At 43.5% G+C, this 238901-nt stretch overlaps 4 protein-coding genes, 1 long non-coding RNA gene, 1 other non-coding gene and 2 pseudogenes across 12 annotated transcripts; 3 read left to right on the top strand and 5 right to left on the bottom strand.

The window, feature by feature from the left end:
- Positions 1-13616: 13616 nt before the first annotated feature.
- LOC112427316 (uncharacterized) lies at positions 13617-16032 on the bottom strand. The gene is made up of 2 exons (XR_003018821.2): positions 15848-16032; positions 13617-13919 (listed from the first exon to the last, which is right to left on the bottom strand). It is a non-coding gene; the product is annotated as an uncharacterized lncRNA (long non-coding RNA).
- A 61-nt stretch (positions 16033-16093) lies between these two features.
- On the top strand, positions 16094-23466 carry LOC105485198 (transcription elongation factor, mitochondrial). Its single transcript, XM_011747418.3, has 4 exons — positions 16094-16208; positions 17741-18204; positions 21264-21416; positions 22197-23466. Exons 1-4 carry the CDS (start codon positions 16178-16180, stop codon positions 22632-22634), a joined length of 1086 nt encoding a protein of 361 aa, XP_011745720.2. The 5' UTR covers positions 16094-16177; the 3' UTR covers positions 22635-23466.
- A 1966-nt stretch (positions 23467-25432) lies between these two features.
- Positions 25433-93830, bottom strand: LOC105485220 (ATPase family AAA domain containing 5). 4 transcript variants are annotated; one of them, XM_071082670.1, is made up of 23 exons: positions 93353-93826; positions 89736-91630; positions 88435-88543; positions 83460-83624; positions 79265-79391; positions 78710-78791; positions 67020-67204; positions 65179-65336; positions 63711-63873; positions 60993-61175; positions 55192-55288; positions 52615-52694; positions 51942-52081; positions 51695-51845; positions 45105-45281; positions 43780-43913; positions 43239-43332; positions 41537-41601; positions 34628-34808; positions 28957-29138; positions 27625-28460; positions 27048-27206; positions 25433-26935 (listed from the first exon to the last, which is right to left on the bottom strand). In XM_071082670.1, exons 1-23 carry the CDS (start codon positions 93416-93418, stop codon positions 26857-26859), a joined length of 5508 nt encoding a protein of 1835 aa, XP_070938771.1. In that variant the 5' UTR covers positions 93419-93826; the 3' UTR covers positions 25433-26856. The 4 variants fall into 4 exon arrangements, with proteins under 4 accessions (XP_070938771.1, XP_070938772.1, XP_070938773.1 ...); XM_071082671.1 differs by having other exon boundaries at positions 60993-61172; XM_071082672.1 differs by lacking the exons at positions 25433-26935; positions 27048-27206; positions 27625-28460; ... (2 more) ...; positions 41537-41601; positions 43239-43332 and having other exon boundaries at positions 43780-43890; positions 93353-93828.
- LOC139359699 (U6 spliceosomal RNA) lies at positions 59345-59448 on the bottom strand. Its single transcript, XR_011616057.1, has one exon. It is a non-coding gene; the product is annotated as a U6 spliceosomal RNA (small nuclear RNA).
- A 637-nt stretch (positions 93831-94467) lies between the features above and the next one.
- LOC139359548 (small ribosomal subunit protein eS17-like) lies at positions 94468-94884 on the bottom strand (annotated as a pseudogene).
- Positions 94885-98513: 3629 nt separating this feature from the next.
- On the top strand, positions 98514-155102 carry LOC105485199 (cytokine receptor like factor 3). 2 transcript variants are annotated; one of them, XM_071082668.1, is made up of 8 exons: positions 98514-98702; positions 120955-121162; positions 128725-128812; positions 129941-130118; positions 133048-133270; positions 134578-134710; positions 150453-150565; positions 153325-155102. In XM_071082668.1, the coding sequence occupies exons 1-8, from the start codon at positions 98574-98576 to the stop codon at positions 153579-153581; spliced, it is 1329 nt and encodes a 442-aa protein (XP_070938769.1). In that variant the 5' UTR covers positions 98514-98573; the 3' UTR covers positions 153582-155102. The 2 variants fall into 2 exon arrangements, with proteins under 2 accessions (XP_070938769.1, XP_070938770.1); XM_071082669.1 differs by lacking the exon at positions 98514-98702 and adding an exon at positions 101261-101287.
- Positions 155103-160317: 5215 nt separating this feature from the next.
- LOC112425654 (U1 spliceosomal RNA) lies at positions 160318-160470 on the top strand (annotated as a pseudogene).
- An 11721-nt stretch (positions 160471-172191) lies between these two features.
- On the bottom strand, positions 172192-238317 carry LOC105485200 (SUZ12 polycomb repressive complex 2 subunit). Of its 3 annotated transcripts, none has more exons than XM_011747420.3 (16): positions 237803-238317; positions 234349-234395; positions 234195-234259; positions 226378-226446; positions 207315-207364; positions 201758-201843; positions 198623-198854; positions 197723-197816; positions 191133-191238; positions 186285-186462; positions 181789-181880; positions 181118-181261; positions 180433-180590; positions 179396-179594; positions 177606-177685; positions 172192-174584 (listed from the first exon to the last, which is right to left on the bottom strand). In XM_011747420.3, exons 1-16 carry the CDS (start codon positions 238074-238076, stop codon positions 174239-174241), a joined length of 2220 nt encoding a protein of 739 aa, XP_011745722.1. In that variant the 5' UTR covers positions 238077-238317; the 3' UTR covers positions 172192-174238. The 3 variants fall into 3 exon arrangements, with proteins under 3 accessions (XP_011745722.1, XP_070938768.1, XP_011745723.1); XM_071082667.1 differs by lacking the exon at positions 237803-238317 and adding an exon at positions 227971-228061 and having other exon boundaries at positions 234349-234401; XM_011747421.3 differs by lacking the exon at positions 226378-226446.
- Positions 238318-238901: the final 584 nt, after the last annotated feature.

Genomic DNA, 238901 nt, shown 5'->3' with positions numbered 1-238901 from the left:
AGCTCCTATAAATGATACCTGCACATTTTTAGAAGTCCAACTAATAGTCGCATGATTTTGTTCACCAAAAAAGTGTGGTTTCACCAAGGTGGACACAGCCAGGCACTTTAACCTGTGAAGTTCCATCACGGTGAGGCTAAGGCAGGGTATAGGTGGTCTTAAATTCCAGCATTTCATTAATCCTCTTTCCCTCTCCCCCATCTTTGTTAATCCTTGACATCATCTTCAGTGACTCATGGGCCTCCTGGTGAAATACATACTGCACATACTTGCCATCTCCTCTGTAGGTTAATACCTGTCTATCATAGGCATATGGCTTAATGCATCTGTGTATTATGCATCTGATAGACAGGTGTTAATCTTCAGCATAAAATCAGGTTTCCATCCTGGTGAATTGCAGCTGATGTTCTAGCTGACCTGCCCACACTCCCATTCAACATACATGCGGGCACAAGCACACACATGCACACACACGCACAGCAGTATGGTGTAATGGAATGAATTCAGGAATCCAGAAATTCAGGCTTTAAACGTCGACTCCTTCATTTCCACATTTCCCAACTGTTCGTCTCTGGGCAAGTTCCTTCACTTCTCTGAGCCTCCGAACCCTCAACTGTAAAATGAAGACTGTAAGATCCACTAATAGGGTCATTGAGATGGCACAAAGAAACCCTCCAAACATGGTGGCCTCCTTGCTTCCCCTGCCCCTATGGGCAGCTCGTGCAGTTGTCACTTGGAATGCTGTGTGTGATTCCCGTCATCCCTGGGGTGGAGGAGGTCAAGCTGCCAGGACTGAGTGGGAAGGGAGGGTGGAGAACATTACCAAGAATAGCCAGCCATGAGGGGGCCTTGCCTGTGAGGGGGTGAGGCCTAGCCCAGGAGCAGCCACAGAGGAACCAGTGAGAGAGTCAGCTGGGGTCAGGGGGCATGGAGCTGTTTATTAAACAGGCTGAAAGATGATTCATTTCCGTTGCTTTAGATGAAAAAAGGGACAGAAATAAAACTCCCAGGAGAAAGATGGGAAAGGCAACTTAAGGTATGAAGGCAGAGGAAAGAGGGAGAGAGGGGGAAGAGGAGACAAGCTAAGGACATTTCTCCTCTGCCCAACAGTGGGGCAAAATTGTGATGTTGGGGGTGCTTCCTCGGCACCCCAGCCTTCCCCAGTCTGTGCTCCTCTGACACCTTAAGTCTCACTGCCATCTCCCTGCAGGTCCCACAAAAGCCAACCCAGTTCTAAGTAGGCTCTGGTTGAATTTTAGAAATTTAAAAAAAAAAAGAAAAAAATAGCTAATCCAAGAGAAAATATAATATCTCATTCATGGTGAGGAGCCAGAGATTGAGAGATTCCTTTAGTTTCTCCTCTTCCTTTCCTTATTTCTGGAGGTTCCCATCGAACAGCCTTAATGTGGCATTTCAGGCATCCTCAGAGCAACACAATGTACTCTGGTAGTTTGTTTATAAAGCTTTCTTTTCTTTTCCTTTCTTTTATTTCTTTTCTTTTTTTTTCCTTTTTTTCATTTTTTTCCCCCTTTTTTTTTTTTTTCTCTTTGATGGTGGTGGTAGGACAATGCTAATGACCAATTACTGAGTTTTTTTTTTTTTTTACAAAAGAGTTTCACACATTTTGATCATATTTGAGCTTCATGACACCCTCAGAGGGCAGCATCATATCAGGCCACTTTGCAGAAGAGAAAGCTGAGCCTCAGAAGAGTTAAGTTACCCAAGGTCATGGAGCCAAATAAGAAGCGGAACAGGGCCTAAATCCAGATCTCCTACTGTGGCTCAGTCAGCCCCAGGTGATTTCATGAAACCTTCTCCTTTTAGTGCATTCTGGACTTTTTTTTTCTTCTTTTTTTACTTAAATTGTGGTTCAGTTAATAAGATTGCTAAAAAAAAAAAAAAAAAGAAAGAAAAAAAAGAAAGAAAAATATAAATTAAAACATTGTGAAAAAATCTTAACACAAAAGTTGCCATTTTAACCATTTTTTTCTTTAGGGACAAGGGTGTCACTTTGTCACTCAGACTTGAGTGCAGTGGTGCAATCAGAGCTCACTGCAGCCTTGAATGCCTGGGCTCAAGTGATCCTCCTGCTTCAGCCTCCTGAGTAGCTGGGACTATGGGAGCGTACCACCAAACCCGGCTAATTTTTATTTTTCTATTTTCACAGAGATAGAGGCTTGCTTTGTTGCCCAAGCTGGATTCCAACTTCTGGCTTCAAACAATCCTCCAACCTCAGTCTCCCGAAGCTTTGGGATTACAGGCATGAGCCACCATGCCCCACCCATCTTCATCATTTCTAAGTATACATACTATGTCATCGATTGCATTCAATTACATTCACAATGTTGTGCAATTATCCCCACTATTTTAACAGATATTTAATTGACAAAGAAAAGATTGTATATATTCAATGTGTACATGATTTGACATATGTGCACATTGTGCAATGATTCCCACAATCGCATTAATGAACACATCCGTCACCATCCGTACTGCACCTTAGATCCCCAGAATTCTTTTTTTTTTTTTTTTTTGAGACGGAGTCTTGCTCTGTCGCCCGGGCTGGAGTACAGTGGCCGGATCTCAGCTCACTGCAAGCTCCGCCTCACGGGTTTAGGCCATTCTCCTGCCTCAGCCTCCCGAGTAGCTGGGACTACAGGCGCCCGCCACCACGCCCGGCTAGTTTTTTTGTACTTTTAGTAGAGACGGGGTTTCACCCGGTTAGCCAGGATGGTCTCGATCTCCTGACCTCGTGATCCGCCCGTCCTGGCCTCCCAAAGTGCTGGGATTACAGGCTTGAGCCACCGTGCCCGGCCGATCCCCAGAATTCTTACAACTGAAAGTTTGTACCCTATATTTCCTCCACTATTTATTTCCAAAACTTTTGCATCATCCTAAACAGAAACTGTAGTCCCAGTCTGGGCAACACGGTGAAACCCTGTCTCTACAAAAATTACCAAAATTAGCTGGCTGTGGTGGCGCATGCCTGTAGTCACAGCTACTCAGAAGGCTGAGGTGGAACGATCGCTTGAGTCCAGGAGGCAGAGGTTGCAGTGAGCCACAATCGCACCATTGCACTCCAGCCTGCGCGACAAAGCAAGACTGTCGCAAAAACAAAACAAAACTCTGTAGCTCACTCCTGGGTACTGGACATTATGAAAATTGAGCTCAGCTTCTGTGCTCAGGACCCAGAAGCTGCTTCTAAGTAAAGAGGACCATGCCAAAGGCTGTCATGACCAAGGCGGACACTGAGCACTGTGACCCAGGGTTTGAGGGACAGGATGGGTCAAAGCAGCCTCTCTGAAGGGTTCAATCAATACAGCAGATGCTGGAGTGAGGGAGCAGTTTGGGCCGCGGGACAGAGTGTCCTTTGTAAATAAACCTCCCAGGGTCCCACCAAGCAGAAACTTCTAGCCCTGTTCTCAGGTCACTGTCTTTGTCCAGCCAAGCCAAGCCACAGCAGGGCTGGAAAAAAGCCCTCAACCACATTCCCAGGAACAGCCTCAAGATCCCCACTCAAGATCTTCAGGGAATAGAGCACAATTCCTTTGAAAATTAAATAATTGCCTGGGCATGGTGGTTCACGCCTGTAATCCCAGCACTTTGGGGAAGCTGAGGTGGGCAAATCACCTGAGGTTAGGAGTTCAAGACCAGCATGGCCAACATAGTGAAACTCCATCTCTACTAAAAATACAAATATCAGCCAGGCATGGTGGTGGGTGCCTGTAATCCTAGCTACTTCGGAGGCTGAGGCAGGAGAATTGCTTGAACCCAGGAGGTAGAGGTGGCAGTGAACCGAGATTGTGCCACTGCACTCCAACCTAGGTGACAGAGCAAGACTCCATCTCAAAAAACAAAAACAAACAAAAAAATTAAATAATTATGTTTATTAGCTTTAGAATAAAAAAAAAAACTATATTATAGGAAATTTGAAAAATACAGTAAAGAAAGAAAAAACCACCACCCACAATTATGGCCACCATTTATTCTGGGATTGCAGTGTGCCAGACCCCTTACTTGCATTATTCCATTTAATTTTAGCCATAACGCTGAGTTACAGACTATGTTTATGCCCATTTTACAGATGAGACTACTGTGGCTCAGAGAGAGGGTAAGTACATTTGTCCAGGGTTACACAACTGAGATGTTGTATACTGAATCATGCATACTGAAGCTGGGATTTGAATCCAAGTTTGCCTCGGACTCTTTTCACCAATATATTAGGTTGAACCATATGAAATTAACTTACAAAAATGGCGATAGAAATGTCATAAAGTTCAACCTAACATTATGTTTCTTTTTTTTTTTTTTTTTTTGAGAGAGAGAGAGAGAGAGAGAGAGTCTCTGTCTGTCTCCCAGACTGGAGTGCAGTGGTATGATCTTGGTTCACTGCAGCCTCCGCTTCCCAGGTTCAAGCAATTCTCGTGCCTCAGCCTCCCAAATAGCTGGGATTACAGGCATGTGCCACCACACCCAGCTAATTTTTGTATTTTTAGTAGAGATGAGGTTTTACCATGTTGGTCAGGCTGGTCTCAAATTCTTGGCCTCAAGTGATCTGCCGGCCTCAGCCTCCCAAAGCGCTGGGATTATAGGCGTAAGACACCATGCCTGGCCCTAACATTATACTTTTTAATAATACTGCTGCTGATCATCATGAACATTTTTGTGAATATCCTTCAGATCTTTTATGCATATTTAAATATGATTGGAACCACATTTTTCATACAACTCTTTATACCCAATTTTTGCTTTCCTTTTTTTTTTTTGAGACTGAGTCTTGCTGTGTCGCCCAGGCTATAGTGCAGTGGCATGATCTTGGCTCACTGCAACCTCTGCCTCCCTGGTTCAAGTGATTCTCTTGCCTCCGCCTCCCAAGTAGCTGGGACTACAGGCGCACGCCACCACACCCGGCTAATTTTTGTGTTTTTAGTAGAGATGGGGGTCTCAAAAACAAAAACAAACAAACAAACAAAAAACAAGCCAGGCATGGTGGCTTATGCCTGTAATCCCAGAAATTTGGGAGTTTGAGGCAGGCAGATCACCTGAGGCTAGGAGTTCGAGATCAGCCTGGCCAACATGGTGAAACCTGGTCTCCACTGAAAAAAAAAAAATACAAAGAAAATTAGCTGGGCATGGTGGCGTGTGCCTGTAATCCCAGCTACTTGGGAGGCTGAGGCAGGAGAATCGCTTGAACCTGGGAGGCAGAGGTTGCAGTGAGCCAAGGTCATGCCACTGCACTCCAGCCTAGGCAAAAGAGTGAGACTCTGTCTCAAAAACCAAAACAAACTAAAACAAAAAAACTGTATTTTCAAGCATTATACTCTACTACTCTACTGTAATTGCTTGCTGGTTTACTGGTCTGTCACACTTCTACACTTCATGAGGACAGGGCTTGGGTCAGTTGTGTTCTCTGTTATATCCCTGCATGCCACATAGCAGGGATTCAACAAGTGTTTGCTAAATAAATAAAGGAGGATCGGTAAAAATATAATAATCAATAAAGTGAGAGGACTTGGGATCACAAAGTATTTTCCTTTTTGGAGGAAAGCAATAATTCCTTTTGAAGGCAAGTGAAACAGCTGACAAGCAGCCATGCAGAGTAAATAAGGTGATTGAGTTGACCTGTGTTTAATATCACCTTGTCTTCAGCAACTGGAACCACTCAGATCTCAAAGGGACTCCCCACTGCAGTACTGCCTCAGGGTTTGCTCATTCATTCATTATTTGTGGGGCACCTACTATGTGCCAGATACCGTTATGGGTGCTGAGATATGGCCACATAGCTGGGGAAATAGCTGCCTTTGTGGAGCTTACCTTCAAGTTAGGGAGACAGGAAATGAACAGAGAAACAAATATACATATATACAATATAGTGCAAGAGTGATACGTGCTATAAAGAAAAAGGAACAGAGTGAGGGGATAGAGAGGAATGAAAGTTGCTATTTTGATAGAGAGATCAAGGAAGTCCTCTCTGAGCGGGTAACATTTAAGCAAAGATCTGCAGGAAGGGGTCAAGCCAACCAGCAGCGATCTGAGAGAGGAGTGTCCTAGGGGAAGGGAACAACCAGGGCAAAGGCCCTGCCATGTGCTTGGTGTGTGCTCTGTCCACATCCTTTGAACACAGAGCTATCCAACTCCATGCCATTGTATCTCGCTCATGCTGCCCCCCCTCCTACCCCAGCTCTCTCCTCTACACCATCCTCCAGCCCAGCCTCCATTGGTTGGTGGAACAAACTCCTGCCTCCATGCCTAAATTCAAGTCTTACTTTTGACCAGGTGCAGTGGCTCACGCCTGTAATCCCAACACTTTGGGAGGTCAAAGTGGACTGCTCACCTGAGGTCAGAAGTTCGAGACCAGCCTGGCCAACACTGCGAGACCCTGTCTCTACTAAAAATAGAAAAATTAGCTGGGCATGGTGGCGGTTGCCTGTAGTCCCAGCTACTTGAGAGGTTGAGGCATGAGAATCACTTGAACACGGGAGGTGGAGGTTGCAGTGGGCTGAGATTACTTCACTGCATTCCAGCCCGGGCGACAGAGTGAGACTCCTCAAAAAAATCTTACTTCTTCCAGCTTGCCCTCGTCCCCCTGAGCTATGTTCCCAAAATGTTCATATTTCCATTACAATAATCATCACCTTGGACTATGGTTTTTTTTTTTTAACTTGTTTTATCCCAGTCAGCAGTGATTTGGTTAATAGCAGATTGTCATATTCATCCTTGTATCCTTGGTGCCTAGCAAATGCTGGGCCTGAAAATTTTTGGTTGATCCAGTTTTATGAAATGTCCAGAACAGACAAATCTGTAGAGACAGAAAGCAGAGTAGTGGTTGCCAGGGGCTGGAGGGAGTGGGGTTGGGGGCAGAGGGACTAGAGAGAGACTGTAATGGGTGAGGTTTCCTTTTAGGGTATTAAAAATGTTCTGGAACTGGGGCTGGGCGTGGTGGCTCATACCTGTAATCCCAACACTTTAGGAGGCCGAGGCAGGCAGATCACTTGAGCTCAGGAGTTTGAGACCAGCCTGGCCAACGTGGTGAAACCCCATCTCTACTAAAAACACAAAAATTAGCAAGGCATGGTAGCACATGCCTATAATCCCAGCTACTCGGGTGGCTGAAGCAGGAGAATCACTTGTACCCAGGAGGTGGATCGTGCCACTGTACTCCAGCTTAGGCGACTGAGTGAGACCCTGTCTCAAAAAAAAAAAAAAAAAAAAAAAAAAAAAAAAAAAGATCTGGAACTAGATAATGGTGATAGTTGCACAACATTGTGAATGTACTAAATGTCACTGAATTGAATCCTAAAATTATGAATTTTTTGTTATGCGGATTTTGTAACAATGTTTTCAATGGTGGTGAACTGAGTGGAGTTGAGACCCCATTACACAGGCAGTCCAGGAGTTTATAGGAGTTTGCATTCTGAAGAAAATGCAATGACCCAATAGAGATCCAGAGAGATGAAGTATCCATTTGTGAAACCTGAAGAGCCAGAAAAGAGGTCCTAAATAGACCCAAGATAATTGTTTGCATCTTACATCATTACCTGCAACACTAAATGAGAAGTTAGTTATAGAGGTTTAGGCACAACTATAATTGAAGGGGTTAGAGTGACACCTGTTGGAAATTGGATTTGAACACTGGGGTGCTCCTTTATGGAACTAGAATTTTAAAACTGGGTTTAAAAATACAAAAGTTTGGCCGGGCGTGGTGGCTCAAGCCTGTAATCCCAGCACTTTGGGAGGCCGAGATGGGCGAATCACGAGGTCAGAAGATCGAGACCATCCTGGTTAACACGGTGAAACCTCGTCTCTACTAAAAAAAATACAAAAAACTAGCCGGGCAAGGTGGCGGGCGCCTGTAGTCCCAGCTACTCGGGAGGCTGAGGCAGGAGAATGGCGTAAACCCGGGAGGCGGAGCTTGCAGTGAGCTGAGATCCGGCCACTGCACTCCAGCCTGGGCGACAGAGCGAGACTCCGTCTCAAAAAAAAAAAAAAAAAATACAAAAGTTTGACTGCGCATGGTGGCTCATACCTGTGATCTCAGCACTTTGGGAGACCAGGGAGGGAGGATCTCTTGATCCCAGGAGTTCCAGACCAGCCTGGGCAACATGGCAAAACTCTGTTTCTATTAAAAATAAATAAATAAGTAAATAAAAATAAAAACACAAAATCCAAAAGTTCTTTAGTTATACCTAAAAGTAATCATCTAAGGGATTGTCTTATCAAGCATCTGGGTATTTTCCTCTTAGACAATCACTTTTTTTTTTTTTTTTTTGAGACGGAGTGTCGCTCTGTCGCCCAGGCTGGAGTGCAGTGGCCAGATCTCAGCTCACTGCAAGCTCCGCCTCCCGGGTTCACGCCATTCTCCGGCCTCAGCCTCCCAAGTAGCTGGGACTACAGGCGCCCGCCACCTCGCCCGGCTAGTTTTTTGTATTTCTTAATAGAGACGGGGTTTCACCGTGTTAGCCAGGATGGTCTCGATCTCCTGACCTCGTGATCCGCCCGTCTCGGCCTCCCAAAGTGCTGGGATTACAGGCTTGAGCCACCGCGCCCGGCCTTTTTTTTTTTTTTTTAAGACAAAGTCTTGCTCTGGGGTCCAGGCTGTAGTGCAACGGCATGATCTCAGCTCACTGCAATCTCCGCCTCCTGGGTTCAAGCAATTCTCTTGCCTGAACCTCCGGGAGTAGCTGGAATTGCAGGCATGCGCCACCATGCCTGGCTTATTTTTGTATTTTTATTTTATTTTATTTTATTTTATTTTTTTTTTTTTTTGAGACAGAGTCTCGCTCTGTCGCCCAGGCTGGAGTGCAGTGGCGCAATCTCGGCTCACTGCAAGCTCCGCCTCCCGGGTTCACGCCATTCTCCGGCCTCAGCCTCCCAAGTAGCTGGGACTACAGGCGCCCGCCACCGCGCCCGGCTAATTTTTTGTATTTTTAGTAGAAACGGGGTTTCACCGTGGTCTCGATCTCCTGACCTTGTGATCCGCCCGCCTCGGCCTCCCAAAGTGCTGGGATTTTTGTATTTTTAGTAGAGACATGTTTAGTCACGATGTTGGCCAGGCTGATCTCGAACTCCTGACCTCAGGTGATGCACCCACCTCGGCCTTCCAAAGTACTGGGATTACAGGCGTAAGCCACCGCACCTGGCCAATCACACCTCATTTTAATATATAGAATCAATTTCCAATTAACAATATCTCTTGCCCAGGAACCGTGGGTCATGCCTGTAATCCCAGCACTTTGGGAGGCCAAGGCGGGCGGATCACAAGGTCAGGAGTTCAAGACCAGCCTGGCCAATATGGTAAAATCCTGTCTCTACTAAAAATACAAAAATTAGCCGGGGCATTGTGGCAGGCTCCTGTAGTCCCAGCTACTTGGGAGGCTGAGGCAGGAGAATCGCTTGAACCTGGGAGGCAGAGGTTGCAATAAGCTGATATGATGTCACTGCACTCCAGCCTGGGTGACAGAGTGAGACTCTGTGTCAAAGTGAGACTCTCATTGTATAAGAGTTTTTATTTTACATCATTTTATTTCCACAACAACCTGGTAAGAGTGGTACTTTGAATTTTGTCTTGCAAAAGAGAAAACTATTCTTATGGAAATAAACTGAGATACATAGGAAATATGTAGCAACATTGGAGCATGAGCCAAGTTTTCTGATTCTGGGTCTCAAATTGTGAGAGAGGTCTTTTATTTTGATCATTTGCCTAATAATTTTAATTGTGTATAATACGGAAAAAGTAATTTAAAAATGTAACATAAAAGCAGGAAAAAAATCCAAAACTTTTCCCAGACGAAGATTAGTAGGACAATTATCTTTCCTTTACAAAATATCCCTGAGATTTGCGGGTGGAGCAGTCAGAGAAATACATCACGTGCTCCCTACTCCAAATTATCCATTCAAGAATCAGCAGCCCTTTTCTCGAGAGTCTGTATATAAGGTGATTAATGACTTTGAGGACTAAATAGACTATGTCACTAAATAAACATTCAAACCTTATCTGATGCATATCTAATTCAAAATAATTTGAAGACAACTTTTTAATTTTATTTAATTTTTATTTTTTTGAGATAGGGTCTTGCTCCATTACCCAAGCTGGAGTGCAGTAGCGCAGTCTCGGTTCACTACAGCCTCCATCTCCTGGGCTCAAGCAATCCTCCCACCTCAGCCTCCTGAGTAGCTGGGACTACAGGCGAACACCATCATGCCTGGGTAATTTTTGTATTTTTAGTAGAGACGGTGTTTCACCATGTTGGCCAGGTTGGTCTCAAACCCTGGCCTCAAATGATCCGCCCACCTTGGCCTCCCAAAGTGCTGGGATTACAGGCGTGACCCACTGTACCAAGCCCCAGACAACTTTTTTACTTTTTATTTTTGGAAACAGGGTCTCACTCTGTCACCCAGGCTAGAGTGCAGTGGCATAGTCATGGCTCACTATAACCTCAAATCCTGGGTTTAGGTATCCTCTCACCTCAGCCTCCCAAGTAGGTAGGACTACAGGCATGTGCTACCACACCTGTTTTTTTTTTGTTTTTTTTTTAGACGGAGTATCGCTCTTATCACCAAAGCTGGAATGCAGCGATGCAATCTTGGCTCACTGCAAGCTCCACCTCCCGGGTTCACGCCATTCTCCTGCCTCAGACTCCTGAGTAGCTGGGACTACAGGCGCCTGCCACCACGTCTGACTAATTTTTTGTATTTTTAATAGAGATGGGGTTTCACCATGTCAGCCAGGATGGTCTTGATCTCCTGACCTCGTGATCTGCCCGCCTTGGTCTCCCAAAGTGCTGGGATTACAGGTATGAGCCACCATGCCCAGCCCACACCTGGCTATTTTTAAATTTTTCTGTAGAGACGGTGTCTCACTATGTTGCCCAGGCTGGTCTCGAACTCCTGGTCTCAAGCAATTTTCCCACCTTAGCCTCCCAAAGTGCAAGGATTAGAGGCGTGAGCCACCATGCTCATCCAAGAATTAAACTTTTAAGTAATCTTTTACTGAAGTATAACAAATACAGAAAAGTGCACAAATCACAAGCATGCAGCTTAATGAATTTTACAAAGTGCACACACGTGTTTAACTAGCATACAGAGCTTTTAAAAAAAGAGGATAACCAGTATCCCAAAACATTCCCATTCTCTCTTCAGTGACTAGTCCCAAAGGTAATCTCATGTTTATCATGATAGATTCGTTTAGTCTGTTTTTTTTTTCCCCTGGAGACGGAGTCTCACTTTGTCGCCCAGGCTGGAGTGCAGTGGCACAATCTCAATCTCGGCTCACTGCAACCCCCACCTCCTGGGTTCAAGCAATTCTTCTGCCTCAGCCTCCCGAGTAGCTGGGACTACCACCATACCTGGCTAATTTTTTTGTATTTTTAGTAGAGTCCAGGTTTCACCATGTTGCCCAGGCTGATCTTGAACTCCTGAGCTCAGGCAACCTGCCTGCCTTGGCCTCTCAAAGTGCTAGGATTACAGGCGTGGGCCACCGCACCTGGCTTGTTTTTGTGCTTTATATATAGCTGTGTGGCTTCTTTCACTCAACACTATGTTTGTGAGATCTACCCATGTTACTGGGTGAAACATTTATTCAATATATACACAATAATCTGCCATTGAGATACTCCAGGTTTTGGCTAATACAAATAGTGCTGCTATGAACATTCTTGTAATCAGGTTTAACCATGTGAAATTGCCATTTTTGCAAACAGACAACTGGCAAATACTGGCAATTTTATACATATACCTCCACCAGTTGCATGTCCTTTAGTGCACATCTGTTTGCATTTTGTTGGATATACACCCAGGGGTTGGACTGCAGGGCCATAGGATATACAAATCTTCAGCTTTAGTAGATATTGCCAAACAGTTTTTCAAAGTGATTCAACTAACCCACACTTCCATCAGCAATGTATGAGATTTCCAGTAGCTATTCTCATGGGTGTGTAGTGGTATTGCAATGTGGTGGTGTTTTTTGGTTTTCTTTGAGACAGAGTCTCGCTCTTATCACCCAGGCTGGAATGCAGTGGTGCAATCTCGGCTCACTGCAACCTCTGGCTCTGGGTTCAGGCCATTCTCCTGCCTCAGCCTCTCAAGTAGCTGCGATTACAGGCGCCCACCGCCATGCCCGGCTAATTTTTGTATTTTTAGTAGAGATGGGGTTTCACCATGTTGGCCAGGCTGGTCTCAAACTTCTGACCCCAGGTGATCTGCCTGCCTTGGCCTCCCAAAGTGCTGGGATTACAGGTGTGTGCCACGGGGCCCGGCCTCCTGTTTCCTTTTAAATCTGAACATTGTTTCTCAATCTTCTTAGGAGTCCGAATCCTCTAACCACATCTAATGCTGGTGCTCCCAAGGAGTTCTCTCCTTATTTCACTGTGCTTTTCTCACACCTACCCCCTCTCCCTGGCTCATTGCATCTGTTCTCACGAGTAAAGTACCATCTCTACAGGCTGACGGCCTCCAAACCTAGACCCCAGCTCAGTGCTCATCCTTAGCTTCAGACATGCATCTCTATCTATTGGACATCTCTCCCTAATGTCCTACAGGCTTCAAAACAGATTTGTGTTTGTTTTTTTTTTTCAATAAACCTTTTGCACTCCCAAATTAAAAAAAAATAAAGAAGGAAATAGAAAATATCAGGGTGTATCACATGCAAAAATACAAAGGTTGTTTTTGTTTTTCGTTGAGTCAGGGTCTCGCTCTGCCACCCAGGCTGGAGTGCACTGGTGCAATCTCTGCTCACTAGGATCTCCACCTCCTGGGCTCAAGGAATTCTCCCACCTCAGCCTCCCAAGTAGCTGGAACTACAGGCGCATACCACCATGCCCAGCTAACTTTTTTGTAATTTCTGGTAAAGATGGGGTCTTGCTATGTTTCCCAGTCTGGTCCTGGGCTCAATCAATCTGCCCACCTTGCCCTCCCAAAGTGCTGGTATTACAAGAGGTGAGCCACCACGCCTGGCCTTTTTTTTTTTTTTTTTTTAAATGAAACTTTTGTTTCATATGTGTATCCTGGATCACAGTCAAAAGTTTTAACACAGAAACTAGATTACAGGCTAGACATAATGGTGGAAGGAGTAGGAGGAGCCAGAGACACCTGCATCTGTTTGACAAAAACAGGGAAGCGAGAAGGAGCCAGTTTCTGGGGGAAGACAGTGACTTTCATTTTGGAGACATCAGTTCTGGTTTACAGTAAATCAGGCAATAGTTGTCTCTTTCCTTTGTATTTCTGGCACTAGTCAAAGCATATTTCTGAATAAATGCTTTCAGGAAGGAGGGTGATTCCCCTATAGGTCATTCATAATTATTTCTCAAGAAGAGGGGGGATGCTTTACTGGGGAAAACCACATTGATTGAACTCTTATCTTGTGCTGGGTTCTTTGCATCCAGTTTCTCATTCATCCTCCAAGCAGCCCTGTGCAGTAGGTACCATTAACTCTGTTTTACAAATGAGGAAGGTGAGGTTCAGAGAGGATAAGAAACTGCCTAAGGTGATGCAGTTAGTAAGTGATAAAGTGTGTCTTGCTAGCGAATCAGACTGTCTTTGAAAGCATCACCAGGACTTCTTATGGCCTCATGTATTAGCTTATTAGGGCTGCTGTAACAAATGACCACAAACTGGGTGGCTTAAAGCAACAGACATTTATTCTCTCCAGTTCAGGAGGCTGGAAGCCCAAAATCAAGGTGTTATCTGGGCTGGTTCCTTCAAAGGGCTCTGAGGGGACTCTGGCCCATGCCTCTCTCCTAGTTTCTAGTGACTGCTGGCAACACTTGGTCTTCCTGGGCTTGTAGATGCATCATTCCAATCTCCACTTCCATCTTCACATGGCATTCACAGGGCCATCTTCTCATAAGAACAGCAGTCATGTTGGATTAGTCCCTGCCCCAGTCCAGCGTGTCCTCATTTTAATTAGTTACATCTACAATGGCCTTATTTGGAAAAATAAGGTACTGGGGATTAGGACTTCAACAAATTTGTTTTGAGGGATGCAATTCAATCATAACATCTCAGTAAGGTGAATAAGCCCTACAGTTGAGGAAATTATTTCCTCCTGATTTTGCAGAAAAAGTTGATGTAATTTCTTGTTAGATTCGTAAGTTGATGTAATTTGTTGTTAGATTCGTAAGTTCCCCAGAAACTGCCAAGGTACCTAGACTTCCTATGAGAAAATTTCTTTTCTTTTCTTTTCTTTTTTTTTTTTTTTTTTTTGAGACAAGGTCTGGCTCTGTCCCCCAGGCCGGAGTGTGGTGACACGATCTCCACTCACTGCAACCTCTACCTCGCGGGCTCAGGTGATTCTCCCACCTCAGCCTCCTCAGTAGTTGGGATAACAGGCATGCTCCACCACACCCGGCTAATTTTTTAGTAGAGAGGGGGTTTCGCCATGTTGCCCAGGATGGTCTGGAACTCGAGAGCTCAAGGGATCAGCCCGTCTCGGCCTCCCAAAGTGCTGGAATTACAGACTCGAGCCACTGCTCCCAACCAGCACATTTTATTAATACTTATGATTCCCCCACATTCCCACTGCCTTCCAGACACAAAACAATCAATCCATTGCTGCCTCATAAAAACACAAACTCATCACCTTTCCCTCCCTCCTGAATTCCCCGTTTTTCACAAAACTGGCTCCCCATCTTCCAGAAAGAATCCGTTTCTTTCCACTCTCCTTACATCTCCCAGGTTCAATTCCCTACGGTTGGCCGGGCGCAGTGGCTCACGCCTGTAATCCCAGCACTTTGGGAGGCCGACGTGGGCGGATCACCTGAGGTCAGGAGGTCAAGACCAAACTGGCCAACATGGTGAAACCCGTCTCTACCAAAAATACAAAAATTAGCCGGGCGTGGTGGCGCGCGCCTGTAATCCCAGCTACTCGGGAGGCTGAGGCACGAGAATCGCTTGAAATCGGGAGGCGGGCCGGGCACGGTGGCTCAAGCCTGTAATCCCAGCACTTTGGGAGGCCGAGACGGGTGGATCACGAGGTCAGGAGATCGAGACCATCCTGGCTAACACGGTGAAACCCCGTCTCTACTAAGAAATACAAAAAACTAGCCGGGCGAGGTGGTGGGCGCCTGTAGTCCCAGCTACTTGGGAGGCTGAGGCCGGAGAATGGCGTGAACCCGGGAGGCGGAGCTTGCAGTGAGCTGAGATCCGGCCACTGCACTCCAGCCTGGGCTACAGAGTGAGACTCCGTCTCAAAAAAAAAAAAAAAAAAAAAAGAAATCGGGAGGCGGAGGTTGCAGCGAGATCGCACCATTGCACTCCAGCCTGGGCGACAGAGCAAGACTGTCCAAAAAAAAAAAAAAAGAAAAAAATCCTTACGGTTGCCTCTCCCCTGGGAAGAGGAGAGGCAACTTCTCTTTGCTGCCAGGCTCTTCACCTCCAATCCAGCCTCACATTCGGTATACAGTATACGGCCAATTTTCTAGAAACACATCTCCAGTCTGACTCTGCAAATCATAAACCTCGGGGACTTCAGGCTTCTTCCTCCCTGGTGGAGTATTCAACTGCTCCACCCAGCATTCAAGGACAAACTCAATTCGGCGCCACATTCATCTCCCTTTATCCCTTCTAAGTGGAATACCGCTCCAGCGCCAACGCAATCTCCTCCTCCCTCGCCCTTCCCTAATCCCTTGCCTGCCCTGTTTCCCTGTTGAGCTCCTGAAACACTTCGCATCTCTCCCCGTTATTCCAGTCTATCTGGTGAAAAGGTTATTTGAGGACCTTGTCTACGCTGCCCCCACCAGATCCCGCTCCCGGCGCCACAGGCTGGGCCCCAACAGGAGCTCCTCAATCTAAGTGTCTACGAGAAACCCAGGGAGTCTCCACGAAGGAGGGACTTTGCCCACTAGAGACTAACACTGGCCTCCGAATTGCCTTCCTGGAGATTCGGCCTAGCGGCTCTCAGGAGTCGGGAGGGGCAAGAACGTCTCCCCGGTGCAGTGGAAGAAGACTGCCGGCCAGCCCGGGACTCGGAATCCCGGGACAGGGCCTCGGCAGGCGCCCGCTCGGAAGCCGGCAGCGCAGACGCGGACAACCCACTGCTCAGCGGGACCCATCTCCGGCCTTGCGCCGGAACGCCGCTTGGACAACAACCTTTCCGCCGAGTGCAGGCCGAGCGCTTTTGGGCGCAGCACGCAGGAACCGGAAGTCAATGGAGGAAGACCGGACCTACTGACTCAATTTGGAGATGAGCGGCCCTACCCTCTTCATGGCGGGAGGTAGGGTGCTTGGCACACTGGGGTAGTTTCCTGTCTGTCACTAGCCTCTGACCCTAGAGGCTAATGGAATAGGGCTGGAGGTATTCTGGAGGAACCTGGAGTGTTTCCTTCCTCATGTCCCTCATGTCCCTTGTTCAGGCCCCTCTCTTGGAGCCCCAGCCTAGTTGACGGGGCGGTTTTCGGAACATTTGTGCTTCCCTGGCCTCAGGTTCCACAGGTGTCTCCTCAGACTGGGCGGATGGTTCAGATTCTCACAGCCGCTTGCTTACCTCTGGCCGCATTACTTTCCTGTGGCTGCGATGTTAGAGTGACTTCCCACTGGTTTTACAATGTTATGCATTGTATGGTGTTTCTCATACTTGCAAAAACGTCATGGTAGAAATCTTGAAAAGTGTACGGAAGAAAATAAAACTGCCCTTAAATCTACCACTTAGCTGAAACATTTCTTTTTTTTTTTTTTTTTTTTTTTTTTGAGACGGAGTCTCACGCTGTTGCCCAGGCTGGAGTGCAGTGGCGCGATCTCGGCTCACTGCAAGCTCCGCCTCCTGGGTTCACGCCATTCTCCTGCCTCAGCCTCCTGAGTAGCTAGGACTACAGGCGCCCACCACCGCGCCCGGCTAATTTTTTGTATTTTTAGTAGAGACGGGGTTTCACTGTGGTCTCGATCTCCTGACCTTGTGATCCGCCCGCCTGGGCCTCCCAAAGTGCTGGGATTACAGGCTTGAGCCACCGCGCCCGGCGAAACATTTCTTATAAACGTATAAAATTTAATTTTATTCAGTTCCACCAGATGAGATACTAAAATGTGAAAATGGAAGTGAAGAGAAACCTTTTTTTTTTTTTTTTTTTTGAAACAAGTTACACTCATGTTGCCCAAACTGGAATGCAATGGTGTGATCTGGGCTCACCGCAACCTCCGCCTTCCGGGTTAAAGCGATTCTCCTGCCTCAGCCTCCTGAGTAGCTGGGATTACAGGCATACGCCACCACGCCTGGCTAATTTTGTATGTTTAGTAGAGTCAGGGTTTCTCCATGTTGGTCAGGCTGGTCTCGAACTCCCGACTTCAGGTGATCCTCCCACCTCGGCTCCAAAAGTGCCGGGATTATAGGCGTGAGCCACTACGCCCGGCCTAAGACAAACCTTAACAGGAAATATTAGTTACAAAAAGATTCCTCTAAATTAAAAATATCAAAAACGTTAAGCAGTTGGAATAATTATTTCAACTACCTTCTTCCTAATGGGTGTAAAATACAGTTTTCTAGGTAGTAAAACTTTGGACTGATCCATAAAAATCGGAAGACATCTCTCGTGACTTGAAAACAACAAAAGCTGTATTTAAAACTCTATGTAATATAGTTTAAAAACTAATCCTCTTTTAAAGATGATTCTCCAGGACAATTTAATATTGTCCTCTACTAGTTCTTAAATTCCGGGAAAGTATTTGTGACTTTGCAAAGGATCTAGTCAAGCTTGCAACTAACACTAAAGGAAGTAGGACATCCAACTTACATTTTGCTACATTTTCCTTTTAGAGAGGTGGAGATGCTTTCTGGCCCCGTCGAGGTCATCCCTGTTCCGGGTCTTACATAATTCCTGCTGTCGGAAAAAATCCACTACACCTAAGAAAATTACTCCCAATGTTACTTTTTGTGATGAAAATGCAAAGGAGCCTGAAAATGCACTTGACAAGCTCTTCTCTTCAGAACAGCAGGCTTCCATCTTGCATGTGTTGAATACAGCATCTACTAAAGAACTTGAAGCTTTCAGATTGCTTCGTGGAAGAAGGTCCATCAATATCGTAAAGCACAGAGAAAAGTTTGGGGCATTTCAGAATTTAGAGAGTTTAATGAATGTGCCCTTGTTTAAGTATAAAAGTACAGTTCAAGTTTGTAACTCCATACTTTGTCCAAAGACTGGAGGGGAAAAAAGAAAGTTACTGGAAAACCGGTTCCTGAGAAAGCTCCTCAAACCAGACATAGAAAGAGAAAGACTTAAGGTATATTCTTCATGTCTGCTATACTGCCTAATATTTGAGAACCTACTCTGGAAAGCAGTCTTCTGGGCATTGGGTTGGGAAGTGGCTAAGACAAGGTTCTTCAGGTTTAGTTGGCAAGTATATGGTCACTACCAAATAATGAGATGTACAGATAGTAAATTGGCAGTTGAGAGGAGAGAAAACAATGGGCTGTGACTGTTGTGGAAAGTTTACTGGAAAAACTCAATTTAGATCTTAAAGGAGAGATCCTTTGGCTGGGAGAGGAGGGGATTCTAGGTAGAAAGAACAGTTAGTGTTGAGAAGCAGGTCTAGGCAAGGCTTATTTAAGAGGAGCGTCATTGGAGATACTAGGCTGTGTCTAAGGGTGATGTTGGGATTAATGAGAAATTAAGGAGCAAAGATGGGTTATGGCCTTTCTAAAAGCACTTCTTTTTCCATTATCTTAAAAAAATAAGTACTACAAATATTTGACACAGCTTTTTTTTTTTTTTTTTTTTTTTTTTTTTTGAGACGGAGTCTTGCGCTGTCACCAGGCTGGAGTACAGTGGCACGATCTTGGCTCACAACAACCTCCACCTCCCAGGAACAAGCGATTCTCCTGCCTCAGCCTCCTGAGTAGCTGGGACTACAGGCACACGCCCCCACACCCAGCTAATTTTTGTATTTTTAGTAGAGACGGGGTTTCACCACGTTGGCCAGGATGGTCTCGATCTGTTGACCTCGTGATTCACCCACCTCGGGCTCCCAAAGTGCTGGGATTACAGGTGTGAGCCACTGCGCCTGGACACAGCATTCAAATATTAAACTTTAGAGGAACTCATGTCCTGTGTAACATTGCTTGATAATCATTATCTCATAAAAATCATAAGCACCATTTTTTTCTAGACCAGTGGCTCCCAGGTTTTTGAGGAATATGGGTACTTTTGAAAACCTGATGAAAGCTGTGGACCCTTTTCCTGTAGAAAAAGATATAGCACATATACACAGAATACTGCAGTTTCAGAGGACTGGCAGATTCTGTTAAGTCCGCTCATGGACTCCAGGTAGAACTGCTGCAATTGATCTGGAACATATTTCAACCAAACTTTTCAGGGAGGATTCTCATCCAAATTCATGGCCAAAACTATTTATATCCAGATTATAGTGCAGTTGCATCTTATTTAGGGGGCTGGATTCTAAAGTCAGTTTTTATGGAGACATAAGTCATGCAGTAAAATCCTTTAAGAGAAAATCGATTGCCCACAAAGTATTGTGTGTAGTCTGGTTTAGTAATGCTTACGCACACTAAAGCTTGAGAGTCACTGAGCTAAAGAAAAGAACCAATAGGAGGTCTGTATTTTGGGCATCTATACTATTTTGTCTTTAAGACATTTATCCAGTTCTTAGCAATGAAAGGGAGATGGGAATAGAACTAATTGTTCCTGTTTATTTGCCTCTGTATCTATAGAACATATTAGTTTGTTAATATAACTAAGTGAGCCATGTTGGGGAAAGGTAATAGCATTGTACTTCATTGTCAGCCCATACTTGATAGGAAGCAAAATCTAGATATTCAATTACTTATATATCTCCTTGTAGAAGCCCTATAGGCAACCCAAACTTAATACATTAAAAACAAACCAAAACAAAACAAAAAAAATTTCTTCCCACCTTCCCTAGGGTCATCTTCATCATTAATGATGCCATTCAGTCACTGATATAAAACTGGAATTCTTAGACTCCTCATTAAACCTATGTATTAATTCTGTTCCCACTATCTCTGTTTCTTTTCCTTCTGTCATTGTCTTCAATTCTTAATACTTTCTCATGTTATAACAGGTACCTAACACAGATCCCTACCTTTAGTGCCCTCCAGCCCATCTTTTACACCATGAGTGATTTTTCTGAAATGTAAATCTTATGTTATTCCTTAACATTCTGTTTTTTTTAGTGGCCCCTGTAGCACTCAGGATAAAGCAGGTTACTTACGTTTACAGACACCTGCCTAGTCCTCTGCCCTTTTCCTATTCAGTCTTTATTGTACTGCCAGAGTTTGAGATGTCAAACAGCCTATCTTTCCTGATACCTGGGTGAAATAACTTCCCGTGCACCATCTCATTCTCCTAGTTCTCCAACAAACCTTCCCTGATCACTTCTCTCTACAATAGTTTTATGGTGGCATTTCTTATAATGTACAGTTACGTTTGTTTCCTAGTATCTAGTGCAGACCCTGGCTACACTTGAGTTTGAATGCCTACTTTGGGCTAGGTGTTGAGATGAGTATAGGTTCTTTATCTATAAACTGCTGTTCATTACCTTTTAATAATAATTACTCCTCAGTGGCTCACCCCCATAATCCCAGCACTTTGGGAGGCAGAGGCGGATGGATCACTTGAGTTCAGGAGTTCAAGACCAGCCTGGCCAACATGGTGAAACCCCGTCTCTACTAAACATACAAAAATTAGCTGGGTGTGGTGGCAGGTGCCTGTAATCCCAGCTACTCAGGAGGCTGAGACAGGAGGATTGCTTGAATCTGGGAGGTCGATGTTGCGGTGAGCCGATTGTGCCACTGCACTCCAGCCTGGGTGATAGAGTGAGACTCCATCTCAAAATAATAATAATTACTCCTGCATTTCTTTGATAATTCTCAGTTCATAAACTATAAGTTGATATTACATAAACTAGTTAGGCATTCTGAATTTGTAGATTATGTTTGCATTTGTAAAATGTTTACACTTCTGGCCAGGCACAGTGGCCAATCCCTGTAATCCTAGCACTTTGGGAGGCGAGACAGGTGGATCATGAGGTCAGGAGATCGAGACCATCCTGGCTAACACGGTGAAACCCCGTCTCTACTAAAAAAATATATAAAAAATCAGCCGGGCATGGTGGCGGGTGCCTGTAGTCCCAGCTACTCGGGAGGCTGAGGCAGGAGAATGGCATGAACTTAGGAGGCGGAGCTTGCAGTGAGCCAAGATCACACCACTGCACTCCAGCCTGGGCAAGAGTGAGACTCCATCTCAAAAAAAGAAAAAAAAAAAAATGTTTACACTTCTAATTAAACCAGTTTTTTCTTTTAGGCAGTTAATAGTATCATATCTATTGTTTTTGGTACTCGAAGAATTGCCTGGGCTCACCTCGATCGTAAATTGACAGTGCTGGACTGGCAGTATAGTGACCGTTGGAGTTTAACGAAGGGAACATCATACGCATCATCAGTCTACTTAGAAGAGGTAAGGCAGTTGCAGCACCTCCAGATTCCTACCTGCTAGAGTGTAGTTTAATCTTCTGGTCCCAAAAGGAATGTAATAAAATAGTAAAGATGGGTTTTCTTCTGGTACTTGTTACTCACTTGTTCCTATTATGTTTTCCATCACCTTTGATTTTTAAAAATTCAACCTTTAGTTAGTTCAAGAAATGCCTTATGCTTTTAAAGGCAGATACTGAGAAAATCAATGGTATTTCATTCTAAATGTTATAGAACATTATCACTGTCTTTTATTTATAAAGCTTATTTTTCAAAATGCCATCACATTGTGTCATTTGAGTTTTCAAAACCTTGTGAAATGGGCAGGAATTATCACCTTGATTATACATATGAAATCTGTGGTTCAGTCAAGCATCTGATGTGATTAGTCAGTTGCAGACGTGATTGATTCTTGCTAGTTATTCTAACCCTATGCTCTCCCAGAAAATGTTTGAAGGTTAATAAAACAGTTTTAAGTTGTCTAATCTTAAAGCCAATACAGATTTTAGAAATTATGAAGTCCATTGTACAGATCAAGAAACTGGTACTTAGGAGGACTAAATAGCTTAGCTGTTGTTGTGACACAACCATGACCAGAACCAGACTGCTCATAAAATGGCTTTTTCAGTTATTTCAAAATTGTCAAAAGTGATATAGTATAAGTTAACTAATTATAATATTTTAAAATAGAAGTGGGACAGAGAGGGGACCAAACATAAAATGTAATGAATTATTTCTGCTCCTTTATTTTGCCTTCTTTTAAAAGATTTCCTCGATCATTTCAAAGATGCCTAAAGCAGATTTCTATGTTCTGGAAAAAACAGGACTTTCCATTCAAAACTCATCTCTGTTTCCAATACTGCTACATTTTCATATCACGGAAGCCATGCTGTATGCCTTATTGAATAAAACTTTTGCCCAGGAAGGGCAGCATCAGGTGCTGAGCATAAATCGAAACGCAGTGGGGAAGCATTTTGAACTGATGATTGGTGACTCCCGGACTAGTGGAAAAGAGCTCGTGAAGCAGTTTCTCTTTGATTCTGTACTGAAGGCGAATCCTCGGGTGTTCTTCCCATCAGATAAAATAGTCCGCTACAGACAGATGTTTTTATCTACTGAACTACAAAGAGTAGAAGAGCTTTATGATTCATTATTACAAGCTGTTGCCTTCTATGAATTAGCAGTGTTTGACTCTGAGCCCTAGAATTCTGAGGTTAATGTGCTACAGTTATATTAACGTATAATTATTAGCTCTAACGTAACACCAACTGTTGTGAACATCCATGTTATTGGAAAAGAACACATTTTGAGTGTATTTTAGATGTTTAAATTCTGACTTTTGGCTATTAAATGGCTTACACAATAAGCCAAGACCAAATCAATAAACATTTTATGAGATTCTGTGCCTTTCAGGTTAATGTGTTAAACAGTAAGATGGGGCTTGGTGCAGTGGCTTATGCCGATAATCCCAGCACTGTGGGAGGCTGAGGCAGGAGGACTGCTTGTGCCCAGGGAGCTCAAGAGCAGCTTGGGTAACATAGCAAGACCACAAATTTTTAAAAATTTTTCATTAAAAAAAGAAACAGATGCCAACTTCACAAAAACAAGAAACAAAGTTATCTCCTTTTAAAAGCAAATACTATCTACACTAAGCATTTGCATTATCATCATATTGTTAAAATAGGGAATAATGGTTTTCCTAGGTGGTACTTACTATAATAAAGCTGGCCTGGCGCAGTGGCTCACACCCGTAATCCCAGCACTTCGGGAAGCCGAGGCGGGTGGATCACCTGAAGTCAGGAGTTTGAGACTGGCCTGACCAAAGTGGAGAAACCCTGTCTCTACCAAACAAAAAAATACAGAATTAGCTGGGCATGGCGGTACATGCCTGTATCCCCAGCTACTCGCAAGGCTGAGACAGGAGAATCGCTTGAACCTGGAAGGTGGAGGTGGCAGTGAGCTGAGATAGTGCCATTGTACTCCAGCCTGGGCAACAAGAGTGAAACTCCATCTCAAAAAAAAAAAAAAAGAATAAAGCTAAAGATAACCAATAACACAGCTTATAGAATCGTCCTCTTATTCTCTAAGTAGAATGTGGTTTGCCACACTGCCTCCAAAAGCTGGTTTTCTTTTTTTGAGATAGGGTCTCACTTTATCACCCAGGCTAGAGTGCAGGGGCATAATCACAGTTCACTGCAGCACCTCCTAGCCTCAAGCAGTCCTCCTGCCTCTCTTGAATAGCTAGGACTACAGGCACATGCCACCATACCCAGCTAATTTATTTTGTGTAGAGACGGGTCTCACCCTGTTGCCCAGGCTGGGCTCAAATTCCTGGCCTCAAGCAGTCCTCCTGCCTCAGCCTCCCAAAGTGCTGGGATTACTGGTGTGAGCCACCATACCCGGCCCCAAAAGATGACTTTCATCAGCTCAAATATATTAGCCAAAAACAAACAAGCTTTGTCTAATAGGCTTTTGTTTTGAGACCTAGTCTGGCTCTGTTGCCCAGGCTGGAGTGCAGTGGCGTGATCTTGGCTCACTGCAACCTCTGCCTCCTGGGTTCAAGCAATTCTCCTGCCTCAGCCTCCCAAGTAGCTGGGACTATAGGCACACACCACCATGCCCAGCTAATTTTTGTATTTTTAATAAAGATGGGATTTCGCTATATTGGCCAGGCTGGTCTCCAACTCCTGACCTTGTGATCCTCCTGCCTCGGCCTCCCAAAGTGTTGAGATTACAGGAATGAGCCACCGTGCCCAGCAGGCTCATTTTTTAACTTTGCAATATTTTAACTTGACAGACCATCTTTTGATGTCCATTTTACCATTGTCTATCTTAGTTGAGGTCCTCAATATATCTTCTTTATGAACCTAAGTCTCTTTGATGTCAAAGTATTAAGTATCAGTGGTGCATGCCTGCCAGCTACTTGGAAGGCTGAGGTAGGAGGATAACTTGCGCCCAGGAGTTTGAAGCCAGCCTCGGCAACATAGCAAGGCCCCATCTCTTAAAAAAAAAAAAAAAAGTATTAAATATTTTCTGTAACATAAACATTTTCTATAATCTAAAAGTGAAATATACTTGTTTAAAAAAATTTCAAATAATCTGAAACAAAGCAAGAAATGGAAGCCCTCCCTTCTCTAGCACCTCCAACTCCCTAGGGTTGGTATACACTCTTGACCTGTTGCCACGCACAAATACAGTTTCTACATTTACATATGTTATTGTGTACCTAAACATCTCCACTTTGGAAATGTAGATACCTCAATCTATGCATGTCTAAAAAGGAAATCATTCTCTTTCCATCCAAACCATCTCCTTTGCCATTGTTTTCTATTTTGATAGTTTCTCCAACTACCTAGTTGTTCATAACAGAAACATGGCATTATCACAAAAGTGAATCTGAATCTTCCAGGAATTTACTGTCTTTAAAAACGAAAGGCTGGGCGCAGTGGCTCATGCGTGTCATCTCAGCACTTTGGGAGGCTGAGGCGGGCGGATCACGTGAGGTCAGAAGTTCAAGACCAACCTGGCCAACATGGAGAAACCCTGTCTCTACTAAAAATGCAAAATTAGCTGGGCATGGTGGGGCGTGGTGGCACATGTCTGTAATCCCAGCTACTCGGGAGGCTGAGGCAGGAGAATCACTTAAACCCGGGAGGTAGAAGTTGCAGTGAGCCAAGATCACACCATTGCACTCCTGCCTGGACAACAAGAGCGAAACTCCATCTCAAACAAACAAAAAAAATGAAAAGGCTGGGTGCAGTGGCCGCATCCATAATCCCAATACTTTGGGAGGCCAAGGAAGCAGGATCACTTGAGCTCAAGAGTTGGAGGCTGTGGTGAACTATGATTGTGCCACTGTACTCCAGCCTGGGCAACTAGAGTGAGATCAAGAGTGAGACCTCTTAAAAAAAAAAAGATAAAGATTTTTTTCCCTGAATTATTATAAACCTAAAAATAAATAAAATATTAAATGTGTCCCTATTAGGGAGGAAAATACTCCTATTATTTTCTTTTTTTTTTTTAAGAGGAGAAAAAACAGTTTTTTAAAGATATTTTTAAAAATACTTCAGGCCAGGCACAGTGGCTCACGCCTGTAATCCCAGCACTTTGGGAGGCCAGGGCAGGCAGATCACCTGAGGTCAGGAGTTTGAGACCAGCCTATCCAACATGGAGAAACCCTGTCTCTACTAAAAATACAAAATTAGCCAGGTATGGTGGTAGGTTCCCGTAATCTCAGCTACTCGGGAGGCTGAGGCAGGAGAATCGCTTGAACCTGGGAGGTGGAGGTTGCAATGAGCCAAGATCCTGCCATTGCACTCCAGCCTGGACAACCAGAGCAAAACTCCGTCTCAAAAAACAAAACAAAACAAAACAAAACTTCAGAAGATCTTATTCTCTCTTCTGTACAGGGATGAAATCTTTAAGTTATATCCTATATTCAAACCCATACAATATACATATTTACCAACGTGATTACATCTGAACTCTTTTTTAAACATTTCATAAAGCCTTTAGCTTTAACCTTTAATTAGATCAATATACTAATTAATGCAAGAAAAAGTAAATTGAACAAATAAGAGGTAAAAATATCTATCTTCATACACATTTATAAACATATACTGTTCAAAATTGTACAATATAGACCGAGCACGGTGGTTCACGCCTGTAATCCCAGCACTTTGGGAGGCCAAGGCGGATGGATCACTTGAGGTCAGGAGTTAGAGACCAGCCTGACCAACATGGTAAAACCCTGTCTCTACTAAAAATACAAAAATTAGCTGAGCAAGGTGGTGGGCTCCTGTAATCCCAGCTACTCGGGAGGTTGAGGCAGGATAATCGCTTGAACCTGGGAGGCAAAGGTTGCAGTGAGCTGATACCAAGCCACTGCACTCCAGCCTGGGTGACAGAGCGAGATTCCATCTCAAAAAACAATAACAACAACAAAAAAAACTGTACAATATGAGGATCCTTAACTTTTGGGTTAAAAATATAATTCATCAGATAATGTTTTTGTTTTACTGTTTTTTTTTTTTTGTAAAGCCAATCAAATTTAGCAGTGGGAGATTGTATACCAACTTTAGTGACACTAATGTATCTGAATATTAAGCTAATATATAATATAAACACTTGAAATAGGGAGTTCATCTTAATGAACTCTACCTTCCAGAAACAGTTCACTCACATAGAAAAAATACTCCAACAAAGCTAAATCAGATAATACAAAAAATTCAGAAAAAAAATTACAATCATATATACAATTTGTAACTCAAATATTTTAAATATTTGCCCACCAATAAAAAAATATACAAATTGTTTGTTTAAAATGTACATTGAGAAATATACTTTTCCACGAAGATCCACATAATATAAAAATGTATCTTAAGGACCACATGATAATCTATACAAAGCATGGTTAGTATGAAACATTAAGGGAAGGTAGCTGCCAAAGTATTCACAGTCTCTTTTGGAATGTCAAGATGAATTCCTTCAAAATAGTGCAGGAATCTGTCAAAATTACAAAGAAAAATACAATTTAATATTAACATTTTCATCTTATGAAAATATGTATTAATCTTGAAAAAACTATCTAAAATGTTGTTTTTAATAAAGCCTTTACCTTCTTTTACTTTTTCCTTGTTCTTTTAGCTTCTCAGTCTTACAGATGTTTCGAAGGGTTGGCAGGTACTCAATTATACTAGCTTGTCTATTACCCACATAGAGAAGAGATCGACTCGAAAATACACTTTTAATGACTGCTATCCTCTTCCAAGCATTCCTGTAAAAGTAATGCATTGTTTTTAATTTTTAATGCCCAAGAAAAATGCAGTAATCCCAATCACAACCAGTTTAGTTTCCTTGCCTCTGGTCTAGACCAGATGACATTTCCAGATTAATTTCCTGTCAACATATCAATCACTCCCATACTGAAAAATCTCAGTAACTATCTGCTATCTATCACAGCAAGACCAAACTCCCTCCTGGGTCATTCAAGCGTTACCTAAACCCACCCCAATCCTCATTATTTCTCTTCCCAGCAATCAGGCTGGTCTCCTTAACTGTCTCATTAGAAGCTGCATTATTAATGTTAAGGGCTTACAATGATCAACAGTACAGCACTTTTAAATTAAGAAAAAACTAATGATTTCCCCTTTACTATTTATTACTAAAAAATAAGTAAAGGAAGTAAGACTTACTCTAAATTAGCTGCTGACTGACTAAAGTATACATTATTGCGCTTTTGTGAAATATAAAAAGTAAGATCATTGGTTGGATCTCTTCCTAATTTCTTGCAAGAATTCAAGTTTTCCAGTGCTTTTGAAATAGTAGAAGAACATTTAGTAAAGCTGAGAGCTTCTGCAGCTGCTTTTAATTCTCCAGAGCTTTGAGAAGTCCATCCATCATTACTCTCAAGACTAAACTCATCACAAAGTCCACTTTTAACCTTTCCATTTGTCCAACTAAAGTCATTTCTACCGTATTCGTTTTGTTCCCTTACATCAGTTAAAAGGGCATCTAAGAAGGACATGTTATCCATGAACTCAGAGAGAGAATTTAAACAATGAGAAACAAGGGCAGAACATTTTTTTTCTGCAGTTGTTTTGGGAGGACGAGGAATAGATTTCTTTGTCTCTGAATTGCTTCCTTTGTCTCTGGCTTTGCTTTCTTCTGAATTTGAGGAAGACAACACAGGGGACAGCCTAACAGATTCATCAGGGAAGTCCAAGTCAGTGTCGAATAAGTCACTATCATCTAATATTACCAATGTTTTCTTTTGTTTCTTTTTCTGGGACTTTTTCAATGGCTGTTCTCTTTCAGAATGTTTCCTAGCAAGACAGTTCACACTTTTTGTTGCTGCACTGGCATCCACAGTTACTGATGAGCCACAAAAGTTTTTAGTTTCTGGAATGGTATCAACTGGTAATGGTAGAATAAACTCAAGATTACTATATAAAAAGTCTACATTCCGCATTTGGAATTCTGTAAGAAGCTGGATGAGTTTATGCCATTCTTCCTTTGTTGTGATTTTGTGCTGAAAAACAATGTTGAATAAATGTTATAGCAGTACATAGTCTGAACACTTCTTGTATGAATACAGTGTTATCCCTATTCTAACTTCAAAGTATTGAGTCACTACCCCTCATAATTTTATTTATCTATATTTAATATATCAAAATAGTACTATAAGTCTAAAAATTAAATTTAGACTTAATTTGGAGAATTAAATTCTCTATATATGTAGTATATACTCCAATATTATTAGAAGCACATTTATTTAAAACCACTTCTCTGAAATAGTCTATCTGAAAAATATTCTAAATTCTATTCTAAATCCTATAATATGCATTCAGAGCAATGCCTATGCACCATTTGTTAAAGTGATAGAATGTGTTAAAATCAGAGACCTAAGGCTTATACAAATTATAGGCATAGTTAAGTTAAACTTAAGATTCAAAAGACAGGAGTCTAGTGTTGGGAATATGAAAAGGAATATAAATTCAACATTGCAAAACAGACATTGAAAATACCTTTAAAAATGAAAATAAGTCTTCAGATGGGGAAAAAATGTTCTTAAGACCAAACAAGGTCTCAGCACAGCCACTGTCACATTTCGGAAGGTCTATACATTTCTTTTTAGTATTTTTAGGGTAAATTTTGTTATCAAGGCCATGTTCAGAGCAAACTAGTTGTACATTTTTGCTATTTCCACCTACAAAACAAAAGAAAATCTTAGCTCTCTCTATATATGTATTAAACAAATTGTATCAAACAATTATTTAAAGCCTGAGATCCTTTGACATCTTCTGGACAAATATCCCCATTTTGTTGTTTAATTCATTAAGAGTACAATATAAGCATTATTCTTTTTTTTTTTTTTTTTAAAAGACAAAGTATCACTCTGTCACCCAGGCTGAAGTGCAGTGGTTCAATTTCAGCTCACTGAAACCTCCACCTCCTGGGTTCAAGTGATTTTTCTGCCTCAGCCTCCAGAGTAGTTGGGATTACAGCCACGCGTCACCACACCTGGCTAATTTTTGCATTTTTAGTAGAGACGGGGTTTCACCATGTTGGCCAGGCCGATCTCGAACTCCTGACCTCAAGTGATCTGCCCCCTCGACTTCCCAAAGTGCTGGGATTACATACGTGAGCCACTGTGCCCAGTCATAAGCATTATTTCTACCAAGAGATAAACTAAGTGAGGTGATGGTGGGGGACTTTCAAAGCCATCCAACAGAAAAAGTGCAAGGACTATGAGCAGGCAAATCACAGAAGAAAAATAAATGCCTAATATTAATTTCAGGCTGGGTGAGGTGGCTCACGCCTGTAATCCCAGCACTTTGGGAGGCTGAGGCAGGTGGATCACTTGAGCTCAGGAGTTCGAGACCATCCTGGGCAACATGGTGAAACCTCGTCTCTACTCAAAGTACAAAAATTAGCCAGGCATGGTGACGCATGCCTGTAGTCCCCGCTACTAGGGAGGCTGAGGCAGGAGAATAGCTTGAACCTGCGAGGCGGAAGTTGCAGTGAGCTGAGATCACGCCACTGCACTCCAGTCTGGGCAACAGAGTGAGACTCCAATTCAAAGGAAAAAAAAAAAAAAACTAATTTCAGCGGGGCACAGTGGCTCACACCTGTAATCCCAGCACTTTGGGAGGCCAAGGCAGGTGGATCACCTGAGGTCAGGAGTTTGAGACCAGCCTGGCCAACATGGCGAAACCCCATCTCTACTAAAAATACAAAAAATTAGCTTGGTGTAGTGGTGCGTGCCTATAATCCCAACTACTTGGGAGGCTGAGGCAGGAGAATCACTTGAACCTGGGAGGCAGAGGCTGCAGTGAGCTGAGATCACGCCATTGTACTCTGGCCTAGGCGACTGAGCGAAGCTCCACCTCAGATAATAATAATGATAATAATAATAATAATTTCATTTTTTTTTTTTTTTTTTTTTTTGAGACGGAGTCTGGCTCTGTCGCCCGGGCTGGAGTGCAGTGGCCGGATCTCAGCTCACTGCAAGCTCCGCCCCCCGGGTTTATGCCATTCTCCTGCCTCAGCCTCCCGAGTAGCTGGGACTACAGGCGCCCGCCGCCTCGCCCGGCTAGTTTTTTGTATTTTTTAGTAGAGACGGGGTTTCACCGTGTTCGCCAGGATGGTCTCGATCTCCTGACCTAGTGATCCGCCCGTCTCGGCCTCCCAAAGTGCTGGGATTACAGGCTTGAGCCACCGCGCCCGGCCAATAATAATAATTTCAAAGACCTAATAAGAAGATATGCAATTTCACCAATAAGCATGGAAATGTAATTTTAAAATAACATACTGTACGTGTTTCACTTTTTAAATTGGCAAAATTAAAAGAATTATAATGTAGTTCTGTCAGCAGTACACATGAAAAAACCATCATATACTATTCATGGGAGCATAAGTTGGTACAATTGTCATCAGAGGGCAGTCTGACAACTATCAAAATGTAAAGTGTATACACCCTTTGTGACCCAGCAGTCATACTTCTAGAATTCTCTCTATCAGTATTACAGACATGTTCAAGGATATATGTATAAAGATATTCACCGTATTTTAATGTCAAATTGAAGATAGTTTAAGTGTCTATAAGTAATGGTTAAATTACGGTACATCCATTCTATTCTATAGAAAAGCATGCAGCTGTGAAAAACAGTGGGATAATAGGACCATATGTGCTGACAATAAACTTAAAAATAACTAACAACATATATAATAATAGGTTAATTTTCCTAAATAAGTATTTTTATGTTATATGCATAAAGGTCTAACTGTGGCTACTTTCAAGAAGTAGGGGAATATTGTTTTATGTATGTGTTTTTTTTTAAAGGCAGGAATGAAATGTATATTAAAAAAAGGACCTTTAAGAAGAGAAATTGGCCAGGTGAGGTGGCTCATGCCTGTAATCCTAGCACTTTGGGAGGCTGAGGTGGGCAGATCATGAGGTCAGAAGATCGGGACCATCCTGGCTAACACAGTGAAATCCTGTCTCTACTAAAAATGCAAAAAATTAACTGGGCATGGTGGTACATGCCTGTAATCCCAGCTACTTGGGAGGCTGAGGCAGGAGAATCGCTTGAACCTGGGAGGTTGCAGCGAACTGAGACTGCGCCACTGCACTCCAGCCTGGACGACAGAGCCAGACTCTGTCTCAAAAAAAAAAAAGAAAAAGAAAAAGAAAAAAAAGAAGAGAAACTATGCTATACTTATTTTCTGTCTTCTAAAGTTCTTGCTGTAACAATTTATATCCAGTGATATATCAAAAAGTTATTAACTAATTTGTTACACCAGGGTATTTTCCATGTGTTATATATTATATTTACTTTTGAGATATGGTTAAAGCTATGGGCTTACACTGAATAGAATATATAGGCATATCTACTTTGAAAAACAATAATATGAAGCCGGGTGAGGTGGCTCATTCCTGTAATCCCAGCACTTTGGGAGGCCAAGGAAGGTGGATCACTTGAGCCCAGGAGTTCAAAACCAGGCTGGGCAACATAGTGAGACCCCGTCTCTACAAAAAATACAAAAGTTAGGTGTGGTGGTGCACGCCTATGGTCCCATCCACTCAGGAGGCTCAGGTGGGAAGACGGCTCGAGTCCAGGAGATTGAGGCTCCAGTGAGCCATGACTGCGCCACCACTGCACTCCAGCCTGGGCAACAGAGTGAGACACTGTCTCAAAATAAAAAAAAATAAAAAAAAGAAGAAGAAAAAGAATATGTTAAAATGTTAAACTAATTAAAAGAAAAAACTGATAAGGAATTAATATTACATAATTTCACTTTGGTTTCCTTGAAATATTTGTGTATTTACCAGAGTAGGATCTGTAACTAGAGAACCGTGACTATGGAGCATGGAAACCACAAACTAAAACCTCTTCAGGCAAGGAGCCATGTCTTAACCATGTAAACACAAGACCCGACATGGAGAAGGTACTCACTTGAATTAGGTAACAATGATGACTGAAAAAAAAAAAAAAAGAAATAAAAGCATTTCTGAAATAATAAAGTACTTAGGAAAGATAGAATTTAAAGACTCCTGAAGTTAAAAGTGATTGTACATTATAGTTACATAAAAAGAATACTATATATCTATATATCTACTCATGTAGAAAAACCAATGTTTTTAGTAAGTGAAAAAGTTGTTAAATAATAATTTTAGTATCATTTGTTTATAAGGAACCATATGTTAATAAATGTATGCGTAACAGTTTGAAAATTTAAGAGTCAAATTTCTGGGGAGGAAGCTGGACACAGTGGCCTACTTAGGAGGCTAGGACAGGAGGATCGCTTGAGCCCAGGAGTTCAGGGCTATCCTGCATTATGATCCTGCCCATGAATAGTCAGTCACTATACTCTAGCCTGGGCAATATAGCGAGACCCTATCTCAAAAAAAAAAAAAAGAAAGAAAAACTTTTGAAGAGGAAAGGGGAACAGGGTGGGAGGTTTTTTCTGTGTTTGTCTTTTAATTTTTTTTTTTTTTTTTTGAGACAGAGTCTCGCTCTGTCGTCCAGGTTGGAGTGCAGTGGCGCGATCTTGGCTCACTGCAGCCTCTGCCTCCCGGGTTCAAGCAATTTTCCCGCCTCAGCCTCCCAAGTAGCTGGGATTACAGGCACGTGCTGCCACGCCTGGCTAATTTTTGTATTTTTAGTAGAGACGGGGTTTCACCATATTGGCCAGAATGGTCTTGATCTCCTGACCTCAAGATCTAACCTCCTCAGCCTCCCAAAGTGCTGGGATTACAGGCGTGAGCCACCGTGCCCAGCCTGTGTGTGTGTTTTTTTAATTAAACAATGAGATCATCTTAAAAGCGCAACTACAAAAGAGTAAGTAACTTACAGATTAGTTCAAATCTCTCATTTTTGAGGTGAAAAAACAGGCTCAAAAAGGCAAAGTGAATTTTGGAGCTTATATATTAATTGTAAAGAGCAGCATACCCAGGAGAAAAATCCAACTTTCTAGGTCCAGTTTAATTCTGTTTACTCACGTTGACTGCAAAATTTTTTCTTTTAGTCAGAGTCTCACTCTGTTACCCAGGCTGGAGTGCAGTAGCATGATCTTGGCTCACTGCAACGTCGATCTCCCAGGTTCTAGCAATCCTCCCATCTCTACCCCCCAAGTAGCTAGGACCAGAGGCATGCACCACCATGCCTAGCCAAATTTTTGTAGAGATGGGGTTTCACCATGTTGCCCAGGCTGGTCTCAAACTCCTGAGCTCAAGGAATCCACCCCACTTGGCCTCCCAAAGTGCTGGGATTACAGTTGTGAGACACTGTGCCAGGCCAAAATGTTTTATGAACAAAGTTGACATATGCATATTTATTTTGAAGATTAACATAACAAGTTGCTTAAAATTTTTATAATCTTTCAACTATTCTAGTATAGCACAGAGTTTTTTTAAGTAAAAAAAAAAAAAATTTTTTTTAGGGCCAGATGTGGTAGCTCACGCCTGTAATTCCAGCACTTTGGGAGACCAAGGCAGGTGGATCACAAGGTCAGGAGTTCAAGACCAACCTAGCCAACACAGTAAACCCCGTCTCTACTAAAAGACAAAAAAAATTAGCTGGGCGTGGTGGCAGGGGCCTGTAATCCCAGCTACTCGGGAGGCTGAGGCAGGAGAATTGCTTGAACCTGGGAGGCAGAGGTTGCAGAGAGCCGAGATCGCACCACTGCACTCCAGCCCAGGCAACAGTGCCAGACTCCATCTGGAAAAAGAAAAAAAAATTTTTTTTTTTTTTTTTTTTTTTTAAGATATGGGATATTGCTGTATTGTCCAGGTCAGAGTGCAGTGGCATAATCATAGCTCACTGCAGCCTCAAACTCCTGGGATCATGTGATCCTCCTACTTCAGCCTCCTGAGTAGCCAGTACACGCCACCCTGACCAGCTTATTTAAAAAAATTTTTTTGTAGAGACAGGGGTCTCGCTTTCTTGCACACGCTGGTTTTGAACTCCTGGCTTCAAGTGATCCTCCCGCCTTGGCCTCCCAAAAATTTTCTTGTAGAGACATGGGTCTCACTATGTTGAGCAGACTGATCTGGACCTCCTGGCCTCAAGAGATCCTCCACCTTACTCTCCCAAAGTGCTGGGATTACAGGCATGAGCCACTGCACCCAGCCATAGCACAGATTTTTAAATAGGGTCCCATAATAGAAATGTCTTTAATAACAAATCAACTTACCATGAAGGGTTAATGGTCGTTCTTCTAAAACTCCACCTCCACTTCTAATCCAGAATTGTAAGTAAAGGATACTTTTTCTGATATCGCAAGTATTTGCAGTTAACAAGGTTACAAAGTCTTTTATATCAGTTCTAAAATTCTCAGTTAAGCAAATCATTTGTAGGTAGCTGGCAACATTTAGCTTCAAAACAGAGAGAAATGTGGTTAACTGCTGAGTTAAAATAGATACAGCAATAATACATACAAATAATATCTAAAAGTGAGACAAATTTTGCTAAAATTCACATTATCCTAAATGCTCTTCTTGAGGATGAAACTGCTTTAAAAATATAAGGGAATATACTACTAAATTAAAAGCATTTATATGTATTTCTTTTATTAACTGTATATTGTGCAAGACAGCAAGGAAACTTTTATAGGAGATTCTCCAACCTGAACACTGGCAGTTTTACAAACCTTGACAAAACCCCTTAGGATTAAGTAATAGTATAGCTTGATAGAATATCTTACAACAAAATTATAAATATGATACTGTAACACTGAAAAATACACAATTTTTTAAAAACAGGTTAGAAATTGCACTAATGAGTGCATAAAGCTAATTAATTATTTTTTTTGTAGAGATGGGGGTCTCACTGTATTGCCCAGGCTGGTCTCAAACTCCTGGCATCAAGCAATCTTCCTGACTTAGCCTTCCAAAGTGCTGGGATTATAGGCATGAGCCACTGTGCCCAGCCAAGAAATTGAGAGAGGCTGAGGCAAGAAGATCACCTGAGGTCAGGAGTTTGAGACCAGCCTGCCCAGCATGGTGATACCCTATCTCTAACTCCAGCTACTCAGGAGGCTGAAGCAGGAAAATCACTTGAACCTGGGAGGTGGAGGTTACAGTGAGCCAAGATCACACCATTGCACTCCAGCCTGAGCGACAGAGCGAGACTCTGTCTCAAAATAAATAAATTAAATAATTCAATTTATCAAAGAGTTTTCCACAAAGAAAACTCGTAAATTCACTGATGAAGTATATAAAATACCAAAAAATAAAGAATATCAAACCTGTACAAACTCTTAAAAAAAGAGAAGGAAACATTTCTCAACTCTTTTTGGGGGCAGCTTAACCTTAATATTTTAAAGTTAACAAAGACAATTCTTAAAAAAAAAAAAGAAAAGAAAAGAGGCCGGGCGCGGTGGCTCAAGCCTGTAATCCCAGCACTTTGGGAGGCCGAGACGGGCGGATCATGAGGTCAGGAGATCAAGACCATCCTGGCTAACATGGTGAAACCCCGTCTCTACTAAAAAATACAAAAATCTAGCCGGCGTGGCGGGCGTCTGTAGTCCAGCTACTCGGGAGGCTGAGGCAGGAGAATGGCGTGAACCTGGGAGGCGGAGCTTGCAGTGAGCCGAGATCCGGCCACTGCACTCCAGCCTGGGCGACAGAGCAAGACTCCGTCTCAAAAAAGAAAAAAAAAAAAAAAGAAAAAAAAAGAAGGTTACAAAGTAGTATTCCTCAAGAAAATAAACATATGAATCCTTAATAAATTAATCACAAATCTAATCAATCAATAAAGTGGATAATACATCCTGACCAAGTGGTTTATCATTAGAAAATCAGTCAGTGTAATTCACCATAGAGATAGATAGAAGTAGAAAAATATGATTTCAACACATGCAAAAGAAGCTTTTGATAAAATCCAATACCCACTCTCGATAAAAAGTCTAAGAAAACTGGAATAGGCTGGGGGCCGTGGCTCACGCCTGTAATCCCAGCACTTTGGGAGGCCGAGGCGGGCGGATCATGAGGTCAGGAGATCGAGACCATCCTGGCTAACATGGTGAAACCCTGTCTCTACTAAAAAATACAAAAAATTAGCCGGGCGAGATGGCGGGCGCCTGTAGTCCCAGCTACTCGGGAGGCTGAGGCAGGAGAATGGCGTGAACCTGGGAGGTGGAGCTTGCAGTGAGCCGAGATCCGGCCACTGCACTCCAGCCTGGGCAACAGAGCGAGACTCCGTCTCAAAAAAAGAAAGAAAGGAAGAAAGGAAGAAAGGAAGGAAGGAAGGAAGGAAGGAAGGAAGGAAGGAAGGAAGGAAGGAAGGAAGAAAGGAAGAAAGGAAGAAAGAAATATAAGGCAAGGGGCAGGTGCGGTGGCTCACATCTGTAATCCCAGCATTTTGGGAGGCTGAGGCAGGCGGATCACTTGAGGTCAGGAGTTCAAGACCAGCCTGGCCAACATGGTGAGACACTATATCTATTAAAAATACAAAAATTAGCCGGGCGTGGTGGCACGTGCCTGTAGTCCCAGCTACTCGGGAGGCTGAGGCAAGAGAATTGCTTGAACCCGGGAGGGAGGCAGAGGTTGCAGTGAGCGGAGATCGCGCCACTGCACTCCAGTCCAGGTGACAAAGCGAAGACTACATCTTAAAAAAAAAAAGAAAGAAAAGAAATGTAATGCAAGTAAAACACTGTAAGCTATATATATACTATGACTTAGGTGAACCTTCAGGATGTTATGCTAAGTGAAATAAGCCAGTCACAGCTGGGCGCAATGGCTCAGGCCTGTAATCCCAGTACTTTGGGAGGCTGAGGCAGGAGAATCGCTTGAAACCGAGAGGCAGAGGTTGCAGTGACCGAGATTGCGCCACTGCACTCCAGCCTGGCAACACAGCAAAACTCCATCTCAAAAAAAAAAAAAAAAAAAAATCGGTCCCAAAAAGCCAAATCAGTATGATTCCATTTATATCTAGAGTAGTCAAATTCACATAAACAAAGTAAAATGGTAGTTGCCAGCAACTACTGGACAGGAGGAAACAGGGAGTTTGATTTAACGAGCATAGAATTTCAGTTTTGCAAGAACAGTGTGAATATACTTAACACTACTCAACTGTACACTGTTACGTGTTCTTTACCAAAAGCAAATTTTTTAATACAAAAATTTTAAACACCAAGCTATATAATTTAAAATTTCCAGGAGCCACATTAAAAAATTAAAGAAACAAGTAAAATTAATTTTAGGGCCAGGTGCGGTGGCTCACGCCTCTAATTCCAGCACTTTGGGAGGCCACAGCTGGTGGATCACGAGGTCAGGAGATCGAAACCATTCTGGCTAACACGGTGAAACCCCATCTCTATTAAAAAATACAAAAAAAATTAGCCAGGCATGGTAGAGGGCGCCTGTAGCCCCAGCTACTTGGGAGGCTAAGACAGGAGAATCACAGGAACCCGGGAGGTGGAGCTTGTAGTAAGCCAGTGATTGCGCCAGTGCACTCTAGCCTGGGCGACATAGTGAGACTCCGTCTCAAAAAATTATAATAATAATTAATTTTACTACATTCTCTTACAACAATATATCCAAATATTATTGCAAAAAGTAATCAATACAAAAATTAGTGAGATGTGTTACATTCCTATTTTTTGCACTTAGTCCTCAAAATCTGGTGTTAGCCAGGCACTGTGGCTCACGCATATAATACCAGCACTTTGGGAGGCTGAGGCAGGAGTATTACTTGAGCTCAGGAATTCAGGATCAGTCTGGGCAATATAGTGAGACCTCATCTCTACAAAAAAATATTTTTAATTAGCTGAGTGTGGTGGCACACGCCTATGGTCCCAGCTACTCGGGAGGCTGAGGTGGGAGTATTGCTTGAGCCCAGGAGGTAGAGGTTGCAGTGAGCTGAGATTGAGCCACTACACTCCAGCCTAGGAAATAGAGTGAGACCCTGTCTCAAAAAAAAAAAAAAAAAAAAAAAAAGTGTTTATATTACACTTTTAGCACAAACTAATTCAGACTAGCCACATTTTAAAAATACATAATAAGCCATATTTAGATATAATTCATATACTATACAATTCACCCACTTAACATGTAAAATTCAATGGTTTTAGTATATCTAGAGTTTTGCACCCATTACCACTATCTAATTACAGAGCATTTTCATCATCCCCAAAAGAAACCCCAGACTAATCAGCAGTCACTCCCTATTTCTACCTAGCTCCTCTAGCCTTAGGCAGCTATGAATCCACTTTCTGTCTCTATAAATTTGCCTATTCTGAACATTTCATACAATTATTATCACACAAAATATGATCTTTTATTAACTGTAGACTAACCACATTTTAAAAGCTCAATAGCCTAATCTGGCTAGTGGAGGCCATATGAGCATATAGCTGAAAGTCAACAGTGAAGGTAAAATGAAATAATACACTTGGTTAATCCAAAAGACTGCAGAGTCTAGACAAATTTTTTTTTTCTTTTTTTTTCCCCAGAGTCTCGCTCTGGAAAGCTGGGGTGCTCTGGTGCGATCTTGGCTTCCTGCAACCTCTACCTCCCAAGTTCAGGCAATCCTCCTGCCTCAGCCTCCCAAGTAGCTGGGACTACAGGCACATGCCACTATACCCAGTTAATTTTCTTTCTTTTTTTCTTTCTTTTTACATCCAGCTAATTTTTGTGCTTTTTGTAGAGACAGGATTTTGCCAAGGTTGCCCAGGCTGGTCTTGAACTCCTAGGCTCAAGGGATCCACCCACTTTGGCCTCCTAAAGTTCTAGCATTATAGGCATGAGCATAGCGCCCAGCCTGTTTAGACAAATTTTTAAAAATATTCAATTATATGTTAAGAGAAACAATTTTTTTTTTTTTTTGAGACAGGGTCTTGTGCTGTCACCCAGGCTGGAGTGTGGTGGCATGATCTTGGCTCACTGCAACCTCTGCCTCCCATGCTCAAGTGATCCTCCCACCTCAATCTCCCAAGTAGCTGGGACTACAGGTGTGCGCTACCACGTCCAGCTAATTTTTTAAATTTTTTGTAGAGACAGGGTTTCACCATGTTTCCCAAGTCGGTCACAAACTCCTCCTGGACTCAAGCGGTCTCAAACTCCTGGACTCTGCCTCCCAAAGTGCTGGGATTACAGGCGTGAGCCACTGCCTCCAGCTAAGAAACACAATTTAAAAGAAAGAACAGGGTCAGGAGTGGTGGCTCACGCCTGTAATCCTAACACTTTAGGAGGCCAAGGTGGGTGGATTATTTCAGGTCAGGAGTTCAAAGCCAGTCTGGCGAACATGGTGAAATCCCATCTCTACTAAAAATACAAAAAAAATTAGCCAGGTGCGGTGGTATGCATCTCCATTCCCAGTTACTAGGGAGGCTGAGGTGGGAGAATTGCTTGAACCCAGGAGTTGGAGGTTGCAGTGAGCCAAGATCGTGCCACCACACTCCAGCCTGGGCAACAGGGCAATTGTGCCACTACACTCCAGCTTGGGTGAAGAGTGACACCTCACCTAAAAAAATAAAGAACCCATACAATAAAATTGACCTGACTACAATCATAGCTCACTGCAGCCTGGAACTGCTGGCCTCAAGCAATCCTCTAACCTCAACCTCCCAAAGTGCTGGGATTACAAGTATAAGCCACCATGCCCAGCAACTTAATGTTAATTTTTAAAACTTTTTTTTTAGAAGAATGAAAAACAAAAAAGAAAAAGGAAAAAGTAAGAAAAAAAAGACACGCACACAAAAACTTTCTTTTTAAAGGTTAAAAAAGTGCCTTGTTCATCATTGTAAGAAAGAAAAAAAAAAAAGGTGGTGACTTCTGGTGGAAAAGGGGATTCTTACTAGAAAGGGTCCATGAGAACTTCAGGAGGTAATGGAAATGCTCTATATTCTGATCTGCATAATGATGACACGGATTTTTACATATGTTACATGTACAAAATACATTCATTAGGTTATTCATGCAAGGGAATTTTAACTCCATTTAAATTTTACCTCAGAAAAGCACTGTTACTAGGCAAAAAACCTAGTGAACATTGGAGCCTCATAAAAAATTTTTTTTAATTTAAGAAAAAACATTTTTAAAGCAAAAAAAAAAAAAGAGAAATATCAGAAGTCCTAAAACTTAAAAATTTTAACATATTCCTTAGAAACCACATTTATGGGAGGCTGAGGCAGGAGAATGGCGTGAACCCGGGAGGCGGAGCTTGCAGTGAGCTGAGATCCGGCCACTGCACTCCAGCCTGGGCGACAGAGCAAGACTCCGTCTCAAAGAAAAAAAAAAAAAAGGAAACCACATTTAAATCATAGCTTTTTTTTCTTTTTCTTTCTTTTTTTTTTTTGGAGACGTAGTTTCACTCTTGTTGCCCAGGCTGGAGTGCAATAGCACGATCTTGGCTCACCGCAACCTCCTGAATTCCGGCGATTCTCCTGCCACAGCCTCCCGAGTAGCTGGGATTACAGGCATGCGCCACCACGTCCGGCTAATTTTGTATTTTTAATAGAGACGGGGTTTCACCATGTTGGTCAGACTGGTCTCGAACTCCCGACCTCAGGTGATCCACCCTCCTCGGCCTCCCAAAGTGCTGGGATTACAGGCATGAGCCACCACACCCAGCCAGGTATTTATTTTTTTGAGACAGAGTCTTGCTCTGTCACCCAGGCTGGAATGCAGCAGTACAATCACAGCTCACTGCAGCCACAGCCTTGACCTCCTGGGCTCAAGCAATTGTCCCACCTCAGCCTCCTGAGTAGGTAGGACTACAGGCACGTGCCACCATGCCTGGCTAATTTTTTGTATTTTTATGTAGAGACAGGGTTTTGCCATGTTGCCCAAGCTGGTCTCGAACTCCACAGCTCAAGCAATCCGCCCTCCTCAGCCTCCCAAAGTGCTGGGATTACAGGCATGAGCAACTGTACCTAGCCTGATTGATTGATTGATTGACCAGGCTAGAGTACAGTGGCACAATTCCAGCTCACTGTAACCTCCACCTCCTGGGCTCAAGTGATCTTCCTGCCTCAGCCTCCCAAGTAGCTGGGAGTATAGGCATGATACCACACCTGGCTAAATTATAGCTGTATTTAATAATAAATTACTTTTACATGATTGTGATATGTAATTTATGGTTATCAAAATTTAAAACTTACCAGGGAAGGAGTACTGAACTTGATTTCTTCAAAGCAGCCATCAAACATTAAACTAAATGTTGGATCTACACACACACACACACACACAAAAACATTCTTAAACATTAAGACCACTAAGTAACTTTTTCCAGTTATACTTTTCTATGAAAATATTCAGCACCCTCCTCCCCACCACCGCCTAGTGCTGTGGTACAGTCATAGCTCACTGCAGCCTCAAACTCCTGGGCTCAAGTGATCCTCTGCTTCAGCTTCCCAAGCAGCTAGGATTATAAGCTCAAGCTGCCACACCCAGATAATTTTTAAGTTTTTTTGTAGTGATGGGGGTCTCACTATGGTGCCCAGGCTGATCTCAAAACTCCTAGGTTCAAGTGCCCACCTTAGCTTCCCAAAGTGGTGGGATTAAAGGCATAAGCCACCACACCTGGCCAACTATGATCTTCTAATAAAACTACCAGCTGGGCATGGTGCCTCATGCCTGTAATCCCAGCACTTTGGGAGGCCAAGGCAGGTGGATCACTTGAGGTCAGCAGTTCGAAACCAGCCTGACCAATATGGTGAAACCCTGTCTCTACTAAAAATACAAAAATTAGCTGGGGCCGGGCGCGGTGGCTCAAGCCTGTAATCCCAGCACTTTGGGAGGCCGAGGTGGGCGGATCACAAGGTCAGGAGATCGAGACCACAGTGAAACCCCATCTCTACTAAAAAAAAAATACAAAAAATTAGCCGGGCGCGGTGGCGGGCGCCTGTAGTCCCAGCTACTCAGGAGGCTGAGGCAGGAGAATGGCGTGAACCCAGGAGGCGGAGCTTGCAGTGAGCCGAGATCGCGCCACTGCACTCCAGCCTGGGCGACAGCGTGAGACTCCGTCTCAAAAAAAAAAAAAAAAAAAAAAAAAATTAGCTGGGCATGGTGGTGTGTGCCTGTAGTCCCATCTACTCAGGAGGCTGAGACAGGAGAATCGCCTGAACTCAGGAGGCAGAGGTTGGAGGTTGCAGTGAGCCGAGATGGCACCATTGCACTCCAGCCTGGGCAATAGAGCGAGACTCTGTCTCAAACAAACAAACAAACAAACAAAACAAACAAAAAACCCACCTAACTTGTGATTAATAAGATTTTTCTCAATATTTTTAGAGTACAATCACTACCAAATGGGCATTAATTTGTAAGTAGAGTCTAGTCTCATGAATATTTATAACTGGAAAAATATTAGAATATTATTATAGTATTTCCAATTTTTTTAAAAAGAAATTGAATTAGTTTTTTAAATGAAACATTCTGTGATAATTCTTTAGAAGATGGCCATTCTGTTAGGCTGATGATAGCTAAATATACAATAATCCATAAGAAAGTGTTATCAGGGGCAAAAGAGTGGCTAAGTTCAGTATTAAGGAACAACGGAAAGGTTGGGTTCCATAAAAAATTTGACCACTAAATAAGATTTAGTGATCTAATCATAGGTATGATAAGGACGCCAGGAGAAGAATCTAGTACTTTCCCTACTAAAATACCTTTACTAGATCTCTTATTTGCATTCTAGAGATTGTTCTCCACTTTCTAAATATCTAACACCCAATATAGTAATCCAAAGTAGTATCCATTTTTAAAAGTAATTGTTATTTGTGAGTTAATTATAATTACTCCACTCTGCAGATGAACTACAGATTTGAGTAACTGTTTAACTGAAGTAAAATCATTGTTACCTACCACTTGTAGTAAGGATTACAGGTCGTTTAGTTGTTGCCATGAATGTTTTGATTGCATTCAAAAACCCAGCATCTTCATCAAAAATTACATCAACCTACCAACAGTTTATTAGAATATTAATGTAATAACAATACACTAATATCAGTTATGTATACATAGTAAATATTCTATATGTCTGTTAGAGACAAAATTTATGAATTTATGAAGTATGAATTCAGCCCATGTTGAAAGTTTATGTCATACACTATAATGAATTTTAAAATTATCAACTATCAAATGTTAAAAACAAATGCAGCCACCTATTAACTAGATAGATATGAATCAGAATTTATACAATCATTTAACAATAATTAGCAGCCGTGAATTAATCATCTTCCTGAAAAATTATTCTAGAGTGGACAGTTTCATTTGCTTTAATTTCAGATACACGTATTCCCGACCTCTTTAGCTATTTTGCAATTCTTTATAAGAAAACATATTGTATTCTTTAAAGTAAGTCTTAATCATGAGCTCTCACAAATGTATACTTCTATAAGCCTACCTCCTCAAAAAGAATAAGAGATGTTGCATTTTTTCTGCTGGGTTCTTCAGCTCCAACGTCTTTGACATTTGAATTAGTTGCATTTGTAGATTTAGTCTGAGTAATTTGTTTCTGTTCAAAAGAATTTTTTATTCCTGCATAAATACAATATTGATATTTTAGGTAAAATCAACTTTTGCTAAGACACTGGATATATCCACAGAATAAGCTCAAACTGAAATCCATTATCAAAACTGAAATAGGACGGGCGTGGTGGCTCATGCCTGTAATCCCAGCACTTTGGGAGGCAGGTGGATCACCTGAGGTCAGGGGTTCGAGACCAACATGGTGAAATCCCTACTCTATTAAAAATTAAAAAATTAGTCGGTATTGGTGGCACACACCTGTAATCTCAGCTACACAGGAGGCTGAGGCAGGAGAATCACTTGAACCCAGGAGACAGAGGTTGCAGTGACCCAAGATCACGCCACTGCACTCCAGCCTGGATGAAAGAGTGAGACTCCATCTCAAACAAACAAACAAAAACTGAAACAAGCTGGGCATGGTGGCTCATGTCTGTAATCCCAGTACTTTGGGATGCTAAGGTGGGTGGATCACTTGAGGTCAGGAGTTCAAAACCAGTCTGGCCAATATGGCAAAACCCCATCTTTTTTTTTTTTTTTTTTTTTGAGACAGAGTCTCGCTCTGTCGCCCAGGCTGGAGTGCAGTGGCCGGATCTCGGCTCACTGCAAGCTCCGCCTCCTGGGTTCACGCCATTCTCCTGCCTCAGCCTCCCGAGTAGCTGGGACTACAGGCGCCCGCCACCTCGCCCGGCTAGTTTTTTGTATTTTTTAGTAGAGATGGGGTTTCACCGTGTTAGCCAGGATGGTCTCGATCTCCTGACCTCGTGATCCACCCGTCTCGGCCTCCCAAAGTGCTGGGATTACAGGCTTGAGCCACCACGCCTGGCCCTTTTTTTTTTTTTTTTTTTTTTGCAAAACCCCATCTTTACTAAAAATACAAAAATTAGCTGGGTGTGGTGGTGTGTGCCAGTAATCCCAGCTACTCAGGAGGCTGCAGCAGAAGAATTGCTTGAACCCAGGAGGAGGAGGTTGCAGTGAGCCAAAATCGTGCCACTGCACTCCAGCCTGGCCTGGCAATACAGCAAGACTCTGTCTCCAAAATAAACTAAAACAAAATATTAACACTTCTATATGTAGAATCTTCAGTGTAGCTGAGATTTAATAAATAGCAACAGGAACTCGTAAAATGTGTTCATATTTTTATGTATAAGGGTCATTATTATTAAAAAATATATAATTTAATTTGTCAATTTAATGTCTTACCTTTATTATTTTCCAGAAGCATTCCTAGTTCTTCATTATTTTTAGGTTTGGGAGATACTTTAAAATAATTTGCCAAGGTTTTGGGAGGAAGTGCTCGCTTTGGCCCACTACTTTTTGGTGATGGTGGAGGAACTTTTCTTGGTGATGTAACAACTTTCTTAGGGGAGCTTATTTTTTCTGCCCAAAACAAATTGCATTTAAAGATAAATATTCTAAAAATCATACAGGTAGCCAGATAGTTAGCCACATTCTGTATTTCTACTCTTAACAGTTAAAAAATTCAAGACAGAAATTTTCTTTCATTCTTACAAATACTTTGTACATTCAAATATTACTATATTTATTTATTCTACCAGTACAGAAGGTTAAGCCAGTCATTTAGAAAAGACACTACTCCTCAAGAAATACACATTCTTTGTTTTTGTTTTGTTTTTTTGTTTTGAGACAGGGTCTCACTTTGTCAACCAGGCTGGAGTGAAGTGGTATGATCTCAGCTCACTGCAGTCTCCACCTCTCAGGCTCAAGCAATCCTCCCGCCCAACCCCCAAGTAGCTGGGACTACAGGAGCACACCACAATGCCTGGCTAATCGTTTGTATTTTTAGTAGAGATGGGGTTTTGCCATGTTGTCCAGGCTGGTCTCAAACTCCTGAGCTCAAGCAATCCGCCTGCCTCAGCCTCCTAAAGTGCTAGGATTACAAGCGTGGGCCACTGTACCCAGCCAGAAATACACATTCTTACAACAAATACTGTTCACAATCCCTCAGTTCATTTTTTTCTACACCTGCTTAAAGTCAGAAGAGGATGGAGGGAAAATAACAGTATACACTGAGCACATTACAAAACTTTGTTGTTCAACTTTAATTTAGACCTGCAGTAAATTGCAAGCCAATAATATGTATTTCTAGAGATGCTTTGGAAGATAGATAAAAAGTTAAAAAATAAATAGTTCACCTCTATTCTCCAGAAGCTCCGTGGCATTTTTCCACAGAATACATCCTCTCTTCCCCTCTAGGTACCTGGATTTAGTCCTTACAAATCCTAATTACTGTATGGCCTCAGAACAGGATGGTCCTCACATACCATCTCATGTTCACAGTTCCATATCTGTGTCTTATTCTTTTTTGGTACCCTCTGTCTCCATAGATCTTATCATAGCCCTTGTATATTAGAGGTGTTCAATAAGTTTACTGAAAATCTCGAGGTTAAAAAAGCTGTCACAGGCCAGGCGTGGTGGCTCACGCCTGTAATCCCAGCACTTTCGGAGGCCGAGGCAGGCAGATCACAAGGTCAGGAGATCGAGACCATCCTGGCTAACACGGTGAAACCCCGTCTCTACTAAAAATACAAAAAATTAGCCGGAGGTGATGGCAGGCGCCTGGAGTCCCAGCTACTGGGGAGGCTGAGGCAGGAGAATGGCGTGAAACTGGGAGGCGGAGCTTGCAGTAAGCCGAGATAGTGCCACTGCACTGCAGCCTGGGCGACAGAGCAAGACTCTGTCTCAAAAAAAAAAAAAAAAAAAAATATATATATATATATATATATATATACACACACATATATATATATGTTGAATAGATATCAATTTATAAAAAACACCATTTTGTCCTTTTTTTGGTTGTTGTTTCTTTTGAGACGGAGTCTCGCTCTGTCACCAGGCTGGAGTGCAGTGGCACGATCTCAGCTCACTGCAATGTCTGCCTTCTGAGTTCAAGTGATTCTCCTACCTCAGCCTCCCAAGTAGCTGGGATTACAAGCACGTGCCACCATGCCCAGCTAATTTCTGTATTTTTAGTAGAGACGGGATTTCACCATGTTGGCCAGGATGGTCTCAATCTCCTGACTTCATGATCCGCCTGCCTCGGCCTCCCAAAGTGCTGGGATTACAGGCATGAGCCACCGTGCCCAGCCTTTGTCCTTATTTTTCTTATTTTGATATAGACCAAGGACTGCTTGATCATGTATGAATACCAGTCCAAGGACTGGTTTTATTTATTTAATTTTTCTGAGACGGAGTCTCACACTGTTGCCCGGGCTGGAGTACAGTAGCACAATCTCAGCTCACTGTAATTACACTCCACCTCTCAAGTTCAAGCAATTCTCCTGCCTCAGTCTGCCAATTAGCTGGGATTACAGGTATGCACCACCACGCCTGGCTAATTTTTCTATTTTTAGTAGAGACAGCATTTCACCATGTTGGCCAGCCTGGTATCAAACTCCTGACCTTGTGATCCACCTGCCTGGGCCTCCCAAAGTGCTGGGATTACAGGTATGATCTACTGCACCTAGCCCAAAGACTGGTTTTAAAAATACATGCTTAGCCAGGTGCAGTGGTTCATACCCGCAATCCCAGCACTCTGGGAGGCTAAAGCAGGAGGATTATCTGAGCCCAGGAGTTCAAGTTTGCAATGAGCCATTATTGCATCACTGCAATCCAACCTGGGCAACAGAGGAAGACCTTGTCTTTTCAAAAAATAATTTAAAAAAAGGCAATTTTGGCCGGGCGCGGTGGCTCAAGCCTGTAATCCCAGCACTTTGGGAGGCCGAGACGGGCGGATCACGAGGTCAGGAGATCGAGACCATCCTGGCTGACACGGTGACACCCCGTCTCTACTAAAAAATACAAAAAACTAGCTGGGCGAGGTGGCGGGCGCCTGTAGTCCCAGCTACTCAGGAGGCTGAGGCAGGAGAATGGCGTGAACCCGGGAGGCAGAGCTTGCAGTGAGCCGAGATCTGGCCACTGCACTCCAGCCTGGGCGGCAGAGCGAGACTCCGTCTCAAAAAAAAAAAAAAAAAAAAAAAAAAAAGGCAATTTTTATTTTAAGATACTCAGTGAGTAGTTGGCTAAACTATATCAATATATTCTTTCTAAAAAATTTGGCCAGGCACAGTGGTTCACACCTGTAATCCCAGCACTTCAAGAGTCCAAGGCAGATGGATCACCTGAGGTTAGGAGTTCGAGACCAGCCTGGCCAACATGGTGAAACCCTGTCTCTACTAAAAACACAAATATTAGCCGAGCATGGTGGTGCACACCTGTAGTCTCAGCTGCTTGGGAGGCTGAGGCATGAGAATCACTTGAACCCGGGAGACAGAGGTTGCAGTGAGCCAATATCACGCCACTACACTCCAACCTGGCGACAGAGCAAGATTCCGTCTCAAAAAAAAAAAAAAAAAAGAAAAGAAATTTCACACCAAAAGAACCACCTTCTTGCAGAAACAGCTAACTATATAGGTCTGGGACATCCTAACATGCCAGAAAGCAAGGAAAATATCAACTATTGCTGGGTAATGTCAAAAGGACACAAACCAATTAAAATAGTTCCCCGCTAGCCAAAGATGGAAAAATATGAGCACCAAAAGAAAGTAAGATGGGATTCTGCTTCCAGCCAAGGTATAGAACTGGCACTGGATTTATCCTCCCATCAGAAATAAGAACAACAAGAAAACTGGACATAATATATGAAATAACACTTTTCAAGACTTTTGTCATCAAGCAACACTGGATAGTAATCTCTGAGATACAAATAACAAATAAGGTGAACACTAGAATTGCCCAGCCTATTGCCCTGAGAAAATTTCCATAGTGAGGGGAAAGTCAATCCATGTTTTCTGAGTTGAGACTGCACTAGAAACCTAAGGAGGTTGGCCAGGTGCAGTAGTTCATGCCTGTAATCCCAGCACTCTGGGAGGCTGAGGTGGGCGGATTACAAGGTCAGGAATTTGAGACCAGCCTGGCCAACATAGTGAAACGCCATCTCTACTAAAAATACAAAAAAATTAGCTGGCCATGATGGCGGGCGCCTGTAATCCCAGCTACTTGGGAGGCTGAGGCAGGAGAATCACTTGAACCTGGGAGGCGGAGGTTGCAGTGAGCCAAGATCGCACCACCACACTCTAGCATGGGCGACAGTGTGAGACTCCATCTCAAAAAAAAAAAAAAAAAAGAAAAGAAAAAGAAAAAAAAGAAAGAGAAACTTGAGGAGGCCAAGGCAGGTGGATCACCTGAGGTCAGGAGTTCGAGACCAGCCTGGCCACCATGGTCAAACCCTGTCTCTACTAAAAATACAAAAAAAATTAGCTGGACGTGGTGGCGGGTGCCTATAATCCAAGCTACTCGGGGAGGCTGAGGCAGGAGAATTGCTTGAACCCAGGAGGCGGAGCTTGCAGCAAGCCAAGATTGTGCCACTGCACTCCAGCCTGGGTGACAAGAGCCAGACTCCGTCTCAAAAAAAAAAAAAAAAAAAATTACATGGATGATAGAATTAGTAACCAAGACCATTAAAACAGTTGTTATAAGTGATATGTTCAAACACCTAGAGGAAAGACTGGATACATGGTAAGTAGAAACACAGAAGATACAAAAAGGACCCAAATCAAACTTCTAAAAATGAAAACTACACTTATAGCAGTGACAGCATACTAGATACTACAGAAGAAAAGATGTATAAACTTGAATAAACAGTGATAATAACTAACCAAACTGAAACAAAAAAAGGAAAAAGACTAAAAAATTGAACAAAGCATCAGTGTGCCAGGAGACAATTTCAAGTAGTCTAAAATACCTATAATAATAACTGGAGTTGCCAAAGGAAATGGGGAGGACAGAAAAAATATTTCAAGAAATACTGGTTGAAATTTTATCAACTCTGATCTTCCCAACTATAAACTCATATATGCAAGAAACTCAACAGGCCGGGCGCGGTGGCTCAAGCCTGTAATCCCAGCACTTTGGGAGGCCGAGACGGGCGGATCACGAGGTCAGGAGATCGAGACCATCCTGGCTAACACGGTGAAACCCCGTCTCTACTAAAAAATACAAAAAACTAGCCGGGCGCGGTGGCGGGCGCCTGTAGTCCCAGCTACTCGAGAGGCTGAGGCAGGAGAATGGCGTGAACCCGGGAGGCGGAGCTTGCAGCGAGCTGAGATCCGGCCACTGCACTCCAGCCTGGGCGGCAGAGCGAGACTCCGTCTCAAAAAAAAAAAAAAAAAAAAAAGAAACTCAACAAATCCCAAGCACAAGAAACATGAAGAGAAGTACACCAAGGCACGTCATAATCAAATTACTTAAAACCAGTGAGAAAATCTTCAAAGCAACAAAGAAATAATAAACACAAAGAGGTGAAACATATTATATATAAAAATCCATGAGTTCATAATAACACTTAAAAAATTAAACTGCACAAAAACTCACTGGTCAACTGTCAAGGTTGCTAGGACACCATCACTCTAAGTACTAATAAATAAAGGAAAGAATGAAGCATTTCTGGTGCCTACAAACTGTATTTCAAAGCATCCAAAGAGTTGATGAGGAATAGTGCTTCCTTTTAAAATTCTAATAAATGCAAAAGAGATAATTATAAAATTATCATTTTGTAATCTACAATGGATAATCTGCTATGATGTCATAGGAAGTACGCAGGCCACCTATACATGTATGCCAGACCCAGAACAGAACCTGAGTCTAATCAAGCCCATAGATCTAACTGCCAGTTTACAAGAAATACAGGGAAGAGGACTATGTTAACTGATACCATGAGGATATAATCAGCAGACAAATCCAGAATGTGAAAAATTTCATGACAAATGACTCAAATTCTTCAACAAATAAATGACATGAAAAGAAAGGTGAGTGAATTGTTAGCGAGCGTAAAAGAAAGTTAAGAGACTTGGCCGGGCGCGGTGGCTCAAGCCTGTAATCCCAGCACTTTGGGAGGCTGAGACGGGCGGATCACGAGGTCAGGAGATCGAGACCATCCTGGCTAACACGGTGAAAGCCTGTCTCTACTAAAAAATACAAAAAAACTAGCCGGGCGAGATGGCAGGCGCCTGTAGTCCCAGCTACTCGGGAGGCTGAGGCAGGAGAATGGCCTAAACCCGGGAGGCGGAGCTTGCAGTGAGCTGAGATCCGGCCACTGCACTCCAGCCTGGGCGGCAGAGCGAGACTCCGTCTCAAAAAAAAAAAAAAAAAAAAAAAAGAAAGGTAAAAGACCTGAATCAAATGTAAGATATGAACCTTGTTTGGATCTAGATTTGAACAAATCATTTGAAACAATAGAAAACTGACATTAGACTGTGTATGAGATGATATGAAGGAATACAGTTAAATAGATCTTTTTTTTGGAGATAGGGACTCACACTGTCACCAAGGCTGGAGTGCAGTGGCCCAATCACAGCTCACTGCAGCCTCAACATTCTAGGCTCAAGTGATCCTCCCACATCAACTTCCAGAGTAGCTGGGACTACAGGCATACACCACCACACCTAGCTAATTTATTTTTTATTATTTGTAGAGACAAGGTCTCGCTATGCTGCTTAGGCTGGTTGTTAACTCTGTTGGGTCTGATTATGATATTATAGTTATGCTTTTTTAGAAGTCCTTATCAGATAGAGATAAATATTGAAGAATGTAGGGGTGAAATGATATGATGGTCTTCAGATTTATTTTAAAATAATCTGGCAGGGGTGGACAGGGAATATGTGTACATGTAGAAGATTAAAAATAAATGGCAAAATGTTGATAATTGACATTATTTTCTTGGGTTTTGTTTTTTTCGAAACATTATGGCTTAAGGAAAATAATTTACTTACTTGGTGACTTGCCTATGTTGTAGCTATTAAAAAAATAGGGTTTTTGTGAGTTTACACCTTGTTTATCTACTTGATGGGACTGAGTAGCTTCCTTCAACTGAGATAGAATTTGTCTACCACTGCGCTGGGAAGAGGCATTCACTTCAAATATCTAAAAGAAGAAAAACGAAGGGAGAATGGTTTATGTCTCTTTTTAATCCAAGGGTAATTATTACACTGACATTCTCTCATCATAGCTGTTACTAACCTTAAATCCAAGCTCCTGGGCACAAGCATACACAGCAGCAGTTTTTCCCACTCCTGTTGGCCCTGTTATAAGGACAGTATTGCAAAGACGACTCTCTTCATCATCTGAACTGCCTTTAAAGTCTATGCCACCCGAGAAATCTGAAAAATTATTCAAATGCATATAAAATGATAATTGCTGAGGAAGCAGTTCTACCTTATGAAATCCAATGATTAAATCCCACAAACTTCTTGCAATAAATGCTGAAATATTACTTTATAAAAAGTAGAAAATCAGGCCGGGTATGGTGGTACATGCCTGTAATTCCAGCATTTTGGGAAGCCGAGGCGGGCAGATCACAAGGTCAGGAGTTCAAGACCAGCCTGGCCAACATGGTGAAACCCCATCTCTACTAAAAATACAAAAATTAGCCAGGTGTGGTGACACATGCCTGTAGTCCCAGGTACTCAAGTAGGCTGAGGTGAGAGAATCACTTGAACCCAGGAGGCGGAGGTTGCAATGAGCCGAGATCACACCATTGCACTCCAGCCTGGGTGACAGAGTGAGACTCTGTCTCAAAAAAAAAAAAAGCAGAAAATCAAATATAAAATACCAATTAAGAAATTTTATACAAAGTTTTAGTTAATGTAACTAAAAATGTTCAGTGAAACGGTAAAAAAAAGACACAAGATACCTTCCTGTTTCTCATCTCTTTTTCCCTTCAGATTCTGCCTTTCTTCCAATTCAGCTCTTCTTTTCCAGTCTTTCAACCAACTGCCACAAGAAAATGTAATAAAAATAATTCACAGAATATAGCTATGCCTTAGACTTTATGTTAAAATGATTACTGGGGGAAGTTATGGCATATTGTTAGTTTCTCTGGCATTGGCCATTGAACTGATGAAGGGCCTTCTTGTTATTTTTACTAGTACAGCTTTATATGGCATATTGTTAGTTTCTAAACACTCCATAGTGCTTGTGAATCAATTAAAGAGTAAAATAGTTTTACATGGACATGAACATTTAGTAGTTTCTGCCAAAATATATAAGACTGTATGTGCAAGAATATTCACTGTAGCATTGTTCATATTAGCCTCTAACAGGAAAAACATAAAAATACACCAGTGGGGAAAAAATACGTTATAGTACCGTCACTTAGAAACCAGTATACAGCAATTAAAAAGAACTGAGGTGGCAGGGCAGGCACAGTGGCTCAGGCCTGTAATCCCAGCACTTTGGGAGGCGGAGGCAGATGAATTGCTTGAGCTCAGGAATTTGAAACCAGCCTGGGCAACACAGCGAAACCTGTCTCTACAAAAAACATTAGCCAGGAATGGTGGGGCACCATGCCTGGCTTGGGAGGCTCAGGTGGGAGGATGGCTTGAGCTTGAGAGGCGAAGCTTGCAGTGAGCCAAGATTCCACCACTGTACTCCAGCCTGGGCAACAGAGCAAGACCCTGTCTCAAAATTTAAAAAAAGAACTGCGGTATATTGTGTAATCACATGAAAGGTGCCTAATATACAATGTACAACAGAAAGATTAAGTTCTAGTCTGGAGCTAGAATGCCTGAGTTTAAATCCCAGTTCCATCACTTTCTAGCTGTGTGACTTTGGACAAATAACTCAGCCTCTCTAGGCCTTGGTTTCTTCATCTGTGAGGTGAGGACAACAGTATTTATGCTCATAGTATTTTTTTTTTTGACAGTCTTGCTTTGTCACTGGAGTGTAGGGGTGTGATCATAGCTCACCGCAGCCTCGAATTCTTGGACTCATGTGACCCTCCCACCTCAGGCTCCTGAGTGGCTCAGAATCCAAGTGGGCGCCATCATGCCTAACATTTTTTTTTATTTTTTGTAGAGATGGGGTCAACCTATTTTGCCCAGGCTGCTCTCAAACTCCTGGCCACAAACAATCCTCCTGCCTCAGCCTACGAAAGCACTGGGATTACAGGCTTGAGCCACTGTACCCAACTGCTCACAGTACTGTTCTAAGGATAAAATGAATGAAGAACAGTACAAAAAAAAAAAAAAAAAGAACAATACAAGTACTTAAGAACAGTAGTACCAAGTTCACACTATTAACTATAATTATGGGTCCATAAATCCTTATATGAAATCCTTTGGGCCAGATTGTTTTAGAATTAATTTTTCAGATACTTAAAAGGTTATTTAGTACATATACTGCATATTACATAATACCCCTAATGGGGTCTAGGCAGTACACCCATAATCACTTAAGTTGGTTTGGTTTGTTTTTTTGTTTTGTTTTGAGACAGACTCTTACTCTGTCGCCTAGGCTGCAGCACACGGGCACAATCTCGGCTCACTGCAATCTTCGCCTCCCGGGTTCAAGCAATTCTCATGCCTCAGCCTCTCCAGTAGCTAGGATTACAGGCATGCATCACCACACCCAGCTAATTTTTGTATTTTTAGTAGAGATGGGGTTTCACCATGTTGGCCAGGCTGGTCTCAAACTCCTAGCCTCAAGTGATCCACCCGCCTTGGCCTCCCAAAGTGCTGGGATTACAGGTATGAGTCACCGCGCTGGGCCATCACTTAATATTTTTATTAAAAAATATGTGAATTCTGGCCGGGCACAGTGGCTGACACCTGTAATCCCAGCACAGCACTTTGGGAGGCCAAGGTGAGTGGATCACCTGAGGTCAGGAGTTCGAGACCAGCCTGGTCAACATGGCGAAACTGTCTCTACCAAAAATACAAAAATTACCCTGGCATGGTGGTGCACCTCTATAGTCCCAGCTACTCAGGACGCTGAGGCAGGAGAATCTATTGAACTTGGGAGGCAGCGGCTGTAGTGAGCCAAGATCATGCTATTACACTCCAGCCTGGGTGACCGAGTGAGACTCTGTCTCAAAAAAAAACCACAAAAATTTTGTAAATTCTAAGTGTAAAGGTACAACAAATTTCATGTAATCAATTCAATAAACTTTCATTATTCAGAATTTTTTGGATGTGAGAATTGAAGATGAAGGACTGGGGACCTGAATTAGTAGTAATGTGATCCCATTTGTTAGAAAGGAAGGAACTAACATATGCATAAAATATTTTTCTGGAAGCTTTTACAAAACATTTTCAATGATTATCTCTGAGAAGTAGAAATATAAGAAAAGAGGGCTACTTGTCACTTAAACTTCTACCATTTTTTGAAGATTTTATCAGGAAATATATTATTTATAACTACAATTTCTAAACAAAAATAGTAAAACTAAGATTGTAAACTATTTCTCAATTCCTTTACACATTTTACCAACCTATGTAACTTTTTTATAGCTAACTCATTTCCTATAAGTTCACTGGCAGTCTGAGGTTGATACTTTTCTGTCCAAAGCATGTCTTCAGTTCCAGAATCTAAAGCAAAAAAAAAAAAAAAATTAAGGTATTCATTCCTTGACATAAACATATATGAATTATTACTCATTTACATTATTATTACAATGTCACAGTAGGTATTTGCGGAAATATTTATATTTACAAAATGCCAGAGGTAATTTTAAAACAACATTACATTTAAAATTCTTCACACCAAACCCTTCCCCCTAAAAAACAATAACCACCATAATCTTATTAAAATATTAAAGTGCACACTTAAACATTGTTGGTTTTTTTTTTTTCTTTTAGGGTTACCATCTGGCCCAGCAATCCCATTACTGGGCATATACCCAAAGGAAAATAAACTGTTCTATCAAAAAGATACATGTACTCACATGTTTATCAGCACTATTTAGAATAGCAAAGACACTGAACCTGGGAGACGGAGGTTGCAGTGAGCCAGGATTGCGCCACTGCACTCCAGCCTGAGCACTTGAGCAACAGAGTGAGAGTCCATCTCAAAAAAAAAAAAAAAAAAAAAGCAAAAACATGGAATCAACCTAAGTGCCCAAAAATGGTGGATTGGATAAAGAATTTGTAGGACATATATACACCATGGGATAGTATGCAGCCATAAAAAAGAAATAACTCATATCCTTTGCAGCAACATGGTTGCAGCTGGAGGCCATTATCTATCTATGCAGAAACAGAAAACCAAATACTTCATGTTCTCGTTTATAAGCAGAACCTAAACACTGGGTACACATGGACATAAAGATGGGAACAAAAGACAATGGAGGCTACGTGTGATGGCTCACACCTATAATCCCAGCACTTTGGGAGGCCAAGGCAGGTAGACCACTTGAACCCAGGAGATCGGGATTGGCCTGGGCAACATAGTGTTACCCTGTCTCTTAACAACAAAAAGACACTGGGGACTACAAAAGGGAGGAGGGAAGAAGTGAGGACAAGGGTTGAAAAACTATCTATTGGGCACTATGCTCACTATTTGGGTGACAGGTTCAATTGAAGTCCAAATCTCAGCGACATGGAATTTATCCATGTGACAAACCTGCACATGTGCAGGTCGAAAATTAAAAATAGTTTTTTCTTTTTTTAAGAGATGAGGTCTTGCTATGCTGTCCAGGCTGGACTGCAGTGGCTATTCACAAGTATGAACACATCTCCCTGCATTCCTGAACTTTGGACCTCAAGCTCCCACCCCAGCCTCCTGAGTAGGTGGGACTACAGATGTGAGTCACCACAACCAGCAATATTTAAATTTTTAATAACCACTGAAGAAACATGAACGATAAGAAATAATCTGTGACATAAAACCAATAATCAGGCTGGGTGCAGTGGCTCATGCCTATAATCCCAGCACTTTGGGAGGCCGAGGAGGGCGGATCACTTGAGGTCAGGAGTTCGAGATCAGCCTGGCCAACATGGTGAAACCCCATCTCTACTAAAAATACAGAAAGTAGGCTGGGCTCGGTGGTTCACATCTGTAATCCCAGCAGTTTGGGAGGTCGAGGTGGGCAGATCACTTGAGGTCAGGAGTTCGAGACCAGCCTGGCCAACATGGTGAAACCCCGTCTCTACTAAAAATATAAAAATTAGCCGGGCATGGTGGCGCATGCCTGTAGTCACAGCTACTAAAGAGGGTGAGGCAGGAGAATAGCTTGAACCTGGGAGGTGGAGGTTGCAGTGAGCCGAGATCGTGCCACTGCACCCCAACCTGGGCGACAGAGCGAGACTTCGTCTCAAAAAAAAAAAAGCTGGGCGCGGTGGCTCACAGCTGTAATCCCAGCACTTTGGGAGGCTGAGGCAGGTGGATCACAGGTCAGGAGATGGAGACCATCCTGGCTAACACGGTGAAACCCCATCTCTACCAAAAATACAAAAAATTAGCCAGGCATGGTGGCGTGAGCCTGTAGTCCCAGCTACTTGGAAGACTGAGGCAGAAGGATGGCGTGAACCCGGGAGGCGGAGCTTTCAGTGAGCCAAGATCATGCCACTGCACTCCAGCCTGGGTGACAGAGCAAGACTCTGTCTCAAAAAAAAAAAAAAAAAAATGCATCAAGTAGCTGAGCATGGTAGTGGGCGCTCACTCGGGAGGCTGACGCAGAAGAATCACTTGAACTCAGGAGGTGGAGGCTGCAGTGAGTCCAGATCATGCTAGCACAGTCCAGCCTGGGCAACAGAGTGAATCCATCTCAAAAAATTAAATAAATAAATAAAGAACAAAACAATAATCTACAGAACAACAGTGGCATAGTCTTATTGGACCCTCTTTTAACCCTGAAAAGAAACATTAAAACATCCTATAAAGTCAACCTGGGAAAATGGAGAAAGATGCCATATTCCCAGTTGAGAAGACTACTGTAAAGATGCCACTTCTCTCCATTAAGCTATAGATAATTGTAAAATTAAAATCTCAACAGGATTTATGGGGTAAGGTAAACTGTAGTCCATTGAATAAAGCAAATACATAAAAATTATTTTAAAAATAATGATAAGAGACTTGCCATATCAAATACTAAAACATGCTATAGGTTGAGTATCCCTTATCTGAAATGCTTGGGACCAGAAATTTTCCAACTGAATTTAATGAGATATCCCTAGGATGAGGCTGAAGTCTAAACATGGAGTTCACTTATGTTTCATATACACCTGTACACACAGCCTGAAAGTAATTTTATACAATATTTTAAATAATTTTGTGCAAGAAAAAAAGTTTTGTCCCCATTTTGACTGTCACCTGTCCAGAAGAGGTTAGGTGTGGAATTTTCTTTTTTCTTGAAACAGGGTCTTGCTCTGTCACCCAGCCTGGAGTAGTGGTGAATCATGGCTCACTATAGCCTTAACCTCAAGTGATCCTCTCACATCAGCCTCCCATGGAGCTGAGACTACAGGCATGTGCCACCATGCCTAGCCAATTTTTTTTTTTTTTTTTTTTTTTGTAAAGGTGTGGTCTCCCTATCTTGCCCAGCCTGGCCTCAAACTCCTGGGCTCAAGCAATGCTCCTACCTCGGCCTCTCAAAGCGCTGGGATTATAGGGATGAGCCATGGTGCCCAGGCCCAGATATGGAATTTTCCACTTATGGCACCATGTCAGCACTCAAAACGTTTTGGATTTTGGAGCATTTCAAATTTCAGATTTTTGGATTAGGGATACTCATCCTGTATAAAGCTATATAAATGAATTAAATCAATAGCATACTTTGGAAAAGCTATATAAACTGAATGGGGCTGGGCACAGTGGCTCACGCCTGTAATCCCAGTACTTTGGGAGGCCGAGGCGGGCGGATAACCTGAGGTCAGGAGTTCAAAACCAGCCTGACCAACATGGAGAAACCTGGTCTCTACTAAAAATACAGAATTAGCCAGGCATGGTGGACCATGCCTGTAATCCCAGCTACTCGGGAGGCTGAGGCAGGAGAATCGCTTAAATCCAGGAGGCAGAGGTTGCAGTGAGCCAAGATCACGCCATGGCACTGCAGCCTGGGCAAAAAGAGCAAAACTCTGTCTCAAAAATAGTAAATAAATAAAATAAACTGAATGGGAACATGTCAGAGATATGTGAAACATGCACACACATATAAAATATTTTACATGTACACACATGTAAAATAATATGTATGGGATAATACCAGATTTTCTTTTTACTTTGTTACGTTTTCTTTTTTTCCCCCCCTAGACGGAGTCTTGCTCTGTCGCCTGGGCTGCAGTGCAGTGGCAAGATCTTGGCTCACTGCAGCCTCTGCCTCCTGGATTCAAGCAATTCTCCTGCCTCAGCCTCCCAAGTAGCTGGGATGGCACGCGCCACCACACCTGGTTAATTTTTGTATGTTTAGTAGAGACAGGGTTTTGCCACGTTGGCCAGGCTGGTCTCAAACTCCTGACCTCAGGTGATCCGCCCACCTCGGCCTCCCAAAGTGCTGGGATTACAGGTATGAGCCACTGCACCCGGCCACTGTGTTACTTTTTTTTTTTAACTTTTTAGTTTTAAAATTGTCATCCCTTCACTTGAGGTCAGGAGCTTGAGACCAGCCTGGCCAACATGGCGAAACCCCATCTCTACTAAAAATACCAAAAAAAAAAAAAAAAAAAAAAAAAAAGTCATCTTTGCACAAGGGGCCATGCTAATTTTCTCTGTATCATTCCAATTTTAGTATACGTGCTGCTGAAGCGAGCACAATACCAGATTTTTTTAAAAGCACATATATTGGCCATGTGCAGTGGCTCATGCCTGTATTCCCAGCACTTTGGGAGGCCAAAGCGGGCAGATCAATTGAGGTCAGGAGTTCGAGACCTGCCCGGGCAACACAGTGAAACCCTGTCTCTATTGAAAATACAAAAATTGGGCCGGGCGTGGTGGCTCAAGCCTGTAATCCCAGCACTTTGGGAGGCCGAGACGGGCGGATCACGAGGTCAGGAGATCAAGACCATCCTGGCTAAGACGGTGAAACCCCGTCTCTACTAAAAAATACGAAAAACTAGCCGGGCGAGGTGGCGGGCGCCTGTCGTCCCAGCTACTCGGGAGGCTGAGGCAGGAGAATGGCGTGAACCCGGGAGGCGGAGCTTGCAGTGAGCCGAGATCCGGCCACTGCACTCCAGCCTGGGCGACAGAGCGAGACTCCGTCTCAAAAAAAAAAAAAAAAAAAAAAAAAGAAAATACAAAAATTAGCCGGGCGTGGTGGCGCGCACCTCTCATCCCAGCTACTTAGAAGGCTGAGGCAGGAGAATCACTCGAATCCGGGAGGCAGAGGTTGTAGTGAGCTGAGATCAGGCGAGTGACGGAGAGAGATGCTGTCTCAAAAAATAAAAAAAAAAAGCACATATATTTATAGAAGCACAGAAAAATCAAAGACTGAACACTTATCTGTTAATATGGCCATTTGTAAGCCCATAATCCATGAGGTTCTATTTATTTCAAAGACATAATTATTTTTTGAAAGTTGCAATAAGAAAAAAAAAAGAGAGAGACAGAGAAGGAAAGAATGAAAAGTTAAAAAACAAAAGAGTTCTAGGACTAGAAGGAAAAACTCGAATTTACCAGGAATGGAAGATATTAATATTTCTGGTGCAGACTGTCATCATCTAATTATTAGAATATCAAAATCTGCACTTTGGGAGGCCAAGGTGGGTGGATCACCTGAGGTCAGGAGTTTGAGACCAGCCTGGCCAACATGGTAAAATCCTGTCTCTACTAAAAATATAAAAATTACCTGGGCGTGGCCAGGCACGGTGGCTCACACCTGTAATCTCAGCACTTTGGGAGGCTGAGGTGGGTGAATCATGAGGTCGGGAGTTCGAGACCAGCCTGGCCAATCCCGTCTCTACTAAAAATACAAAAAATTAGCTGGCGTGGTGGCGGGCTCCAGCCCGGACAGCTGTGCAAGACTCCATCTCAAACAAACAAACAAAAAATTATCTGGGTGTAGAGGTGGGCGCCTGTAATCCCAGCTACCCAGGAGGCTGAAGCAAGAGAATCGCCTGAACCCAGGAAGTGGAGGAAGGTTGCAGTGAGCCAAGATCGTGCCATTGCACTCCAGCCTGGGCGACAAGAGTGAAACTGTGCCTCAAAAAAAGAAAAAAAAAAGAAAAAGAAAATCTAAAATTAAAATACAACTGAATTAAAATTTTTAAAAAAGAATATCAAAATCTTCTACTGCTTTGGTTTCCACTTTACATGTACTCAAAGCAATCTGTTTCTTTTGGGATGTTTTAGAAAATATACCTTTGGAAGAATCTAGCTTTATCCCAGAAGAGTTGTTTATTTTGCCAAGTTCTTCTGACTTCCTATTGGTCTTCTCCAGATTTTTTGAATACTCATTTGGTTTCTTTCTTTTTGACTTAGAATTTTCTGCTTCCACGCGTTTCCTTTTGGTTTCTTTATGACTGACATCAGCCTCTAGTTCTACTTTGGGAATTAAAGAAATGCATGTACTTCTTACTAATCAACAAAAACCAGTAACATTAATATCACTTCCAAGTATCCAATAGTCTTGTAACTTTAAAATGAAAAAGCAAGCCAGGTGCAGTGGCTCAGGCCTCTAATCCCAGAACTTTGGGAGGTTGAGGTGGGTGGACTGCTTGAGTCTATACGTTTGAGACCAGCCTGGATAACATGGGGAAACCCCAGCTTTACTAAAGATAGAAAAATCAGCCAGGGGTGGTGGCGTGCACCTGTAGTCCCAGCTACTTGGGAGGCTGTGGTGGGAGGATCACATGAACCCAGGAGATCGAGGCTGCAGGGAGCCATGATCACACCACTGTACTCTAGGCTGGGTGACAAAGTGAGACTCTGTCTCTTAAAAAACAAATAAATAGGCTGGGCATGGTGGCTCACACCTATAATCCCAGCACTTTGGGAGGCCAAGGCGGGTGGATCACACCGCTGCACTCCAGCCTGGATGACAGAGCAAGACTCCGTCTCAAAAAATAAAAATAAAAATAAATAAATAAACAAACAAATAAATAAGCCAGGCATGGTGGCTCACGTCTGTAACCCCAGCACTTTGGGAGGCTGAGGCGAGTGAATCACTTGAGGTCAGGAATTCGAAACCAGCCTGACTGACATGGTGAAACCCCATCTCTACTGAAAAATACAAAAATTAGGCATGGTGGCAGGCGCCTGTAATCCCAGCTACTAGGCAGGCTGAGACACCAGAATCACTCAAATCCAGGAGGCAGAGGTTGCAGTGAACTGAGATTGTGCCACTACATTTCAGCGTGGGTGACAGAGCAAGACTCTGTCTCAAAAAATAAATAAAATAAAATAAAATAAAATAAAATAAAAAGGCAAGAATCGCCGGGCGCGGTGGCTCAAGCCTGTAATCCCAGCACTTTGGGAGGCCGAGACGGGCGGATCACGGGGTCAGGAGATCGAGACCACCCTGGCTAACACGGTGAAACCCCGTCTCTACTAAAAAATACAAAAAACTAGCCGGGCGAGGTGGCAGGCACCTGTAGTCCCAGCTACTCGGGAGGCTGAGGCGGGAGAATGGCGTAAACCCGGGAGGCGGAGCTTGCAGTGAGCTGAGATCCGGCCACTGCACTCCAGCCTGGGGGACAGAGCGAGACTCCGTCTCAAAAAAAAAAAAAAAAAAAAAAAAAAGGCAAGAATCAAATATACTGAACGCAAGCTGGAGATTTTAATACTTAGACTGTCTTTTATACAAGCTATATAAGCTAAAATTATCTAAGGCATTCCTTAAATGAATAATATTTCAACATAATTAAAGCTATCTTTGGGTTGGCATTTTTGGAAACTGGCAGGGATTAATGTTGCATATTGCATTGTACAAGATACTCTTACTTCAGCTGAACAACTCTCCCTGCCAACTGTAAGCAATGTTGTCTGCAGTGAACACTTCCAAGTGTCAATGGTTAAGTCTTAGTGTTTTCAAAACTGACATGTTAGGCAAGGCATGGTGGCTCATGCCTGTAATCCCAGCACTTTGGGAAGCTAAGGCGGAAGGATCACTTGAGCCCAGGAGTTCAAGACCAGCCTGGGCAACATGGCAAGACCTGGTCTCTACAAAAAATACAGAAACTAGCCAGTCTCATAACCCAGTCTCAAAAAAATAAATAAAAATTTAAAAATAAAATAAGCTAGGTGCAGAGGCGCAAGCCTGTGGTCCCAGCTACTCGGGAGGCTGAGACACAGGAATCACTTGAGGTCAGGAGGCAAAGATTGCAGTGAGCCAAAGTTGCACCACTGCATTCCAGCCTGGGTGACGAGCAACACTCTGTCTCAAAAAAAAAAAAAAAAAAAAAAAAAAAAATTGGCCAAGCACAGTGGCTTACGCCTGTAATCCCAGCATTTTGGGGGCCTGAGGTGGGTGGATCACCTGAGATCAAGAGTTCAAGACCAGTCTGGCCAACATGGTGAAACCCCATCTCTACTAAAAATACAAAAATCAGGCCGGGCGCGGTGGCTCAAGCCTGTAATCCCAGCACTTTGGGAGGCCGAGGTGGGCGGATCACAAGGTCAGGAGATCGAGACCACAGTGAAACCCCGTCTCTACTAAAAAAATACAAAAAAAAATTAGCCGGGCGCGGTGGCGGGCGCCTGTAGTCCCAGCTACTCAGGAGGCTGAGGCAGGAGAATGGCGTGAACCCAGGAGGCGGAGCTTGCAGTGAGCCGAGATCGCGCCACTGCACTCCAGCCTGGGCAACAGCGTGAGACTCCGTCTCAAAAAAAAAAAAAAAATCAGCAGGGTGTCGTGGTGGGCTCCTGTAATCCCAGCTACTTAGGAGGCTGAGGCAGGAGAATCACTTGAACCCAGGAGGCGGAGGTTGCAGTGAGCCAGGTTTGTGCCACTGCACTCCAGCCTGGGCGACAGAGCAAAACTCCATCTCAGAAATAAAAATAAAAATAAAAATAAAATAATAAATAATATAAAAACTCAAAACTGGTATCTCAACATAAATGATAATAATTATCACTAACCTTGTTTACTATGACACTCAGAAGAAAGTACTTGGTGCTCAATTCGTTTTTTTAGGAGTAAGGGAAAATATTTTTTCAATGAAAATTCAGGATTTGACCACCTAATTTCCTCAAGCAAAAGATTTCTTACTTCTTCAGTAAATTCCTTCCTTGTCCTTACGAACTGCAATAAAGAATAAAATGCACAATAACAGACCATCATCTATTCATGTTAATTACAATACTACCAACCACTTTCTGTCCATCATAAATCAGTATCAACGTAAGATTAGCTTTAAGCCGGGCACAGTGGCTCACGCCTATACTCCCAGCACTTTGGGAGGCCGAGGCAGGTGGATCATCTGAGGTTAGGAGTTTTAGACCAGCCTAGCCAACATGGTGAAATCCCATGTCTACTAAAAATACAAAAATTAGCCAGGCATGGTGGCACATGCCTGTAATCCCAACTACTAGGGGGGCTGAGGCAGGAGGATCACTTGGACCTGGGAAGCAGAGGTTGCAGTGAGCTGAGATCATGCCACTGCACTCCAGCCTGGGCAACAGGTCGAGACTCCATCTCAAAAAAAAAAAAAAATTAGCTTTAGTCACTAAATATAAAACTTACGAAGGATTAATTTATTTCTCCCTTTGAACAAATTATATCTATTAGATTATACGACCGACTTATAAAGTATCTAAATGTGCTATGTTTTTAAAGCTCTATGGGTATTTAAAAGAAATGTGTGCTACAATTAGGATTTATTTTTAAATATTAGGCTGGGTGCAGTGGCTTACGGCTGTAATCCCAGCACTTTGGGAGGCCGAGGCAGGAGGATCACCTGAGGTAGGGAGTTCAAGACCAGCCTGACCAACATGGAGAAACCCCGTCTCCACTGAAAATACAAAAAACTAGCCAGGCCTGGTGGCGCATGCCTATAATCCCAGCTAGTAGGGAGGCTGAGGCAGGAGAATTGCTTGAACCTGGGAGGTGGAGGTTGTGGTGAGTCAAGATTGTACCATGGCACTCCAGCCTGGGCAACAAGAGTGAAACTCCATCTCAAAAAAAAAAATTAGACTCAGTTGGGCGCGGTGGCTTAGGTCTGTAATCCCAGCATTTTGGGAGGCCGAGACAGGCATATCCACAAGGTTAGGAGTTCAAGACCAGCCCGGCCAAAATGGTGAAACTTCATCTCTACTAAAAATACAAAAATTGGCTGGGCGTGGTGGTGTGTGCCCGTAGTCCTAGCCACTCGGGAGGCTGAAGCAGGAGAACTGCTTGAACTTAGCAGGCAGAGGTTGCAGTGAGCCAAGATTGCACCACTGCACTCCAGTCTGGGCAACAGCGAGACTCTGTCTCAAAAAAAAAAAAAAAAAATTAAACTCTAGGACAACACTTGAGGCTATAAGAGTAGATATCCAAAATTTTTTTTCCTCTGCAAGATGTAAGGGAAACGCTCTACAATGGATGAGCTATTTATTTAGTACTTACCACAGCAGCAGAGTTACTGCTTTTCAACTTTGAATTCAATGTTGAAAATTCACCAAGAGCAAGAACACATTTTGAGAGATCTATCACTTTAGTGTTCAGTTCTTTAAATTTAGTTAAGAGAGGACAAGAGGGTGGTTTCAAATGCCACAAACAACACCCTAAAGAAAAATAGAAAAATATCTTAATAAACCTTATTTATATACTATCCATTTACTGAATGTCAAATATGTAAACACGAAAAGACTTGACAACTACATAATTAACACAAACGTACCAAAAACCCACTGACTATAAAGGGAACAAAATCCTACCCTCCAACAAATAGAATTAATAAAAATCACCTAGACTTCCCTCTCAGTTGTTAAAAACAAACAAATATTAACAAACTTTCCTTTCTTTTCAAATCAACCTTGATACTCAGGTTAAAACTTTTAAGAGGGCCAGGCACAGTGGCTCACGCCTGTCATTCCAGCACTTTGGGAAGCCAAGGCAGGTGGATCACTTGAGATCAGGAGTTCGAGACCAGCCTGGCCAACATGGTGAAACCCTTTCTCTACTAAAAATACAAAAATTAGCCAGGCATGGTGGTGCACACCTGTAATCCCAGCTACTCAGGAGGCTGAGGCAAGAGAATTGCTTGAACCCAGGAGACAAGGTTGCAGTGAGCTGAGATCTCGTCACTGCACTCCAGCCTGGGCGATAGAGCAAGACTCTGTCTAAAAAAAAAAAGAAAAAGAAAAACCATTTAGGAGGCAGTTAGCATTCTGGTCTAAAGCTAAACTTTGAAGTTAGACCAGGATTCAAACCCAACCTCTGCCACTTACTAACCTTGTGAGCACTGGCAAGATCCTATATCTTAAGTTTCTTCACCCTCACATTCAAAGTGAGGGTGATAATTATAATACTCAACCTCTTAAAGAGTTGTTATTAGGATTAAACTAGATATGTATATGAATTGCTCAGCAAAATTCCAGACAATAGTAAGTGTTCAATAACTCTGAAGGGTGTAAGAGAGGTTCCCTCTGTGCTTGCCTCTCTGCTCATCTACAAATAGATATGCTAAGTTTTATAGCAGCACTCCTGTGAAAATGAGTTTATCAAAATGAGGCAAGAAAAGCATAACTAATTCCTACAGTTGAAGATACTATTCGAAAATGCTATATGAAGCTGTACTAGTAAAAAAAAAACAAGAAAGTCTTCATCAATTGAATGGCCAGTGGCAGAGATGGAAAATAAGAAAAAGTAGAATTACTGAAAAGACTAGCTGGGAAATTCCCACGTACAGAAGAGAGGCTAAACTTTTTTTTTTTTTTTTTTGAGACAGGGTCTCGCTCTGTCACCTAGGCTGGAATGCAGTGGCATGATCATGGCTCACTGTAGCCTTGACCTCCTAGGCTCAAGTGATCCTCCCACCTCAGCCTCCCAAGTAGCTGGGACTACAGACACGCACCATCATGTCTAGCAAATTTTAATTAATTAATTTAGTTAGTTAGTTTAGAGACAGGATCTTGCTGTGTTGCCCAGGCTGGTCTCAAACTCCTGGGCTCAAGCTCTTCTCCTGCATTGGCCTCTCAAAGTTCTGGGATTACAGGCATGAGACACCGCACCCAGCCTATACCATTTTACACAAGAAACTGGAGCATCCATGAGTGCTGGTATCCACAAGGTGGTCCTGGAAACAAACCCCATGGATAGTGAGAGAAATTGTCCTTAAAATTCCCACTAAAGTTACCATAAGAATGATAATTAAACCACAGCCTCATCTTTAAGAAAGATGACATAGTTTAATGTTACTGCTAACAGTTGAAGAGTAAATATTCAATAATAAAAAACAAACTTACCATCATCCTTTTGTTGTACGTGAATGACTCGCTGGAAACTGGTACTCACTGCATTGTACACATCCAATGCAGCAGCTTTCTTCGCAATTTGCCGTTTCAACAAATCTGGCAAACCACTCATTAGGAAGTCACGCTTTGCTTTGCATTGAACATCATAATCCTGAGATTTTTCAGATATATCTTGACTTTTAAGAAAATGATGTGAAAATGAAAAGCTAAGGTTATAAACATTTAAAGGAATAAACTATCTAGAAAATAAACATTTTTAGGGCTGGGCATGGTGGCTCATGCCTGTAATATAAGTACTTTGAGAGGCCAACGTGGGCGGATCACTTAAGGCAAGGAGTTCAAGACCATCCTGGCCAACATGGTGAAACCCCATCTCTACTAAAAATACAAAAATTAGCCAGGTGTGGTGGCGCGTGCCTGTAATCCCAGCTACTTGGGTGGCTGAGGCACGAGAATCACTTGAGCCTGGAAAGCAGAGGTTGCAGTAAGCCAAGATTGCGCCACTGTATTCTAGCCTTCCAGCCTGGGCGACAGAGTGAAACTGTCTCAAAAAAACAAAAACAAAAACAAAACAAAAACCAGAAAAGAGAAGAAACACTTTGAAATTTAATTTTTAAAAATTAAATAAATTGGCAGGGCGTGGTGGCTCACGCCTATAATACTAGCACTTTGGGAGGCCAAGGAAGGTGGATCACCTGAGGTCAGGAGTTCGAGACTAGCCTGGCCAACATGACAAAACCCCGTCTCTACAAAAAATACAAAAATTAGCTGGGCATGGTGGTGGGTGCCTGTAATCCCACCTACTCAGGATGCTGAGGCAGGAGAATGGCTTAAACCCGGGGGCAGAGGTTGCAGGGAGCCAAGATCATACCACTTCACTCCAGCCTGGGTGAAAGAGGGAGACTCCATTTCAAAAAAAAAAAAATTAAATTAAATTAAATTAATAAGATGTATTAAATTCAATAAATTAATATTTTAGGTAATACATTTACCTAAATATAAAATATATATTAGGTAACTTTATATAAAATATTTAAATGTTAGCTTTATGTATAAAATATAATTATATAAATAATTCATATAATTTATATATAATTATATTAAAATTTTACGTTTTAGAATTTATATAAAATATTGACAAATATTAATTTTATTAAATTTAATTAATACATTTAGGTAATAAAATTACCTAAAATATTAGCTGGCCAAATTCTTTTTTGCTTATCACAAAAATGAAAGTCTACCCATGTTACGAAATTAAGGCCGAGGCCGGGCGAGGTGGCTCAAGCCTGTAATCCCAGCACTTTGGGAGGCCGAGACAGGCAGATCACGAGGTCAGGAGATCGAGACCATCCTGGCTAACCCGGTGAAACCCCGTCTCTACTAAAAAATACAAAAAACTAGCTGGGCGAGGTGGCGGGCGCCTGTAGTCCCAGCTACACGGGAGGCTGAGGCAGGAGAATGGCGTAAACCTGGGAGGTGGAGCTTGCAGTGAGCTGAGATCCGGCCACTGCACTCCAGCCCGGGTGACAGAGCAAGACTCCGTCTCAAAAAAAAAAAAGAAATTAAGGCCGGGCACGGTGGCTCAAGTCTGTAATCCCAGAACTTTGGGAGGCCGAGACGGGCGGATCACAAGGTCAGGAGATCGAGACCATCTTGTCTAACACGGTGAAACCCCGTCTCTACTAAAAAATACAAAAAAAATAGCCGGGCGAGGTGGCGGGCGCCTGTAGTCCCAGCTACTCGGAAGGCTGAGGCAGGAGAATGGTGTAAACCCGGGAGGTGGAGCTTGCAGTGAGCTGACATCCGGCCACTACACTCCAGCCTGGGCGACAGAGCAAGACTCCGTCTCAAAAAAAAAAAAAAAAAGAAATTAAATAAAAATAAGTATGTATAGAAAAAAGTGACTTAAAGGACATCCACCAAAATGTTAATGGGGGCTATCTTTGGGTGGTAGGTGAGTTTTCTCCCTCTTGTCTTTTGTTTTCTTGCTAAACAATCAGAAAAAAAAAATCACTGTCATATAACAAAAAGTTAATACAAGAACTTCTGATGCAATATTGTTACCAATGTAACAGCAGGAAAAGTAGGGTCATTATTATTGTCTCAGTTTTGCCCAGTTTATCTTCAGATTGCAAATCATAGGAAGGCTGACTACAGTGGTAGAAGACGGACAAAGACAAAAGGGTGGGGAGAATGGGAGGTTGGAGTGGTTGAAGATGGCGTGTCACAGCTTATATGTCCCTCCTAGCCTGCCCGTAGAAAGAACAAGACTCGGCCGGGCGCGGTGGCTCAAGCCTGTAATCCCAGCACTTTGGGAGGCCGAGACGGGTGGATCACAAGGTCAGGAGATCGAGACCATCCTGGCTAACCCGGTGAAACCCCGTCTCTACTAAAAAATACAAAAAACTAGCCGGGTGAGGTGGCAGGCGCCTGTAATCCCAGCTACTCGGGAGGCTGAGGCAGGAGAATGGTGTAAACCCGGGAGGCGGAGCTTGCAGTGAGCTGAGATCCGGCCACTGCACTCTAGCCTGGGCGACAGAGCGAGACTCCGCCTAAAAAAAAAAAAAAAAAAAAAAAAAGAAAGAAAGAACAAGACTCGCAATACTCTGTGCAATTAGATGTTTGGGCTGGTAATTCAAAAGAGGCTACAAAAACTTTTTCTGTATTTGTTTTCCTTTCCTCTTTGAGTGAAATGAAGGGAAAATAAGCTATGAAGCCAGACAGATATTGAATGAGATATCTCTTTTCTTTTTTACTGTTTTGTTTTTGTTTTTTTGTTTTTTTTTTTTTTTGAGACGGAGTCTCGCTCTGTTGCCCAGGCTGGAGTGCAGTGGCCGGATCTCAGCTCACTGCAAGCTCCGCCTCCCAGGTTCACGCCATTCTCCTGCCTCAGCCTCCCGAGTAGCTGGGACTACAGGTGCCCGCCACCTCGCCCGGCTAGTTTTTTTTTTTTGTATTTTTTTAGTAGAGACGGGGTTTCACTGGGTTAGCCAGGATGGTCTCGATCTCCTGAACTCATGATCCGCCCGCCTCGGCCTCCCAAAGTGCTGGGATTACAGGCTTGAGCCACTGCGCCCGGCCTTCTTTTTTACTGTTAATTGGAGGGAAGGAGGAAAAGATGGGTATACTTGTAGTTAAATTAGTATGTCCCTATAGCAGAAGGTAGGTGTTAAGGAGAGGGGTACAAGGTACTAATATAAAATATATATGTTATATATGATGTATCATATGTTACATATATATTACATGCATATACATATGTTACACACATAGAAATAGTTTTAAATGTTTGTGTGTGTGTACACATATACATACGTATATATCTGGTATGGTTTGGATGTGTGTCCCCTCCAAATCTCATACTGAAATACAAACCAGGTGCAGTGGCTCACGCCTGTAATCCCAGAACTTTGGGAGGCTGAGGTGGACAGATCACCTGAGGTCAGGAGTTCAAGACCAGCCTGGCCAACATGGCGAAACCCCATCTCTACTAAAAATACAAAAATAAGTTGGCTGTGGTGGCAGGTGCCTGTAATCCCAGCTACTCGGGAGGCTGAGGCAGGGAGAATCGCTTTAACCCAGGAGGCGGAGGTTGCAGTGAGTCGAGATGGCATTCCAGCCTGGGTGAGAGAGGGAGATTCCATCTCAAAAAAACAAAAACAAAAACAAAACAAAAAAAAACAACCTCCAATGTTGGAGGCAGGCCTAGGTGTTTGGGGTCACAGGGACAGATCCCTCATGAATGGCTTGGTGCTGTCCTCACAGTAATGAGTAAGTTCTCAATCTATTAGCTCACCCGAGAGATGGTTGTTTAAAAAAGGCTGGCACCTCCTCCTCTCTCTTGCTACTTCTCTGGCCATGTGACAGGCCTGCTCTCCCTTCACCTTCTGCCATGAGTTAAAGATTCCTGAGGCCTCACCAACAGCCGAGCCGATGCTGGTGCCATGCTTGCACAACCTATAGAGCTGTGAGCCAAATAAACCTCTTTTCTCTATAAATTACCCAGTCTTAGGTATTCGTTTATGGGAATGCAAAACAGACAAACACAATATCCTAACTTTATCTACTGAAAAGGCCTAGAAGCACTGCCACATAAGGAGCAATGAATTTAATGAACACCTAGACCTTCATCTCTAATTACCATCCTCCACAAAAAGGAACCAGGGGTCGGTAGAGAAATGGCTTACTGCAGAGCTGAGACAGGGCAAGTAAAACAGAAGCCTAGAATATCTTCCTGTTCGAGAAATTAAGAAATGCTCCATAAATTATGAGGACTTATCAAAGGGACATAGAAACCAAGCTGAAGAGCTCACACTGGCCAAATTAAAAACAATTTGAGCATCAAAATAAGTAATATGAATGGGTTATAATCCACTAAATAAAATAAAAATGAAGAGATAAGTAAATAAACTGAGGAGATAAAAAAGCTCTTCCTTATAGCGGCCAATTAACAAATAAAGAAAGAATGACTGCAGTGGAGAATCACCATTTGGAAACCATCATCATGTGGTTAATTCCATTGGAATTCGTCAACATTAAGGCCCATAATTGAAGGTTTGATGAGAAACAAGATTTTGGCATTTGGCCAGGTACAGTGGCTCACATTTGTAACCCCAGCCAGGAGTTCAAGACCAGCCTGGGCAAAATAGTAAGATCTAGTCTCTATTTTTAAAAAAGCAAAAGAGGCCAGGCAAGGTGGCTCACGCCTGTAATCCCAGCACTTTAGGAGGCTGAGGTGAGCAGATAACTTGAGACCAGGAGTTTGAGACAGCCTGGCCAACATGGCAAAACCCTGTCTCTACTAAAAATACAAAAATTAGCCAGGTATGGTGGAGGATACCTGTAATCCCAGCTACTTGGGAGGCTAAGGCACAAAAATCGCTTGAACCTGGGAAGTAGAGGTTGCAGTGAGCCAAGATGGTGCCATTGCACTCCAAAGCAGTCCTCCTGTCTTGACCCTTGACCTCCTGGTCTCAAGCAATCTGCCCACTTCCGCCTCCCAGAGTGTTGGGATTATAGGCGTGAGCCACTCTGCCTGGCCTACGCTTAGGAATTTTTTTTTTTTTTTTTTTTTGAGACAGAGTCTCGCTCTGTCGCCCAGGCTGCAGTGCAGTGGTGTGATCTCGGCTCACTGCAAGCTCCGCCTCCCGGGTCCACGCCATTCTCCTGCCTCAGCCTCCCAAGTAGCCAGGACTACAGGCGCCTGCCACCACGCCCAGATAATTTTTTGTATTTTTAGTAGAGACGGGGTTTCACTGTGTTAGCCGGGATAGTCTCAATCTCCTGACCTTGTGATCCACCCACCTCGGCCTCCCAAAGTGCTGGGATTATAGGCATGAGCCACCACGCCCAGCCCAGAATTTTTTAATATATATTTTTTAAATAATGATTTTTTAATACATCATTTGCAAATAAGGATAGTTTTACTTCTCCCTTTCCAAACCTTTATGTCCTTTAATATATTCTTCTTTCCAAATTGAACTATCCAGGACCTCTAGTAAGAGATGTCTTAGAGCATGGAGGATGTTATGATAAGTGAAATAAGCTGAACACAGAAAGATAAATACCCCATATTCTCACTCCTATGTGGAAGCTAAAAAAGTTAACCTTAGCCTGGGTAACACAGCAACAACTTGTGTCTACCAAAAAAACAATTAGCTGGACACGGTGGTGCACATCTGTGGTTCCAGCTATTTGGGAGGCTGAGATGGAAGGATCACTTGAACCCAGGAGGTTGAGGCTGCAGTGAACTGTGAGCGCACCACTGCACTCCAGCCTGGGCAACAGAGCAAGTCGCTGTCTCAAAAAAAAAAAAAAAAAAAGAAAGAAAAGAAAAAGAAATCTCATAGAAGTAGAAAGTAGAATAGTGGTTAATAGAGGTAGCAGAGGTGAGGGGAGAGGGAGACGTAGCCAGAGGTTGGTTAACAGATATAAAAGTATAGCTAGATAGGAAGAATAACTTCAAGTGTTCTACAGGGCTAATAAAACAAAAATTTATTATATATTTTCAAATTTTGAAGAGCAAAAAAAAAATTTTTTTTTTAACGACCGGGTCTAGCTCTGTTACCCAAGCTGGAGTACAGTGGCGTGATAACAGCTCACTGCAGCCATGACCTCCCAGGCTCATGTGCACCTCCTGTCTCAGTCTCCCAAGTAGCTGCGCCTATAGGCATACACCACCATGCCTGGCTAGTTTTTTATTTTTTTTTATAGAGATGGAGTCCCACAATGCTGCTCAGGCTGGTATTTTTCTGTTTTTATACCAATACAACACACTTCTATTACTGTAGGTTTGTTCAATGTCTTGAAATCAGGTAGTGTAAAGGCCTTCAAATTTTTCTTCTTTTTCAAGATTATCTTATCTATTCTAGGTTCTTTATGGGATATCCATACAATGAATACTACTGAGCAAAAATATAGCCAGGCACGGCGGTTCACACCTGTAATCCCAGCACTTTGGGAGGCCGAGGCAGGCAGATCACTGGAGGTCAGGAATTTGAGACCAGTCTGGTCAACATGGTGAAACCCCGTCTCCACTAAAATTACAAAAGTTAGCCAAGCATGGTGCCAGGCACCTGTAATCCCAGCTAGTCAGGAGGCTGATGCACAAGAATCACTTGAACCCGGAAGGCGGAGATTGCAGTGAGCAAAGATCATGCCACTGTACTCCAGCCTGGGCGACAGAGTGAGACTTGGTATCAAAAAAAAAAAAAAAAAGAAAGAAAGAAAAGAAAAGAAAAGGAAAACTAATGATATATTTGATAACGTGAATAAATCTCAAAATCATCATGCCAACTACAAGAAGCCAGACACAAAAGAGCATATGCTATATGATTTCACTAATATAAAATTCTAGAAAATATAGATTAGTATAAAGAAAAGAGACTGGCGTTTGCCTGGGTTGGGTCCACTTAGAGAATGGACTACAAAAAGAGCATGACAAGTCTGAGGCAAGTAACGGAAATAACTTGGTATCTTGATTATGGTGGTTTCACCGTGTGAACAACTGACAAAGCTCACCGAAATATACACTTTGAATTGATAGAATTGACTGTGCATTGTGGCTTATGCCTGTAATCCCAATACTTTGGGAGGCCAAGGTGGGTGGATCACCTGAATCCAAGAGTTTGAGACCAGCCTGGGCAACATGGCAAAATCCTGTCTCTACCAAAGAAAAAAAAATACAAAAAATTAGCTGGGTTGCCAGGCGCAGTGGCTCACGCCTGTAATCCCAGCACTTTGGGAGGCCGAGATGGGCAGATCATGAGGTCAGGAGATCGAGACCATCCTGGCTAACACAGTGAAATCCCATCTCTACTAAAAAAAGTACAAAAAAATTAGCGAGGTGTGGTGGTGGGCGCCTATAGTCCCAGCTACCCGGGAGGCTGAGGCAGGAGAATGGCATGAACCCGGGAGGCAGAGCTTGCAGTGAGCCGAGATCGCGCCACTGCACTCCAGCTTGGGCGACAAAGCGAGACTCTGTCTCAAAAACCAAACAAACAAAAAGATTAGCTGGGCATGGTGGCACATGCCTGTAGTCCCAGCTACTTGGGAGGCTGAGGTGGGAGGAAGGATCACCTGACCCTGAGAGGTCACGGCTGCAGTAAGCTGTAATTGCACCACTACACTCCAGTCTGGGGATGAGAATGAGACTCTGTCTCAAAAAAAAAAAAAAAAAAGTCAGATAATGCCCAGTGTTGGCAAAGATGGGCAGCTACTAGAACGCTTATACATTGCTGGTGGGACTGTAAAACCGAACAACCAGTTGGGACAACAGTTTGCCAGGCTCTCATAATGTTAAACATGGACCTCCCTAATGACAGAGCAATTCCACTTGTAGGTATTGACCCAAGAGAAATGAGAACACTTGTCCATACATGTGGATAAGAATATTCATAGCAGTCTATTTAATAATAGTCAAATACTGGAAATAACCCAAATGCCCATTAATAAAGAATAAATTAAAAATATTGCAGTAGGCCGGGTACAGTGGCTCACACTTGTAATCTCAGCACTTTGGGAGGCCGAGGCAGGCGGATCACGAGGTCAGGAGTTCAAGACCAGCCGGGCCAACACAGTGAAACCCTGTTTCTACTAAAAATACAAAAAATTGGCCGGGCGCGGTGGCTCAAGCCTGTAATCCCAGCACTTTGGGAGGCCGAGACGGGCGGATCACGAGGTCAGGAGATCGAGCCCATCCTGGCTAACACGGTGAAACCCCGTCTCTACTAAAAAATACAAAAAAAATTAGCCGGGCGTGGTGGCGGGCGCCTGTAGTCCCAGCTACTCGGGAGGCTGAGGCAGGAGAATGGCGTAAACCCGGGAGGCGGAGCTTGCAGTGAGCTGAGATCCGGCCAGTGCACTCCAGCCTGGGCAACAGAGCGAGACTCCGTCTCAAAAAAAAAAAAAAAAATACAAAAAATTAGCTGGGCGTGGTGGCAGATGCCTGTAATCCCAGCTACTTGGGAGGCTGAGGCAGGAGAATCACTTGAACCCAGGAAGCAGAGGTTACAGTGAGTGAAGATCGCACCACTGCACTCCAGCATGGGCAACAGTGCAAGACTCCATCTCTGTCTCTCTCTCTCTCTCTCTTTGTCTCTCTCTCTCTATATATATATTATATATATATGGTAGCATATTCATATAATGAGTACTATTGAACAATAAAAAAGAACAGACAACCAATATGCTACCTTGCCGGAAAGAAGGTAGAGACAAAAGTATACCTACTGCAGGATTTCATTTATACGAGAGTCTAGAGAAGGCAAACTAGTCTATATCAACAGAAAGCAGATAAGAGATTACATGGGATTGGGCAGAAATTAACTGCCATGAGGCACAAGAAGATTTTTTTGAGAGTGATGAAAATGTTCTATATTTGTATTGCGGTGGTAATTACAGATATGCACATTTGTTAAAACTCAAACTGTGGGCTGGGCACAGTGGCTCATGCCTGTAATTCCAGCACTTTGGGAGGCCGAGGCAGGCGGATCACCCGAGGTCGAGAGTTCAAGACCAGCCTGACCAACATGGAGAAACACCATCTCTACTAAAAATACAAAATTAGCCAGGAATGGTGGCGCATGCCTGTAATCCCAGTTACTCAGGAGGCTGAGGCAGAAGAATCACTTGAACTTGGGAGGTGGAGGTTGGGGTGAGCCGAGATTATACCATTGCACTCTAGCCTGGGTGATAAGAGCAAAACTCCGTCTAAAAAAAAAAAAAAAATAGAAAATAAAACTCGAACTGTTGGCCGGGCGCAGTGGCTCACGCCTATAATTCCAGCACTTTGGGAGGCCGAGGCAGGCAGATCACAAGGTCAAGAGATCAAGACCATCCTGGCCAACATGGTGAAACCCCATCTCTACTAAAAATACAAAAATTAGCTTGGCGTGGTGGTGTGCGCCTATAGTCCCAGCTACTCGGGAGGCTAAGGCAGGAGAATTGCTTGAACCCAGGAGGCAGAGGCTGCAGTGAGCCGAGATTGCGCCACTGCACTCCAGCCCGGCAACAGAGTGAGACTCCGTCTCAAAAAAACAAACAAAACAAAACAAAAAACTCAAACTGTTTACTTAAAATGGGCACATATTATTATATGGACAATATATCTGAATGAAGTTGATTTAAAAACATGTATGTGTGCACGTGTTTGTGGGTGTGTATACTATGCAAAAGCAGCCAGACACAAAAGAATATACACATGAAGTTTATCTGATGTTCTAGAATAGACAAAATTAATCTATGGTAATAGAAATCAAACTAATTGATGAAAATAGAAATCAGAAAATTTTGGTAATCTTGTGGTGATGGTGGTGGTGGAGATAATAGGAAAAAGGACACAAAATATTTCTGAGTTAAAAGGAAGATTGTTATTTCTTGATGAGATGGACTTGTCAAAACTGCATACTTAAGATGCGTGTGCTGGGCGTGGTGGCTCATGCCTGTAATCCCAGCACTTTGGGAGGCCGAGGCAGGCAGATCACGGGGTCAGGAGATTGAGACCATCCTGGCGAACATGGTGAAGCTCCATCTCTACTAAAAATACAAAAAAATTAGCCGGGCGTGGTGGCGGGCGCCTGTAGTCCCAGCTTCTAGGGAGGCTGAGGCAGGAGAATGACGTGAACCTGGGAGGCGGCAGAGCTTGCAGTGAGCGGAGATCGCGCCACTGCACTCCAGCCTGGGCAACAGAGCGAGACTCCGTCTCCAAAAAAAAAAAAAAAAAGATGCATGTTCTTAACAACATATAATTATACCTCAGTAAAACTGAAACAGAAAACAAAGATAATCTGAACTCACATTGCTCCTAGACCTGATCTTCCATCATGCCACCCAGGCACATAAACTAGAACTTACATGTCATCCTATATACCTTCCTCTCCCATACCCTCACCCCCACAAATCTCATTAATCATCAAGAGATTTTTTTTTTTTTTTTTTTTTTTTTTTTTAGACGGAGTCTCGCTCTGTCGCCCAGGCTGAAGTGCAGTGGCCGGATCTCAGCTCACTGCAAGCTCCGCCTCCCGGGTTCACGCCATTCTCCTGCCTCAGCCTCCCGAGTAGCTAGGACTATAGGCGTCCGCCACCTCGCCCGGCTAGTTTTTTTTTTTTGTATTTTTTTAGTAGAGACGGGGTTTCACCGTGTTAGCCAGGATGGTCTCGATCTCCTGACCTCGTGATCCACCCGTCTCGGCCTCCCAAAGTGCTGGGATTACAGGCTTGAGCCACCGCGCCCGGCCCATCAAGAGATTTTTAATTCATCTCCGAAAATCTTTTTGCATGTCATCCCCAACAACCTAGTCCTATCTCCATCATCTCACAATACCTGGACTCCTACATGCACTCTAACCCCTCTTCCATTCTATTCTTTATCCAGCAGGCCGATTAAACTTCCAAAATCCAAATCTGTTTACGTCCATATTTAAGTTTAAAACCCTTTGGCTGCTTCTTATTTGCTCTTAACATAATGATAAAATCCCTTAGCAAGGTCTCCAAGGTCCTATGTTGGCTAGCACCCACCTCTCACCCTTGCTCTCTGTGCTCCAGTCACACTAGCATTCTATCAGTTTTTGGTTATTTAGCAAGCGCCTTCCAGCTACAGGGGCTTTACACGGACAATTCTCTCTGGCTGAAACACAGTTCCTCCTCCTGATGAACTCCTGCTCATCCTTCAGATTTCAGTTCAGACGTCATTTCCTCAGTGAAGCCTTCTTTAACCAGACCAAACCTCCTCAATACGAATTATACCTCTCCTTAGCACAACTGCAATTTTTCATTTGTTGGCCCAATGAATGTTTAATCATAGACTATCTTCCATCTCCACTTAAGTCACATGAGGACAGGGAATATGTCCTGTCTTACCCCCATAATATCTCTGATACCAAAAACAGTGCCTGGTACATACTAGTAGGTATTTAAATATTTACTGAATAAAATTTATTATCAACTTTTTGTATTTTTGGTTTGCTTATTATTCTGTTTTGCCTAGCGATGGCCAAAGTATTTGCAAAAAAACAAGACATTCAAATAGCAGTGGCAGCATTGTCAATATTTTCAGCTTTGAAACTGGACTTACTAGAGCTTCAAATGATAATTCACATGCTTTCTCATCAAAGTAAACGAATCAATACAAATACATTCCATAAAATATTTTGGCATTTAAAAATCTGTATTGGACTGACCTGTTTTCATCAAAACCAGGGACAGGATCAGCTGCTTTTTGTGCTTTTCTGGCAAGAAATAAAGGAGCGACTTTCATTTTTCCTTAGAAAAACAAATACTTAGGTTAGTATCAATGTTTACCATCTCATCTTTAGCTACTTTCTTTCTTTTTTTTTTTTTTGAGAAGGAGTCTCACTCTGTAACCCAAGCTGGAGTGCAGTGCCACGATCTTGGCTCTCTGCAACCTCCGCCTCCAGGGCTCAAGCAATTCTCGTGCCTCAGCCTCCTGAGTAGCTGGAACTACAAGTACACACCACCACACCCGGCTAATTTTTTGCCTTTTAGTAGAGCAAGACTCTGTCACCAAAAAAAAAAAGAAAAAAGAAAAACTCTTCACTATATCATAACTTTACTTACTAAATAGAAATATAATACAGGTAAAATTTTATGTAAGATACTAAATTTCAATCATCAGCACATTCAGAATAATACCCCAAAACACAAAAACAAAACAAAAACCCCAAAACGTTCTAATATACATCATAAACATCATAAATGTTATTAAATCTGATTACCAGGTACATTTTTAGTGGATGTGTTGAGTTTCTTTCCTAGCACATCATTCAAACACTGAAGTTTCTTCTGATTTTTCTCTGGATGCTTTAAAGCAGTAGGACTTGAATCTATTATTATAACAGAATCCTAAGACAAAATAGGAGAAAAAATGTAATTAAATCATTTAATATCATTGAAATTTCAAAAGAATCACAGTGATAGAAATCATACAAAATATAATTAGCAGTTCCATACACCTCCCATCAGATATTATCTGATTGAAACAGAAAACACATGATAGAATAGCAGGAGTCCATGCTTACATCATACAAGTTTATATGATATCAGGGTGCGTTTATTATGACCATAGGCTTTCTTTTTTATTTTTATTCTTTTTCTTTTGAGTTGGAGTCTCTGTTGCCCAGGCTGGAGTGCAGTGGCACAATCTTGGCTCACTGCAACCTCTGCCTCCCAGGTTCAAGAGATTCTCCTGCCTCAGCCTCCTGAGTAGCTGGCATGAGAGGTGCACGCCACCACACCCGGCTAATTTTTGTATTTTTAGTAGAGATGGGGTTTCGCCATGTTGGCCAGGCTGGACTCAAACTCCTCACCTCAGGTGATCCGTCCACCTTGGCCTCCCAAAGTGCTAGGATTACAGGAGTGAGCCACTGCGCCTGGCCTCATGTTTGTTTTTTGTTTTCTTTTTGAGATAGAGTCTCGCTCTGTTGCCCAGGCTGGAGTGCAGTGGCGAGATCTCAGCTCACTGCAAGCTCTGCCTCCCGGGTTCACGCCATTCTCCTGCCTCAGCCTCCCGAGCAGCTGGGATGACAGGCACTCACCACCACGCCTCGCTAATTTTTTGTATTTTTAGTAGAGATGGGGTTTCACCGTGTTAGCCAAGATGGTCTCTATCTCCTCATCTCATGATCTGCCAGCCTCAGCCTCCCAAAGCGCTGGGATTACAGGTGTGACTCATGTTTTTTTTTTAATTGAGACAGGGTCTCACTCTGCCACCCAGGGTAGAGTGCAATAACATGATCATGGCTCACTGCAGCCTCAACCTCCCGACCTCAAGCCATTCTCCCACCTCATCCACCCAAGAAGCCAGGACTACAGGCGCACACCACTAGCCTGGCTAATTTTTGTATATTTTGTAAAGCCAGGGTCTCCCTATGTTGACCAGGCTGATCTCGAACTCCTGGACTCTGGCAATCCTCCCACCTTGGCCTCCCAAAGTGCTGGGATTACAGGCGTGAGCCGCCAGGCCCAACAAGGCTTTCTTTTTTGAAAAAGCAACTAAGGTTGGGCATGGTGGCACATGCCTGCAATTCCAGCACTTTGGGAGGCTGAGGCGGGCAGATCATCTGAGGTCGGGAGTTCAAGACCAGCCTGAGAAACATGGAGAAACTTCGTCTCTACTAAAAATAGAAAATTAGCCGGGCATGACAGCACATGCCTGTAATCCCAGCTACTCGGGAGGCTGAGGCAGGAGAATCACTTGAACCCAGGAGGCAGAGGTTGCAGTGAGCCGAGATCGCGCCATTAACTCTAGCCTGAGCAACAAGAGCAAAACTCCACCTTAAAAAAAAAAAAAAAAAAAAAAGGGCAACTAACATATGACCTGGTATTCATATGCAGAAATTTTTAAAAAAGCAACTAATAGACTGTATTCCAAATAAAACAGTTAATATGACCAAGCTATAAAAAGTCTGGTTATAGCCCTGTTGGAACTGTACATCCTAGAAATACATTAGAATGAAGTCTATTATTTTCCTGTCATCAGCATAGATTTACCGGGCACTTACCATGTGTGAGGCAACATAGAAGAAATTAGGAATACACAGACAAAACTCAAGAATTGGCATGAAATGTTACATCTGAATGCAGGGAAGAGAGGGAGAGCTAGTCCATGGGCAGATAGTTTAACTAGTTATAATACAGCATGGTGAGTGCACCATCAACATACAAAAAAATACAAAAGTACAGATCAGGAAAGAAACTATTTGTCTTGAAGGCATCAGCAAGCACATTCATTATTTTCATTATTTTATTTTATTTATTTTTATTTATTTATTATTTTGAGACAGAGTCTCACTCTGTCACCCAGGCTAGAATGCAATGGTGTGGTCTCCACTCACTGCAACCTCCGCTTCCCAGGTTCAAGTGGTTCTTCTGCCTCAGCCTCCAGAGTAGCTGGGACTACAGGCGTACAAGTGCCTGCCAACACACCCAGCTAATTTTTGTATTTTTAGTAGAGATGGGATTTCAGTATATTGGCCAGGCTGGTCTGGAACTCCTGACCTTGTGATCCACCCGCCTCAGCCTCCCAAAATGCTGGGATTACAGGCGTGAGCCACCATGTCCAGCCAATTTTTAATTTTTCTTTGAGAGTCTTGCTCTGTTGCCTATGCTGGAGTGCAGTGGCACAATCTAGGCTCACTGCAACCTCTGCCTCCCGGGTTCAAGTGATTCTCCTGACTCAGCCTCCTGAGTAGCTGGGATTACAGGCTCACGCCATCACGCCCGGCTAACGTTTGTATTTTTAGTAGAGACGGGGGTTTCACCAAGTTCGTCAGGCTGGTCTCAAACTCCTGACCTCGTAATCCTCCCGCCTCGGCCACTCAAGTGCTGGGATTGCAGGCGTGAGCCACTGTGCCCAGCCCATTATTTTATTTATTTATTTATTTATTTATTTATTTTATTTTTATTTTTTATTTTTTATTTTATTTTTTTTTTTTGAGACGGAGTCTCACTCTGTCGCCCAGGCTGGAGTGCCGTGGCCGGATCTCAGCTCACTGCAAGCTCCGCCTCCCAGGTTCATGCCATTCTCCCGCCTCAGCCTCCCGAGTAGCTGGGACTACAGGCGCCCGCCACTTCGCCCGGCTACTTTTTTGTATTTTTAGTAGAGACGGGGTTTCACCGTGTTAGCCAGGATGGTCTCGATCTCCTGACCTCATGATCCACCCGTCTCGGCCTCCCGAAGTGCTGGGATTACAGGCTTGAGCCACCGCGCCCGGCCTTTTTTTTCTTTTTATATATTCAACCAGAAGACTCTCGAATACAAGCACAGCTTTGAAGAGAAGGTGGTAAAATGTTCAGAATAGCCAAAAAGGGAAAACAACCCAAATGTCCATCAGGTGATGAATGGGATATTTGGCAACAGAAAGAAAAGAGATACTGAGGCTACAACATAAATCTTGAAAACACATCCTAAGTAATAGAAGCCAGACACAAAAAACCACGTGCTCTATGGTATCATTTATATGAAATGTCCAGAACAGGCAAATCTACAGAGACAGAAGCAGATTTGTAGTTAGTTGTGGCTGGTGGAATGAGGGGATTGGGGGGTGACAAGAAGAAAAGAATCTCTTTTTGGGGAAATTCGAAAATGTTCTAAAATTGACTATGGTAATGGATGCCCAACTCTGTCACTATACAAAAGTCACTGAATTGTACACTTTAAATGGTGAAATGCATGTATATGAATTATAGCTCAATTAAACTATTTTTTTAAAAAGAGGAGGTACTGGCAATTAGCAGGATCTCAAAGTTTAAGTAGGAATTCCTCACATAGAAGACAGTACCTGGAATGTATATTTCAAGCTGATAACAATAAAACGAATACTGTGAAAACTGCACCATTGAGGGAGAAATGAACAATTCTGTATGACTAGAGCAAAGAGTTGTTTTGAAGAAAGGGAAGAGGGCTGGCACTCTGGTAGGCCAAGGCAGGTGGATCAACTGAGGTCAGGAGTTTGAAACCAGCTTGGCCAATCATCGTAAAACCATGTCTCTACCAAAAATACAAAACTGGCTGGGCGTGTGGGCGTGGTGGTACACACCTGTAATCTCAGCTACTCGGGAGGCTGAGGCAGGAGAATCGCTTGAACCCAGGAGGCAGAACTTGGCAGTGAGCTGAGATCCAGCCATTGCACTCTCGCCTGGGCAACAAGAGCGAAACTCCATCTCCAAAAAAAACAAAGCGAAGAGGTAGTTCAGCCTATGAAAGATCTTGAGTGACTTAAGAAGGATTCAAACTGTATTCTGCAGACAAAAAATGCAGAAGGCTTTTAAAGTAAAACTGAAAATGATAGTGTCTCTACCACTTCAAGCTATCACACAAACCTACTTTATAACTTTATAACGGTTTCCTTCTCCCATTCCAAACAGCAAAATAGGAGAGAATTTATACCAACAGATATTTATAATACTTACTTCCGTTTCTGACAATTTCTTCCTTTCAGGAAGTGTCTGATGTCTAGAGGAGCGCCTTAAGGGTATCACTATTTCTTCAGTCACCTTTGACCTACTGATGTGTAAAGCTTTTGCTTTTTCAATCAACTGTTTTGCTTTCGATATGTTTTTTGAAGCATTGCTTGCCTAGACAAAAAAATTGAAATATTAATTTACATCACAGGAAAATATATTTAATAATAGAAAAAAATACAATCGCAAATCACATTAAATAATCAACAAATGGTTATTCAAATCTTACCAGGGACCTTAAATTGAAATGTGTCTAGTTATTATTAGTTTACCTTTATTTCTTACTTGAAATTATCCAGGTAAATATATTTACATGTGAGTAAAACACCCAAGAGGATGTCTGCAGTATAGACTTGGCAATCTATTTTTTAATTTTAGTCACCAAATTCAGGCAAAGTACTTTCAAATCTGAACAGTTACCCAGCCTATTATATGCATGGTTCTAGGCTGCAGACCATAAAGAAAATAGTATTATAATACACAGACCTTGGCCTCAAGGCTTTTTTTTGGGTTTTTGTTTTGTTTTGTTTTGTTTTAATGGAGTCTAGCTCTGCCGCCAAGGCTAGAGTGCACTGGCACGATCTCAGCTCAGCGCAACCTCCGCTTCCCGGGTTCAAGCGATTCTCTTGCCTTAGCCTCCCAAGTAGCTGGGACTACAGGTGCACGCCACCACACCCAGCTAATTTTTGCATTTTTAGTAGAGATGGAGTTTCGCCATGTTGGCCAGGCTGGTCTCAAACTCCTGACCTCAGGTGATCTGCCTGCCTCAGCCTCCCAAAGTGCTGGGATTACAGGCGTGAGCCTCCACACCCAGCCTCAAGCTTCTTATATGTGATAAAGAAGAAAGAGGCCGGGCACAATGGCTCATGCCTCTAATCCCAGCACTTTGGGAGGCCAAGGTGGGTGGATCACCTGAGGTCGGGAGTTTGAGACCACCCTGGGCCAACATGGTGAAACCCCCATCTCTACTAAAAATAACAAAAATTAGCTGGGCTTGGTGGTGGGCCTCTGTAATCCCAATGACTTGGGAGGCTGAGGCAGGAAAATCGCTTGAACCTGGGAAGTGGAGGTTGCAGTGAGCCGAAATCGTACCACAGCACTCCAGCCTGGGCAACAAGAGGGAACCTCCGTCTCATAAAAAAAAAGAAAAGTAGACGGCTGGGCTCGGTGGCCCATGCCCATAATCCCAACACTTTGGGAGGCCAAGGCAGACGGATCACGAGGTCAGGAGATGGAGACCATCCTGGCTGACATGGTTAAACCCTGTCTCTACTAAAAAATACAAAAAATTAGCTGAGCATGGTGGCGGGGCGTCTGTAGTCCCAGCCACTCGGGAGCCTGAGGCAAGAGAATGGCATGAACCCGGGACAGAGATCCTGGGACAGAGATCGCGCCACAGAACTCTAGTCTGGGGAACAGAGTAACACTTCATCTCAAAAAAAAAAAAAAGAAAGAGTACAAACACGTATAGCGCAATTATACAGTATACTTTATTACTGTGTCTATCATTATGTATATACATGACACATACCTATAGAGAAACAGAGACAGATAGACCAAGAAGATCTATTACATAAAAAATACAGCATAAGGCCAGGTGCAGTGGCTCATGCCTGTAATCCCAGCACTTTGGGAGGCCCAGGTGAGAAAATCACTTAAGCCCAGGAGTTCAGGACAAGCCTGGGCAATATAGCAAGACTCCGCCTCTATGAAAAATTTAAGAATTAGCCAGGCATGATGCCTGTAGTGCCAGCTACTTGGGAGTCTGAGGTGAGAGACTGGATTGCACCTGGGGAGTTGAGGTTGCAGCAAGCCATGATTATGGCACTGCACTCCAGCCTGGGCAACAGAGTAAGACTATCTCAAAAAATAACAAACAAAAAATACAACATAGTAGTTTAGAGTACAAAGAGTATTTCAGGCTGAATCCTTTGGAACAAGGTTGAAAAGGTATTATGATACGGAAAAAGAGCATTAGGTAAGAATAAAGTCTGACCTTTGGGCCTAGCACTGCCATTGGTATACAATGTGACCATGTGCATTTAAATATTATCTTCCAGAGAATGTGCTTTCCATATTGAGTTCAACAAGTTTTTATGTTGGAATTGAGCATACACACACAGAAAGAGGCAGAACAGTTTACATTATGTGATCCCTTTAAAAAAAGACGATATATCGGCCAGGCGTGGTGGCTCACACCTGTAATCCCAGCACTTTGGGACGCCGAGGTGGGTGGATTACGAGGTCAGGAGATCGAGACCATGATGAAACTCCATCTCTACTAAAAATACAAAAAATTAGCTGGGCGGGGTGGCGGCGCCTGTAGTCCCAGCTACTTGGGAGGCTGAGGCAAGAGAATGGCGTGAACCCAGGAGGCGGAGCTTGCAGTGAGCCGAGATCACGCCACTGCACTCCAGCCTAGGCAACAGAGTAAGACTCTGTCTCAAAAAAAAAAACCCAAAAACCAAAAAAAAGAACAGATGATGTATCTATTTAAGCAGAGAAAAATGTCTGGAGAGAAAAAAATCTAACTATTAAACTATTATCTGAAAGGATAAACAATAAGCTGTTATGAATATGGAGCTGTTAGGAGAACCAGTTTACTCTTATTCTCAGAGAAACATGAAAAATCTGGCCAGGCACAGTGGCTCATGCCTGTAATACCAGCACTGTGGGAGGCCAAGGCTGGAGGATTGCTTGAGGCTAGGAGTTTGAGACCAGCCTGGGCCAAATAGCAAGACCCTGTCTCTACAAAAATAACAAATGAAAAGACAAAAGAAACAATAAAGAAAAATCTCACCCAGAAAATTACTAAGATTTTCTCCTAGAGCTAGTACACAAGCCTGGATAAGGCTTCAGAGAACAACAAGGGCCCTGTGATAAGAGGTTCATTGACAGAGAATGAAATAAAATAATTGATCTAAGTAAGTTTGGATAAAGGTCCCAATTTGGATACATTTGAGACTTCTCTTGCTGGAAAATTTACCATTAAATCCCAATTTTAAGTAGTACATGAGGCAAACCAAGGCATAATATCTCTAAAAAAAATTAAGTTGAAGCTGTCCTCTAGAATTAAGAATAAAATATGTGGGACAAAGTTCACCACAGAGACTTTTAACCTTTAGCTGTGGTACAATCAGCTGGAATCTTGCATGTTTTCCAAAAGACTAAGGACCATATTTCTTTTTTTTTTTTTTTTGAGACGGAATCTCGCTTTGTCACCCAGGCTGGAGTGCAGTAGCGCAATCTCGGCTCACTGCAAGCTCCACCTCCCGGGTTCATGCCATTCTCCTGCCTCAGCCTCCCGGGTAGCTGGGACTACAGGCGCCCACCAATACGCCCGGCTAATTTTTTTATTTTCAGTAGAGATGGGGTTTCACGGTGTTAGCCAGGATGGTCTCGATCTCCTGACCTGGTGATCCGCCTGCTTCGGCCTCCCAAAGTGCTGGGACTAAAGACCATCTTTCTAACTGCTTATAGTTGTGTAACTCTAGGAAAGACACTTCCCAGAATCACAAATAAAAACACATGTTTCCTCATCCTATGAACTAACAGCAAGTTTCTTCATCTATAAAAAAGGGTTAAATAATATTTACTTTATGAGATAAATGATGTGAGTACTAAGCACACTGCCTAGAATGTGGTAAGATGCCAAAAAATGACAGCTACTAAATAGAAGCAAAGGAGATACCAATGTAGCAGTTGTTTTCACCCAAGGATTAATTCAGAGTCACCTTGGTGGCTTTTTTTGAAATATACATACCCCTATGGGGAGGGGGGAGTGGGGAGGGATTGCATTCTGAGTTTTACCTGATGTAAATGACGAGTTGATGGGTGCAGCACACCAACATGGCACAAGTATACATATGTAACAAACCTGCACGTTATGCACATGTACCCTAGAACTTAAATAATAAAAAAAAAAAAAGAAAAGAAATACACATACCCATAAAAAGAAAAGAAAAGAAATACACATACCCATACGTACTCCAATTCTGCCACGGTGGGGACAAAGAGCTTATTTTGCAGAAACAACTAAACCACTCTTGTATATCTTACCTCTCCCTTTAGAGCTGTAGTTTTTCAAGTGGAAATGATTATTTTCCCCTCCAGGGAATATTTAGCAATGTCTGGACACATTTTTGGTTGTCATTATACAGGAGTTAGTTGGGTGCTACTGGTATCTTATGGATAGAGGCCAGAGTGCTGCTAAACATCCTACAATGCACAGGACAGCCCTCCACAGCAAAGAGTTATCCAGCCAAAATGTCAATAATAGCAAGGTTGAGAAACTCTGCTTTTGAGTCTCTAATCTACAGAAATAAAGGAAAAATTCAATCATGACCTACAGGCAGTGTTACAGACTGAATATATCCTCTGAAAATTCGTATGTTGGAATCAACCCACTATGTAATGGTATTAAGAGGTAGGGCCTTTAGGAGGTGATTCGGTCACGAGGGTGAAGCCCTCTCTCTACCTGTTCTCTACCATGTGAGAAAATAAGAAGACAGCCTCATCAGACACTGCATCAGCTGACGCCTTGATCCTGCATTTCTCAATCCCCGTAACTGTGAGAAATACATTTCTGTTGGTTAAGCCACTCAGTGTATGGTAATTTGTTACAGCAGCCCAAACTAAGATCGTCAGTGTTAGGGAAAATGATCACGATGTAAACTTACTAAGAAAGCTTTTTATAAATAGATTATACTCTGCCTTTATCAATTGCTTTCACCTCACAATAAGATATCTTAATTAACTAGAGGAATGGGATAATAGTGAAAAACATCATAGAGTTGTAGTTAACCAATTTATAAAATACATGAATTTTATTATGGCTCATTACTTCCAATAGTAATGTGCGGTTTTTTTGTTTGTTTTTTAAGGAAACAGAATGGCACTTATAGGACTCTACTATTTTAATTACCTTTTTAGTGTGAGAAATAAAATCTCCATCAGTTGCTTCAGATTTCTCAGATCTTTTGTTAGATTTTTTCTTAGATTTTTTGGGAGTACTAATTCTGGTGAATTTCATTCTGAAATAAAAATAAGGTATTCAGAAACATTTTCATGATTATAACATAAAGAATCTCAATTAAATATAGATAAAATAGAGCTTGTGCATCTGCATGTAATCCCAGCTACTCAGGACCCTAATATGGAAGGATTGCTTGACCCCAGGAGTTGGAGACCAGCCTGGGCAACACAGTGAGACCTTGTTTCCAGATAGACAGAGAGAGAGAGAGAGAGAGAGAGAGATAGACAGACAGACAGACAGACAGACAGACAGAGATAGATAGATAGATAGATAGTAGCTAAGAACCAACTAGGGCTCCAATTTCTGGAATGTTCTGAAACAGGAGAAAAAAAATAATTCCCATCAGTTTCAAACCACTGATTCAAAAGTAAGTCAAACTTGCCGGGTGCGGTGGCTCACACCTGTAAGCCCAATACTTTGGGAGGCTGAGTCAGGCAGATCACTTGAGGTCAGGAGTTCAAGACTGGCCTGACCAACATGGTAAAACCCCTTCTCTACTAAAAATACAAAAATGAGCCGGGCATGGTGGCACGCACCTGTAATCCCAGCTACTCAGGAGGCTGAGGCATGAGAATCACTTGAACCCAGAAGGTGGAGGTTGTCGTGAGCTAAGATCGTGCCACTACACTCCAGACTGGACAACAGAATGAGACTCCATCTCAAAATAAAATAAAACAAAACAAAATTAAATAAAATTAAATTAAAATTAAAACAAATTTTTAACTAAATGTGGCAAACAAAGAAGCATTTTTGAAGCTCTGTTCTTTTTCTTCAAGGCTGGGTGCGGTGGTCACAACTGTAATCCCAGCACTTTGGGAGGCCAGGAGGGTGGATTGAAGTCAGGGGTTCAAGACCAGCCTGGCCAACATGGTGAAACCCCATCTCTACTAAAAATACAAAAATTAGCTGGGTGTGGTGGCGGGTGCCTGTAGTCCCAGCTACTTGGGAGGCTGAGGCAGGAGAATTGATTGAACCTGGGAGGTGGAGGTTGCAGTGAGCCGAGATCGCCCCACTGCACTCCAGCCTGGGTGACACAGCAAGAAAAAAAAAAAAAAAGAAATCCTGTTATTCTTCTTATTAACAGCTGTGTTCTAGAAAAAAAAAAATATCCTCCAATACTTGAAGCATTTTTGTCCCCAGCTAATAATACATGCAGAATACTAGAACGTTAGAACAAAAACAAACCTTACCTAATAGGGCTCTCTGAATCAAAGGGTATTGTTATTAATTCCGCTGTATATAAACTATGCTTTTCTGATAAGTTGGCTGCTTTTGGAGTGGAAGCCTTTAGTGGACTACTATCTTGTACATCTTCAGAATCAATACCTCTAATGGTTTCTGCAGTAGGTGTGCTGCTAATTCTTCCAGATCTTCTGGTTGACTTGGGCGTGGAAACATTTAGCAACCTGTCTTCAGATTCAGCTTCAGAATGTGTAAGCTTAATACCTTTAACCGGTATGCTGGTTTTTCTTGATGATTTATTATTGTTACACAGAGAGGAAACCTTTAGAAGGTCATCATTTGCTCTATCTTCACAAACAAGACTTTCATTGTTAAATAAAGTGCTGCTTTTGAAAAATTCTGCTTTCCTTTGTCTTAAACTCATTCTATTGTGATACTGTTTCTCTTTTAAGAAAAAGGTTGTTTCTTTCTTTTGAGTGTTTCCCTCTCTGTTTTTGCCTGGAATAGCCCCAGTATCTAATGTTTTCTTATTCTTCTTATTTAGCTTTTTATTTTTCTCCTTTGGAAAACTTCCTTTATCAGTGTGTGCCTGTGAATTGCCATTTTTTGAAACCATTTGGATACCAGGATTTTCCATGATTTTTTTAGAATTATCATCTCTTCCTTCTTCATGTAGAGATTTTTCATTAAGGTCTTTCTGCTTATCAGAAGACTTTTTAACTCCATTTTTAAGTGCATCTGATGCTGGCTGCCTAAATGCTTTCATAAATTGCTGTCTTTCTTCTAGAGTGCATTTTGGTTTCACAGCTTCAGAACTTCCAGCTTCCAAAACAGCCAATTCTAATTCTTCCTCCTGTATAACAACATTAGATTTTCTTTTCTGAACTGTCTGTTCATTCTCAGGATCAGATAAACTATTTTCCATTTCAAATTGCTTTTGTTTCAAGAAAATTCGGGGTATTTTCCCTGTCTTTTTGAGCGGAATAGGGTGAACCTGTGCAAGAACAGTAACTGTCTTAAAGCGTACCTGCTGGGAAATTTCAGAGTTTTCTGATTCACTTACATAACCACTTTTGACTATTTCTTCAACAGTTTCAGAAGGAACACAAATTGACATTGTAGAGTCTGTTACCTCTTCCACTTTATTTTCCTTGTGACTTCTTAAAAATTCCTCATATGAGACAGTTATTGTACTATCATTCAACTGGGCTGCTTCAGTTACATTATCTCTAGAGTAGCTTGTAGTATTCTCCATCTGTTTACTATCTTTACCATCTTTTTTAAGCAAATTTAGTTCCTCTGCCAAGGGTAAGCTTTCAGATAGATCTACTACATCTCTGCACTTCCTTTTTCTCAACTTTTTGAAGTCATTTTTTGTGGTCCCTTGTTTAGGATTTACTTTTTTAGAATTTTGCAGGGAGGTCATAGTATTTGGTTGACTTTTTGTATCTTTAATGTTTTCTGCAAGTACCTCTACTTGTTTCTTGTAAAGTAAAACAGAAGTACTACTTTCCACAAAAGCAGTATTTAAACTACAGTCTTCTTTGCTATCATCGCTACTAATTTCAACTGGAGCTTCATTTTCAGTTTTAATACTATTTAGTTGATGAGATAAATTAACCCTCCTTCTTTTTTTCTTAAATTCTACATTTGAGAACATTTCCAAAGGTGTCATACAGTCTTTGTTGCTGTCAACAGGTACTGATTCAGATGACTTTATCTTGCACTCTTTCCCTAATTGTGTCTTCTCATTTGTGGGTGAGGTCTTTCTAAAATAATCCAGAATATTACTAGGTTTTGGTGGAGCAAAAACCCTGTCTCTAGTCTTCCCTAGTGGTGATAAATATTTTGTAATTGTTTTGCAGGAAGATCTGTCATCATCTTTCCTTCGCTTTTTGCATGGCTAGCAATTTAAAAGGAAAAAAAGGCACTTATTTCAAGCAAGATAATACAAAATATAAATTTTAAACACAGATCTAATGGTTTACGTAATGGGATTAAAAAAAGGAAGCCTTCTTTAGGTGAAAAACGTGATACATTAGAAAGAAAACAAGCTTTAAAGTTAACCTTGGCCAGGCGTGGTGGCTCACACCTGTAATCCCAGTACTTCAGGAGGCCAAGGCAGGTGAATCACTTGAGGTCAGGAATTTGAGACCAGCCTGGCCAACGTGGTGAAACCTCATCTCTACTAAAAATACAAAAAATTAGCTGAGCGTAGTGGCGCACGCATGTAATCTCAGCTATTTGGGAGGCTGAGGCAGAAGAATCACTGAACTTGCCAGGCGGAGGTTGCAATGAGCCGAGATCCTGCCACTGCTCTCCAGACTGGGTGACAGAGCAAGACCTTGTCTCAAAAAAAAAAAAAAAAAGAAAAAGAAATCATACGTGTATTAGAAAACGCCATTGAATTATTATTTATAAAACTGCAATTGTGGCCGGGCGCGGTGGCTCAAGCCTGTAATCCCAGCACTTTGGGAGGCCGAGATGGGCAGATCACGAGGTCAGGAGATCGAGACCATCCTGGCTAACACGGTGAAACCCCGTCTCTACTAAAAAATACAAAAAACTAGCCGGACGAGGTGGCGGGCGCCTGTAGTCCCAGCTACTCGGGAGGCTGAGGCAGGAGAATGGCGCAAACTCGGGAGGCGGAGCTTGCAGTGAGCTGAGATCTGGCCACTGCACTCCAGCCTGGGCGACAGAGCGAGACTCCGTCTCAAAATAATAATAATAAATAATAAATAAAACTGCAATTGTATGAAACGCAACATACATAGGCTCCGGAGTCAGGCAAATCTAAGTTAAATGCTGGCTCTGACATTTACTGGTGTAAAATGTTAAGCAAATTACTTTTAACTTTTCCATTTACTTTTTCAAAAAATTTAACTTACTTTTAGCTACTTTTTACCTTCTTTCATTTGTAGAATACAGATAATAGACCATAGGGTTGCTATTAAGCAAAATAATGTGCATAAGGTTTTTACCCTTACCATACTAAATGGTAAGTATCGTTATTATGAAATAGGGTTTCTTAGCATTAGGGCACCAAAACCAGAAACTGTAACGGAAAGACTGATAAAACAGACCACATAAAAATCAAGAACTGTGTACATCAAGTACCAGAAGACAAGCTGAGTAACTAACTGCCTTGATTTAGCAAAGGAATATCAGCATAACAACGAAGTAGACCAAAAAAAGTGGCATTCCAAGCACTGGTGGATGTATGAACTAGTTGAACTTGAAGATCTTTTTCAGAGCTAAAGTTCAGTGATTCCATATCACGAACCCAGAACTTGACCCTGGGATCCTCTGTGACATGCCAGAAGCACAAAACATCACGTTCCACCAGCATTTCGGGATCTGGGAACTGGCCGTGTTATCTTAAGTCCCCAATTTACTGTGCCCCGCAAATATCTCACAATCCAAATGTTTATCAGGACTTGTCACGACTCGAAAAAACGACACGCTCTGGCAACCGCTGCACAAAATGTGTCACAGCTGTGGGTCCTCACAATGTCCCACCTTTCCCCTTACAGAGGGAAGGTCAGGATCACCTCCCCCCAGACCCACCTCCCAGTCCCCCAAAAGACAGAGGAAGGAACTCAACAGATCCTCGACTCAACCTCACCTCAATCTCGTAGTCCTTCACGGGAGGGGGAGCAGCTGCAGCCGCCATGGCCAGGACCCCCACCATACTCCCCGTTTCCCGGAATCCCGTCTCCTAGGACCTTACGCGGTCCAGCCCGGTCTGCCTGGAGGCCATGGAGGCTGGCCCGCTCCAGTAGGAGCAAGTTCCTGGGATTCTGCAAGTTTCTGGGAACCCGTTTAGGATTCCCCCGCGCCCACCGACAGGGAGCCGGAGCGGAGGCTGGGCCCAGATCAGCCGAGTCGAACACGGAAAGAGGCAATGAGAAAGCGCGGGCAGCGAGATCCCTGAGGCACGGCCAGTGTATGCAGGGTGCCCTCGAAACCGGCGCTCCAGGCTGAGCGCTCGGGACCGGGACCGGGCCTGGGCGGGGAAAGCAAGCGGAACGCAGATCGGACCACAGAGCTTCGGAGGGAATTCTTGTCAATTGGGTTTTCGCGCCGTCCTGAGCGCAAGGGGCGGAGTTTACGGCTGTTTCTGGAGGCTGCGCGGACGGTGAGCCGAGAGGGCCAAAATAACTCCCTTGGCGAACTCGCGGGGGGCGGAACCATCGCATGGTGGAATTGAAAGCCAACCCGGGAATTTGGAAATTTGAACTTCTGTACTATCAGTTTCACCGTTGAGGACGTGATTTCACTAAGTCACCTAGTCAGTTGTTGACAGAATTAAAATTTAGACTCTTAACGCCCTAGGCTAGTCCCTCTTTAAAGAGGAAAATGCAGAAAAAGGAAATAATTTACATTGTTACCATGCACAGTAAAACGCTAATATTTGGTCGAGCCTTCTACCTCAATATACGTCTACTCAGGATCCGAAATTCGACTTTTATACCTGTAAAAGTCGAAGTACCTATTCGACTAAGGAGGCATTTCTTCTGTGGATTTCGTCCTCTGGAACAGCCGAGAAAGGCAGTCATTGCTTCATCTGGTTGGCCTGTGTTCAGTCCTCGCAGGGTGCCAGTAATTTTCTGGTTTCTAATCTCATGCACCATTTGCATTGTTTTCATGGGTTTGGTTAGCCGTTACTTTTTCTTTTTTCTTTTTTTTTTTTCCCATTGTCCCAGGTTTATTGAAAATATTACAGCATTACAGAAAGACTCAAACAGCTCCCCGAGGCGTTTTGAAATTCATCCCAACTGTAGGCTGGGTGACCTACAGGTTGGACAGACTGCCGAAGTCCAAAATCTTCTGCATTCCTTAGTGTCAGGATTCTACTTCAATGATCTCCCGATCCAGAGCTGAGACCTCGGGAACACAATTGTCTCTCCTTTCTCTCTCCTCCTCCTGCAGCTTGATGGAGATACCTCTCTCTCACTGGCCCCCTCTGAATCTGCTTTATCAGATGCGTGACATAGCCTGCTATCTTGTTGCGGGGCTTCTTGCTGAGGATAATGGCGATCTCCTCACACACGCGCTTGTGCGTATGGAAGTCTTTGCCCAGGCGAATGTAGTACTTTTCTATAATGACCCGGGCCGCCTTCTTTACTTCAAAGTTTTGATGCGAACGCGCCCCATGTTGGCGGGTCCTTGGTAAAATAGCTCTTTTTCTTTTCTTTTTTTTACGTTAAAGTTGCAATTATATTAAATATAGCCTGTTACATTTGTTTGAGTGTATCGTTTTTGTTGTTTGTTTGAGACGGAGTCTCCCTCTGTTGCCAAGGCTGAAGTGCAGTGGCACGATCTCCGATCACTGCAATCTCTGCCTCCGGGTTCAAGCGATTCTCCTGCCTCAGCCTCCCGAGTAGCTGGGACTACAGGCGCATGCCACCACGTGGGGCTAATTTTTGTATTGTAGTAGAGAGGGGGTTTCGCCATGTTGGCCAGGCTGGTCTCAAACTCCTGACCTCTCAACTCCTGATCGCTCAACTCGGCTTCCCAAAGTGCTGGGATAACAGGCGTGAGCCACTGCGCCCGGCACCGCCCTCCACCAGCAATTTGCTGGGCTTTTTTTTTTTTTTTTTTTTTGAGATGGAGTCTGGCTCTGTCACCCAGGCTGGAGTGCGGTGGCACAATCTCGGCTCACTGCAACCTCCACCTCCCCGGTTCAAGCAATTCTGCCTCAGCCTCCCAAGTAGCTGGGAATACAGGTGTGTACCACCACGTCTAGCTAATTGTATTTTTAGTAGAGACAGGGTTTTGCCATCTTGGCCAGGCTGGTCTGGAACTCCTGGCCTCAGGTGATCCACCCTCCTCGGCCTCCCAAAGTGCTGAGATTACAGGGGTGAGCCACTATGCCCAGCCAATTTGCTTTTCTCATTCAACATGGTTTTTGGGTTTTTTTTTTTTTTTTTTTTTGAGATGGAGTCTGGCTCTGTTGCCCAGGCTGGAGTGCAATGGCTCAATCTTGGCTCACTGCAACCTTCACCTCTCTGGTTCAAGTGATTCTCCTGCCTCAACCTCCTGAATAGCTGGGATTACAGGCTCGCACCATCATGCCTGGCTAATTTTTTTGTGTTTTTAGTAGAGACGGGTTACCATGTTGGTCAGGCTGGTCTTGAACTCCTGATCTCGATATCCACCCATCTCAGCCTCCCACAGTGCTGGGATTACAGGGGTGAGCCACCACACCCCCCCTCACTTTTTTTCAAAAGCCATTCATGATACATATAGATCTGATTCATTCCCTTTCTTTCCTGGGCATTCTATCTATGCAACACATTTTATTTATTCATTTCCTTATTATTATTATTTTTGTTGTTGTTGTTTTGTTTTTGTGTTTGAGACAGGGTCTCACTCTGTCACCAACCTGGAGTGCAGTGGCATGATCTCTGCTCACTGCAGCCTCAAACTTCCAGGCTCAAGCAGTCCTACCACTTCAGCTCCCAAGTAGCTGTGACTACAGGAGCATGCTACCATGCCCGGCTAATTTTTTGTATTTGTAGAGAAGGGGTTTTGCCATGTTGCCCAGGTTGTATTATTATTATTTTTTTGAGACAGGGTCTCACTCTGTCGCCCAGGCTGGAGTGCAGTGATGCAATCACTGCTCACTGCAGCCTCCACATCCCTGGCTCAAAAGATCCTCCCACCTCAACCTCCCAATTTGCTGGGACCACAGGTTCGCCACCATGCCCAGCTAATTTTTGTATTTTCTGTAGAGACAGGGTTTTGCCATGTTGCCCAGGCTGGTCTGGAACTCCTCGGCTCAAGCAATCCTCCTACCTCAGCTTCTTGAGATTACAGGTGTGAGCCACCATGCCCTGCCCATAAGGTTTTATTACATATAGTCACAACTATTGTGACAGATACCTTCTGGTCTGGCAAGCCCAAGCCCAGCTTATTCACTACCGTCCTTACAGACAACACTTGCCAACACCCTTCTTGGACTTGTGCCAGAATTGCTGTTCTGCTGGTCATCTCGTGGGACTCTCTCTTGGATCCCTCATTAGTCCACAAGCTTCTGGGTGGTGACACCTGGGTTTTGTTGTTTTTTGGTTGTGGTTTTTTTTTTTTTTTTTTTTTGAAACAGAGTCTCTCTCTGTCGCCCAGGCTGGAGTGCAGTGGCCAGATCTCAGCTCACTGCAAGCTCCACCTCCCGGGTTTACGCCATTCTCCTGCCTCAGCCTCCCAAGTAGCTGGGACTACAGGCGCCCGCCACCACGTCCGGCTAATTTTTTGTATTTTTAGTAGAGACAGGGTTTCACCACGCTAGCCAGGATGGTCTCAATCTCCTGACCTCGTGTTCCGCCCGCCTCCGCCTCCCAAAGTGCTGAGATTACAGGCGTGAGCCACTGCGCCCAGCCTGCTGTTGTTTTTTGAGACCAAGTCTCGCTTTGTTGCCCAGGTTGGAGTGCAGTGGCACAATATTGACTCACTGCAACCTCTGCTTCCCGGTTTAAGCAATTCTCCTGCCAGAGCCCTCCAGTAGCTGGGATTACAGGCGCCCACCACCACACCCGGCTAATTTTTGTATTTTTAGTAGAGATGAGGTTTCACTAGGTTGGCCATGGCTGGTCTTGAACTTCTGACCTCAATGATCCAGCCGTCTCAGCCTCCCAAAGTGCTGGGATTACAGGCGTGACCCACCGCGCCCTGCTGACATCTGGGTCTTAGTAACCTGCCCTAAGGCGTGCTCTGCTCTTAAGGAGCAGAGCTCAGAGCTCTGGCACCAGATTTGGGCTCAAATCCTGCGGCTTGGAAAAGTCGATTCGCTACTTCAAAAATTTTTTAAATTAAAAAAAAAAAGGGGCCGGGCGCGGTGGCTCAAGCCTGTAATCCCAGCACTTTGGGAGGCCGAGACGGGTGGATCACAAGGTCAGGAGATCGAGACCATCCTGGCTAACACGGCGAAACCCCGTCTCTACTAAAAACACAAAAAATTAGCCGGGCGAGGTGGCGGCGCCTGTGGTCCCAGCTACTCAGGAGGCTGAGGCAGGAGAATGGCGGGAACCCGGGAGGCGGAGCTTGCAGTGAGCTGAGATCTGGCCACTGCACTCCAGCCTGGGCGACAGAGCGAGACTCCGTCTAAAAAAAAAAAAAAAAAAAAGGATTTTTAATTTAGAGACAGGGTTTCGCTCTGTCGCCCAGGCTAGAGTGCAGTGGCTCCATCACAGCTCACTGCAGCCTCGACCCCTGGGCTCAAGCGATCCTCCCAACTCAGCCTCCCGAGTAGCTAGCTGGGACCACAGGCGCGCTCCACTACGTGTTGCTAGTAGTAGCAGTAGTAGTAATAGCAGTAGTATTTTTGGTAAGACAGGGTTTCGCCGTGTTGCCCAGGGTAGTCTCGAACTCCAGGGCTCAAGGGATCCGCCCGCCTTGGCCTCCCAAAGTTCTGGGACTGCAGGCGTGAACCACTGGGCCGGGCCGATTCCCACCTTTATCTCCCAATTTCCTCGTCTGAGCAATGGAGATACAGGTAGGGCTGAAGGTCAGGCAAGAATGCGATGAGCTGTGAGAAGCACTTGGCCAGGTGCTGGTTATCAATCTTGCCAGGCCTCAGCACGTTTACCAATGAGGCCCAGCCAGCCGCGCTGCGCCGCAGCACGGAAGAGGCGGGGTGAACCGCGGAGCGGGCGGCGCTGGGACCCAGACGCCACCCGTGCGAGGCGCCGCAGCGCGCCCGTCAATCAAGGTCGTCGTGGGGCGTCGTGGGGCGTGGCGGGGCGAGGCGGGGCGGTGCTTCCGCCTGCGCGAGGCCGGGCCGGGCAGCTCGGAGGCGCCCGGCGCAGTCGGGAAGCCGCGCTAGGTGTCGCCTGCCGCGCGGCCAGATGAGGGGGGCGATGGACCTGGAGCCTGAGCTGCTGCTGCAGGAGGCCCGCGAGAATGTGGAGGCAGCGCAGAGCTACCGGCGGGAGCTGGGTCACCGGCTTGAGGGGCTGCGGGAGGCGCGGAGGCAGGTCAGAGGGCCACACCCACGGGGGCGCTGTGGGCCCGGGGGCGGCGCGGGTGCCGGGCTAGGGCGCCGGGCGAGGGCAGGGAGGGCTCTGAGGGGTGGGAGTGTCCGAAAACTCTAAAGTAGGGAAGAGGCATTCATTTGAAAGGAGACCTAGTGGAGTCTGGGAACCGGGAAGGTGGGAGTTGGGGAGGTCCTAAGGGGAAGTTTTGGGGGTGGAGGGAGGGTGTAAGGAGCGTTCACTAAACTGTGGGGCAGCGATGGGAGTAGCGGTGGGGTCCGAAGTTTGGGAGAGTGAGGGACCAGAGCAGATTCCGAGGGGGTCACGCGGGTAGTGATGAGTCGGAGGAGGAGGAGACTATTCGGGAAAACCTGCGGTAGGTAGACATTGATTTTAGAGAGCCTGAGGAAAAGGTGGGACAGTGACCTGGAAGACTGAAAGTGGAGACAAAATGGATATTGGAAGGGGAGGACTAAGGGGCGAGAGTGAGGGAGAGGGTAGGGATTGAGAAGCAGTAGCGTTGGCACTAAATAAATGCGGTTAATGCCTGAAAAATACACGATTTTGAATGCTTTTTTAAAAATCATTTAGAGTAATCCCTTTCTAGAAGGTTTAAAATTTAAGGTGAAGGTGAAGCTATGTTGGAAGAGCAGAAGGAAAATTATTTCATTTTCCTTGAGAGAGGGAATACAAAGGTATAGGGAAATGGAAAAATAGATTTTAAGAGAGGAGTGCTGAAATGAAAAGCTAAAGATACTCTCAAGTGGTGCAGTTGTCTGTTTCACAGGGAAAGAGTTATCAAAGATACAGGAAAGTCATATGGTTTCTCTATACCCTCGAACATGTATAGGAAAAGATATAAACCGCTGCCAATTGGAGATAGGACGGATAATCTTCAGGCTACTATTAATGCAGCTGCTTAATAAGTGCTTTTTTGAGTGAGTGGGATTCCATCTGAATTTCTCTGGGTCATACTTCATATTAATCTAGATGGTCGTCTTAGCACTTCCATGCTGTATAGAACCTGAAAATGGTAGAAAAGTGCTGTGCAAACGGTGTCTTTGGATATTCTCATCATTAAGGACTCAACATGTTTTAGGTTATATATATATATTTTAAAAATATGCAAACATATATAAATATGTATATATATCTTTTATTTTTTTTGAGACAGAGTCTCGCTCTGTCGCTCAGGGTGGAGTGCAGTGGCACTATCTCGGCTCACTGCAACCTCCGCCTCCCGGGTTCAAGCGATTCTCCTGCCTCAGCCTCCCGAGTAGCTGGGATTACAGGTCTGCGCCACCACACCCATCTAATTTTTGTATTTTTAGTAGAGACGAGGTTTCAGCAAGTTGACCAGGATGATCTTGAACTCCTGACCTCGTGATCCACCTGCCTCAGCCTCCCAAAGTGCTGGGATTACAGGCGTGAGCCACTGCGCCCGGCCGGGTTTTATGTATTTAAAAATATTTGTAAAGCCAGTGTAGGCCAGACATCATTTGTATTTTAGTAGTGAAACCGGAAGCAGAATCTAGATATGATTATGCTGATTTGGTGAATACTTTTCAAGGCCTTCCAATGCACTCATCTTTATTTCTCTGTGAAAATGTCTGCATTATTCCTTCTGCTCTTTTGAAATAGGGACTCTAGATATAAGACATTGTATAAAAAGAAAGATATTAAAATACCATCTAACATTTCAGTCAGTTAAGGTGTATTATATATGAGCATGATTATTGTTTGTGTATTAACAATTAAGAATCAGTAGAATTGACACTAAATGAGTGAGTTTACCACCTGGGAGTAATTAATTTCTCGTGATATTGGATGCATTTAAAAAAAATCATGTGATTACACCTTAGATGGTTTAGTATTCAATTTTCAAACCTATACTTTTTTCAATTTTATATCCAACAATTTAAATACAGGACATGCTTCTCTGTAGTTTAGTTTATTATAAGTTTTGTTTTGTTTTGTTTTTGAGGCCCATTGTCTTGAGCTTGAGACAGAAAACATTAAATGGACATCCATTACAATTAGGTTCCTGATGACATTGCCTTCTGACTAGACTGAGTAATAATGTAGTTCTCTTTTGTGAGTGTGAGTCTCTTTTGGGAATGTGTTTTGTGCCAGTGGCAGTTACAACAGCATCTCTCGAAGCTAACTCTAGGGGATTGTGCATGTTTGGGTTTGTGGCATAAGTCCTCCGTGAACTTGCATTTTAAGGAAGGTCTATGGTACAAAAATATTATCAAAATAAGCAGCTGCTTTTGTTTGGTGGTTAGGATATTTTTAGGGTTCCAGTCATTTTCAGAGTAACTATGTAAAATATATGGCACTTTAGTCAAGGATTTTGCATGGGAGAAGCATGAGAAGAGCAGAGAGGAAGGGATGCCACCTGTTGTCTTTATTTTTTACTTGCTGATTTTGTATCTTTTTGGCATGTGATTTTTGTTTTTGTTTTTCTTTTGTTTTTCTTTTTTTTTGGTGGGAGTGTGGACAGGGTTTTGTTGCATTTCCCAGGCTGGTCTCCAACTCCAGGGCTCAAAAGATCCTCCCACCTCTGCCTTCCAGAGATGGAATTACAGGTATGAGCCACTGTGCTGCCTGGCATGTGAATTTTTTATTGAGATATAATTCACTTGCCATAAAAGTCATGCCTTAACGTTTACAATTCAAAGGTTTTTAGTATATTCATAGAGTTGTCCAACCATCACCACTGTCTAATTCAGGTATGTATTCATCACCCCCAAAAGAACTCCTTAGCTGTCACTCCCATATCCCCTGGCAACCACAAAACTTTCTGTCTCTATGGATTTGCCTATTCTGGTCATTTCATATAAATGAATTCATACGATATGTAGCCCCTTGTGACTGACTTCTTTGACTTAGAATAATGTTTCAAGGTTCATTGATGTGGTAGCACGTAACAGTACTTCAAACATTTTTGTGGCTGAATAATTGTTATGTGGATATACCACATTTTATTTATCCATTCATCAATTAATGGACATTTGGATTATTGGATTAATTCCACTTTTGACTATTTGGCTTCTGTAAAGAATTTGTGAACAACTTTTTGTGTGAACATGTTTTCAGTTCTTTTAGAATATAGCTAGGAATTGGTGGATCAAAGGCAACCTTTTGTTTAACCTTTTCAGAAACTCTTGGCATACTTTTTATCTTTTTTTTTTTTTTTTTTTTTTTTTTGAGACAGGACCTTGCTGTCACCCAGGCTGGAGTGCAGTGGCACAATCTCGGCTCACTGCAAGCTCTGCCTCCCAGGCTCAAGTGATCCTCCCATCTCAGTGTCCCAAGTAGCTGGGAGTACAGGCACGTGCCATCACACCCGGCTAATTTTTTGTATTTTTAGTAGAGATGAGGTTTCAGCGTGTTGCCCAGGCTCCTGAACACCCGCTTTGGCCTCCCCAAGTGTTGGGATTACAGGCTTGAGCCACCACACCCAGCTTCTTTTTTTTTTTTTTTTTTTTTTTTTGAGCCAGAGTCTTGCTCTGTCACCCAAGCTGGAGTGCACTGGCATGATCAAAACTCACTGCAGCCTTGACTTCCTGGGCTCAAGCCATCCTCCTGTCTCAGATCCCCAAGTAGCAGGGGCTGTAAGTACATACCACCATGCCTGGCTAATTTTATTTAATTTTTTTAGTAGAGCTGATGTCTTCCTGTGTTTCCCAGACCGGTTTCTTTTTCTTTTCTTTTCTTTTTTTTTTTTTGAGACAGAGTCTCGCTCTTTTGCCCAGGCTGGAGTGAGGTGGCACAATCTTGGCTCACTGCAACCTTCAGCTCACTGCAACCTTAGGCTCACTGCAACCTCCGCCTCCTGGGTTCAAGAGATTCTCCTGCCTCAGCCTCCTGAATAGCCAGGATTACAGGCGCCTGCCACCATGCCCATCTACTTTTTGTATTTTTACTAGAGACAGGATTTCACCATGTTGGCCAGGCTGGCCTCGAACTCCTGACCTCAGGTGATCCTGCCCACCTCAGCCTCCCAAAATGCTGGGATTACCACTGCACCTGGGTAAGCCACCATTCCCAGCTGTCAGGACAATTTCTAACTCCTGAGCTCAAGCAATCCTCTTGCCTCAGCCTCCCAAAGTACTGGTATTACAGGTGTGAGCCGCTGCATCTGGCCTACCTTTTATCTTTGCTTTAGTTTCTTATCCTTTAAAATCTAGCATGAAATTTGTCTCGTGTTAAGAAATCATGTTGTATGAACATTTAGAAGGAAGAAGAATAAAAATGTTTTTAAGTTATTCTGTCAAAACTGCCAACATGTAGCAGTTTCTCCTCTTGTGGTTAAGTTTAGGCTCTACCCTCTTTTCAGAGAAAAGGAAGTTCTGCGTAGGAATGCAAGGATTGTCTGTAACTCTTAATGTTTGAATAAGTTAAAGGCTAGAAAGCTGTTCATTGTCTTCAGGAAATCAGATAATGTTTACAGCCAACTTGGCCTAGCTGATGTTGAAATCATTAAGAATAGTTCTCTATAGCTCGCTGGAATCCTTGGTACTAAGATGTAAATACCAAAGAAATTAACTCCCACTGTCCTTAAATATTCATTTGTTCATTCACTCAATAAATATTTATTGGGTGCCTACTGTAGGGCTGAGAAACTTCTAGGTCCTAGATTCTGTGTTCAAGGAAATAGATCACTGCCCTCCTGGATTTATGCTTTCCTCTTTACTTTGATGGCTGATACTACCCCTAAAAGCAAAATAAGAAAAACGTAAGTTCTGGCCGGGCGCGGTGGCTCAAGCCTGTAATCCCAGCACTTTGGGAGGCCGAGACGGGCGGATCACGAGGTCACAAGATCAAGACCATCCTAGCTAACATGGTGAAACCCCGTCTCTACTAAAAAAATACAAAAAACTAGCCGGGCGAGGTGGCGGGCGCCTGTAGTCCCAGCTACTCGGGAGGCTGAGGCAGGAGAATGGCGTGAACCCGGGAGGCGGAGCTTGCAGTGAGCTGAGATCTGGCCACTGCACTCCAGCCTGGGGGACAGAGCAAGACTCCGTCTCAAAAAAAAAAAAAAAAAAAGAAAAACGTAAGTTCTATTTGTGTATTCATTTTTAGATTTCGCTTCTATTATATCTTTCATCACTTGTCCTATTTCTACAGCATTGGCCTTTCTGTTTGTTATAAGTAGAGATCCAACCTGGCCAATATGGTGAAACCCAGTCTCTACTAAAAAAATATAAATTAACCGGGTGTGGTGCTGGGTGCCTGTAGTCCTAGCTACTCTGGAGGCTGAGCAGGAGAATTGCTTGAACCGGGGAGGCGGAGGTTGCAGTGAGCCAAGATCACACCACTGCACTCCAGCCTGGGTGACAGAGCGAGACTCCATTTCAAAAACAAAAACATAAGTAGAGATAACTGGTCAAAATGTCATGTAGTGATGTCAGCTGGCCACTCAGGCCTCACAGAGTGGCACCACTTTGATGACATTGCCAAAGTCAGGGCCTGGTCTTTAAGCTTTGTAAGTCCAAAAAGTTCATCTTTGTACATTATCAAAGGGGAATTAGTTGAGGTACTGGAGGTGTCTACAGTGAGAAATGCCAGTATTTTATTCTGTGTGTTCTTTTTTTTTTTTTGAGACGGAGTCTCGCTCTGTCGCCCAGGCTGGAGTGTGGTGGCGCGATCTCAGCTCACTGCAAGCTCCGCCTCCTGGGTTCACACCATTCTCCTGCCTCAGCCTCCCAAGTAGCTGGGACTACAGGCGCCCGCCACCTCACCCGGCTGGTTTTTTTGTATTTTTAGTAGAGACGGGGTTTCACCGTGGTCTCGATCTCCTGACCTCGTGATCCACCCACCTCGGCCTCCCAAAGTGCTGGGATTACAGGCGTGAGCCACCGCACCCGGCCTATTCTGTGTGTTCTAATTCACTCTATAACATCACTATGTTGGCTTTCATGTACCTTTTGGTATTCCGATTCAGTATTTCTCAAGACCCTGACAAAAGCAAGTCTCTGCTCCTTCAAGAGCAAATGGTAAGATCCTTGCGCCTAATTAAGATACTAGTTGGTGGCTGGGCGCAGTGGCTCATGCCTGTAATCCCAGCACTTTGGGAGACCGAGGCGGGCAGATCACCTGAGGTCAGGAGTTTGAGACAAGCCTGACCAATATGATGAAAACCTGTCTTTACTAAAAATACAAAAATTAGCCGGGCGTGGTGGTGGGCGCCTGTAATCCCAGCTACTCGGGAGTCTGAGGCAAGAGAATTGCTTGAAGTCAGGAGACAGAGGTTGCAGTGAGCTGAGATCGTGCCATTGCACTCCAGTCTGGGCAATAAGAGCGAAACTCTGTCTCAAAAAAAAAAACGAAAAGAAAAGAAAGCCGTTATTGCTCCTTTTATCTCCCACTTCCTCTTCTGTTACCCATTTTCAAAACACTACAAAAATCTGAGTATAGTTTGTTATAGTAGTAGTACTTAAAATGTTCCTATTATAGTATTCTAAGAAAAGGTTAAATCCAGATACAGGGAAAACCAAGAACAGGTGAAATAAATAAATAAATATGTATATATGTATATGTGTGTGTGTATATATATATATAATTTTTTTTTTTTTTTAAATGAAGTTTCACTCTTGTTGCCCAGTCTAGAGTGCAATGGCGCAGTCTTGGCTCACTGCAACCTCCGCCTCCCAGGTTCAAGCAATTATCTTGCCTCAGCCTCCTGAGTAGCTGGGATTATAGGTGCCTGCCATCACACCCAGCTAGTTTTTGTATTTTTAGTAGAGACAGAGTTTCACCATGGTGAAGGCTGGTCTCAAACTCCTGACCTCAGGTGATCCGCCCATCTTGGCCTTCCAAAGTGCTGGGATTACAGGCGTAAGCCACCACACCCAGCCCAGATGAAATATTTTTAAAATAACCTATAATTCTACTACTTACAGACAACTGCAGTTAACTTTTATTTATTTATTTATTTATTTATTTATTTATGAGATGAAGTCTCACTTTGTTGCCAGGCTAGAGTGCAGTGGCGCCATCTCGGCTCTTTGCAACCTCTGCCTCCTGGGTTCAAGCCATTCTTCTGCCTCAGCCTCCTGAGTAGCTGGGACTACAGGTGCGTGCCACCATGCCCAGCTAATTTTTGTATTTTCAGTAGAGATGGGGTTTCACCATGTTGGCCAGGATGGTCTCAATCTCTTGACCTCATGATCCACCTTCCTCCACCTTCCAAAGTGCTGGGATTACAGGCATGAGCCACCCTGCCCGGCCTGCAGTTAACATTTGATGTATCTTTCTATATATATTATTCTGCAAAGTTGAGAGGCTACTATATATGCAACTTTGTATCACTTTTTAATTTTTATTAACATTATAAGCATTTTGTTAACATTATAAGAATTTTGGTAACGTTATAAGCATTTACAAGAATATTTTCCCATGTAAAGCCTTTTTTTTTTTGAAGACAGTCTCACTTTGTCATTCGGACTGGAGTACAGTGGCACCACCTTGGTTCACTGCAACTTCCAAGTCCCGGGTTCAAGCGATTCTCCTGCCTTAGCCTCTCAAGTAGCTGGGATTACAGGCACATGCCACCACACCCGGCTCATTTTTTGTATTTTTAGTAGAAGGAGGTTTCATCATGTTGCCCAGGCTGGTCTTGAACTCCTGAGCTCAGGCTGTTCACCCACCTCGACCTCAAAAAGTGCTACGATTACAAGCATGAGCCACTGCGCCCATCCCACAGCCTCATTTTTAATGCAGAGTTGGAGTCTATTATAAATACTTAAGGGAACATTTGTTGGTGGTAGGTTGCAATATATTGATTCTGGCACTCCAAAGTACTGGTAGCAAAACTAATTGCACATAAGGGGGGTAAAAATAAAAGCCACACATATAGAGTCAAAACAACAGGGATATATTCTGAGAAGTGTGTCATTGGGCGATTTTGTCATTGTACAAACCTAGATGGTATCATCTGCTACACTCCTAGGCTGTATGGTATAGTCTATTGCTCCTAGGGTACAAGTCTGTACAGCATGTTACTATACTGAATACTGTAGATAGTTGTAACATATTGTAAGTGTGTATCTAAACATAGAAAAGGTACAGTAGGCATGGTGGGTCACACTTGTAATCCCAGCACTTTGGGAGGCCAAGGCGGGAGGATCTCTTGAGCCCAGAAGTTTGAGACCAGTCTGGGCAATATAGGGAGACCCCATCTCCACAAAGAAATTGAAAATTATCCAGGTATGGTGGTGCATGCCTGTGGTCCCAGCTACTCAGGAGTCGAGAGGATTCCTTGGTTCCTTGAGCCCAGGAGGCTGAGGGTACAGTAAGCCATGATCACACCACTGTATTCCAGCCTAATACAGTGTAGACAACAGAACTAGACCCTGTCTCAAAAAAGAAAGGAAAGAAGAAAGGGAGGGAGGGAGGGAGTGAAGGAGAGAGGGAGGAGATACAGTAAAAATATAAAAATATAGTAATATAATCTTACGGGACTACCATTATGTATGTGATTGTTATTGTCCAAAACATCGTTTTGTGATGCTTGACTGTATTTGTGTGCAAAAGACCACATATTTACGTTGGTTTTTGAGTCAGTCTTTTCGACCAATAAATCTTTTCACAAGTTTTTTTTTTTTTTTTTTTTTTTTTTTTTTGAGATGGAGTCTTGGTCTGTCACCTAGGCTGGAGTACAATGGCACGATCTCAGCTCACCGCAACCTCTGCCTTCCAGGTTCGAGTGATTCTCCCGCCTCCATCTCCTGAGTAGCTGGGACTACTGGTGCACACCACCATGCCCGACTACTTTTTCTATTTTTAGTAGAGACGGGGTTTCACCATATTGGCCAGGCGGGTCACAAACTCCTGAGCTCGTGATGTGCCTGTCTTGGCCTCCCAGAGTGTTGGGATTACAGGCGTGAGCTACCATGCCTGGCCTACAAATTGTCTTTTTTTTTTTAACTTTTTATTTCCTGAACAACACCGATGTACAGAAATCATCTTTAAATATGGCACTCTGGAAGCTGCTGGTTGAGTTTAAGACTCCCCAGAAATATAGAAGGAGGTCAAGGAGAATTAAAACAAGCTGTTCTGGCCAGGCTCGGTGGCTCACACCTGTAGTCCCAGCACTTTGGGAGGCTGAGGTGGGCGGATCATCTGAGGTCAGGAGTTCGAGACCAGCCTGGCCAACATGGTGAAACCCCGTCTTTACTAAAAATACAAAAAAGTTAGGTGGTGCACTTGTAATGCCAGCTGCTTGGGAGGCTGAGGCAAGAGAATTGCTTGAACCTGGGGGTCAGAGGTTGCAGTGAGCCTAGATTGCGCCCCTGCACTCCAGCCTGGGGAACAGAGTGGGACTCCATCTCAAAAAAAAAAAAGAAAAGAAACTAGCCATTTTCTGATCGGGTGTGGTGGTTTACGCCTGTAATACCAGCACTCTGGGATGGCAAGGTGGGTGGATTACCTGAGGTCAGGAGTTTGAGACCAGCCCGGCCAACATGGTAACACCCCATCTCTACTAAAAATTCAAAAACTAGCCAGGCGTGGTGGTGGGTGCTTGTAATCCCAGCTACTCGGGAGGCTGAGGCAGGAGAATCGCTTGAATCCAGGAGGTGGAGGTTACAGTGAGTGGAGATGGCGCCCCTACACTCTAGCCTGGGAGACAGAGCGAGACTCTGTCTCAAAAAACCAAAACACAAAAGAAAAAAACCCTCAAAAATTTGCTGGGCGTGGTGGCAGGTGCCTGTAATCCCAGTTACTTGGGAGGCTGAGGCAGGAGAATTGCTTGAACCCGGGAGGCAGAGGTTGCGTTGAGCCGAGATTGCACCACTGCATTCCAGTTTGGGCAACAGAGCAAGACTTCATCTCCAAAAAAAAAGAAAAGAAAGAAAAAAAAGTGTATGAATGTTATGTTAGAGAGGTATATTTTTGTGTGTAGATTTTTTTTTTTTTTTGAGACGGAGTTTCACACTTGTTGCCCAGGCTGGAGTGCAATGGCACAATATTGACTCACGGCAACCTCCGCCTCCCAGGTTCAAGTGAGTCTCCTCTGAGTAGCTGGGGTTACAAGCATGCACCACCACGCCTGGCTAATTTTGTATTTTTAGTAGAGATGGGGTTTCACCATGTTGGTCAGGCTGGTCTCAAACACCCAACCTCAGGTAATCCACCAGCCTCAGCCTCCCGAAGTACTGGGATTACAGGCGTGAGCCACCATGCCTGGCGATTTTGTTTTAGTGTAGATTGTAATGTATATAATTTTGATAGAGAACTGGTTTTTTTTTTTTGAGGCGGAGTCTCGCTCTGTCACCCAGGCTGGAGTGCAGTGGCATGATCTCAGCTCAATTTAACCTCTGCCTCCCAGGTTCAAGAAGTTCTCCTGCCTCAACCCCCTGAGTAGCTGGGATTACAGGCTCCTGCCACCACGCTTGGCTAATATTTTTGTATTTTTAGTAGGGACGGGGTTTCGCCATACTGGCCAGGCTGGTCTCCCAACTCCGGACCTCAGGTGATCCGCCCGCCTCTGCCTCACAAAGTGCTGGGATTACAGATGTAAGCCACTGCTCCTGGCCGATAACTATTCTTTTTTTTTTTTTTTTTTTTTTTTTTTTTTTTTTTTTTTGAGACGGAGTCTCGCTCTGTCGCCCAGGCTGGAGTGCAGTGGCCGGATCTCAGCTCACTGCAAGCTCCGCCTCCCGGGTTTACGCCATTCTCCTGCCTCAGCCTCCCAAGTAGCTGGGACTACAGGCGCCTGCCACCACACCCGGCTAGTTTTTCGTATTTTTTAGTAGAGACGGGGTTTCACCGTGTTAACCAGGATGGTCTCAATCTCCTGACCTTGTGATCCACCCGTCTCGGCCTCCCAAAGTGCTGGGATTACAGGTTTGAGCCACCGCGCCCGGCCGATAACTATTCTTATTGCTATAAATCTGGTAAATAATATGACTAATTTGTCATCTAAAAAGCCAAACAAATATAGAACAGCCTTTTATTGTTATTACTATTATTACTGTTTTTTTGAGACGGAGTTTTGCTCTGTCACCCAGACTGGAGCACAGTATCTCAATCTCGGCTCACTACAACCTCTGCCTCCCGGATTCAAGCAATTCTTCTGTCTCATCCTCCCGAGCATCTGAGATTACAGGCGTGCGCCACCAAGGCCCAGCTAATTTTTGTTTTTTTTTTGTTTTTTTTGTTTTTTTTGTTTTTTGAGACGGAGTCTCGTTCTGTCACCCAGGCTGGAGTGCAGTGGCGCGATCTCGGCTCACTGCAAGCTCCGCCTCCCGGGTTTATGCCATTCTCCTGCCTCAGCCTCCCGAGTAGCTGGGACTACAGGCACCCGCCACCTCGCCCGGCTAGTTTTTCGTATTTTTTAGTAGAGACGGGGTTTCACCGTGTTAGCCAGGATGATTTCGATCTCCTGACCTCGTGATCCGCCCATCTCGGCCTCCCAAAGTGCTGGGATTACAGGCTTGAGCCACAGCGCCCGGCATTTTTGTATTTTTAATAGAGTCGAGATTTCACTGTGTTGGCCAGGCTGGTTTTGAACTCCTGGCCTCAAGTGATCTGCCCACCTTAGCTTCCCAAAGTGCAGGGCTTACAAGCATGAGCCACAACACCCGGCCCAGCCTTTTTTTATTATTGAGGGCTATCAGTGAGTCACTAATATTTGCCGTTATTTTAGTTGTTCCTATTAGCCATGAAAGCTTGCGAAACTAAACTTGCCTAATGTTCATTTTCCTTCTGTGTAAAATGAGGATAAGGATAGTATCTACTTTACCTGGCCATTGTGGGAATTAAAATGAGAAACTTATTTAAAATGCTTAGCACAGTGCCTAGGACATAGGAGATTCTTAATGTTAGCCATGATAATGCTAAATATTATTGTTATTCGAGGTGACATCCCCTGCTCCTCCAACTGACAACTTATTCTTTAAATGTCTCCTACTCTCTTTCCCATCATAATGCTCTTTTAATGCTCTGATGCCAGTTTGTGGCTGCCCCAGTTATGTAAGAACATAATTCATTTCATTATAGTTACTTTTGCTTGCCATCCCTGTTACCAGAATGAGAGTTTTTGAGGTGAAGACCATGCTTTATTCATCTTTATAACCCTACTTTCTGGCACATACACAGTAAGTGTTGAATGAATACCTTTATGAATGTTGTGGATGTAATTTGGCAGACATTCTTTTTTCGATTATCTTGGTCTTAATGATGTGCACTCTATTAGATAATCAAGAATTAAACATGTATTTTTTCATATGGTTTGTTTACTGCTACGTAATAAAACTGTGCCAAAGCTTAATAACTTAAAAGGCAACCATTTTATTTGCTTACAATTCTGGAAGTTGACTGGGGCTCAGATAGGTAGTTCTCCTGCTTTTGCTTGGCAACACTTTTATGGTTGCGCGAAGTTGAGGCTGGAATGTCTGACATAGAACATTCACTTATATTGGAGACTTAGTATTAGCTAGTCTCAGTTGGAACACTGGCATACCTGGGCTTTGGTGCGAATCTCTCTCTCTGTCTTCCTCCCTTCCTGCCTTTTCACCTTCCTGTCTCTTTCCCCTTGTCCTCTCCAGAAAAGTAGGCATACTTCTTTCATGGTGGCCTCCAAAAAGCAGATGTTGACAGGTCTTCTGAAGGATGAGGCCTGGAACTGGCACAGGATTAGTTTCACTCTATTGCTGTGCACGTGTGATTGCATTGCTAGTCACAGGCCCAGCCCAGATTCTAGGGGAGAGGACCACACAAGGCCACGAGTAGTTGGAAGTGTGAATTCCTGGTACATTGGGGGCCACTACTGTAACAGATTACCAAATCATATAATATACGTTTTGTTTTTGAAAGTTCTCAAATAAGCATTTTTTTTCCTTAAAAAACCTAAGTGTAAGAGAAACAAGGAGAAACATAGCAGTGCTTACAAGTCCATTCTTGAGTCAGACTGAATTCACAGTCTCTGCCACTTCGTAACTTTGTGATGTGGCCAGTTTCATCTCTCTGACTCCCATGTTACTCATCTACACCATCTACACATGTTCTCTTCACAGGGTTATGGTAGAGTTTAAATTAGACCATAAGTACAGTTTTACCTGGCATACAGGTACTCAGTAGATGATAGCTGCTGCTGTATTGTTACTGTTTCCGTTATTACTAATGACTGATGTCCTGGTATCAGTACAAAAACAAATAGCTAATATATATTTCACACAAAATGAGAAAAAAATATGTTGATTAGCGTCTTCAATTTCAGTTGACTATTTTTATCTTTTTATTTTATTTATTTTATTATTATTTATTTATTTATTGAGATGGAGTCTCGCTCTGTCACCCAGGCTAGGGTGCAGTGGCACCAATCTCAGCTTACTGCAGTCTCCGCCTCCCGGGTTCACGCCATTCTCCTGCCTCAGCCTCCCAAGTAGCTGGGACTACAAGCGCCTGCTACCACGCCCGACTTAATTTTTTGTATTTTTAGTAGAGACAGGGTTTCACCATGTTAGCCAGGATGGTCTCGATCTCCTAACCTCATGATCTGCCTGCCTCGGCCTCCCAAAGTGCTGGGATTACAGGCGTGAGCCACTGCACCTGGCCTTTTTTTAAATTTGTATTTGAGATGGAGTCTCGCACTGTCACCTGGGCTGGAGTGCAGTGGCACAGCCTCGGCTCACTGCAACCTCTGCCTCGCAGGTTCAAGCAGTTCTCCTGCCTCAGCCTCCTGAGTAGCTGGGATTACAGGTGCCCGCCACGATGCCCAGCTAATTTTTTTGCATTTTTAGTAGAGATGGGGTTTTACCATGTTGGCCAGGCTGGTCTTGAACTCCTGACTTTGTGATTCAGCCGCCTCAGCCTCCCAAAGTGCTGGGATTACAGGCATGAGCCACTGCACCCGGCTGTCTTTTATTTTTGATCAGTATATTTTTCTGTTTTTTTGTGGGGGTTTTGTTTGTTTGTTTGTTTTGAGACAGATTGTTACTCTCTCAGCCAGGCTGGAGTACAGCAGCGTGATCGCGGCTCACTGCAACCTTCACCTCCTGAGCTCAAATGATTCTCCTGCCTCAGCCTCCCAGTAGCTGGGATTATAAGCAGGCAGCACCAAACCCAGCTAATTTTTGTATTTTTAGTAGAGACAGGGTTTCACCATGTTGCCCAGGCTGGTCGCAAACTCCTGAGCTCAGGCAGTCCAGCTGCCTCAGCCTCCCAAAATGCTGGGATTACAGGCGTAAGCCACTGTGCCTGGCCAGTTTTTAATGAGTATGTTCTTGTTAGCAAATAGTTTTGTGTTTTGTATATGTGGTTTTCTTTTTTGTTTGTTTGTTTGGTTATTTTTGAGGCAGGGTCTCACTTTGTCACCCAGGCTGGAGGGCAGTGGTGCAAAAACCACCCACTGCAGCCTCAACCTCCCAGGCTCAAGTGATCCTGTCACCTTAACCTCCCAAGCAGCTGGGACTACAAGCCATGCCGCCACACCCAGCTGATTTTTTGTATTTTTTACTAGAGACAGAGTATTGCCATGTTGCCCAGGCTGGTCTTGAACTCCTGGACACAAGTGATCCGTCCTCTAAAAGTGCTGGGATTATAGGCATGAGCCACTGCACCTGGCCTCTGCATATGTCTTTTTAGTAACTAAACTCTGGAGGAAAATATATCAGTCACTATTGTTTTGGAGGGTTGTGAAGGAAATAATCCTTAAGCTTTTGGGTGGCTTAGTATTGAAATACAAACTTGATGAATTTTTGGCATTTTGTGAGCTCTTAATCATGTTAAAACTGGCCGGGCGCGGTGGCTCAAGCCTGTAATCCCAGCACTTTGGGAGGCCGAGATGGGCGGATCACGAGGTCAGGAGATCGAGACCATCCTGGCTAACACGGTGAAACCTCGTCTCTATTAAGAAATACAAAGGCCGGGCGCGGTGGCTCAAGCCTGTAATCCTAGCACTTTGGGAGGCCGAGACGGGCGGATCACGAGGTCAGGAGATCGAGACCATCCTGGCTAACACGGTGAAACCCCGTCTCTACTAAAAATACAAGATAATTAGCCGGGCGAGGTGGCAGGCGCCTGTAGTCCCAGCTACTCAGGAGGCTGAGGCAGGAGAATGGCGTGAACCCGGGGGGGCGGAGCTTGCAGTGAGCCAAGATCGTGCCACTGCACTCCAGCCTGGGGCACAGAGCAAGACTCCGTCTCAAAAAAAAAAAGAAATACAAAAAACTAGCCGGGCAAGGTGGCGGGCGCCTGTAGTCCCAGCTACTCGGGAGGCTGAGGCAGGAGAATGGCGTGAACCTGGGAGGCGAAGCTTGCAGTGAGCTGAGATCCGGCCACTGCACTCCAGCCTGGGTGACAGAGCGAGACTCCGTCTCAAAAAAAAAAAAAAAAAAAAAAAAAATCATGTTAAAACTTTAGAACAGTTGCTTTGGGGTTATATTCAACTGTAGTGGAAACTTGGTAAGTTTTATTTTTTATTATTTACTTATTTATTTATTTATTTTATTTATTTATTTTTTTGAGGTGGAGTCTTGCTCTGTTGCCCAGGCTGGAGTGTGATGGCACTATCTTAGCTCACTGCAACCTCCGCCTCCCGGGTTCAAGTGATTCTCCTGCCTCAGCCCACCAAGTAGCTGGGACTACAGGCGTGCACCACCACGCTTGGGTAATTTTTGCATTTTTTGTAGAGATGGGGTTTTGCCATGTTGGCCAGACTGGTCTTGAACTCCTGAGCTCATGATCCACCTGCCTCAGCCTCCCAAAGTGCTGGGATTCCAGGCATGAGCCACCGTGCCCAGGCCAAAACTTTGTAAGTTTTGATGGTCTGTTACATTAAAGGTTTTAGTGGCAGATTATTTCAAAATATTATTAATCAACATAAACAATGTATATTACAGTTTCCTTTTTGAAATCTTGACTTCTCTGTCATTTATATTCTCAAATCTATTTTGTTACAAATCACCACAGTTGTTTTTGCCTTGAATGGCTAGGTAGCATTTGAAGCTGATTGTCCACCACACAATTCTTTACACAGGGACAGGAAATACTACATGTTGTACCAAGAAGTGTCTTTAGCCAATACATAATTTACAGATTTATCTGGGAGCTCTTTTAAAATAGTGTTCTATGGCCGAGCGCGGTGGCTTACGCTAGTAATCTCAGCACTTTGAGAGGCTGAGGCAGGAGGATTGCTCAAGTCCAGGAGTTTGAGACCAGCCTGGGCCACACGATGAAAATCCGTTTCTACAAAAAATACAAAATTTAGCTGGGTGCAGTGACACATGCCTGTGGTCCCAGCTTCCTGGGAGGCTAAGGTGGGAGAATCACCTGAGTCCAGGATTTCGAGGCTGCAGTGAATTGTGATCGTACCACTGCTCTCCAGCCTGAATGACCAAGTGAGAACCTGTCTCCAAAAAAAAAAAAGTGTCCTGTAAGTACAAAACGGCTTGGTGTAATGAAAGAGCATAGTCTTTGGAATTAGACTGTTTCTGGCACTGCAAAGCCTTGGGTAAGTTGTCTTCTTTGGTCCTCACTTTCTGAAACTGTATTGTGAAGATTTATTGAGTTAACAGTGAACACATGCAACCATTGGTACCACATCAAATATGAAGAAATTCACTCAGCAGTGGAGCTGCATTTTTAAATTAGTTTCATAAAGTCAAGCAAATGAACTTGATTAGTTACATGATTGGATTAAAGGTGACTAGGCTTTAAATCATGAACTATTTCAAGGAAAAGAAAATGATCTCATGGTAGTATCAAGTTTGAAATGGCAGTGGTTGGGATTCTATAAGCAAAAGGGACCAAATTTAAAATGAGAGTACAGGAGGTGAATTTGGAAATTGAGTCTCACTTTTTTAGCCCTCTCTCTGTTTTGTGTTCACATACTTCCTTTTTTCTGAGGCTCTGAAACAAAAACAAAACATAAGCTCTGCAATAGCTGAAGGAGTTTTGAATTCTTTCTAAAGAGGAAATTGACTTTACCTAACCAATGCACTTCCTGTGTATGCTGTATCCGCTAAAGAGCAAGACAGGACCTCAGCGGCATAGTACTCAACTGCAGAATTTCCTCTTGACCATTCGAAATGTATTACAGCGCTCTGACACAAGGTCTTTATTTATTCTGGTATCTGTAATGTGTATACAAGGTACCTGAGGGTCCTGTTAAAAATACAGGTTTGGCTGGGTGCGGTGGTTCACACCTGTAATTCCAGCACTTTGGGAGGCTGAGGCGGGTGGATCACCTGAGGTCAGGAGTTCGAGACCAGCCTGACCAATATGATGAAACCCCATCTCTACTAAAAATACAAAAATTAGTCAGGCGTGGTGGCATGCACCTATAATCCTAGCTACTCAGGAGGCTGAGACAGGAGAATCACTTGAACACGGGAGGTGGAGGTTGCAGTGAGCCGAGATTGCTCCCATTACACTCCAGCCTGGGCAACAAGAGCAAAACTCCATCTCAAGAAAAAAAAAAAATGGCCGGGCACGGTGGCTCAAGCCTGTAATCCCAGCACTTTGGGAGGCCGAGACGGGTGGATCACGAGGTCAGGAGATCGAGACCATCCTGGTGAACACAGTGAAACCCCGTCTCTACTAAAACTACAAAAAACTAGCTGGGCGAGGTGGCGGGCGCCTGTAGTCCCAGCTGCTCGGGAGGCTGAGGCAGGAGAATGGCGTGAACCCGGGAGGCGGAGCTTGCAGTGAGCTGAGATCAGGCCGCTGCACTCCAGCCTGGGCGACAGAGCGAGACTCCGTCTCAAAAAAAAAAAAAAAAGAAAAGAAAAAAAAAATACAGTTTCTAGGGGAGGAGGAGGAAGAAAAAAAATTAACGTTCTGATTTAGCAGTTCTGGGTGGGGCCTGAGATTCTGAATTTCTACCAGTACCCCAGGGGATGTGTTAAAATCATAAGGTATTCTCTCTTTGGTTCTTTTAGAAAGTTCTTTGAAACACACATGATTAACTGCGTTTTCACTCAACAGCATTTGTTTGCCAGATGCTATGTAGATGAGGGCCTAGTTTGCAAATATCTCATAGTTGAATGGTGAGCTGAATCAAGTGCAATTTGGGTTTATGGCCTTTCTTTCTTTCTTTTTTAAATTTTTACTTGGATCTATTTCACAGAAATTCTTTGGTAACTACAGAAATTAGTTAACAATTAATTTAGAATTTTTCTTTGTGATTTAAAGAATTATTTTACTAACTGCACAGATATTATTATAATTGTGTTAATGTCAAATGGAGAGAAAAGGGCTGGATGAGGTGACTCATGCCTTATCCCAGCACTTTGGGAGGCTGAGGTGGGTGGATCACCGGAGATCAGGAGTTCGAGACCAGCTTGGCCAACATGGCAAAACCCTGTCTCTACTAAAAATACAAAAATTAGCCAGGTGTAGTGGCGTGTGCCTGTAATCTCAGCTACTCAGGAGACTGAGGCAGAAGAATGTCTTGAACCCAGAAGGCAGAGGTTGCAGTGAGCCAAGATTGCGCCACTGCACTCCAGCCTGGGCCACAAGAGTGAAGGTCCATCTCAAAAAAGAAAAAAAAAAAGGGAAGAAAATTGTTTCTATGATCTGCCCACCCGGTAGATGATACTGCTCTTTTTCTGTTTTAGTCCTTGGGCATGGGCATTTTTTGTTTTTACGTGGTTGTGCACATTGCTGGGAAACAATATTGTATTCTGCTTTTTAAATTTAGAGAGAATTTAGAGAATAAATAGAAAGTTTTAAATTTCTCCATCAACTGTTGAAATATTGTTCTTTATTCATAATTTGATATGTTCTTTCTTGGTGGAGTTTTCTTATACTTTAAACTTTCGTGGTAAGAGAAAGTTAACAAAAGGGTTAGGGTTATGGTAGTAAACAATATGTCATGAAACTAAGATAATAATATCTGGAAAGCAAAGTATGTTTTTTCTTTAACTTATTGGAGTGACTTATAGTTAGAATTTTCTCATTAAGTGAGAGAAAACAAATTGTATGTTACCTGAATTGTTTTTGAGAAGAGGGCCTTGCTCTGTCGCCCAGGTCTGGTTGTAGTGGTGATCCTCCCACCTTGGCCTCCCAAAGTGCTGGGATTACAGGCTTGAGCCACCATGCCTGGCCTTTTATCTGAGGTCTTTAAAATAAAAATCCAGGTGCAGTGGATCACTCCTGTAATCTCAGCATTTTGGAAGGCCAAGGTGGTAGGATTGCTTGAAGCGAGGAGTTCAAGACCAGCTTGGGCAACATAACAAGCTCTCATCTCTACAAAAAGTAAAAAGTAAAATTAGCCAAGTGTGGTGGCCTGCGCCTATAGGATCAGCTGCTCAGAAGACTGAGGCAGGAGGATCACCTGAGCCCAGGAGTTCAAGGCTGCAATGAGCCAGGATCATGCCACTGCACTCCGGCCTGTGAACAGAGTGAGACCCTGTCTCCGAAATAAAAGAATAAAAAATCTAGTGTCTGTATAGACAACCTGTTTGTCTTCATAATATATTTGACGTGAAGATTTTCCTGTCATATCCCCTAGAATATGGGTTCTTAATCTGAGATCTGTAGATTTAGCGCAGTGTTTCTCAAATTGTGGGCTGCAGAATTACAGGTGTGCTTGGAAAAAATGAGAACTCCATCCATACACTCCTTTAGGCCCTCCTGTCATTTTCTGGTTCAGTAGGTCTGGGATGGAACTCTGCAGTCTGAATTATAACAAGTAGCCTACATGATTCTTCTGCAAATGAGGTTTCATAATTACTGCTTCAGGCAAGCCATGGTTTGGCTCTGAGGGAATTTGTAAACTTCTGAAATTGAATAATTTTTTAGGGTATAGATTATTTATTTTGGGGGGAAGAGGCTTTATTTTTTCTTCTCTTTCAATAAATTTGAAAGGAAGAGGCTTTATAAACCTCTCATTTAGATTCACAAAGAGCACTGTCATTCAAAAAGGATTCATTGTCCCAGCTCTGCATCCTACAGGCCTCTTTGGTTTTTAAATAATTCTTGGTTTTCTTTTAGCATAATGAGGGCGTTTTATCCATGAGGTTTTTGTTTGTTTGTTTGTTTGTATTGTGGCTTTTCATTTTTATTTAGAGACAGGGTCTCACTCTGTCACCCAAGCTAGAGTGCAGTGGTGCAGTCACAGCTTACTGCAGCCTCGACCCCCTGGGCTCAGGTGATCCTCCCACCTCAGCCTCCTAAGTATCTGGGACTACAGACATGTGCCACCATGCCCAGCTAATTTTTGTATCATTTGTAAAGACAGGGTTTCTCCATGTTATCCAAGCTTGTCTCAAACTCCTGGGCTCAAGTGATCCTCCTGCCTTAGCCTCTCAAAGTGCAAGGATCATAGGTGTGAGCCACTGCGCCTGACCATGGCTTGCCTTTTTTTTTTTTTTTTTTTTTTGGAGATGGAGTCTCACTCTGTTGCCCAGGCTGGAGTGCAACGGTGCGATCTCAGCTCACTACAACCTTCGCCTCCCAGGTTCAACCGATTCTCCTACCTCAGCGTCTGAAGTAGCTGGGATTACAGGCACGCACCACCAGTGGGCTCAGCTAATTTTTTTGTATTTTTAGTAGAGACGGGGTTTCACCATGTTAAGCTGGTCTTGAACTCCTGACCTCGTGATCCACCTGCCTCGGCCTCCCAAAGTGCTGGATTACAGGCATGAGCCACCGTGCCCGGCTGACCGTGGCTTTTTAATCTACCATTTCTTTGCTGCTTTTCAGTAAAATGAATTTTAATCCCCTCATAATTAAACAATTTTTAGTATTGAAACATACAATTTTTCAAGAACACCTTTTACAGATAATAATAATTTATAACTTTTTTTATCGAGTATAACAATGTGCTGTTTATTTTACCCACTGTAGTACCTAGTTTATTTTAATTTATCCTCACAGCAACTCCATGAAGTAACTATTATTTATTTCTTTTTTTTGAGATGGAGTCTCACTGTGCTGCCCAGCTGGAGTGCAGTGATGCAGTCTTTGCTCACTGCAACCTCTGTCTCCCAGGTTCAAGCAATTCTCCTGCCTCAGCCTCCCAAGTAGCTGGGATTACAGGCCCGCACTTCCACGTCCAGCTAATTTTTGTATTTTTAGTAGATACGGGGTTTCACCACATTGGCCAGGCTGGTCTCGAACTCCTGTCCTCAAATGATCTGCCCTCCTTGGCCTCCCAAAGTGCTGGGATTACAGGCGTGAGACACTGCGCCCAGCCGAAATAACTATTATTATGCTCATTTGACAAATAAGGAAATTGAGGCATAGAATACTTAATTAACATAACTAAATTGACATAATTTATCAATGATGAAACCAAGATTTGGCTTATTCTATCTGACTTGAAGGGCAATTCTGTGTACTTCTGCCTGTTTGTGCAAATCAATCACATTTGGTTTGTCAGTGAATGGAAGATGTATATATACAACGGAATACTATTCAACCTTAAAAGAGAAGGAAATTCTGTCATTTGTGACAGCATGGATGAACCTGAAGGACATCATCCTAAGTCAAAGAAGCCAGATACAGAAATAAACATATTACATGATATTATTTATATGTAGAATCTAAAAAGGTCGAAATCATAGAAGCAGAAAGTAGAATGGTGCTTGCTAGGGATGGAGTTGGAGATGGGGAGATGTTGGTCAAAGGGTACAAAGTTTCAGTTATTTAATATGCATAAATTTAGAGATCTCAAGTACAGGATAAGGACACTAGTTAATAATACTGTAGTGTGGCTGGGCGCAGTGGCTCATGCCTGTAATCCCAGCACTTTGGGAGGCCGAGGCAGGTGGATCACGAGGTCAGGAGATCAAGACCAGCCTGGCTAACGCGGTGAAACCCCGTCTCTACTAAAAATACAAAAAATTAGCCAGGTGTGGTGGTGGGTGCCTGTAGTCCCAGCTACTCCGGAGGCTGAGGCAGGAGAATGGCATGAATCCGGGAGGTGGAGCTTGCAGTGAGCAGAGATCGTACCACTGCACTCCAGCCTGGGTGACAGAGCGAGACGCCGTCTAAAAAAAAAAAAAAATACTGTCATGTATACTTGGAATGTGTTAGGAGAGATCATAAGTGTTCTCACCACACAGAAAGGTCACCATGTGAAGAGATGGACATGTTAATTAGCTTCACTACAATAACAGTTCACTATGTGTATGTGTATCAAAATATCACACCTTAAATATATATAATTTCAATTAGTCTTTTTTTTACTAAATTGAAGATGATGGTTATATGGTGCTTTTAGATTATTGTGAATTGTACCTATGGATTAGCCTTTTTTAAAGATTCTGATTTTGAGTATTTTGTTATTTCTTTTTAGATCAAAGAAAGTGCATCACAGACAAGAGATGTTCTCAAACAGCATTTTAATGATTTAAAGGGAACCCTTGGAAAGCTCCTGGATGAGCGATTGGTGACCCTTTTGCAAGAGGTGGACACCATTGAACAGGAGACCATTAAACCACTAGATGACTGCCAGAAGCTCATAGAACACGGAGTCAACACTGCAGAAGACTTAGTCCGAGAAGGTGGGAGACCAGGGATCCTGTTACATTAGTGCATTAGTACATTTTCACACTACTGATAAAGACATACCCGAGACTAGGCAGTTTACCAAAGAAAGAGGTTTAATGAACTTACAGTTCCATGTGGCTGGGGATCATGGCAGAAGGAGAAAGTCACGTCTCACATAGTGGCAGACAAGAGAAGAGAATGAGAGCCAAGCGAAAGGGGTTGCCTCTTAAAATACCATTAGATCTCGCTGGGCGCGGTGGCTCAAGCCTGTAATCCCAGCACTTTGGGAGGCCGAGGCGGGTGGATCACGAGGTCAGGAGATCGAGACCATCCTGGCTAACATGATGAAACCCCGTCTCTACTAAAAATACAAAAAACTAGCTGGGCGTTGTGGCGGGCGCCTGTAGTCCCAGCTACTCGGAGTCTGAGGCGGGAGAATGGCGTGAACCCGGGAGGCAGAGCTTGCAGTGAGCCGAGATCGCGCCACTGCACTCCAGCCTGGGTGACACAGCGAGACTCCGTCTCAAAAAAGAAAAAAAATACCATTAGATCTCATGAAAGTTATTCACTACTGGCCGGGCGCGGTGGCTCAAGCCTGTAATCCCAGCACTTTGGGAGGCCGAGACGGGCGGATCACGAGGTCAGGAGATCGAGACCATCCTGGCTGACACGGTGAAACCCCGTCTCTACTTTAAAAAAAAAAAATACAAAAAACTAGCCGGGCGAGGTGGCGGCGCCTGTAGTCCCAGCTACTCGGGAGGCTGAGGCAGGAGAATGGCGTGAACCCGGGAGGCGGAGCTTGCAGTGAGCTGAGATCCGGCCACTGCACTCCAGCCTGGGCGGCAGAGCAAGACTCCGTCTCAAAAAAAAAAAAAAAAAAAGAAAGAAAGTTATTCACTACTGAGAATAGTATGGGAGAAACTGCCCCCATGGTTCAATTATCTCCCGTCGGGTCCCTCCCGCAACACATGGGAATTATGGGAGTACAATTCAAGATAAGATTTGGGTGGGGACACAGAGCCAAACCATATCACATACTAAATGTGATTCGTTCAGATTGACATTTTGCAGATTCCTCAGGATAGCAGCAGGCTTCTTGCCAGCTGTGGGGTTCTTAGAATGTTCTTACCTAGAGACAGTTTGTGATATAGGATGACAGATATACAGTTAGGCATCCCATGGCAACTGCAGTTGAAGTGTTAGTTATAATTAGTTATAAAACAAGAAAGAATAAATGATATGGGGCACGTTGAGATGTTTTGATACGGGCATGCAGTGTGTAATAATCACATTGTGGAAAATGGGGCATCCATTCTCTCAAGCATTTATCCTCTGTATTACAAACAATCAAATTATACTTTTTTTTTTTTTTTTTGACACAGGAGTCTTGCTCTGTTGCCCAGGCTAGAGTGCAGTGGCGCTATCAGGCGCAGTCTTGACCTCCCTGGCTCAGGTGATCCTCCCACCTCAGCCTCCCAAATAGCTGAGATTACAGGCGCGTGCCACCATGCCTGGCTAATTTTTGTATTTTTGGTAGAGACAGGGTTTCACCATGTTGCCCAGTCTGGTCTTGAATTCCCGGTCTCAAGCAGTCTTCCAATCTTGGCCTCCCGAAGTGCTGGGATTACAGGTGAGAGCCACCACAATTATAGTCTCCACTGTTCTGCTTAAAAAGTTAAAAAAAAGTGATTGGTGTTTACTCCTATCTTCAGCCAATTGAGTCATGCCCTGCTGCCTTCCTTTCTTTATTCTACTCACCTTCCTTCAACAGAGATCTTTGTCAGGCACATAACATAAACAAGGGGGCCAGATGCCGTGGCTCACGCCTGTAATCCCAGCACTTTCGGAGGCTGAAGCAAGTGGATCACTTGAGGTCAGGAGTTTAAGACCAGCCTGGGCAACAGCCTGTCTCTACAAAAAAAAAAAAAAAAAAAAAAATTAGCTGGGCATGGTGGTATGCACCTGGAGTCCCAACTACTTAGGAGGCCGAGGTGGGAGGATCACTTGAGGCCAGGAGATTAACGCTGCAGTGAGCCATGATTGCACCACTGCACTCCAGCCTGGGTGACAGAGTGAGACCCTGTCCCAAAAAATATAAAATAAGAGTAAGAATAAAAGCCAGGTGCAGTGACTCACGCCTGTAATCCCAGCACTTTGGGAGGTCGAGGTGGGCGGATCATGAGGTCAGGAGATCAAGACCATCCTGGCCAACATGGTGAAATCCCGTCTCTAGTGAAAATACAAAAATTAGCTGGCCATGGCAGCGTGTGCCTGTAGTCCCAGCTACTCGGGAGGCTGAGGCACGTGCCACTGCACTCCAGCCTGGGTGACAGAGTGAGACTCCCTCTCAAAAAAAAGAAAAGAATAAAATAGGTGAGAGTTCTTTCCTTTGGGATTCAGAGCCCAGTGAGAGAGAAATACATGCTAAGAGAGATCTAAGACCTCATTGGAGCACAGAGGAGGAAGTTCTTAACTTTGTCTGGAATAGTATAGGATAGCTTTCTGTAGGAGGAGTTCCACAGAGGCTATCAAGCAGACATAGGAAAAAGAGGAGGTAACAGCATGATTCCAAGCAGAAGCAACATCATCATAAATTAAGTGAATGGCATTTTCAAGGATCAGTTGAAGCTTTTTTTGTTTTTGTTTTTTTTTGAGACAGTCTCGCTCTGTCGCCCAGGCTGGAGTACAATGGCGCGATCTCAGCTCACTGCAAGCTCCGCCTCCCGGGTTCACGCCATTCTCCTGCCTCAGCCTCCCGAGTAGCTGGGACTACAGGCGCCCGCCACCTCGCCCGGCTAATTGTTTGTATTTTTAGTAGAGACAGGATTTCACCGTGTTAGCCAGGCTGGTCTTGATCTCCTGACCTCGTGATCCACCCACCTCTGTTGAAGCATTTTAAGCAGCAGAGTGACATGATCAGATGTGCATTAAAAAAAAAATGATCCTGCCTATGTTTTGGAGACTGTGTTAGAGATTGTAAGACTAGAGGGAAAAGAGACTGATTAAAAAGTTATTAGAGGCTGAGGCCAGGCTAACACCTATAACCCCAGCACTTTGGGATGTCAAGACAGGAGGATCACTTGAGGTCAGGAGTTTGAGACTAGCCGGGCCAACATGGTAATACCCCATCTCTACTAAAAATACAAAAATTGGCCAGGCATGGTGGCAGGTACCTGTAATTCCAGTTACTCGGGAGGCTGAGGCAGGAGAATCGCTTGAACCTGGGAGACGGAGGTTGCAGTGAGCCAAGATTGCAACATTATACTCCCAAAGTGCTGGGATTACAGGCGTGGGCCACTGTTTTAAAAAAAATTAGCCGGCTGGGCGCAGTGGCTCAAGCCTGTAATCCCAGCACTTTGGGAGGCTGAGACGGGCGGATCGCGAGGTCAGGAGATCGAGAACATCCTGGCTAACACAGTGAAACCCCGTCTCTACTAAAAAATACAAAAAACTAGCTGGGTGAGGTGGCGGGCGCCTGTAGTCCCAGCTACTCGGGAGGCTGAGGCAGGAGAATGGCGTAAACCCAGGAGGCGGAGCTTGCAGTGAGCTGAGATCCGGTCACTGCACCCCAGCCTGGGCGACAGAGCAAGGGTCCGTCTCAAAAAAAAAAAAAAAAAAATTAGCCAGGCGGGCTGAGCACAGTGGCTCACGGCTATAATCCCAGCACTTTGGGAAGCCAAGGCGGGCGGATCACGAGGTCAGGAGATCGAGACCATCCTGGCTAACACGGTGAAACCCCGTCTCTACTAAAAATACAAAAAATTAGCTGGGCGTGGTGGCAGGCGCCTGTAGTCCAAGCTACTTGGGAGGCTGAGGCAGGAGAATGGCGTGAACCCAGGAGGCGGAGATTGCAGTGAGCTGAGATTGCGCCATGGCACTCTAGCCTGGGCGACAGAGCAAGACTCTGTCTCAAAAATAAAAAAAAAATTAGCCAGGCTTAGTGGCATACACCAACTATTGTCCCAACTATTCAGGAGGCTGAGGTGGGAGGAGAGCTTGAGCTATGATTGCACCACTGCACTCCAGCCTGGGCAACAGAGCAAGACCCTGTCTCTTAAAAATAAAAACAAAAAAAAAAGAATTTTTTTTTCCCAGAAATGGAATTATTGATGATTTTACTGAGCAGTGACTGTTGTCTGTAGATGATTACCTACATATGTGATGGAGGGGAAAGGAAAGGATTTGTGATGGCAAAAATCAGCCTACTTTTGGATTCTGCATAAATAGTGGTGCTGTTTTTGACACAGTAAATGAAGGAGGAGGTGGGTGCTTAGTAAGTAGTCAGGCATTTGGCTTGGGCATGGTGAGTTTGAGGTGCTTAAGATGGAAATATGGGTATGATTCTTAGGAGAGAGATCATACCAGGAGATGTCAGTATGGCAGTTAATGGTATATATATCAAATATGAATCCATTGGAATAAGTACAATCATCGAGGGACACCGTGTAATGTGAGAAGAGCAGGTGAAAGAGATTAGAACACTAAGGGACACCAACATTTAAAGGTCATTTGAGGAAAAAGGAGCTAGGGAAGGCGACTGAATTCCATCCCTTCTGCAGAATGAGTGCTGGGAGTGTGGGAAAAAAGTGTGGATGATTCACGAGGCTGTTACTCCACCTGGAAGTTAATCTTCTTTTGGTCCCCCTTAGAATATAGTACGAGTGTTATCTTGACATTGCTAGTTACATTTTTGTCTTATCTTCAATGAGAAGTGTTTATTTGCCACTGACCATAACAGTGCTTTTGAGAAAATTCTAGCAGTACCATGGAATGTCTTTCCTTGGTGGCTTTGCATTTGGAAACAAACCCAGAAGCAGTGCAGCATGGGCCAGGAGCGTATACTCATCCCCTGATGACTGATCATTTGTTTTTATTTTAGAAGATAAATCCTGGCCAGGCACAGTGGCTCATGCCTGTAATCACAACACTTTGGGAGGCTGAGGTGGGCGGATCATCTAAGATTAGGAGTTCAAGACCAGCCTGGCCAACATGGTGAAACCCTGTCTCTACTAAAAATACAAAAATTAGCCGGGCATGGTGGTGGGTGCCTGTAATCCCATCTACCCAGGAGGCTGAGGCAAGAGGTTGCAGTGAGCCAAAATTGCACCATTGCACTCCAGCCTGGGCGATAAGAGTGAGATTCCGTCTCAAAAAAAAAAAAAGATAAATCCTAGCTGGGCATAGTGGCACATTCCTGTAGTCCTAGCTACTTGGGAGGCTGAGGCGGGAGGATCCCCTGAGCCCAGGAGTTTGAGGCTGCAGTGAGCTGTAATTACACATCACACTCCAGCCTGGGTGACAGAGTCAGACTCTGTCTCAAAAAGAAAAAATCCTTTGGGGCAGTGTGATTGTTACAGCATTTGATACTTGAATATTTTTGTATGTCCAAAATTTAATTAATTATTTATTTTTGAGAGGGAGTCTTGTACTGTTGCCTGGGCTGGAGTGCAGTGGCACGATCTTGGCTTGCTGCAGCCTCCGCCTCGTGGGTTCAAGCGATTCTCCTGCCTCAGCCTTCCGAGTAGCTGGGATTATAGGCACCCACTACCACGCCCAGCTAATTTTTTGTATTTTTAATAGAGACAGCGTTTCACCATGTTGCCCTGGCTGGTCTAGAACTCCTGACCTCGTGATTCACCCACCTTGGCCTCCCAAAGTGTTGGGATTACAAGCATGAGCCACCATGCCTGGCCTATGTTTTTTAATTTAAAAAAATTATTATACATCCCAGCAGCAGAAGGAAACTTCAGGAATATTTTTAATGTCAAACTCTTTCCTATTCTCCTGAGGGATAGAAACTTATTTATGGAATTTTGAGAATTGTATTTATTTATTTATTTATTTCTGAGACAGAGTCTCACACTGTTGCCCAGGCTGGAGTGCAGTGACGTGATCTTGGCTCACTGCAACCTCCACCTCCCAGGTTCAAGCAATTCTAGTGCTTCAGCCTCCTTAGTAGCTGGGACTACAGGAGCGTGCCACTATGCCCAGCTACTTTTTGTATTTTTAGTAGAGACGGGGTTTCACCATGCTGGCCAAGCTAGTCTTGAACTCCCAACCTAAGGTGACCAGCCAGCCTCAGCCTGCCAAAGTGCTGAGATTACAGGCATGAGCTATAGTACCCGGCCATGTCTGTTTTTCTTTTGGTGAGGAAGAAGGACATATGGTCTCAAAAAACTCGAGTAACTACAGGGCACATTCAGATGGAAAAGAGTTATGACAGTGTTCTTCAGGGCTGTTGAAGGACATAGAAGTTGGTTATTTTCATCTCATATGTAACTTTTTTTTTTTTTTTTTGAGACAGAGTCTCACTCTGTTGCCCAGGCTGGAGTGCAGTGGCGTGATTTCGGCTCACTGCAACCTCCACATCCCGGATTCAAGCGATTCTCCTGCCTTAGCCTCCTGAGTAGCTGGGAGTACAGGTGCCCACCGCCACACCCGACTAATTTTTGTATTTTTAGTAGAGACGTGGTTTCACCGTGTTGGCCAGGATGGTCTCGATCTCCTGACCTCGTGATCTACCCACCTTGGCCTCCCGAAGTGCTGGGATTACAGGCGTGAGCTGCCGCACCTGGCCTGACATTTTCTTTTTATTATTCTGTTGAATAATTTGTAATCTGATGTATGATACTCTTTTAGGAAAACATAGATGCATCATTTGGCTTTTCAAGCCCTATGCCCAGCCTGGGCAACATAGTGGGACCTCATCTCTACCCAAAAAAAAAACAAAATAGCTGGGCATGGTGGCGTGCACCTGTGGTCACAGCTACTTGGGAGGCTGAGATGGGAGGATTGCTTGAGCCCGGAAGTTTGAGGCTGCAGTGAGTTATGATCCTACCACTGCACTCCTACCTGAGTGACAGAACGTGACCCAGTCTCAAAAACAAACAAACAAAAAAACACAACCCTATCCCCTATTGCTCCTCTCAGGGCAATATTTTGTACTGGCTCCTATTGAAGTTCATAATGATTCTATAGGAGAGATGGGAAGAAGTCCCTGGGCTTTCTGGTTTGCCTAAAATTGGTTGATTTCCTTGTATAGAGCAGATAGATTTTTCTTTTTTTTTTTTTTTTTTTGAGACGGAATCTCGCTCTGTCGCCCAGGCTGGAGTGCAGTGGCGCGATCTCGGCTCACTGCAAGCTCCGCCTCCCGGGTTCACGCCATTCTCCTGCCTCAGCCTCCCGAGTAGCTGGGACTACAGGCGCCCACAACCGCGCCCGGCTAATTTTTTGTATTTTTAGTAGAGACGGGGTTTCACCGTGGTCTCGATCTCCTGACCTTGTGATCCGCCCGCCTCGGCCTCCCAAAGTGCTGGGATTACAGGCGTGAGCCACCGCGCCCGGCCAGATTTTTCATCTCTGGCAAAATGTTGTCACTGTGTATCCCTTTTCCTCTTGGATTTGATCTTAGAGTCACTTCTAAAACAGTTTCTACTTTAACTTTTTGGGAATTTGACTGTGGCATCATTTAAGAACTGTTTTCAGGAACACTAGAGACCCACCCAGACATGAGTTGTGTTGATTACTTTATATGTGACCATTTTCACTGTTCCAGTTCTCTTATTCTTGATTGTAGGTGAGATTGCCATGCTTGGTGGTGTGGGAGAAGAGAATGAGAAACTGTGGAGCTTTACCAAAAAGGCCTCGCACATTCAGTTGGACAGGTAAAAGAGTTGTGCCATTTGGACTTACTTTTAAGCATTTGAACTATGTCTGCTTTTTTCCTCCCTCTGTTCAAGATTCTGATTAAGGGAGATAGAGAATATATATTTCAAGGTTTTCAGGCTGGGCATGGTGGTTTACACCTGTAATCCCAGCATGTTGGGAGGTCAAGGCAGGCAGATCGCTTGAGGCCAGGAGTTTGAGACCAGCCTGGCCAACTTGTTGAAACCCCGTCTCTACTGAAAATATAAAAATTAGGCGGGCATAGTGGCGCATGCCTGTAATCCAGCTACTTGGGGAGGCTGAGACAGGAGAATTGCTTGAACCCTGGAGGCAGATGTTGCAGTGAGCCAAGATTGTACCACTACACTCCATCCTGGGCAACAGAGCAAGACTCCATCTCAAAATAAATATAAAATAAAATAAAAAATTATCCGGGTGTGGTGGCGTGCGCCTGTAGTCCCAGCTACTCAGGAGGCTGAGGCAGGAGAATCACTTGAATCAGGGAGGTGGAGGTTGCAGTGAGCTTAGTTCGCACCACAGCGCTCCAGCCTAGGGTGGGGGACAGAGTGAGACTCTGAGGGAAAAAAAAAAAAAAGCGTTTCACTGCCCATTACCACTGTTACTAATGAAATAGTTGTGATTGTAATCCTTGGTATAGTATTACTACAGATTTTTTCAATCCAATGTGTAAAAGAATTGTTAAATTTTAGAAATTCTCAATGTATTGTTGAAACGGAGTCATATTCCAGTAAACCAGATCGTTTGGCATAAAATGGACAGTTATGATCCTACCAATTTTCTGTCTTGCTTATATTTATTTGAAAAGAGAATCTTTGTGTAACATCTTGCAAATCCCCTACTGCCATAAGAATTACTTACTGGGGGCTTCAGGATCTTTCAAGCTTGTGACTGCTCTAAAATTTTTTTTTTTTTTAACTTTTTAAAACAGTTTTATTAAGATATAAATTCATAGACCATACAATTCACGCATTTGACATATGCAATTCAGTGGTTTTTATTATATTCATGGAATTGTGTAACCACCACTACAATCAATTTTTTTTTATTTCTTGTGTTTTTTAACTGTCAGTTAGAGGTCTCATAACACATGAGCTTTGTTTCCTCAGCTTACCAGAAGTACCTTTACTGGTTGATGTGCCTTGTTTATCTGCTCAGTTGGATGACTCAATTCTTAACATAGTGAAAGACCACATTTTTAAGCATGGAACAGTAGCATCTCGCCCACCAGTACAGATAGAAGAACTAATAGAGAAACCTGGAGGCATCATTGTACGATGGTGTAAGGTATGTAATTCAGAATTCTAGAAATAACTTCCACATTATGGGTTTGAGATTTGAGGGCCTTTCAGATTTTTTCATTGACTACTTTTAAATACATTCTTTTCTTCCCAAACAAAAATCTCTTTTACTTTACAGTAAAATGAAGTCACAGGGAACACTGAGGTAGTTCTTCCAGTTTTATTTTTATTTATTTATTTTTTTGAGACAGAGTTTCGCTCTTTTGCCCAGGCTGGAGTGAAGTGGCGTGATCTCAGCTGATTGCAACCTCCATGCCCTTCCCCGCCTGCTGCTTCCCCCAGGTTCAAGCCATTCTCCTGCTTCAGCCTCCTGAATAGCTGGGATTATAGGCCCCTGCCACCACACCTGGCTAATTTTTGTATTTTTTGTAGAGACGAGGTTTCACCATGTTGGCCAGGCTGGTCTTGAACTCCTGACCTCAGGTGATCCACTCGCCTCGGCCACCCAAAGTGTTGGGATTGTAGATGTGAGCCACCATGCCTGGCCTTTTTTACTGAAATGAAGCCTTGCTCTGTTGCCCATGCTGGAGTGCAGTGATGCAACCTTGGCTCACTGCAACCTCCACACCATTCCCTCTCCCCACCCACCCAGGTTCAGTAGCTGGGACTACCGGCACTACACCCAGCTAATTTTCTGTTTTTATTTTTGTTTTGTTTTTTTGAGACAGAGTCTTGCTCTGTGGCCCAGGCTGGAGTGCAGTGGCCAGATCTCAGCTCACTGCAAGCTCCGCCTCCCAGGTTTATGCCATTCTCCTGCCTCAGCCTCCCGAGTAACTGGGACTACAGGTGCACGCCACCTCGCCTGGCTAGTTTTTTGTGTTTTTTAGTAGAGATGGGGTTTCACCGTGTTAGCCAGGATGGTCTCGATCTCGTGACCTCGTGATCTGCCCGTCTCGGCCTCTCAAAGTGCTGGGATTACAGGCTTGAGCCACCACGGCCTAATTTTTTGTATTTTTAATCGAGACACAGTTTTGCCATGTTGGCCTCGAACTCCTTAAATCTCAAGTGATCCACCCACCTTGGCCTCCCAAAGTGCTGGGATTACAGGCATGAGCCACTGTGCTTGGCTGACATTTTCTTTTTCTTTTTTTTTTTTTTTTTGAGACAGAGTTTCGTTCTTGTTGCTCAGGCTGGAGTGCAATGGCATGATCTTGGCTCATCACAACCTCCACCTCCCGGGTTCAAGCGATCTTCCTGCCTCAGCCTCCTGAGTAGCTGGGATTAAGGCATGCGCCACCACGCCTGATTTTTGTATTTTTAGTAGAGGTGGGGTTCCTCCGTGTTGGTCAGACTGGTCTCAAACTCTTGACCTCAGGTGATCCACCTGCCTTGGTCTCCCAAAGTGCTGGGATTACAAGTGTGAGCCCCCGTGCCCAGCCAGATTTTCTTAAAAGGAATTTTTGTTTGTTTGTTTGTTTTGTAAACATGCTGTTATTTCATAACAGGACTCTTTTTCCATTTTTATTAATTTTCCTATCAGTGGACCTAGTTATTTCCAGGTTTTTGCTATAAGTATTTTTACTTGTGTTTCCTTATGAACATATGTGAAGTTTGTAAAATATTAATATTTACCTAGCTGTAAAATTATGAGGTCTTCTTAGAGTATTGGATCCATACACTAATAGGTAATAACAAACTTTCCACAAGATGATTGTATCAATTTAGCCTTCCAAACAGTATATGAGTTTCTGTTATTCCATATCTTGACCGATAATTGGCATTGTGAGACTTTATATTTTTGCCTAAATGTACCTTGTTGTGGTTTTATTTATTTATTTGTTTGTTTTTGAGACAGGGTCTTACTCTGTCACCCAGGCTGGAGTACAGTGGCACAATCATGTCTCACTCCAGTCTCAACCTCCTGGGCTCAAGTGATCCTCCTGCCTCAGTCCTCAAGTAACTGGGACTTCAGGCATGTGCTTCCATACCCAGCTAAGTTTTGTAATTTTTTGTAGAGATGGAGTTTTGCCATGTTGCCCAGGCTGGCCTCAAATTCCTGGGCTCGAGTGCTCCATCCGCTTCGGCCTCCCAAAGTCTTAGGATTATAGGCATGAGCCACCATGTCTGGCCTTGTTGTGGTTTTAGATTGCATTTGCCATATTACAAATTAGGTTGAATATTTATAATATATATATTTTGGCTATTTATATTTCTTCTCCTGTAGAATACTTATTTATGTCTTTTACCCACTTTTCTATTGGTGGCTAATTAACATACAGAATATATGCAGGACCCCTAAAAATTAATGGGGATTCTGTATACTGTATGTTAATTATGTCTTGGTTATTATGAATGATGTATGGTTTTGGGAACCTTATCATTGAATCTTTAATGTTTTGTCTTTGGCATTGATTAAAAAACATGCCATTTCTTCAAAGGAGGCAGACTTTTTTATATCAGACTGGGAAATGTAGAACACATGGTTCAATAAAGAAAAGAAGGGTGCTCAGGCTCAGTGACTCACACCTGTAATCCTAGCACTTTGAGAGGCTGAGACGGGAAGATTGCTTAAGCTCAGGAATTAAAGATCTGAGATATGGTGAAAACCCATCTCTACAAAAAATACAAAAAATTAGCCGGACATGGTGGTATGCACCGGAAGTCCCAGCCAGCTACTTAGGGGGGTTGAAGGAGGAGGATGTCTTGAACCCAGGGTATGGAGGCTGCAATAAGCCGAGATCATGCCTCTGCACTCCAGCCTGGGTGACCAAGTGAGACCCTGCCTCAAAAAAAAAAAAAAGAAGAGCGATAATGATGTGATGGCATATTTTCTATGGCCTTCCCAAGAATACCCCATATTCAGCACGTGGGCCTGGCTGCTTGGTCCAAAATGGCTCCATTCAAAGTTTTTAAGCAGTGATGGCTGAGAGAAGTCATTTTCTGTTTCTCAGCTAACATAAAGCTTTTCTCCTTAGGTGGATGACGACTTTACAGCCCAAGATTACAGGCTCCAGTTTCGTAAATGTACTTCAAATCATTTTGAGGATGTATATGTAGGTTCTGAAACTGAATTCATAGTATTGCACATAGACCCCAACGTTGATTATCAGTTCAGAGTCTGTGCCCGAGGAGATGGCCGACAGGAGTGGAGTCCTTGGAGTGTTCCCCAAATAGGTCATTCCACATTGGTGCCTCATGGTATGCTGCTAACCTTTTCTCTCCTGAAGCCTAACTGTATATTAGAATACCTGCATTCTGTGCTAAGGGCAGCACACTGACAACCAGCTATTCTAAGCATAGATCCTGAATTGATAAGAACAACATGCACCTTGTATTTTACTCAGATTACCTCATGTGATTTTTGTTTTCATCAGTTCTTCAGAGACCAAAAAAAAAATGCTGGACTAGATTTTTAGCCTCACTGAAAACCAAAGATTGAAAATATTGTGTAGGACACTGATACTCCTTTTTATTCGTCTTCTTTTTTTTATATTTTACTTTTATTTAGTTAGTTTTTTTTGAGACAAGGTCTCACCTCTGTCGCCCAGGCTGGCGTGTGGTGATGCAATCATGCAGCCTGACCTCTGGATCCTTCTGCCTCAGCCTCCCAAGTAGCCAGGACCACCTGCATGCACCACCACACCTGGCTAATTTTTTTTTTTTTTTTTTTTTTTGTAGAGACCAGGTCTTGCTATGTTGCCCAGGCTGTTCTCAAATTCCTGGGCTCAAGCAGTCCTCTTGCCGTGGCCTCCCAAAGTCCTGAGATTATAGGCGTGAGCCACTGTGCCCAGCTGATGCTGATTTTCCAAACCCTCAAGAAATACCTGGAGAGAGACATTTTCTTAAAAGTCTGATTTCAGGGCCAGGCGTGGTGGCTCATGCCTGTAATCCCAGCACTTTGGGAGGCCAAGGCAGGCGGATCACAAGATCAGGAGATGGAGACCATCCTGGCTAACACAGTGAAACCCCGTCTCTACTAAAAAAAAAAAAGTTGGACAGGCGTGGTGGCGGGCGCCTGTAATCCCAGCTACTGGGGAGGCTGAAGCAGGAGAATGACTGAACTCGGGAGATGGAGCTTGCAGTGAGCCGAGATCGCGCCACTGCACTCCAGCCTGGGTGACAGAGCGAGACTCAAAAAAAAGTCTTATGATTTGAAATTGATCTCTCTCCTGCATTCTTGTTTAGAAGATGTAGACTCATTTATTAATTAGATTTTTATCAGGTTGGAATAAGTTCAAGCAATTATGCTTGAACTATGATTTTATTAGATAAGAGATAACACTTATTTGATTTATTATGTCAAAATTATGCAGGCATATACTAAAATCTTTTTTGTAATTTGTGGGACTGATCATGATATCCTGTTAATGGAATCTTTTATTTTATTGAACTTGACCATGGCCCCTAAGAGTAGTCTCCCATTTCCACGTTTTATTTAACATGTCTGTATTGAAGATATCCCTCAAGAGATTCTAACAGTTTTCAATATCTTTGCTTTTAAAAAGAGTGGACAGCTGGTTTTGAGGGGTACAGTCTGAGCAGTCGAAGAAATATAGCACTCCGGAATGATTCTGAATCATCAGGTGTTCTCTACTCCAGAGCTCCGACTTATTTCTGTGGACAGACATTAACATTCAGGCAAGTAGATATTAAAACATCTTACCTGCCTCAGGAAGCAGAGTGAAGTGCTCAGAGCATACATGAGCTTTGAATTCAAAACATCCTGAATTTATTCCATCATTTATAGGCAGTGTTACTGTGGGAAGGCTTCTTTATATCCTGCAGCTGTAGTTTTCTCATCTGTATTCATAGGGTTATTACATAGATTAACTGGGAAATGTATATAAAATGCTTGATATTTAATATGTTTATATCTGTCTTCTTCTTGGTAAGTAGAGGTAAGTAGAATATCTCTCAAAAGTCAATCTTAGGCTAGGCATGGTGGCTCACACCTGTAATCCCAGCATTTTGGGAGGCCGAGGCGGGTGGATTACCTGAGGTTGAGAGTTCGAGACCAGCCTGATCAACATGGAGAAACCCCGTCTCTACTAAAAATACAAAATTAGCCGGGCATGGTGGCACGTATGCCTGTAATCCCAGCTACTCGGGAGGCTGAGGCAGGTGAATCACTTGAACCCAGGAGGCTGAGGTTGCAGTGAGCCGAGATCATGCCATTGCACTCCAGCCTGGGCAACAAGAATGAAACTCTGTCTCAAACACATGCACTCACACACACAATTAAAAAGTCAATCTTGGCCGGGCGCGGTAATCCCAGCACTTTGGGAGGCCGAGGCGGGTGGATCATGAGGTCAGGAGATCGAGACTATCCTGGCTAACATGGTGAAACCCCGTCTCTACTAAAAATACAAAAAACTAGCCGGGCGTGGTGGCGGGCGCCTGTAGTCTCAGCTACTTGGGAGGCTGAGGCGGGAGAATGGCGTGAACCCGGGAGGCGGAGCTTGCAGTGAGCCGAGATCACGCCACTGCACTCCAACCTGGGAGACACAGCGAGACACTGTCTCAAAAAAAAAAAAAGTCAATCTTAAAAATTTAGAGGCCAAGAGGCCGGATGCAGCGGCTCACGCTTGTAATCCCAACACTTTGGGAAGCCAAGGCGGACGGATCACTTGTGGTCAGGAGTTCGAGGCCGGCCTGACCAACATGGTGAAACCCTGTCTTTACTAAAAATACAAATATTAGGCCAGGCGCGGTGGCTCACACCTGTAATCCCAGCACTTTGGGAGGGTGAGGCGGGTGGATCATGAGCTTAGGAGATCAAGACCATCCTGGCCAACATGGTGAATCCCCGTCTCTACTAAAAATACAAAAATTAGCTGTGTGTGGTAGCACACGCCTGTAATCCCAGCAACTAGGGAGGGTGAGGCAGGAGACTCACTTGAACCCAGGAGGCAAAAGTTGCAGTGAGCCACTGTACTTCAGCCTGGCAACAGGGTGAAATTCTGTCTCCAAAAAAAAAAAAAAAAAAAAATTAGCCAGGTGTGGTGGCGGACACCTATAATACCAACTACTCAGGAGGCTGAGGCATGAGAATTGCTTGAACCTGGGAGGCGGAAGTTACAGTGAGCTGAGATCGCGCCACTGTACTCCAGCCTGGGTGACAGTGAGACTCCATCTCAAAAAAAAAAAAAAAAAAAAAGCACGGGCCGGGCATGGTGGCTCATGCCTGTAATCCCAGCACTTTGGGAGGGCGAGGCGGGCAGATCACAAGATCAGGAGATCGAGACCATCCTGGCCAACATAGTGAAACCCTGTCTCTACTAAAAATACTAAAAATTAACTGGGTGTGGTGGCGGGTGCCTGTAGTCCCAGCTACTTGGGAGGCTGAGGCAGGAGAGTCACTTGAAGCCGGGAGGCGGAGGTTGCAGTGAGCAGAGATTGTGGCACTGCTCTCCAGCCTGGGTGACAGTGCGAGATTCCCTCTCAAAGAAAAAAGCAAGGCCGGGCGCGGTGGCTCAAGCCTGTAATCCTAGCACTTTGGGAGGCCGAGACGGGCGGATCACGAGGTCAGGAGATCGAGACCATCCTGGCTAACACGGTGAAACCCCGTCTCTACTAAAAATACAAAAAATTAGCCGGGCGAGGTGGCGGGCGCCTGTAGTCCCAGCTACTTGGGAGGCTGAGGCAGGAGAATGGCGTAAACCCGGGAGGCGGAGCTTGCAGTGAGCTGAGATCCGGCCACTGCACTCCAGCCTGGGCGACAGAGCGAGACTCCGTCTCAACAAAAAAAAAAAAAAAAAAAAAAAGAAAAAAGCAAATTTACCAGCCAAGAATTTATTTTGTCCTTTGTGAGTCATTAACAGCAAGTCTTTGTAAGAGAGAATGCTGTAAACATATTATGTATATGCTACTCTGTAAAGTAAAACTGAAAGCAAGCCTCCCTTACCACTGATTAATGTTGTTTCTCTACCCATTTCTTTCTGTAATGGGAAAGTTTCTTTTTTTTTTTTTTTTTTTTTGTGACGGAGTCTCGCGCTGTGTCACCCAGGCTGGAGTGCAGTGGCGCGATCTCGGCTCACTGCAAGCTCCGCCTCCCAGGTTCACGCCAATTCTCCTGCCTCAGCCTCCGAGTAGCTGGGACTACAGGCGCCCGCCACCACGCCCGGCTAGTTTTTTGTATTTTTAGTAGAGACGGGGTTTCACCATGTTAGCCAGGATGGTCTCGCTCTCCTGACCTCGTGATCCACCCGCCTAGGCCTCCCAAAGTGCTGGGATTACAGGCTTGAGCCACCGCGCCCAGCCTTTTTTTCTTGTTTTCATGTTATCTGAAATGTATTCTTTATAGTCACGTTTCTAAATAGTTCTTTGTAGAAACCATAGACCAGTTTTGACTTAGAGAAGTAAAGTTTGCCTGATTTTCACCATACTCACCTTAGTGTAACAAGCTCTCCTCTAAGTTTTAAGTCTTGAGATGGGATTTTATTGTGAATGCTTGACCCAAGTTCCTCTTGTTCTCAGGGCCTTATTATTTAAGGCATGGAGAATATCTGAATATGTTATTTAAGCCAATGTTGCTGTATTCCTCTCCAGCTAAGTAATTTGAATTGTCAGCAGTTGTCAGAATATACTAGTTTATGTTTTGTCTAATTTTTGACACCTCTTCTCACCCCTTAATGAAGAATGACTCAGTAACCAGAAAAATACCAACAGAGAGAGACAGAGAAAAAAAAAGACGAATACCTAAAATATATTTAATTATTCCCCAGGTAATCATGAGTTTTCTGTACCCCTTCTCTGCTTATGTCCCTTGTTTACAGAAGCACTTCCGTTAGTGACTCTCCTGAGAACAAGGTATTTCTGTGCAATGACAGAGCTTCCTACCTTGATAAATTCAGGCCAGATATCTCAGACTGCAATAATGATGATGATGATGATAATTGCAGTTAATGGCCGGGCGCGGTGGCTTACGCCTGTAATCCCAGCACTTTGGGAGGCTGAGGCGGGCAGATCACAAGGTCAGGAGATCAAGACCATCCTGGCTAACACGGTGAAACCCCTTCTCTACTAAAAATACAAAAATAAATTAGCCGGGCATGGTGGCAGGCACCTGTAGTCCCAGCTACTCGGGAGGCTGAGGCAGGAGAATGGCATGAACCTGGGAGGCAGAGCTTGCAGTGAGCCGAGATCGCACCACTGCACTCCAGCCTGGGCAACAGAGCGAGACTCTGTCTTGAAAAAAATAATAATAATAATTGCAGTTAATATTTAAACAATATTTACTGTGTGTCATGTACTGTCTTAAGTATTTTACTTGTATTAACTCATTTGATTTTCATAGTAACCCAGTGAGATAGACGTATTTATTTTAGGGATGAGGAAACTGAGGCACAGAGAAGTTATTTACCCAGTGTCACACAGCTAGTAAATGCCAAAACTAGGGTTTAAATCCAGGCAGTTCAACTCCAGACTGGTCTGTATTGCTTCTTTTTCATCTTTTTCATGGAGAGTTAATATGATTCTAGTTGGTATTGAAGTCTACAATTTCTCCATTACTGTGTCCTTAGCTCTTTAACTTTTACCTCTGATGACCTTTTACCCCTTGATCTGATGGTCTCCTGCTTTTTAAATTCTTCCTCCTTGGACACATGGTAATGTCTGATAGATTGCATAGTTAGTTTTATTTCTTAGGTCATTCAGTAAATATTTATTAAGACATTGGAACTTATACAAATTGATTTAAATTCACCTCTGCTGACCATGCTGTGAAAGACACAGTAGGTCTCAATAAACTGTTAGTGTGTCTGGCCTCTCCTAAAGATGCATCACCAGGCCCCACTTGGCAGGGTGATTAACTAAAATTCAGTTAAACTCAATATGATCGTAGCCAGCCTTTTGCATTTTTGTCATTTTTTTCTTTTGACTGTGGAATGAAATGTTTTCTCCCCTTGTTTAAAGGAATTTCAGGCATCAGCAATGAAGCCAGAGATGTGAATGCGAAGGGAGTCCATGCATAAGGGAGGAGCAAGTGGGTGTACTTGAATCAAGAGAAATAGTATTTAGTTTTTTGAGGGTGCTTAGGGCCTAGTAATTAGAAGGGAGCTTATACTCTTGAAGGCACTACTTTGTTATTTATCCCAGTCGGTCCCTGCTGAAGTTTCTGGAAGGCTTAGAGCTGCTGAAGCCAGAGAAACCTGTGATACTGGCTGGACTGTAACAGTCTTTAGACCCACTCTCATTAGATGCCCAGGTCTGCTAGCAACCCCCTCCTTCCAGATCTCCCTGACTTCCTATGTAAACATTCCTGCTCTTTCCTTCTAAGATTTTCTGATTTTTTTTTTAAAGGTTTATTTTCTTTCTTTCTTTCTGTTTCTTTTGAGACAGAATCTCGTTCTGTTGCCCAGGCTGGAATGCAATGGCACGATTTCGGCTCACTGCAACCTCCACCTCTCAGGTTCAAGCGACCCTCTCACCTCAGCCTCCTGAGTAGCTGGGACTACAGGTGCCTGCCACCACACCTGCGTAATTTTTTGTATTTTTATAGAGACAGAGTTTCACCATGTTACCCAGGATGGTCTCAATCTCCTGACCTCGTGATCCGCCCTTCTTGGCCTCCTAAAGTGCTGGGATTACAGGCGTGAGCCACTGCGCCGAACCTATTTTCTTTCTCATTCCCCTCCCCAGTTCTCCCCTTCTTTTTAAGACAAGGCCTCGCTGTGTCGCCCAGGTTGAAGTGCAGTGGTGCAATCTCAGCTCACTGCAACCTCCACCTCACAGGTTCAAGCGACCCTCTCACCTCAGCCTCCTGAGCAGCTGGGATTACAGGAGCCACTACCACACCCAGCTAATTTTTGTATTTTTTGTAGATACGGGGTTTCACCATGTTGTTTAGGGTGGTCTCAAACCCCTGAGCTCAAGTGATCTGCTCACCACAGCTTCCCACAGTGCTGGGATTACAGGCGTGAGCCACTGCACCTGGCCCTGATTTTTTTTTTTTGGAAGACAGACTCTCACTCTGACGCCCAGGCTGGAGTGCAGTGGCACAATCTTGACTCACTGCAACTTCCACCTCTCAGGTTCAAGCGATTCTCCTACCTCAGCCTCCCAAGTAGCTGGGATTACAGGCGTGTGCCACCATGCCCAGCTAATTTTTTTGTTGTTGTTAGTAGAGATGGGGTTTCACCATATTGGCCAGACTGGTGTCGAACTCCTGACCTCAAGTAATCTGCCCACCTCGGCCTCCCAAAGTACTGGAATTACAGGTATGAGGCACTGCGCCCAGCCGATCTTATTTTTTAACCATATTTTTACTTTCTCTTTACCACTGCTTTTCTCTAAAAAAGAGAGAAAGCTACAAAAATTAGCTGGGTTTGGTGCTCTGCACCTGTAATCCCAGCTATTCGGGAGACTGAGGCAGAAATGGACTGAACCTGAGAGGTAGAGGTTGCAGTGAGCAGAAATCGCGCCACTGCACCTCAGCCTGGGTGACAGAGCAAGACTTCATCTGAAAAAAAAAAAGAGAGAGAGAGAGAAAGCCTGCCGTTACAAGTGGCATGCACCTGTAGTCCCAGCTACTTGGAAGGCTGAGGTGGAAGGATCACTTGAGCCCAGGAGGCAGAGGCTGCAGTGAGCCCAAGATTGTGCCACTGCGCTCCAGCCTGGGTGACAGTGACACCCTGTCTCTAAAAAAAGAGGGAAGGTGCTTTAGGTGCTAACAGCCTTCTTTAATCCTAATAGTCTAGGAGGTAGGCTGTTAACTGTCTTTCTTTTACAGAGAAAAAACGAAAGCAGAGAGACTAAGTGGCTTGTCAGGATTCAAATCCTGGCAGTCTAACTCCAGTCTGTGCTCTTAACCACTGTGTTACCTACCTCTCACTACTAACGTTAGGTGGGCAGTCAAAGGAATAATAAGGCTATTCTTCATTAACTTTTTCCTTCAAAGGACATTAAAAAGTTGATGTTGGCCGGGCGCAGTGGCTCAAGCCTGTAATCCCAGCACTTTGGGAGGCCGAGACGGGCGGATCACGAGGTCAGGAGATCGAGACCATCCTGGCTAACACGGTGAAACCCCGTCTCTACTAAAAAATACAAAAAACTAGCCGGACGAGGTGGCGGGCGCCTGTAGTCCCAGCTACTCGGGAGGCTGAGGCAGGAGAATGGCGTAAACCCGGGAGGCGGAGCTTGCAGTGAGCTGAGATCCGGCCACTGCACTCCAGCCTGGGCGACAGAGCGAGACTCCGTCTCAAAAAAAAAAAAAAAAAAAAGTTGATGTTCCAGTTACCTATTGTTGTGTAAGTACTTCATAATTTAGTGGCTTAGAAGAACTATAGGCATTTGTTTTGCTCAGGAAACTGCAGTTTGGGCAGAACTTGGTGAAGACAGCTCATTTCTATTTCATGTGGTATTAGGTAGAGTAGTTCAACTAGGGATGACTAGTCCTCTAGTCTGCTTCAAAGATGGCTCACTCACATGGCTGGCAGATTGGTTCTGATTCTTTGTTCCTCTCCATGTGGGCGTCTCCGTGGCTGTTTGGGCTTTCTTACATCATGGTGACTGGACTCCAAGAATGAGCATGTTAAGAGATAGGAAGTATAAGATGGGAGTTTTTTTTAAACCTGGGACTGGAAACTGATTTAGTATTACTTATATCATATCCTTTTTTTTTTTTTTTTTTTTTTTTTTGAGACGGAGTCTCATTCTGCTGCCCAGGCTGGAATGCAATGGCACGATGTCGGCTCATTGCAGCCTCCACCTCTCAGGTTTACGTGGTTCTCCTGTCTCAGCCTCCTGAGTAGCTGGGATTACAGGGGCCTGCCACCATGCCCGGCTAATTTTTGTATTTTTAGTAGAGATGGGGTTTCACCATGTTGGCCAGGCTGGTTTCAAACCTCTGACCTCAGGTGATCTGTCTGTGTTGGCCTCCCAAAGTGCTAGGATTACAGGTATGAGCCACCGCACCCAGTCAAAACTACTTTTTTTTGGAGATGAAGTCTTGCTTGCCCAGGCTGGAGTGCGGTGGCACGATCTGGACTCACCGCAACCTCTGCCTCCCAGGTTCAAGCGATTCTCCTGCCTCAGCCTCCTTGGGATTACAGGCGCCTGCTACCACGCCTGGCTAATTTTTGTATTTTTAGTAGAAATGGGGTTTCACCATGTTGGCCAGGCTGGTCTTGATCTCCTGACCTCATGATCCACCCACCTCCGCCTCCCAAAGTGCTGGGATTACAGGCATGAGCCACTGTACCCGGCCCAAAACTACTTTTCTAAAATGTAAGGACAGTTCTCCTGATTAACTCCAATCTTTTCTCTTTGCATGAAGCTGATTGTTTTGTACAACCCTTATTCCACTCAGGCGGTATTTATAGTACCTGCTATTGTAGGGAATGCAAAGTTTAAGAGAAAAAGAAACGCAGAACCTTTGGCTCAATAGCAAATAAGCAGTTTGTAAATGAATGTAAGAAAGATTCAGACTGCGGTGGAATATAGAAGGAAAGGTTACTTCTAGATCAACAATTGGTGAAGTCTTTATCTCAAGTAGAGCTGGAAAGTACAGTTGCTGGAGCCAGAAAAGCAGGAACCAAAGTTATGGAGGTAGAGAAAATGCATGGCTGGGCGCAGTGGCTCATGCCTGTAATCCTAGCACTTTGGGAGGCCAAGGCAGGCAGATCACGAGGTCAGGAGATCGAGACCATCCTAGCCAGCATGGTAAAACCCCGTCTCTACTAAAAATACAAAAATTAGCTGGGTATGGTGGTGCACACCTGTAATCCCAGCTATCTGGGAGGCTGAGGCAGGAGAAAGGCATGAACCCACAAGGCGGAGATTGCAGTGAGCCGAGATCGCGCCACTGTACTCCAGCCTGGCGACAGAGCGAGACTCCGTCTCAAAAAAAAAAAAAAAATGCAGAGAATACCAAGAACTGAGTCTGGATGGGGTTAATAGAGACAGGGAGTATAGTTGAAGAGAAACCTGGAAAAGTAGGATGTTGCCTGGTACAGTGGCTCATGCCTGTAATCCCAGCACTTTGGGAGGCTGAGGCGGGCGGATCATGAGGTCAGGAGATTGAGAACACCCTGGCTAACACGGTGAAACCCCGTCTCTACTAAAAAATAGAAAAAATTAACCAGGCATGGTGGCACGCACCTGTAGTACCAGCTACTCAGGAGGCTGAGGCAGGAGAATCGCTTGGACCCGGGAGGCGGAGGTTGCAGTGAGCTGAGATCACACCACTGCACTCCAACCTGAGCGACGCAGCAAGACTCCGTCTCTAAAAAAAAAAAAAAAAAAGAAAAGTAGGATGTTGTTTTGGACAGGCTGTGTATATTTCTTGTTTAATTCCTGAAGGAAATACCTCTTTTGGAGGTCACCTATGCCCACTTATAAGGGGGACATTTGATACCACATACAGAAATTATTTTTTTTTTCATTTTGCCCAGCTAAGGTGCCATGACAGAGATCATTATTTTTCCCTGACAAAAGGCTCAATAGCCTCACCAAGTAAAACTAAATCAGTTTTCATAGTTTCAAGGGTCATCCTATGTATGTGACTTCTCATGCATTCATAAGGTTAAACTATGCAAAATAATATCAGCCAGATGGATTTTTTGAGCCCTACTACGTGTCAGTTCCAAGTACTTAACTAAGTTAATGCTTGTAAATCCTTATTACAGTCTCATGAGTCAGACATGTTTTTTAGATGCGGAGACAGACATAAAACGATTAAGCAACCAGACCATGCCGCGTGGCTCAGGCCTGTAATCCTAGTGGTTTGGGAGGCCAAGATGGAAGGATTGCTTGACGCCAGGAGTTTGAGACCAGCCTGGTCTCTGTGTCTGCGCCACTACCTTGCTCCCGGCTCCTCACATAATGGGCGGGCCCATCCCCTCTGGGTCGGGCTTCCTCTGGGCCCACTCTTGGCTGGAGACCAGGGACTTGAAGGTAGTTAAGACATGTCTTGCCCTGGAGGGCTTCCCAGCATGGTAGGGGAAATGGGCATCCCACTAGTGAGACACTAGTGAGACACAGCTCCATCAGTTCTCCAAGACACTGTCTCTACAAAAAATTAAAAATTAATAACTAGGTGTGGAGGCTGCCTGTAATCCCAGCACTTCTGGAGGCCAAAGTAGGAGGATCACTTGAGCTGGGGTGTTCGAGACCAGCCTGAGCTACACAGTGAGACCTTATCTGTATTGGGAAAAAAAAAAAAAGAAAAATTTTAAAAATTGAGCAACTAGGCCGGGCGCGGTGGCACACACCTGTAATCCCAGCACTGGGAGGCCAAGGCGAGTGGATCATGAGGTCTGGAGTTTGAGACCAGCCTGGCCAGTATGGTGAAACCTCATCTCTACTAAAAATACAAAAATTAGCCAGGCGTGGTAGCGTGCGCCTGTGTAATCCCAGCTACTCGGGAGACTGAGGCAAGAGAATCGCTTGAACCCGGGAGGCAGAGGTCGCAGTTAGCTGAGATCGCGCCACTGCACTCCAGCCTGAGTGACAGGGTGAGACTCTGTCTCAAATAAAACATAAATAAATAAAAATAAACAACTTGTCTGAGGTTACACAGATCAGGAATAGTGATGCTGAGATTCAAATCTTAACCATCTGGACTGTTTGGACTCTGTTTTGACCCTGAGTGAGATGAGAGGCCATTGGAGGATACTGAGCAAATGAATGACATGATCTGACATTATGCAAGTCATTTTAGTTGCTGTGTGAAAAATAGCCTATAAAGAGGTACAGATACAGGTGGGGAGACTAGTTAGGAAGCTATATAATAATCTTGGTGAGACCCAATGGTGGCTCGGACCAGAATGGAGCAGTGGAAGTAATGGTAAGTGGTCGGAATTTGGGTATGTTTTTTGTTTGTTTGAGAGTCTCACTCTGTCACCCAGGCTGGAGTGCAGTGGCACGATCTCAGCTCACTGCAACCTCTGGGTCCTGGGTTCAAGTGATTCTCCTGCCTCACCCTCCCTAGAAACTGGGATTACAGGGATATGCCACCATGCTTGGCTAAGTTTTGTATTTTTAGTAGAGACAGGGTTTCACCATGTTGCTCAGGCTGATCTTGAACTCCTGAGCTGCCCACCTCAGCCTTCCAGAGTGGTGGAATTACAGGTAGGAGCCACTGCTTCCGATCAGAATCTGGATATGTTTGGAAGGAAGAGCTGACAGGATTTACTGACAGATTGTTTGTAGGATGTGAGAAAGAAAAGAGTCAAGTATGACCTCAGGGTTTTTGGACTAAGTAACTGGATGGATAGAATTGCCATTTACTGAGGTATATAAGGGTGGTCCTTCTTGAAATTTTGTCTGGGTAGGTGGGAAATAGTATCTCATTGTATTTGTTATTTTCCCCAGTTTTCAGTGAGGTCATAAAACTTTTCGTGAATTTCTTGGCCATACTGGTTTGCATGTCTATGAATTGCCTGACTATATACTTGGCCTGTTTTTCTTTTGGATTGTTTCCCATTCATTTATTGATTGCCATATGTTACAACATGGATAAACTTTGAGGACATAATGCTAAGTGAAATAAGCCAGTCACAGAAGGACAAATACGGCATGATTCCACTTACATGAAGTATCTAAAGTAGTCAAACTCATAGAAAGAGGAAATTGAATGGTGCTTGTAAGAGGTTTATAAAATTCTCCACTTACTGATAATAGCTATATTCTGCAACATCGCATCAAATCCTTTTTTTTTTAAAGAGACAGGGTCTCAGGCCGGGCGCGGTGGCTCAAGCCTGTAATCCCAGCACTTTGGGAGGCCGAGACGGGTGGATCACGAGGTCAGGAGATCGAGACCATCCTGGAGAACACGGTGAAACCCCGTCTCTACTAAAAAATACAAAAACTAGCCGGGCGAGATGGCGGGCACCTGTAATCCCAGTTACTTGGGAGGCTGAGGCAGGAGAATGGCGTAAACCCCGGAGGCGGAGCTTGCAGTGAGCTGAGATCCGGCCACTGCACTCCAGCCCGGGCGACAGAGCGAGACTCTGTCTCAAAAAAAAAAAAAACAAAAACAAAAACAAACAAAAAAAGAGACAGGGTCTCGCTGTGTTGTCCAGGCTGACTTTATATATATATATATATATATATATATATATATATATATATTTTTTTTTTTTTTTTTTTTTCTTTTTTTTTTTTTTTTGAGACGGAGTCTCGCTCTGTCGCCCAGGCTGGAGTGCAGTGGCGCGATCTCAGCTCACTGCAAGCTCCGCCTCCTGGGTTCCCGCCATTCTCCTGTCTCAGCCTCCCAAGTAGCTGGGACTACAGGCGCCCGCCACCTCGCCCGACTAGTTTTTTTTTTGTATTTTTAGTAGAGACGGGGTTTCACCGTGTTAGTCAGGATGGTCTCGATCTCCTGACCTCGTGATCCACCCGTCTCGGCCTCCCAAAGTGCTGGGATTACAGGCTTGAGCCACCGCGCCCGGCCCAGGCTGACTTTAAACCCTTAGCCTCGAGTGATCCACTTCAGCCTTCTGAGTAGCTGGAACTACAGGCATGCACCACTGTGCCTAGCAAAATTCTAGACTTCTTTGAGGTCATTTTTGTCCAGATTTCTTCTCAAAATAATTGTCCAGAATATTAAAAATATAGACCCTTCTATACTTCTTTATTAATAATTTTCATAAAACAGGCTGAGATTACAGGCATGAGCCACCCCACCTGGCCTGCACATTTGAAAGAATAGCTATCAGGTTGGACACGGTGATTCACACCTGTAATCCTAGCACTTCGGGAGCCACAATCTCAGCACTTTAGGAGGCTGAGGTGGGTGGATTGCTTGAGCCCAGGAGTTTGAAACCAACCTGGGCAGCATAGTGAGACCCCATCTCTATAAAAATTCAAAAAATTTAAAAAGAATAGCTATCTCTCCCAGTGTTTATGGACTAGCATTGTGCTGGGAAAGTCTCTGTATGATCAGTCACCTTCACCAGTCAGCCCAACTGGATGTTCTGGGGGCCTCTGAAACTTTTTTGGCAGGTGTGATTTCTCTGGGCCTCTGCCTGCATTTTCTATATTCAAGAGGCTAGGTGGTTTCTTTTTCGGAAGTTTGTAATTTCTTGCTCCTTCTGGTGTCTGTCTGTAGCACTACAAGTTCTTTGGTTCTATAGCAGCAAGCTACCCCACTCTCATCTTCAGTGGCCACCAGGTATCCAAAGTAGCTGGCTCCCTCTCAGTTCAAGTCTTGTGAGAAAGCTACCAGTCCCTCAGGCAGTCTTCTGAAAAGCTAGAGAGCCTGATGCACAGTCCGGTATCTTGCTCTCCTGATACTGAAACTTCAAGTTGTGCCCCTTCTCCAGATCTTGTTGACCTCATCGAGTCATGCTGGCTGCAGCTAGCTGTAGCCCACCTCTTTTCCTTGTTCTCAGCAACCTTCAGGGATCCAAAATTTGCCAGCTCCATCAGTTCTCCAAGAGAGGCAAGACAGAAACGAGTCTCAGCCAGCCCTCTGGAGAGCCGGAACACCGGTCGCCATGCTCTGCTATTCTCCCTCCCTCCTGAGGGAGAAGTCATAAGCTCAGGTGTTCTGGCCCGGCCCTGAGTTGTGCTGGCTTGGGGGAGGGGTTAATGGGGAAAATCAAAATTATTCTTACCTGTGTCAGTTTGTTCTGTTTGGATTTGTGCTCGTCTGGTGTACAGCAACTTTTTTTTTTTTTTTTTTTTTCTTTTTTTTCTTGAGACAGAGTCTCGCTCTGTTGCCCAGGCTGGAGTACAGTGGCGTGATCCTGGCTCACTGCAACCTCCACCTCCTGGGTTCAAGTGAATCTCCTGCCTCAGCCTCCTGAGTAGCTAGGAATACAGGCGCCCACCACCACACTCAGCTGATTTTTGTATTTTCAGTAGAGACGGGGTTTCACCATATTGGCCAGGCTGATTTTGAACTCCTGACTTCAAATGATCCGCCCACCTCAGCCTCCCAAAGTGCTGGGATTACAGGCGTGAGCCACCATGCCCAGCCGGGTACTGCAACTTTTTAACTAGATTTTGGAATTCTCATGAAAGTATTTGGATTTGTATATGTTAAATCGGTGTTTCTGTGGGAGAACAAGGGCTGAGACTTCCTCTTGACGTCTTCCTCCTCCCCATAAAACTTTTTTTTTTTTTTGAGACGGAGTCTCACTCTGTCACCCAGGTTGGAGTGCAGTGGTGCGATCTCAGCTCACTGCAACCTCCGCCTCTCGGATTCACGCCATTCTCCTGCCTCAGCCTCCCGAGTAGCTGGGACTACAGGTGCCCGCCACCACACCCGGCTAATTTTTTGTATTTTTAGTAGAGACGGGGTTTCACCATGTTGGCCAGGATGGTCTCAATCTCCTGACCTTGTGATCTGCCTGCCTCAGCCTCCCAAAGTGCTGGGATTACAGGCGTGAGCCACCGCGCCTGGCCCCTCCTCCCATACTTCTTTAGACTGCTCAGATGTGAAATAACTTCAGAAACCTACCCAAATATTTATTATGATCCTGCATGTTTGCCATTTCACAATCAATGACATTTTGAGGCCACATTGACTATAAATAATCACATCTGTCTTTGGAAAAGCCACATTCTGTTTCACACTATTTTTTTTTTTTTTTTTCTCGCAAAGTTGGCTTTCTGGATGGAGAGAATGGTATGTCGGCAATAGGGATCTGTACATTTCCTATTTCAAGAGCACACGAATTATCAACATCTGAAATGAAAACACAAAAGGAAAAGCTTAAACTTGCCACATAGAAAGTTCTTCAAGCTTGAATAGTGTCTTCATAACCATAATGGGTTTTTTTAGGATTATAATAGTTCTTTTTAAATGCTTTATATACTTAACAAACAGTAATCAAATCATTGCAGATTCTCATATGGAAGATTTAGGCGCTGGCAGCAATAGTTACATAAATTATAATGTCAACTATGACAAATTATGTGTCTGGAGCTAGAATATAAAATAGAAATGTGCCATCATGGCTACAAATGGTTAAGAATATAGATTCTAGGCCGGGCAAGGTGGCTCACTCCTGTAATCCCCGCACTTTGGGAGGCCAAGGAGAGTGAATCACCTGAGGTCAGGAGTTCCAAGACCAGCCTGAGCAACATGGTAAAACCCCGTCTCTACTAAAAATACAAAATTAGGCCAGGCGCGGTGGCTCTAATCCCAGCACTTTGGGAGGCTGAGGCAGGCGGATCACCTGAGGTCAGGAGTTTGAGACCAGCCTGACCAACATGGTGAAACCCCGTCTCTACTAAAAATACAAAATTAGCCGGGCTTGGTGGTGCATCCGTGTAATCCCAGCTACTCAGGAGGCTGACGCAGGAGAATTGGTTGAACCCAGGGAGGCAGAGGTTGCAGTGAGCTAAGATCGTGCCATTGCACTCCAGCCTGGGTAACAAGAATAAAACTCTGTTTCGAAGATATAGATAGGTAGGTAGGTAGATAGATAGATTGATTGATTGATTCTAGAGTCAGAATGCCTGGGTTTGAGTCCTAGTTCCACCAGCCATCATCCAGGTAATTAGGGTCAAGTTATTTAGCCATTTTTAATCTTTTTTTCTTTTTGTGCCTCATTTTCCTCACCTATAAAATGGGTATGTTAAAAATAGCACCTACCAGCTGGGCGCAGTGGCTCACACCTGTAATCCCAGCACTTTGGGAGGCCGAGGTGGGGGATCACGAGGTCAGGAGTTCAAGACCATCTTGGCCAAGATGGTGAAATCCCATCTCTATTAAAAATACTAAACTTGGCCGGGCGCGGTGGCTCAAGCCTGTAATCCTAGCACTTTGGGAGGCCGAGACGGGCGGATCACGAGGTCAGGAGATCGAGACCATCCTGGCTAACACGGTGAAACCCTGTCTCTACTAAAAAAAATACAAAAAACTAGCCGGGCGAGGTGGCGGGCGCCTGTAGTCCCAGCTACTCGGGAGGCTGAGGCAGGAGAATGGCGTAAACCCGGGAGGCGGAGCTTGCAGTGAGCCGAGATCGCGCCACTGCACTCCAGCCTGGGTGACAGAGCCAGACTCCGTCTCAAAAAAAAAAAAAAAAACTAAACTTAGCTGGGTGTGGTGGTGAGTGCCTGTAATCCTAGCTACTTGGGAGGCTGAGGCAGAGAATTGGTTGAACCCTGGAGACGGAGGTAGCAGTGAGCCAAGATTGTGCCACTGCACTTCAGGCTGGGTGACAGAGCAAGACTCCGTCTCAAAAAAAGAAAAAAATAATAATAATAATAATAATAGTGTCTACCTCATAGGTTGCTGTGAGAATGATAGATAGATATAAAATAATTAAAACAGTGCCTAGAGTACAGCAAGAACTCAATCATGGTTGCTGTTACTATTTAGAAAAAAACAATTGTAGTGAGATTGCTCTTTTTAAGCTAGTGGCTGTTAGGTATCATTCATGTTATATTTTAAAAGTATGAAATGACCTTTCTACTTCATTTACAGAGTTGAAACTGTGGGACAACCAGACAGAAGAGACAGCATAGGAGTGTGTGCAGAAAAACAGGATGGATATGACTCTCTGCAGCGGGATCAAGCTGTGTGCATTAGTACAAATGGTAAGAGATAAATAACTGTCATTCTCTTGGAAATATATGAATTATTATAGTAATATATGAATCTGTTCCAGTTTCATACATTTATAGTAGGAGATGAGAAAATTTAGGTATTTTTCTTTTTTTTATTTATTTTTATTTTGAAGTCTCACTCCATCACCCAGGCTGGAGTACAGTGGCATGATCATAGCTTGCTGCAGCCTCAAATTCTTTTTTTTTTTTTTTTTTTTTTTTTTTTGAGACGGAGTCTGGCTCTGTCGCCCAGGCTGGAGTGCAGTGGCGCGATCTCGGCTCACTGCAAGCTCTGCTTCCCGGGTTCATGCCATTCTCCTGCCTCAGCCTCCCGAGTAGCTGGGACTACAGGCACCCGCCACCGCGCCCGGCTAATTTTTTGTATTTTTTTTTTTTAGTAGAGATGGGGTTTCACCATGTTAGCCAGGATGGTGTCGATCTCCTGACCTCGTGATCCGCCCGCCTCAGCCTCTCAAAGTGCTGGGATTACAGGCGTGAGCCACCACTCCCGGCCAAATCAATTCTTTTTTTTTTTTTTTTTTTTTTTGAGACGGAGTCTCGCTCTGTCGCCCAGCCCAGGCTGGAGTGCAGTGGCGCGATCTCGGCTCACTGCAAGCTCCGCCTCCCGGGTTCACGCCATTCTCCTGCCTCAGCCTCCCGAGTAGCTGGGACTACAGGCGCCCACAACCGCGCCCGGCTAATTTTTTTGTATTTTTAGTAGAGACGGGGTTTCACCGTGGTCTCGATCTCCTGACCTTGTGATCCGCCCGCCTCGGCCTCCCAAAGTGCTGGGATTACAGGCGTGAGCCACCGCGCCCGGCCTGCAGCCTCAAATTCTTGGGCCCAAGCCATCCTCCCTCCTCAGCCTCCTGAGTAGCCGGGACTCCAGGTGCATGCCACCGTGCCTGGCTAATTTTTTTTTTTTTTTTTTTTTTTTTTAGGCGGAGTCTCGCTCTGTCGCCCAGGCTAGAGTGCAGTGGCCGGATCTCAGCTCACTGCAAGCTCCGCCTCCCGGGTTTACACCATTCTCCTGCCTCAGCCTCCCGAGTAGCTGGGATTACAGGCACCTGCCACCTCACCCGGCTAGTTTTTTGTATTTTTTAGTAGAGACGGGGTTTCACCGGGTTAGCCAGGATGGTCTCGATCTCCTGACCTTGTGATCCACCCGTCTCGGCCTCCCAAAGTGCTGGGATTACAGGCTTGAGCCACCGCGCCTGGCCTGGCTAATTTTTTTTTTATTTTTACTTTTGTAAAGATAAGTTGTTGCCCAGGTGGGTCTTGACTCCTGATTTCCAATAATCCTCCCACCTTGGCCTCCCAAAGTGTTGGGATTACAGGTGTGAGCCACCGTGGCTGGCTGAAAGTTTTGGTCTTAATGACATAATTTATGTGACTACTATGTACCAGGCATTGTTCTAAACTCTTTACAAACAATAAATCATTCAGTCTACATCCCTAGTGCTCTTTAAAAATCACCAGCCAGAGGCCGGACGTGGTGGCTCAGGCCTCTAATCCCAGCACTTTGGGAGGCTGAGGCTGACGAATCACGAGGTCAGGAGTTCGAGACCAGCCCGACCAACATAGTGAAACCCTGTCTCTACTAAAAATACAAAAAATTAGCTGGGTGTGGTGGTGTGAGCCTGTAATCTTAGCTACTTGGGAGGCTGAGGCAGGAGAATCGCTTGAACCCAGGAGTCAGAGATTTCAGCGAGCCGACATCGTGCTACTGCACACCAAGCTAGGCGACAGTGTGAGACTCCGTCTCAAAAAAAGAAAGAAAAAAAGAAATTCACTGGCAAGACATGTTAATATTTTGTGTTGTTGGCTGGGCATGGTGGCTCACGTCTGTAATCCTAGCACTTTGGGAGGCCGAGGTGGGTGGATCACGAGGTGAAGAGATCGAGACCAGGCCGGGCGCGGTGGCTCAAGCCTGTAATCCCAGCACTTTGGGAGGCCGAGACGGGCGGATCACGAGGTCAGGAGATCGAGACCATCCTGGCTAACACAGTGAAACCCCGTCTCTACTAAAAAATACAAAAAACTAGCCGGGCGAGGTGGCGGGCGCCTGTAGTCCCAGCTACTCGGGAGGCTGAGGCAGGAGAATGGCGTGAACATGGGAGGCGGAGCTTGCAGTGAGCTGAGATCCGGCCACTGCACTCCAGCCTGGGCGACAGAGCGAGACTCCGTCTCCAAAAAAATAAATAAATAAATAAATAAGAGATCGAGACCATTCTGGCCAACATGGTGAAACCCCATCTCTACTAAAAATACAAAAATTAGCTGGGCCTGGTGGCCAATACCTGTAATCCCAGAGGCTCAGGCAGGAGAATTGCTTAAACCCAGGAGTTGGAGGTTGCAGTGAGTCCAGATCATGCCACTGCACTCCAGCCTGGGCAACAAGAGTGAAACTCTACCTCCCAAAAAAAAAAAAAAAAAAACAGTGTTGGTGAGTCAAGAATTTGGTAGAACAAGATTCTTTCTTGTTTATTCCATAAGAAACAGTCTTGCTATTTCACAGCAGGTAATTTTGTAACACTGTCAAGTTTCTTTTCATGACATCGATATGGGCAGCTCATAGTCTGCTGGAAGAGTAGAGCCCTGGATAGAACTCTAAAATCTGTGTCTAGTTGGCATTCCAGATTTTTTTAGTCTGAATTAGGAAATGAGCTATGTTACCAGTAATCCAGAAACTATTTCAGATCTCTTAGTTATTGCTTACATGTAAATGACTCTTTACCTTAACATTTTAGGTGCAGTTTTTGTCAATGGAAAAGAAATGACGAATCAGTTACCCGCAGTTACCTCTGGGTCCACTGTCACATTTGACATTGAAGCCGTGACTCTAGGAACCTGCAATAATAATGAAGGTGGACACTTCAAGCTTCGAGTAACTATAAGTTCAAATAACAGAGAAGTGGTTTTTGATTGGTTACTTGATCAGTCATGTGGTTCTCTTTACTTTGGATGCTCATTTTTCTATCCTGGATGGAAAGTGTTAGTGTTTTAGATGTTTGGGTGCTTGGCTTTTGTTTTCAGGGTTTAACATAGCTGTCCTCAGCCCAGCATAGTTGTAATTCCTTTAAAAAAAAAAAAAAAAAAAAGTTGAATTCATCTCTAACTTAGGCCGTTGGAAATGGAAAGTGTTTACTGGATTCATTTTGTAATATTTTAGCAAAAAGAGACTTGAATGTTGTGGACAAAATCATATAATTCAGTCATTTTTATTTTTACCATACTGTTACATATCACATCACAGTAAAAACCAAATTGGTTTTACAAGTATGAGAAAATATAGAAAGTTCTATACCCTTCCACTGTACTTCTTAAAGTGGTTATTAGACCAGGAAAACTTAATGTAATATTATTTTTTAAATCATCATAAAGGATCCAAGTCCGTGTAACTCTTTAGAATAAAACAAGAGGAATAGATCAGATAGAAGAAGCTGTGTAATGTATTAATACATCCACTCATGTGCTGTCCACATGAATGTGTTGACTGTGCTTTCCAGGTTCGGGTATTTGTAAGCAGTGTGGACTTTTATCTCATCTTCAATAATCTTTAAGTCCCCAAAACATTATAATGTTTTCTTTTTTTTTGAGACGGAGTCTCGCTCTTGTCGCCCAGGCTGGAGTGCAGTAGTGTGATCTCAGCTCACTGCAACCTCTGTCTCCCGGGGTCAAGTGATCCTCCTGCCTCAGCCTCCTGAGCAGCTGGAATTACAGGCGTCTGCCACCACACCCGGCTAATTTTTGTATTTTTAGTAGAAACGGGGTTTCACCATGTTGGCCAGGTTGGTTTCAAACTCTTGACCTCAGGTGATCCACCCGCCTCAGCCTCCCAAAGTGCTAGGATTATATGCGTGAGCCACTGCACCAGGCCAATTTTTGTATTTTTTTAAATGCTTGACCAAGTGTCTATAATAGGCAAGTAGTACCTTTGGTTCTTTCATTGCAATTTGATTCAGTATAGACTACAGTATTTTTACAGGGTAAAACTACTTATGGAAGTAGTATGCACAGCAGTGTTAGCCATTTCATATGTATGTAATATGCACATGTGTGTATCCAACCTGCCTGTGACGTGCATTTTACTCTTTGCAGAGTATGAGCTACAGTCCAGTTTAATGTCAGTTTGATAAGTGGTCTCTTAGCAGACCAAAAAAATACAGGATAAATACTTAACCTTTTTTTTTTGAAAACTTAAATTTATGTGTAAAATATTTATTTGAAGGACTTTAATATGTAAAAATAATTGTCTTGCTATGCCAGCCGCTACGGATTTTATTTTAATGTGAATTATTTTTTTCATTTTTACCAGTAGTGAAAAAGTAGAAAAGCAAGTATGATATTTTTGTAAGATAATTTATTTGGGGATTCATGTTCCCTGTTAGACAATCATGACCTTTTCTCCTTGTCTTTTTATGTATAAGTAAGTAGAATTTCACTTGTTTAGGGATTAAGAAGATGTTCTAGAATGTACATACCTTGTCCAGCCATCAGAATCAAAATAAAAAACTAAAAAAGTTCAGTGTGTGTACCTTTTTCTTCTGTGAGATTTGGTGAATCCAGTTTTAACCTACTTTTCATTATAAGGGAAAACAGGCTTCTTGTGACTACAGTCATTTTAATAAAACATTGTAACTTGTGAAAGGTTACATGTACTTTCTTCTTGTACTTTCTTTTAAAAAACTTTTTAAAATTATATTTTTTGTAGAGAATGAGGGTCTTAGGCCGGGCGCGGTGGCTCAAGCCTGTAATCCCAGCACTTTGGGAGGCCGAGACGGGCGGATCACGAGGTCAGGAGATCGAGACCATCCTGGCTGACACGGTGAAACCCCGTCTCTACTAAAAAATACAAAAAACTAGCCGGGCGAGGTGGCGGGCTTCTGTAGTCCCAGCTACTTGGGAGGCTGAGGCAGGAGAATGGCGTGAACCCGGGAGGCGGAGCTTGCAGTGAGCTGAGATCCGGCCACTGCACTCCAGCCTGGGTGGCAGAGCGAGACTCCGTCTCAAAAAAAAAAAAAAAAAAAAAAAGAATGAGGGTCTTGCTTAGTCCAGGTTGGTCTCAAACTCTTGGCCTCAAGCAGTCCTCCCCAGCCTTGGCCTCCCAAAGTGCTGCGATTATAGGCATGAGTGGCCACACCCAGCTGGTTACTTGTACTTTCCTATATGCTGTGTCTGATACTGAGCATCTTGCCTGACACGATGTGTGCAGAAAGAAAGAATGTTGGATCAAATGAGGATAGATGAGTCGTTTTCTCCAGATATCTTCATCTCATTTAATTCATCAAATATTTCTTGAATGTATTTGTTTCTTAGCCTCTCTAGGGAAGTGACATCTTAAGTTATGCCTATACAATCTGCCTGTTCACAGGAGTGCCTTAAACCTAATTTGAGACAGGAGTGGTAATATTTGGAACTCCGAAACTAATTTTTCTTTTTTGAGACAGAATCTCACTTTGTTGCCCAGGCTGGGGTACAGTGGTGCAATCTTGGCTCACTGCAACCTCCACCTCCTGGGTTCAATGGATTTCCCTGCCTCAGCCTCCCAAGTAGCTGGCATTACATGTGTGCACCACCACACCTGGCTAATTTTTATACTTTTAGTGGAGATGGGGTTTTGCCATGTTGGCCAGGCTGATCTTGAACACCTGGCCTCAAGTGATCCTACCGCCTTGGCCTCTCAAAGTGCTGGGATTACAGCCGTGAGCCACTGTGTCCGGCCTTGAAACTAATTTAAATGATTTTCTTGAACTGTGAAGATTTTTTTTTTTTTTTTTAGTGAACTCATTGGCTGGGTGTGTTGGCTCATGCCTGTAATCCCAGCACTTTGGGAGGCCGAGGTGGGTGGATCACCTGAGGTCAGGAGTTTGAGACCAGCCTGGCCAACCTGGTGAAACCCCGTCTCTACTAAAAATACAAAAATTAGCTGGGCATGGTGGTGGATGCCTGTAATCCCAGCTACTGGGGAGGCTGAGGCAGGAGAATAACTTGAACCCAGGAGGTGGGGGTTACGGTGAGCTGAGATCATGCCATTGCAGCCCAGCCTGGGCAACAAGAGTGAAACTTTGTCTCAAAAAAAAAAAAGAACTCATTCTGTTCAAATAAGTAAGGGAACCTAGTATTCCAAAACTGTGTGCTTGGGGAGAAGAGTTTGTGTGATGATATGATCATAAGAATTGATTTGGGCTGGGCGCGGTGGCTCACGCCTGTAATCCCAGCACTTTGGGAGGCCGAGGCGGGCGGATCACAAGGTCAGGAGATCGAGACCACGGTGAAACCCCGTCTCTACTAAAAATACAAAAAATGGCCGGGCGCGGTGGCTCAAGCCTGTAATCCCAGCACTTTGGGAGGCCGAGACGGGCGGATCACGAGGTCAGGAGATCGAGACCATCCTGGCTAACACAATGAAACCCCGTCTCCACTAAAAATACAAAAAAATTAGCCGGGCGTGGTGGCGGCGCCTGTAGTCCCAGCTACTCGGGAGGCTGAGGCAGGAGAATGGCATAAACCCGGGAGGCGGAGCTTGCAGTGAGCCGAGATCACGCCACTGCACTCCAGCCTGGGCGACAGAGCGAGACTCCGCCTCAAAAAAAAAAAAATAAATAAATAAATAAATATACAAAAAATTAGCCAGGCGCGGTTGTGGGCGCCTGTAGTCCCAGCTACTCGGGAGGCTGAGGCAGGAGAATGGCGTGAACCCGGGAGGCGGAGCTTGCAGTGAGCCGAGATCGCGCCACTGCACTCCAGCCTGGGCTGGGCGACAGAGCGAGACTCCGTCTCAAAAAAAAAAAAAAAAAAAAAAAAAAGAATTGATTTGGCCGGGAGTGGTGGCTCACGCCTGTAATCCCAGCACTTTGAGAGGCTGAGGCGGGCAGATCACGAGGTCAGGAGATCGACACCATCCTGGCTAACATGGTGAAACCCCATCTCTACTAAAAAAATAAAATACAAAAAATTAGCCGGGCGCGGTGGCGGGTGCCTGTAGTCCCAGCTACTCGGGAGGCTGAGGCAGGAGAATGGCATGAACCCGGGAAGCAGAGCTTGCAGTGAGCCGGGATTGCACCACTGCACTCCAGCCTGGGGGACAGAGCGAGACTCCGTCTTAAAAAAAAAAAAAGAATTGATTTTTTGGCTGGGCATGATGGCTTATGCCTAGCCATTTTTTATCCACTTAAAAAAAAAATTGGGTGTGGTGGCTTACACCTGTAATCCCAGCACTTTGGGAGGCCTAGACTGGCAGATCACCTGAAGTCAGGAGTTTGAGATCAGCCTGACCAACATGGTGAAACCCCGTCTCTACTAAAATTACAAAAATTAGCTGGATGTGGTGGCGCACACTTGTAGTCCCAGCTACATGGGAGGCTGAGGTGGGAAAATTGCTTGAACTCACGAGGTGGAGGCTGCAGTCAGCCAAGATCTTGCCACTGCACTCCAGCCAGGACAACAGCGAGACAATGTCTCAAAAAATAAAAATTTAGCCAGGTGTGGTGGTGCCCACCTGTAGTTCCAAAGCTACTCAGGAGACTGAGGTGGGAGAATCACTTGAGCCTGGGAATTTGAGGTTGCAGTGAGCCTACGCAACATTGGTAGACCCCATCTCTTAATAAATAAACACAAAGAAATAGAACAAATAGATAGATAACAAAAGCAAAATCCCCTGAATAATATCTACAATAAGACTAGGTGACCACTTACCACCTCAAATTCTAAAATACAAGCTAGTGAAGACGAACTACAAACAGATGCAAGACCTGCATGATCTCAGTGTCTGTGCAGGACAAGGAAGGCACAAAGCCTGACAGATGTGAGAACAGGGGAAACCCCATATCATCAACCTGGAACTCCTGGAAAGCACCATGGAACAACTGAAAAGTAGCAGCTGAAACTCAAGAAATTTGTTTCCTTCCAATACCAGATGAGTGCAAGTGGGCCATGGTAAGTGTGTTCAGGGGTGCTTAAGATCACTCTCAGATTCGATGACTTGCCAGGACTCACAGAACTCAGAAAAGCTGTTAACACTCATGGTTACTATTTAGTAAAGCAAAAAGACACAGATTAAAATTAGCAAGTTTGGCCGGGCCTGCTGGCTCACACCTATAATCCCAGTACTTTGGGAGGCCAAGGTGTGGAGGATTGCTTGAGGCCAGGAGGTCAAGACCAACCTGGGCAACATGATGAGACCCCCATTTCTACCAAAAAAAATTTTTCTAATTAGCTAGGCATAGCCAGGCATTAGCCGGCTACTCAGGAGGCTAAGGTGGAAGGATCACTTGAGTTCAGCTGTTTGAGGCTACAGCGAGCTACATTTGCCACTATACTCCAGCCTGGGTGACAGAGCAAAATCCTGTCTATTAAAAATAAACAGCTGGGCGTGGTGGCTCACGCCTGTAATCCCAGCACTTTGGGAGGCTGAGGTGGGCAGATCACGAAGTTAGGAGATCGAGACCATCCTGGCTAACATGGTGAAACCCCATCTCTACTAAAAATACAAAAAAATTAGCCAGGTGTGGTAGTCCCAGCTACTCGGGAGGCTGAGGCAGGAAAATGGCATGAACCTGGGAGGTGGAATTTGCAGTGAGCTGAGATCGGGCCACTGCACTACAGCCTGGGCAACAGAATGAGATTCCGTCTTAAAAATACATAAATAAATAAATAAAATCTGGGTGCTGTGGCTCACGTCTGTAATCCCAGCCCTTCGGGAGGCTGAGGCAGGTGGATAAAAATACAAAAAATTAGCCGGGCATGGTGGCCGGTGCCTGTAATCCCAGCTACTCGGGAGGCTGAGGTAGGAGAATCACTTGAACCCAGGAGGCAGAGGTTGCAGTGAGCTGAGATCACACCACGTACTCCAGCCTGCATTACAGAGCGAGGCTCTGTGTCAAAAAATAATAATAATAAATAAAATAAGCAATAGAAAAAGACACGCAGGGCAGGGGCCTGGAGAGACCAGGCACAAGCTTCCATTTATCCTCTCCCAGTGGAATCATATGGACAGTACTTAGCTGCTCTTCAACAGTGTGTGACAGTTTGAACAGAATATTATCTATCAGGGAACTTCACCTAAGTCTTGGTTTTTATCAGCAGCCTGGGGGCATGGGGGCATGGCTGTCCCCGTGTGTGGCTCACCTTAGTCCTCAGCCCTGCCTGAGCTGAGGCTGATACCATAAGGCTCAAGGCCCCCAGGTAAACAAGGACAAGCTTATCAGGCGGGATATTGCCAAGGCCTACCCTTTCTTTAGGATCTGAAGGGTGTGGCCAACCCAGACCTGCTACTTAACCCTTTGCTGCACAGTAAGAAAATCTGAAGGACCTGGAGTGGTCCAGCTCTTATGGATTCTCAAAAGTGACGTGCTAGACTGTTCTAGGATAGGCTCCAATAATGAGGAAAAATTGAAGGGAGGAGAATTAAAATTGAGGATAATCAGCCAGGCATGGTGGCTCAAGCCTGTAATCCCAGCATTTTGGGAGGCCAAGGTGGGTGGATCATGAGGTCAGGAGTTCAAGACCAGCCTGACCAACATAGTGAAACCCCACCTCTACTAAAAATACAAAAATTAGTCAGGCGTGGTGGGGAGTGCCTGTAGTCCCAGCTACTTGGGAGGCTGAGGCAGGAGAACTGCTTGAACCCGGGAGTCGGAGGTTGTAGTGAGCTGAGATTGCACCACTGTACTCTAGCACTCCAGCCTGGGTGACACAGCGAGACTCTGTCTCAAAAAAAAAAAAAAAAAAAAAAATTGAGGATAATACCTGACGGGAGATACTGTGATCAGGAAGGTGGTTTTCCAAGGGCAAGGCTTATTCATTAGACTTTAGATGTATAGACCCCTGCGATTTACCCAAATGTGGAAATTTGAATGTACAGTTTGTGGTAGTGAAGGGCTATGTGCTCTCCCACTAAAAGTTTAAAAAAAAAAAAAAAAAATGAATGGAATAGATTCGAGATGAAGGAAAGAAAAATCAAACCCAAAGTTGGGGAGAGGAATAGATAGAGACTAGAAATCCCAGAGGCCAGGCACAGTGGCTCACACCTGTAATCCCAGCACTTTGAGAGGCCAAGACAGGAGGATCACTTGAGCCCAGGAGTTCCAGACCAGCCAGGGCAACATGGTGAAACCTCATCTCTACCAACATTTTAAAAATTAGCCAGATATGCTGGTGCACACCTGTGATCCCAGCTGAGGCTGGAGGATCACTTGAGCCCATGAGGCAGAGGTTGCAGTGAGCCATGATTGTGCCACTGCACTCCAGCCTGGGCGACAAAGTGAGACCCTATCTCAAAAAATAAATAAATGTAGAAACATAAAAAGGGTTCAAGAGAAGGTAGTGAATATTGAAGACAGTAAAGATAATCAAATATACAGATAACAAAAGTCCTCAAAGAAGAAAACCAAAAACAGGAAAATAGAAAAAATGTCAAAAATTATAACTCAATAAAGCTTTTTGGAAATATAAAAAGATTTGAAAGTATATATTGAAAGAGCACACTGTATACCTAAAAAGTATCAACCCGGAGCAACCAACATCAGGTTATATCTTAGTAAAAGTATTGGGTTTTAGAGAAAAAAAACAGTCTAGGCATCCAAGAAAAAGAGCATGTGACTTATAAGGGAATGAAAATTAGATTATAATAAGAATAATTCTGACAGCACGGCTTTTGCCAGAAGAAAATGGAGTAACATAAATTTAAGAACATATATTTCCTACCTCTGTCCTCTGAAAAAGTACAAACAATGACCAACTCTAGCAATGAATATCCTTAGTGATCAGATTATATTCTTTTTTCTTTTTTTTTTTTTCAGACAGAGTCTCACTCTGTCCCCCAGGCTTGAGTAAAGTGGCATGATCTCAGCTCACTGCAAACTCCCCCTCCCAAGTTCAAGCGATTCTCCTGCCTTAGCCTCCCAACTAGCTGGGACGTGCCACCACACCCAGCTAGTTTTTTTGTTTTGTTTAGTTTTTTGTTTTGTTTTGTTTTGTTGTTGTTATTGTTGTCATCGTTGGGTTTTTTTTGAGATAGAGTCTTGCTCTGTTGCCCAGGTTGGAGTGGAGTGCAGGGCACAATCTTTGCTCACTGCAACCTCTGCCTCCCAGGTTCAAGCGATTCTCCTGCCTCAGCCTCCTATGTATCTGGTATTACAGGCACGTGCCACCATGCCCGGCTAATTTTTTTGTATTTTTAGTAGAGAGGGGGTTTCTCCATGTTGGTCAGGCTGGTCTCTTGAACTCCCGACCTCAGGTGATCCACCCCCCTCGGCCTCCCAAAGTGCTGGGATTATAGGTGTGAGCTACTGCACATGGCCTATTATTTTTATTTTTAAAAATATTATTAAATTGGCCAGGCATCGTGGCTCACACCTGTAATCCCAGCACTTTGGGAGGCCGAGGCGGGTAGATGACAAAGTCAGGAGTTCAAGACCAGCCTGGCCAAGATGGTGAAACCCTGTCTCTACTAAAAATACAAAAATTAGCTGGGCGTGGTGGCACGCGCCTGTAATCCCAGCTACTCTGGAGGCTGAGGCAGGAGAATCACTTGAACCTGGGAGGCAGAGGTTGCAGTGAGCCGAGATTGAGCCACTGCACTCCAGCCTGGCAACAGAGCAAGACTCCGTCTCAAAATAAATAAATAAATAAATAAAATAAAAAATAAAATAGGCCAGGCGTGGTGGCTCACACCTGTAATCCCAGCACTTTGGGAGGCCAATGCCGGTGGATCATGAGGTCAGGCGTTCAAGACCAGCCTGACCAACATAGTAAAATCCCATCTCTACTAAAAATAGAAAAATTAGCCAGGCGTGGTGGCACGTGCCTGTAATCCCAGCCACTCGGGAGACTGAGGCAGGAGAATCGCTTGAATCCGGGAGGCAGAGGTTGTGGTGAGGCAAGATCGTGCCACTGCACTCCAGCTTGGGCAACAGAGCGAGACTGTCTCAATAAATAAATAAATAAATAAATAAATAAATAAATAAATATTGTTTTTTAAATTTAGCTATTCCAATTCCTTTCCCTCTTCATGTATATTTTAGACTAATCTTGTCTCCATTTACAAAAACTATTTCTGGGACCGGGCACGGTGGCTCATGCCTGTAATCCTAGCACTTTGGGAGATCATGAGGTCAGGAGAACGAGACCATCCTGGCTAACATGGTGAAACCCCATCTCTACTCAAAATACAAAAAATTAGTCGGGCGTGGTAACGGGTGCCTGTAGTCCCAGCTACTCGGGAGGCTGAGGCAGGAGAATGGCTGAACCCAAGAGGTGGAGCTTGCAGTGAGCCGAGATCCCGCCACTGCACTCCAGCCTGGGTGACAGAGCGAGACTCCGTCTCCAAAAAAAAAAAAAAAGAGAAAAAAAGAAATTAGATGGTTCTATTGCAAAGGCAGACTTAGGAGTAACTACTCCAAAGCAAATAAAAGTTGGTCTGCATAGTAATTAATAAATAAATTAATTAGAGATGGGGTCTTACTATGTTGTTCAGGTTGGTCTGGAACACCTGGGCTCAAGTGATCATCCCATCTTGGCCTCCCAAAGTGCTGGGATGTGAGCTGTCATCCCAACTGATTTTTTTTTTTTTTTTTTTTTTTTTTTTTTTTTGAGGCGGAGTCTTCACTCTGTCGCCCAGGCTGGAGTGCAGTGGCGCGATCTCGGCTCACTGCAAGCTCCGCCTCCCGGGTTCGCGCCATTCTCCTGCCTCAGCCTCCGGAGTAGCTGGGACTACAGGCGCCCGCCACCGCGCCCGGCTAATTTTTTTTGTATTTTAGTAGAGACGGGGTTTCACCGTGTTAGCCAGGATGGTCTTGATCTACTGACCTCGTGATCCGCCCGCCTCGGCCTCCCAAAGTGCAGGGATTACAGGCGTGAGCCACCGCGCCTGGCCATTTTTTTTTTTTTTTTTTTTTTTTGAGATGGAGTCTCGCTCTGTCGCCCAGGTAGAGTGCAGTGGCGAGATCTCAGCTCACTGCAAGCCCTGCCTCCCGGGTTCACCCCATTCTCCTGCCTCAGCCTCCCTAGTAGCTGGGACTACAGGTGCTCGCCACCACACCCGGCTAATTTTTGTATTTTTAGTAGAGATGGGGTTTCACCGTATTAGCCAGGATGGTCTTGATCTCCTGACCTCGTGATTCGCCTGCCTCAGTCTCCCAAAGTGCTGGGATTACAGGCCTCGTGAGCCACTGCACCTGGCCCCCAACTGATTTTTTAAAAATAAATCTAAATTTATTCTATTGAAAAAACTCATTTATTCTGAATTTATTTTTGTATTATCTGTCATTTATAAAATGAAAGTGACAGTAGATGGCATGTTTGTCTGTGAATCTTCTTATATGAAATAAAAAGTTAAAAATTTTAAAAATAGGCCGGGCGCGGTGGCTCAAGCCTGTAATCCCAGCACTTTGGGAGGCCGAGACGGGCGGATCACGAGGTCAGGAGATCGAAACCATCCTGGCTAACATGGTGAAACCCCGTCTCTACTAAAAAATACAAAAAACTAGCCGGGCGAGGTGGCGGGCGCCTGTAGTCCCAGCTACTCGGGAGGCTGAGGCAGGAGAATGGCGTGAACCCGGGAGGCGGAGCTTGCAGTGAGCTGAGATCCGGCCACTGCACTCCAGCCTGGGCGACAGAGCGAGACTCTGTCTCAAAAAAAAAAAAAAAAAAAAAAAAAAAAAAAAAAATTTTAAATATATATTACTGGTCTGTGAAATCCAAACATGTGGGACCTACTTAATATCCTACATTTCTTGATATATGGGTGTCTGATACTTTTGAACTAAGACTAGTACTTTCTTTTTTTTGAGACAGAGTCTCGCTCTGTCCCCCAGGCTGGAGTGCAGTGGCACGATCTCGGCTCACTGCAAGCTCCGTCTCCTGGGTTCAGGCCATTCTCCTGCCTCAGCCTCCCGAGTAGCTGGGACTATAGGCGCCCGCCACCGCACCTGGCTAATTTTTTGTATTTTTAGTAAAGACGGGGTTTCACCGTGGTCTCGATCTCCTGACCTTGTGATCCGCCCGCCTCGGCCTCCCAAAGTGCTGGGATTACAGGCGTGAGCCACCGCGCCCGGCCGAGTACTTTCTTTTTAAAATACAAAAACCATATTCAGTGAAACTAATCTAACAAATTCTTCTATTCCATAAAATTTAATGTCAATTTTAAAAACTTGGTCGGGTGTACTGGCCCAAGCCTGTAATTCCAGCATTCGGGAGACCAAGGTGGGTGGATCACTTAAGTTCAGGAATTCAAGACCAGACTAACCAACATGGTGAAACCCCATCTCTACCAAAAAAAAAACCAACATAAAATTAGCCAGGCATGGTGGTGGGTGTCTGTAGTCCCAGCTACTTGGGAGGCTGAGGCAGGAGAATCGCTTGAATCGGGGAGGTAGAGGTTGCCGTGAGCCGAGATCGCACCACTGCACTTCAGCCTGGGGGACAGAGCAAGACTCTGTCTCAAAATAAATAAATAAATAAAATTAAATTTAAAAATTGACCTTTTCTATGCCACTTCTATGCAGCAATCTTATATAAGGCAATATTAGGAAAATTGTGTTTTGGTAGAATTAGACTGTGTTTATATAATCTTAACAGATGTCCATATTCTTAAAGTATCTTAAGGTAGAAGGGGCGAGTTTATACTATGTAGCATTTGAGTTTTCTTCTGAGGTGGGAGTGGAGGGTTGAGGTAGACCAAGCAGTTTGGTTATAGGGACAGGAATGGTGATGCTAAACCAAGAGCCAGTTATTGTTCTAAGTACCTTGCTGAGCAAGGCACCTGTAATACCATTTTACAGTTGAAGAAACAAATTTGGCATGGTTAAGTAACTTTCTGAGTTATATATAAAGTTGCAAGCATAACCAAAGCTGGGATTCAAATCCATACCTAATTCCAAAGCCCATAATTCTTCCCTGTACTACACTATGTCCAGGACACAAGTCTGATATTAGACATTATATAATTTACTAAAACATAAATGAAAATCTCCCTCACTAGAATTTAAGATTCATGATGATGACAACGGTATCTGGCTTATTTATCTTTGTATCCCCATGCCTAATGTATGAGCCATATTAGATGCTAAGTAAGTCTTTAAAGAATAAATAAGGCTCTGTAATCCTAACTACCCATATAGCAACGATGATCCTTCCCCTACAAGGTCTGACAGAAGAATCTACTCCCCAAACAAGAAGAGAAACAGGTATAATTTAGACAACACACTTGGTAGAAAATCTTAGTTGAATTAGTAAAGAAAGGAGCTAAGATTTATTAGTCCCATTACATTCTAGGTATTTCAGGCAATTCATAAATTTACGTGTCAAAATAGAAAAAACTTCTCTTCCGATACCTGTATAACTTCACCTTTTCTCTGGAGTAGCAAGTCTACCAAAGGGATATATGCTTATAATAGGGAAAGAAGGAAGATGTAAATGACTCCTGTTTTGACCTATAAACACTGGGAGAATCCTTGAAGCAGGATCTTAGTCTTACACAGCTTCCCATTCCTAGTGCTTGGGAAAAGTGTTGGCACAGATATTCAATAGCTGAACAGAAGAATGGCTACTAGTGATAGCACACTAGAAGAACAGGTAGAAGCTATTTGGGTTATGAAAAAGGATGGCAGGCCAGGTGCAGTGGCTCACACCTGTAATCCCAGCACTTTGGGAGGTCGAGGTGGGCAGATCACAAGGTCAGGAGATCAAGACCATCCTGGCCAACATGGTGAAACCGTCTCTCTACTAAAAATACAAAAATTACCTGGGCGTGGGGGCAAGTGCAGTGGCTCACGCCTGTAATCCCAGCACTTTGGGAGGCCGAGGCAGGTGGATCACTTGAGGTCAGGAGTCCAAGAACAGCCTGACCAACATGGAGAGACCCCATCTCAACTAAAAATACAAAATTAGCCGGGCATGGTGGCAAGCGCCTGTAATCCCAGCAACTCGGGAGGCTGAGGCAGGAGAATCGCTTGAACCTGGGAGGCGGAGGTTGCGGTGAGCCGAGATCATGACATTGCACACCACCCTGGGCAACAAGAACGAAACTCCCGTCTCAAAAAAAAAAAAAAAAAATCACTTGGGCGTGGTGGTGTGTGCCTGTAATCACAGCTACTCGCGAGGCTGAGGCAGGAGAATCACTTGAACCAGGGAGTTGCAGGTTGCACTGAGCTGAAATCGCACCACTGCACTCCACTCCAGCCTGGCGACAGAGCGAGACCCTGTCTCAAGAAAAAAAAAAAAAAAAAAAAAAAAAAAAAAGCTGGGCGCTGTGGCTCACGCCTGTAATCCCAACACTTTGGGAGGCCAAGGTAGTAGGATCACGAGGTCAGGAGATCAAGACCATCCTGGCTAACACGGTGAAACCCTCTCTCTACTAAAAATACTAAAAAAAAAAAAAAAAGAAAAATTAGCCGGGCGCGGTGGCGGGTGCCTGTAGTCCGAGCTACTCAGGAGTCTGAGACAGGAGAATGGCGTGAACCCAGGAGGCGGAGCTTGCAGTGAGCCGAGACCGTGCAACTGCACTCCAACTTGGGCGACAAAGCGAGACTCTGTATCAAAAAAATCAAATTAAAAAAAAAAGGAAAAGAAAAAAAAAAAAAAAAGGAAAATGATGTAGTAGCTTGGACATAAATATTATTCCAGGAGTTAGGGCACCTACAGGCGGCCCCTGGTTGGAACTTTGCCAAGTGGAAAAGACAGCAGATAAAAATGGATCAACAAGACCGGGCCCAGTGGCTTAAGCCTATAATCATAGCACTTTGGGAGGCCGAGGCAGGTGTATCACCCGGGGTCAGGAGTTTGAGACCAACCTGACTAATATGATGAAACCCCCTCTCTAATAAACATACAAAAATTAGTTGGGCGTGGTGGCATGCGTCTGTAATTCTAGCTACTCGGAGGGCTGAGAGGAGAATTGCTTGAACCCGGGAGTTGGAGGTTGCAGTGAGCCAAGACTGCACCATCGCACCCCAGCCTGGGCAACAAGAGTGAAACTCCGTCTCAAACAAACAAACAAACAAAAAATGGATTTACAATAAAAAGAAAAAAACAACAACCAATAATCCAGGAGATAAATCCTGTTTTCTAGAACCAGCTTTATAAAATGATTCATCCCAGTAGACGTTTAAGTAACAATCTTACTTTGAGTAAGAATTTTAGTGAATTTTTACCCTGTATAAATCAACCTTACACTAGTAGGAACATACGTTCCTCTAGAAATTGGATCTTGGGGCCAGGCACAGTGGCTCATGCCTGTAATCCCAGCACTTTGAGAGGCCGAGACGGGTGGATCACGAGGTCAGAAGATCGAGGCCATCCTGGCCAACATGGTGAAACCCCATCTCCACTAAAAATACAAAAATTAGCTGGGTGTAGTGGTGTGCGCCTGTAATCCCACCTACTCGGGAGGTTGAGGCAGGGGAATCGCTTGAACCCAGGAGGTGGAGGTGGAGGTTGTGGTGAGCCAAGATCATGCCATTGCACTCCAGCCTGGGCAGTAAGAGCAAAACTGCATCTCACAAAAAAAAAAAAAAAAAAAAAAAAAAAAGATCAATGGATCTTGGGCACCTACTAAGAATACCAGAGTGGGGCTGGGAGCGGTGGCTCATGTCTGTAATGCCAGCACTTTGGAAGGCCAAGGAGGTCAGATCACGAGGTCAGGAGACTGAGGCCATCCTGGCCAACATGGTGAAACCCCGTCTCTACTAAAAATACAAAAATTAGCTGGGCGTGCTAGCGTGCGCCTAGAGTCCCAGCTACTTGAAAGGCTGAGGCAGGAGAATCACTTGAACTCGGAAGGCGGAGGTTGCAGTGAGCCAAGATCCCGCCACTGCACTCCAGTCTGGCAATACAGCGAGACTCCGTCTCAAAAAAAAAAAAAAAAAAAAAAAGTGGGGGCCGGGCGCGGTGGCTCAAGCCTGTAATCCCAGCACTTTGGGAGGCCGAGACGGGCGGATCACGAGGTCAGGAGATCGAGACTAGCCTGGCTAACACGGTGAAACCCCGTCTCTACTAAAAAAATACAAAAAACTAGCCAGGCGAGGTGGCGGGCGCCTGTAGTCCCAGCTACTAGGGAGGCTGAGGCAGGAGAATGGCGTAGACCCGGGAGGTGGAGCTTGCAGTGAGCTGAGATCCGGCCACTGCACTTCAGCCTGGGCGACAGAGCGAGACTCCGTCTCAAAAAAAAAAACAAAAACAAACAAAAAAAAACCCCGATTGAGCCAGGTACAGTGGCTCATGCCTACAATCCCAGTACTTTGGGAGGTCGAGGCAGGAGGACTGCTGGAGCCCAGGAGTTTGAGCCCAGCCTGAACAACATAGTGAGACTCACTCTATCTCTGTGTGTGTGTATATATATATATATTGAAACGGAGTCTCCGTCTGTCACCTAGGCTGGAGTGCAGTGGCGCAATGTTGGCTCACTGCAACCTCCACCTGCCAGGTTCAAGTAATTATCCCTGCCACAGCCTCCCAAGTAGCTGGGATTACAGGTGCCCACCACCATGCCCGGCTAATTTTTGTATTTTTAGTAGAGATAGGGTTCCATTATGTTGGCCAGGCTGGTCTTGAACTCCTGACCTCAGGTGGATACACTCACCTCAGCCCCCCAAAGTACTGGGATTACAGGTGTGACCCACTGTGCCCGGTCTACATTTTTTTTTTCCAAAAAAACACACACACACACCAGAGTGCATACTGTGAACTCAAGTTCTGGCATATCCTGGTAGTTGTTTGTTGAAGGGAAGACTACATATAATTTCATCTTTAGATGAATAGATGAATTTAATCAGGGCTTTTTTTCTTTCTTTTTTTACTGCTAACAGGGGAAAACATCGATGTCTGCTTTAACATGGTATGTGGTATAATTATACTAGGAGCAACATACTATAACTTTAACAAGCAGAAAATATAAACTGAGTGAGCCCAGCACAGTGGCTCACACCTGTAATTCAGGCACTTTGGGAAGCCGAGGCAGGTGGATCACTTGAGGTCAGGAGTTCGAGACCAGCCTGTCCAACATGGTGAAACTCTGTCTCTACTAAAAATACAAAAATTAGCCGGGCGTGGTGGTGGGTGCCTATAATCTCACTGGGGAGGCTAAGACAGGAGAATCGCTTGAGCTTGGGAGGTGGAGGTTGCAGTGAGCCAAGGTTGTGCCACTGCATTCCAGCCTTGCCCAGCAGCACCAAAAGCAAAAAAAAAAAAAAAAAAAAAAAAAAAAAGACCAGAAAAGGGTTCTGTGAACTGATGTCAATGTGGAACAAACACCAAAACAGAAGTACAGTACAGAATAATTTATGGCATACTACCATTTTTATTGTTAAAAATTGAAAAATACCCATATTTGAGTTGTAGAGTATATCTAAAAGTATACACAGAAACAGTTGCTTTTATGGAGGACAGTGAATTGGAGAAAAGGACAAATGGGAGGGAGGCTTTTCACTGTGTCTGTTTTTGTTTTTTGAGAGTCTCCCTCTGTTGCCCAGGCTGCAATGCAGTGCACCTCCCAGGTTCCAGTGATTCTCCTGCCTCAGCCTCCCAAGTAGCTAAGATTTCAGGTATGCACCACCATGCCCGGCTAATTTTTGATATTTCTAGTAGAGGCAGGGTTTTGATAAGTTGGCCAAGCTGGTCTGGAACTCCCAGCCCCAAATGATCCACCCGTAGGGCTACCAACGTGCTGCAATTACAGCCACTGCACCCAGCCCTTTCTGATCCTTTTAAAAATTGCTAAATAGTATACTGTACACTTACATGGATGTATGATAATTTAACCAGTCCCCTACTGATTTGTCTAATCTGCTATTTTTAACAGTGGTGACAATTTGTCAATTTATATTCTAGTTCACACGGAGGATAAATTCCTAAAAATTGAGTTACTAGGGCAAAGGTTATCTGCATTGCGATTTTAACAGAAAGCACCAGATAGCTTTCTCTAGAGGTTGTACCAATTTATTTTCCGGCCATAACTGTGTTGAGTGTCTGTTTCTCCTTTTCTTCTGAACAGTGACATCTGCCAACTTCCATCTTGATGAAACCGTCTGTGTTCTTAATCCATCTTTTCCTGCTTTTTCTGGTTTTTTTTTTTTGAGACAGAGTTTCAGTCTTGTTGTCCAGGCTGGAGTGCAGTGGTGCGATCTTGGCTCACCGCAACCTCCGCCTCCCGGGTTCAAGTGATTCTCCTGCCTCAGCCTCCCCAGTAGCTGGGATTACAGGTGCCCGCCACAACGCCCGGCTGATTTTGTATTTTTAGTAGAGATGGAGTTTCACCATATAGGCCAAGTTGGTCTCGAACTCCTGACCTCGGTGATCCACCGCGCCCAGCCAATTTTCCTGTATTTTAATAAAGATGGAGTTTCCTCACTATGTTGCCTAGCCTGATCTCAAAACACCTCCTCCCACCTCAGCCTCCCAAAGTGCTGGAATTACAGGCATGAGCCAGTATGCCAGGCCCCAAAATAGTTTTCAAAAATTTCCTTTCACATTCAGTAATCAGTATTTAAATAATTTGAGAAATTATTTACTGAAGCAGTATCTAATATTCAGTATACTTATTTTTTTTTTGAGACAAGAGTCTCACTCTGTCACCCAGGATGGAGTGCCTGGCATGAACATGGCTCACAGCAGCCTCAACCTCCCAGGCTGAAGTGATCTTCTCCTCAGACTCTGGAGTAGCTGAGACTACAGGTGTGCACCACCACACTCAGCTAATTTTTTCTTTTCTCTTTTGGAGACAGAGTCTTGCTCTGTTGCCCAGGCTGGAGTACAATGGTGCGATCTCTGCTCACAACCTCTGCCTCCTGGTTTCAAACGATTCTCCTGCCTCAGACTCCTGAGTAGCTGGGATTACAGGCGCATGCCACCATGCCCAGCTAATTTTTTTATTTTTAGTAGAGACAGGGTTTCACTATGTTGGCCAGGCTGGTCTTGACCTCCTGACCTTGTGATGCACCCACCTCAGCCTCCCGAAGTGTTGGGATTACAGGTGTGAGCCACCGTACCTGGCCTCTATGAGCTTTCTAATTACCAAGATAAATTTTTTCACTTAAAAGAAAAAAACCCACAACCAAAGATGCGTAGCTATGTGGGTGACTAATAATTGACATTACTCTGAACTAAAAGTTTTTAAATATTTATGTAATACCATAAATGACATACTAGTTGTAACTGATGAAAGCAGGATTTCACATTAAGATTTTCCTAATTTCTTATTAGCTCTGACTCATCTGAGGCTGAATTCTTTTTTTTTTTTTTTTTTTTTTTTTTTGAGACGGAGTCTCGCTCTGTCACCCAGGCTGGAGTGCAGTGGCGCGATCTCGGCTCACTGCAAGCTCCGCCTCCCAGGTTTACGCCATTCTCCTGCCTCAGCCTCCCAAGTAGCTGGGACTACAGGCGCCCGCCACCTCGCCCAGCTAGTTTTTTGTATTTTTAGTAGAGACGGGGTTTCACCATGTTAGCCAGGATAGTCTCGATCTCCTGACCTCGTGATCCACCCGCCTCGGCCTCCCAAAGTGCTGGGATTATAGGCTTGAGCCACCGTGCCCGGCCGGCTGAATTCTTACTATGCTATCTAAACCAAAATTTTAATGTACATGTTAACAATGCATAATAACAAAAAACCCCAAAACAGAATACAGCTTTTATATTATTGAACTTTATGTACAAAATCATTTGATTTCAAATAAACATTTAATGTAAAAACAAATGTTCTTTTAAACTGAATTTTTTTTACATCTACTGTACCATTCAAATGCTTTATCATCTTACATGATTTCTTCAAAATCTGTTATCAAGGGTACATATAGAAAAGCACTTTTTTTTTATAAATAGAAACAAAGGGATTTTTTCAGCTTTTACGATGACATAAAAAGTTTACTCAACAGAAGTAATTTTATTACTATTTGGGGGAGGGAATCACCAACTTTTTGTGCAAACAATGCTAGCCTTCTTTTAAGCATTAAGAGCATAACTGCTTAAGAAATGACATAAGCAATAATTCTACACCTACATCTCCCCTAAAATAATCTATTTTTTTTTTTTTACATATGTGCACAGCTTTAGCAAATTAAAGCCCGAGATAAATGCTCGAGATCTACTATCCAGAGGCAAAATCAGAGTTTACTAAAACTCATCATTTGGAGAGCTTACCAATCAAGGAATCTGTAATGAAAGCTGCAGTTTCCCTCTTTCCTATTTTTTTTTAAACACAAAAATCAATGACTAAGAACTTAATACTGGATGACAAATCACATCCACACTATTCGTTAAATAGCCTCACAGTTAAACACATCTTAAAGACCAATCAAATCAGTATTTACATTTTATAAATTTCTGAAGACACCATTAGAAAGCTTATATATCCCTTCATTAAACAAAATAGGGAACTGCATCTGATGGTGGTGGAATGAAATCTTAAAATTAAAAATACCTGTATTTACAGCAGCATTGATCCTTTATAAATAAAGAATATGAAAATGCAATATCTTTAAGGATAATATAAAATTGAGGTGATGTTACTCAACCACAGTGCTCGGAGTTGGAATAAAACCTATTGGTGCTTGTTAATGTGCCAGTAGTGAATCCACTTTCTGTTGGAGAAAATCCAACTGCAAATATGTGCATGAAACACATATAACACAGGGCAAAATTGCTCAAAATGATTCAAGTCAGCTTATCTGTATTGGATATTCTATTCATGAAACACATTACAAAGACATCCTTGCAAAGAAATAAAAGGCATAACAGTTTTCTGGTTGACTTTTTAAGAATACTTCTCCCCTTATAAGTGACATTTTAAAATCTCAAGCGTGTTCTTCCCTTGGTTTGCAATCCTAATTTAAAGATACGAACAGCTGAATTTTCCATGTGATTATCTAATTAAAAAAGAAAAACCAAAACAAGCAAAATGTTCAAGTTAAAAAAAAAAACATACTGAGTGAGCAATGCACTAAAATTATCCACATGAAAACAAAATGGTCAGTAATCTTATAAACCAACATGGCATTTCACTGTCAACAATGTGAAAATTTATTATCGTCTCAAACAGGCATAAGATGAAGAAGTGCTATTTTTTAATTGTAAAATGAACTTACGTAATGTAAAATATCTCACATTATAATTTTTCATTCTGAATTGATAAATGATTTCAAAAACAAGGATCTAAGTTTGACTGCAAATAGTAATGCAATATAATTTCATAAAAATCCTTCAATTTCTATTTTTTTTCTTTTCTGTAGTTGATATATGAAGACCGCTTCAATTTCTAAAAAAGGGAACCATTCCAATTTTCCCTCCCCAAGAAAATGTCTCACAATTACAAAGTAGAAAAACAGCCAGTCATAAATGCAAAAAAATTCTAATTTATATATGAAATAATTTCTAGATTATCAATTCAACATATTTGATGACAACTGTTGAATTTAAAAATACTCTTTGAAATATTGCTTTTCATGCTTAAACTAGAGAATGTTTTAATGATATCAATGAAAGTGATATACATGTAATGCTGCATAATGAAGTGAAGTAGAACCCTGATACAAATATCCTTGTTGAAATCATTTACTTCATCTAACAGTGCCTGTTTGGAACCTATGATTACAAACAAAAACATAATTATTCTTAGAGGATGAATTCCCTAAAATGTAATTTCAGTGTTTGTCCATAACATGGGGTTAGATCTTTTCAGAGTTTTTGTTTTTTGCTCTGTTTTGAAACCCCTGAGACGCTATCTGTTTCCAAAGCTTTCTCTTTTGAGTTAATTTCACTAAATCCATTTGCTGTCCCATTTTGTTCTTCAGTTATTTCTTCGTTTGCAGGGGAAGCAGATTCCCCTTTTTCTAATTTTTGCTGCATTTCACGGAGCTTGGTAACAGCTTTATCTATTGACATTATGCTAATAAGATTAAAGTCATGCATGCTGACTAGATGAAGCATGAAGTTTCGACATAAATTCTTCTTAATTATTTTCTGTCCATAATTTTCTACAAACAGCATACAGGCATGATTCATTTGATTGTCAGCAATAAACCTATTTAATAAAAACAGAAAATCAATAGCAATACAAGGCATTTTTGTCAAATGCAATAGTGATAACCATTATAAGAAGACTATATCCAATTCCAGTAAATAAAAGATGATAAAAGAAGCGGTAAAACTATAGAGAAACTGAGCCTTAATCATCTGAATAAGCTTACCATTTTATTTTTATTTATTTATTTTTTTTGTGAGATGGAGTCTCGCTCTGTCGCCCGGGCTGGAGTGCAGTGGCCGGATCTCGGCTCACTGCAAGCTCTGCCTCCCGGGTTTACGCCATTCTCCTGCCTCAGCCTCCCGTGTAGCTGGGACTACAGGCGCCCGCCACCTCGCCCGGCTAGTTTTTTGTATTTTTTAGTAGAGACGGGGTTTCACCGTGTTAGGCAGGATGGTCTCGATCTCCTGACCTCGTGATCCGCCCGTCTCGGCCTCCCAAAGTGCTGGGATTACAGGCTTGAGCCACCGCGCCCGGCCAAGCTTACCATTTTAGAAATTTCAAGAGATTTAATCTAAGTTAAGCTTAAACAGGTGTCATTAGAACAGTAGATATAATTTCTGTTCTTCAATTACATAAGCAGTCTTAAAAGCATAAAATACGGCCGGGCGCGGTGGCTCAAGCCTGTAATCCCAGCACTTTGGGAGGCCGAGATGGGCGGATCACGAGGTCAGGAGATCGAGACCATCCTGGCTAACATGGTGAAACCCCCATCTCTACTAAAAAATACAAAAAAATAGCCGGGCGAGGCAGCGGGCGCCTGTAGTCCCAGCTACTCGGGAGGCTGAGGCAGGAGAATGGCGTAAACCTGGGATGTGGAGCTTGCAGTGAGCTGAGATCCGTCCACTGCACTCCAGCCCGGGCGACAGAGCCAGACTCCGTCTCAAAAAAAAAAAAAAAAAGGCCGGGCGCGGTGGCTCAAGCCTGTAATCCCAGCACTTTGGGAGGCCGAGGCGGGCGGATCACAAGGTCAGGAGATCGAGACTACGGTGAAACCCCGTCTCTACTAAAAATACAAAAAAAATTAGCCGGGCGCGGTTGTGGGGCCTGTAGTCCCAGCTACTCGGGAGGCTGAGGCAGGAGAATGGCGTGAACCCGGGAGGCGGAGCTTGCAGTGAGCCGAGATCACGCCACTGCACTCCAGCCTGGGCAACAGAGCGATACTCCGTCTCAAAAAAAAAAAAAAAAAGCATAAAATACTTGGGTGGGTCGGGTAATTATGCCTGTAATTCCAGCACTTTGAGAGGCCGAGGTGGGCGAATCACGAGGTCAGGAGATTGAGACCATCCTGGCTAACACGGTGAAACCCCGTCTCTACCAAAAATACAAAAAATTAGCTGGACGTGGTGGCGGGTGCCTGTAGTCCCCAGCTGCTCGGGAGGCTGAGGCAGGCGAATGGCATGAACCTGGGAGGCGGTGCTTGCAGTGAGTCGAGATCGCACCACTGCACTCCAGCCTGGGAGACAGAGAGAGACTCTGTCTCAAAAAAAAAAAAAAAAAAAAAAAATTCAGTAGACACAAGGTCTCACTATGTTGCCCAGGTTGGTCTTTAGTTCCTCAATTCCAGTGATCCTCCTGCCTTGGCATCCTAAAATGCCAGTATTATAAGTGTGAGCCACCACACCAAGCCAGGAACATACTTTTAGCTGCAAAGGAATAAGAAACAAAAATTGTTCTCCTTTCACCTCTATGAAATGGTAAACAAATCCAAAAAGCCTCATGTTTTATTCTGAAAAATTAACCAATTGTTAAAAATTGTGGTAATAACTGTGGTAATTTTCAGGATTTCCAGACATGTAACACATGGCAATAAAAGGCATGAAAATTGGGTCATTAAATGAACCTCCAGCTCTGTCTTGCCTTCTGCTGCTCCCTGGTCGTGGGTCCCACCAAGGTGGCTTTTTTTTTTTTTTTTTTTTTTTTTTTTTTTTTTTTTTTTTTTTTTGGAGACAGGGTCTCACTCTGTTGCCCAGGCTGGAGTGCAGTGGTGCAATCTTGGCTCACTGTAATTTCCACTTTCCGGGTTCTTCAAGCAATTCTAGTGCCTCAGCCTCCTAAGTGGGATTACAGGTGTGTGACAACACACCCAGCTAATTTTTGTATGTTTAGTGGAGACAGGGTTTCTTTTTTTTTTTTTTTTTTTTTTTGAGACGGAGTCTCGCTCTGTCTCCCGGGCTGGAGTTGCAGTGGCCGGATCTCAGCTCACTGCAAGCTCCGCCTCCCGGGTTCACGCCATTCTCCTGCCTCAGCCTCCCGAGTAGCTGGGACTACAGGCACCGCCACCTCGCCCAGCTAGTTTTTTGTATTTTTTAGTAGAGACGGGGTTTCACCATGTTCACCAGGATGGTCTCGATCTCCTGACCTCGTGATCCACCCGTCTCGGCCTCCCAAAGCGCTGGGATTACAGGCTTGAGCCACCGCGCCCGGCCGAGACAGGGTTTCACCATATTGGCCAGGTTGGTCTCAAACTTCTGACCTCAAGTGATCCACCCACCTTGGCCTCTCAGAGTGCTGGGATTACAGGTGTGAGCCACCACGCCCAGCTCTATAAGATGTTTTGAGTGTGAATGAGTCAACCCTGATAGAGTTTGCAAGCATGGGAGAAACACTACTACGAGAGTTAGGATGGGCACCAGTGATTTCTGAGGAAGGTCTATAATGATGACACCATTTTCTACAGACACCAGGGTTGTAGCAGTCTGTTCCTCTTGAAAGGTGATGGAATCACAACCCTGATACATAATGTTGCAATGACTCACATCTCTGCAACAAGTTCTAAAGACAAGGCCCAGTTTTTGCCCTGATTTTATTAATACTAACGAATATAATATTAATTCACTGTTAAAAATAATACCAAAAGGAACGTCTTTGTACCTAAAAAAAACCTGCCAAACCAAAAAACACTGAACTAGAATAAGATTTGGGACACATATACAATGATTGAATTTTAGATTTCTAGAATGGAAAACAGCAAAAGACCATAAAGAATAAAATATTTAAATTAATTTAGAAATACCCTACCCATGCTTCATGACATGGAGATTCCAGAGTTTCATCACTTCTTTCTCTCCTTCATTAACATCAGAAAATTCTTCAATTTGCTGGGGAAAAGAACGAAAAACACCTATTCAACACAGAATAAATGTAACATACTTTAAGAAAAACTTGTGAGTATGTCAAAAACAATGTTTTGGAACCAAAAATACCACAACATATTTTACAGCAAAGTGATAACATTTCTTAAAATTGACTTCTATTTAAGTAGTCATTTTATTGTATTTTATTCATTTATTTAGAGACAGAGTCTTGCTCTGTCGCCCAGGCTGAAGTACAGTGGCACTCAGCTCACTTAAACCTTGACCTTCCGGGTTCAAGCGATTCTCCTGTCTCAGCCTCCCGAGCAGCTGCGATCACAAGCACATGCTACCATGCCCAGCTAACTGTTGTATTTTCTATTAGTAGAGAAGGAGGCCGGGCGCGGTGGCTCACGCCTGTAATCCCAGCACTTTGGGAGGCCGAGGCGGGCGGATCACAAGGTCAGGAGATCGAGACCACGGTGAAACCCCGTCTCTACTAAAAATACAAAAAATTAGCCGGGCACGGTTGTGGGCGCCTGTAGTCCCAGCTACTCGGGAGGCTGAGGCAGGAGAATGGTGTGAACCCGGGAGGCGGAGCTTGCAGTGAGCCAAGATCGCGCCACTGCACTCCAGCCTGGGCGACAGAGCGAAACTCCGTCTCAAAAAAAAAAAAAAAAAAAAAATACAGGCCGGGCGCGGTGGCTCAAGCCTGTAATCCCAGCACTTTGGGAGGCCGAGACGGGCGGATCACGAGGTCAGGAGATCGAGACCATCCTGGCTAACACGGTGAAACCCCGTCTCTACTAAAAATACAAAAAACTAGCCGGGCGTGGTGGCGGGCGCCTGTAGTCCCAGCTACTCGGGAGGCTGAGGCAGGAGAATGGCGTAAACCCAGGAGGCGGAGCTTGCAGTGAGCTGAGATCTGGCCACTGCACTCCAGCCTGGGCGACAGAGCGAGACTCCACCTCAAAAAAAAAAAAAAAATACAAAAAATTAGCCGGGCGTGGTGGCAGGCGCTTGTAGTCCCAGCTACTCGGAAGGCTGAGGCAGGAGAATGGCGTGATCCCAGGAGGTGGAGCTTGCAGTGAGCCGAGATCATGCCACTCCACTCCAGCCTGGGCGACAGAGGAGACTCTGTCTCAGAAAATAAATAAATAAATAAGCAAGCAAATAAACGAAAAGGGAAAGGTTAAATTAGGATTACCTATAAATATAGAAATGAAAACACACAATACAAATTTACTTGAAGAAAATCCATCTTCCCTTTAACTTGGTAACTTTTTTGTTTTGAGACAGGGTCTCGCTCTATCACCCAGGCTGGAGTGCAGTGGTATAATCCTGGCTCACTGCAACCTCCACCTCCTGGGGTTAAGCGACTCTCCTGCCTCAGCCTCCTGAGTAGCTGGGACTACAAGTGCGTGCCACCATACCCAGCTAATTTTTTGTATTTTTAGTAGAGACCGGGTTTCGCCATGTTGTCAACTGGTCTTGAACTCCTGAACTCAGGCAATCTGACTGCCTCCAAAAGTGCTAGGATTACAGGGATGAGCGACCACCCCCAACCTAACTTGGTTAACTTTTAAAGTGACAATTTAAAAAATTGTACATTTCTGGATTCCTTAATTTTTTAAAAAAAGAGTTCTTTTACACTGAAAGTCTAGTTCATATTAAGCAATTTTCAAAACAAATTAATATTTCAAGACAATTGCCAATAAAGATGGTAATAATAATTACTGTAATGGTTTTTTCTCTTAGCCATTCAGGATCCTTTTCATCTTCACTATCTACTTCCATTTCTTGTGGACGGAGAGGTAAGCACGTATCACTATGGAAATACAGACGATTATGGCCACTACTATATGTTCTTTGCTGTTCTACTTCTCCATCTTCAGATTCAAGAAATTCAGACATGCTTGCTTTTGTTCGTTTTGGCCTAATGAAAAGAAATAAATGTTGATTTATGGTCTCTACATGTATACCATCTAACCTTACGACTAGGAGTTGAGATCTCTGATAATCTGCAACATCACCATTTTATAAAACTAACCACAAAACAACAGTATTAGAGGCACAGGCCCAGTAGTTATTTTCTTTCGGTACATAATGTAAATCAAACCTATTACATATTAATTCAAACACAGTTTTAAAACTATCTTTGTGTGTGTGAAAATTTATAGTTAAAAAGGAGGAAAAAGAAATGAAGTGCTAGATAGGGCCCATTCAGATAGGAATATGCATATAAAATTCTACATGTCAAAATTGTATATTCTAACTCATGTATATTCACAAAGCAGACAAGTCCTAACACTGGTTACATACACCTGCCTTAAAATTTTTTTCAGTTTTACTAAGATTAAAAATTCCCCCTTTGTAATTTTATTTATTACTATTATTATTATTTGAGATGAAGTTTTGCTTTTGTTGCCAGGCTGCAGCGCAAGGGCGTGACCTCGGCTCACTGCAACTTCAACCTCCCAGGTTCAAGCAATTCTCCAGAAACTTCTACTGACAAAATTCTTTAATCTCACTAACCACTGCAGCAGTAGTGACATTAACATTATTAAAACTTAAGGATAAAGTTCAAAGAAAAAGTGAGAAAACCTCTGTAGAAATAGGAGCTATCAAGTGTTATAAAGCAGTTAACAACCCCACAGACACCTAATACTGAAAAATAATTTCCACCTAACTAGTAGCTTCGTCTGGCTCCTTTCTTCCTCCAACATCAGTAAAAATCAGAGCTTAAACTTTTGGTATATGCCCTTTTTACCGACCTGCACACAAGAATGTGTGTGATAGGTGTTCTCTTAACTGGTCCGTTGCGACTAAAAGCAAATCCAGGTTGGCGATGAATATCCTGAGGATTTCCTGCATAGGAGCCATCATAACACTCATTGATAGAAACATCTATCCTAGCACCTTTTGGATGATACTGCAACAAAAATGTCAAAAAAATATTAATTATCCTATCCTAAATATCCCTCCAATTTAATTAAAGAATCTGTGGGTTCTTAATATTTAGAAAACTAAAATAGGCCAGGCACACCAGCATGGTAAAACAGGCAGTCAGAAGACCTGGGGTCAACAAAATGTGTTAAAATCTTAACTATGTCATTTATTTCTTGGTTGAGCAAGAATAAGAAAATTATTTAATTCAAAGAGTTGGTTGAGGATTTTGTGAGTCACTTAAGACACACTACACAAACATTAATTATAATTCCAAATACATGTCAACTCTGAATCATTCACGGTAATCCATATATACAGCAATCTATCAAATACAGAAATTTGTTATTTTTATACAAAGAGCAATTTTTGAAAGTCAAGCTGTCTTGTACTTAATGCGTATTTTTTCCCTTTTTTAATTTTTAAAATTTTTGTGGGTACACAGGTGTATATATTTGTGGGGTACAAGAGATGTCCTTAATACAAATTGAGAAAATATGAAAAATTACTCACAACATAGTTGAAGATAAATCTGCTATGGCAGAGTTTAAGATGCTTGAGTAAACTATAAAGTTTGCGGCAGTTCAGAGTGCACCAAGGGCAATGCAGGTCATCTCTTGCTTCAGTTTGTTGCCTTGTATTGTTGTTATAGAGAAACTAAAAACAATTAAAAAAAAAAAAAAAGCAAATCTCCAATTTATGCATAACAAGATATTTTGTTTAAACATCACTTCTAAAAATAGTTTTAAAAATTTAAAAGGAAAATCAAATTAGAGATATTCTCTTCAATTAAATATACCCAGCGAGGCGAGGTCACTCGTGCCTGTTAATCCCAGCATTTTGGGAGGCCAAGGTAGACACTGTCAAATGTATCGCTTGGAGCTCAAGATAAGCCTGGGCAACATAGTAAAACCTCGTCTCCATAAAAACTATAAAAATTAGCCGGGAGTGACGGCGTGTGCTTGTAATCAGTTACTCGGGAGGCTGAGGTGTGAGAATCTGGTTGAACCCAAGAGGCAGAGGTTGCAGTGAGCTGAGATTGCACCACTGCACTCCAGCCTGGGCAACAAAGTGAGACCCTGTCTCAAATAAATAAATAAATAAAATAAAAATAAAAAATATTCATGTTTGACAAACAACAAATACATTTCATAATTAATTTAAGAAGGGTCAGCTATGTTTACCTGATAAAATATTCTTAATTTCTGTCGGTTTTCATTTGGAGTATCCTTTTCTTTTCTTGTTTGCAGATCTGTAGTCAATGATTCTTTAACAGCTGAAAGCATACACTTTTATATTCAATAAAAACACTGCTTTTGAAAAGCAAAATAACGTACCTCACAAAAACTATTAAATACTAAAGGTTTCACAGAATTCTACTTGTGGTATTTAAATACATTTCTGTTATTTCCCTCAACTGATGACTGTGGGAATAATACCCATAATCAGCATCCCTAAGCTGATGTTAACATCTGTTGGCAGGACATATTTTTTTCCTTAAAAAGCACCTCCGGCCCGGCGCGGTGGCTCATGGCTGTAATCCTAGCACATTGGGAGGCCAAGGCAGGCAGATCATGAGGTCAGGAGTTAGAGACCAGCCTGCACAACATGGCGAAACCCCCGTCTCTACTAAAGACACAAAAAATTAGCCGGGCATGGTGGTGGGCACCTGCAATCCTAGCTGCTCAGGAGGCGGAAGCAGGAGAATTGCTTGAACCCGGGAGGTGGAGGTTGCAGTGAGCTGAGACCACACCACTGCACTTCAGCCTGGGTGACAAAAGCGAAACTCTGTCTCAAAAAACAAAAACAAAAAACCACCTCCCATATCCTAAACAATTAAAAAAGTAACTCCAAGTAATTATATGTCATTACCATGCTGTTTTAAGCACTTTGAGGTCAGAGTGCGGTTGTGTTTTTTTTGCTGTTGAGACAAAGATTCACTTTGTTGCCCAGGCTGGCGTGCAGTGGCGCAATCTCAGCTCACTGCAACCTCCACCTCCTGGGTTCAAGCAAGTCTCGTGCCTCAGCCTCCTGACTAGCTGGGATTACAGGTACCCACCACCACACCCGGCTGATTGCTTGTATTTTAGTAGAGACAGGGTTTCACCATGTTGCCCAGGCTGGTCTCGAACTCCTGAGCTCAGGCAATCTGCTCTTCTCGGCCTCCAAAAGCACTAGGATTACAGATGTGAGTCAGCATGTCCAGCCCAGAGTGTGGTTTTAATTGGTGTTTGTATTCTCAGAGCCCAGGTGTGAGCAGACACTAAGTGATGGTTTATCAGAAAGTTATACTTAGTATATTAAAATTATTTCAGGCCGGGCACGGTGGCTCATGTCTGCATTCCCAGCACTTTGGGAAGCTGAGGCGGGCGTACTGCCTGAGGTCAGAAGTTTGAGACCAGCCTGGCTAACATGGTGAAACGCCATCTCTACTAAGAAAATATATACATATAAAAACTAGCCAGGCATGGTGGCACATGCCTGTAGTCCCAGCTACTTGGGAGGCTGAGGCAGGAGAATTGCTTGAACCCGGGAGGCAGAGGGTGCAGTGAGCTGAGGTCACGCCACTGCACTCCAGCACGGGTGACGGAGCAAGACTCCGTCTCCAAAAGAAAAAAAAAAAAAAGGGTATTTATATTTCCTTACATAATTAACAATTAGGTATAATTTGTATATAACTTTTTCTTAGTTTCAATGTAATCTTTTACCTATTTCACTGGCTTCTGAGTATTCTGAGAAGTGCCCACACTACAGTTTACTTGGAAAACCTTTCCCCTGACACAGGCCATTTATTTTATTTATATTTTTTATTTTTTATAAGCGACAGGGTGTCACTATGTTGCCCAGGCTGGTCTTGAACTCCTGGACTTCAAGCAATCCACCCACCCTGGTCTCCCAAAGTGCTGGGATTACAGTTGTCAGCCACTGCGCCTGGCCCCATTTCCTGTATCTCTTTGACCATTACTGTGACCTGCACACAATGAGTGTACATGGGTGGTCAAAGAGGACAACTTAAGCCTTCTGCCTTCTTTAAACAGGCAGATAAAGACACACAAGTGCTCTCAGGTCAAGGAAAATGTTCCTACTGGACAGATACAAAAAAGGACAGAACTTGGCCAGGCGCAGCGGCTCAAGTCTGTAGTCCCAGTACTGTGGGACGCTGAGGGAGGTAGATTGCTTGAGCTCAGGAGTTTGAGACCAGCGTGGGTGACAGCAAAATCCCATCTCTACCAAAAAATACAAAAATTAACATGGTGTGGTGGCACGAGCCTGTAGTCCTATCTGTATGGAGGGCTAAGGTGGGAGGATCTCTTGAGCCTGGGAGGCAGTTGCTGAGATGGCACCACTGCACTCCAGCCAGGGTGAGAGAGAGAGACCCTGTCTCAAAAAAAAAAAAGTAAAATAAAAATGATAGAACACTGCAACTTGGGCCTTAAACTCAGCAGAAGGTTAACTCTATTTGAAAATGTTTTTTCCTCTTAAAAACTGGCTGGGCACGATGGCTCATGCCTGTAATCCCAGCACTTTGGGAGGCCGAGATGGGTGGATCACCTGAGGTCAGTAGTTTGAGACCAGTCTGGCCTACATGATGAAACCCTGTCTCTACTAAAAATACAAAAATTAGCTGGGCATGGTGGTGTGTGCCTGTAATCTCAGCTACTCGGGAGGCTGTGGCAGGAGAATTCCTGAAACCGGGAGGCTAAGGTTGTGCTGAGCCAAGATCCTGCCACTGCACTGCAGCCTGGGCGCGGTGGCTCATGCCTGTAATTCCCAGCACTTAGGGAGGAGGCCTAGGTGAGCGGATCACAAGGTCAGGAGATCAACACCATCCTGGCTAACACGGTGAAACCCCATCTCTACTAAAAATACAAAAAAATAGGCCGGGTATGGTGGCTCATGCCCGGCCTAATTTTTTGGGAGGCCGAGGCAGGCAGATCATGAGCTTAGGAGATCAAGACTCTCCTGGCTAAAACGGTGAAACCCCGTCTCTATTAAAAATACAAAAAAAAAAAAAAAAATTTTTAGCCAGGCATGGTGGCCAGCGCCTATAGTCCCAGCTACTCTGGAGGCTGAGGCAGGATACTGCATGATCCCGGGAGGTGGAGCTTGCAGTGAGCTAAGATTGCACCACTGCACTCCAGCCTGGGCAAGAAAGCAAGACTCCAATTTAAAAAAACAAAACAAAACAAAACAAAAAAAAAACAAAAACAAACAAACAGAAAAACTTATATGTGAGCTATAAAAAACATAGTTACTGGGCTGGGCTCGATGGCTCATGCCTGTAATCCCAGCACTTTTGGAGGCAAAGGCGGGCGGATCACAAGGTCAGGAGATAGAGATCATCCTGGCTAACGAGGTGAAACCCCGTCTCTACTAAAAATACAAAAAAAAAAACAAAAAAAATCAAAAAAGTAGCTGGGCGTGGTGACGAGCGCCTGTAATCCCAGCTACTCAGGAGGTTGAGGCAGGAGAATGGCATGAACCAGGGAGGCAGAGCTTGCAGTAAGCCGAGATTGTGCCACTGCACTCCAGTCTGGGCCACAGAACTAGACTCCATCTCAAAACAAAACAAAACAAAACAAAACTTAGTTCCAAAGCTCTTTAATAGTTGTGATTCCAAAATCTTAAAAGCTAATCTGAAAACCAATCGTTTTCTTGTAAGTTTCTGGTAAATTTGTTTAGTGGAAAAACTTGCCCTAAGTTAATTAACATGAGGATTCCACTTCAAGATGTTATATATGACATCTATACCATGTACCATATCACGCTTCTATAAATTTCTTTTTTTTCAATTCAAATTTCTAGGTACACTTGGCACAAAGGTTCTGGATGAAGAATTTTTACTACTACTTCAACACAAAACTTTACACTTAAGATAGGAGAACCCTAATTTACCATGATTCGTAACCTACCTAATAAGCCAAATAGTATTTCCAAACAATTAATTACATAGAGGCCAGGAGAGGTGGCTCTCGCCTGTAATCCCAGCACTTTGAGAGGCTGAGGCGGGCAGATCATGAGGTCAGGAGATGGAGACCATCCTGGCTAACATGGTGAAACCTCATCTCTACTTCTTTAATTTACTGACTTACTATTATTTTTTTTGAGACGGAGTATTGCTCTGTCGCCCAGACTGGAGTGCAGTGGCACAATCTCAGCTCACTGCAAACTCTGCCTCCTGGGTTCACGCCATTCTCATGCCTCAGCTTCTTGAGTACTGGGACTACAGGTGGCCACCACCACGCCTGGCTAATTTTTTTTTGTATTTTTAGTAGGGACGGGGTTTCATCGTGTTAGCCAGGATGGTCTCAATCTCCTGACCTTGTGATCCACCCACCTTGGTCTCCCAAAGTGCTGGGATTACAGGTGTGAGCCACTGCGCCCAGCCAACCCTGTCTCTACTAAAACTACAAAAAATTAGCCAGGTGTGGTGGCATGTGCCTGTAGTCACAGCTACTTGGGAGGCTGAGGCAGGAGAATCGTTTGATCCCACAAGGCAGAGGTGGCAGTGAGCCAAAATCGCACCACTGCACTACTGCCTGGGTAACAGAGCAAGACTCCGTCTCAAAAAAAAAAAAGAAGAAGAAGAAGAATCACATAAAGCAAAACACAAGTGAATTAATCTAAAGCATGAGACCTAACCCTGCAAACCATTATTTTGATTGTAATGTTTTCTTACCAATAGTTTGAGTAGGTTTAACTGAACCAGGTTTGTTTTCCTGATGGAGACTCTCTGAATTTCTAGTGGCAAGAGGTTTGGCAATAGGAGCTGTAGATTTATCATTGGTCTCTCCTGTCCAACGAAGAGTGAACTGCAATGTAGGTCCCTGAGAAAATGTTTCAAATGGAGGCAGCCTCTAAAAAATAAAAAAACATGCAAAGACTGGAGACTCAGATAATGAATTCAAATAAATTGTAGAAATAAAAAAAAATCATTGTAAGTCAATGTGGATTTGCCTTAATAGATTTGTCTTGAAAATCCAAATGCTGACTGAGATGGCTAGTCAAACAAAGTAAACGTATGGAGCAGACACTGCAGAACTTGAACTGGAAAGCACGGGCTACCTAAAAGAGGCGACCACTGATCAGCAACGGGTGAATTGTTGCCATGTGAAAACACTGGTCCAGCACAGCCAGATTTTCAGATTTTTCCAAAGAAGTCAGAAATCGAAATTTTCATGGGAAAACTTCTCATTTATGTTGTTGCTAACCAGTTCAAAATGTCTTTTTTTTTTTTTTTTTTTGAGATGGAGTTTCACTCTTGTTGCCCAGGCTGGTGTGCAATTGGCATGGTCTCAGCTCATTGCAACCTCCGCCTCCCAGGTTCAAGGGATTCTCCTGTCTCAGCCTCCCAAGTAGCTGGGATTACAGGCGCCCGCCATCACACCCGGCTAATTTTTTGTGTGTGTGTTTTTAGTAGAGACAGGGTTTCACCATCTTGGTCAGGCTGGTTTTGAACTCGTGACCTCAGGTGATTCGCCCGCCTCGGCCTCCCAAAGTGCTGGGGTTACAGGCATGAGCCACCGCGCCCGGCCTTGAAGTCTTAAAAACAAAATTGTGGTACCCAAAGCCCACCAGCATGTAACCTTTGCTCTTAGGTGACCAATTTACTTTTTTTTTCTTGTAAATCGAACAACTTTTCAATTAGCAATTTTCTTTAACTTCTCTCAGTTTCACTGACAAAGACTGCCAGTGCTTCTCTTCTTTGATTTTAGGACACTAAGCTATTGAAAATAGCTAACTTTTAGCCATCTGATCGAATCACTCACCCATCCTCAAGAATTTACCTATTAAGCTGATGATCCCAAATTGGTTCTCCATTCTTATCCTTATACTTGAACTCTAAACTCGTATTTCCAACTGCTGTTTGGACATTGCCAATTGATCTCAATGTCACCTTGAACTAAACCATGTTTAGAAGTGTATCCATTATCTTTTCTTCTAAAACACACTTTCCTTCTCACGTTATTTTTGTTCCTGTCATTATCATCTTACCAGTGACCCTAAGCTAAAAATTTTGGAATTATATTTGACTCCTATTCTTTCATTTCTCAGGTAATTACCATGTCCTTTTCGAAATGTCTATTATTTCTTCCTCGTCCTTCAAGGATCACACACACACAAGAACCTTTGTATAGATCAGTATTGCCTTACTACCAAGAGTATCTCAATTGTTCTCCTTGCTTCTGATTTTTACTTTCCTATTCAAATATAGGAGAGATCAAATAATTTTCTCAAAGACTGCTTTCATGATATTCTCTTTTATAAAACCTTCAAAGAGCTTCAATTTGTTTTACTGCCACAGAGGCCTAAACTCCTTCTATATCGTTATTACAAAGTAATCCTCTTAAAACTATTTAGACTAGAGGGCTGGGCGCAATGTCACGCCTGTAATCCCAGCACTTTGGGAGGCCGAGGCAGGCAATCACGAGATCAGGAGTTCGAGACCATCCTGGACAACATGGTGAAACCCCATCTCTACTAAAATACAAAAAATTAGCTGGGCATGGTGGCGGGTGCCTGTAATCCCAGCTACTCGAGAGACTGAGGCAGGAGAATTGCTTGAACTCAAGAGGCGGAGGTTGCCGTGAGCCAAAATCACGCCACTGCGCTCCAGCCTGGCGACAGAGCAAGACTCAGTCTCCAAAAAAACAAACAAACAAAAAAGCCAGACGCGGTGGCTCACACCTGTAGGGAGGCCAAGGCGGATGGATAACAAGGTCAGGAGTTCGAGACTAGCCTGGCCAATATGGTGAAACCGCATCTCTACTAAAAACAAAAAAATTCAGCCAGGCATGGTGGTGCGCGCCTGTAATCCCAGCTACTCAGGAGGCTGACGCTGAAGAATTACTTGAACCCGGGAGGCGGAGGTCGCAGTGAGCCGAGATCATGCCACTGCACTCCAGCCTGGGTGACAGAGTAAAACTCCGTCTCAAAAAAAAAAAAAACCAAAAAAACCCAAAACCACCACCACCACCACCAACAACAAAACTACCACCAACAAAAACCCTTCATATATATAATCCTTATAGTCTCATGAATAAAAACATACTTTAAAACAAGAAATTTAAAATGAAAAAGATCATAAAGATAAATCCACGCAGAAAACCTAAACACTATAGATAAAAATTATTTGAAATCTCATCACCTGGAGTTAACCACTATTATAAATTTTAGAAAGAAGGGGAAAAAAAAAAAATATATATATACACACACACACACACACTTCTGTAAAAATTTAATATGGAAATCTTGTCGAACTATCATCCTTTTTAATGGCTTTTTAGATTGAATGTGTTTCTGTTTCATTATTTTAAAAATGCTGAGAAAACCTGTTACCCCTATCTTTTGTTAACAAGTTACTACCTTGTGACAAAAATATAAAATTTTAAATTGTTAAAGACTATATATACAATTGTAACTTTATATATATTGCCATTCTGCCCTATAGTAAGACTGTATCAACCTTTTTTTTTTTTTTCTGAGACAGAGTCTTGCTCTGTCTCCCAGGATAAAGTGAAGTGGCATAATCTCAGCTCACTGAAACCTCTGCCTCCTGGGTTCAAGTAATACACCTCCTAAGCCTCCCAAGTTGCTGGGACTATAAGCATCTGCCACCACGCCCAGCTAATTTTTGTGTTTTTGGTAGAGATGGGGTTTCACCATGTTGGCCAGGATGGTGTCAAACTCGTAACCTCAGGGGATCCATCTGCCTAGGCCTCCCAAAGTGCTGGGATTACAGGCATGAGCCACTGAGCCCGGCCCCAAGTTACTCTTACATCAATATATTATTTGAGAGTATTTGTGTCCTCACATCCCTAAAACACTAGAAACTGTCAAACTTTTTAATCTGTGTCAAACTGTCAAAAGTAGTATCTCTGCATTTGCATGCCTTTGAACACTAATAATGTTGAGTATTGCTTTAAAAGTTTGCTGGCCATCTATATTTTCTAAGAACTGCGTGATAGTCCTTGACACATATTTCTTATTACACTGCGTATCTTTTTCTTGTTTTATAATTCACAATATTATGTATTCATAATATTAGCATTTTGTGTTACCAATATTTCCCCCATTCCATAATTTGTTTGTAACTTTAGATTTTCTGCAATATAAAAATGACTAATTTTAACCAGGCAATTTTTACTTTATGCTTTCTTACTTTTAAATCATCCTTAGAAGGGTCTTCCTCACTGCAATATATTAACATTCACCTATTTTTTTTCTATGCTTATTAATGTTCATTTTTACATGTTTATGAGCCTTCCGGAATGTATTAGGTCTAAGATTATTTCCAGATGACTGGAGAAGAGTTGTCACAATTAATGAACAGTTTCTCTTTCTCACAGAGCTATACCACTGCCTTTATCATAAACTACATTTCAAATATACATCAAACTATTTCAGGACTATGCCTGAATGACATGCTTGTCTATTCCTATGCTTATACCATAGGGTTTAAGTTCTCTTAACTTTACGGTATATTCTACTGTATATTGTATATCATACTAAAACTGGTAAGTAAAAATTCTCAAAATATTTTTCTAAAATTTCCCTTAGTATTACTAAACACTTAGCCTTCTAGATTAACTTGGAACTAATTTTATGGCTTAAAAAAATCCTTATGAGATTTTGCATTGGATGGTATACTGACTTAACATATTTAGAAATAAAGGACATCATTATAGTTTTGAATCTACCTATTTAAGAAATGTATGGATTCCTCTTTATCGCTTAAAAGAGTTATTTTAAGTATGCTTAATCTAAATTCTGCAGACTTCTTAACAAATGTATTACTAGTCATCCCTTATTACCTGCCATTACAATAAATGGAATTTAAAATAGCCATTAACATTTATTGAGCACTTATTGTATGCCAGGCACTGTACTAAATATTTTATTATTTCATCTAATCAATCAATTCTATGTCTCGTTTTATAGGTGAAAAAACTGAGACATGGATAAATAACTTGCCAAACGCCACATAGCTAGGAGCAGAGATTTGAATCAGGCAGTCTGGCTCTAAAGAATGATGCCTTCCGTGTGGCTGGGCGCAGTGGCTCACACCTGTAATCCCAGTGCTTTGGGAGGCTGAGGCGGGCGGATCACAAGGTCAGGAGTTCGAGACCAGCCTGGCCAAGATGGTCAAACTCCGTCTCTACTAAAAACACAAAAACTTAGCCAGGCGTGGTGGCACGCGCCTGTAATCACAGCTACTTGGGAGGCTGAGACAGGGAAATCGCTTGAACCTGGGAGGCAGAGGTTGCAGTGAGCCGAGACCATACCACTGCACTCCAGCCTGGGCAACAGAGCAAGACTCTGCCTCCAAAAAAAAAAAAAAAAAAAAAAGGATGATGCCTTCCATTAAATGCTCTGACTAGATCATTTGATCATTTACTTGTGTTTTTTAAAGAATAAAAAACAAAGGACTTTACTTCCAACATGAATTAGCATTTGGGGAGGAAAACATCAATCAAAAATGGGAGTTCATAACTATAACGTGCTCAACCTTCTAAGTAGTCCATACCTTCCCATCAAGAATAGTCTCCCATGTTGCTCTTTTCTTGCTTATTGGACATTCTTCCATTTCCTGCATGGCTACTTCATATTCCCCATCTAAAAGCTGTAAGCGCCTGTTAGACAAACACATATACTTTAAAGTAACCTGTGTTATTACTATAAGTACACAAATTCTACATCTTTAGATTTATACTAAAAGCATTTATTAAATTTATAAACTAGCTTACATACCCGACAAGATTTTAAAATACAGCTACACTCCAGTCCTGATGAAAGCAATTTTAATGATGTACACTAAAAACTGTATTAATAGGGATTCATTACTGTAGCTACTCAGATATAACTCTAAACACATAAAGTATAATATGCTTAAGGTCTCAAAACCTGGTACGTTGTCAACATTAAATATAAAGCATATGTACAGGCTTTATTTATTTATTTATTTATTTGAGATGGAGTCTTGGTCTGTTGCCCAGGCTGGAGTGCAGTGGTGCAATCTCCGCTCACCGCAGTCTCTGCTGCCCAGTTCGAGCAATTCTCCTGCCTCAGCTTCCCGAGTAGCTGGGATTACAGGCGCATGCCAACATGACCGGCTAATTTTTGTATTTTTAGTAGAGACGGGGTTTCACCATCTTGGCCAGGCTGGTCTTAAACTCCTGCCCTCGTGATACACCCACCTCGGCCTCCCAAAGTGCTGGGATTACAGGTGTGAACCACCACGCCCGGCCCAAGCTTTATATTTTTAAAAATAGGAGAACAGTGTTACAATGCTTGTCTTAGGGAAACACTAAGAATTCTATTACTTTTAACTACTGTAATTGTTTGAACTAGAATCCTTTACTTTTATACTTGACCAGTAAACTGATGATTACGACAAATCTAGTAACTATAGAATTCTGGGGGCACCTGGCACATATAGGTGCTCAATAAATATTTCATGGAACACTAATTGAATCAAATAATTCAAATATATTCACACAATATAGTTTTAAGATGTGTGTACATACATGTCTATGTATAATTTATTTTTTCCATACTTTAAACACTAGTAACCACTACTACTCTAAACACTATTCTTCAACCATGCTCAGTAATTAACTGTATATATCAAGAATGTGGCTTCTCTTCATCACTCTTTGAGAAATTCTATTAGGTAAAAACAGCTGACATTTATTGAGTGTTCACTATGTGCCAGGCACTATTATAAAGATTTTACATGGTTCATTTAATCTTCCCAACAATGCTATGAACTACGTACTATTATTCCATTGCCAGAAAAGAAAACTGAGGCAAGAAAAGGTTAAATAACTTGCCTTAATGAAACCATAAATAGCCAGAGCTAGCAAATGAATCCAGGTGTCTGTCTCTAAAGTCTCTTAAAACCAAATAATTGAGACTTAAGAATTTTTGTCTTTTCTCTATGCTGTACAACTTAAATTTAGTCAACTTCAATAGTACATATCAGCAAAGCCATTCAACTATTTTAAAAACTAATTTATTCAAATAGGCAATAAATTCATGTATCTCTAAATCAAAACAGAGCTTCCTTATGCTTTTACATAGATACATACTATTTCATTTTATGGGTGTACATTTGATAGTTACAATCCAATGCACTCTATCTGTAATGTACGTGGAGACCTTTTCCCCAGTCTCATTAAGTGCAAAGTTTTTTGGTCTCTGTCAATCTGGTAAGTGAAAACATGCATCTCAGTGTACTTTTAATTCAGATATTTTATCGTTTAAATTGTTTAAGAACCACATATATCTATTTTGGTAAACTTATTGTTTCCTTTGCCCATTCCTCTATTGGGCAGTGGTCTTTTAAAACGGGTTGAAAATAATTTCTCCCCGTCTTGTCATTTCCATTTTGACTTTGGTTATGGTGGCTTTTTTGTTTTCTGAAGAAGTTTTTGATTTTTATTTTGTTCAACCTTGTATTCTTTTCCTATATGGCTTTTGAATTTTCGTTATTATTTCAAGGAATGAACTGGATTTTTTTTCTGATTTTTTTTTTTTTTTAAGACAGTCTCGCTCTGTCACCCAGGCTAGTGTGCAGTGGCACAATCATAGCTCACTAAAGCCTCAGACTCCTGGGCTCAAGCGATTCTCCCACCTTGGTCTTCCAAAGTACTAAGATTACAAGTGTGAGCCACCGTACTCAGCCCTCTGTGAGATTTTAAAAACAATTTTTACATATCTAACACGCAGATTTTGGCTTAAAAACACTATTCTTCTATAAAGAATCATGCATGACTCCTTGAAGAAATCACAATTTCAGAGCAGAGGTAAGAAAAGGAGAAGGTAGGCCGGGTACGGTGGCTCATGCCCGTAATCCCGACAGTTTGGGAGGCTGAGGTGGGGGGATCACCTGAGGTAAGGAGTTCCAGACCAGCCTGACCAACATGGAGAAACCTCGTCTCTACTAGAAATACAAAATTAGCCAGGCATGGTGGTGCATGCCTGTAATTCCAGCTACTCAGGAGGCTGAGGCCGGAGAATCGCTTAAACCTGGGAGGCAGAGGTAGTGGTGAGCTGAGATCGTGCCTTTGTACTCCAGCCTGGGCAACAAGAGCGAAACTCTGTCTCAAAAAAAAAAAAAAGGAGAAGGAATTCTGGTATATCTTACTATTCTAGAAAATCAGGAAAAACTAGCAGCAACAAAACAGGACACAGAAGCCTACTTAGAAGGGTTCCTCCTAACCAAATATGAGAAAATTTGAGCATTAAAGTAACAGTTAACAAATTAAAACTAGTTGAATAAAAATAGAATTTGTTACTCCATAGTGATTTTAAAATATCAAAGCTGGGAAAAGGAATGCTCTTTTTTAAAAATTTATATATAACTTTTTTTTTTTTCTTTTTAGGGACAGGGTCTTGCTATGTTCAGCCCAAGCTGGTCTCAAACTCCTGGGCTCAAATAATCTTCCCGTGTTGGACTTATAAAGTGTTAGGGTTACAGGCGTCAGCCACTATGCTCGCCTGTTTTTATATATATATATATTTTAGGGTTGGTCAAGTGAAGCAGTGGGAGCAGAGAAGGAACGCTCTTCTTTATATAAAAATGCAAACTAATAAATGTGGAAGAAATGTTAGAAAATTGCCATCTCCCAACTGCCAAAGGAACAATTTATTCAAGCAAAAATAATCGATGCTAAAACTACTGGGTGAAAGGCTATGGGAAGAAAATGGATATTTACTCAGCTTCATGTATTAGTGTAAGAATGATATGTTAATTTATATAAAAGGGGAAAAAAGTACTGTTACAATGGAGCAATACTGTGAACAGCATCTTAACTGAGTGATCAAACCTAATATTACCTTTGGTCTGTGACGTAGTACATAAAGAACACATCACTCATTAGAATCCCTGCCAAAAATGTTTAACCTGAGGCTAATCATGAGGAAATCATCACAGAAGTTCAAATTGAGATACATTCTGCAAAACTACAGCCCTATACTGGGGGAAAAATGTCACAAAAGGTAGTGGGAAAGTGTAGGGGACTATTCCAAATTGAAGGAGACTGAAGAACTATGACAACTAGCTATAGAATCGGGGTGGGGACAGGACAAATTATAAAGGACTTTATTGAGGTCAACTGGGGAGATAGTATTGTATTTGTATTTTAATTTTCCTCATAAGTATATGGTGGTTATACCAGAAAATGTCTTTGTTCTTAGGAGATACATGCAACAGAGTTTATAAATAAGAAATAAAGCAAAACCTGCAAACTGTTCAGCACAAAAACAAAATATATACTTTCAAATAAATCAAATGTGGTAAAATGTTAACAATCTAGATGAAGCGTAGGTGGATATTAAATGACTGTAGTATTTTTTCAACTTTCATATAGGTTTGAATTTTTTTTTTTTTTTTTTTTTGAGATGGAGTCTCGCTGTCGCCAGGCTGGAGTGCAGTGGCGTGATCTCAACTCACTGCAACCTCCACCTCCTGGATTCAAGCGATTCTCCTGCCTCAGCCTCCTGAGTAGGTGGGACTACAGGAGCGCACCACCACGCCTAGCTAATCTTTGTATTTTTAGTAGAGATGGGGCTTCACCATGTTGGCCAGGATGGTCTCGAACTTTTGACCTCGTGATCCGCCCGCCTCAGCTCCCAAAGTGCTGGGATTACAGGCGTGAGCCACCACGTCCGGGTAAATATTTTCAAAATAAGCTGCTGGGTGGAAATTCTCCCAGTTTCTTCTTGGCACTTTAAAATAAAAGCATTATCTTTTTCTTACAAGAAATGTGTTAATGTATGTGTCAGATACAGTGAATAAAAAAGAAAACAGAACATACCCCATGGTGCCTAAAATAGAACAATTAACAGCACTAATGAAGTCCAATGTGCCTCATTCTGTTTCCCCCCATAGACATGACCCCTATTTTCTAGTACATTTATGGTTTTATTGTTTTCCATTCAAATCTTCGATCCACAATAAAATTTCTGACATTAAAAAGATACTGGGCTGGGCGCGGAGGCTCACGCTTATAATCCCAGCACTTTGGGAGGCTAAGACGGGTGGATCACGAAGTCAGGAGATCGAGACCATCCTGGCTAACACACAGTGAAGCCCCATCTCTACTAAAAATATGAAAAAATTAGCCGGGCGTGGTGGTGGGTGCCTGTAGTCCCAGCTACTTGGGAGGCTGAGGCGGGAGAATGGCATGAACCCGGGAGGCGGAGCTTGCAGTGAGCTGAGATCCGGCCACTGCACTCCAGCCTGGGCGACAGAGCGAGACTCCGTCTCAAAAAAAAAAAAAAAAAAAGACACTGGCCGGGCACGGTGGCTCACGCCTGTAATCCCAGCACTTTGAGATGCTGAGGCAGGTGGATGATCTGAGGTCAGGAGCTTGAGACCAGCCTGGCCAACATGGTGAAACCCCATCTCTACTGAAAATACAAAAATTAGCCAGGTGTGGTGGCGGGTGCCTGTAATCCCAGCTATTCGGGAGGCTGAGGCAGGTGAATCACTTGAACCGAGGAGACAGAGGTTGCAGTGAGCCAAGATCACACCACTGAACTCCAGCCTGGGTGACAGAGCAAGCGTCCGTCTCAAAATAAATAAATAATAAACAACAGGAGGAATGGCCTAGTTACTTTTCCTGGTTCTTTGTCCTATACCTGACAATAAACTGTTAACTACCAGCAAGCAGCCTGGTACAAGAAATGATGGCATAGGTTTTTTCCTCCAATCCTGAAAAACAAATGCTGGATTTGCTTCCTAGACATTCTTTCACTGGTGATATTTTCACTAAAATATTTTGTTTCCAAACAGAAACTGCATAAATTATTATAAGCCTGTTTCTTGCCATCCTGTACCAAATGCACAGAGGTACACAATGATTATACATGATTTTCTTTCTTTCTTTTTTCTTGAGACAGTCTTGCTGTGTCACCCAGGCTGGAGTGCAGTGGTGCGATCGATCTTGGCTCACTGTAATCTCTGCCTTGTGGGTTCAAGCGATTCTCCTGCTTCAGCCTCTGGAGTAGCTGGGATTACAGACACACACCACTGTGCCCGGCTAATTTTTTATTTTTAGTAGAGACAGGGTTTCACCATCTTGGCCAGGCTGGTCTCGAACTCCTGACTGTGTGACCCACCCACCTCGGCCTCCCAAAGTGCTGGGATATCAGGCGTGAGCCACCGCACCTGGCCTTCTTTCTTTTTTTAAAAAAAAATGGGGTCTCGCCTAGGCGTGGTGGCTCACGCCTGTAATCCCAGCACTTTGGGAGGCCAAGGTAGACGGATCACGATGTCAGGAGACTGACACCATTCTAACACGGTGAAACCCCGTCTCTACTGAAAATACAAAAAATCATCTGGGTGTGGTGGCACGGACCTGTAGTCCCAGCTACTTGGGAGGCTGAGGCAGGAGAATTGCCTAAACCCAGGGGGCAGAGGGGTTGCAATGGGCAAGAAAAAAAAAGATGGGATCTCACTTTGTCACTCAGGCTGGAGTACAGTGGCATGATCATAGCTCATTGCTGCCTTCAACTCCTGGGCTCAAACAATCCTCCCATCTTAGTCTCCTATGTAGCTGGACCTACAGGTGCATACCACCATGACCAGCTCCTCTTCCTTAATTTTTAATAAACACATAACCCCAAGATTTATGCAGGGCCCAGTCCATTTAAGACTCTTCTCAAATACTACCTCCTCCCAGAGGATATCTCTATAAATAGTAACCATTTATTCTCTATTTTTCTTCACAACATTCATCACTAAGTGACATTAGTTGATTTTTTGGGTGGTGGTCTGTTTCCTCAACTAAAAGTTAAGCTCCATAATGAAGACAGGGATTTTGTTGCCTTCTCAACATCTGGAACAGTGTCTGGCAAAGAGCAGACACTCAGAAAATATTTGCCAAATAAGTAAGCTTAACTGAGCTACCTATCCAAATAGTTCCTTAACGGTGTTTATTGTTTTCTATGAAATAGACAAAAATTCAGTGTTTGCAAATTTGTTTTTTCATCCATAAGAATAAAAAGAAATGAAAGCAATGAAATAATCACTATAAATAATTATATTCTGCGTCAGAATGAAAATATTTCCAGAACATTGTGGGAGCCTCACTTGTTCATCAACATTACCTGTTTTTATCAAATACTGTCATTTGTGCAACAAATGTCTTTTCTCCATCCTCACGATTTCGTTTTCTTCTGGCTGGAAGCTCTTCATTGACATCTAAATTTAACAAACATTTCTCATAAATCAAATATTAGAACAAAAATGTGTTATTTATGAGATATGGTGCCTTAAATAAAACATGCTACATTTATCCCAAATGAGGTACAAATTACACTAAAGTTGCAATAATACACAGACTATATGTTTTCCAATTTTGCATTTTTACTATACGTTCTTTTTAACACAACATTAACCTCACATCTTTGCAAATGCTAATGTTTCTATTGAGAATTATCTTTGCTAGGCAAATTCCTTCTCACTCATGGTAACTCTCCAAAAACTTCAAACAATACTTCAAGAGTCAAAGACTATTTTTTCCAAGGTGGTTCTCTGCTGAACTTCACATATACCTGTATTATGCCACTACCATTTTGCTACAATGATTTATTTCATGTCTATTTCCCTACACTAGGTTGTGAGACTCTGGAGGATAGGATTGAATGTTTTAATCATCTTCAATTAAATTAGATCATCCCCAGCACCTATGTGTTTGTTGAATGAATACCTCAAAGATGAATTCACAATTGTTGGAAGAATAGAGTGATGGGTAGGGGGATAAATATGCAACAAGTATAAAAAAAAGTTCATTGTTAAATCTAAGAGGTAAGTAGATAGGTGTTCACTATAAAACACTTCTCATTGTCCTTTATGTTTGAAAATTTGCACAACAAAATATTGAGGTGGAAGTGAATTCACTGCTTGCTTTAAGACTCAGCACCATGACTATCATGAAGAAACACTGGTACAATCATTTTCGGTGACCATCTTAACCTCCAGTGATAAAATCTAGTAAAAAAAATTACCAATATTTTCATTGGTTTCTCCATTAATCATTCCATTAAACTCTCTTCTTCCTGGACGAGTCACTCTAAATAGCAACGAGTAAGACTTCACCATATGGCTGTTACTAGGTTCAAATTCATTACTGGAAACTGCAAGGGACGGGAAATTTCCAGGTTTTGTTTGATTGAGGTCAGGATTCAAAGGCACCTGCTTTTTACCTGTGGGAACTTGCCTTATTGGACAACTTACATCCTGCAAAGGTAAAGATTATTAAATTATATTTATTTGTATATAAGCAGTAAGATTTATAATAAAACTTCTAATCATAGCTATAGGAAACAATGGGAGATAGACCATGATCACCAAATGGAATGTTAAAATTCTAACCATAGTTCTGAAAATTGTGAAGCAAAAATAAAAATTTGAAATACTTATATTCCAAAATATTAAAGCAATTGACGTTTTCTCCAACATAATAAAATTATAATGACACAGTATATTTAATATTTAGCTAACAGTGATCTTAAACAGTTGTATATTAGAAATATAGAATTGGGCCGGGCGCGGTGGCTCACGCCTGTAATCCCAGCACTTTGGGAGGCCGAGGCGGGCAGATCACAAGGTCAGGAGATCGAGACCATGATGAAACCCCGTCTCTACTAAAAATAGAAAAAATTAGCCGGGCACAGTGGCGGGCGCCTGTAGTCCCAGCTAATCGGGAGGCTGAGGCCGGAGAATGGCGTGAACCCGGGAGTCGGAGCTTGCAGTGAGCCGAGATTGTGCCACTGCACTCTAGCCTGGGCGACAGAGCGAGACTCCGTCTCAAAAAAAAAAAAAAAAAAAAAATAGAAATATAGAATTAAAAGCATGCTACATATCTCTGGTAAGGCTTTTTAACAACAACAAAAAAACCATGTCAAAATGTTAAACTCATGTACGTTTATCAAATCTCTTAAATATTCTATTTTAACATGACAATGACTAATAGGACCATTAGAAATAAAAAAATGACTAATAATCCCATGGTCAACAGCTACATTATTAAACAGTAAATCCATATAGTTAAAATATGTTGTTTAACAGAAAGGATCATCATCCTTAAAGAAAGAAAAACAAAACTGGTTTTATTTACCAATGATCATATTCTGAGTAATATCCTGTTATTGTATGATTAGTTACACTGAAAATGCATACTAGAAAAACTGGAAGGATCAGAAAACCTTTATGACAGTATCTTACAGCAGCTACTTCTTTTAAAACAGACTACATACAGTCTAAAAAATTTTCTATTTTATAAGACTATAAAGTGAAAACTTTGAAATCTCACCCACCCCCAGGTCTTACACTCCGGAGATAACTAATACTAGCAGTTGGCTGTGTACATTCTTCCAGGAAAATGTTTACCCCGATACTTTTTTTGAACATAAGAATGACTGTATTTATATTCGTATCTTATTCTAAGTAATGTATCTTGGATTTTCATATCATCACTTGTTGTAATGTGTATGGAGGTTAGGTAGGAGTAAGGAGTGATATTTCCCTTTTTTTTTTTGAGACAGAGTCTCAAAAAACAAACAAACGCTGGAGTGCAGTGGTGCGAACTCGGCTCACTGCAAGCTCCGCCTCCAGGGTTCACCCCATTCTCCTGCCTCAGCCTCCCAAGTAGCTGGGACTACAGGTGCCCATCACCAAACCCAGCTAATTTTTTGTATTTTTAGTAGAGACTGGGTTTCACCGTGTTAGCCACTCGATCTCCTGACCTCGTGATTCGCCCGCCTTGGCCTCCTGGATGCTGGGATTACAGGTGTGAGCCACCACACCTGGCAAGGAGTGACAGTTCCTAACTTTACATATATATTTTTTTTCTTGAGACAGTTTCACTCTGTCACGCAGGCTGGAGCTCAGTGGTGCAATCATGGCTCACTGTAGCCTCGACTTGCTGGGCTCAAGCAATCCTCCCGAGTAGCTGGGACTACAGGCACATGCCATCATGCCTAGCTCATTTTTGTATTTTTGGTAGAAACAAGGTTTTGCCATGTTGCCCAGGATGCTTGAACTCCTGGGTTCAAGCAATCTGCCCACTTCTACCTCCCAAAGTGCTGGGATTATAGGTATGAGCTACCGCAACCGGCCTTTACATAAACTTTTAAAAATAAAGTTCCACTGCTGCCTCCGAGGCGCCTTAGTCTACTCCCTCCCAATGTTTGAGGCCCTTATGGCCTATGGTCTTGGAAGAATATCAGTACTGGGACCCTGGACCCAGACCAGTTCCCACTCCTCTTGAAACACTCAGGGACTTGAGGCAACTAAAGGTAGATCTGTTGGCTTTGATCCATTGACCAGGAAACATCATAACACTTGTTTCTATGGTGAAATAACTTCACCTTATAAAAATTTGAAGCAATGTATTAATAAGCGAATGGCTAATAACACTGACAACAAAATTTCTTTGCCTGAGAGCAGTGTTAAAAAGGATAATCTTGTGGGAAAAAACTCTCTCTTAGCCCTTATCTAAAATATCAATGGGTACAAATAGCTAAGAAATACGCTGAGACTGAAATGGTAGAAAGGCAACTAAATTTATGCCAAATGCTAAAACAGTTTCTCCATTTCCAGACTCCTATAGTGTTGGCCGGGCGCAGTGGCTCAAGCCTGTAATCCCAGCACTTTGGGAGGCCGAGACGGGCGGATCACGAGGTCAGGAGATCGAGACCATCCTGGCTAACACGGTGAAACCCCGTCTCTACTAAAAAAAAAAAAAAATAGCCAGGCGTGGTGGCGGGCGCCTGTAGTCCCAGTTACTCGGGAGGCTGAGGCGGGAGAATGGCATAAACCCGGGAGGCAGAGCTTGCAGTGAGCTGAGATCTGGCCACTGCACTCCAGCCTGGGCGACAGGGCGAGACTCCGTCTCAAAAAAAAAAAAAAAAAAAAGAGAAAGTGTTGTACAGACATTTACTAAAAGACTAGAAAAACTACACAGATATGCGAGTTGGCAAAAGAGGTTATCAGTTTTATAATTAGGCCATCAACATATTTCTTAAGCTTTCAAAATTTAAAACTCAGCTTTAAAATACAATATATATGCATAAAGATGTCCAATTAAGCAAATTATTCCATTTAATCTACCAATATCATTTTACTGACATTGACATTACCTTTCTTTTTTTGTGGCAAACTTTCACAAGCAGGACTTCTAGGGTAACAGAATTTTGTTCATTTTCTGAGTTTTGTGATGGCTTATCTAAATAGAAAATCAGCATTTTAAAATATATTTTAAAAATATATAAACACAGTACTCATTTTGTTAGTAAGTCAGGGAATTTAAAACAGATTTCCCATAATACTTCTCAAAAGTTCACTCATTCTTTTTTCCTCAAATCACTTCTAAACTTACAGCGAACTCTTTAAAAGCCTTTATATATAGTCTAAATAAACCGTTCACAAGACAAATATAGTTATTGTCCTATATGCTGTAATTTTTTTTCCATTAGATATAGGTTTTGCTCTGTTACCCAAGGTACAGTGCAGTGGCACAATCACAGCTCACTGCAATCACAAGCTCCTGGGATCAAGTGATCCTCACACATCAGCACGTTAGCCTCCTGAGTACCTGGGATTACAGGCGTGAGCCACCATGCCCAGGCTGTAAGTATAAAAAATATTCACTGGTCAGGCATAATGGCTCATGCCTGTAATCCCAACACTTTGGGAGGCCAAGGCAAGAATATCACTTGAGGCCAAGAGTTCAAGACTGGCCTGAGCAATACAGAGACCTCGTCTCTACAAAATGTCAAAAAATTAGCTGGGTGTGATGATGGGTGGCATGTGCCTGTAGTCCTAGCTACTTCAGAGGCTAGGTGGAAGGATCTCTTGAGCCAAGGAGTTCGAGGCTACAGTGAGCTATGACCCTGTCACTCCCCTCTAGTCTGGGTGAAACAGTGAGATCCTGTCTCTAAAAAAACATCTATACATTTCTATGTTTATATATATATGTGTGTGTGTGTGTATATATACACACATACACACACACATACACATGTATTTCCTAATTCCTTTTTTCTTTTTGAGACAGACTCGCTGTCACCCAGGCTGGAGTGCAGTAGGGCGATCTTGGCTCACTGAAACCTCTGTCTCCCAGGTTAAAGTGATCCTCCCACCTCAGTCTCCTGAGCAGCTGGGACTACAGGTGCGCACCACCACATCCAGCTGATTTTTTAAATTTTTAGTACAGATGGGGTTTCACCATGTTGGCTAGGCTGGTCTTGAACTCCTGACCTCAAGTGATCCACCCGCCTTGGCCTCCCAAAGTGCTGGGATTAACAGGTGTGAGCCACCACATCTGGCCATATTTACTGAATATTTCTCATTTGAAGATTTAATATCTTTGTTTGTTTTTCAGACAAGGGTCTGGTTATGTTGCCCAGTATGGTCTCAAACTTCTGGGCTCAAGTGATCCTCCCATTTTAGCCTCCTAAGTAGCTGAGACTACAGGCACATGGAACTGGGCCGGCTTGAAGATTGAACATTTATGATAATACACTGCTAGTCAAATGTAATTTTGACAAATACAGTTAAAGCTTCTTGGCAGAAAGCATAAATGAAACTAGTTGCAGGAGGGCCGGGTGTGGTGGCTCACACCTGTAATCCCAGGTGGCTGAGGTGGGCCAATCACTTAAGGCCAGGAGTTTGAGACGAGACTGGCCAACATGTTGAAATGAAATCCTGTCTCTATTAAACATATAAAAATTAGGGGCCGGGTTCGGTGGCTCATGCCTATTGTAATCCCAGCACTTTGGGAGGCCGAGGCGTGCAAATCACCTGAGGTTGGGAGTTCGAGATCAGCCTGACCAACATGGAGAAACCCCATCTCTACTAAAAATACAAAAAATTAGCCAGGCATGGTGGTGCATGCCTGTAACACCAGCTACTCTGGAGACTGAGGCAAGAGAATTTTTTTTTTTTTTTTTTTTGAGATGGAGTCTCGCTCTGTTGCCCAGGCTGGAGTGCAGTGGCGCAATCTGGGCTCACTGCAAGCTCTGCCTCCCGGGTTCACACCATTCTCCTGCCTCAGCCTCTCAAGTAGCTGGGACCACAGGCGTCCGCCACCGCACCTGGCTGATTTTTTTTTTGTATTTTTAGTAGAGACGGAGTTTCACCGTGTTAGCCAGGATGGTCTAGATCTCCTGACCTCGTGATCCGCCCGTCTCGGCCTCCCAAAGTGTTGGGATTACAGGCGTGAGCCACCGTGCCTGGCCGAGGCAAGAGAATTGCTTGAACTGGGAGGTGGAGGTTGTGGTGAGCTAAGATCGTGCCACTGCACTCCAGCCTGGGCAACAAAAGCGAAACTTTGTCTCAGAAAAAAAAAAAAAAAATTAGCTAGTGTGGTGGCACCCGCCTATAATCCCAGATACTTGGGAGGCTGAGGCATGAGAATCACTTGAACCTGGAGGCAGAGGCTGCAGTGATCTGAGATCAAACCACTGCACTCCAGCCTGAGTGACAGAGGAATTATTTTCTGGAAACAGAGATATTGACACAGTTCACTATCTTATTTACATCAATATCAAGAAAAATAAAAACAAAGTAAAACTGAGCAATCTTTGAACTTTATATATTTTGTCATGTAGATAGGAAAAAAGCTTAATCTGACTACTTTCCAAAAATTTCAGTGATGGGTAAACTATGTGTTCTACACAGGTCCCTGAGAACAAAGGGCTAATGAATGTATAAAATTAAATTAAAATTATAAGCTTCTGAAGAATTAAAGTCTAGACATGTCAGAAGCACCACAGAAAACAAAATACGATGACTAGAAATAAGGACTACAAGCACACCATTACAAATAATTGAAGGAAATCAAAAACAGTAATGCTACCCAGGTTACTTCTATATAAAAAATAGACCAGTTCTAAGGTAAAAACTAGAAATTACATTAGCTGCTAATACAAATATGAGATTTCAAATTTCTTACACAAAAACCCTAAGGCCAGTCTCAGTGGCTCACACCCATAATCCCAGCACTTTGGGAGACTGAGGTGAGAGAATCACTTGAGCCCAGGAGTTTGAGACCAGCCTGAGAAATGTAGTGAGATTCCATCTTAACAAAAAAATTTTTTTAATTAGCCAGGCATGGTGGGGACGCTTGTAGTTCTAGCTGCTCAGGAGGCTGAGGCAGGAGGATCACTTGAGCCCAGGAGTTGATCACACCACTGCACTCCAGCCTGGGCGACATGAGCAAAACCCTGTTTCAAAAAAAAAAACCACAAAACCCAGAGTGTCATTTAAAAATGGTTATATAAGAGCAGTCTGACGGCTGGGCGCGGTGGCTCAAGCCTGTAATCCCAGCACTTTGGGAGGCCGAGACGGGTGGATCACGAGGTCAGGAGATCGAGACCATCCTGGCGAACACGGTGAAACCCCGTCTCTACTAAAAAAAAATACAAAAAAATTAGCCGGGCGAGGTGGCGGGCGCCTGTAGTCCCAGCTACTCGGGAGGCTGAGGCAGGAGAATGGTGTGAACCCGGGAGGCGGAGCTTGCAGTGAGCCGAGATCGCGCCACTGCACTCCAGCCTGGGTGACAGAGCGAGACTCCGTCTCAAAAAAAAAAAAAAAAAAAAAAAAAAAGAGCAGTCTGACAATTGGCAAGGTTGTCTTTTGTCTTTTTCAGATAGGGTCTCGCTCTGTCAGTCAGACTGGAGTACAGTGGTGTGATCTTGGCTCACTGCAGCCTCAACCTCCAAGATTCAAACAATCCTCCCACCTCAGCCCCCTGAGTAGCTGAGACTACAGAACAGCTAGGACTATAGGCATGTGCCACTGTGCCCAGTTAATCTTTTTTCTACTTCTTATAGATAGGTTCTCCCTGTGTTGCCCAGGCAAGCCTCAAGCAATTCTTCGATCTCAGCCTCCCAAGGTGTTGACATTATAGCTGTGAGCCACCATGCCCAGCCTAATATTTGGGACTTTTTGGAGACAGGGTCTCACTCTGTTGCCCAGCCTGGAGCAGAGTTGTGCAATCATAGCTCACTGTAACCTTGAATTCCTGAGCTTACACAACCCTGCCACCTTGGACTTCCAAGTACCTAGAACTACAGAACATACCACTATACCTGGCTAATTTTTGTACAAGATGGGGTCTGTGTTGCCCAGGCTGGTCTTGAACTCCTGGCCTCAAGTCATCTTCCCGCCTCAGCCTCCCAAAATGCTGAGATTACAGACATGAGTCACCATGTCAGGCCTCATTTTCAATCTTTGTTTCTTACTAAACAATACCAAGATAACCAAACTGGCATGTTTCTAATAATGGCTTTATTCCACTGCATAATAAAAAAAAGATATATAGTATACACAGACTTATGATGGACAAGCTGATAAGTATTTTTCCCTTTTTTTCTCTTTTTTTTCTGGGGATACAGTCTGGCTCTGTCACCCCGGCTGGAGTACAGTGACACAATCTCGGCTCACTGCAACCTCCGACTCCCGAGTTCAAGCGATTCTTCTGCCTAAGTCTCCCAAGTAGCTGGGACTACAGGCGCTCACCACCACACCCAGCTAATTTTTGTATTTTTAGTAGAGATGGGGCTTCACCATATTGGCCAGGCTGTTCTTGAACTCCTGACCTCATGATACACCCACCTCAGCCTCCCAAAATGCTGGGATTACAGGCGTGAGCCACCGCACCTGGCCGTATATTTCCATTTTTAAAACAACTCTAGGCCGGGCGCGGTGGCTCACGCCTGTAATCCCAGCACTTTGGGAGGCCAAGGCAGGCAGATCACGAGGTCAGGAAATCGAGACCATCCTGACTAACACGGTGAAACCCCATCTCTACTAAAAATACAAAAAATTAGCCGGGAGTGGTGGTGGGTGCCTGTAGTCCCAGCTACTCGAGAGGCTGAGGCAGGAGAATGGTGTGAACCCGGGAGGTGGAGCTTGCAGTGAGTCGAGACGGTGCCACTGCACTCCAGTCTGGGCGACAGAGCAAGACTCTGTCTCAAAAACACAAACAAAACAAAACAAAAAAAACAACTCTAATTCTTTCCAGCATGCTTTGAGCTTTTACTGGAGTAATATACTATGTAATTTCCTTTGCATAATATCTAAAATATTAATATATGCCATTGGTAATAGAGGTGATTTCAGTTGTTTTACTGTCTTTTTAAAACATGACGCAATATCATTAATTCAAAATATGCATAAAAGGTTCTATTGAGGAGATTCTTTACCTATTGAAGTTCTAAGAAAATTTGTTAAAATCATCATTAGCCAGGCGTGGTGGCTCGCACCCCCTTGGGAGGCCAAGGCAGGTGGATCACGAGGTCAGGAGTTCAAGACCAGCCTGGCCAGCACGGTGAGACCCTGTCTCTACTAAAAATACAAAAAATTAGCCGGGCATGGGGCGTGTGCCTGTAATCCCAGCTACTCGGGAGGCTGACGCAGGAGAATCACTTGAACCCAGGAGGCGGAGGCTGCAGTGAGCCGAGATCACACCATTGCACTCCAGCCTGGGCAACAGAGTAAGACTCTGTCCCTCCCGAAAAAAAAAAATTTCATCATTAGCCTTTATAACTTAAAGCTCAAAAACATCAGAATCAACATTTTTTTTCCATTAAACATAATTTTATAAATTTACACTCAGAAGCCCCACTTTTTTTTACATTCACAAAGGTATCTTGCTATTAAAATGCCACTTATTTACTTTTAAGTACATACCATTTTTGTGGAAGAAACCAGTAAATGTAAGCTGCAAATGAGCTGACAAGCTAAAAAAAAAAAAAAAAAAAAAAAAGGAAAATATTTTATCATTTTAATGCTCTGTAGTAAAATAACCTAGACTTTAAAATATAACATTGAAATCAAAGTTACTTCAGCTCATTTATAAATATTTGTACTCAATTGTTATTCAGGCCCATGACTCTCTGCTTTCCCTGAAATATGACATCCAAAAGCGTGTCTATACACCTAACAAAACATAAGCATCAAAAAACCGCTCACAACTCACAAAAAATAAAACCACAAAAACACCAGAGCAAGGCAGAAAAAATCAGACCACCAAGTTAGAGGCCAGGTAATTTACTGTGTTTTAGTGTTCTACCTATAAAACGACAGGAGGTATGCCTTCCCACCTTTAAAAAAGGAATTTTGGAAGGTTTTTGGAATTCTTTTTGTTTTGTTTTAATCAATGACTTCATCAAAAGGAAATTCTGAAAAGGGTAGCTAAATCCACGCAAAAAAATTTGAATATTCTGAAGCTATGGAAATTCAACCTTCCCAATAAAAATGATATAGAACCATTACTTTACACTTCAAATAGCAATGAAATACACAATTACAAATCTGATAAAGATGTATAATTTACTGTTTCAATATATCATTTTCACTGTTAGTTTTAGAAGCTATGGAAAAGTAAAAGAAAGCATGAACTAGAACTAGTGCTCCTTCTATTTTCACAAATATTAACAACAGAAAAAATTATAAGGATGGGATAAAATAAACAAAAGCATCAATAAGCTTTTAAAGTACCTTTAAACTGCAAAACAGAATACAGTTGTTGATCAGGAGACATTCATAAGTTTCCTGAGCATAGTTTCCATAGTGTGACTTGTATAGACACCAGATTATGGAGGGCTATACAGAACAGATGGTGGGGAAATGAAAGCAGTACTGATCCCTTATTTAAGGCATTTACTAATGGGCACTAAAGACTAGTAAAGAGCGTATGTGTGTATATATATATATGTATTTTTTAAATGACGGTGACAATCTAGGCATTTTTGTAATCACATGGGAACAGTTACAGAAAGACACTGCAGCAAGAGAGTACTAAGGAGCAAGTAATGACTGGAAATAAGGACATATTATGAAGAGGTTAGCCTTGTAAATTTGACCAGGACTTCTCTTTCTTTTTTTTGAGATGAAGTTTCCCTCTTCTCGCTCAGGTTGGAGTGCAATGGCGCAATCTCAGCTCACTGCAACCTCCGCCTCCCGAGTTCAAGCGATTCTCCTGCCTCAGCCTCCCAAGTAGCTGGGATTACAGGCGTGAGCTACTGAGCCCGGCTGGACTCCCCTTTTTCTAAGATAGAGAAATAAGAGGCAAATAAGTAAGACATTTCCATGGAAGATGGGGGCTATCTCCATCTACTTAGTGAAATAGGCCATGAAACGGTCTGCTAAAAAAACTACAGGGTGGGCTGGGCACAGTGGCTCACGTCTGTAATCCCGGCACTCTGGAAGGTCGAGGCAGGGGATTACCAGCTCAGGAGTTCAAGGCCAGCCTGGCCAGTATGGTGAAACCCCGTCTCTACTAAAAATACAAAAATTAGCTGGGCGTGGTGGCACGTGGCTGTAGTCTCAACTACTCGGGAGGCTGAGGCAGGAGAATCGCTTGAACCTGGGAGGCAGAGATTACAGTGACCCGAGACTGCGCCATTGCACTCCAGCTTGGGCGACAGGGGGAGACTCCGTCTCAAAAACAAAACAAAACAAAACAAACAAAAAACCCAAAAAAACCCTACAGAGTTGGGGTTTTAAAGGGCATTTCTAGAACAGTAGTACAGAAAGTATGCTGAGGGCCTGGTGCAGTGGCTCACAATTGTAATCCCAGCATTTTGGGAGGCCAAGGCAAGAGGATCACGAGGTCAGAAGATCAAGACCATCCTGGCTAACACGGTGAAACCCAATCTCTACTAAAAATACAAATATTAGCAGGCATGGTGGCATGCGCCCGTAATCCCAGCTACTCGGGAGACTGAGACAGGAGAATCACTTGAGCTCAGGAGGCAGAGGTTGCAGTGAGCCGAGACTGCATCACTGCACTCCAGCCTGGGCAACAGAGCAAGACTCCATCTCAAAAAAAAACCAAAAACAAAAAACACAAACAAACAAACAAACAAAAGTATGCTATCAGTAGAGGACAAAATTATTATGGAAGAGTAGAACTATAAGGGTCCAAGCAGAGTTAGAAAGCACAGGGCTGGTGCCTATGGCCATACCACCCTGAACGTGCTGAATCTCGGAAGCTAAGCAGGGTTGGGCCTGGCTGGTACTTGGATGGGAGAAAGCAAAAATATGAAGTTTTAGAACAGCCGGGCGCGGTGGCTCATGCCTATAATCCTAGCACTTTGGGAGGCCGAGGTGGGTGTATCATGAGATCAGGAGTTCAAGACCAGCTTGGCCAAGATGGTGAAACCCCGTCTCTACTAAAAATACAAAAAAAAATTAGCCGGGCGCAGTGGCAGGAGCCTGTAATCCCAGCTACTCAGGAGGCTGAGGCAGGAGAATCGACTGAACTTGGAGGGTGGAGGTAGCAGTGAGCCCAGATCGCGCCACCGCACTCCAGCCTGGGCGACAGAACAAGACTCCGTCTCAAAAAAAAAACAAAAAAACAAAAAAAACCTAAGAACCACCACCACAACTTAAGTATCAGCCAGGCATGGTGACTCATGCCTGTAATCCTAGTACTTTGGGAGATGAGGCGGGTGGATCACGAGGTCAGGAGATCAAGACCATCCTGGCCAACACGGTGAAACCCCGCCTGTACTAAAAATACAAAATTAGTATAGTCCCGGGTACTTGGGAGGCTGAGGCAGGAGAATCGCTTGAACCCAGGAGGTGAGGGTTGCAGTGAACCGACATTGCGCCACTGCACTCCAGCCTGGGCAACACAGCGAGACTCTGTCTCAAAAAAAAAAAAAAAATTGTATACAATGGGAGTCTTAAAAACCTATTCTGTATAAACAATTCATATATTATAAACATTTTTACATGAATCAGGTAATTTCTACATGCCATTTTACTAAAAAGACAGCATTATCCTAGAAAAAGTTCCATAAATACTACCTTACTATAGCAGAATTAGCTAAAAGTCAAAACATAAGTCAAAGAGGAACTACAATTCTCACATTAGAAGATAATCCATTAGTCACAACAAATCTATCCTACTCTTCATTGCGTCAATTAAACCTACATACTAAGACCAGATTAACTTTCTTAAGAATCTATCTTTTTTTTTTTTTAAATCTATCATTCCTTTTTGCACATCTACTGAGACCCCAGATACCAAATCTTTGGTCTAACTGCTGAAATGGTTCCCATTTCTTGTTCTATGAAAGCCTTACGCCGGGCGCGGTGGCTCACGCCTGTAATCCCAGCACTTTGGGAGGCCGAGGCGGGCGGATCACAAGGTCAGGAGATCGAGACCACGGTGAAACCCCGTCTCTACTAAAAATACAAAAAAATTAGCCGGGCGCGGTTGTGGGCGCCTGTAGTCCCAGCTACTCGGGAGGCTGAGGCAGGAGAATGGCGTGAACCCGGGAGGCGGAGCTTGCAGTGAGCCGAGATCGCGCCACTGCACTCCAGCCTGGGCGACAGAGCGAGACTCCGTCTCAAAAAAAAAAAAAAAAAAAAAAAAAAAAAAAAGAAAGCCTTACATATAAAGATAAAATAGAATTTATAAGAGTCAGAAAATCCAAGTTTGAATTCTGGTGCCACTTATTCGCTGTGGTCTGTTATCTATAAAATGAGGATATTTTCTCTCACAGTGTGAGGCTTCAGATTTTGTTTTTGCTTTCAGACAGGGTCTCACTGTGTCACCCAGACTGGTGTGCAGTGGCACAATCTAGGCTCACTGCAACCTCCAACTTCCAGGCTCAAACGATCCTCCCACCTCAGTCTCCAAGAGTAGCTGGGACTACAGGCATGCATCATCACGCCTGGCTAATTTTTGCATGTTTGTGGAGTCAGGGTTATGCATATTGCCCAGGCTGGTCTCAAACTCCTGAGATCAATAGATCCACCTGCCTCAGCCTCCCAAAGTGCTGAGATTACAGGTGTGAGTCACTGCGCGCCTGGCCTAAGGTTTTTTTTTGTTTGTTTGTTTTTAAGGTTTTAATTCAATTAATTTTTTTTTCTTTTAGAGACAGAGTCTCGCTATGTTGCCCAGGCTGGTAATGAACTCCTGGGCACAAGTGATCATCCCACCTCAGCCTCCCAAAGTGCTGAGATTATAGGCATGAGCCACTGTGCCCAGTCAGGCTTGCACAAAGTAATAAAGTAACCAGCAAAATACTCTCTCCCTCTTCTACAAAGACCCTAAACCCAACCAATCAAGAGCTAAATGACCACTTTATCCCTTTACAAGCACTCCTATTTACCACTTTTTAGTCACTATTTTTCCATACACATCTTTTTATTAGTGTCCCTAGCATCTAGCAGTGTCTTACAGAAAGTCACCCAACAATTTTTTTTTCATAAGATAATGTCCTAGAGTAATACATATTTAAAGGTCTGGAATCAAGGCCCATTACATTGCAGTACTATTAGTATTATTTACATTATTTTTCTGAGAAGTCTGAGGGTAAGCTCCAACTATGAAATACCAGAAAGATCTTACATTTATTTACCCCAGAGTATATTTTAAATTAGTGTTACTCAAAATGTGGTCTACAAACTGAGGTCACCAGGAAAAATGTTACCATTCTACAACAACTCAAGAAATTGAGAATAATACTAAAAACACACTGAAAATTAAAAACAAATAAACAAAATGATCTTTCACCACAGATGATTTGAGACAGTTTTAAATGGTACATTATACCTTACAAAGGATAGCATGTATAACCAGCTTTTTTTGTTTTGTTTTTCGTTTGAGACGGAGTCTCACTGTTGCACAGACTGGAGTGCAATGGCGTGATCTCAGCTCACCGCAACCTCCGCCACCTAGGTTCAAGCAACTCTCCTTCCTCAGTTTCTGAGTAGCTGGGATTACAGGTGCCCGCCACCATGCTGGGTTAATTTTCCTATTTTGAGTAGAGATGAGGTTTCACTATGTCGGCCAGGCTGGTCTGGAACTACTGACCCGCCTCGGCGTCCCAGTGCTAGGATTACAGGTATTAGTACTGTGCCCAGCCAACCAGCCATTATTATACTAGTGTTTCTTTGTGAGAAATTTTTTTTTTTTTTTTTTGAGACGAAGTCTCGTTCCATCACCCAGGCTGGAGTTCAATGGCGTGATCTCGGCTTACTGCAACTTCTGCCTCCCGGGGTTCAAGCCATTCTCCTGTCTCAGCCTCCTGAATAGCTGGGACTCAGGCATACGTTGCCACGCCCAGTTAATTTTTTGTGTTTTTCAGAGGAGAGGTTTCATTGTATTGCCCAGGTTGGTCTCAACCTCCTGAGCTCCGGCAATCTGCCTGCCTTGGCTTCCCAACGTACCAGGATTACAGGCGTGAGCCACCACGTCCAGACTTTTGAGAAATAATTCTAAATTTCAATTAACCAATTTTAAAAGGCAGCTTTGGGGCCGGGCATGGTTTGTAATCCCAGCAGTTTGGGAAGGAGGTGGGGAGATCACTTGAGGTCAGGAGTTGGAGACCAGCCTGGCCAACATGGTGAAACCTCGTCTCTACTAAAAATACAAAAAATTAGCCGGGCATGGTGACACCCACGTGTAATCCCAGTTACTCAGGAGGCTGAGGCAGGAGAATAGCTTGAACCTGGGAGGTGGAGGCTGCAGTGAGCCAAGATCACGCCACTGCACTCTAGCCTGAGTGACAAGAGCAAGTCTCAAAAATAAATAAATAAATATAACATTGGGAATGTGACTTGCTATGCATGATTTCCCCTTCCCCACCTAAAAGGAAACACTCTGGCTGGGCGCAGTGGCTCACGCCTGTAATCCCAGCACTTTGGGGAGGCTGAGGCAGGCAAATCACGAGGTCAGGAGTTCGAGACCCATCTGACCAACATGGTGAAACCCTGTCTCTCCTAAAAACACAAAAATTAGCCGGGCATGGAGGCGGGCACCTGTAATCCCAGCTACTCAGGAGGTTGAGGCAGGAGAATCGCTTGAACCCGGGAGTCGGAGGTTGCAGTGAGCTGAGATTGCATCACTGCACGCCAGCTTGGGCAACAGAATGAGACTCTGTCTCAAATAAAAAATTAAACACTCTGATATGTACCTAGAATAAAGTGTACCAATGATTCCTTCCATAGGTGGTTTCTTTCAAGGAAAAGGGCAAAGTTTTCTCTCTCCCTTCCCTCTCCCTTCTTTTTTTTTTTTGAGACGGAGTCTCGCTGTGTCGCCCAGGCTGGAGTGCAGTGGCGCGATCTCGGCTCACTGCAAGCTCCGTCTCCTGGGTTCACGCCATTCTCCTGCCTCAGCCTCCCAAGTAGCTGGGACTACAGGCGCCCGCCACCACGCCCAGCTATTTTTTTGTATTTTTAGTACAGACAGGGTTTCACCATGTTAGCCAGGATGGTCTCGATCTCCTGACCTCGTGATCCACCCGCCTCGGCCTCCCAAAGTGCTGGGATTACAGGCTTGAGCCACCGCGCCCGGCCTCCCCTCTCTTGTGGCTACTTTGTCCACATCTTAATTGGTTAGGCTGGACCAGATGAACGGGAGGAAAAGAAACATGTAAGATTGGTCAGGATTATTTGGTTTTAGGCCACAAAAAATCTAGTATAGATGACCAGAATAAGATATAAGAAACTTAGTTCGTCAATGTGATGTGTTCCCTCTATCTTCTCAGGAAGACACATGATAACAAGAAATCAGGTAGAGAATTTGAAATTTTGAGATGCAAATTTCAGCATTCCAAGCACAAACATCTGACAGTCCTGATACAGTCTACAGAAAACGATGCTAAGCTAATTTGTAAGAGACTGACACTTTGAAATCTAATTCAAGGAAGAGCCTCCCATTTTAAGAACAGCCAGATTCCACAGAGGAACTAGTTTTTATAACAAGAGGAGACCAAGATTAGGGCCTCTAATTTATATATGTGAATCTGCTAGCGGCAGGTATAAGGCTTCATTTTAAGGGCAGTATTACCTCAAAACAGGACAAGTCTGATAATCTACTTGGTTTCTATAGCTAAATGTTAGCTATTCAACTTTTGTTATATACATTTTATCCTATGATATGTAAAGCTGAGAAACTCGTGTCTACATCGTCTAATATTCTGAAACCCAGGATCTCAAAATATAGGGGGTTAGAAGCACTTTGTAATGAGAAGATAAAGGTGAATGGTGGATGATGTGTATCTATTAATCATAAATGGATCACTCTGCAGAAGTACTGTGAAGAAAACAAATGAATTACTACAAAACCAAAAATTATACAAGGAATATTTTTAAAATTTGTTCTTGAATATTCAGATTTTTAAGAATCAGATATGGCCGGGCGCGGTGGCTCAAGCCTGTAATCCCAGCACTTTGGGAGGCCGAGACGGGTGGATCACGAGGTCAGGAGATCGAGACCATCCTGGCTAACACGGTGAAACCCCGTCTCTACTAAAAAATACAAAAAACTAGCCGGGCGAGGTGGCGGGCGCCTGTAGTCCCAGCTACTCGGGAGGCTGAGGCAGGAGAATGGCGTGAACCCGGGAGGCGGAGCTTGCAGTGAGCTGAGATCCGGCCACTGCACTCCAGCCTGGGCGACAGAGCGAGACTCCGTCTTAAAAAAAAAAAAAAAAAGAATCAGATATGCTCAAGTGGCAACTGATGAGGCACCTTTAAGAGTAAGTATGCAAAAAGAAATGTGTATAGCCCAGGTTCTGAAAAAAGAACAAAAACTCAAGACTGAAAAGATGACAATTTCAAAACAACTTCAAAGCTTACAATCAAGGCAAAGTGCATTAAAAAAAAAGGGAAAACACCAGATCTTATTAATGGTGGGAAACACACACAACCAACCTAAGAGGTAGTCTACAGATTTTATTTATTTCTTTATTTTGAGATGGAGTCTCACTTTGTAGCCCAGGCTGGAGTGCAGTGGAGCAATATCTGCTCACTGCAACCTCCGCCTGCTGAGTTCAAGCAATTCTCCTGCATCAGTCTCCCAAGTAGACGAAATTACAGGTGCACACCGCCATGCCCGGCTATTTATTTATTTATTTATTTTTGAGACAGAGTCTCACTCTGTAGCCAGGCTGGAGTGTAGCAGTATAATCTCGGCTCACTGCAACCTCTGCCTCCCAGGTTCAAGCAATTCTCCTGCCTCAGCCTCCCAAGTAGCTAGGAATATAGGCACATGCCACCACGCCCAGCTAATTTTTGTATTTTAGTAGAGACGGGGTTTCACCATGTTGGCCAGGATAGTCTCGAACTCTTGACCTCATGATCTGCCCACTGCGACCTCCCAAAATGCTGGGATTACAGGCGTGAGCCACCGCGCCCGGCCTAATTTTTTGTATTTTTAGCAGCAATGGGGTTTCATCACATTGGTCAAGCTGGTCTCGAACTCCTGACCTCAAGTGAACCGCCTGCCTCGACTTCCCAAAGTGCTGGGATATAGGTTTGAGTCACCACTCCTGGCCAACCTAAAGATTTTAAAATGCGGCTAAATGTACAAAATAGAAGGGTAGGAAAAAATCATTAATATGATAGTTCTCTTTAAAATAATTTAATAGGTCCGATGCAGTGGCTCACGCCTGTAATCCAAACACTTTAAGAGGACAAAGTGGACAGATCACTTGAACTCAGTAGTTCGAGGTCACGCTGGGCCATATGCTGAAACCTCATCTCTACAAAAGTACTGTGAGTACACATAAGGTGAGCCAGGGCCAGGCGCAGTGGCTCACGCCTGTAATCCCAGCACTTTGGGAGGCTGAGGCCGGTGAATAACTTGAGGTCAAGAGTTCAAGACCAGCCTGGCCAACATGGTGAAATGCCATCTCCACTAAAAATACAAAAACTGGCTGGGGGCAGTGGCTCATGGCTGTAATCTCAGCATTTTGGGAGGCAGAGGCGAGCAGATGACCTGAGGTCAGGAGTTCAAGACCAGCCTGCCCTACCAGGCGAAACCCCGTCTCTACTAAAAATGCAAAAAAATTAGGTGGGCGTGGTGGCAGGCGCCTGTAATCCTGGCTACTTGGGAGGCTGAGGCAGGAGAATCACTTGAACCTGGGAGGCGTAAGTTGCAGGGAGCCAAGATCATGCCACTGTACTCCAGCCTGGGCAAGAAGAGAGAAACTCTGTATCCAAAAAAAATAAAAAAGAATTTAAAAATTATGGGGGGGCCAGGTGCGGTGGCTCAAGCCTGTAATCCCAGCACTTTGGGAGGCCGAGACGGGCGGATCACGAGGTCAGGAGATCGAGACCATCCTGGCTAACATGGTGAAACCCTGTCTCTATGAAAAAATACAAAAAGCTAGCTGGGTGAGGTGGCGGGCGCCTGTAGTCCCAGCTACTTGGGAGGCTGAGGCAGGAGAATGGCGTGAACCCGGGAGGCGGAGCTTGCAGTGAGCTGAGATCCGGCCACTGCACTCCAGCCCAGGCGACAGAGTGAGATTCCGTCTCAAAAAAGAAAAAAAAAAACAAAAAACTTATGCGGGTATAGGGCCACATGCCTGTAATCCCAGCTACTCAGGAGGCTGAGGCAGGAGAATTACATGAACTTAGGAGGTGGAGGTTGCAGTGAGCAGAGATTACACCACTGCACTCCAGCCTGGGCGACAAAGCAAGACTCCATCTCGAAGAAAAAAAAAAAACAACGTAGCCATAGCCAGGTAGTCCCAGCTAATGCAGAGGCTGAGGCGAGAGGATCTCTTCATCCCAGGAAGTTGAGACTGCAGTGAGCCATAATCATGCCACTGCACTCCAGCCTGGGCAATAGAGCAAGACTTTATCTCAAAAATAATAATAATAATGATAGTAATAAAAATAAGACCAGGCACGCTGGCACAGGTCTGTAATCCCAGAACTTTGGGAGGCTGAGGTGGGTAGATCACTTGAGGTCAGGAATTCAAGACCAGACTGGCTAACATAGTAAAACCCAGTCTCTACTAAAAATACAAACATTAGCTGGGCGTGGTGGCACACATATGTAATCCCAGCTACCTGGGAGGCTGAGGTATGAGAATCCCTTGAACCTGGGAGGCAGAGGTTGCAGTGATCCGAGATGGCGACATTGCTGGGCCATAGACTGAGACTGTCTCAAAAATATATACACACACACACATATATACACACACATGTATATACTCTATATGTATGCGTATATATATTCTATATACTATATTCTACATGTAGAATATATATGTAGAATATACATAGAATATATATACATATATGGAGAGAATATACTCTATATATATGTGTGTGTATAGAGAGAGAGAGAATAAAATAAATAATTTAATAACTTTTTTACACACCACAATACTAGGTGAGAAGTGTAATAATAGCTGAGGTGGGTGGGGAGGGTTTTCTGTGATATCTTGAGGTTCTGAAGTGACCAAAGAGCAGCATCCTGCTCCTGGAACTCAGATTACAATCCTAACCATCATATGTACTGGTCTGATGTTAGAAGAAACAGAAGAATGCAAAAACAGTAATTATATATATTTAAAAATGGACTGGGTGCGGTGGTTCATGCCTGTAATTCCAGCAGTTTGGGAGGCTGAGGTGGGGGAATCAAGAGGTCAGACTGAGACCATCCTGGCCAACATGGTGAAACTCCATCTCTACTAAAATACAAAACATTAGCCAGGCATGGTGGCGCATGCCTGTAGTCCCAGCTACTCCGGAGGCTGAGGCAGGAGAATGGCGTGAACCCGGGTGGCGGAGCTTGCAGTGAGCTGAGATCCGGCCACTGCACTCCAGCCCGGGTGACAGAGCGAGACTCTGTCTCAAAAAAGAAAAAAAAAAAAAAAAACTTTTTAAATAAAACAAAATAAGTGGAGCATGGTAGCATGTGCCTGTAGTCCCAGTTACTCAGGAGGCTAAGGTAGGAGGGTCCCTAGAGCCCAGGAGTTCATGGCTGTAATTGAGCCATGATCCCACTACTGTGCTACCTCAGCGACAGGGAAAATCCTCATCTCTAAAAAGTAAAATAAAAAATAAAGTAAGACAATGGAGCCTGGAAGTTTGAGGATGCAGTAAGCTATGAATGCATCACTGCACTCCCGTGTGGGTGACAATACAAGACCCCATCTCTCAGAGAAAAAAAAAAGAACGAACGACTTTCTTGAGACCAACATCCTTAAATTACCTGGAAGACAATGGACTATCTGGCTCAGGCCATCTGCTCCAGCCTCTTCTCATACCATTCTCCTTGCTCTTTCTACACAGCTACTTTGGCATCAAATGCTGTATATGTAGTATTCCCTTCAACTAGAACCACCTATTTGTTCATCCTCCCACCCCATTTTACTTCTGCACACTTCTTTCAAATCTCAGCTTATTTCTTCAGAGATGCCTTCCCTGATCATCATTATTCCCAAATCTAACACCTCAAATGAAAGCTGGTTCTCCTGTTTTATACACTCATAGTTTTCTTATGCTTTTCTTTCCCAGCACTTATTTCCCATTTATTATATGATTATGTCTTTCTCTCCTAAACACTAACCTCCATAAAGGCAGGGCCTTCATCCATTTTGTTCACCATTATATACCCGAGTGCTGAGTATAGTGCCTAGGACATTGCACACTACAGAAATGAAACGCACACACAAAAATATAGATCCAGGCCTTATTGTAAAAATAAATGCTTAAAAACGGGAAAGGTTTAGAAAAGGAAGATTACTAATTCAAAAGCTTAGGTTGCATCAAAAACAAAAAGTCAGCTGGGCGTGGTGGCTCACGCTTGTAATCCCAGCACTTTGGGAGTCCAAGCAGGCAGAACATGAGGTCAGGAGTTCGAGACCAGTCTGACCAACATGGTGAAACCCCGTCTCTACCAAAAATACAAAAATTTACTGGGCGTGGTGGCATGTGCCTGTAATCCCAGCTACTCAGGAGGCTGAGGCAGGAGAATCACTTGAACCCAGGAGGTGGAGGCTGCAGTGAGCCAAGACAGCATCACTGCACTCTTGCCTGGGCAACAGGGCAAGACTCAGTCTCAAAAAAAAAAAAATTAAGGCTGCATGGGGGCTCATTCCTGTAATCTCAGCACTTCAGAATGTCAAGGTGGGAGGATCACTTGAGGACAGGAGTTTGAAAGTGGCCTGGGCAAGATGGTGAGACCCTGACTCTACAAAAATTCAAAAAATTAGTGAGGTGCGATAGTACACGCCTGTAGTCCCAGCTACTCAGGAGGCTGAAGCAGGAGGATCCCTTTAGTCCACAAATTCAATCCATCAGTGACCCATCACTGTGCCACTACACTCCAGCCTGGGTGACAAAGAACGACCTTCTCTCAAACAGTAAAAATAAGGCAAGGTATGGTGGCTCACACCTTTAATCCCAGCAATTTGGGAGGTCGAGGTGAGTGGATCACCTGAGGTCAGGAGTTTGAGACCGGCTTGGCCAATAGGTAAAATCCTGTCTCTACTTAAAAAAAAAAAAAAAAAAATTAGCTGGGTGCGGTGGCAGATGCCTGTTATCACAGCTACTCGGGAGGTTGAGGCTCAAGAACTGCTTGAACCTGGGAGGCGGGGGTTGCAGTAAGCCAAGCAAGATTGTGCCACGACATTCCTGCCTGGGTGACAGAGCAAGACTTTGTCTCAAAAAATAAAAATGAAATAAAAATACAGGATTGAAAATAACCCTAACAAAAGTTCTAATTCAGGTATCTTTTGAGGGGATTTTTCTCCAGCTACTAACAGAAGACCAGGAACAGTAGAAGAATAAGGGCAAGAAAGAAGTGACACTTTGCTTCATTTGGCCCTGGTAAATACTCTGAAGCAACTCAGATTTAAAATCTTTTCATGATGCATTTTAGTCCATGGAGATGCACTCAGCACTCAAGAGCTGTTACCAGAGAATTCCAACATTAGGGATGGGCACGGTGGCACATGCCTGTAATCCCAGCACTTTGGAAGCCCACGGAAGGCAGATCACTTGAGGTTAGGAGTTCAAGACCAGCCTGACCAACATGGTAAAACCCCGTTTCTACCAAAAATACAAAAGTTAGTTGGGCTTGGTGGTGGGCGCCTATAAACCCAGCTACTCAGGAGGATGAAGCATGAGAATTGCTGGAACCTGGGAGGAGGAGGTTGCAGTAAGCCGAGATTGCGCTACTGCACTCCAGCCTGAGCGACGAAGCTAGATTCCATCTCAAAAAAACGGCAACAAAAAAAGGTAATTCCAAAATTGGTAGGATTGACAGCCTAAGAATCCCTAGAATCCTGCTAGCATATACAACCACACAAAGGCAAGAGATTTATTCTAATCATAGTGCTTGGTCAAAATCCATGAAAAATTCAAAACTGGAGTACCAGAAACAAGAGCTGGAAAGGATATAAGGCATTATTATCAGACCTTCTATAAGAAAATAAAGGCGAGGCGTGGTGGCTCACACCTGTAACACCAGAACTTTGGGAAGCCAATCCCAAAGGATCACTTGAGGCCACGAGTTTGAGACCAGCCTGGGCAACATAGCAAGATCCCGTATCTACAAAAATTTAAAAATTAGCCAGGCATGGTGGCACGCACCTGTAGTTCTAGCTACGCATGAGGCTAAGACTGGAGGATGGTTTGAGGCCAGGAGTTAAGAGGTTGCAGTGGACAGCCACTTGCACCCCAGCCTGGGCAACAGAGCAAGGCCCTGTCTCTTAGAAAAAGAAGGATGGGCACAGTGGCTCATGCCTGTAATCCCAACACTTTGAGAGGCCAAGGTGGGAGGATCACTTGAGGTCAGGAGTTTGACACCAGCCTAGCCAACACGGTGAAACCCTGTCTCTACTAAAAATACGAAAATTAGTCAGATGTGGTAGGGCATGCATATAATCCCAGCTACTAGGGAGTCTGCGGCAGGAGAACTGCTTGAACCTGGAGGACGGAGGTTGCAGTGAGCCAAGATCGCACCACTACAATCCAGCCTGTGAGACTGTCTCAAAAAAAAAGGCCGGTCGCGGTGGCTCAAGCCTATAATCCCAGCACTTTGGGAGGCCGAGACGGGCGGATCACGAGGTCAGGAGATCGAGACCATCCTGGCTAACCTGGTGAAACCCCGTCTCTACTAAAAAATACAAAAAAAAACTAGCCAGGCAAGGTGGCGGGCGCCTGTAGTCCCAGCTACTCGGGAGGCTGAGGCAGGAGAATGGCGTAAACCTGGGAGGCGGAGCTTGCAGTGAGCTGAGATACGGCCGCTGCACTCCAGCCTGGGCGACAGAGCGAGACTCGGTCTCAAAAAAAAAAAAAAGGCCGGGCGCGGTGGCTCAAGCCTGTAATCCCAGCACTTTGGGAGGCCGAGACGGGCGGATTACGAGGTCAGGAGATCGAGACCATCCTGGCGAACACGGTGAAACCCCGTCTCTATTAAGAAATACAAACAACTAGCCGGGCGAGGCGGCGGGCACCTGTAGTCCCAGCTACTCGGGAGGCTGACGCTGGAGAATGGCGTGAACCCGGGAGGCGGAGCTTGCAGTGAGCTGAGATCCAGCCACTGCACTCCAGCCTGGGTGACAGAGCCAGATTCCGTGTCAAAAAAAAAAAAAAAAAAGGGGGGGGGGCTGGGCATGGTGGCTCACACCTGTAATCCCAGCACTTTGGGAGGCCAAGGTGGGCGGATCATGAGGTTAGGAGATCAAGACCATCCTGGCTAACATGGAGATACCCCATCTCGACTAAAAATAGAAAAAATTAGCTGGGCATGGGGGCAAGCGCCTGTAGTCCCAGCTACTCGGGAGGCTGAGGCAGGAAAATGGCGTGAACCTGGGAGGCGAAGCTTGCAGCGAGATGAGATGGCATCACTGCACTCCAGCCTGGGCGACAAAGTGAGACTCCGTCTCAAAAAAAAAAAAAGTAACCACCATTTAATAGCCCATGTTTTTCTATCAGCTCCTTCCACTAACAAGTTTCTGCAAGTGACTTAAGACAACTGTAGGTCTAAAATATAAAAGACCCTGAAACACTAACTTCTTTTGAACTGATAATGCTATCTTGGTTTAGTTTATAAATTACTACAAATGTCATAATCAGCTCAGAAATGTACTTGACTGAACTAACTTTTGGGCTATACTACTATGGTATTTTTATCTATCTTGATACCCTTTGAACTTTGAGGAATGAAATACATCGGGCTCGGGAGCATATATACTATAACTTTGGCAGTGCTAAAAGAACATGAATTCTAGGCCGGGCGCGGTGGCTCAAGCCTGTAATCCCAGCACTTTGGGAGGCCGAGACGGGCGGATCACGAGGTCAGGAGATTGAGACCATCCTGGGTAACATGGTGAAACCCCGTCTCTACTAAAAATACAAAAAACTAGCCAGGCAAGGTGGCGGGCGCCTGTAGTCCCAGCTACTCGGGAGGCTGAGGCAGGAGAATGGCGTAAACCCAGGAGGCGGAGCTTGCAGTGAGCTGAGATCTGGCCACTGCACTCCAGCCTGGGCGGCAGAGCGAGACTCCGTCTCAAAAAAAAAAAAAAAAAAAGAACATGAATTCTAGTGAAAGACTCCCAGACTACAGCTGTACAGATCCAGGATCAAGTCTAACTGAAATAGTACAAAGAATATAAATGGAGGAGAGATACTCTTGTGTATGATTTAAGATATTAACTTCTATTAACTAATGTTATGGAACAACGAAGATTAATCATTTTTTTTCTTTTTTTGAGACATAGTCGCACTCTTGCCCAGGCTGGAGTGTAGTAGTACGATCTGAGTTCACGGCAACCTCTGCCTCCTAGGTTCAAGGGATTCTCCTTCCTCAGTCACCCAAGTAGCTGGAATTACAGGTGTACACCACCTCACCTGGCTGATTTTTGTATTTTTTTTTAGAGAAAGGGTTATGCCATGTTGGCCAGGGTGGTCTCAAATTCCTGGCCTCAAGTGATCCACCCACCTCAGTCACCAAAGTGCTGGGATTATAGGTGTGAGCCACCATGCCCAGTCTGTGTTATCTTTTAAGAATTTGACAATAGATTTAGAAGCAAATATTTATACTGCTAGCATCATATACTGGTGTCTAGGGTCCTTCTTACAACCCTGTGTGACAGATTTAGGAGAAAAATAAGATTACCTTAATTTGAGATAAGAAATAGATTAAAGGAGGCTGGGCGCAGTGGCTCAAGCCTATAATTCCAGCATTTTGGGAGGCAGGCGGATCACCTGAGGTCAGGAGTTAAAGAAAAAATTAGCTAGGTGTGGTGGCAGGCACCTGTAATCCCTGCTACTTGGGAGGATGAGGCAGGAGAATCCAGCAGGCAGAGGTTGCAGTGAGTGGAGATCACGCCATTGCACTCCAGCCTGTGCAATGAGAGCAAACCTCCATTTCAAAACAAATAAATAAATACAAAAATTGGCCAGGCTTGGTGGCTCATACCTGTAATCCCAGCACTTTGGGAGGCCAAGGCAGGCAGATCGTTTGAGGTCGGGAGTTCAAGACCAGCCTGGCCAACATGGAGAAACTCTGTCTCTACTAAAAATACAAAATTAGGTGGGTGTGGTGGTGCACGTCTATATTCCCAGCTATTCAGGAGGCTGAGACAGGTGAATCGCTTGAGCCCGGGAGGTGGAGGCTGTAGAGAGCCAAGATCGCACCACTGCACTCCAGCCTCAGTGAGAGGGAGACCTGGTCTCAAAACAAAAACAAAAACAAAAAAAAAAGCTGGATGTGGTGGCAGGCGCCTGTAAGCCTAGATACTTGGGAGGCTGAGGCAGGAGAATTGCTTGAACCCAAGAGGTGGCAGTTGCAGTGAGCCGAATAGCACCACTGCACGACTCCATCTCAAAAAAAAAAAAAAAAAAAAAGAAATAGATTAAAGAAAGTTAATAATGTAGAGTCTTAGCGGTAAACTTAAAAGGACACACTTTCTTAATTCATCTTAGTGCCTCTGGGAGACATTCATAAGAATCTTGAGAGGCTGAAATGGCCAATTCACTGGTCCTAGCTAGACCCTAAAGACTGAAAAAGTTCTCTTCCAAAACTACGAGCAGGAATTTATGTAACCCTCTGATGTTAATCTTTTAGTTGCTATTGAACCCACCACGTCAAAAGGAACAAAATTACTGGGGAAACAACTGTTCAGAAAGAACTGAACAGTATGTATCTCTTACACACTCTTAGGGAAGCTCTGTAATATTTTTCAAACCCAATGTCACAATGAGATAGTAATAGGGTTTAGTAATGAAGGTAAACCTTGATGAGGAAGATGAAGAAAAAGGTCAAGTGTTCTTGTTATTGGGTCATGCTTCCTTCTCACTTGAACCCTGAAATGACTATAGGGCAAACTTTTAATGTGGTCAGGAGAAAAGCAGCAGGGAGGTCAGACCAGGATCTTACTACAGTCTGTATTTTAAGTAAAAAAGGCCCTGAGGATCCCAAGAGCTCTGTCTAGGGTGAGTGACCAGACAAGAATCTGGAATATAAACGCTAGTAAAGAAAAATGTGCGTGCACTGGGAATATTCTCAGTTCTATCTTATAGGGTCCTCCCCGGGCATTAACAGATACAACAGGTAACAATTCATGATCTCAGCTTCTAGAATGGACTATCACAGTTTATCTACAAGTCAGGATTGCCTAGACATGGAAATATAAATTATACTTCAACCCCACAAGATTGCAGGATATAAAATAAAAACTAACGTTTTACAACTCAAGTAAAAAAATCACCTCATTCCAAAGCCAAACTTAAAATATAAGTGACTGAAAAAAAGGAAGTCTTTTTTTTTTTTTTTGAGATGGAGTCTCGCTCTGTTGCCCAGACTGGAGTGCAGTGGCCGGATCTCAGCTCACTGTAAGCTCCGCCTCCCGGGTTTACGCCATTCTCCTGCCTCAGCCTCCCGTGTAGTTGGGACTACAGGCGCCCGCCACCTCGCCCGGCTAGTTTTTTGTATTTTTTCGTAGAGACGGGGTTTCACCGTGTTAGCCAGGATGGTCTCGATCTCCTGACCTCGTGATCTGCCTGTCTCGGCCTCCCAAAGTGCTGAGATTACAGGCTTGAGCCACTGTGCCCGGCCAAAAGGAAATCTTTCACCAGTCAACAGAACAATGGGAAAACAACAAGATGCATAATTGATGCATCACTGAGTGTATATCCTATCTAAATTGGTAAGCTACAATTTAAAACTTTAGAAGGAAAATAAAAATACATTGTGACAAATTTTCCAACTCTATTTTTTCAAAAATCTAGTAATTTTAGTTCTGCATTCTCTCCATTGGTAGTTAATGAATGAACAAATACCACCCAAACTGCTATTTCTCTTTAGAATATTCAATTTTCTATCAAAAACATCAAAAAACAAACAGTTTACATATCAAAAAATAAATAGAAGCATACTATCTAGAGTAGACAGATATTAGACTAGTCAGAACATTTAGGGATTAGTTCTAGGTATATATTTGATACTGTACAACAAGTAGATTCTGTCCAAATGTTCAAGTTTCTGAAACTATGTGAAAAACATATTTCAAATATGAAATGAAAGTTATGAATATGTTGCCTGACAGATTTAAATAAGAAAAAGATGGAAAAAAGAGAACCCCTCTCATATTTGAGAGTAACTTACAAGATATGTGATATTGTGAAGTCCCTGCCACAGTACCTAGCACATATACATAAATATGAGTAGCCCTCTTTAAATGAGGTGGTAGAGTTAAGACCAACAGCAGAAGTCAGAGGTTTCACTCAAAATGGAATAAACTGGTAATAAAGACAAACAATAATAAATACAACTACACTGAAGGTATTCAAGCCAACAAAGCTTAAGGATTTTCTGCCAGGAATGCTACAGAAATTAATTCCTGACTTGTGTGTGTGTTTGGACCAAACTGACCTCTAAGATTCCTTCTAACTCCTTATATCAAGGTGATCACTAGGAAAATGATCACTGTAATTTTTCCTCTTTCCTAAAGCATATCACTTAATGTAAACTGATAGGTTATCTTACCTATGAGATTCTTGCTCTCCTTTCATTTTCTCTACTTTTGATAACATATCATCAACTTTAAATGTTTTCCTGGAAGAAACAGATAAAACAAAATAATCACTTCTCAACTGGGAAAAAGAAACAAATTATACTTTATTGTCACTCTAATAGGCAAGATGGAAATCAGATTTTGATTATTTTTAGTAAGATAAATTATGGATAATTAGCCATAACAATGAATACTATGGAGACCGTGTATAATACAGCAGACAAGCCTTCAAGCCCCATCTAAAACGCTAACTTGTTTTCATTTAACTTTTTTCCCAATTATTCCCAAACCAGTGATTTCTCCTTACCCATGGTACTTGGTTTATGTTTATTTTGACACTTGGTTTTCATTCAGTTTCCTACATGTAAAACTCATGTAAATATTTTATTTATCCTACTAGATTATATGCTCCTGAAGGGCAGTGACAGTTCTCCTTCAAGGAAAGCTATGTAGTGCTGGCATAGTGCCTTATACGTGGTAGATATTCAAGTATCTGTTGAATTGAGCCAAACAAATATAAATTACGTGTATTCTGAAACACTTAATACATATACTAAGTAACACAACAAATATGGACTAGCATCATCACATAAAAAAAGAAATATTCTATAAAATATATATGACGTTCATAAGGTATCCTCAAAGATTATCAGCAAAGCCTAAAGCTCAATGATATGTCATATTAAAGAGATGGTTATTGACATCATGAAAAATTTTTGAAGTTACGGAATGATCACCCATCGAATCATAATAAAATTATTAGCTTTTAACCTGACAAATTTAAGAGAAAAAAGTTATTTCCCGAAAAACAGAAACTTAAGTATAATCTCTCAAAGCAATTAAAGAATGAATGGATTGTAAAACAAGCCTCATCTTAGCTCTTAAGGTGGTCTATGATATGTTCCAGAGAGAGTCTAAAAAGCTATACCCATATATAATTTAATTAGAAAAAAATGTTTCTCTTTATATTCATATAGTCCCTTCCTATTTAGAACTTGAAAAGTCAAATGTATTCCACATCAATTTATTACTTTATAATGCTTGAACGCAGACACCAAAAATTACGAATAATCTCATTCCTCAAAAAGAACTTTTTTTTTTTTTTTTTTTTGAGATGGAGTTTTCACTCGTTGCCCAGGCTACAGTACAACGGCGTGATCTCAGGTCAATACAACCTCCACCTCCCGGGTTCAGGCAATTCTCCTGCCTCAGCCTCAGCTGGGATTACAGGCATGCGCCACCACGCCCGGCTAATTTTCGAATTTTTAGTAGAGACAGGGTTTCAGCATGTTGGTCAGGCTGGTCTTGAACTCCTGACCTCAGGTGATCCATCCATCCCCACCTCCCAAAGTGCTGGGATTAAAGGCGTGAGCCACCACACCTGGCCAAAAAAGAGCATTTATTGTAGTCAACTACTGTAAAAATTAACAGTAGAGAAATATTAATGTAAATATATTATAGTAAAATATTGATATTAGAGCAGAACTGATACAATCTATATTTCAAGTGAATGAGAAAAGCCTCCATAGCGAAGATCTTAAGGGAAAAAAAGCTTCTCTCTTTACCTTTACAGTTACTGAAAACTTCAATAGTAAAGTTTCATCCAATAGTGTACAGTAAGAGGTGCTTTCTGAAGGATGGCAATGTATTTTCAATCTCCACAGATAAGAGAGAAAAAAGAAGAAAAATAAAGGACTCTTTTAAGCTAGTTGCAAAGAGCTATTCAGTATAAATACTGAAAGTTACTATTGAGGAGGGCCATGAAATTACTGAAAACTTTTCAGAATAATGTTTATGTAATGATAAAGAAATTCTGTCTGCAGAAAAAGACTGTAAGTTCTAAGGTTCATCTCTTCTACCTTTATGAAGTATACAGAAGAAGTGAATAGAATTGAATATTAACAACCATTTGAAACAGATAAATCACAAAAGCAACCCAGCCTTCCTTAGGAAAAAACAAAACAAAACCAACCTCATAAGCAACTATACAAAAGCCGCTCCTCCCCCAACACCAAGTATTTCTGTTCTTTAGAAAGGTAAAGTTACTGTAGGTCAGATTTAACAAAGGAAATAATTATCAAAAGGTCATCGAAAAGGAGAATATTTAAAAATTCAAGAAATTTCAGAAAATTTTCTTGGGCGAGTTCAGAAACAGCTTACACGAAATCTAGCAAAACGGATTCAATAAATGATGCCCTTTTCCTCACCTATATTTCTACTTTGTTGGGGCAGTGTTCGCCTATAAAAGTTGAATACTCCTAGAAAGAGTAAAGCATAAGCTGACTTTAATAAATATACTAGAATTAATATCATGACTGAGAGTATGACTTTAAAGGGAGTGATATGTTTATTCCAACAATGGATATTATGTTGCTGTAATAGTAAAAAAGGAGTTCTGAAAACATTTTGAGAAAAGACGACAATCACTGGGCTAAATCTGCCACCTTCCAAAGTCACCAACTACGTTGAAGACAACAGTATATGAGTTGGGTTATAATTTCTTAATAATTAGTCCTAATAAGTCATATATATAAGATTAGGCATCTAACAAGATGATTAAAGGATTCCCATACTTTTTTTTTTTTTTTTTTTTTTTGAGACGGAGTCTCACGCTGTTGCCCAGGCTGGAGTGCAGTGGCGAGATCTCGGCTCACTGCAAGCTCCGCCTCCCAGGTTCCCGCCATTCTCCTGCCTCAGCCTCCCGAGTAGCTGGGACTACAGGCGCCCGCCACCGCGCCCGGCTAATTTTTTGTATTTTTAGTAGAGACGGGGTTTCACTGTGGTCTCGATCTCCTGACCTTGTGATCCGCCCGCCTCGGCCTCCCAAAGTGCTGGGATTACAGGCTTGAGCCACCGCGCCCGGCTTTTTTTTTTTTTTTTTTGAGACAGTCTCCCACTACTGGCCAGGCTAGAGTGCACTGACACATTCATAGCAACCCTTGAACTTCTGGGCTCAAGTGATCCTCCTGCCTCAGCCTACTGAGTATTCAGGACTACAGTCATGAGCCACCACACCCAACTACTTTTTAAAATTTTTTGTAGAGATAGGGTCTCGCTATGTTGCCAGGGCTGGCCTATAACTCTCACCTTTAAATGTAAACTTGTTTACTTGATACGCTCAAATAAATATAATCTTGCACCTAGGACAAAAAACTTGCATTCGTAATTACATATGGTTATGTACTAAAAGTTACACAAGTGATCCTCCCAACTCAGTCTCCCAAAATGCTGAAATTACAGGTCTGAACCACCACGCCCAGCCTATTCCTATGCATTTCTGTAGGAACTAAACTAGGTGGGACTTAAATGTTTCTTGGCTGGCAGACTGCTTAAAAATTCCCCAAAGACTTTTTTTTTTAACCTAAAGGGCAATAATTAAGAAAATCAGTTTTTACTTAACTAAGCTTTTAAAATTATCTCTACCCATTCAGACAACAGAAACATATCCTGCAATGGGACAAATTAATAAACATGACAGGAAAATGGAACTTAGATTTTAAATGTGTACTTTTTAGCAGGACGCACTGGTTCATGCCTGTAATCCCAGCACTTTCGGAGGCCGAGGAAGGCAGATCACCTGAGGTCGGGAGTTCGAGACCAGCCTGACCAACATGGAGAAACCCCATATCTCCTTAAAATACAAAATTAGCTGGGCGTGGTGGTGCATGCCTGTAATCCCAGCTACTCAGGAGGCCGAGGCAGGAGAATCACTTAAACCCGGGAGGCGGATGTTGCAGTGAGCCAAGATCGCACCATTGCACTCCAGCCTGGGCTACAAGAGCGAAACTCCGTCTCAAAAATAATAATAATAATAATAACAATAATAAAATGAATGTGTACTTTTTAATCTATGAATGCAAAGTTATTTTACAATAATTTAATCACTTTTTAAATTAAGATCAGGTTGCATCTTAGACAGCAACTCAACTGACCTTCTATATTAAAAATGTTTTCATGGCCAGGTGCGGTGGCTCACGACTGTAATCCCAGCATTTTGGGAGGCCAAGGCAGGCGGATCATGAAGTCAGGAGTTTGAGACCAACCTGATGAACATGGTGAAACCCTGTCTCTAATAAAAATACAAAAATTAGCTGGGCGTAGTGGCACACCTCTGTAATCCCAGCTACTCAGGAGGCTCAGGCAGGAGAATTGCTTGAACTTGGGAGGCAGAGATTGCAGTGAGCCGAAATTGCGCCACGGCACACCAGCCTGGGTGACAGAGCAAGACTCTGTCTCCAAAACAAAAAAGGTTTGATGAAACAAAAGTTAATCAAATTCTACTAGTTTTATAGAATAAATCAAGGGTGGGGAAACTATGGACCATGGCCAAATCTGGCCTATTGCCTGTTTTTGTGCAGCCCAGAAGGTAAGAATGGTTTTTATAGATAAACATTAGCAATTGATTTGATTATAGAAAACACTAACTCTGGCCGGGCGCGGTGGCTCAAGCCTGTAATCCCAGCACTTTGGGAGGCCGAGACGGGCGGATCACGAGGTCGGGAGATCGAGACCATCCTGGCTAACATGGTGAAACCCCGTCTCTACTAAAAAATACAAAAAACTAGCCGGGCGAGGTGGCGGGCGCCTGTAGTCCCAGCTACTCGGGAGGCTGAGGCAGGAGAATGGCGTAAACCCGGGAGGCGGAGCTTGCAGTGAGCTGAGATCCGGCCACTGCACTCCAGCCTGGGCGGCAGAGCGAGACTCCGTCTCAAAAAAAAAAAAAAAAAAAAAAAGAAAACACTAACTCTGAACCCCAATTAAGCTAAGTGTTATCTCCGCTACCCTCACAAAAATAAAAAATAAAATTCTACATTTCTCATTAGTAGGCCTGTATTAAGAAATGTTCTATCTTATACTGTTGTATTTTTATCAATAAAAGATTTACGGATTGACATTTTGGACTGAAATTTTAAAAATTTGTAAATATTTTCTTTTTTTTTTTTTTTTTGAGACGGAGTCTCGCTCTGTCGCCCAGGCTGGAGTGCAGTGGCGCGATCTCGGCTCACTGCAAGCTCCGCCTCCCGGGTTCACGCCATTCTCCTGCCTCAGCCTCCCGAGTAGCTGGGACTACAGGCACCCACAACCGCACCCGGCTAATTTTTTGTATTTTTTAGTAGAGACGGGGTTTCACCGTGGTCTCGATCTCCTGACCTTGTGATCCGCCTGCCTCGGCCTCCCAAAGTGCTGGGATTACAGGCGTGAGCCACCGCGCCCGGCCAATATTTTCTTTCTTTTTATATTAAGTACCTACATAATATCCTCAATTTTGCATCCTGGCTGCAAAGCCTAAAATAATTACTGTTGTTTACTGGTCCTTTACAGAAAAAGCATGCTGAATGCTGGCAGAGATCAAATAACGAAGTAGACAGGTAAAGGGTGGACAAAACTAATTCTGTAACCTAATTCATCACCTCCTTTTTAGGTGCTTAGCAATTTTCACCTATTAATTGCAATGCAAACTTGCTCATGCGCTCTCTCTATTCAGAAAGACTGCCAAAAGACAAATAATTGTAACACTTCAATCTTCAAAATACAAGCAGATGTATTTACAAAATTCAACCATGTCTTGCTATAGAAATGTAGTAGTAATAAACAGTAGCAGTCCACCAAAGAGCTTAGTTTCAAACTCTAACGCGGTAACTTGATGATTTTACTAAAACTATAACAACAATACCAAATGCTTAATAGAATTCTCGCCTTTAAATGTAAACTTGTTCACTTGATAAGCTCAAATATAATCTTGCACCTAGGACAAAAAACTTGCATTGAAAATTACATACGGTTAAGTAGTACATGTTATACAGCAAAAATAAGCTGTCTCCCACCTCCAGACCCCACTTTAAAATCTAATGATTACGACTTCATTGTTTTTAAAAAACCTTCATCCTATTGATTTCAAAAGTGTTTCCCCTTTCAGTAAGACCACCACCAAGGCCGGGCGCTGTGGCCCAGGCCTGTAATCCCAGCACTTCGGGAGGCTGAGGTGGGTGGATCACCTGAGGTCAGGAGTTCAAGACCAGCCTGGCCAACATGGTAAAACCCCGACTCAATGAAAAATACAAAAAATCAGCCAGGCGTGGTGGTGGGCACCTGTAATCTCAGCTACTTGGGAGGGTGAGACAAGATAATCCCTTGAACCCAGGAGGCAGAGGTTGCAGTGAAGTAAGATTGTGCCATTGTACTCCAGCCTGGGCAACAAGAGTGAAACTGTCTCCAAAAAAAAAAAGAAAAGAATACCACCAAAGATATAAAATGAGACTTTCTGAACCTACCACTATAGGAGCTAATTCAAATTACACATAATAATCAAAAATTAACTTAAATTTTATGTAACAAATATAGTTACCCTGAGCCCTTTGGCAAATACTTAAATCCTCAACTTCTATCAAACTTGAAAATAACCAGTGGAGGCCGGGCACAGTGGCTCACGCCTGTCATCTCAGCACTTTGGGAGGCCGAGGCGGGCAGCTCATGAGGTTAGGAGTTTGAGACCAGCTTGGCCAACATAGTAAAACCCCATCTCTACTAAAAATACAAAAAATTAGCTGGGAGTGGTGGCGGGCGCCTCTAATTCCAGCTACTCAGGAGGCTGAGGCAAGAGAATTGCCTGAATCCGGGAAGCGGAGGTTGCAGTGAGCCAAGATAGCACCACTGCACTCCAGCCTGGGCAACAAGAGCGAAACTCCATCACAAAAAAAAGAAGGCCAGGCTGGGCATGGTGGCTCACTCCTGTAATCCCAGCACTTTGGGAGGCCGAGGAGGGTGGATCACGAGGTCAGGAGATCGAGACCATCCTGGCTAACACAGAGAAACCCCGTCTCTACTAGAAACACAAAAAATTAGCCGAGCATGGTGGTGTGCGCCTGTAGTCCCAGCTACTCGGGAGTCTGAGGCATGAGAATCTCTTGAATCTGGGAGGCGGAGGTTGCAGTGAGCCGAGATTGCGCCACTGCACTTTAGCCTGGGAGACAGAGAGAGACTCCGTTTCCAAAAAAAAAAAAGGCCAGGAGCAGTGGCTCATGCCTGTAATCCCTGTAATCCCAGCACTTTGGGAGGCCGAGGCAGGCAGATCACCTGAGGTCAGGAGTTCGAGACCAGCCTGGCCAACATGGGGAAACCCCCATCTCTACTAAAAATACAAAAATTAGCTGGTTGTGGTGGGAGGCACCTGTAATCCCAGCTACTTGGGAAGCTGAGGCAGGAGAATCTTTTGAACCCAGGAGGCGGAGGTTGCAGTGAGCCAGGATTGCACCACTGCACTCCAGCCTGGGGGAAAAGAGTGAGACTTCTCTCTCAAAATAAAAAACCAAAAACACAATGGCACCATCTCGGCTCACTGCAACCTCCGCCTCCCAGGCTCAAGCAATTCTCCTGCCTCAGCCTCCCCAGTAACTGAGATTACAGGCACACACCACCACACCCGGCTAGGCTAATTTTTGTTTTAGTAGAGATGGGGTTTTGCCATGTTGGCCAAACTGGTCTCGAACTCCTGACCTCAAGTGATCCACCCGACTTGGCCTCCCGAAGTGCTGCGATTACAGGCGTGAGCCACCACACCCAGCCTCATTTCTATTAGAAAAAAAAAACAACAAACTAATAATAACCTGAGACTTACAAAGATGAAACTATTGAAAACCACTGTGCAACCAATTCAACCAGTCACTCTCTTACTTCAGTTTTCATGTTAAATCTTTAGTTACAGTACTTTATTTTTGTTCTTTAAATTTTGAGAAATACTTTAAAATAAAACATGCTTTGATCAGCTTGAAATAAGATTCATAAAATGTACCTTTTGATGTTTGTTCTGGAGTTTCGATGAGACATGTAAGTAAGAGTTCTGTGCAAAAATATTGGCTACAAAAAGAGTTTTAAAAATGTTAAAATTGAATACAGATGCAGTTATAAGAGAGAAATAATATTGATGAATTTTGTTGACTACTTACTGCTATGAGATTCCGAGTTCGAAGAAATCTATAGATCTGTGTTGGCTCTAGGTAAAAGAAAACAAAATCCAAACATGATATAAACTTACCTATCAGAAAAATATCAACCTAGACCATGTTATAATCAATATAAACTAATCATCTGCTATGGAAATCATGCACTAAATATTTATTTATTTTTTTTTTTGAGACTTTGAGACGGAGTCTCGCTTTGTCACCCAGGCTGGAGTGCAGTGGCACGATCTCGGCTCACTGCAAGCTCCGCCTCCCCGGTTCACGTCATTCTCCTGCCTCAGCCTCCGAGTAGCTGGGACTACAGACGCACACCACCACGCCCGGCTAATTTTTTGTATTTTTAGTAGAGACGGAGTTTCACCGTGTTAGCCAGGATGGTCTCGATTTCCTGACCTCGTGACCGCCCGCCTCGGCCTCCCAAAGTGTTGGGATTACAGGCGTGAGCCACCGCGCCCGGCACACTAAATATTTATATCGCACTAAATATTTACATCAAGAAAGTTAGTATGCACATCAATGGCATACATTCACAAAGTTCATCTACACTTTTTATACTGAAGGTTCTCTACAATATTTTTCTTAAGCCTTTCTAAGATAGTTATTGTTACTGGGCAGAACTGAAGAGAAGAAGTTGTACTCATTTAACTTAGCTAATTTAAACTATTTATAACAGATTTTCTTCCAAAAGTCAGCTGCAATAGGTAGCTGGAGTCAACAAAAGAACTACTGATTGATGCCAAACAAGATGAAAATTTCACTTTTTAAATGATCACTTAAAAAATTTGTAGTCAGCCAAAACAGACTCCTAATACATCCTAATACAGATATGATGACATCCTAATACAGATCCAGACATTCCTAATACAGGTACGATGAAAGTTAGTCAAGGTATTTTTTTTTTCTTTTTTTGAAAAGGGGTCTTGATATGTTGCCCAGGCTGGTCTCGAACTTCTGGGCTCAAGATTGATCCTCCAGCCTCAGCCTCCAGAGTAGCTAGGATTACAGGTAGGATCCACTGCACTCAAAAGTCAGTCAATATTGAAATAAATCTCGGACACAAACTGCCGCAAAAATTCTCAATAGATATTCCTAATTATAATTTAAAGTTGTATCTATTTTGTCCAATGTAAATATTACTTCAATGTATTTTTTACACAACTGACAGATTCCCAAAACAGTCTTTCCAATGCTTAAAATGAGCTAAATTTCAAATTAGTTAAAATGTAATTTGTTATACAGGACTTAAATCGATGAAAAATACATACATATACCATCATATCAGTTACATTAATGACCTATTAGTATCACGTTAGGTCATTATACAGCAGTATCAAAATAAACCAAATAGGAATAACTATGTGAATAATTACATTAGAGTATTTAAACTTTCCAGTAAACAACTTCAAGTTGTTTTATGACCATTTCTAGCTCTTAATGACACTTGACTTCTCTGAGGTGGACTCATCAGAACTCAAATAGTTAAAACTTTCTTGGAGGATTTATCTTCTCTTAACATTCAGAAGGAACTTTTAAAATTTCCACCTAAGGCCGGGCGCGGTGGCTCAAGCCTGTAATCCCAGCACTTTGGGAGGCCGAGAGGGGTGGATCACGAGGTCAGGAGATCGAGACCATCCTGGCTAACACAGTGAAACCCCGTCTCTACTAAAAACTACAAAAAACTAGCCGGCCGAGGTGGTGGGCGCCTGTAGTCCCAGCTACTCGGGAGGCTGAGGCAAGAGAATGGCGGGAACCCGGGAGGCGGAGCTTGCAGTGAGCTGAGATCCGGCCACTGCACTCCAGCCCGGGCGACAGAGCGAGACTCCGTCTCAAAAAAAAAAAAAAAAAAAATTCCACCTAAATCTTCAATTGGTTAGTTTTATTTTAAATTAACTAAAGGGAGATGAGATACTTTAGAAGGGGTACAAACAAGTATCATTGTCACCACTCCCCTTCAGTTCTCCATCCTATTTCCAACTAAAGCCTCTCCAGATATTTCAAAGTATATTAAGAAATATAATATGTGAATAATATGAATCTCTCTGAAGCAGGTTCAATATTCGTTTTGATAAAAATTGAAATTTCTTCTATTAAGTTCCAATTAGAATTTCCTGAAGCACTAATGAGAGAGAAAGAAGGAAGGGTATTAAACAATGTAATACATCTTTTTTTTTTTTTTTTTTTTTTTTTTTTTGAGACGGAGTCTCGCTCTGTCGCCCAGGCTGGAGTGCAGTGGCCGGATCTCAGCTCACTGCAAGCTCCGCCTCCCGGGTTCACGCCATTCTCCGGCCTCAGCCTCCCGAGTAGCTGGGACTACAGGCGCCCGCCACCTCGCCCGGCTAGTTTTTTGTATTTCTTAATAGAGACGGGGTTTCACCGTGTTAGCCAGGGTGGTTTCGATCTCCTGACCTCGTGATCCGCCCGTCTCGGCCTCCCAAAGTGCTGGGATTACAGGCTTGAGCCACCGCGCCCGGCCAACAATGTAATACATCTTTCCAAGCACAGCTGATACCATGCCCTTAACATATGCCACAGTGAAATTGTAAATAAGGACACTGGGCGGTAGAGCCAAGTTTATTCAAGTTTCTGTAAGATTATTCAGCTATTAAAGATCACCCAAATTATAACACGCAAAAGCAAAAAAGGAAACCAATCAGGATATAACATTCCTTAAAGAACAATCAGGATTATTTACAGTCACGATGTTTTTAATAAATTCTATTGTTTGTTTCCAGACACCTTGCTCTCCTTTCCAAATAAGTCAGTTTCACCTTCCAGACAGACCTTAGAAACAGAAATTGACGTAAGAAAATGTTCCGTAAATCCAGTATAAAAAACAGAATTCCGGGGTCGTCTCCAGAGAAGATGCTTGACCACTCTCTGGCTCAGTTTATATATCCACAAAATGGGAGGATAGATTTGAAGGGTTTTAAGCATCCAAAGGTGCCATGTGAACCTGCAGCACCAAGTTAGCGCGAAAGCATTTCAGACTAAGGACAATTTCTTCGGTTCGACTGCACTCATCCCTTCACAGGCTTCATTTTGCCCCTCAAAAGCTACAACCGAAACCCCTGTATTTCTAGAGTCCGAAAGGCATGAAAGAAAACAAGAACTAATCTCACACGGATGTGACTGCGGCTCAGTTCAACTGCTACCTCCTCATCTAAAAGCCGCCTGCTCTGAACGTGGGGCCCGTCCCGAGCCTCTTGCGTCAATCTTGGGGGAGTCAAAAACCTACTCGGACCCTCTTTTCCAGCTCTCCCAAGGCCCTAGACTCCGGATCCCCTGGAGACGTAATCCCCGAAAGGGGGACATCCCCTCAATTCCTCCCTCCACTCACACACAAGTGGACTCCCGAGGAGGAAGGGGGCCCAGCAGAGTGTCCCATCCCCGGTGTTGGCAGAGTGGGTCTTCCTGCCCTCAAAGCCTCGCACACACTCACTCTCAAAGGCCTGGAGGAAAAGCTCGTGGTCAGCCTGGACATGCTCCATTTTCGGCTTCTTCACCGGTAACACCGCGGCCCCCGCCGCTGCCGCCGCGGAGGAGGAGGAGGAGGCCGAGTAACTGCCGCCGCCTCCACAGCCCCCGCCGCCGGATTTGCCGCCCGAAGCCGTCGCCGCCGCCACCGCCGCCGAACCCCCGAAGCCGCCTCCCCCGGACCCCGCGCTGGGCCCCGAGCCGCCCCCTCCCCCACCGCCGTGCTTCTGAGGCGCCATCGCGGTTCCTGCCTCCTCCCCCCGCCAGCTACCCGCCGGGCGGCCCCGGAGAGTAAGCGCCTGCAATACCAACCGCTCGCCCCAGCAGGCTCCGGCGGACCGAGGGGGGAAGGAGGAGAGAGGGGAGGAGAGGGGAAGGGAAGGGAGGAGGAGAGGAGGGAAGGAGGGAGGAAAAAAAAAGTGTCTCCTCAGAGCCCCGCTCCGCTCGGGAGGCCGCTCACCCTACCCTGGCCTCGCTCCGCCCACTTCCCCCGCCCGGCGCTCTGATTGGCCGGCGGGAGCGCGCGCCGCTGGGCCGCCCAGCCCGTTGGCCCGCGGATTCCCCCGTCAGTCACGCGGAGGTGCTTCTCGCGGAGGCGCGGCTTGGTTGGCCCGTGCGCGCTGCCGATCGCGGGCCCGGCCGCCTCTTTGAACTGAATTCGCGGGAAAATTAGGGGTCGGAGCGGCCTTCCTGCTGGCCCGGTGCATTGTGGGGAGAGAGGGACCCAGAGAGCGGTTTAGGGAGCCGTTTCTCGCCTTCTGAGCGTCGTCAGTCACCGCTCCCAGGGGGTTAGAGGACCCCTGAAAAGAAGCAGGCCTCCAAGAAACTGGTAGCGAGGAGCCTGTTAAATGAACTGAGATCTTTTACATATCAGCGAGTCTCTAACTTCCCAAGAAGGGACCTGCCTGGGGGGTTGGTGTGACCCTGGTCGGGGTCGCTTCTCAGTTGAGGGGCTCCTGGGGCGGGGATCGCGTCCCCTGTCCCCTCGACACCATGTGCCCCAAGCCATCCATGGCCGAATCCCACCCTGCACAGCCTAGGGGTTGCGGCTGCTGCTGTCGGAG

Source organism: Macaca nemestrina, chromosome 17 (genome assembly GCF_043159975.1).
Source record: "Macaca nemestrina isolate mMacNem1 chromosome 17, mMacNem.hap1, whole genome shotgun sequence".
NCBI lineage: Eukaryota > Metazoa > Chordata > Mammalia > Primates > Cercopithecidae > Macaca > Macaca nemestrina.
The sequence above is the reverse complement of the archived record's forward strand: the minus strand, read 5'-3'. Positions and strand labels throughout refer to the sequence as shown.

Bases quoted from the DNA above. Each gene is read 5' to 3' on its own strand.
- LOC105485200 (XM_011747420.3), bottom strand. From the start codon at position 238,076: ATGGCGCCTCAGAAGCACGGCGGTGGGGGAGGGGGCGGCTCGGGGCCC. The intron at 198,855-201,757 runs GTAATGTCAATG...TTACCTTTGCAG, and splicing joins TTTGCCACAAAAAAAGAAAG to GATGTAAGTTGTCCAATAAG. The intron at 174,585-177,605 runs GTAGGGTATTTC...TTTATTAAATAG, and splicing joins CTCCATGTCATGAAGCATGG to GTTTATTGCTGACAATCAAA.
- LOC105485199 (XM_071082668.1), top strand. From the start codon at position 98,574: ATGAGGGGGGCGATGGACCTGGAGCCTGAGCTGCTGCTGCAGGAGGCC. The intron at 130,119-133,047 runs GTATGTAATTCA...TTTTCTCCTTAG, and splicing joins TCATTGTACGATGGTGTAAG to GTGGATGACGACTTTACAGC. The intron at 133,271-134,577 runs GTATGCTGCTAA...GCTTTTAAAAAG, and splicing joins TTCCACATTGGTGCCTCATG to AGTGGACAGCTGGTTTTGAG.
- LOC105485198 (XM_011747418.3), top strand. From the start codon at position 16,178: ATGAGCGGCCCTACCCTCTTCATGGCGGGAG. The intron at 18,205-21,263 runs GTATATTCTTCA...TTTTTCTTTTAG, and splicing joins TAGAAAGAGAAAGACTTAAG to GCAGTTAATAGTATCATATC. The intron at 21,417-22,196 runs GTAAGGCAGTTG...TTCTTTTAAAAG, and splicing joins CATCAGTCTACTTAGAAGAG to ATTTCCTCGATCATTTCAAA.
- LOC105485220 (XM_071082670.1), bottom strand. From the start codon at position 93,418: ATGGTGGGGGTCCTGGCCATGGCGGCTGCAGCTGCTCCCCCTCCCGTG. The intron at 91,631-93,352 runs GTGAGGTTGAGT...TTAAATTGCTAG, and splicing joins TGAAGGACTACGAGATTGAG to CCATGCAAAAAGCGAAGGAA. The intron at 41,602-43,238 runs GTAGGTAACAAT...GTGTGTGTGTAG, and splicing joins TGTAATCCTTACTACAAGTG to ATCCAACATTTAGTTTAATG.